Raw genomic sequence first — 264,831 nt, forward strand, 5'->3', positions numbered from 1 at the left:
TGCTGGTAGTGCCCTCCTTTCACCCATCATGCTTGAGTGACAGGAACAGGTAGCAGGGCTCCAGTTCTGTTGCTGAGAGAGTTGATCGACAACTGCTGGTACCTGGGAAAAATCTGCTTTTTTTTTTTTTCCCCAATAACTGTGATCGACTTCCTGAGGACAACAGTGGTGACAGTCCAAAGCCCAGTGTCGTCAAGCCTGAAAACTTCTGCTGAATGGCAAATGTCCTGCTCAAGCCGTTTCTCTGTCTCATCTATTGGCAGCCATTACATATGCCTCCGCCTGCCTCACAATGAGCCAGCTACTAAGACAGACAGCTTGGAGAGTGAGGGCTGATAAACGCCCCATTAGACAGGTAATTGCCAGAGTATTCTTTAAATCTTAATTACATTACAAGTCAACACTGATGCCATTTTGTGATAAGGAGACAGATGTTCAACAAATACCATTTTTTACCCTTTTGAATTGCAGTAGAAATATACAGAATATTGAGTGAGAATAAAAACATGCGTAATGTCTACAACTATGCCCTTTTCAAACCTAATAGGTTTTCAATATACAGTAGCTGGCCAAGGTACCTACTGAGTGCCTCCAGACCTTGAAATCCAGGCCCATTGTGGCTATTTACAATGGAATAAAGGCAATTTAAAATTGTCACAATGGCCACAACAACTACTCTGGCAAAGGAGGAAAGTACAACATGATAGACAAATTCCACAGAGTAGTATAAAAGGGTAAAAGGTTTATCAGGCTTCAGCAGACATTTTCTCCACAGATGAAACTAAACCAAAGACTGCCTAAGAACCTTCTCTGGGGTTTTCAAGCGCATACAACGCAGCGCAGATGAGCAAAGATTTACTGAAGAATTAGCTGTAAAACAGAACTGAATGCAACAGGATACTGTCTCGTGCTGCACTCAGAGTTGAGTTTATTTAACAGAAGGCACTGAATTTCAATTTTTGCATTCAAATTGCAGTCATTTCCTGGAATTACTGAACTGAATGGAATCCAACGGAAGCTGCCACGTGAAAAAGGAGTGCTGCGAGGTGAATGTGTTGGAGAGTGGCTGCTTTGTTTTAGAGTGCATACCTCACCCTTGGGAGCGCCCTGAGCTGTGATGGTGTAATGTGGCGAAGCTCATCTCCATTTTGACAGCTTCCCCTCCAGTGGTAATGACATTAAGTGATGTGAGCCAATCTAGCGTGTTTCTATTTCCTGGTCTCTACAGGAAGATGCTTCCTGATTGCCCCCATGCTGTAATAAAGACCACTGAAGTTTGTTTGTGCAGTTGATGGCGCAATTGATTGAAATTGATGGAGTTAATAGAAAGCTTGAACATTAAGAAACTACCCTGTGCTCAACTTTGGAACTAAAGGAAAGTTTCCACATTTTTTTTTCCTTTTCATTTTTCCAATGGCCGCGTATGTGGGTAAAGGATAGGCCCAAAGGACATCTGCCTAGTCAACACTGTCGATTCTTCTTGTCATTTACCTAATCCTGATGTTCACACTCCAGTGGCAAGACTTGAGGGACAAGGAGACAGAGAGGGTGATGGGAAGATGAGAGACAGAGAGAGACCGGAGTTGTGATGGCTGTCTGTGGTTGGTCCCAGGAGTGTGGAGAGGGTTGGGGCTGGCTGGACCAGCCTGGCCGGAAGCTAGAGCATGCCTGACAAGCCGCGTCGGAGCCACTGACACACCGCTGAATCTGAGCACTGACTGGAGTGGACACAACAGGACGCAACACAGCCAGAATCTCAAACACATTCAACCATGCAGGGCCATTTGAATAACATTACTTTGTACTCTTCAAAGTGTAATAATATAGATTTGAGAAGAAAATATGAAGCACTGAAAAAAAATACATGATAAATAAAATAACCCTATACGTAAGTCACAAGTCAATAATGTTGCTGCAGAGAAATCAGATACCTAGAACTCTGTTTGGTCTTGTGTTGGATTTTTCTGAGAATATAAATCATTTCTTAGTAATTGTCAGGGATTGGTATTGGTCATTTTGACAACCCAAAATGCATATTGCAGCCTCCACAAAATCAACAAGTCAAGGTATTTTACTGGAATAGATTCTGACAATATTGTACTGCAATGTATAAGCCTATAAAAAGACATAGCATTCATTTACATACCACTGCCTAAAAATGATGCAAATGTATGAGTGAGCCTATTTTTGGTCTGTAAAGAGCAATGCTTCTGTTCGTAAGTGAGTGGGTGTAGTCTAGACAATATCCTTTTTGATCGGGTGTGGTGAGAAAGAAAAAAAAAAAAGAACGCAAAACTCCCCAAATGCTTTTTGATGTGTTTGAGAAAATCACTTTTATCGTTCTTTCTCGCTGATCCAAGTTTCTTTTTTTTTATCAGAGAAACTTTGGTTTAAACCTGCAGAGTGCAAATTGCTCTCACTCACTGCGCACCACCACTCTTCCACCGGGTATCCCTGTGCTTCAATCTCTGGAAACATCTTTCTGAGATGGGCTTGCACTGGGAGTTTCATTTGGGCCTGGAATTGCACACATCACTGCAATATTGAATCTAACCAAGCCAGACTGCAGCAAAAGGACAGTTGGACTGGGTGAAATTGGATATTCTAGTAGTTCAATAAGTTTGAGACCCAGACTGGATGGAGGCAAAGGCGATTATTCATGTTCAACCATGAAGCTGGCTAAAGTCTGAGATGCTTTTAAATAATACAATGCATTTAACTTGTATCATTACTGCTACTCCACTGTTTTCCTACTGGGGAAAGGCTTTACTTTGTCCCATGGGTGAGAGGATCAGCTCTGTGAAGTAGCATGGCTAAATGGAGAAATTGTTTGCTAGAAAGGGTAAACATTGTTAATTATAAACCTTGTGAGAATGAATGTCCCTGTGAGATTGGGGCCTGTGCACATAAAAGGCTTCCTAACTGAATGGGCAGGTTTGGATCTTTAATGTGCCATTACTGATCTTTGAAGTCAACTCTTTAAAACACAACGTTTTGAGCATGATCATTTCTAACTCAAGCAGCGAGAAATTTCAAGTCTATTAGGCATGAAATCACAAGAGCCTTGGATAGTGGCGTTTTAAGAGAAATGAGAATGTGCAATGTTTAATTTCCACTGCATATCACAGCCCTTTTGCATTTGTTCAAATTGCATTTGTTCAATGGACTTGTGAATAATTCAAGCTTTGAAATCAGCTTCATATCACTGACAGGCAGGCCTATTATAATTACAGGCCATATACTTTATTATGATTACAAATTCAAGTAAAAGAGAAAATAAAAAAAAGAAAAAAAAAGAGAAAACTTTCCTACAAGCATCAGTGATGATTCTCAAGAGGGGTGAACTATTTATATATCTGAAAAGATTTGCACTTGCAAATAGTTTTCTTATTGCCAATCACTTCAGCACCAGCACATTGTGCTGCTTCCAAGCAGGCACGAAGAGAGAAAAACACCTATCGCTTAACTAATGAGAGCCCGAATCATTAGCATTTGTGAAAAGAGCAAAATCACTTCGTTCACTTTGATGAGATATTTAAAACGTCTTGATTGTGATCGTTTTGGGGAAAATTTTATCTTTTTTTCCCCAAATGCCAGGTTGCATTACAGTCATCATGGCTGTTTTCCACAGCTCTGCCGCATGATGACAACTGATTGGTGGATGATGCATCAGGATAACTGCTAGAAATATAGGTCATTTTTTCTGCACATTACACAATAATACAGTCTGTACAATTTAATGAAACACATACAACATCACACTGAAGCAAAACAATGTATAGAAATGTGCACTAATGGAACAGAGCTGAAACATGGAAGAGTATTTTCAATGCACTTACCATGGTGGGCGTGCTGGCCAATATTATTTGTTCGCTCTCAGAGTGATCTGGGCCTGAGGTGCTGTATTGCGGGGATGTGGCTTGATGGACGTTGAGAGGTGCTTGGCTGTGGCCTACTGTAGTGGCTGATCTGTCTGGGATCAATAACAGCTAATTACAGGCCACATTGATCCAGAAGACTCACTAATTTAGAGCCGAGCCCAGGCCCTCTCCATACAGAGCCAGTGAAGCAACTCCAATCCCAGCCCCCTGGCCCTCCAAACATCTCACTCAGCACTCAGCAGCTCATTATCTCTGAGGAGCAACTGGTGGGGCATTTGTCTGTCTCCTGGGATCCACTCCAATGTTGGAGTACTGGATACCTATATGGGACATTATAGGTTCTCATATGTCATCTTGTCTGACTTTCTCTTTACTCTCAGCTACATCTGACACCCAAGGAAGGCAGGGTGTTGTGTGTGCATGTACACATGCACATGTATATTTAGCTTTGTGTGCATCCAAGATCAAGGCCACAGTCTTTTCAACTCTTATTCTTATACAAGCTTTTTTACGGAGGGAAACTGGCTGGCTGAGTAGCCAGTACTCTGGTTAGAGAGTATGATGAAGGCTAAAGCACCTATGTTGAGTTTAAATAACTCAGGATGAGACGTCTAATACAGTTAACATCTTTTACTGATGCTAGAATGTGTAGTGCTACCAGGTACAGGATTTAGTGAAATAATGTCATTACCATAATCTATCTAGGGATAGTATCAAATAACATTAATTAAATAGCTGTGTGACTGAGTCACACAGCTACAACTGGAACAGCAGCCTGAAGTAGCTTAGCATGACATTTCCACAATTTGACATAATATCAGATTATTAACGGCAGCACATTGCTGAACATCCACCATCCACAAGGATGAAAAACAAACAAACAAACAAACAAACAAAAATGTGCCACTCAGTGAGTAGGTGGGGTTTCTAGTCTGGTCCACAAGGGTTGTATGCCAGCAACTACCTAGCAACAGTGACAGCCTCATTTTCACTGGTGGGACTTTCACAAAGCTACCCGCAAAGTCATAGCAGTTGCAACTTTTTACACACAACAGAAAGTACATCAGCATATGGACTAACTAGACACACATCACCATCCTCCTTCGTAGCAAGGAGTCTAATCAACTGGGCAGTGGATTGTGAGTATTCCTTGTCATGGACCTGGATGGCTGCTGATCAGATCTGTCCATCATCTCTGGGAAAGGTCTTTGATACTTTTCCTACAGGCCTGAGTGCTCAGGGATGCTGAGGATCAATAATAAGAGCTACTTGACTGACTGCCAGGTCGTCCTCATCCTTCTTTCAGTTCTTTAGCACTTGCAGATCAGGTAAGTAATTCCTGACAAAGTTAACCCAGAAATGATCCATGAGGATTTGGCTCTGCCTCAATCAGTGGTTTCCAACTGCATCACTGGCAGCATACATGGCCCACAAAATGATGTGTCGCAATGGCCCATCTGTAAGATATAAGATGTGATTGGATCTATATGTGCCAGGCTGTATGACACATATCTCAGTGGCTTCAAACTGAGCACACCTTCCAGCTTCGTCAGGACTGTGAATAAAATGGATTTCATGACTGCTTGGTCTTCCAGAACTACTCACAGAGCAACTTTCACAGCCTTCAATTCTTCTTCTCACAATCCTTTGAAGGGCAGTGAGTTAGGTGTGCTGAAACAGAAAGCAATCTGCTTCTCTGTCAGCTGCCTTTGGAGAAAATGACCTCTTGGCTCAAATGCCTCATGTAACTCTCTGGCAGTTCTATGGAAGTTCTTCCCCTCTGTGGGACAGCAGGTCAAGAGGTTTCCTACATCCTGAAATGAAACATGGCAATGAACACTTCATGTGGTGATCACTTGTACACAATCCCCCAGCAGTTCTTCTGCTTGTGATATCCTATCTGGATGGTATAAGGCCCAAAGCAGTCAACCCCAGTTGAGTAGAATGATGGCTTATAAAACTGGAGACTGGCACCATCTTGGGAACTTTGGGATTGCAATACTGAAGGAAATTCAACTGGTGCCTAAGGCTGGCCTGTCTTCCATTGAGGATCCTGAGTAGATCCATCTCAGCTCAGCAAATGTACTTTCCAGACCAGAGTGGAATAGGTTGTTGTCATATTCCTCTATGAGTAGCTTTGTGATTGTGGGAGTCTAATACAATGGGATCTCAGGTTCCAGTTCTGCAGTCTTGAGGAACCTCCCTCCTACTCTGATAAGCCCTGTGGCATTCTCATAGATAGTTGAAAAGCAGGACAGATGACTGGAGGAGGTTACATCTTTGTCTGAGCTAAGTTCCTTAATTTCAGCTGGAAAGGAATCTACTTGAGCCTCCCTGAGAATGTACATCTCAGCATCATTACATTTCGCAGCTCAATCTTTCCCTAAAAGGCCATCTGCCACCTTGTGAAAGACTGATGATCTGCATCATCATCTGTTCAGGAAGGTGTGGACTATGCTTATGTTACCACAGAAAATGGATCTCCTCAGTTCCCGGTCCTCTGACTTTCCCTGCACGGCAGGATTAATGGGTCAAGCCTCTTCTTACCGCTGCAGAAAGCATGGTCCCTGGTTCCATTGGTGAGACTACATTAGATCCGTCAGAGTCCACCTTCTAGTGACATGGCCACTGGATTGTAAGCAGTAAGTTCCTGGATTTCCGTAATCCACTTCCCAATGAATACTTTTAATTCCAGGATTTAGATTTCAGTCAGTATAAGACGCTTGAGGAGACAGACCACAGGGTGACGGTTTGACTTGCCAATGTGAACTTCACTTCCATCTTTGGACGCTGTGGTTGTGTCCACCTATTAGTAGCTATAGTGGCATCTGGGACTGAGACAAATGTACCTATATCTCTATCCTTGGGAAATGAAGATACAAGTTGCAGTCTCTCAAAATCAGTCTCTTTCATCTTGAGTTGATTCTCCATTCTTCTTGTAATAACCTCCTGGTTCTTATGGGTTGACTCTTAAGGCCAGATTATGCTTCTGTGTATGGGGGTTGTGCGAAGCACGCATTTTCTATGCAGCGCGTGTGTGTCCAACATACCTCTGCGAAACACACTGAACAATTCTCCGCCCACCAACGTAGACCCTGTGACGTATGGACGCTGCTCTTCCTGTTGTTGTGCCAGGATGAGTCGTATAGGTGCGGGTACTTGCGCACCTCCTTGGCCAGGCGTTCTTCCACGAGATCCAGCATTCTCCAAAGTTTTCAAACACAACCGACGAGTCGAGACACAACAGTTGTTTTAAAAATGGCACTGCCGGCCGGCACAACAACAGGATGTGATGCCGGTTGCAACGAAATGCCGGAAATGATGTACTTCGGCGGACCAATCACAGCTCTTGTGGGGCTGCGTAGGGTCCGCGTAGTTACAATTTTTGGGAGGCGCGCGGCAAGGCTCTGCGGCAGTTACACAACCCCCGTAAGCTTCACACAACCCCTGTACGCTCTTCTTACGCAGAAGCATAATTCAGCCTTTAGCAGAGCTTTGCTTCTGTAGCTTGACCATTTAAGTATCCTCTGTGGCATTCCTGTTATGCATGGTTGTCTTCTTCAAGCTGCTGATGTAGCTCCCTCAGTTTAAGACATTTAACCTGTTATAGAAGACTGCAACTGGCAGAACTATGAGATTACACTACTGATGAGGAGGCACTGTGTCTATGTGAGACATTAGACCTAGGCTTTGAAGATGGACAATTGTGGGATAAACTAGATTGTGACTTACTATCTTCTTGGGGCAGGTGTGTTTGATGCAGGTTGGCCATGGGGAAGTAGCTAGCATAATCAGACAGATGTAGTGGAAGTCTAGTCTCCCTTGGAAGTCTTCAGTACACCACTTGTGGATTGGCTCAGGCATTGGTACCCTCAGGCTCCATCATCTTCAGTAATTACTCAGTGCAGCTCAAATGACCACTTTTTATGGATGGAGGGTTACCTCCTGGATATTAATTTGTCTGGCTGAGTAACCCTTCAGATATTACTGCAGTTAGAAAATATGGTGGAGACCTAAAGTGTTTATGTTGAGTTGAAATAACTAAGGTTGAGGTGTGTGATGCAGTGGACATTTTTTTTTTTTACTTCTGCTGAAATGTGTAGTGCTACCAGTGGTCTGTAATGAACAGAAATTACAGACAAAGAAAAAGAACAGGGCTCAGTAAAATAATACAATTACCATTATCTACACATTATCTGTTAAACATTTTTACTGATTGTACTAAGAGTATAAAAACACTACAACTGAAATAAAATAAGAATACACACATATATGTATTATATATCTAATCGAATCTAATCTAATTAATCTAATACTATACTATAATAACTTAGAATTCTTCTTCTTCCTCTTATTATTATTATTGTTATTACTATTATTTTATACATAATATATACAATTTAATGTATAATGGATAGACATTAATGCATGGCAACACACTGTGGAATCTCCAACACCCACCAAGGAAAAAAAAAGAAACAACAAAACAAAATCAAACTGACAGCATGTGCCCTTCAGTTGAGTAAATGGGGTTTCATGGTCATGTCTACAGGGGCTGTATCCCAGCAACTACCTAGCAACAGTGTCAGCCTCATTTTCATTGGTGGGGCTTCCGCACAAGCTTTGATCTGGCATTTCAGTGTTGCACCTTCTGTTCTTCAGTGTTGTGTCCTCACACACCCACAGCTGTGCTTCATCTTCCTCTGAACTGTTTGGCATTGCTTGAGTCCAGTGTTTTGGGTAAAAAAAAAAAAAAAAAGGTGATCGCAGTTCAACGACCCATCCCTATGTCCACTTTGCCTGGTGTACATGGATGTGGGAAAGAACAAAGCTCCTCAGAGCAGTAGTGGGCAGTGTAACCAAGTTGGAGGTGTCTGTCCTTCTCACTCTGACCTTGCTGCTTTAAAGCAACATTCAGTTCAGGCTAAGCTCTGTTTTTACCATTCTATTTTGGCACTTTCAACACCATTCATCTCCACAAGATTGCCTTGCTCTTCAACTATTATAGCACATCACCACTCTTCCAGATTGAGCGTTTTCACTCACCCACCTATCCCTTTCCTCTCCTCTTTTTCATCTGTCTCACCCCATTTCCGTCTCTCAGTCCAATTGTTGTATCACCCAAACTCTTGTCAAACTCCAGACTCACTGCAGCTGAATTCAATTGAGAGGGAGCTGGGGGTGTAAGTGCTTTTTGTACTGTGGTGTGGTCATCTAATGGCAGCAGTGCACACATACATGCCCACATTCACAAACAGGAACATACACTGACACACAGACACACAGACACACACACACACACACACACACACACACACACACACACACGCACGCACACACACACGCACACAAATGCACAGCCATTATAGAGAGAGGCTTATCATTATTGTGGTAAGGACTTGAATAACTGTCACCCTGCTTTGTTACACATCGGCAGCATTTGGATTCCATGGTAGTGCCAGGTGATGATGAGCAAGGAAGCTTTTTTTCAGTAAGCATGTGTTTGAATGTTACTTATATGCCTTGGAAAAGGCTTCCTGAATATCAATTATTGTTGAGGTACTGTAGGATACTAGCTTAGTTAGGTTTTTCATGAAAAATATGGGGAAATTATTGTAGATTATTAACAACCATCATAACAATCATCATAAGAGTGAATATTAATACTCCAAAGTAATTTCACCTAAATATAGATAACCAAGTGAAACTACAGCTCTTGGCGACCAGACAAGAGAACAGTTTAAACTGACGATATTACTTTGGTTACAATAACCGTAATAAACTGAAAGGCAGACAGATTTTTTGTGTTAGGGATTGGCACTTCCACTCATAAAATACTTGAACAACTGACGTTAATTAAACACATTTTATTCCAACTACAGTTTCTAATTACACACTACCAACTATGATACATATAAATGACAGATAAATTATGTACAAACAATGAACAAGGTGATGCATATATGGAATGAAATGCTAATGAGACAAAACAACTGTAACAGTGGAAACCACATAGAAGAAAGAGTTATGACCTGGTAATATGATGTGATACCAATGAATAATCAACCACCATGCACTTGGAATATTAATACTGCATATTTCTAAACGTTAATTCAGGTATATTTTAAGAGAGCGTGAGCCAATTAGAGATTAGTGCCATGTGTTAAATGAACATCAGGGACTTAAGCAAAGTATGTTGGAGAGATACTTGCTTATGGGGATAACTTCTTGTGTAGTTGCGAAGTGGTGGCAAAGGTTGGTTGGCAGGAGAGGGCTGGACTGGAGCAGCGGAGCCCATGGAAGGACATGAGAAGAGTGAAGTCTGACAACGGAGTTTACGTCAGAATTTCTCTCTTTCTTGGATGGAACACAAATTCAAATGGAAAGTGAACTGTGATGGAACAAGCACTCCTGTTGGAGCAGGTGTTCCCGATGGAGCAAGAGCTCAACGATTCTCAGATAAATGGTGCTTTTAACTCATTTTGTGAAGTCCACTCCTGTGACCAGAGGAGTTAAGTGTCTTATTTTGCAGGTCAGTCATGTGCATCCTTTGGCTGTTTCCTTCCTTAATCAAAGAATGTCAGGTTCCTTATTGGGGTGACACACACTGGCGTTGCCTGGTGTCTGACCTTCCTGCTGAGGCTTGCGAAACGTTATCAGTGTCCATTTGGTTAGCAAGTCCTTTGATTTACACCTGTAGATTTACTGAACCTTGATGCTGATGGCTGCCTGGGCTCCAATGTGTTATTGAGCATGTTAATTCTGAAAATGTTTCAGCTGGTGACTAATGGATGCTGGTCAGGCCTGGAGTTGTGAATGATGGTGTGAGAGACCATTTGGCTACAAAAGGTGAAAGAGCGCCTTTTATTTGTCTCAGCTGCTCAGGAGGAATTGACTTGACGGAGGAAGTTCTGTCAGTAAATGCAGTCCATCGGATCTGTTGACCATGTCAGCTTCCTTCAAGATGGGTTGCTCCTACAGTGCCCCTAAATGGTGGACCTCTTGTGTTCCAGTCAATATGTTAAGTGATTCTGTGGTTAGATTGGGAAGGGTGTAACTGTGAGTGTGAAGTGAGGACAATGTGCAAACAATGATAAAAAAAAAATAAATAAAAAAATAATAATAAAAAAAAAAAGCAGGCTGTGTCAGCGGTTAATTATTAGTTAACAATTTCTGGGTTTGATCTTGTTATGGACTGCATTCTATGACCACTTATAGGCAGTTAAATTAGGTAGTTAAATTGTATTTATTTTTCAGGACTGAATGAACAACCAGCCGAGAGTGACTCATACTAGATGCTGGTCATAGCTGAAAATTGTGAAAATGCTCAGTAAAGGTTTTTTAGATAAATATATCATCTTATTTTGGTACGTTAATACAGTTAGGTCCATAAGCATTTGGACAGTGATACAATATTTGTAATTTTGCCCTTGTACACCACCACAGTGGATTTCAAATGGAGTAAACAAGATGCGATTAAAGTGCAGCTTTTCAGCTTTAATTTATGCAGGCTGAACAAAAATAGGGAATTAACCTTTTAGGAATTAGCCAGTTTTATACCTTTTCACCCCATTTTCAGAGGTTCAAAAGTAATTGGACTAAAATGCAATTTATATATAGAATATATAGAATATATAACCTTAGCAAAGCCAAGATGAGACATACAGTGGACTCATCCATACCAAGTCCTACTGAGCGGAGTGATGAATAATCTACTATGGGATATAATGAAAAGTTTGTTCCTTTGTTACCATATATACACAAAGCTATCTCTAGAAAATGTGTGGCACTTTTTTTTTTTTTTTTTTTTGCTACATGCAGAAATAAAGCATATGACATATTGTACAGATCTTTCTACCGTGTTGTGTCTGATGTTTGGAGTTTACTTTGTGCAATAATCAAATATTTAATAATATTTGGTTTGCTCATTTGAATCAGGTGTATGCATGCTGAAGATACATTTAGACCTTTACATTTTATAGTTATTCACGGTTGGATTTTCCATTTTCAAACACCAATTAGACTTAATCACTACTGACTGACAGATATTCAGTAATTTCCAAGATCAGCTTCTATTAATAATCCATAGTTAATAACTTAATGACTACTGCGATACAGTACACCAGACTACCCTGAGAATGTTCAGAAGACAGTAACCTGTGACTCACGCATACTTTCGTCCTCCCCTTCAGCCAATCTATTTTCCAAACTCTTGTATGGCAGGATGTTGAACCAATCATGCTAATGGAGTCGACTCATTTTGCTACATGCGCTAATGCACCTCCGGATCATTACTTTCCTCTACTTTGCAGACAAAGTACATTTTACAACCTCTTGAAAGCGTGTTAAATTAGCAAACAGGTAAACAAAGTCCTTGTCTCAGCCGGCCTTTTATTGGCTATTTTATTTGTGGTGCTCCTCAAGTATCTTTTCCTCTCTACTCTTTCTGATACTGCTTTAGAAGACATCTCCCACAATGAGGACACCATTTCCCCTGTATGAATAACTTTGTCTCTTCGGTCTCTTGAGGAGCAGCAAAGGACAATGGAGCCCATCTCCACATGAAAAGATAAAGATAGTGAGGAAGCAGGAGGAGATACAGAGTGCCTTGCCCCTCTTTTTTTGTTACCATGGGGCTCAAATGTACACATGCTGTAGGACTCTAATTGGCTGAAGAGGGTTCCATTTGGCCAAAGAGTTCCACTCATATGTTCTCTCTGTCGTGTGTTCCATCTAGCCACTTCACTTTCCTATTCACAGGAACAATGAAGGTCTTAGATACACTGATGACACGCTTTTAGTACACCTTATTGTATCTCTGTCCAAGTCTTTGAGAGCACTTTGCTATCCATAAAGAGAAAAAAATAGATGGAAATGTTTTTCACCCCAAACTTTAGTATCAAATTTTTCCTCAAACTGCTGTGCACAAAAACCTTCTTTGATACAACACATCTTAGAATAAGTCAATAAGAGCATTTTGTGGGCCATACAGTATGCAGGTCAACTGTACAAAAGGCATAGAGATAAAAATGTTTTTTGATACAATCACTTCTTTGTTTTCTTTTCTTCATTGACACCTTACCTGACCCCACGTGACTTTTCAAAGTTGAAATTATATTCACAAAAGGTTATCTTGCCAAATCCACTCACATAGCCCTTTCTGTTATCAAGATGAACTGCTGATGTGCCTCAGTGCAAAACACAAATGTGCATAGTCAGGCACCGCTCTGCCTGTTTCAGAAAGAATGCCCTCAGTCAGAGGAATGAGCTTATCTCTGATGAATTCTCAATGAGTCCTGTGGTATCAACAAAGTGCAACTTCAGAGTGGAGTTTTGCTTGACATACGCTGAAAAAACCATGGAGAAACAATAAAAAGTTTGCCAAGCACTTTTGCTGTTTAGTATTATCACCGTATGGTGTTCAAACCAGAGAGAAGGAAATCATAGTCAGTTTATCTCAACTGAACTTGTTTCTTGCTTTTTCCCCCCTTTTTCCTGTCCTTAAAGGTAATTATCCTCAGCCTTCTCTATGCAATCAGGCAGCAGCTGGTGTGACCTGTCTGTATCATAACATGTTCCACAGCAAGCACACATACATACATACACACACACACACACACACACACACACACACACACACACACACAGATGCATACACATGCACAGAAAATCACGTCTGCCCACATGAACTACAGTGTGGATGATTCACTGATTATTATTGAATCTAATCACCTCTCTTCTTATGCTGAGCTCTCTCTCTTTTTCTTCTCCTCTTACCCCTTCTCCCCTCACCACCCACTCCATCCCACTTTCCTTTGTCTTGTCTCCCTTTACATATGTATAAATCTGTGCTTCAGCGCTTTGTGTGAATGTTTTCAGCAAACCTCTGGGATTCATAAATATGGTCTTCATAAATTCATATATTTCACCTAAATATATTGTTATATTTAGGTGAAGATTTAAGAATGTTTATTTCCAAATAATATTTTTTAAACCCTAACTGCAAAATTCAAAAGAGTTATTCATCATGAACTCATCACCAAATACAAAACAAAACAAAACAAAAAAAAAAAAAAAAAAAAAAAAAAAAAATATATATATATATATATATATATATATATATATATATATATATATATATATGTGTGTGTCCTGCTCCTACTTTTAACTGACAATATATACGTTGGAATGTAACTGACAAATGAAATGATCTCTATTTCTATCTCCCAATTCAGTTTACAGGGTTACACCTTTTATAATTTCATGGTCATTTTTATCTTCCACTGAAGGTGTAGACCTTTGCTGAACAGCCGCTCCCATGCATTTCTAGTTCCATCTGTTTGCTCTGTGGTGTATGAAACTAGTTAATTAATAGCCTGTTTGGGGTTTCCCACAGCATGACAATTTAGTTGTGACAAAGGGTGGAGGGGCAAAATATTTTCAACTGATTGCAGTCTGTTGTGTGTTAATGCATTAATTGTCCTCACCTACAACAGTATGTTGTTTTGAGTATTGACAGTGTGGTGGTGTGCTGAGACAGGTAAGGTAATGTGATGTGAACCTGGCACAGAAAGGGACATCTATTTAGATTAATTCTATATGTGATACACACCTTAAATGTGATCACATTTAGGTAAATTTTATATGGAGAGCAATGTTTCTGTGTTATTTTGAGTGTAATTTAATTTAATGTGGTAATAAGTGCATTCTGAGTTTTCGCCACAAGGTGGTGTTTCCCCTCTGTGAGGCGGAAGTGATGCCGGTCGGTCTCCTTCCTCAAACAGCGGCTGTGAGTAAAGAGACAAGAAGCACACTTTTCGTCTCCTCATTTAACTCTCTTTATTCAGGTTAGTAACCTCTGAAAACACAATTAAGTGCTCAAAACATGTCAGGAGACAGTCAAAATGCTTTTCATTTGTATTTGGTAAGGACATAATGGTTAATTTGTTGCATTTGTGTAATTCGGAGCTGAAGTGAAGTAATATGCCGTTCCGAATGTGCAGCATGGCTTTAGATAATGGCGGACGCCACATATCAGTAGGAAAATGCACTTTACCGCGAATTTGCACTTTTAGGGCTCTCCGGGTTATTTTTTGTTAGTATTAAAATCTCCTGCTTGCAAATATATGTATTAACACTGTAGAATTTATGGTCTAAAATGTTAGCTATTTCCCTTATGGTTGTTGTTCAGTATGTTAGCTTAAAAAAACAAAAAAACAAAATGCTTGTCCTTGCTAGCTGTGCATATTGTATGTCAGGCATCAGGCTGAGTAAGCACCAGGTGTGGAAATGTTGATGTAGTGACAATACCAAAGAATACAGAATATGCTGTAATTATTATATATTTTATTTCCAAGTTTTGATAGTACTTTTGAGTTTGTTACATGGATAAAGTCAATATGGACTGTAATGTTGAACTTAAATCTAATTTAAAGGAATAGGCTTTAATCCTGATGTACCTAAATTGCATTGAGATATTGAATTGTTTTAACTTTAGTTTATTATGTGAATTGGATTCACTGATGTATAGTGGAAATGTGAACAAAGCAAAATGATTTAGGTATATATCTGTTTATTGAAAATGCTCTGAATGCATAAATATGGAGAACATTTATGTGTTATTGAAAAAAAACAGCGGCTGTGAGTAAAGAGACAAGAAGCACACTTTTCGTCTCCTCATTTACCTCTCTTTATTCAGTTATTTCAGGTGTTCTACACCACAAATTAATCTGCTCTGCAGGCCCTATTGCTGGGGTCTGTAACAGATTCTTGGGGGCTCGTCCGGGATCTGCCCCCCCCTCCACCAACACCGTGGGAGCGGGTCCTATCATCCAACGACGCAGACCAGCGGCAAACGGCAGGTGCCACGGCTGGTGATGGTGAAACAACCGGAGCTGTTTCAATGATCTGAGTGCTACTGCTGCGTTCCACTGAGAGCAACGGCGACACAGGGACTGGACTGAGTGACTGATTACAGTGCAGAGAGGGAGCGGTTATCATGGAGGACAGCGAGAGGAAGAGCCTGGTGTGGGACATCAGGAAAAGCCTGCTTAGCCTGTCATCGGATGAACTGTTCCAGCTTGCAGCAAACGTCGGCCCAGTTTCAGGCAGAGACCCGTCACAGCTCGACAAAGGGGACGCTGAGGGGTGTTTCGAATACCTCCACACCTTCATGTACAGTAAGCAACTGCTAGAAGCAGAGGACAAAGGTATGGTTGAGTTGTTATTGTTGAAAGATGCAATTGATGCTGTTGTGAACTCTAGTCAAAATGTAAACCTACCTGTTGACTCAAGTGAACAGCCCTCACTTGGGGCTTCTCCACATGGTGAAATGGTACAGTCTGGCACAGACAATGTAATGGGTGTTGTTTCATCAGGTGTGCCACCAGTTGTTAACCCCTTAACAGCCACTACACCTAACCCTGTAAATGTAAGACAATCTGATGTTCAAGACATGTTGTCACATTATGAGGATTTGAGTAAAAAACTGCAAGAGTTAATAAATCAACAGTCATCACAAGTGGGGTCTACTGCTTCACTACAAACACTCAAACAACCTACCAGACAGAACAGTAACACACTGCACAGTCATAACCAGACAAAAACTGTTTCAAGCCACACTCAGGAGAAGTTTGTGTCCCTCAAAGACCTCCCCTGTCTCCCCCGACGTGAATTCAAAGTGCAAGGTGGCCAGATAGGTGATCACACCTCTGACATAAGTTACAACAGTGTGTGCAGACAAATAGAGGAAGGACTGAGAGACAACTTCACTGAGCCTGAAATCGTGAGAGGTGTGTTGAGGATTATAAAACCTGGAGACTTCAAGGACATGTTAATGAATAAAGAGGACATGACAATCACTGAACTGAGGGGATTCCTCCAGTCACACTTGGGAGAAAAGAGCGCCATCGAGTTATTCCAAGAACTGATGTGTGCTAAACAAAGTGAGCATGAGAGCCCTCAGCAATTCCTTTACCGAGTCATAGGACTTAAGCAGCGAGTGCTTTTCTCCTCCAAGCAGACAGAAGCTGAGATCAGGTACAGCCCAGAGACAGTGCAAGGAGTTTTTCTGCATACTGTTTATCAAGGGATTGGGCACAAACATAGTGACATCCGACGAGAGTTGAAACCTCTCCTTTCAGATAACATGGTAACAGATGAGACAATATTGAGACATGTAATGAAAATAACGACTGATGAGAATGAGCGGCAGCGTCGCTTGGGTTCTACTCACCGTCAAAAGTATGCAACAGCACACAGTGCACAAACTGATGGGGAACTTGTGCAAGAGACAAACACAAAAAAAGACACTACTGAGCGCAAAAACAAGACAGACACAATAAAAGAGCTCACAGAAAAAATGGATGCACTTACCAAACTAGTAGATTCCTTGGCTAAAACAGTACAGAGAGAATGTGCTCATGCAGGTGCATCCCCCAAGCCCAAGATGAACAAAAGAGAGCGCCAGTTTGGGTGTCCAAAGTGTCTGGAGAACACCTTACCTGATTGTAGGCATTGCTTCGCTTGCGGCGAGGAGGGTCACAGAGCTCAAGGCTGTCTGAAAAAAATTAAGCAGCAGGGAAACTTCAGTCGGTCACTGATGGGGGACAAACAGTGATCGGTGTTCCATGCAAGTCCCAATCTAATGCACAAAAGGCTAGGCCTAAGACCCAAAGTGGCAATGGGAAAAATTCATCACAGGCTGCTACAGAAACAATTAATGTAAATAAAACTGAGACTATTCAGCCAAGCTTTGGAGCTAATCAAAATGAACAAATGGCGGCAGTAATAGGAAAAAGGGCTGTAACCAAATGTGTCCTTAACGGTATAGCAGTCAGCGCCCTGCTGGACACAGGGGCCAACGTAAGTATAATAGGCCGGTCCTGGAAAAATGACTACTTACCTGACCTGGAACTCCGGCCACTAGCTGAGCTAATGAAAGAAAAGAAAGAGCTGGATGTGTATGATGTCAGCGGTGACTTGATTCCTTTTGATGGTTGGATCGCTGTGACAGTGAACTTACCGGAAAATGAAGATCCCAGTCTGTCAGTCACAGCACCTTTCCTTGTTAGCCAAATTCCTTTGGAAACACCGCTGATTGGGTTCAATGTGTTGGAAGAATTTATCAGGGGGAAACCTGAGAGGCTAATACCTGTCTTGAAAAGTCTGCTTTGTGGCGCCCTGTCAATAACAGATGAAAAGGCCACGAACATTGTACATTTCGTTCAGACAAAAAAAAATGTTGTGCGGGAAGGATGTGTAAGAGTGGGTCAGAGAGAAAAAGTTATCCCAGCTGGCAGTGTAACTTGGGTGAAATGCAAAGTCCCCCCTAATCTTGATCCATCTGACTCTTTGGTGCTGTTTGAACCTGCAGACAATGTACAGTTGCAGCAGTTAGATGTAGGTGAGGGCCTGCTGGAAATTGAAAATGGTAAACTGTCATGTATATCCGTGCCTGTTGGAAATCATACCAGCCATGACATCATCTTACCCCGCAAAACAGCGATTGGTCGCATCCAACCAATCAAAAAAATCATTGAGACAGACTCACCTGTGCAAGATGCAGTCGTTCAGAGTGTCACAATCACCTCGGCTGATTCCAGTGCTGAATCATCACCGTGGCAACCCCCAGTCGATCTCAGTCACCTTGATGAAAAACAGCAGGAAGTGGTAAGACAGATGCTGTGTGAGGAGGCTGCAGTTTTTGCGCGAGACTCAAATGACATTGGTTGTATCCCAAGTCTCCAAATGTCAATTAACCTGAGAGATGATATTCCAGTACAAAAAGCATACTCATCTGTACCAAAGCCACTGTTTGCGGAGGTTAAGGAGTATATACAGGATCTCTTACTGAAAGGGTGGATTGTCAAGTCAAAATCACCTTATTCTGCTCCAGTTGTATGTGTACGTAAAAAGGATGGCTCACTGCGCCTGTGCATTGATTACAGATCACTGAACCAGAAGACCATCCCTGACAGGCACCCATTACCACGGATCCAAGACCTGACCGACACCTTGGGTGGCCACTCCTGGTACAGCATTCTTGATCAAGGCAAGGCGTACCATCAAGGTTTCATCGCCGAAGGCTCCAGGCATCTCACCGCCTTTATAACACCTTGGGGACTCTATGAGTGGGTGAGAATCCCCTTCGGGCTCTCAAACGCACCAGCAGCCTTCCAAAGGAGCATGGAAGAGATGCTCAGCTCGTTGAGAGATGAGTGTTGTATTCCTTATCTGGACGATCTCCTGTGCTACTCAGAAACGTTCGAGGAACATGTTGAAGTGGTACGCAAAGTACTCAGGGCACTTCAAAAACATGGTGTGAAGCTGAGGCCTGAAAAGTGCGAGTTGTTCCGCCGAGAAGTCAGGTACGTAGGTCGCCTTGTTTCCCCAGAGGGTGTGCGCATCGACCCACGAGATCTTGAAGCTGTTCAGTCGCTCAAGGACAAGACGCCGCGAACAGTGGGTGATGTGCGCCGACTTGTGGGCTTCCTTAGCTACTATCGTAGCTACATACAAGACTTCTCGCGGATTGCAAAACCAGTGTATGAACTTCTCCAAGTCAGACCTTCAGTCTCACCTGTCCGGCCTCAGAAAAGTAAGATCAAAGGTCCCCAACTGCCCTCCGGCACTGCTGTTGAGTGGACCAGTGAACATCAAAGGGTGTTAGAGCAGCTCATCACTATGCTTTCAAATCCGCCAATCCTTGCTTATCCAGACTTCAGCTTGCCATTTTCACTGCACACCGACGCATCAGAACAGGGCCTGGGAGCGGTCCTCTATCAGCGCCAGGACGGTAAGCTGAAGGTCATAGGGTACGGCTCTCGGACACTAACACCAGCGGAAAAAAACTATCGGCTGCACAGTGGGAAGCTGGAATTCCTCGCGCTCAAATGGGCAGTATGCGAGAAATTCCGAGATTATCTGTTTTATGCTCCACATTTCACCGTTTATACAGACAATAACCCGCTAACCTACATCATGAGCACTGCCAAGCTGAATGCAGTTGGGCACCGTTGGGTTGGGGAGTTGTCTGACTTTCGGTTTACGATTAAGTACAGACCTGGGAAGACAAATACAGATGCTGACACATTGTCTCGTTTACCTCTTGATATCAACCAGTATGTGGCAGAGTGTACGGAGGAGCTGACGTCAGAGGTGGTGCAGGCAACATGGGATGGGAGTAGGGCAGCTCAGAAGCAGGATGTCGCTTGGGTCGCAGCCCTGGCCCTGGTCACCGACACAAACCTGGACTCTCCCACACCTCTACCAACTATTAGTCATGAGGAGTTGTCTGAAAGTCAAAGAAAAGACCCAGCAATCAGTGAGATAATTAACCTGAAGGAGACAAGAACTGTACTTACCAATGATGTGAGAGAGAGTGTGAGCAAAGCAGCAAAAAGACTCCTCCACGAATGGACAAAACTGCACCTGGAGGACGGACTCCTCTATCGACGGACCAGTGAGAGACAACAGTTGGTTCTCCCCGCCAAATACAAGCCTATTGTCTTGAAACACCTCCATGATGACATGGGGCACGTAGGCACTGAACGAGTGTTGTCCCTGGCAAGGGAACGGTTTTATTGGCCGTTTATGAAGAAAGAAATAGAAGAATATGTCACACAAAAATGTCCTTGTATTAAACAGAAAAAACCTGTCACACATGTCCGTGCACCTATGGGCACGATTACATCCAACTCACCACTTGACCTTGTATGCATCGACTACCTGCACCTGGAGACCAGCAGAGGCGGATATGAATATATCCTAGTCGTAGTGGATCATTTTACAAGATTTGCTCAGGCATATGCAACCAAAGACAAATCCGGCCGAACAGCAGCTCAGAGGCTGTTTGAGGACTTTATTCCCCGTTTCGGATATCCTGGCCGATTACATCACGACCAAGGCCGTGAGTTCGAAAATGAGCTTTTCCGTACTCTCCAAAAGAAATCTGGAGTGGGACATTCGCGCACAACACCGTATCACCCGCAAGCCAATCCAGCTGAAAGGTTTAACAGAACACTTCTGCAGATGTTACGGACCCTCAGTGAGAAGGAGAAAGAAAGGTGGAGAGAGCACCTCCAGCAGACCGTGCATGCTTACAACTGTACGCGTCATGAGTCTACCGGTTACTCACCGTACTTTCTACTGTATGGACGTCATCCACGACTCCCTGTAGACCTGTTATTTGGCTTGATAGAAGGAAAAAATAAAGTGTCACATAAAGGTTATGCAGAATCATGGGCAGAAAAGATGACAGAGGCATACAAAATTGCTAGTCAAAACAGTAAACAGTCAAGTGCACGAGGCAAATACTACTATGACAAAGGACAGAGAGGTGTAACGTTACACCCTGGAGACCGGGTTCTGGTGAGGAATCTTAGCGAGCGTGGTGGCCCGGGAAAGCTCAGATCGTTCTGGGAAAAGAATATCTACGTAGTCAAGGAGCAGATTGCAGACAATCCTGTGTATGCAGTTTATCCAGAGTCGGGAGACACACTGAAAACCAGAGTGCTCCATCGTAATCTGTTGTTACTTGTGAACTCCTTACCAGTTGAAGCCCCACCACGTCCGTCAGAACCTGCGCCTAGGAGACAAACAGGACAAAACCGAAAACAACTGAGAGACTTGAACACAACAGAGCATCAAAGTGATACAAGTGATTCAGATTCGGAAGGGAATATGAGAACATACTGGTTAAGAGTTCCAGTAAAAGAGAATACCTACCACCTTGATGATCCAATACCTACCTTGACTCAGAGGAATCCAGCACCTGCAAGGGAAGAGAGACAAAATCGAGTACCTGCAAGAGAAAATGGACAAATCGGAGTACCTGTAAGGGAAGAAAGATGGATTAGAGAACATACAGGGGAACAACAAGGACAAATGGACAGTCAGTCTACAATGCAATGCTTACCTGACCCCACGGCAGTTGAGGAGATAAGTGAAGGGAGTGAAATGCAGGCTTTTGGTGATGAAGAGCCATCTGCACCTGTCCCAATCACTGAGACAAACACTGAACTCCGACGATCCACAAGAGACAAAAGACCAAGACAAATACTCACGTATCAGACACTTGGCGAACCTTCATTACAACCACATCCCACAGTCAATGCCGTCACCACATACACAGCGCTTCCACCCATGTGGAATACACCATACCATATCCCACTGACTTTCCAGTTCACTCCTTATATCCATCAGCCATACACATTGTGTACACATAACATGCAACTTGGTTATTGAATGTTTATGTTAAAGAGTTTAAGTTGTGGTTTTGAAAAGAAAGATGTGTTTGAAATGTCAGCAGCCATTTCTATTTTTGTCAGGGAGAGTGTGATACACACCTTAAATGTGATCACATTTAGGTAAATTTTATATGGAGAGCAATGTTTCTGTGTTATTTTGAGTGTAATTTAATTTAATGTGGTAATAAGTGCATTCTGAGTTTTCGCCACAAGGTGGTGTTTCCCCTCTGTGAGGCGGAAGTGATGCCGGTCGGTCTCCTTCCTCAAACAGCGGCTGTGAGTAAAGAGACAAGAAGCACACTTTTCGTCTCCTCATTTAACTCTCTTTATTCAGGTTAGTAACCTCTGAAAACACAATTAAGTGCTCAAAACATGTCAGGAGACAGTCAAAATGCTTTTCATTTGTATTTGGTAAGGACATAATGGTTAATTTGTTGCATTTGTGTAATTCGGAGCTGAAGTGAAGTAATATGCCGTTCCGAATGTGCAGCATGGCTTTAGATAATGGCGGACGCCACATATCAGTAGGAAAATGCACTTTACCGCGAATTTGCACTTTTAGGGCTCTCCGGGTTATTTTTTGTTAGTATTAAAATCTCCTGCTTGCAAATATATGTATTAACACTGTAGAATTTATGGTCTAAAATGTTAGCTATTTCCCTTATGGTTGTTGTTCAGTATGTTAGCTTAAAAAAACAAAAAAACAAAATGCTTGTCCTTGCTAGCTGTGCATATTGTATGTCAGGCATCAGGCTGAGTAAGCACCAGGTGTGGAAATGTTGATGTAGTGACAATACCAAAGAATACAGAATATGCTGTAATTATTATATATTTTATTTCCAAGTTTTGATAGTACTTTTGAGTTTGATACATGGATAAAGTCAATATGGACTGTAATGTTGAACTTAAATCTAATTTAAAGGAATAGGCTTTAATCCTGATGTACCTAAATTGCATTGAGTTATTGAATTGTTTTAACTTTAGTTTATTATGTGAATTGGATTCACTGATGTATAGTGGAAATGTGAACAAAGCAAAATGATTTAGGTATATATCTGTTTATTGAAAATGCTCTGAATGCATAAATATGGAGAACATTTATGTGTTATTGAAAAAAAACAGCGGCTGTGAGTAAAGAGACAAGAAGCACACTTTTCGTCTCCTCATTTACCTCTCTTTATTCAGTTATTTCAGGTGTTCTACACCACAAATTAATCTGCTCTGCAGGCCCTATTGCTGGGGTCTGTAACATATACATCTACACATTCACCAGATTTTTATTCTGTGGTTTCTGCAGAGTATTGCAGATTTTTGGCAATATTTATATTTATTTATTTATTTTTAATTTAATTTTATTATTATTATTATTATTTTTTACAGCAACATGAAATTATAATACATTAATGGAAAACCCTGCCAATTAACAGGTATGCAGGTTATATACAGGATTCACAATAATCTCCAAGCAGGTGTGACAGTGTCATATTTACAGTTGTCACTCCAGGGGAGACGCTAAAAGGGAAAGCGTGCCGTTTCTGGCCTCTGCTAAATAGAGTGTGGTGGTATGCAAATTAGCAATCGGAGGCATGTGTCTGTCAGTTCAAAAAGATCCTGATTCCTGAATATACGCATGGGCATAAGAACAAAACTGGCTTGTGTGCACATATAGTGGATCCGGTGGTGATTTTTCTTTTGCACGCATAATGTGCGCAAAGCAAGACCATTTCTACACACATATTGGTGAATGAAGCCCATTGCGCCTTCCCTCCTCTTTCTTGGCTGCTGTATTTTTGACAGACTTCCTCAACAAGAGCTGGACACACTTTCTGGATTTGGGAAACACTCTCTAATAGAATTAAATCACTCTGACATTTATTTTGTTGGCCGTATCCATGTTGTTCTCTTCTTTATCATGCCACATGTTCTTTCCATCACCTGACGACTACCTCTTCTTTCTGCTTAGTTGTATAACAACATACATGACTCCATCCTGTCACACAAAAGTGGTTCAACTAGTGAACCAGAGTGTGTATGTACTGTATGTGCATTTATTGGAGGGCGAGGGGAGGAGATGTGTCAGTTAACATGAATATAAGACTTCATTGATAAAGTAGGGATATTCCCTCTAGTAAATTCCATAGAATGGACACAGGAAGGGAAAGAAGAGAGAGATGCTCTTCAATCAGGTCTGACAGCCTTTTCCCTATCAGGGGTGTAGCTTGACCGGTGAAATCCCGTAGAATGCCCCAGGCCATCATTAGCTGTGTAGGCTGGCCTAAAATGGAGGGAATAAGCACAGCATTCGTCTAGATCAATCAGGTCAAAACCTTACCAATTACCAATAGAAGTGCACCCTAAAGCTCTGCCCAGCAGAGGTGTAAACATGCATTAGCTGCACTCCCTGCCACCCTGTCTGGCTGTTCTCTATTCTCTGTACACTGAGCTCTATGGGGAGGCCAGAGTGAAGGTCTGTGTATCTTGGGAATCCTTGAATAAGCTATTTAACAAAGTAATCAATGCTGTCGGAAGGGCCTGACAGGACTCCCCGACCTCCACCCCCGCCAACTTGATCATAGTAACAGAAAAGGGAGCCTTGCAAATACCCACATTATGTACATTCAGATATACACACCTTTGATGTCATGAGCACTTCATATCAAAAACCTGCTATTTTGTACTACAATGTTATTGTCAAGGACACAGGAAGCAAACTCTGTTTTCATGGGAAAGATTTGCTAAAATAAGAGCAAAGCAGGTTTCCACTTTATTCTCCCCGTTTAACTGTGACATTCCATGTTTTATGACAATAAATATTTGACAGTCACAGAACATCTAAAAGAAAAGTCAAGCAAAAAAATGCATAAAAAAAGTCTCATATGCTCAAAGCAATCTTGTGAAAGCACCCCGGGAAAATATCCCTCACCAAAAATAGCAGCACTTTTTTCTCTCTTTCTCTACCACCGTTGATGTAACATAGCCAAACCTTGCAGTGGTGGCTACAGTGGATAGACTAAGGCTGATCCATGCTTACAATGTTCTGAGATGACAAACACAGACTAGTTTGACTACTGTCTGGCACAAACTGATCACTCACTTGCTAAAAATGATGCTCCAGACAGAGGAGTCTCCTTCGGCACTAGAACAGTCTGATCTGCCTATCTAACTCCCAGACACTGTGACCTGAATACTGCAACAAGGAAACTGTCAGTACTGTTGTTCTTTCTGGGTTCATTTGTTAGGCGAACAGTTGCATAAAAGAAAAACAATGAAATGATGTGATGGGGTTTTGTATTATTGCTGTTTGCAAATCTTATGTTGAGAATTGTCTCCACCCCCTAAATCAATATTTGGCAGATCAAAGAGAAAATTAGTAGTAGTTGTATTGCATCATTAGATCCATTAATTAAGCATTAAATAGATCTGAGTGTGTCTCTGTTTTACTCTGCAAAAAGTTATGATTTTTCTCAAGGGCTGACAGATTTCAAGCAAATATGCTAGCACTATACAGCTGGGCTGCTCTGTCTCCATTTTGCTAAAATAAAACTGTCTCTCCTTGACTGTCCATGCTTTGGCTATCTTACTAAATAATGTCTACACTCTGCTTTGTTGTTGTCATTTTGCATGGTTCTCGCCATAACTGCTCACCATGTTTCTGTGTGATTGATCTTTACATACATGCCTATCTCATCTTACATTTTAATATCTGCTTAAAATGTGTCTTTGTCACTAAAGACCCCATTCAGTTGTTTTAATGTCTCTGGTGATCGGATCATAAATGGACTGTACTGTGTTCATGTGTGAGTCGGGTCCATTGTGTCTTGACGATGCACCACATTTGGAAATGGCCAGGACAGCATTTGTAATTTGAAAGCTACGCGTCCTGATCTGCGCCCAACAGCGTCGACGAACCGCTGAATCGCTTTGTGGAAGGAAGAAGTGCTTGATAGTATGGGCCTTTGGCAGTGAATTTCAAATTCAAACAATGCTTGCTTTTGTGGCGAGATGGCAGCATCTTTGTTGGGTAATCCAAAAAATAGAGTGCTTGGGCACAACTGCCTCATGAATAGGCAAGGAACAGGGAATTGGATTCGTCCAAAACATTGAGAAGATAGTGACAGCACTGAATCGATGGAGATACTGCCAATGAAAGCAGAGTGGTGTGGAAGGTGTAGCTGTTAGCTGTACCAAGATGAATTACCTCTGTAAAAGGGTTTAAGTTCCCCTGTAGGTCTATTGGAGCCAGTATTGTGATTCTAGTATGAACAAAACCTTTCAATGCCATAAAAAATAGGCCAAACAGTTAAGTCTAATGTTTTTTTTCTACATTTATGTCCCATCCTGAGTGGGCCAGGAATGCAGGAGATACAGTACGCCAGACTTCGCCCACCCTTTTATTTTCCTGAATATTACAAGGTTATAGTGGTTGCTGTGGTGAACTGTATTATTTCTCTTTTTTTGTTGTTGTTAATAAGTGGCTGATGTTATGGAATTGCAGTGGCTATTTACAACAGTTGAATAAATGTGTACAGAGCAAGGCAAATTAAGCTGAAGGCAGTGCTAATTAATGTTAGCAAGGTTAGCTTCAGCAACACGATTTGATTTGATTTCATCTATTGTGTGGATTATTATTAATGTTGATGATAAGGCAGTTAGCATTAAGAGCAGAAGATGAATGGCAACAATAAATGCTTGTGTTAGATGAATGATGCTGTAGCTAACGTTTGTCTGTACACATTACAGAGCACCTGATCACACCGAGGCTGCACAGTTAACATGATGCAAAGAAGGCGCACTGCAACCTGAGGCACTTCCCCATCTCCCCTCACACCTCCCCCTCTCAGTAATGTGCCCTTTAAGAATTACACAATGAATCAGGCTTCTAGCAACAAAGCATGCAACCTGGGTTGGAAACATGCACGCAGCCTTTACCACTGACAGCAACACTGTCCGTCACTCATTTCAGTAATGGACTCTGCAGTCTTCATGACTTCTGGCTTTTCAAATTACATGTAATAGTTCTGAATCGTAAGAAGGAAAGCAAAAAGTATTTAACCAGAATAAAAAAAAAGTGTGTGCATGATTATTTTGCCTGTTACAATCCTTTTCAAGGCTTCCCTTCTGCCAAGCTTGAATAAGAGGCATCTTCAAAGTGCACTTATGGACATTTCTCATCATAAACTGTGCTATGGCAGGAGTTCACACAAATTCACTTCAAATGCTCCCGGCCAATGGAGAAATGAAGGGTATTTTGCAAACAATTGGTCCCTTCCTGCCCACTGTGCACTGAAGGGGGAAGGAGCAGTGACTGAGTGAGCTGTGACATTGTGCTAGCATCAGCAGGCTGTGGTACGGCGGAACTGGGCTCCCTGGCACACAGGAGTTAGCCAGGATTAATGAAGATGCCAAAGTCACTCCTCGGCTCCTAGCTCTAATGGCACAACACACAACGCAAAGTGCAGTCAACACACGACGCCATATGGCATCATTGCCACCGACACACCAGGAGCTCTTGGGCTGACACTTTGGCACTGAAGAGAGGAAATACACGCGTACACTTACACATTTATTCACACATACATGCACATACACACACACAAGCACACAGGATTGTTAAAATCACATCTGAGTGCATCCCCAGCTAATTTAGACCAGCTTTTCAGCCCAAGTTTCTCTGGTGCCCAAGCATGAGTGATATACAGATCCACCCACCGAGGCCCTTGCTCTATCTATCTCCCATGTCATTGGCATTCTAAAGCTCTCAGTCATGCCTGCATCCATAATGGCCCAATTACTGCCAATGGGGATCCCACTCCCTATCTGACAATTACATCTGTTAGAGTTTGAGAGCGTTAATGCCTAAAAAATATCAATTAAGGTGACTGATCAGGATGTTAAGATCCTATTAAACAGCAGTCTGGGGCTGCAGAGCATCTCTGTTGATTGGGCTGGAATGAGAGAGACTCTCTGGGGCTAAGATACTGTAGATTAGCAGACCACTTAGACTGCGGATCTGGTGAGTATATAAGGCCCAGAGTTGTGGCTTGGTAAACCTGGGCATGAACAATTTTGGGAGAGTGCTAATCAAAGGCACAGCATGGAGCTGCACAGAAAAAGCTGGGAAGAGACAGTCATCAGTGTCATTTTACACAGAACAGGGACAGGGACTTGGAAAATTACACTTTAAACATTGTATCACCTACTGTGGGCAATGTTTGTCAAAGGATCCTTCACTATGACTGACTTGAATCAACATTTATTTTTCATTAAACTCACTGGCAGTTATAGTTGAGGTACAGTATGGCGTGCAGATTCTCATTTGCAGATTGGCTGAGTAAACCGTGACACTGTCTCCTTTTTTGGAGTGGTACATTTGTTTCAACAATGTCTTATCTCAAGGTGGTGGTATTTTCTTTTTCTAGGCATGTCTCATTTTTTATGCAATATTTAAAGAGCTCTGTCAGTAAAGTGTGCCTTTGAAGTTGCAAGCAATGCCAAACAATAATGGATTTAAAATGGAAATTTTATTTCTCTTTTTCTTTTTCGCACAATCCTATTCAACATGTAAAGAGGATATCTGCGATTCAACCTCTCTTTGAGAAGATTGGACATATTTTCAATTGCAACCGGGTGCCTTTCTATCTGACTAATTGTTTGAAAACATAAAGGATCTCCCGTACGGTAAAAGCGCACACTAATGTCTTGAATAGGGGGCAATTAAATTCTACAGTGTAATTTCATACATTTGCAGTGTGTCACAAAATGTTTCCTTTTTTTTTGTAACATCTTGTCGATGCTCACCAGAGTGCTGCACTCATCCCTCCCTTTCTCCTCACTCCAACCTTTTCTCCTCCTCCCCCGCCTCCATTTTTGAAAGGCTTCTAGCTGCTCCATTCTTCCCCTGGCACGGCATCACACACTCATTTCATTTCTCATTTACAGACTGATAATCAGAATGTCATTACAGTGTCCACACTGGGCCGCTGGAGGGGTAATTGAGCAGCATAAAAGGCATTTGAAAGAGGGATGAATAATAGAAGTGGAGAGGGGGTGAGTGGCGAGCTGGACCTGGGCCTGCTCTCTCAGGTGTCTGGCTGCTATCGGGTGGCATCCGCCTTGGCATTATGGTTAACCGTGTCTACGTCAACCTCATTTTTCACCTCCAGCACATTAGTAGCTGAACAGGCATCAACACTCATCGGGAAGAAAGGGAGAAAATCAATAGGAGTGTTTTAGAAGGTCAAAGTCAAGCATCAACAATCACTTTACATGATGCAAGCTCTGTAGATTAAGATGCTGAAATGGAGCATCATTTTGTCCTTGATGGAGTTGTTTTTATGACGAGGGGTGAGTTCTCAAAGTTACATCAGCACACAGAACATGTTCACCCAAGTAGAGGGTAAGTTCATGTCTCACTGTGCTGTGACACAGACTTTATTTCAGTCATGAATAGTCCTTCTGAGCCAACCGCTGACATTTTTTTTTCCCATTTCTCCCTTGCAATAAGGCTGATAAGTTAGTTACTGGCTGGCTTTGAAACATTCTCCTCCATATGTTTTTAAATTAAAGAAAGAAAAAAAAAAAAGATAAAACAACCTGATAATTCATCACAGCCATATGAAACAAACCAGAGTTGAGCACGACTGCTTTAGTTGCAGTGACACAGATTGCCATTGCATCTGTATTACAATCCAATATTATTTGTATTGTCACTTCCCCCTCCCTGCTCCCATCCGCCCTGACTATGGTGTGGCAGCTTGGCACCGCGCCAGCCCCCTGTTTGGCCGTGGTGGTACATTTCCATCTCATTCATCACGTAAAGACAGATAATCAGAAAGTCATTACAGTAGCTTGACACCAGTGCTTGCCCCAGGAAGACAGAGTAATTGAGCACCACAGAAAGGAAGAGAGCAGGCTGAGCCAAGGCCGTGCGGTAATGAATGTGAGATGTCGACAGAGGAGGTGGGGAAGAGGATCTAGACACAGAGAGACACGGATGGACAGACAGGAAGACTGACAACTAGAAAGGTAGGAAGACTGATATATTGATATTATGAGAGAAAGATGGGCAAGGTGGACAAACAAACACACCAGCACGTCTTCCAGGTAGTGGATGCGGTACAGACAGCTTGAGGAGAAGAAATAAACAAAAAGGAAATGTTTTATGTTTTATGAATGCACTGACTGGTGGGGTCTAGTGTGAGGTCTGGTTTGAGAAGTATGCTTGACTGAACCTGAATGTGCTTATGAGAAAAGTTCAGACTGTCTGAGTGTGTGTGGATCAGTAGTTTACGTCTAAATGTTCAAATAAGGTCTGGGAAAACCGGAATATATTTACATGCTCCTTCTTGTTTAGAGTTTTATCACATCAGTGTGTGACAACAGGTGACACAATTGTTTTAATGTATTCTAACCATGCATATAAATGTATTACTTGAACTTGTTTTCAAAAGTGATGACATGAAAGTAAGGAAACAGCGTGAGTGTAGGTTAAATTGAGTCTTTCATGTTGAAACAATAAAAACAGACACGCAACACAACAAACAAGAATGACAGAAAATAGAAGTGTCAAACCTAACGGAGGCTATATTTGGAAATCAGAGTTTATAAAAAGGGTTTCTTGACAATAAAAGTTATATTCTTGCTTCTATGATGCTGAATAATTAATAAAAGAATCAAACAAAGCCTGGTCTTCCTGTTGTTTTGAGCCCCCACTGCAGCAGCCAGTCAACAAAGCCACAATGAATTATGCAAAGTAGACGCCTTTTTGATATTTTCAATAAGGTAAGTATTATAAATTATGGTCTCAAATCCAAAGAATAATCTGGTTTTGTCTGTGCCTTTACTGCAGGGAAATTACACAATGCAAGTTACTGCCAACTTTCTCTACTGACACTGTACTGTGTCTACACACTGAAATGATTTTGTTCCAGACTTGGACAGCTAACCTGTGGAGTGTAGACTTCCTCCCTGCTTTGCTTGCACTGTTTTCTAAAACTGAAGCACCAGTCTGGTCTGGAGCTTGTTTATCTCCTTCTCTCTCTCCTGACAGGAATGCACACAATGTAGGCTACGCGGTGTTATCTCCCTCTCTTAGTGCCCTAAGCTCACACATGGCTTAAAGGAAAATTCCACCATTAGATACACTTATGCTGTTATGTATCAGCAATCTATGATGTTCGGTGCATTCCAGGAGTTATTTTTTGGTGAAGGGAGGTCGCATGCACTTTCCATCAAACTGTTTGTCTACTTCTACTTTTCTACAATGCCTTGAATGCCTTTCCATAGACACAAAGAATTTGCCTGGGTTTGGTGTGTTCAGCCGTTGGTTTTATGCGTAGGTGGAGGGAACAATTTTGATACCAATAGTGATCATGATAGTAAGAGCGAAGAAAAGAGACATGGCCTGTGAAAAAAAGATTCTACGTGCTACATGTCTTCTAGCTGTGCTCCATTATTGACTACTGAGACTACAGTACTGTCAGTGGAGAAATTGGTATGTCTCTCTCTTCTATGATGGATGTCTCCCTGTATGATTCTCAAATGTTGTTGCAAAATGGTGAATCTAGAAATAAGCCCTTGCTCTTTCACTCTGTGGGACTAATATCATAATCTGACATTTACCATTCTCCTATTAAATTTCATTGTAGCTGTGCTAGAAATATCTCAACATGATGTCATGTCGTCTACATTTGGCTAGTTATCCAGGGGATAACAGATTAAGAAACCACAAAATCACCTAGAAATGTGTCATCTTTTTTTTTTTTTTTTTTAGGGTGGATTTTTTATTCATTACGGTGGTCTCTGTGCTATTAAGATTACAGGCTAATACGGATACATGTTCATTCACTAAAAGACACTTTTTGCTCAGCTTGACATAAGGTAGTGGTGGTTCGTTTAATGCAGCCTTTAGCTGCCAGGACACCTCTGGGCTGAGTTTGATCTAATTTCCTGGGTTGGCGAAACTTAGGTGTTTTGATATTTACTGGCCACCTGCTACAACAGGAGCACTACCTGCTTTTTCTCTCAGTCACAGTTTGTGAGGATTTTATCTATATTCATGAATACCTCAGGCAGGACTTGCCTGACTATTGACCAAAGCCTCCTGATTTACTGTTTCAGAGAAAGTGATAAAGATTGTCCCAATAATTATAATTGTAGGAGTGGTAGCTCAAAGGTAATGTTGATTAAAATAAGGGTAAAAATAACAGATTATTACATCAAAAATGAATAATTTGTCCAATGAGATAATTCTTCTGAGACTGTATAATAATGTAAGAAGCCTCCCTTTCCTTTTGGCCAATCAAGAAAGATGGTTTAAAATTGAGGCTATTGCCTTAATTATAATTAAGATGGTCAAGTTGTTAGTCTTTTGCGAGGAAGGCAGATCTTCATTGTCTTAGGAAATGATTTGCAAGCATTAATCATTGGGACATTGATGTGGATTACACACACTTTATTAGCCTACTAAAACTAAAGCTAAAATAAATAGCAAGACACGCAAATAAAATAATACTACTAATAATAAGACTTTACATATGGCTAAAGACAAATGAACTATACACACAAAGAAAAGGGAAATGGATTGGAGACCGGATGAATTCGGAAATGTCAAAGGAGGAAAAATATAGATTTGACTATGAAATCCTAGAGAGATTGCAATAATAGGCGCACAAGAATGAAGTGACCATTACCTGAGGAGCAGAAAGTGAAATTAACGTCTGCAAAACTAAGAATTTTGAGGCTGAGTGAGTCGCCTGACAAAGGACGCAAAGAAGCACAAGGGGTTCAAACAAATTGATAAAAGCTGGAGGAACACTTGCTTTTCTGTGCCCAGGGAAGTTTCTGCAGATGGAAGTATGGATGTTGGGAGGTGGGAGGCCACAGTCAGGTTAGGACACAGGACAAACTTTGGAGAATTTCTGGATCAGGAGAACCTCTACTGGGAGGAGGGTGCATGAAGTGGACACTAACTCAGGTAACTATGATGACAAGAACTTTGATGTGCCATCCTGGACAGGAGAACTTGGCCATACATTGTAATAGTACCCAGGAGCAGGCTTGTGCACCCTCCTTGTTTGTCTGTGCGGGCAGGGGTACAAATTTGTCTTTGTCTTCACTGGTATTTACAGTGTATATTTCACAACTTCTGTATAATTAACCTTGCCACAATCTGACAATCAGATTTGAAAAGTCATTTTTAAAACAAACAAAACAGCACAAAACATTTCATACTAAAGTTAGTGTTCTTGAACCTTTACGTTTTATAAACCATTTTATAGCGCTGATTAGTGCAAGGCTTTGGCAAGGCTTTTGCCGTGACACATTATAATCCATCATTATGAAAAATGGAAAGACTCTGTAGACAGAAATAGGCAGAACTGCCATTTCATTTTCTTTCTCACATGGAATGGTTCTTTGGTCTGCTCATTTGAAAGCACATTCACTGCGGGGGAGACAGCATGCACTATATAAGTGTAAATTCAGGGGCAGCAGGGATCAAAAAGCAAAGTCACATCACTTTGTTTAATGTTCTCAGCATAGGATAAAATCCTACATATTGGAAACTACAAAACAAAGACCATAGTCTCAGAGGTTGCTTCTTATGGTGGGACTGCAGGAACAATTAGGAGCTTTCAGTGTTTTCCATTAGGACATCAATCACACTATTGGACGTCTTCAGCCAGTAATAAACCAGTGGCTGACTAACAGCTCAGAGTACCAGAGGAGGTATGCTGTGGGTAACCAATTTGATTTGACTTTCCATTCCATTACTTACATGTCAGTAAACATTATAACAATTGATAATGCTAGCATTAATATGTTCTAAGTATTTGACAAACAACCTCAGCATTCCTTCGTTCATTCCAGCAAGTCTGAAGGCCAGCACCTGTGAAGATAGTATCACTATGTGCTTAAGTACGTATAACTGATGTATAAATTGTGAATGTAAATGAGAGTGATTGCTGAAAAAAAAAAAAAAAAAGTCATTAGGTTATCTCACTGTAGAGTTGTGCCTCATGGAAAACCACTGTTTTTTGTGACACTACAAGAAGAAAAAAAAATCACAGTTACATATAAATATACCTGTAATTTTAAACCTTTTAAGTATATTGCAAAAACAGAACATATTGTTGTGTTAATCTACCGGGTGGCTAAATTGAGAGATGATCTGCTTCAGTATGGAGGTGTGCATCACCACCTGTCAGGGTTTGACCCCGGTCTGGGGCTCAGCTGTCTCAGGCCCAGACACTGTGTGGCTGGGTGTTTGCCCTTGGTTTGTCCAAGGGCAAATGAAGACCACACAAGTCTGCTATACTGAGGTCAAAGTAGTAGGCTGGATACTACCTTCTCAAATCTCATTTGTCATCTAAGCTATATGACACAGATCTGATTTATTTTTGGTAATCCAAGCATGAAATAATCAGATATCTTGTGCTTGTGCTTATGTGACAATTATACAGTGGGCGAAAAAAGAAGATTTCAGTCAGCACTGAAAATCCAGCCAATAGACCACTGTAACCTTTGGTATTAAAGTCTGGCCATTTATGAGATTTACAAATGTCAAAGTAATAAGATTATAGGAGAATAGATTATAGCTTTTCAGGATCTGTAATCCATTTAGTGTGCTGTGAATGTGTGCTCAAAGCAACAACAAACAACAAAGTAATGACAGTGTGTAAACTGACCATACTGCTTGATGACAGACATCAGCTGTTTTCCCAGGGATCACCAAAAAAGGTCTGTTTGCACATTAATAGAGTGAATACAAACATGCTATAATTAGAACTCATATTTTTACTCTGTAGATACCTGGCAGATCATTTTTTTTAGACATCACCTATTTTTTCTTTCTTTAGTTTTGCCAACAGACATAATGTGTTAACAGCAGGAACAGTCCAGGTCAGTGTATTAGCAAGTACATCAGTACAATTATAGAACCCGCCCCAGTATTCATCACACCCACTTAGCTAGACTCAGCTAAACTTTTCTCCCTTTTTCAGTTCATTAACACTGGGCCAAGTGTGAGTGTGTATATGTGAGTACACAACCATTATCAGAGTGAGTACTGTATAAGTCATTTCGTAAGGTGTGGTGGTGGTAGGTCTGGCAAAATTAAAATTAAAATTCAGAAGTGAGAAAAAAAGTAAAAAGAAACGGGCAGTGTTATCATATAAAAGATTTTTCCCTCCCTAAAATTGTTCACACACATTTCTCGACTGTCTTTTTTTTTTTTTTTTTGAAAAAGCCAGTCGAGTTTAATCTGTTCTCCTGCATTGCTCCTTGCCCAGTGGTGCACGCTAGGTTTTGCTTGACTGTGGCATTTTGTCGATTTGTTGATGGAGCCCATCTCCCCTTTGTCCCATTGTTTCATCGGCAAGTCCTGTCCATTTCACCTCAGGAATTTAAACACTGTGGGGACACACACATAGATACACACAAGCAAAAACATCCAGGCACCAGCTACATGCACAGAAACACACAACACTGACGAACTACACTGTGCTTTTTTTTTTTTTTTTTTTTTTTAAAGTGTCATTTCGCCACCAGTGATAGTGGTTAAGAGATAGCCGAGTTAAAAAACAACAAATTTAAAACGGTACTTGTGTGTGTGTGTGTGTGTGTGTGTGTGTGAAAAAAAAAAAAAAAAGAGCAGAAAGAAAAGAGCGAAAATACAGAAAATTGCAAACAAACACACACACACAAAAAAAGGGCGGAAAGAGTGTAAGAGCCAGTACAGACATAGACAAATAATCTGGCCAGAGGGACATCATTGCCAGGGCTCATGTAATATTAAAGTCTGCGCTTGACTCTCCTGCAGAGCCTTCTCATCAACACACAGACCCTGACTTGCTTATTGCCACGCACAGCTGAGACCCAGGATTGTCACTCCCCTTACATGTTGGAAGACTTCACCATCAAAACAGCGGCATACGTTGAGCATCTTCCCATCTCTTTAAGCTTTCAAAAATAAGGTTCCTTTTGGGGTGTTTTGAAAAAGATCTGAAGGAAAACATATTGTATATATATATATATATATATATATATATATATATATATATATATGCTGTTTGTGTATTAGAGAGTAAAGAGCATGTGCATCTGTAGTTCCTGTGCATGTAATGTGCTTCTGTGTATTTGTGTTTGTGTTTGTGTGTGTGTGTGTGTGTGTGTGTGTGTGGAGGCGGGTACATCTATGCATGTGTGCCTCTTACAGCGTTTGAAGTGGAAAGTTCCAAAAGGGGCCTTCACAACCACGTGTTTGAAAGTTAAAATGGTGGCATTTTCTCCAAATGGCCTCTGCTGGCTGCGTGCAGAAAGAGCTAAATGTTTTAGTGGACCCCCTCCGGCTTCAGATACAGCCCCCCACTCCAAGCACTCTTATCTGGCACTTCCAGGGAAATCACAGGACAACACAGACAGCTGCCTGACTCTCACTCATCTGTGTGTGAGTATTTTTGTATGTGTGTATGAGTATTTCTGTATGTGTATGAATGACAAGTGTGTACAATTTTGTGGCAATGCCTGACGCTCTCACTTGCTGTGTGTATGTGTGTATGTGTGTGCGTGTGTGCGTATGTGTGTCAGTGTGGAACAAACAAAGCTCTGTGAAGCTCAGCTCAACAAAGATTTTCCCTCTACAAAACAGTTTGACACCACTTTGAAGTTCTACCTGTCGCTTTGCAGCACTTCTGGAGGGAGAAAAAAGTAAGTTACAAAAGTATCAAGTAAGGAAGCAGTGGCTTTGTGAATACAATGCAGTGATGAAATGAGGTGTCCATATTGTTAGGTCTGCAGAATAATAAGGTGTGAAATAAATGATTAGCTGTCGACACAGTCTTGAACAAATGCAGGGATACTTAGCAACGGTATACAGTACATGCATTATAAGCACTATAATACCCAGCTAATTGGCAGTGCTACCACAAAGCTATTTTTCTACATGATAACAAAACAATATGATTTGCCATGGGTACAGCAAGTTGAGGTCATGGGTGAAAAAACTATAACAAAGGTGTGTTTTGCTGTGCCTTTGATTAGTGTTTTATGTCGGCAGCAGCTTCTTCTTATTTAATGCTGCACCACACATGCACGCACAAACACAGAAAAAACATGCAGAGAAACAAATGAATACACTATGAAACCATTCAAGGCCGGTTTGGCAAGAGCACAGAAAGCAATGCAACGTGCCTCCATGCGGTGCACATTTGCCTTTTCCGCACAATGTTGCTGACTCTGTCGTCTGTGCTCCTGTGCATATTTTTAGCGCTACTGTTTCTAGAATGGTCCCAGGGAAAATAAACAGTTGCAACATATATGGCCCTCCATTCAGATCCCTGACTGTCCAAAGCAATCATCAGGAGAGATGCTTAGTGAAATGACAAAGTGTGAGGCGTAAAGCATTAGAGTCAAAGGGGAAGCAGGGTTAGCCTGATGATTTTCTATTGACTTTCACTCAGCATTGCACCTTGAGCAAGTGTCTCCGCTTCCTGTCGTACTCCTCTGCTCTGCCTCTCTATCTCTCTGTCTCTCTGGGTCAGGATCTAGCCAGTTTCCACCTGGGTGCCCATAGCAAGCCCCGCTCAGCCACTGTGACTGTGCCACAGGATAGCTTTGAATCTTTGTCAATGCATCAATACATCCTCCTCCACAGCCCACCGCCTGGCACGTCCCCATAAGCAGACTTTTATATCAATATTTTCTTGGATTTCAGTTCTGCATCATAACCAACACAGAGTGTGCAAAAAAAAAAAAGAAAAAAAAGAAATATTAAGTAATTATTTAACTCCATCTCCTTTTTGTGTCTGACAGAATGACATCACATATTTGCATTTTTTTTCTTTTAAAGAAAGATAATAATTTGTGTGTTGAGTGAGTTTTATGACCCTTGGATCCTTAAACCCTGTTGAAAACTTTTTGCATAATTAAAAACAAAATGCATTTCTTTTAATCAAAACATAGCCGATTCCTTTTTTCCTCTCTGCAGATGTGCTGTCTGGCAAGCACAGTCAATGTGTCACTTATCTCCGGGATTAAAATTCTTCTTCTTTCTTCCCCGTTATCCACTTCTCCTATTTATCACTGAAGTAAACGTAATGGGTGAAATTAATAAGCAATTGAAGCTTTCACCTGGATTCACCTGATTAGCCTATTTAGGAGTAAGTGATCCTAATATTTTGTGCAGCCAAACAGCCTCGCAGTTATACGGAAATTCAACAGACTGGTCATGAGTTTCTTTATTGTTTAATTCTGCATTATATTGTGCTTTCATCTGCTTAAACTATTTGCTGATGCAGTGCTATCCTTGGTGTGTGTGTAGTTATGTTTCTGTGTGTAAGACAGGGGGAGAGTTAGAGAGAAAAGGGGAAATAGAGACATGGAAAGGAAGTATGTGTGTGAGAAAGAAAGAGAGAGAGAGAGAGAGAGAGAGAGAGAGAGAGAGAGAGAGAGAGAGAGAGAGAGAGAGAGAGAGAGAGAGAGAGAGAGAGAGAGAGAGAGAGGTGTAATGGCACAGCTGTCTCTCTCAGCTCTGGGGCCGGGTCATGTCAGTCTGATCTCATTATCCAGCACTTAGTCCTAGAACAAACAGCCAGTGGCCTCCATCCCTCCCTCCATCGCTCGATCTTCCTCTCTCTCCCTCCATCCCTTCCTAACGACTAGCAGTGCTCATGTCCTAACAACTCGCTTGGCTCACTTACTGTCTAATGACTGCCACTCCTTAGCCTGCGCTTCAAATCCCATTTATTTCCACTATTGTAGGTTCACATTCAGACCATTTTGCTTCTAATGTCCTGGGAGAACATGTCAGAAAGAGAGAGAGAAAGAGAAAGAGAGAGGGAGGGAGAGAGAGAGAGGTAGAGAGAGAGAGAGAGAGAGAGAGAGAGAGGGTGGGAGGGTCAGATGAATAAGTGGGAGAGACGGGGAGGAGGAAGCGGAAGGTATCAGGATGGGAGAAAGAACCTCCTTTTGGCATATAAGTCAGTCTGGTAATGCAGGTTTCAGGCGTTTCCATCAGCCCTGTCCTCAAAAATAGTCATGTGCTCGTTTCCTCCTTTTCCTATCTCACTTCATTTTTTGTCAATCCTCAAGTGGCAGGATGTGTTTTGTGGATGATGATCTCCTCCCCTCTCCACTTTGATGTCATCCACTTTTATCCTCTCTTCCCTTCCTCTGTCCCCCTTTCCTCTCTGTCTTTGTCCTGAGTGTTAATGTGGTAGATGGAGGTCTTTCGCCCAGACAGCGAGCACCATTACAGTCATTTCCTCTGTAATGTGAATGACGGCGATCCATTATTTATCTCAGACTTGCTCATTACCCCCCTGCCCATTGCATATACCCTCCCAGACAAGGCTCTCACAGCCACTCCAGACATTACTTTATTAAGAGGGTGAGGCAAAAGCTGGCTATCATGAACAATGCTGTAATAATGCAGGTGTGGCGCACTCAATGGTTAAGTTCATCATCACAGAGGGGAGCAGGATGGATTTCACTCTTACCTAAAAGTAAATTACAGTCTTCTCTGGTGGACAGGAAAACACACGGTTTACACTACATACAAAATGTCTCACCGGTTTCTCTAAGTTTTTAGCACGCAGAGATGAGAATGCAACTTATTCAGCCACCAGATGAGGTGACAAATTTTGTAAACCCAGGAGAGCTTACAAGATTTGCAAAATTCGACCTTCATCATGATGTACAACCTTCACCAGATGGCTAAACCTGGGTGCATAACTACTCATCAGTAAGTTGTTTTCCTCTCTTCGGTGGCCAGGAATGACATCAACCCGAGACAATTTAAGATCCCTCTCTTGCCTTCTGAAAAGCTTTGAATTATAATTGACTTACCTCGAGGCTTCCAATGACTCTAACCCACATCTAAAAAAAAAAAAAAATCTTCACACTTAGCTTTTCATCTTAAAAGTACCTGGCATCAAAACAACAATGTTGCTGCTGTTGTGTCAAATATTCCTGCCATCTTCCAGTTTCTGTTGTTTCCTCTATAGACACAAGAAAGCCATCAGGCTGGACTAATAAAACAAGATACTGCAGTCACTGAATATTCAGGCGGTGGGGGTTAATGCCAAGAGACAAGAAAAAAAAAAAAAGAAAAAAGAAAAAAATTACAGCGAGCATGCTGTTAATCTAAATGTTTCAGTAAATGTAGTCACATCTGATGAAACTTTTTTCTCCTCTTTGGAACATAGACAAATGAACTGCAAATTGAGATAGTGAGGAGACAAACAGCCTTATTAATCTCACACTTTACCAGAGGTTTATAGAATGGGTTTAATAAAGCCTTGAACACATTCAGAATGTTCTGTGCTGTAACTGGTAACGAATATGAGATATTAGTGTCTCCTGAAACTAATGAATCTGCAGCACACACATGACCTCTTTTGGCATCAAGCTGCATTACAGTGTCACTCCCCACCACCCCGATTTCTCTTTTTCTCTATATTGGGATCCATCTCCTTTCAGTTATTTTCTCCCGGTTGGCTTTCACACTTTCTCATTGTATCTGTCCTTCTCCCAACCTTCCTGTCTTCCTCTTTCTCCCTCCCTCCCTCTCTCTCTCACTCTTGCTCTCTCCAACACCCACAAGGCCACATTCACACCCTCTCCTCCATCTTGCTCCCTCCATCCTCCCCACTGCCTGTGACATCAAGTGCAGAAGGAGAAGTGAGGGATCCAGTGAGGGGGCTCTGTCTCTGCTGTCAGACGGGCCTCAGTCACAGTCTCTACCCCTGTCTGGTGCCGAGGTATACACACATGGCAAATTAATCCCTATGCCCTGTCTGCCGCACATAGTGCTCATGTCAAAAGTAGTACGCTGTGCAGACACTAGGGTGACATTTTCGAAAGACAGACACACTGTGGGAAGCCATTACACTCAGAAACAACACATAGAGTGGAAGCAACAGAGAGAGGCAGGCCTAATGAATGGAGAGACTTAGAGAATAGGAGAAAGAGGATGAAAGAGGCAGGCTAATGAAGGGTAAACGAAGGGACACAAATAAAGCAGCTAATGAGACAGATGCATCAACCGGCTGTGACCTTTTCCTCTTTATCTAATCATGCATGCCTTATTATGGTGTTTTTATTCACTGTTTACCATTAATAATAGTTGTTACTGTCTCCTAGGCCCCCATGCAGCACTCACAGAGATTACGGCCTCAAATCAAAACCATTTGTTTTACTAACTCCCATTTGTTTCACTTATTTTGTTATCTATTGACTGCATTCACCCCTGTTCTGCAATTAATATTACTCAGTAACGAGGGTAAGTGTTTATGTGATTAAGAAGTGTGCGAACATGACAGTTTCACTTTTTAAAGACGATGTAACTTATGTGGAAGAAATAGACAAGCTGAGGTTGATGATACCCTCAGGTCAAATAGACTAAAGTTTTTTTGGAACCGGCTGACTTGAGGTCCGGCGGCGAGTCTCAGAGCAGCTCAGTAATCAATACTGGCCAGAAAGCAAGGCCGTCTGCCAGTATTTCTTGTTGCTGTCCTCCTCGTGACATCTGGGAAAGAAAGTGCCCTTTTCATTTGCCAGGTGGCTTATCATGCTATATCATGCTTTTTTCCCTCTCCAAACTGGCCTAAACATCTTGAAATTCGTTGTTTTACATTGCAGGCAAAGCACATAAACATTATTGAAAGATCATTGTGTTCATCCCTGCATCCCTGCTGGGCTCTTTTGCGACTCTGTGACGTACAGTGCAACCCACCGCTCTTTCCCCTTGCTAATCTGTGAATCCTTCACCAGATGTTCCACCACAGCTGTATCAGTGCTATCAGGTGCTTCAAATTGACCATACTCGATTTAATTGCTTGGTTACTTTGTTATCTTCATCCAAATGCGGTTTTTGAAATCATTTTACAAGCTAACTACATCAAGCTGCCATATGCCTTGGTGTTTTTTCGCTAAGCTAGAATGAATGAAGCTCTTAAACAACAACAACTGCTGCTCTCCCCCTTGAGAACCTGGGCTCAGCCTGGAAACATGCTGCTGTTTTTTTTTTTTTTTTTGTTTTGTTTTTATAGCATAATGCTTTCCTATCAAAGATGGAGGGGCTCACCCAAATGACTGATGGCATTTTCACACAGAGGCACAATTATTTCTGTTCATCTCAGGGGCAGTGACTGCAAATAAGCTTGGCTGCTTCAGTGCAAGAATATATGGATTGAGTGTGCAGGTTTCTGATCTGTAAGCGCATGTTTCTTTTACATTTTTCAAAGGGAAAAATACAGTCAGTAAAGAGAAGTCACTTGAGAAGAGTTTCAAGGCTCCCTACAGAAAAGTGTAATTATTAGGTGGTATTGCAAGATTTTCTTTTGAACCAACCAGATCTGTTTTGTCTGTGGAGCCAATCACTTTTCTCGCTGGGAATTCTGTGTCCAAGCTGACTAACCCTCAAATAAGTCTGTAAAACCAGAAACTCAGTGGAAGCAGAACGTTAAAATTGTTTTCAGGTTTATTATCTGACCACAAGAGAGTATTATGTGGATAAAAAAAATCAAACAAAAACATTTATTTAATAACATCACTCACGCTTCATTCCATTGTGTGAGTGTGCTGTGCTGTGTTACAGAGAAAACAGCGATGTTTCATTGCACTATTGCAATCTGTGGTGGAAGGTAGATACAGGGCAAGGCTATTTTCTACCAATGATTTCAAAGTAGTCCAAATTGATGCATCTCTTTATAAGGTGATGGCTTTTTTATTTCCCACCCTCTCTCCCTTACACCTCTGCTGGAAATTACTGTTTCAAGACAGCCATGAAGACAAAGGAAATGGTTATTGTGCGCAGTACGCAGTACAAAGCTTGAGAAACAGCAAATCCTTTTAATAGTCTACAATGTGTTGAGTGAGATTAGGAGTGGGCTCGAGTTAGATATAACGCTAACATATCATACCGGTGTATTTTTGTCATAGGAGCTGCTCTGTTTTCTCTTGTTTTGTGAAGTGCAGATCCATGTAGGTTGAGACAACAATAGCGTTTGGTTTGGGGGAAGAAAGGAGAGTGGCAGGACTACAGGGATCAGAGATCAAACCAATCGCCTGCAGAGAGAGGAGAAAGAGAAGAAGGAGCAATAGGAGGAGGAGGAGGAGAAGGATATTTTGATGGAGAGAGTTATAGAAAAGTGCTCTTATACACAGCCCCCGGGACTCTCAGGTGTGAGGGAGGAAAGGACGACTCAGGTCTATTTTCCAATCTCTCTCCCGTCTACATCTAGACTATTTAAGTTGTGCGTGTGGTATGTTGTGTGAGCGTGTGTTTGTGTGTATTAGATGGTATCTTCCAGCTTGCCTGGAGACATGGCACTGTGTTTCACAGCTAGATCAGCAGTAACAACCACCTCCACCACCAGAGCTGTCACATGCCGCTGCTAACAAAGCTACAGCTCCCACTGGTTACACAGGTCACATTTAACAAGGATAACAGCATGGATAGTATCCACACTGTGCTTAATGCTTGTTCCACATCAAAACTCGGTTATCTTATTACTTTATTATCTACATATGTAGGTAAGTATGCATGTATAAAAAGAAATGAATGAATAACATCTAATAGTAATAGCTGAAATTAGCAGAAAAAATGACCGAAAGATGATAGCAGAAGAAAAATCATGACAACAACAATATTTATTGTAATAATTAGAATAAAAATCTTTAAAAAAAAAAAAGTTAAAATTACTTCAGCAATAGCTCTCAATGGCCACACATGTATAATTATTTCAACATAACATTATAATAATAATATTTACCGTATTATTTTTAAGGTAGCAGAAAAAGACATGCATAAAAAATAGGAAACAAATAAAATCAAATTGCAGAATTAACTCTGACAAAGACACTCTATGAGACTGTGTATATAATATGGTGTTTTAAGTGGTTTTCTAAAAGGAGACAGCAACTCTGTTAGAACATGTTAAAATTTGTATTGATTTTGCAGTAAAAGTGATATAATGATTTGGTTTTCTGCCTTCCCACTCTAGGCTCGTCCTTAACCGGCTGGACATTAAATGGAGAATTGACACCCATTATGTGGAAAGAATTGGCCTTAGCAAGCTCAGGGTCCCTGGGAAAATCGCCATCATTATCTACATTGTTTGAGAAAAAACAAAAAACAAAAAACAATTAAACACACAATTAGTTTAGAGATGAGGAGGGGAACAATAAATATCCCTAATACCTTGATGAATTTCAAACCAGCACATCAACTAAACAATGTGAATACTTCCGTGCAGTTAATAGATACAGCTTTGCCCCCCCACACCCCCCTCTCTCTTTCTCTTCCTCATCTATCCCCCACCCCCTCCTCAACATGGGTCATTATTTGCAGTGTAAGCAGGAGAAAAAGGATGAAGTACTTTTCATCTGCTACCACCAGAGACCAAATAAAATAGGAAGGAAGATTAAAACAAGGAGAAGTGAGACAGAGAGAGAGAGAGAGAGAGAGAGAGAGAGAGAGAGAGAGAGAGAGAAAAGAGGGATGATGCAGGCCCATCCCCAGGGAAGTGCTGGCCTTAATTATGCTAGTGTGCCTCATCAGTCTCCAGGCTGCCCTATGGCCTCTCCGTCCTTTCTCGTCATGGACTGGGAATTATACATTGCAGTAGTGTTTGTCCATAGAATTACTCTGACGGATTAACAGCTAAACACCCACAGATCACGCTGGCGGCCCAAAGGGACTCCACTGCCTGGGGAGCCCGGCCCAGACAAAGATAGAGTGATGGAGATGGAAACAGAGGAAGAGGGAAAGAGGAGAGGAGCGCTCCAGTTCCTCAATCTCCGAGGCACAGAGAGAACTTTACCTGCTTGGTTATTTCTGTCCAAAAATTCCTCAGCCCCCCAAGGCAGCAATGAGGCTAAAGCTTTGGAAACGGAAAGCTATAGAGAAAGAATGAGAGGGAGAGGGGGAGGATTCGGTATAATAGGGATAGATGTGGTGATGTAAAAAAGGTGCAAAGAGAATGGAGAGGAAAAGAGAGAGTCATGCAGGGACTTGCTAATTGGCACAACACCAGCGGTACCCTACTCCTGAGTGACTAATTCTATGCCGGGAAGTATTGTTAGTGACATCTTCAACTCAGAGTGGTGCTTTCTGACTACAAATGTTAAAAATGGTGACAAAACCCCCACCGGATCAAACTAAAAGGGAGGCATTTCATTATTTTATAATGGCTCAGTAGAATACACTGCCATTGTAGCTCAACAGACAAGAGAGACAGATGTTTTGGATGTGAAAAATGTGCAGGAGTTAGAAGGGAAATCAGCCCTAAACCATAATTCAAACATTTTTTTTTTTTTTTCCAAATTGAACAGTTAAATCTGAACGTAAACAAATGTAACCCCAAACCTAGAAAGAAAAGAAGCAAAGCTGCTTGATGATGTCCTCAATAAACAACTTATGTAACTGCAACGCTGACAGTGAACTGACTTTGAGGACACAATGACAACACCCGGTGTGAGTTTACACATCTAGTTATTCAGTAATTTTCTGGTCGAAATCTAACCACAGTGTTGTGATAGGCTTATTCGCTTGTAATAACCCAAGCACAATGCCGGTCCTCCAGGCCAGCTGCCTCCAGGTTTTGTCCCTGCATGACAAAGAAGTTTAGCGTTTTAGTTTTTGATTTCTAGCCTTTCACAAATGCTACTTGAGGTCACCAGAAACACAAATAGTTGGCTTTCAGAGTACAAAGCAAAGCTGAGCAATCAAACATATGTTATAATTATCACAACAAAATTTGCCACAATAGCAATGATAACCTTCTGGACTTTGCTTTGATAAAATATTTTTTGGAGGCTGTAGCTCTCAATCCATGCAGAAATACAAACAGCCAGTCACACAAAAATAAGCTTGGGACACATCAACAGCCAATCAGACAGCACAGATTTTCGACTATGTAAGATTACTAGTCAAGTTACTTTTTGTTAGTAATATCAAAGAAAAATGAGAACAAGATTTACTGGTGGAAAAAAAAAAAAATAACAACAAAAAAACCTTGATTAAAAGCCTGATGCTTGTGAGGCTCATTTGAAAGTGGCTTCATTGTCAAAAATGATTAACTTTGTACTGATTTCATACTTTCTTTTTTTAACACTGGCTTTCAAGTCTCACCAAAAATATTACAATTAAGAATAAAACAACACTAATTTTAACTGGCTAAGGTTATACAGCACGGTTTATGTCAGCCTGCAACCATTATTGGGTTGGCTGCAGCAAACAATCAACTGGCAGATCGATTGGACAGTGTCATCAGCAAGATGTTCCCACAATTAAAGTGACAGTTTAGGTTCTTACACATTTGATGGTATTTGCTACCCTGTCATGAGAACAAGTGCTTCACCAGGACATCTCTCCTCAAAAATGAATAAAGTGAATCCGGCACAGAAAACAACATGAGTTTGAGCGGCGACCCAAAACTGTAAAAATGTTTTGAAGGATGCACAACAGCTCAGGTTTGTTTGGGATTCATTATCGACGCTCTTTTCCAGCCCTCTTGCTTACAAACTGGTGGAACTACTTTGTTTCTGTATCACTACACAACGGCTTCACCTTGGTGTGTAAACAAACATACATCACCAAGGAGTGGAGCCTCTATTATCTTACATGGAGTAGCAAATACCATTATATGGGTAAGAACCCCAACTATCACTTCAAGTCCACTCTTTTTACTTTCATCCACTGTCTTTGAATGTTATCAAAAAAGCGTAGGCCAGAGGAGGGAATGGAAGTGACTCATCACAAAATAGTAGCATCACATAACCAATCTGAAGTCTGACAAACCACAGAGCAACACTTTATGCAAAATGTGCTGACAGCCTCTGTTAATCATGACAGGAAACACTGCCAACACCTGCCAAACTCTTCCACCAGATGAAAAGGTGCCATCCCATACAGCACACAGAAAGTCTGAGGTTAGCGCATCGTGACAGCCACAGTTCTCAGCTGAACACTAACCAATCTGTTAGTGCCGCCAACACTGGAGTTCAACCTTAGCATCAAGCAATCGTGTCAAATGGCTTAAGAGAAACGGAGAATCTCTGTGCGAATTACCAAGGCTGTTATTAAGATTATTACCCCTGCAGGATATTTCAAAAACTTATGGATGGATTTCTATTAAGTTTGGTGGACAGATAGGCCTTGGGCTAAGGAACACTTGATTAGATTTGGTAGTGATCTGGATGTGGGATAATGCACTGCTTTTTTCAGCCATAACTATCAAACTAGCCGGGGTAGAGACTTGATTAAAAAAAAGAAACACTTCAACTGAATTTAAGTTAAGAGAATGATGTCTCTGTGTAATTTGTTAAATTGCTTAGCTGCTGGTCACCCTCTGAGAGCTTTCTAGTTTATTCTAGTTTACTTCTATTCAGTGGTCTACCTCAACAAACAAGATGGGATGTCTGAACTCAAGGAGTTCCACTACAGCAGCTATCTTTCTCCCTTCATTATTGACTAATGAGAAGCTTACGTTTTAGGTTGGCTTGTATAACCTTTTTGGGGTGATTTAAAAAAAAAAAATAATAATAAAAAAAAAAAAGCTATATAGCACCGTATAAATATTTTGGCTCTGATAATAATGTAATATTTTAACTGTACTGAGCCATCTGGATTCTTCAGAGTTCCTTCAAAGTTTAAGTGGAGTGTTATTAAATAAAATTCATGATAATAATCCATAATGATCAAAGTAATATTTTTGGCCCTGCCACCATTGCTAATGGAAGGTAGAGAACAAGAGATGCAGGTAAAACGCAGGGCAAACTATTGTACAACATGTACTATAGTGAAGTGTACAATGGCTGCATTGAGCACACGCTCAAAAGACCAATCAATCTGGAATAAAATCAAATGTAACACAAAATAAAAAGGGTTTTGAAACCTAATGCCAATGTAGTCTATTAAAAGTGACAGTTGGCTTCTTTGTGTAAAAAGAAATAGCACAAGTCTTTCAATTCAAAAGACATGAATGCAATTTAAAAAATACAATATGGGGAGGTCAAGCAGGCATAACAAGAGACCGTTGTGAAAAATGTAAGAAACTCTGTGATATGTAAGGTGTGAAGCAGAATAATGGATGTCACAAATGGGAATAGTTGTCGGTGTGAATAAGTGTTGGGCATCACAAAGGCTGTAAGCATAAAAGCATATTGACACAAAAGAACCGTATACAAATGAGTGTTATGTTTTGCATTGCTTGAATAAGAAAACATCACTGAAAGAGCACAGTCTTGTGACTTCTATGCGGCTGGAAATGGATGTGCTGTGCAAATGTGGCACAGCCTCCGGAGTGCCAACGGAGTAAATTAAGTGCTCTTTACGTTTAATCCCATTCTATGACACAACCACTCCAGTGAACTTCAAACATAAACACCAACTTCTCTCACGTCTAGCCAGTGCTTTCCAGTTTTTCATCGCCAGCACAACAGATAAACACTAACTGGCTGCAATGAGAGGCAGTATTATTCTAAGGCAAGGCTCTCTGTCACTTAACTCTGGCGACAAAAGATATCATGTGGCATTATCTGAGTGCACGCGGGCCAGGGACTGTATACCTGCTCTCCTGACAAAGGCCAGCTTTTCAGGAGGAGACAATGGTCCCGGGCTCGAGGAGCTGTGTTGTAATTGAGTATTAATGAAGGTGGCAAGGAGGGGAGATGCCTGATGTCTGATCTGTTAGCAGTGGCAGGGCCTCTGTGGTGTAGGCAGCTAGCATCTCTGTGTTTTAGAGGATTTGGTTATCTATTATGTATGAAGGATTAGTCTCCTTCTGCTCCTTCCACCGGCGGGGTATCAGCTCTCTGATGGCCTTGACTGCCAGGCTCCACACTTGTTTGCAGGTTTAGAGCCCTCACTCCGGCACACCCCCACCCTCCAATTCCTGTTTAACCTTGAAGGCAGAGAGCCAGAAGTCGTGGTAATGACCAGATCCTGGTGGTAAACATTGCTCGCGGTCTCGGATACATAACTGGTGGCTCAGGTGGTCTGGGACACTACAGGGTTAAGTGGTTAGTGTCAAACATTGATGAATACAGGCACACACACACACATGTGCACGCACGCACCGACACATTCACAGACATGCAAATAGACGCACATGCGGGTCCCAGCGCATATATACACACAGGGGTTGAGGGGTTCAGCTGCTCACCGACAGCTTAGAATTGGCTTGTTTCATATGCATATAAATATTAATAAAAGATCCTCAACGGGCCACGGTCCGGCTATGCTCCTGTAATCTCTTACAATTGAAAGCCAAGGCTCATGAGAAAGAGTGAGAGAGAGAGAAAGAGTGAGAGAAAGAGAGAGAGCGAGAGAGAGAGAGAGAGAGAGAGAGAGAGAGAGAGAGGAAGGGGAAGAAAGAAGAGTGAGTATAAAAGGCCTTTGTGATTTATCATTCTGAAAATGCCTCAGATGTGGAGAAGGTCTGTAATCCATCAAGATCTCTTCTCTTATTAAATTCTTAAGGATACACTTTCTACTCCCTAAATGTGGTCGACTGTCCCTTTTGATTTGATGCATAAATAGATAAAAGACCAAGAACCATAAGTGAAATGCTCATGCCTTGGGAGACAATGGAAAGTGTTTAGAAAATGACATTCATGTTGTATGTATATTAAGGCACTACCATGCTTCAGGAAAAATAGACAGATAAGAGATCTGTCCTCCAAGTATTTTTTTTCACTAATATCTCCGACTTTTGGTTGAAATATTACATGGCTTAAGAACATGCTGTCCCATAGAAACAGCTGTTAAATCCAGAAATCAAGACACAGTGCACAAAAAAATGATACCAAGCACAACTGGGTTAATAGCACATAGTGTTATGTCAGTTTTAGTCAATGTATATAGAATGTATCATTCTAAGATACTTCTGTCATCTAAGTTAAGATCTTTGAGATTGTGTTTAACTGTGAGTCACTCAGTCTTTATGCTTATCCTGTGTGTGTGAAGCTGTAGGCTATCCTTTACATGTATTATTTTTATAGTATAATAATTCTAAATAAACATATTTGCTCTATTGGTTTAAGTAATGACATTTGTTGCATGCTGAAATATTTATCTCATGGTTCTTTTTGTACTAAACAATGTGCAGTTACTTAATACTGTTGTATGGTCATCATAAATTTAGGTGAAAATCAGAGATAATGCTGATTTCTTGGCCTTTCCCGGCCAGAATAATCAAATTCTTTTTCCCTAATACAGTTCTCAATTATCAAGAATCAGTGAGTACATTGCGCTGAATTGAATTCTTTTATTGTCATTGTACGTACAGCAAAAATTTGTTTAGCAACACTCCATTCCCAGTGAGACAACTTACTGTAAAACGAAAACAACACATAAAACAAAAATGCATTAATGAAAAAAAATGTCAAGGATGCAATATTGTGTGTAAAATAGTTTGAGGGAGAAATTTAAATTTGATCTGTAAAGAAAATTAAATGCAACCCTTAGAAATTATGTTATTTTATGATATATTTCAAAATTAGTGAAAATGAATGGAAACCAATCTAACAGGTGTTGCTATCAGAGTGTGGAGGCCGGCGCGTTTTTTTTTTTTTTTTTTTTTTTTTTTTTTACATTCACTGTGGAAATGCCCTCAGATTAGATCCCTGTGGTCAGAGGCAGTTAATGTAATGACAGACGTTTGTAATATGAAATCTCCACTGTGCCCTAAATTATGCCTCTTGGGTCTGACATCTCATAGTATTCCATCCAAACACACAGAATGAATTTTTACAGCGGGTTGATTATGACATAAAAGACTTGTTCTGCTCAACTGGAAAGCAGATGCAGATTTACAGAATGCCAAAGACCAGAGGAGACACACACACACACACACACACCCTACTTGTATGTGTATGTATGTATCTATGTATGTATCTATGTATCTATGTATCTATCTATCTATCTGTCTGTCTGTCTGGCTATGTGGTTTAAAAAAGAAAAATAGTCTGCAAATTAGATAATATGCTCTAATCAGTATGTGATTTACTTTGCTGGGAGTGTATTATCTAGTGTGCAGGCTCTACTTTTCTCTTTTTCTCATGATGATCGGTCTGGTATCATTTGCATGTGTTGTGCTTTTGTGAACTTCGAACTTCGAATGATTTCACACTGATTCATAATGAGAAACTTAACCTCTGGGAGAAGATGCAACATTACAGTACAACCAGTTTTGACTTTTAAGCAGCTCCACTGGAGCAGCTGGGGATTAAAACAGGATGGTAGGACCCCCACGATTAATCTCTCTCTCCCGACCACCATTTTTAAAGATGCACTCGAGGGGACACTGGCAATTCACCATATGAACTTACATGTGGAGGCAGCGTTTAGTGTTATTGTTATCTTTCCAACTGCTGGCAGTCACTGTAGCGAAGGGAAGGAAACGCAGTGCTCAATAATTTTCTGGCCTCAGATTTCCCAGGATAATCCAAGGTTTTGAACCAGCAACCTTTCAGTCGCAAGCCTGCCTCATTAACCTTTAAGCTGCCATTTAAATCTTTGTATGTGTGTATCTATCATGTTGGAACACAATGTTTTAGTCCCGAATCTACAGTTTTACCCTGCTAGCTCCAGTTACCGCTGAAACAGAAATCTGGTGAACAACACTGATCAAAGTTTTCTTCATTTGCCTCCATGTATCAGCTCTACATTACAAGACATCACAGAAGGTACAAAACTAAAAAGAATTTTATAGAATCTCTTAATGCATTTTTTTTTTTTCATTTCATTGTTTTAGATGTTTTACATTTGCAATTTCTCGTCTTGTTGAGATTAAAGCCTTGGTGGACATCATTAGATTATGCCTATGCAAATATTGTTTTTTTTTTTTTTTCAAATGTTGATCCATCAGCACATCTAATTAGTGTTAATTATTTACCATTAGTTGTAAGAAACCTGTTTAGAATGATACAATTTAAACACTAATTATGAGGACAAGAAAGAAAGAAAGAAAGAACGAAAGAAAGAAAGAAAGAAAGAAGGGGGTACAGCAGGCACCACCAGGGACATTCTAATTAGGTAGCAGCCCTCTGCTGAGGTTGCCATGGTGACATGGTTTTATGAGACTTTATGAGAAAGGAGAGGCCGTGCCCCCTACCAGTATGGTGCGTGTTGGTGTGTATGGTGTGTGTATGCAAGCGTCCTCAATGCAGCCATGCCGGCCTTGCCCCATCATGTCCTCGGGCAAGCTTCGAGGCTGTTGAGTCAGGCTGAAGAAACAAGGTTGAGATAAGATGTTGCCAGCAGCCCTCAGCCCAGAACCATGCCCTTTCTCTGGGACACCACTCGAGCTGTAGTGTCCCTGGCTCTCTCGCCCAGGCCAGGCCCAGGGTGTGACACTCCATGGGGCGACATGTCAGATTACAGCCCCAGTCCTGATCTTTCTCCAAGGCGATCCACCCACCCTTGCCCTCTTGACTCTCTGGATTTGACCAACCAAGCAGGCCACCAGCCACAGTCGTGCCTTCTGCCTCCCCCCGTTGTCCCTAATGCCACAGTATTGAGTGGAAAATCAGGCAGGGGACCTTCGCTTAATGCTTCCCGATAGCTGTTAATTCAATAAGCTAGCAGCCTTGGCCTCATTTGCTCTTGTGGAGAGTAAATGGATAGACAAATAAATGAATAAAAAGCTGGATAGAGACCAGAGAAAGAGATGAGAGAAGTAGTATAGAAATGCAATGCTGCAGATGCCTATATGTGTATTGGGGAAGGCGGTATCCTGTCTCTCTTTCATCCCACTCGACACACACATGCAGACACCTACACATGCACATGCACACGCAGAGACACACAGTTCAACCACCTTTTCTTCACTAAGCAACCAAAACAAAAGTAGCATTTTGTATATGCATATGTGCAATTATTCATGTTAGAGTCTTTTAATGTATGTGGTTGTGTGCTTGTGTGTGTGTGAGAGCGATGAGACATATGAGAATGAGAGAGAGGGAGACAAGGTTTATTCTTCTACCATCCCACACCTGTAAACAACTCATTATTGGGAAATGTATATACAATGTATACAGCGGGTGGAAACAACTCTTTTTCCTCCCTACAGAAAACACGTGGGTGTCTGCCCCTTGATATTTCATTGGAATCTCTGGCTAGCTAGCTGTGTGACAAGTTTTTCATTCAGATGACTGCTGCTGGCACTGTTCTGAAATCAGCAGAGCAGCGACCGGCGTGTCATACGAGGGTTCACACACAAGTCATCTCTGCGAAAACCTGCTGACATGCACTCATCAATTAGCCTGGTCTTGGACGATAACGTTAGCTGCCTTCGCTAGCTGTTATGCCACACTTCATTTAATCTACAACAGAGGTGGCATGCGCACACTACCTCAGTGAAAAAACACTATAATGAAAGCAGCAAGGAATCAGCCTGTCGGTCTGTCATATGATTTTAGGTATTACCATACCAGATCTTTAAATATTAAATACTACTCAGAATTACAAACATGTATGCAACATCCATCAGAAATCATTTACAGTCATCACACTGTATGCACTTCACTGAGATCCACGGCATGATACTCTGAAGTGCCCTTAAACAGAATAAGGATATGCGGTTCTAGCTTGCAGAGTAATAGCAGATTCTGAGTTTTGGTCCAATGGGAAAATGGAGGTTCTGAGATCTACTTACACGAGGTTTGAAGGTTCTAAGATCAAATTCCTCTGAGCCATAGGCTTGTGAAGGGAAGCCTGAGATGGGCTCTAAGGCATCTCCTTCTCCTCCACAAGATTAGTGGAGTGTAAGATCCGCCTGTTCTTCCACGCAAACAGATCCATCTGACGTGACAGGCCTTAACCCCTGAGGGCCCACTTAACTCACAGCCACATTAATTGAATCTGGCCCTTGTGAAAGTGCCAGACAAACCGTACACCATGCAGTCTAGTATAGAAAAAGGCGGATTTGGGGCAAAAGTGAATGTGTTTCATGGGTTCAGATTTGATGTGTTTTGATGCCACTAAAGCAGAGAACTATGATGTGTGTTCTTCAGATCATTAAGTTGAATCAGCTGAGATTCATCTGAAAATGCAGCTTTATGGAACAATTCTCTGCCTGTGTCACAAACAACTAGCTGGTTACATCTCTCTCTTGTGCTCTCTTTCCCTCTCTCTGTGAGTTTGTTTGCTGTCTGTCTCAGTAGCAGGTCCACTGCAAGTATAGGGAAGGTATTAGGAGTATATTTCTTGTATCCATGTTCCTTCAGGGATCTCTATCGAGATAAAGTTCTGACCTCTTGGAACGTAATCATCTTCCTCCACTGCACGGGTTAGGGAGGTAAGGGTAGCGATCTTAGCAAACATAGTGAGAGCGCACAAGCGATCACGCACGTTCGTGCACACACACATACACACTTTGTTACACCCGTACGCACACATAAAGCAAATGCAGAGCTCTTGGCAAACACTCCCGTCCTGCAGCTCAATATACTCCCTATGTTTACTCCCAAGACCAACATTTTTACTCCCTCATACTATGTGTGAGGATTAATTCAGTGGATAGGGTCTGATAATACAGACCTACAGAAATCTGGGACTCCTCCTTTTACAAATGTCAGATAAAGTCATCATCATCATTTTATTACACAAAGCCGATTACTCCTCCAGCCAGGCGCGTATAGGGATAAATCTGGGGATCGGGTGGAGAGCCCTGACACAAATTGGATTTTAGCTCTCCTATATCCTTAAATATAGATTTATTATCCATTAACACACTACTATGCCTTTCTAGTTGCATGGGGATTTGCTAAAGTGATCACAAATTGTGTAGTACATAAAAATGTATATTTTACTTTCTAGGACTTTATTTAATTGGTTATGACAAACATACTGAGGGAAGAGGGTGCATGGTAGTACGCTGCTGCTTATCAGCTTCTGTAATTTTGTGACAATCCACTAGCAAACCTCACTGACGCATGATTTTTATATCACAGATATGGTGCAAGCTTGAATTTCTTTTTTTTGTTGTTGTTGTTGTTGTTCACAACACTGGAAGAACTGATATGAGACTAAACCATCAAACTTGTGTATTCAAGTGTAAGCGCATCTCCTGGGTAAGTCCATGTGTGCTTTTTTTGTTTGTTTTTTCATTACACTTTAGTTTCTGAGTTGACACGAGTATTCTGAATGTATCCGCCTCATCCAGAAGTAAGTGTGAGGCTCCAAGTGAGTCAGTGCCGCTTCCCAGACACCAAAATTTTTTAGTGGAAAGACTTTTACATTGCTATTTTACGTGTGTGCACGCAGGCATGTGTGCATGTGCATGCATGTGTGTTTCTGTGTGCAGGCAAGCATGCTTATGTGTACATTTAAGCACAATTTTGTCAGTTGTGTGTATGTAGCGAGGGTCAGAGTTTGTTTCTCTCCCTGCCTGGCTGGTTGCTGTTGGCAGGATTAGCGACAGGACAAGATGTTCAGTAAAAGCCCTCAGTTAGCTACGCCAAACGTTGCATAATGCTCCATTTAGCACAGCACAAATTTGAGGATTTACTCTCAGCCCTCTGACCTATCTGTAGGCCCTTTCTGGATGGATCAACCTACAATGCGTTTTAGCAGATGGATAATGTTTATGGTGATTTTCCTTGGCTTAGTGGGCAAAATATGTTTTTGCTTTGCCTGTGAGCTGTTGTCTCTGTGTGTATCGCAGATGATAGGCAACCAGCGGCTGCTGGTTCTAGCTTATAAACTTCAACAACTGCTAAGCGGAGTTGGCTTACTGTAGCTACAATATGCTTTAGTCACCACTACACTAATACATAAGAGCTATTTTATACACACACACACAGACACACACACACACACACACACACACACACACACACACACACATATATATATACTATCCCAGGGGATATATGCAGAGGATGGGGAATATCAATGGATATTTCCATACCCAACATTCAGACTAACTAAGAAACAATTTCTAGCTCAGAGTTCCTATGTCTGCAAACGGAACCTACTGTCACAACTCAAAATTGATGAGGTGTGATGTACCTCATCAAAGGTACAAAGATGCTATGGTAATGGGTAGCTAGGACGACAGGTCAGAGGGGAGATTTCATCATCACCTCATGCCAAGATTGGGTACCAAGCCCCTATAACAACAAAGCCCAACCTTAACACAAACATACCTCCACAGGTCCTGAAGAGTCAGCTGAATGAACAGAACAAGATCCAAGCCATCAACACCTATTCCCTGCCAGTGATCAGATACCCTGCTGGTATAATATCCTGGCCAAAGGAAGAGATAGAGGCCACTGATATCAAGACAAGGAAGCTCCTCACAATGCATAGAGGGTTTCACCCCAAGTCCAGCACCTTGAGGCTGTACACTAAGTGGAAAGAGGGAGGCCGAGGACTGGTGAGCGTCAAACCCACATCCAGGACAAAACAACAAAGGTCCAGGAATCCAGGAAGTTGGCCGCCTGTGATGACCTGCTATGTGAATACCTCAGGCAGCAGAAGCACAGTGAAGAGGAGGAAGAGGAAGAGGGACTATCATGGAGGTGGCTGATATCAAGAATACATGCCAGTGGCTGAAAAGGCTGCACTGAAAGACAGGAGGCACTGCTCATGACAGCACAAGAGCAGGCACTAAGCACAAGACCGATAGAGGCCGGAATCTACCATACCAGGTGGGACCCCAGGTGCAGGCTGTGCAAAGATGTCCCTGAGACAGTGCAGCACATCACAGCAGGGTGCACAATGCTGGCAGGTACAGCATACATGGACTGCCACCAAATTGGGGCTGTAAGTCCCAGGGTCAAATTGGAAGACACCTCCAAAGGTGGTTGAGAACGACAGAGCCAACTTGTTGGTCTTCCAGATCAAGACTGATAAACTGGTGGTGGCTAATCAACCAGACATCATGGTGGCGAGAAATGTAGCAATCCTAAGCGACAGCAACACTCCGGGAGAAGGAACACGAGAAGTTTAAAAAATACCAAGGGCTGAGAGAGGAGCTCGAAAAGATGTGGGGAGTGAAGGCAACAGTGGTGCCGGTGGTAATTGGAGCTCTCGGAGCTGTGACCCCCAAACTGGGAGAGTAGCTCCAGCAGATTCAAGGAACAACATCTGAGATCTCCGTCCAGAAGAGTGCAGTCCTTGGAACAGCTAAGATACTGTGCAGAACACGAAGGCTCCCAGGCCTCTGGTAGGGGACCTGAGCTTGAAGGAGACAGAAGAGTGTCCAGTGGGGTGAGTGGGGAATCAGCTGTAAGTGGTATTATTGCATATATACAGTTGATCGTGGAATAACTGGGAGGGAAACACTTTGACAAAATGACTTGTTGCAACAGTGGCATCCTATTATATTTCTATTACAGCACCATGCTCGAATTCAGTGCGCTCTTTAGAATGACCCGTTCTTTCACAAATGTTTATAAAGGCAGACTGCATGGCTAAGTGCTTGATTTTATGCACACACACACACACACACACACACACACACACACGACTAATGACTGTTTCCTCAGGAAATCATATAACATATTCTTTTCATCTTTCAAATGAATCACAGTCGCAGAGGGAGAAGAAATGGAGAAAGCGAGAGAAGGAGCAAGAGAGGGTGAGAGAGAAAGAGAGATAGATACCCTTCAGTGGTGGACACAAATTCACATGTACAAACATCATCAATCTATAATGAAGTGATAGTTGAGGAGCAAGCCTGGCCTTCCACTCTCTCTTCGATGTTGTGCAAAGTGATAGGTGGAAGAAACAGGTCCGGTGGAGCAATAATTCATAAGTGTAACCCAGGGCTATCGCAGGCCTGTGCAAACAGCGGGGCCTATCAGGCTCAGCAGAGCTAACACTGAAGCTGCTTGGAGGCGAAAGGTGATTTATGTATTTGCTGACAGTGGGCAGATGCAGAATGCCCACATAAAGAGATGTCTTTAAAATGTGGAACAGTGCCATGAGACAGACTGACAATGCTTCATGCATGATACTGTAGATAGGGTGTGTATGTGTGTGTGTGTGTGTGTGTGTGTGTGCGCATGCATGAGTGTGTGTGTAAAAAGGACACTGCTACATTGGTCCTTCCATTTCCGACTATGATTTACTTTTACATCTCTCTACCTTTTTCCTTTCTTCATGCACTCTCATCTGTTCCCCCTCCCTGCCGCCCCTCTCTTTCTCTGAGAAGTGCATTTCTGCTTATCATTCCTGCTTCCCCCTGCCAAATTCTTCTCTCTATACTTTATTCTATCTCCGGGTACCTGGCCTTCTCTCCTCCATTGCTGTGCTTGTCTCTCTTTCTCTTCTCTCTATCTCTCTCACTCTCCCTCTCTCTGAGATGACTCTAAGTCATCTTCACACAGAGCTACTCATCTCCTCTCTCTCCATTTCAACCATCTCTTTATTGACTTCTACTTGTCCTCCCATCCATCCATTCCATCTCTCCAGGCTTTTAGAGTGAATGATACAGATAGATGCTCTCTGCGCCCTTTCTCAAAGCTCTCACACACAATCAACAGCTCCTGCACTCAGCAGTCTACCTCTGATCTCCCTCCCTCTCTTACACACACACACACACACACACACACACACACACACACACACACACACACACACACACACACACACAGCTCTACACCTGGCCAATCTAGGACAGGAGAGGTGCAGGTTGATACAATGGGGGAGTATCACACTTGAGTTGTTTTCATGATCAGTGGCCACATATAAATATATCTATCTATCTATCTATCTATCTATATACACATATACATATATATGGATACCACATTACTCATTTACTCTAAATAAATGCAATATTGCCTCATATGTGCTGTGTGAGCCAGGTTTCCTGATATTTGAGCGCAATATGCAGATAATGTGCTCTGTGCATAAGTGTGAGTGCAATACATGGCCCAGTCACTAAAGAATTATGTGCAGAAGAAACTACTTGAAATAGCCAGTTGTCAGACACTGGAAAAGCATGGTGGAAATTAAGAGTGAGGAGGGCAGAGTTGTAAATGGGTGTGCACAGTTGTATATCAACTCACCCTATATGGGCTTTTTCTAGGTCATGTGAGGATGCCTACTGTCGCACAAACTTAGAATGATAGTTTAGATTCTAACCTATATGATGGTATTTTTCACTTTAATGTGAGTCCTGTTAACTTGAAAATCTATATAGACAAAACAACACAATTTTGAATAGCAATACAAAGCTGAAAATTTGTTTTGAAGGAATTAACTATCTAACATTAACCAAAGTTGTTTTACTTGCCCAAATTTAACTAACCATTTCATATGGTGAACAGGTGAATATGGCCTCTCCAATTTTTTGGCATGTCAAAAACAATCCAGTTGTGGTGGAGCAGCATAATCATCACATAACTGGGGTCCACAACATGAATTTTACTTGTCTTCTCATTCTAGAGCTCACACTCATTTCATCAAACTGTCCGCAAAACCACAGTATCGCGATCAAGAGACCTTTGTCAGATTCCTCTTTCCCGGAGGGCTGTGCATGCAGGAAGTTAAATTAACATGTCACTCCTCAGTGCAGACTGTAAAGATTAAAAAAAGAATTCACTCACACAGGCTCTTTGCCCCCCCACGCACATGTACACACCCACACACACACACACACCTCCAGCTTTACCGAATAAGCTCCTGAGGTACCACATCAGGCTGTGATGATGAACGAGCCCTCTGTCTTTTACAGCGTGATAAAGCCCCCTGTCTGGGCTTAGATAGGAAGGTTATTGTTGGAACACTGTAACCTTTTATTTCATCTGCTGTAAAAAGAAATCAATTAAGAGCAAGGTGGGATCCTGCCTGGTTTGAGCACGGCTAATCACATTTTGCTCACCCACACTCGACTTTCTCTCTTATTTTTTCCTTTGTACCTTTTTTTTTTCTAATTCCCTCTTTTCACGTCGTCGCTCCCTCTTTCATTCTCTCTTGTTCTCTCCCTCTCTGTTTAATTTGTGACAGCGGTGACAGTCAGAGCTCCCATTTAACCCTGTGCCTGCAGCTTTAATAGCTTTAATCACTGCCCTCACCATGGCAACCTGTCCGGACAACCAGTCAAGTCTCTCCAACAGTATTTTCTGTGAGTAAGAGCCCACCCCCTACCCACTCACCCGCCTCCCACCCCCCTCAGTTCCACACATCAACACACCCACAACACATTGCAGTAAAGGGGAAGTACAGAGTGGCAAAGATTGCTGTAAACAGCGACTTAAAGTGTCGAGCACAGAAAACCTGGGGAGCACATTTCAAACAGAGCAAACATCTCCAAGGAGTGCAATCAATTCCGAACAAAGCCTCCTCAATAATGTGAATTCACCTCTTTTAAAAATGTGGTGCAACCATGAAGGATGGCAATAATCCACAGCAGACCCCTGGCAGACTGTTTGAGGTGCCAACTCCAATTAAAAGCTGGCAGGTTGCAGGTGATGGCAAGTTTGAAGGTGAGGAGCCAAAGTGGTGGATAGATTGCCAGAATGGCAAGTTGACTGGTCTCTTAGGACACAAGTGGAAGTAGAAGAAGTCACAAATGGTACATCCATCCAGAACATAACTACTTCATTAGTTCAACAGTAAGGGCTTCCATTTTAAAATGAGTGGAAAGACAGCACCTCTAAAAACAGCACTATTTCCCATAATTTTATGAATTTTATTACGGTTTTTGGAGTATCTGAAGCTTTCATGCTCTCCTAACTAAAATATAATCAACAGTGAGCAGAATCAATTCTGCAGTGAATCTCAGCCCAAAATTATTGCCCACCTTTAATCTACAATTTACATTTCTGCCCCCTTATATGCGCTTTGATTTAATTTGTTTTAGTTCAAGCAATCTGACTCAAAAGACTGCATCATGTTATCTGCATTATTCCACTACAACAGTTAACTGGTAGATGCCTAAAAACAAGTCTCCTTTCCAAACATTACTTTCATTTTAATTATGAGCCTGGAGAAGAAAACAAAAAAAGGCGAATGTTACTGTACATACTGTAGCTTACTCATTCAGCTCTACATCACGTAACAGTCGTAGCAACAGTTGTAGCAACTGTAGCTTCCATCAGGAAAGCGGTACAGGGACATCAAAACAAAAACAAAGAGACTCAGGGACAGTTTCTTCCCCAGAGATGTGAAAGCTATCGCTCCCTACTCTTTTCTCCACACATGCAGCCACATACTCACCTTCTCATATACACCCCTGCTGACAATCAGACTGGACTTGCACTAAGCTGCACTTTACCCACTTTTATTCATTTTATTGACTACCTCACTCTTCTATTTATTTCCTTTTTTTTTTTTTTTTTTAAATTCCTCAATGTTATTTACGTGCGGGTTTGTATTTATGTTTGGTACTTATGTTTGCTATTTATGTGTGTTTTGAAGCCGGGAGTGTCTGCAAAATTTCGTTATGTTCTACATAATGACAATAAAGACTCTTGAATCTTGAATCTTGGAGAATGGAACAGACGAGAGGCTACAGGACAGACAGTATGGCCATGTTGCATGTAGGCTGTATGGTCTATCCCTCTGACTGATAAGTGTTCTTCAACAACAAGTTTTAATTGGGTAAAGATGTTTACGTGAAGCATTATTAGAAACAATAATCGCTGCTTGATATTGGCTTTTTACTTGAGATTAAAATAATGTTGTTGCTACAACATCGTAACTGTTGTATAAAAGCAATAGAACATGAGAGGCCTGTACATCACAACTGCGACCAAATCGCATCCATGATCTTATTTACTGTATCACACTGCCGCTTGTGCTGTATCACTTTAATAAATTCCTTGGGCTCTATTTCGAGTTGGCGTTATCCCTGCGTTGGGTGCTAACAAGGCTTAACGCCAGCAATTTGAAAATTTCACCTGGCGCCGAACCAGTTTTAGCCGTTTTTGCCAGTTTTGGATTTTCATGGTCAAAACTGAACTCAACAGTGCCATGATGGTTGGAGTGGTGCAGCTGGGTGTTCTCCTTATGCAGATCAGCAGTGCTGTGCACTTTTGATGCCACCCTGGCATTAATTATCACCTTCACCTTGGTCAGCCAAAAGCAGGTGTTAGTGAAAACGATATGCACTGTGCTATTTTCCCAGCATTAGTTAACAGAGGCACAGTAGCACAGATCTTTCCAAAAATCACATGAACCCCTGCCCCTTCATGAATGATATACTTGCTTGTTTCATGCTGATATAAATTCTCCAAGCAAGAGAAACGAATGAGAAACGTCAATAGCCATACTTAGATAAAGTGATGATTCTTACCGGTATCAGTCCTTCACAGCTGCCTACAGGATGCATGACAGTCTTCTCTTATGGTTGATTAAATTTCTACAGCCACCAGAAAGCAACAGGGCCAGCATGCTGTTCTATCCAGATTGAGGGAAGTGGTGCACATTTTCAAAATGCCACAAAATTACATTATCTAATGTGGATAACTTGATTAAATCTGGGGGAAGTCTAGGTAAACCCGCATCAGCTCTTGTTTGTGTACACACCAAACTAGCTGGCTATAATTTAAAGTTTATACAGTGGAAAGCATCATCAGTGAGCATTTCACATCCTTATTCAAAAACATCAGGTTGCCGGGAGCAGCTGCTTGCATCCTCGACTTTCCAGTAGCTCTCCCAAAGGTGGCACCTGAAACCTGGGGTTTTTATTTGCAATAGATAAAGGCCTATAGCTGCTCTGGTGAAATCTGATAGTTGTGAAACAAGAGAAAAGTATGCATTTGTGTGTTTTTAAGTCAATTCTAATTTCAACATTTTTCTCTGGAAACAAATATATTAGGTTACTTAAGTGTTATTATGAGGAGATGTCTGTTTCTTTAAATGACAATGTATAAAACTGGCTGTAATTCCTAAACGGTTAACGCCATGTTTTTGTTCAACCCCTTAAATTCAAGCTGAAAGTCTGCACTTCAATCACATCTTCTTTACTCCATTTCCAATCCACTGTGGTGGTATACAAGGGCAAAATTATGAATATTGTGGCACTGTCCAGATACTCATGGACCTAACTGTAGGTCTATTCTGCATGGGCTGTGGATGCAGAAAAGAGAAGAAGACCCCGAGAGGCCAGTGTGATCTCTTCAATTAGAAAATGCCAGTGCATCACTGTTTGTGGACACTGTTTTTAAAGGGAATGAGAGAAGCTGATTTGATTGGCCTTTGCTGAAGTCCACCCAAACTCCACCTGTTAATAATGTAGACTTCCTCGTAGTGGCATTAAGTCACCAAACCCCTCTTGACAGATAATGCGTGGAAATCTTATTGCCAAGGTAACGCCGGTGTTGACATTTGCAAAAGCACAATGGCCACACCCCGTGGAGGAAATCGTCGGGTTTTAACGCCTAACACTTCGCCATGAAAATAGTGCAACTTGTTTCATTTTAAATGAAGCTCAAGCAGGCTTAAGCAGGAAAACACTTTCACTTTCTCACAGGGTCGATGGCTTGCAATTACTGTCATCCAATGAACACTCCTGTTTTTTTGTTCAGGCTCTCTGTCAGCCAATGATCTTGCCTGGCGGGTGGTATTCAAACTTACCTCCCTGATATGTCCTTGCTGTCATTTCAGCGGTATGTGTCTCTTCACCTTGTTATGTGCTGCTGCCTTGCTGGCTTTTGTCTCAGGGTTTGCTCTTGTCATTATGTCCAAATTTGAGGATCATGAACAACCTGCAACCTGATGAAGAATTTGTCCCTGAGAAGTAAACGGTTCTCATTAGCAAGTCCCTGTATGATCCCCCTCTCCTCTCCTCTCCTCTCCTCTCCTTTATTCTGTGTACCTCTGTAACTCACTGCAGCAATGCCCATTACATTGCAGAGCCCCCTTCTCTTTTTCCTTTTCTCTCGCGCTGTCTTCCTCTCTGTTTACACAGCTTTAGCGTCCATGCTGCCCTGGGGGCCAAGAGATTCTCAGTCAGAAACAACCTAGCAGGTGAGGCGCTCTCTTTTTCTGTCAACAGGAAACAGAAATCGCTCACTGTAATTTCTCGTCACCACACTCCCCCCTCTCCAAATTCTGTCTTTTCCATTCTACCTCTCCACCATGACAGGGAATTGAGAAAACTTCTGAATGAGCCAAGCTGGCACAGTTCCTGACCTGTCCTCTGCAGAGCTCTGCATTTCTGTTTATCATTCACTCTCGCTACACCCCTGCCAAATTCTGCTCTCCCCATCTTAGCTCTCTATTCTATCCCTGTGTGCCTGGTCTTCTCTCTCCCACTGCTACACTCATATGTTTCTTTCTTTGTCTCTCTTTCCCTCCTTCTTTCTCTTCCCCCCTCTTCCTCGCCATCTATCTCGCTGCATTCCTCTACCCATGTCTCCCTGAGGATTGGAGTAAAGAGAGGTTTTAATTAGGTGAGCATGTCTTAGCTCCAGGGGAACTAGAGATGGCATGCTGACACAGGGCCGACCCAGCTGAGGAGTGTGGCGACCCGGGTGGAGAGCCTCATCTCACCCATTCCCTGGAGGCCTGGTCCTTCAGCCTCGGCATGGTTCCCAGATCTCTCCATCTTGTTTGCGTCAGTGTTACAGCACAGATTCCCATCAGCAGCAGTAATGGTTGTCTAATAGGCCACTCCAGTCCTGTCTGTGGACTGTAATGAGGACGGCTGCCAGCAAGGCACAATCGCCCTCGCTTTCCACTGTGTGCCTGTGTGTGTGTCTGCCTATCTTTTCTCCTCTTGTCAGGGAGGGAGTTGCTCACCAGCCTCCTCGTTTTTTTTTTTTTTTTTTTTTGCACTCTCTCTTTCTATCGTATACACAAACGGTCTCAAACTAATTCCATCAGTCACCTTGAAATTGTATTACATAAGCAGAGTCAAAGGCTCAGTGGGAGTTTGGCCTTGGGGTAAGTCTGTTTGCTCTACCTTAGATACCCTATACGGATTGTCATGGGTGGAACAATTACATTCTAACCTGCAGCGCTGTTAAAAAAAGCACTTATATTTCCCCTTTCATCTTTTCCTCTCTGTCTTTTTCTTGCTCTCACTCTGTCTCTCTATCAATCTTCATTAGCATCACAGTGCTGCTGTATTTATCGTTCCTGAAGAGGATCAGTGGCCTCCCCAGGGGCTGGTGTGATGGAGTTACAAACTCACAAACACACACACACTTAAGTGCTAATCGTGTCAGGTCCTTTATGTGACATGACTCTGTACATACACTCAGAGAACCTGGGGGTATTGGATCTAATGAGGAGACTGGTCCAGTGAAGGCACAGTGCAGGGTTACCATAACAAGCTTAGCTTAGCGTGTGCATTCGCCTTCACACAGCTTCTACACCATCCTTATCAACTGAAAGGTCCTTTGAAGCAGTAAAGGTACTATTAGTTGGGCAGCAACCTGGCGGTGAGGAAGAGATGGTAAGGGAAGGATGAGGCGAGCAAGATCAAGAGATGTATAAGAAGTGCTTTCATCTTGGGGTCTTGAGGTTCCTTTGACATTCTGTTCACGTCAAAGGCTATTGGCAGAGGCCTTTATGCACAGATCCAACTCACTGGCTCAATTATGAAAACCTCACATCAAAACTGAGGTTTTTTTCTTATACAGCTTGCTAAAATCACACAAAGCAATCTTCTGTTCCTGATTGGAAAGATGCCGTTTCTTGTTTTGCATGGAAAAATATGTATGGCACTTTTCTCAGCAAGTGCATACTTATTTCTCTGTATTTGGAGGAACCTTTTTGAGCATGACCCCTCAACATACATGAAAATAGATAGGCATAAATACAAACTTCCCAGCAATATGAATTCATAGTGGATGGTTCATCCCCCTACTACCTACAGTCATAAACTTCTAAAAAGCCTTTCTTCTGCTGTAAAGCCAGAGCCCTTTGATCACTTTCCTCCAAGCAAACTCTCCCCTCTGTTTCATCTTCCCCTAATTGGGCCTGTTAATTGCCTACTTAATGGCTTCTCGTGGACCCAGTGGTCGTTCTCTGAGAGACAGAGGCCAAGGATGGCTTGCATCGGCCCACTTGGAGGACACAGGGCTGGGGGAGGGAGAGGGGACCCCATTGGCCTGGCAGCTGGAGCCCGCACAGTGCTGTCAACCCTTATGTCAGCTCACTCTGGCAGCCACCAGAGTGTATGCATTAAGTACAGCAAAACTAATAATTTCTGACATAGTCTACTCAGCACTTACCAGTCCAGTGTGAATGGGCGGATAAGCTTTCTGTTCAAGATGGGTTGTAAGGGGAAAAAAAAATACATACGAATTGAGGTCATTCTGGGCTTATGTATCTTAACCTTTGGAGTGACATAAAGATCGTCTTCAGCTGCAGGAAAATGCTAAGCCTCTCTTTTTGCCAGGACTCCTGAGCAGTCTGAGTGCGGTAGTAGATGGCTTTAGAACAGGAATCCTCCACTGCCTTGGTTCAGATACAAATCCTTTCAACTGAGAGCACATTTTCTGAGGTTCATGGTTTGGACATACTGCCTCTGTATTATCATAAATAAATACATAAATACAGAATACAAAACACATACTACAATCCAAAATGCTCAGTCACCATGATTGAGTAATCTCCTATTACCTACTGATTGGAATGCGGTGCACGACTTTGGACCAGAAATGTCAAAGTGCTCGATGTGTTCCCACTCTGTAACAACTGTGTCATATCTGACCTTTTCCCTCCATCACTGTCACCACCACTCATGTCTTGGTATCAAGCAGCCATTGCACACCTGGAGGACTGGCTGACTGAACAGTGAGGCAGCATGTTGACAAACCGAGGGGCAACAACCTTTTGAATGAAGATCAAACTGCCATTTTCTGTAGTCAGGGCTGATTCATCAACGTCCTGTTAGTGGAAAATGATGAGTGCAACACTTGGTTTTTAACCTGTAAATCATCACTGATTGATGATGCAAACAAAACTGAGTTTCTTAAACAAATCTTATTATACTGTACATTATATTATCATTCCTAAAAAACAAAATAAACCCACTGTTAACATAATATCTCATATAGTGTACTTTCTGAATTCAAGTTTAAAAAATGTCACAAAAACAAATATGACCAATTAGCCGATAAGTATGATATTTTTATTGGTTTCATCTGGAAAAAAACAAAAAAACAAAACACAGTTTACAGAGATAAATATAATTAGAGATGCCTGTTTTTGTAAATGAACTCTTAATTTTTACCATGCTGTAATTTATTTAGAGTAAGTAGCACATGAGAATTAGTCTCAGGGCACCTTGCAACCACCAGACAAATTCCTCAGCACATCTGCTTGTTTGTGTTCAGTTGTACAGTTGGATTCGCTTTTGTCTAAGCATATCCAACTGTACGACTAAAACGGCCTGTATGTGTAGTGACTCTGAACGTAACTCTCGAACATGTACCACTGAGCCTGAAGAATGCACTTCCAAGGAATGACCTACTTCTGCATGCACCACAAACCGCAGGATACAATACAGACTCCAGCTCTGTCTGATACATACACCAATTCTGATTTCATTTGATCACAGAGAGCAATCAATGGCCCATCACAATGCCCCCCTATTAATCTCAGATCTAAATCAATTTGGTTTGTATTTCCATACAAACTCAGGTAACAAGCTTCTCCACACACTGGCAGGCACACACTAACTGCACAATTACCCATTCAGCGTCGGCCACTCACTCACAGATACAAACGAGCTGTCAGAAAGCCACAAGAAAACTAATTGGATTGAGAAAAAAATGAACAAGCACTTTGTCGTTTGGTCAATACTAACAGCATGGATTGGGAGTTTTACATAAAATCTACTTAGACTTTGACAATAGTCAATTGACGCGGCCTTTGGGGGGTAAATACAATCTCTGTTGTTTTGCTTTCTCTCTCCGCTCAGTTTTAAGTAAACATCTTTTCAAGTCACGATTCCTGGAGGAGTATGAGCCAGAAAAAAAAATGAAAAGAGAAGAGGCCCCACTGGGGTGCTTCACTGAAATGGGTAGAAACCAGATGCGATCATTACAATTTTAACCTATGAGTTACACACACATTCACATGCGCACACACACGCCTGCATTTACACACACACACACACACACACACACACACACACACACAAAGATGCACTCTCAGGTTTCCTCAGGACAAAGTCAAATAGCTCTCAAAGTCAAAGCATGTCATATTTGAGATGGATGAAAGCCCCAGATCTTTGCGATAGGTTTAGAGAGATACTCACGGTGGTAGAGAGACCATCACAATCTGATCTTTTGACACCTCTGAGAGACAGCCCCAGAGGGTTTCTCCTCATCCTGTGCCTCTGGGTAGAGTGACTCACACTTTTTTTTTTTTTTTTTTTTTGGTGGTCTGACTAGGGATGGCGAAAATGGAAAATTTTCTTGGTCGACCACCGGGCCTCATTAATCGGTTTATTTCGGTTAACCGAGAATATTATTTTACTGTCTGTAAACCATAAAAGAATAACCGCAACAAATAGAAGCTAGCAGCGCTAGCACCGGCGCCATTGTCTTGCCCCGGATGCATACCACTACGTCCGCGACAAACATAAGCTTGGCTCGTTTCTCCCGTAGATATCTATAATATCTATAATATAATTATAATATACTATAATATAATTATTATCGATATCTATGGTTTCTCCGGTCTGTCTCTACCGAGCTGAGTTCTGTGCGTAATGACGTCATCGAAACCCGGCAGAGCGTCCCATCGCCATGTTTACCGTATTAAACTGTATGTAAGCGCAAGAGCAACTTCTCCGCCTTCAGGAACAGTTGGAATTTTTTGATCGATAAAACCTTACGGTAGTTACGGTATTTACAATCTGACATGCGCATTTCTGTCAGCGACGACACGTTCGGACTAGAGTGCCTGTAGAGGGAAAGTGGCGACAACTCCGTTCACTCCAACGGTTCCGTTTTTTTTTTCACAGCAATGGCGGCGTAAGGAGACCCTACAGGCACTCTAGTTCGGGCTTAAAGGGTTTTTAACCGACAAGATTATTTGGTTAAAGTTCAAACGGTCAACAACCGGTCAAACGGCCACCGGTTAGCATCCCTAGGTCTGACTTAGGACCACACCGGTGAATTTGCATGTATAGTGTAATATCTATAAAATGTATAAACTTCAAATTTCTGCTAATTGTTTCTCAAAGCGAGCAGTCATATTTAAGAACACCAATATTATTTTTGTACCTTTTATACAGCCACTGGTTTCCATTCATTCCACTACAATATGAAAATTAACTTTGAGAATTTTTTTTTCGCATCACTGTAATAAAGAGACTGACATTAAAAGCAGCAGTATTATTGTGCTCTGATCACTTGAATTGCTTGGAATTGGGCAGAGTGAAACGGTCTCTCCACCTGAACATAGTCCCCAGGGAAACATTTGCTTTACCCAGCGAATTATTAGTTCTGTGGTTTATGAATGGTGAGAACTTTGTTAGTGGAAGCAAAACGTTATGAGGTGGGTGTTTCAACCAAAAATCTATGTTTTAAAATTGAAGGATTTTGATTATATGTCGTGAAATCTTTAGTACACCCATATGATTTGCAGAATGGTTTGTTGCAATGGAAAATGTGCGTAAATTGTAGTAAAGAGGCAAAACATTTATTTTTTTAATGAGTTCCCTACCCATTCTTGTTTGGAAGGGGACAAAAGACAGGGTGAGAAAATACTGCAACAGCACCCAGGGACAAGTAAATGCAAGCAAAAGAAAAGAAGAATTTATTTGTGTGATTAACAGACTAAAAGCCCCCCAAAACAGTACAGGAACTACTGGGGGCTCAATCTAATCAGATTGCCTGAAGACACGGTTCCCTGATCAACCCCCATCCCTCACCCTTCACCCTGTATCCCTTCACTCCTCGACCCTCATCCCTTCATCTCTGACCCTTTATCCCTGCATCACTCCATGCCATCCCTGCATCCCTGCGTCCCTTCATCCCGTGACCCTCACCCCCATCCTTCCATCTCTTCATCCCGCATTCCTCCATCTGGACCTTTAATCCATCCTTCCTACATCATCTTGGTTCTCCACCATACAACAAACTATTTCAAATTTTTATCCTATAATAAAATTTTAATAATAATAATGCATAATGCAAGAGGGAATAAAGTATGGAGAGAAATTAGCTAATTTAGCAGAGAATATTCTTTTGTATGGTACTTACGGTACTATGTTGTTATATATTATTATTTTAATCTTTTCAGTCAGAGACCTGCCTGCAATCATTAACAGAACAAAGCATTGTTTTGCTGCTGCTAACATGAATCATGTTGTAACATGTTTCAATTCACACACTACCACTGTGTGCAACACCATTTTTTTCTTGTGCATATAACTCTTTCCATGCAGCACACACATTAATGAACCCACAGATAGAGTGAATAAAATTTGTGTGAAATGAGAAAACTTCTCTTTCAACCACTGCTGGACGGGCTACCCATGCTGATGAAACTTCAGTTGGTATCAGACATAATTTTTTCCTGAAGAAAGCGTTTAGTTGGCAGTCATCATTGTGTCCAGTGTCTAAAGATCGTGGAAGATGGAATCACACACTGCTGCAATTTGAAGAGAATGTTCTATTATGCATGATACAACTCTTTTAGATTAACTCACTCTAGGGCGTGCACATGCCCAAACACAGACATACAAATCCACATATACGCAAGTGCATGCACACACACACACACACACACACACACACACACACACACACACACACACACACACACACACACACACACACACACACACACACACACACACACACACACAGATAGTAGCAGGTGCTCACTGCTGGATGTGGATGAAGACAGATGAGCGGTGATCATTCTCATTAGAGCAGTGATGAGCTCCCGTGAAGACATACACCTGGACCAGTGCACACCTGGGGAGACAAAAAGTAAGTGTAGGCTATGTGTGTGTGTGTGTGTGTGTGTGTGTGTGAGCTTAAATGAGAGAGAAAGAGACAGAGAGAGAAGAAAATAAAGGGAAAGACAGAGAGGAATGGGGAATGAAAGGGAAGGAAAATCACTGGCGTTCATCCAGCACATAGACACATTCAGTATGTATAGCCACGGATTAAAAAAAAACAAAAAAACAAACAAACAAAAAAAAAAAACGAAAGAAAAAATCAAATGCTATTTAGGAGGAATCTGTGGTACTAAATGGCCTAGTCAGTTTGTTTTACTCACTATTCCTAGATATGTCTTTATCAGTGTTATTAAATGTACTTTCATCCTACAAGCGGTGAAACACATGCAAATGTGCACACACCCACATACACACATACACACAAATACACACATCTACTGACATACCTTTATCTCTGAAACTGACTTGCTGTATGATTCTGGCTCCACAAAGCTATCACAAGTCTTGTGTGATACAATTCATTGAAGATGGCCTCTGCAATATAATGATCACACTCTGTGTGTGTAGGTGTGTTTTTTCAGAGATACACTGTAGGAAGTACTAAGACATATGTATGTCCACTGCATTTAAAGCACTGCCTGGGCCTCACGTCAGAACATAACTTCAAGGGTCAACCATGACATTATTATATCATTTACAATAAAAGCAGTGTTCTCTGAGAATCCAATTACATGGTGTTCAAATGTGTGTATCTCAGTGTGCAGGCACTAGTGTGTATGGGCCAGACTTCACTTCCTTCTTTTCAAAGGGAAGAGAGGAGTCTCTTGCTCTCTTCCTCTTTTTTCTCCAATTTCAACTTGTTTTATTGGCGTGACATGTAAATACATCTGTGTTGCCAAAGCATAAAGTGGAGAACATCATAGATAAAAGAAACAGAAAATGTTATAAAAAGTAAATTCTGGCAAAATGGTAACAACTACAAAATATAGAAAGGCAAGCATACAAAATATCATAAACTGATTAAATATTCATGAAGCCCAGGATTGCTTCAACAAAACATTAAAAGCATTTCATTCTTTCAAAATATTGTATTTGGTATGTGCACATAAGTAATGCATTTTTTTTGTTGTTGTTGTTGTTGTTGTTGTTTTTGTTTTTTTGTTTTTTAATGTCCAAGTGGCACTGGCTGCAGATATTTTCCTCATTATTTCATTATTATTATTAAGCATTGATGTCTTTCGAGCTTAAGTTCATCATCACTGATTCTACATTTAGTTCAGGTGTGTTTTTCATTCAGAATTTTATTGGGTTTATTTATTTGATTTATTTTATGGAAGATAAAGCGCTTGTTAGCCTTTGTGTTTATTTTAATTTCATCATTGTTTAGTGTTGTCAGCTTTTAAAGCACTTTTTTGGCTTTCATGAGAAAGATCCGTGGTTGTGTGCACAGGAGAGCTTTTTCCACATTTATTTTACTGATTTAGGTTGAGCCACAAAAAAAAAAAAAAAAAAAAAAAATCTCATTGCATTCAAAAATATATATCCACCATTCCACCCCTTTCACTTTGGGCAAATGAAGCCAGATTCCGCAGGGTTTTGGGTGCTGAGTTGATTGGACCATGGGGAAGAGTCAGACTCAGGGGCAGGAACAGGAATTCCTACCTTGCATATATCATTTCACTTTAAATATAAAAATAAATAAATACTTTTACTTTATCTATTGTTATCTGGAACTACTGTCACTTGGAACTACTGATTCCGACGTACCCATGGAAGCAGTTACACAAACCATCTAATCTCCTGGAAATATGAAGAAAATGATCACTTATCAAAAATCAGGTGCTGCTTGCCTTGGATGAAGTCACTTTTCATGTATGAAAGGACCCAAATGAACTCTGTAAGTGGACTACTTGATTACAGTAACCAAGTCATTTAAACAACATTTGTATTGGAATGATTCTGTCCCAAGCTTTTTGATCCACAGGCGGTTGATCACTGTAACTGTGATCACTATAAGCAGCTGCCACTATACCGCCATCTTGGCTTTAATCTGGTGTGTGGAATGCATTGTGGGGTTGCTTGGGAATGTACAGTGGGACAGCACGTAAGAGAGGTTTGCCTTCAGGGCTCTCTGCCAGAAAGCCTTTCTAACCCTAACCTTAACCCTTTACCTAACCCTAACCCTTAATAAGGCTTTTGGGCAGAAATAGAGAGACTTTCTGGCAAAAAGCCCTGAAGGCAAACTTCTTCCACAACCAGTGGGACAGGACTGGGACGGCGCCCACCACTGGTAAACACAATGTGGGCAGATACAGTGGCTGACGCTGATAATGCAGAGAGGAGTTTTGACAGCTGGAGAGTTGATCAATCAAAACGGTATTTATCAGACAGCAATATCCCCGTGACGGACACACAAATCTAATTTTTAATTTGACATTGTAATGCTGCAACCATCTTATAACTAAAGCCTAGGGCTGTACCAGCAGATTACAACACAGAGATTAAATATGATAGGCTGTCCAAGGTAGGTTTGGATGTTTTCATTAGCCTTCCTGACCTGATACTCTCCTGTGTGGTTAGGAAGGCAGCCCACCCAGCTGTCCCCATTTCATACACAGAGAACCAGTATTAGAGAACCAGTATGCTTTCCACCAGAGCAAAACAGACAGTTGTCACCCAGAGGGTATTTCTCAAAGCAAACTTATGATATCAAGTCAACATTCAATCCAGGCTCAAGTGGTTCCACTATGCAACAGCAGTGCTAAAAGTGAAAGTTTAATCACATATTACTTAGGCAATCCTCATAAGCTGACTCCATGCGAGAAGCAAAGCAAAGTCCCACTGCACCACAATACAACATATATGTGACTGTGAAGTAACTTATTTTTACTGACTGTTAATGATCAAAAAAAGGATCCAGTGGGATAATGTGGTTATGGTTTCACAGTTGTTTTGGAGATTTCAAGGACAGATGGCTGCCTAAGTTAAAGCTGTAAATTTCTATCAACTTAAAATAAAGTCACAATTATTTGCCAAACGTCATTCGGGAGAGGGAGAGGCCATATGTTTGTGGCAATCGTGGGTGTGTGTGTGCGTGCATGAGTGTGGCCGGGCTGGGGTGGGGGATTCACATGCTGCAGTATGGAAATAAATGTCACTGTTGATGTTAGACAGCAATATAGTGGTGAAAGTTGAATGCGGTTGTTGCTGGCATTTATCATCCGGTTATAAGCCGGAAGTCTTGAAATAAGCCTGGCTTCTTAGCTTAGCTCCCTTTGTTGAATAACCCCCTGTGGAGTGTCTTCTTTGCTCCAGGCTGTTGTTGTGTGTCATCTTTTCCACATGTGCAACTTAAAAGTTAGCCTGCCTTCAAGGGGATGGGCAGGGGCGGCAGCAAGAAGAATATTTAATGAAAACTGAAGACTGGTGCACGCAGGCAAAGGGAAATACAGACTGAACACAATGATCTGACAAAGACAGAACTGCACCAGGATGTAAATACTAACTGAACTAATAAGATAGCAAGGTAGAGCTGACATGACATGAGAACAGGAAGGAAGCCGATTGGCTGAAATACAAGGGCAGGGCTGACGACACAGTGCAGGGCAGGTGTGGAGGGAAACAAGCTGGCAAGGGCTACAGGTAAACACACAGGACACACAGAACAGGAACAGATCCCAAAATACTAGAAACACAGGGAGAAACAGAGAAGAACCAAAATCTGACAAAAGCTTAAATTAAGTGTAAATTTGCACTCAGTTTTAATATCATGAAGCTTGAGGAGTTACAGACTGCGCCAACATCATTGTTACTTCATTGACATAAAAACTGAACAGTGCTGGATTCAAATGCGACCCTGTTTCACTCAACACACCTGTGAAAGGAATCCAGTTCTTTTATGGCCAGTTTTACTGCACATTTATTCTCCATGTACACAGAGATTTGATGGTATTCCAAATTTTAACCAAAACACCATGTTGCATAGATTTATTTAAATGTCTATTATGCCATATTGGATCAAATGCCCTCTTAAAGTCCACAAAACATGCATTAATGTCCCATTTTAAAGGTTGGTGTCATTTTTAATTATGGTGTGAGGGCTGTAAATGTAGTGTGAGTTTTGATGTTTAATAAAATGAATTTTTTTTTTCCCTCAACACATTCTGCCTGGTAAGGAAAGTAAAAAAAAATTCCAGCATTTATAATACTACAAAAAGCCTTCTCCAAGATACTGTTCACAGAGATGCCTTGATAATCATTAGGTTCCAATTTTATCACAGTTTTGGTACATGGGGGTAATTTGTCCTTGCTTCCAGGTCTCAAGGAAATAGCCAGAAACAAGAACAAGGTTGAACAGCTTGTACAATGATTTCTGCAGTGCAGGACTATTTTTTATTTTTTTCCCTCTCTGGACAAGAGAGACATGGAGCTTTGTTTCCATCTCAGCACTGTTTAGTGTTGTTAAATAGTTAATAAGACTGGACTTTTTCAATTTATATTCATGATGGACTTCATACATTTTGCTGTTTTCTGATTTTGGCATCTCATTATAGTTTGTGGATCTTTTCAGATACAAAGTTGTTTGGCAGTAGTCAGAAAAGGGAAGCAGTAATAAAACTATAAATGAGGAATAGGTGAATCTAGTCCCCGTGCGTCATTCCATTAACAATATAAATAGACCCAGGCTTTTACATATCTGGAGAGCTTGTTTACCATTTTTGTTTAGTGCATTATAAAAGCTTTGTCTTTGTGGTGTCACGTGTTGAGACTGGGCAATTTTTCCAAGCATGTTTCCAGCGGTATCTAAAAAGCCTGTCTCTTGCCACTTCTTGCATTAAGATCTAATATCATTTAAGAGTTCTTGAACACAGTCCGCTATGTCCTCTCTCTCCGTCTCTCACTCTTTCTCCCTGTTGCAAATAACATCCAACGTGCACACTGTCACAAGCCAATAGCTGTAGTATGTAGAGGGCAGGTATAACATTATGCCTCCCTCATGAGTGATATCATGTTTCCCTGTGTGTGAGAGATTGATAAGAGAAGGCGGGACAAGGTCAGCGAGGGAATGACCTAAATCGTCCATTGATTGACGGGTGCTGTCATCCAATTCCATTAGCTTTGTTCCTACACACCTTGGCGGTTGCTAATTTAATCTTGGCTCTGATAGAATGTAATTTCGTTAAAAAGGGCCCCTTATTAATATTTCCAGTATAATTTTCAGCCACTGATGGGCACAGGAACTTTCATTACAGAGAGAAATTAGAGAGGCAAGATGGCGGATAAATGGGAGACGGTGGATAAGATGGGACAAAGATCTATTAGAGTATGTATGTAATAAGTGACACTGTTGGCTGCAATCAGTGGCCTGAATGATAAATAAATTATTAAATGAATAAATATAACAGAAAAAATAGAAGAAAAAAAAACTTCACAGGAGAAAGTCAATCTGCCTGTGCATGTAGGCACTGGAAGACTGATTTGCAGACACACGTGCACAGCGACACACACACACACATGCACACACACATGCACACACACACGCACACACTATTTCTCTCTTAAATGTAGACACAATCTATAGGATAGGGGATGTCTGACAACCATTTAGCTGCCAACAAACACATAATAAGCACTACAGCAGGAGAACATAATAGAATCCTAAAGGCTAAGGGCTCCCAAGAGAGAGGAATATCCCTCTCTCACGCTGAAAAAGACTGTTCTCCTCTTCCATAGGGCCTTAACCATGAGATTGCCTTTGTTCCTCAATACTCAGTCCTCCCCCCACCCCCCCTCTCTCTTTCTCAGTGGCTCCCTCACCTGCTTAGTGAAGATAGAAAAGCAGAAAACAGCAATTTAACAGGTGACATGTCACACTTCTGCAGACTTAGACCTGTTACATCCCCTACACAAGGCATGCATACACAAAGAGAAGCTCTTCTCAGCAAGCTGTTTGCTTACATAGTACATGCACATACTGTAGACTGACCTCCATTGGCCCAATCTAAGGTTATACGTTGTTTTTGCACACAGGGAAATAAAGGCGAATTGATGAAAAAAAAAAGAAAAAAAGAAAAAAAGAAGCAAAGCTCTATATAAAAATAAATATCTGCCATCTGTTTGTTTGTTTCTTCTTCGCTGATAGTTGCTCTTTACCTGTAATTTTTACTATAGCGCACCTAATATGAACCTTGTGACATTGCAGCAGACATTAGTTTTACTATACAACATTACAAGTAACAACTGAAGTTCTGCCTTTTGCATTTGCATATGCATGCTTTGTGTAAAGTAGGCCATACATTGTACAACATATTCAAGGTCACAAGAGTCAATGAGTCTTTTCCACAAAATCGGCTCTCAGATTTTATTGATGTATTTATTTATTTATTTATTTATTTGAGTGTGCATTGGTAAAAATGCCCAGATAGCGGTTGAGAGGGTACACAGTACGAAAAATGATTATTTTCCCACGGTTATGTAACCAGTCAGCATCACACAGCCCTAATGCTAGTTGAAATCTTTTGAAATTGCCATCATTTTACAACCATCGATTTCACATCAGCTTATAATTATGCCTTCATTATAAATATTGAGCTGTATAACAATATTTGGAGTCAACTGTAGCGATCATCTTATACCATTTAGCCCCTCTCACCATATATTCAATTCTGTTTGACAAGAACTCAGCACTTCAGCACTGCCCCTTATGGACAAAAGACTGTAATGCACTTTTTTTTTCTCTCTTTCTCACACCAGGCAATGGGAGCAGTTCAGCTTTTTCTCTCTATAGGCTTAAGTATATCATTCTGTCCCTGTCTGTGTGTGTGTGTGTGTGTGTGTGTGTGTGTGTGTGTATAGCACCATGTGCAGAGAAAAACACCAGGGAGAAGACTAATCTCTGTGCACAAGCACAGCTGCACACACAAACACACACTCCTCTCAAATTCTGATGCAACCTTTTCATTCTCTAGTCTTTGTTTTATTCCTACTACCTTTCCCCTCTTATCCAGTACTGACGTGATGTTCATTGGGGAGAAAAGATAAAGAAAAGAAAAAAATGTAACACTTAATCAGTAATTTCTAACAGAATATGTTTAGAAAGTAAACTTCACGACTCTGGTATATCTTTGTAATTGCCTTTTGCTTTGAATTCCTGTCCCAGGCTCTTCTCTGCTGTCTACCCCCACCTCCATGCTCTAACCACACCACTGCTCTCTGGCCCACCTCCCCTCCACTGCCTCTCTTCCTCCTGCCCCAGGCCACCCCTCTGCTCCAGTCTCATCCAGCCTTTCAGGATAGAGAGAATACAGAGGATCACTTCTGCTCAGTGACCTTTGGAGGTGGCCTTCAATCTAAAGGTACGGCAGGGGAGCCAGAGCTTAGAGAGATTTACTGGGGTTACCTGCGGGAGAGAGAAGAGATTTCACCTCTACCAATCCTCCAGAGGTGAGGAGAGGAGAGTGGAAGAAGAAAAAGGAAAGAGACGAGAAGAAAAAAGAAGAGATCTCTCATTGTCTATTTTGATACAAAGAAGGAGAGGGACAGACTGAGGCATATAGGGTAGGTGAGAGGCAAAGGGAAAAGGTGAGGAAACACGGACAGAAGAGAAGAGAAAAGAAGAGAAGATATTGTGTTGTCTTTATGCTGAAGAACTTGGCGATGAGAATACTGGTGAGGACAGCAGAGGAGATATGCCTGCTGATCACAGTGGGACAGCTGTCCTTTGTCTCACAGCTGGAGGCACTGACCACTGAGAGGAGAGGACAGATGCATAGACACGCAGGATTAGAGAAAGACACTGAGATAAAAAGCATGAAAAGCACAGAAAAAACTGATGGCATGAATACTGTGTTAAGAAAAAAACTAAAGGATTCTGGAAAAGACTGAAACAAACAGGAACTTCATTGTTCATGTATGATTAATCATGACTGTGAGCAAATCTATATAATGTCAAGTGCAGTATGGATCTTTACAACTAAGACCACACATGCCATGGGACAACTGAAGGTTAGAGCTGAAGAAATCTCACCGTGTGAGGTGTGTGTGTGTGTGTGTGTGTGTACAAAACCGTCCCATGAGGGGTCCCCTTGCAGGTGGCTTTTAATTTTGGTCCAATTTGCATATATCCAATCAGGTAGAGTAATTGGGAGAATGTGAGATAGCGTGAGGAGACAGCGTACTTGCACGCATACACACACACACACACACACACACACACACACACACACACACACACACACACGCATACACACATAAAGGGCGTTGGTCTGCCCCAGGATGCGGGAAAAATTCGTTGCAGACGAGCTGATGACACCGATAATTGTGACACTGAGTGATGGGTCTAATCAGCAAAAGTATCTTCCTAATCAATTGTCCCCCCCCCCACCCCTAGCCCCCCCACCCATCTTCCTTACCGAGGCTTCAAAACAACTCCTTGTCCCCACATGAAAGGCGTCCACATTGGAGATGAGCATGAATAGCCTGAATTACAATTATTGACCTTGACAAGCAGCGGTAGACAATGCTCAGCGATAAGAGCAACACAGGGGGAGACAAATTCTCAGAATGAGGCTGGATGAATGACTGATGGCTGTCAGCTGATTTCAGCTGGGCTGTTGGGTAAAGATGCAAAATTGCAGTGTGCTGTTGTTGGAGATTTTCTATACTGTCAATTTAATATAGTTCTCAAAAGATTAAATTATAGAAGAGTGGTAACACTTATTTTAGGGTAACCATTAACCATTAACCATTATGCTTATTAGTGTGAGTATTAGTAATTTAATAGTTCTTTATTAGTTGTTATTAACTACTTGGTAACTCTTGGCATGCGGTCAGGCACAAGCTTGGCTAAGGGAGGAGGACGCCCCTGCCATGCAGAGTCCCCGGCACTCTGGATCTTAACATTACATCCTGTGTATTTAAAACTAAACACGATTAATTATTAGTTAGAAGTTTTGCTCATGAGCCCATAGGTAATGCTTACTCACTGTTAGGTGAGTAATTACACCTGAATTAAACCCTTTATATCAATTAGAAAGTATGGGACTAGTAATGAACTAATTACACAAGAATAGTTACTCTCTCATGCGCTAATATTTAATCATCTTTATTAATGTCTAACTAAGCATAGGAGTATAGATGTTAATTATATCAAATTCACTACAAATAGGTTAAGTCATTATTACTCAGAATTTGGTCCCCATTCTGAAGTAGGTTCTTATTCCAACCTAATACTGACATCGTCAAACATCTGTTATATGGCAAATTTGTTGGCTTTCATAAAGACCCCCATTTGTAGTGATTTCCCCCTAGGGATCCTGATATGAAAAGATAGTTTGGTTTTTGTAGTACTAAATTGTTTAGATGTCATACATGAACACTGACAAACACATTCAGAGTGGTGAGAAAAGCATTATTTTAAAATAATCACCCATCCCTTTTTCCAGTATCATATCATTTCTTGTGAATTTGATTATAGTGAGTACCCCTGGAAACCCCTCAAGGACCCCTGGGGGTGCTTTGACTCCACTGAAAACCACTGATATAGGGAACCTGTTTGTGTTAGTAAATGTATCAGTATTAGGCAAGAAGCTATATTACGATGGGGACCAAATTCTAGAGTAATAATGACTTATGTCATTGTGTGTATATTTGTGTAATTAGTTTATTATTAGTCCCATACTGAGCACATGTTGTAAAGGGTTTAATTCAAGTGTAACCATGAAGTGATAGCAGAGAGTGCAGGGGCATAGGAGCTGATTAGTTGAATATGTTTACTCTAGTCTGACTGACTTATTAGAGTCTGTGGCCCCAACCACAGCTCTGAAATACAGTATCAGTAGCCTCACTGTGCTGTGCACTGAGAAATCCATGGTGCTGTCCATGGTGCTGAATTAACGGATGAATTTGTAATTACACCTTTTTCATTCCCACCCTTTGATTAGTTTTGTCTTGAATCTACAATATTCTCTAAACTATGTACTATAAATTTTCTGTTCTGCACTATTTTGTAGCCTATAGTGTAGTGTCACCTTCATAACCAAAGTGACAAGTTTGTTTTGAAAAATAAACATTATTAAAATACCTAATATCCACATCCAGTAAAAGAATAGGCCCACACAAAATATATATTTAGCCTAATAGCAGTTCTGTCACATATTACTTTAATACACAGTTGTAAAACAACAAGGGAGAGAAGGAAGATAACTGGATAAAGTGGGATTGTAGAATTAGCAATGTCACAGTTACTGGTGACAGTGTCCTGCAACTATATCTTTTGGGAGCTGTACATGTGCGTGTGTTATTTGGTGATGTGGGAGCAGTGGGGTGCTCCCATTGGGCCTTCCTCCCTGTTAAAAAGTAACAAATCACCTACAGGGTATAACTACTTACATATACAAGTATTACTAAGCATCAATTGTGGGCTTACTGAGGAAAAAAAATCCTGAGTCCTAATTGTTTACAGTGTGTAGAAAAAGGCATGCATCATGAGGAACTAATGAGTAGTTAATACAAATACAGATCTGATGAAATGCTAATATTCAAACTAATAAACAACTAATGTATGGCTAATAAATGTAACCTAAAATAAAGTATTACCAAAAAGGTTTACGATTGTATTTTATCATACACTGGAAACGAGTGGTGTGTCACAAGACAAGATTAACTTCCAACATGACTGATCTCATGGTACACTATGCTGTAACTAATCATACACTTGAATGTTTGAGCATATATGAAGCCTATTTGCACATGCCATTTCATGCAACTTGTATCCAAATTGTACCTGGATGGAATGTATCCACATTATATTTAAATTTGTTATCATAAAAGCGTCTTCTAACCATCTGTCTGACTGCCATTTCTCTGCAATTTCCCTTGCAATGAGCAAATAGCTGTTCCTGAAAGTAGGCCTAGTTTTTAACCATTCATCATGTCTACCAGCTAGCTCAAACAGGACATAAAATTAATTGAAATTAAAAAGCATAGACTTTACATATTTGACCTGACCACTTTATAACCAAACTGCCTCTCAAACGACTTTCAGAGATTCCAATTAACAATGGAGAAATAGTTTTTAAAAAAATGAAGATTGGTCGTTAGCCTTGTCAAAAAAAAAAAAAAAAAAAAAAAACACCAGCTTGTGAGGGGAACTGCTTCTTCAGAGCGCCACAAAGGGCAAATGTGGTCTGAAGCCAAATGATTGTACTGTTGGCTGAAAAAAAAAAAAAAAAGTCCAGTGTTTCCAGTTATAGTGAACAAAATTTGCATATATCATTTGCATATTGCCATGTCTAATGTATAGGCTGTACACAGTGGAATTCCTCGGACTGAATAAATGTTAATTTTAATGGCAATATAATCTAACCTGACCAACCTAGCCAAGTGACCATTCAGGAATGTTTACTTGAAGAACATTTGTCTCCCTATTCTAACTCTGTGGTGTAAGTGTGGTTCCTTTCTCTGGAGGCATCATGAAAAATGCATGTGGTTGAGAATGACAGCTAATTTCAGAGAGAGTGACAGAGTTTGTGGACTGTAATACTCTGGAGAAGCCTAATCAAAAGGAAAAGGGCCGGTTCGAGTAGAGAGAAACACTGAGCAAACCCATAATTACCAACAGCCAAGCAAATGGGCCATCTAGGCACACAACCACTTAATTGGTAGTTAGGTTTTGCTGTGGAAAGGCACAAAAGCACCAGAGATAATTTCTTAATGGGGGCCTATTAAGTCTGAAGATCTGGCATCTAGGGCACACAAAGAGGCAAACACAAACATGCACATTGCACACTCAAAAACTCACACTGACAGACAGAAGCTCACATGCACACATATGCACACAAGCAAACACACTTAAATGTCCTGTGGGTGCGTCCTGTCCACTCACCCACATGCGCACAGATGTACCACCGTGGCGAGCAAGATGGCTGGCAGGTGTTTCGTCTCCTCTAAACACTGTTCGGTGACACCATTTTTAACTTTGAAAAGAAGCTGCTGTTAGAGCAACTAATGTAAATTCGCTGCATTCACGTAGTTTGATCACACTTGTTAACAGGAAGAGGAGCAGGGAATTGACAAAGCTTTATGTATGTGCTACATGGTGAAGCTGCCAGTTGGACTGTTATGTGACTTCCTCTGTCTCTCTCTCTGTGTCTCTCTCTCTCTCTCTCCTCTCCTTTTTTCTCCCATACTCCTTGTCTCTCACACAGCAGACATGCACGCACACACAGCGCCACTCTGTGCTGCTCCAGTTGATTGAAAGCTTCAGCTTATCTCAACCCTACGAGACAAGAGTACAAAATATGTGGATACTTGCTGGCAAACAGCAAATGACTGGGTCATATAAATTCATGTTCTTTTCTGCTCATTTCTACTGAGAAGTAATAAAGGTTACCGCTGGCTGTACAGCACAGTGTGCCGTGCCCCCGGTTCAACATGGTGGAGAGGTGAAGACTGCTAACACTTCTCCCCTTTCCCTTTCCATCAACTGCAACTAGCCTGAATGAATGTGTGTGTTTGTGTGTGTGTGTGTGTGTGTGTGTGTGCCTCTTTATCTTGTTCTTTCACCTCAATCGTGGACAGCTGCTGCTGCCTCTGTTGCTCAGGGGAGAACACAAGCAAACCAAGCACACACACACACACACACACACACACACACACAGACACACACGCACACACACACACACACACACACATGTGGGTATGCTGCTGTCCAGCATAGCAGATGTGCTTGGTCAGTGCGGCAGGCAGGCTCTGTAAAATTACACTTGAGGACATAATCTTGACACTGCACCGTTTTATCTCAGGCTGCCGTGATGTTGATTCAGCAGCAGAAACACAGAAATGCACAAGACAGTAGCTGGGAAGAAATGAAGTGTGATGCCCCTCTGCTGTACCTCAGTTTATTTGGGAGTTGTATGTCTGACAGTACACTGAGAAAAATCATTTTTGGCATATCATTTGTCTTTGCCCCTGATTTGGTTTGGCAGGAAAAAAAAGGGAGAGATCATCTGTGTTGAGAGAGCAAGCAACAGCAAGCCTGTTCAAGTCAGAAGATTTTTTTTTTTTTTTTTTTTTTATCTTATTTAAAAATGCAATAGATGCAAGTACAGGATAAAAAAAAAGGGTTAGAAAGTTGTTGGTTTTACTCAGCGTATTTTAACCTGTGTTATTCATCGGTCCATAGTCACACATCCACTGAATCTGACGGCGTACACCTGTGTGTGTTGCCAGTCTAATGATTATTGTGATGTTTACTGCATGTTATTTTTATTGGAATTTGGCAGACATCAATTTTTTTGTGATTAGTTGTTTTATTCTAAAGTTTGAATTTAAACTCCTGTGCACGGTGCTTTCAGGTGGTCCTTATCAACAGACATTTCTGACTTTACCACTGAAAATTTGCACTCGAACAGGCGACAAAGTCATTAATAAGAAAGGTAAACTCGGGAAGGTTCCATGATACCCGAGATTTGACGTATAAAATTGATACTGGAGGACAACTTGAAAACAAAGTACCACATCAATGGTAAGTACAATTTGTATAACTTGCCTTTTTCAATCAAGACGTGTAAATGATTGTGTGACAATCCTATCAGTAAGCAAGCAGCAGTGATCTAAATGGTGTGTGTTCATTGTTTACAGTTTTCAGTGGAAGATGTCATCAGTCCAGCTTCTTGACATCCCGGCGGACGTACAGTCACCACACAAGTTAGTCAGGAGACATTTGTCTGATGGTAAAAATTGATGAGGACCACCCGAATGCAGCATCAGACACCTGTGTATAACCCTAATGAAGGCCACATGGTGAAATGCTTGATTTCAATCAATACAACAATTTCTTACTTCTAATTTATGTACACGTGTAGCTGGAATCTTTGTATTTTTGCAGTGCTGCTTTTTTTTCTAGTGCTTTTTTTTTTTTGAGGAGGTGGAGTTCTGACAGATTACCAGTCATTAAAAAAATTGGATGGCCTACACTGACATTTTCTTAACATTCCTTTTAGAGTTTGATTCCTACTGTTTGTAGACTCCATTAGCAATGATTTCAATTATGGAAAAATTCACGGACATGAAAGGTTCCTGATCTCATTCACAGACGATATACTTTAGGAGCTCTCTAAGCTAGCTAGCTATCTTTTCTGCTATATGCCAGCAGGAACTAATCTCTTGTGAAAACATTTATCTATGTGGAATCTTGCTTAATCATCTCCATGGTGTTGTGCAGCTCAGCATCTGAGGAGGTAGGTGGTTTGGATTAGGCCCTCCTGCTGTGTTCGAGTCTTATCACAGCCTCCACACTATATCCAGCTACAAGTCGATGGTCTTAGCCCAAGAATCCTCTCTCAGTGCAAGCCCTGAATCCATTGCTCATTGCTTTTTAAGTGACAATATCTGTCTGGGGCTTTGAGAAACACATCACTCCACACTGATCTCCTAGAATCTTGATCTCAGCTCATTTTTGTGTTTGTTCTCTCTTTGAATTTGTATTTTATTAATTGACATGGATTTTGCAAATTACAGTTAATGGGCTAATTTGCGAGGCCGCAGCTAAGTTAGAGACCTGTCCTCCGTCTCCAGCACCTCATCGCTTGTCCTCATCAGGGTTTATATATAGTCTGTTGCTCACAGGAGGGAGAGAGAGAGAGAGAGAGAGAGAAAATGGCCGCCGCAGGTGGCAGACATGTCATGGAGTCTTGCAGAGAGGTTAATGATGGGTTGGCTGTCATTCCTGAGGCGGAGATGGAGATAGGGCATACACACATACACTTGACCACATACACACCCACAGATAGAGACGGATGTCAGGGAAGTGAGTGATGCATGTTACCCTGAGTGTTTCTGACAAGCCTGAGCAGTCAGGGAAAACAAGGCCATGCTGCTTGATTACTAACTGACACATGAATATGTGCAGACAGCCTGACTGCTTCTAGTCTACTGATGAATACTGTGTGTGCATGTGTGTGTGTGTGTGTGTGTGTGTGTGTGTGTGTCAAATACCACCACCTGGCTCAGTGTACATCCAGTATTCCCACAGGCACTCAACCCCATGCTTCAGGCTTCTACAGCACACGTCCCAATAATTGCCCTTTCTTCGCTCTTCAAAGTGTGTATCAGAGGGTGTGCAGGTTTAAATATGTGCGTGTGTGTAGTTTCGGGCCTGCTGGTACACATGTGTCAGGGGGATAATTATACTTTCATATGTCCACCGAAAGCTACTGCCCACACACACTTTCTCTTCTCACCATTTCCCCTTTGGCTTATTCCTTATGTTTACATCTCCACCCTCATATTTGTGTCCAAATCCAACTACCAGTCTCTCTCCCTGTCTCCCTGTCCGTTCCTGGAATGTGCGCACCCCTACTTGCTCTATTTCTCTTTCTCTCTTCCCCTTACTCCCACTTCCCCATCTCTCTGCTTTTACGATGCTGTGTGTGTGTGTGTGTGTGTGTGTGTGTGTGTGTGTGTGTGTGTATCTGCACACGCTTGTCCAGTTGTCTGCAGAGTGGATGGAGCCCAGCTGTCTAAGCTGTCAATCACTCTGCCGGGAGATGAGATCAGGATGTTCAGAGGACACACAGCACCTATCTGGCACTCTGCAGATAAGAGTGCTGCAAACGGGTGTGGGTGTGTGTATGGGTGTGTGTCTATGTATATCTGTGTGTTTTTGGGTGTTTGTCTATGTGTGTGTGTGTGCGTGTGTGTGTGCCTGTGTGAGCAGGAGGGGGGTTATGAGCTTGAAGGTGTGTGTGGTCAGTGAGGGGTGTCAGGGAGTGTGTGTGTATGTGTGTGTCTATACCCGGAGTTAAATCGGAGATAAGCCAAGTCAGTGATGCAGAATTTAACTCAGCTAAACTCAGTTTAACACTGTTATTTATTGAGGGAAGCTAACCCACCATTTTATGATCAAGAATCTTATGATATTATGAATTTACATCAGATTATACATTCACAATATGACCATACATTGCAGTATGCAATATCAAATTACAAGTTACGTGAAAACAGGAAAATATGGTTGTTAGCCTTTTAGTGATATGGCAAGCACAGGTGATCAAGTTCTCAGCAGACTGAGAAGGTTATCAAGACTTTGCAGACTTCCTTAATATCAGCTAATCTCACTGGTGCTCCAGTGCCAGACATGTCAGTAATCACAATATAAACTTGTACAATACAATAAATGTCGGTGCTACTTTGGAAAGGGAGATTAACTCAATCCCAGATTTGACCTCAACCCTTGCTGCAACCCTAAGTGTATATGTGCAGGTGTGTGTGTTGGCATTCACACACATGTGTGTAATGTCAATCTGCTCTAGTCATCCTACACTTATCCTTCATCCTCTCTGCACCCAGATTTAACTGTTGAAGCCCACCCCACTCCACCCCCTCCCCCTCTCTCCCATGCCCCCATACACACTAAGCCCCAACGCTTAGCCAACCCCTTGGATCACATGCACGATATTTTATCTCTCCAAACTGGCTGGGACATTTTTTTCCCCCTCTCTCTCACACTTTCTAGCTTGCTTAACATTGCCAAACGGAGCCAAATTGAACCAACTTAAAAGAACAGGGGAGATCTTTTGATGAGAAGCATGACATAAACATAGCTAAGGATGAGAGAGGAGTAGAGGGGTGAACAAGCGCGGCCCCACCACACTCCACACCCCCTCCCTCCCTCGTCCAATCCCCCACATGTGCATAATTCTGTCTCAGAGGAAGCTCTGCTGCTCTTAGATGTTGTGATTTGCATGGATTTGAAGACGAGATGGGGTGGATTTCTGGGACACTCATGACTGAACGTGACCATGGAGGCATGCTGGATTAAAAGGCAGGGTCTTTGATAAGGGCATGAAAGAGAGAACGGAGAAAAGGGGAAGAAAAGGTATACAGAGGCCAAGGCTTGACATTGGGTATAAGATGATGAGCAGCTCGGGATGAGAAGATGTAGGTGCAGGTTATCATTCAGACTGATCGGGAGGTACAGAATAATCAGGAATCAAAGTACATCCATGAAAAACATTTGAGTGAGTGACTGGAGAGTGAGTGGAGAGTCCAGAGTCCAGAGAGACAGGGGCAAAGTTTTAGGGTGTGAGCCTGGCTGTGGACTGCCAGGCAAGTCCTATTAGTCAGTAATACCCATGGATTAGCTGTCAGCACAGCTGCGTTCAACATTTACAGGTCCTGCCGTCTGCACGCTGATTAAACAGTTGAGCTCGGGTAAACAGCCACACCCACCCACACGTGCATAGATGTGCACACACACAAACAGATGCACCGCACACACAAAATGTAGCACTCAAATATCTTTTCTTCTAAAAGAGGACTGCAATAGAGAAAAAAAAGTGGCCTGCAGTTGAATCACACTGCAGTCTTTTAATACCTAGATCTAGGATGTTTTGAATTATTCACTATCTTTCAAAGGTATGCGGCTTGGCATTAACTCGGTGTTTAACTTTGTGTGTTGAAGTGTCCACTGACCACTGTTGAACTGAGCCTTCACATGGGCAGGTTTGGACACAACATGTGAAAGCAATGTCCTTCAGCAAATTCAGTCAACTATTAGCTCTTCAAACTGTACATATGCCTGCATCTTTGTCCAACTTTTAAATTAATGTTTATGACAGTGAAGAGACCAGAACATGACCTTCATGGGATGTGAAAGGGAGGTGTATATAAAGCTGGCTGGCAGGGAATGAAAGGAAAGTGATGAATTCAGCATTAAAGCAGTCTCCTTGAAGAAGTAGCAAAGAATTTTCTCCACCCTTCTCTCTTATTCATCCCACTTTCCCTCATTCGTCATTTGGTCTGTTTCTGTCATTCCTTTGCTTAAAGTGTATCGGCTACCTCTGACTCATTCTCTGATTTTCTTCCGCTCACTCATTTCGCCACCAAAAGTCCTTCCGTCAGCTCCCCCCTCACCCCCTCTGCTCGGTTTCAGACTTGTCCGCCTCCCAAGAGTGTGGTGTGTCTAACCAAGCTGTCCGTGGCTGTCTGTCAGTCACACATCAACCCTGAGCCTTAGGGGAGAAATAGAGGAGGATGGGGGAAGGTGCAAGGCCGTGTTTTCTGTGGGAAGGACTTGTAACTAGCATGCATGCCAGCGTGTGTGCATGTGTGTGTTTTTATGTATGCAGGAATCTATGTATGTAGGTCACTGGCTACATATACATATAACACTGGTGTCTTAGCATTAGACCAGCATCTTGAAAAACAAACAGACTAAAAAAGCATACAACTCTGACTGCCCCTTTTACTGCTCTGTTTCGTCTTTCCTAAGCCCCCCACATCGGCTTTCCCTCTCTTCTCATTTTATTTGTCCTGTCGGCTCCCTCTTACAATTTCTTGAGTCCCCTCTCCCTGTGTTCTCTCCCTCCTGCCTCTCTCTTCAAATGACAGGCTCCCCTGTTAGCCCCTGTCACCATAGCTGCCACCCTGGCAGCGAGTGATATAGTGTGAAGCTGTGTGGGAGTTCTCTGTGGTGCTGAAAATGTTTCAGTCCATTTTATTCTCCACCGACAGGGCTTGCAGGTCTGGATTATGACTGTAAATACCAAATTAAGTGTCTCTTAAATGCCTGAATGCATGTCCCTTAACCCTAAATGCCACAGTATGCTTATTAAGTGAACAAATGTGATTGAGGTGTCAAGGATAAATTGGTGGCAAACAATTTGGACAATTAAAAGACTGGCTGAATTCTCATGCAAACTAGTGTACTCCCTAATTCAACACATTTACTACAAAACAAATTTATTATCATGCCCGACCAGTTGCTCAGTCACATTTTCACTTGCTTTCTACCTCATCTTCTTTTAGTACCCACTGTGTGTATTAGTCCATGGTAGGGGGATGAATGGGAAACCAGGTATATCTATCATTAGCAGGCCCCCTGCCCACACAATCTCCTTTAGGAGGACCACCCACAGTGACACACTCAAATTATTCATGGGAACTGCGGACCACCTAGCACCTAGCAGGAATATCACTCATCCATCCTCAGATACACGGGCACTTTAATTTGACAGTGTGAAATTGGAGTGCCTCTGAGGAACCTCCCCAAAATCCTATTCCCTCTTTATTCACTGTCACTGCTCTGTCTCTGAAATTCGTGGAAACTTATAATTTGCTTTTTTTTTTAATATTCACAGAAATATGATCTCTCTCTTCCTCCTCACTCTATTTTTTATCTCAAAACTTTTATTACAATTCTACTGCAGCCACGCTTCATTCTACCTTCCTACATTGTCTCTCAATAGAATCCCCCTCTCTCATTCACTGCTATTCATGGCTCCTCTCTCCCTTTCTGTCTCTTATAGTCTTTCTCATCTCTGTCCTCCTTGGTTAAGAAGAACAATGCAGGCAGGGAGCTGATGATGGTGCTATCCGATATGAAGAGACTAGTGAGCCTGTGACAAACCTCTACACTTCATAACACAGGGTTTTTTGTAATTAAATATTGAGAATATTCAAATTAGCTGATTCTTTCTCTGTAAATAAAATATATCAGTGTCCATAGAGGAAGCAACAGTTGTTGTTGTTGTTGTTTCTGGATATGGTGTAGCATTTGATTTCCCTGCAAATTTATTCAAACTGGAAGCTGAAACAAAATGTATAGTGCAACATTAACATTGACAGTTCCCCTGAGCAGCAATCATATGCCATTATTATCTACATGGTTTCCATAAGGTTACGAGATACATAAATAAATAAATAAATAAATAAATGATCAAAATAAATAAATAAAATACTGTATATGTATTATTATAATTGTATTCTCTGTACATATCACCAAAAAGGTCCCTGCTAGGCCAGCAGCAATGTGCCTCTGTTTTGTGGCTGTGAACTTAGTGAATTCAGACTGAGACGCCTTGGGCTATGGATCTGGGTGAGTGTTTTCTGATGTGCCTCTCCACTCCACTTCAGCCTCAGTGCAAATACTTCAGAGTGGGATAGGCTAAGAACACATTTACTCCCAGTTGCACATACTGCCCTACTTTAGTCTAACACTACTGTGGCTCCCAGTCTTTCATTTTATAGCTATTTGGAGAGTCATTCAGTTTGTTCTGGATAGGATACTGTGCACAAATGGACATCAGCATTTCTGAGAATTTCCCCAAACTTTCATGTCTTCCCATGTTCCCTGTAAAAGCTATGCATCCTGCTGAGTTAAGGTTGTTCACATTCTTCATTAAAGGATGCATGGCACCAATTAGATTCTTTTGGGTCAGTGTGAATCAGGGTAAGCAGACAAAGTGGGATGTTATCGACCCTTCGATGACATCAGCAGCACATGAATGCAGAGTGGAGGCCAGACTATAGCATAACACTATCTTACTAGCTACTGAAAGCAAATTTGTCTTTAGAGAACGGATATTCATAGGAAATTTTGTCTGTTTGTCTGTTTCTGTTTTGCCGTTGTGATTTTGGATTTGTTGTGGTAGTTTCTGATTCGTCATTGTGTTTTCTCTTTTGTTAATTTGATTTGCAAGTTGTTGTTGTGTTTTGTTATTGTAGTTGAGTTGAGTTGTGAGCTGTGGCTGTGTTTTGTTATTTGCCATTGTGTTTTTTGATTTGTTGTTGTGTTGTCCTATTTGCTGTTGTGTTTTGTGATTTGTTGTCGTGATTTCCTATTTGTCCTTGTGATTTGCACTTCACGGCCACCATAATTTTGAGAACAGGGGGCTGAAAAGAGCGTTGAAATTGCAACCAGAGCAAACATGCCGTTATGCATCCTTTAAAACAATTTTTCAGCTCTGTGTCTCTGCTCAAAATCGTGTCTTTTCTGATCTGTATCTGCTTCATTTATATTGGAGCAGTACACTTCCAGTGAAGCTGTAACAGACCAAACTTGGTGGATGTATTACACTCACATAAAGCAGCAAATAGCAATAGGTTCCTATCCCTACCACTTCCCTACGTTTGTCCCTATCAAAAATAATTGACCCCACATAGTATTAACTGTTTGTAAGAAGAGCGTCAATGAAAAGCAGAGCCAGTAGCGGTGCAGTCTGCTCCATGTTCTGCTCAGAACGTAGTGTAGCACATTAGAAGTGGACAATGGTTAGTCAGCCAACATTAAGGTTAATATATACTCTTATGTCAAAATACCACTCTAGCAACACCGTAGGTTCCCATGGCTCTTTGCAAGAAATGTAACTGCACATCATGCAGTGTAAGAATGCAAGGTCTGTGATTGGTTCACTAGACTACTTAGCTCTACTTCAATGTTTTGCAAGTAGATTTTCACTAGAGTACGGACAAAATCATGTCGGTTCTCATCTTTCTTCACCCAACTGGAACTGAGGAAAATATGTGCTGCTGTATGTGCTGCTGTTGCCAACTGCTCCCCAGATTATTCAGACTGCAAGATGTCACTAAATTCATGGTGAGAAATACCCCAAAACATCGCTTTGAACATGGCCCTTGTGTCTGTGAGTGCCCTCTCTGCTTTAGAGAATGTAAACAATATTGCTCATGTTTTTCATTAGCATGGAATTAATAAAACCTTGACTCTGCTGTCCAGTGTTTAAGTCAGGAGTATCAAACTGGTGTCATGGAGGGCGAAGAGGCTGCAGGTTTCCATTCCAACCAAAAACTCCACCAGGTGATTTTACCGACTACCTCACCTTCAAGCAGAGAGACAGGACTATTTAGTGAAATCACCTGGTGGAGTTTTTGGTTGGAAAAAAACAAAAAACAAAGTCTGTAGCCTCTTGGCCTTCCATGGCACCTGGCTCGACACCTGTGGTTTAAGTGATCAGTTCAGAATGTGCACAGATTCTCCTATGCAGAATTATAAATGCTCACAGCAGCATAGGACTGTGCAGTGTAGCTATGGCAACACTTTGACACAGAACTATATATTAACCATTACAGATTAATTTAATGCATTTGAAATCTGTTACAATACTACAAATGAATGCATTTGACATTGAGTATGAAATAATTCCCTCATACATGTTAGTTGATGTTCTGGCCACTTGTTCCAGTTTCTCAGTTGCTTGTGCATGAAGACCATGACCTTGTCAGCGTGTTGGGTGTATGTTGTCATATTCTTCAGCTAGGAGTGTTTCACTCTAGTTCATGACAGCTAAGAAAAAAAAGGGGACATTAGGCCCTGTTTACTCAAAGAAAACGTATAATTACTGTAGGCTTAATGGTACCGTTTACTAATAGACAAACACTAATCCATACTTTGTTGGGTTGTCTTATTCAAATTGGATTCATTACCAGGTCAACAAAGCTAATAGTTTCTCATTTCTTTGAGGGCCTCTGTTAAATCTGTGTCTGTTGAAAATAAACGGAGTCCATGTACAGGAAATAAAGTAAGTCAAGTTCTGACATTCTCTGAAGATGAAGGGTTGAGCAGCGGCTCAGTGACAGGCAGCAGGTCTCCCACAGCTCTGAACTGAGGCAACATGATGACAGCGAGGGGAAATATGAAGTCAAGACCAAATGCAGTCACAGACCTAATCAGTGTCTAAATATTTCATTTCTTTGATGGTTCATTTGACAAGGTTGTATAGATTTGCAATAAACATGATGAATGAATAATTTTTGAGGGGACGACCACCTGATTTGTCCCCACCACTTCCCAAAGTAACCCCACACCCTTGAGTGAGCGGTTTTCATTAGAGTTCACGGAGGTGCTACACATAGTAAATATTGATATAAATATAGATATAGACAGATAGATACTCCACCACGTACAGAGCATGAGTCATAAAGAAGACTATCACATCCTGACAGAAAACAGCATACATTGGCAGAGTGAGCGGTGTTATGACAGTTTCTTGCATTTTAGACCCCGTTTGAATGAAAGTGATTGCTTTTGCATTATTGTTGTTGCTTCTGTTAGATGGGTTTCTCAGCAGGGGTCGTGCAGAAAATAGCAACCAAGACCAGCTAAAATTGGTGACATTTGCCACTCACAGTAACAGTGTAATAGGTATATAGTGGGCATCCACAAAAGGCTGACAAACACTGATACACAGGCTCATTTATGACCATGACTTTGGCTAGATGATGTACATGTGTCAAGGAGACCAATGATTATAACATACTCCACAGTTACTAAATTCTCTTCAGCATTTAAAAAAATGTGTTAATGCCTTATTTTGCATGTAAATACTAGGGATAGAGAACTTTAAAAACTTGGCTATGACATGAAACAGATTTTTTTTTTTTCCTTACACTGGCCAATACTGTGAATTTAGATTTATTACATCATCTGAAAAGGGGCTTAAAGCAAGTTGTTTACATTGTAGGCTAATGCCGTGGTGTGTTCATAGCCAAAGGCTTGTGATTTACATATCCCTTTAAAATAAGGCTAGTTGCAATGATCACACCAGGCTATTGTTTATAAACCCCCGTGCTATGAAATTTAATGATTTAGTATATTATCAGATAACGCAAATCATGTTCAGAGCTAAAACAAAGTCGCTGCCAGACTGTGTACAAATATTTATTTATTTATTTATTTTTAATATAGGAGTACAAATATGGTTTGAGAGATGTTTGTAAGTTTTAAAAAAAAGGTAGCTTAAATTGATAAGAATGCAGGACAGACATGTATAATATATATTGTACTTCTGCCTGTGCCTTTTCAGTCATTACTCAACTCTCACTCTTAAAATTTGTTTACAGGATACTGTCCAGACTGCTTATATTTATTATGTTACAGATTGTTTACAGATTGTTGGAGTTTACGTGAAGATGCTGAAGGCAACACATAGGCTATTTCAGGTGGTAAATACACTATATTACCAAAAGTATTCGCTCACCTGCCTTTACTCATACTATGAAGTGCCATCCCATTCCTAACCCATAGAGTTCAATATGATGTCGGTCCACCTTTTGCAGCTATTACAGCTTCAACTCTTCTGGGAAGACTGTCCACAAGGTTGAGGAGAGTGTTTATAGGAATTTTTGACCATTCATCCAAAAGCGCATTGGTGAGGTCACACACTGATGTTGGTCGAGAAGGCCTGGCTCTCAGTCTCCGCTCTAATTCATCCCAAAGGTGTTCTATCGGGTTCAGGTCAGGACTCTGTGCAGGCCAGTCAAGTTCATCCACACCAGACTCTGTCATCCATGTCTTTATGGACCTTGCTTTGTGCACTGGTGCACAGTCATGTTGGAAGAGGAAGGGGCCCGCTCCAAACTGTTCCCACAAGGTTGGGAGCATGGAATTGTCCAAAATGTTTTGGTATCCTGAAGCATTCAAAGTTCCTTTCACTGGAACTAAGGGGCCAAGCCCAGCTCCTGAAAAACAACCCCACACCATAATTCCTCCTCCACCAAATTTCACAGTCGGCACAATGCAGTCTGAAATGTACCGTTCTCCTGGCAACCTCCAAACCCAGACTCGTCCATCAGATTGCCAGATGGAAAAGCGTGATTCATCACTCCAGAGAACGCGTCTCCACTGCTCTAGAGGCCAGTGGCGGCGTGCTTTACACCATTGCATCCGACGCTTTGCATTGCACTTGGTGATGTGTGGCTTGGCTGCAGCTGCTCGGCCATGGAAACCCATTCCATGAAGCTCTCTGCGTACTGTACTTGGGCTAATCTGAAGGTCACATGAAGTTTGTAGCTCTGTAGCAATTGACTGTGCAGAAAGTCGGCGACCTCTTTGCACTATGCGCTTCAGCATCCGCTGACCCCTCTCCGTCACTTTACGTGGCCTACCACTTCGTGGCTGAGTTGCTGTTGTTCCCAAACGCTTCCATTTTGTTATAATAGAGCTGACAGTTGACTGTGGAATATTTAGGAGCGAGGAAATTTCACGACTGGATTTGTTGCACAGGTGGCATCCTATGACAGTTCCACGCTGGAATTCACTGAGCTCCTGAGAGCGGCCCATTCTTTCACAAATGTCTTGTTTCACAGTCTGCATGCCTGAGTGCTTGATTTTATACACCTGTGGCCAGGCCAAGTGATTAGGACACCTGATTCTGATCATTTGAATGGGTGAGCGAATACTTTTGGTAATATAGTGTAAGTCTCAGACTCGGGGCAGGTTCAGACACACAAAAAAGAATTCCTGTTGGGTTTGGGTCGGGCTCAGTTAGCATGCTCTGGGGCTCGGGTCAGGGTCAGACAACAACATGCGGGCGATCCAAAGTCCAGTTTATACGGTTTGTATTGTGTGTGATGAACGACCTGTTATCTCACCTGCTTTTGTGATGGCTCAATAAATAAGACAGTTCAAAGAACGGTTTTAATACAGCTAGCTCGACCATTTAACTGATTGAGATTTGACTCAGCATTGCCACTACTGTCCAAGACTAAAGGGGCTTTCACACAGCACGCCCTCATAGCCATTCATTGTGTATGTGATCGCTGGGCGCCAGGACACTCCACTCTGCGCCGAGGAGGGCGGCGCCACTGGACAGGGCGCTGCGCCCAAGTTGAAAATTTTTAACTTGGGCACAGTGCCCTGTGACGTCACATTGAAGCGTCCAATAGGAGAGAATAGTGGAATCGGAAAAAATAGGCGGATTTTGGCAGAAAGGCACAACAAAAATGGAGGAAAGCATCATCATGGCTGTCTCTCTGCATGCACAGCTGTGGGACACTAGACTGCAGTCATACCGTGATATATCCACAATACGCGAATTCTTTTTTCTTTTTTCTGCAATTAAAGACCAATACTGTTGTAAACTGAAGCAAATGATTTTCTAAATGGACAGGAGGTGTATGTATTTAGAAATCTAGATGATTGACTACTTCCTAGCGTCTGTATTGGTCGCATAGCAACCAGTGCCACATACGTGCACAACGCGCATACATGCGTCCTACTCGGCGTGAGTCGGCGCCTTACCCAGCGCTGTACCCAGCGCAGCGCGCCGCTCAAACCGCGCACTATGTGAAAGCCCCTTAAGCAATAATGCCAGCTTACCTGCTACAATGTTTGTAAAGCAAGTGTCAGCCATGTGATTGGCAAAAGATACACATGCAGGCGCGTGCACACACACAGTAACAAATCATACTTTCCCCAGAAATGTACCAGAGTAATAGAATTTTCAGACAAAATGTGTAGTTTTTAATTACACCTGAATCTTTTTTTTTTTTTTTTTTTTTTTTTTTTTTTTTTACATAAACCCACATCTACTGTATCTTTTGATATTCTGCTGCATTGTTAAAATGTATTTATTGGAACACAAATGTGTTCCAATAAATAAAATTAGACTGAGTGCCGTGTGTGCATAACAGTATGTCTTTAGTCATACAGCAAAGCTTGTCAAGTCATACAGTCTGTCAAGGCCATGTTTGGTTATCTTATAAAGCAGACGTCTTCAAATAATCTCTGGCAACAAATTCTATATGGGCAGCTCACTACCCCTAACCCCCTCACACACACCTCCTCTTACAGATTTGCATGCTTCATGTGGTTCATATTTTCAGGTCAGAATAGCAGGAATTCCTGATTAATCAGGAAGAATCACATCCCTGGAGTTTATGTGAAATTATAGTCACTTGTCTACTCTTGCACAAAAAAAGCACCTAGGTTGAAACTCCTCTTCATCATAGCTACAACAAATTTGTTTTCACTTCCATCCACTCTGTGTCTAACTTCAATAAATGAATGATGAAGATTATTTCTCCCTTGGAGAGTGGAGCTCAAATGGGCACAACCATCTTTTATAAAGGCCTGCAAGATTAAGCCCTTGGCTGCACACCTCCTCTCTGGTTGTTTTCCCTCTCTCCTTTTATTTTTTTTAAATGTTTTTTTTCCATCTACCCTCCCCCTTTTCTATATTCCATGTTTCATTTGGAGGTTAGTAAAAGACACAAAATCAATAGATATACCCACAGATGTGTGAGCTAATGGGGGAACAGAACAGAGTGCTGGTCATTACAGATACCTTTTTCCTCCTCTTGTCTCAGGGAGTGGACCCATGCACTGCATTGTCTGTCAATGGCAAATTTTATCCACTTGTGCTGACCATGAACAAATATTACAGTGGCAAACAAAATGTCTTTTGTGTGTTAATGTTTATATATCTTAAATGTCAGTTGTACCACAAAGCCAAAGCCTCAGAGGGGCGTGCTTTGTAGTTTTGTAGTTTTATTTTTTTTATTTTTTTTTGGTGGGTGGGTGGTGGGGTGGGTGGTGGGAGGTGGGAGGGTGTGTGTGGAGGGGACAAAAGGCTAGGCGAGACACAGGACCCAATAAGGCAGCACCAATGAGGAGTCCAAAAGAAACTCCTGCCCACAACTTCTCAGTCTCTATAGCAACAGTTGCTGAGGTTCCATGCAGGAGCGAGCACTTTTCTTTGATATTCCAGGGGCTTTGTTGAACACTCATTTCAGATTGGCTGGGCAAGGGGAATTCATTTTGTCACCAGTCATTTACAAGACTGTCTTTGAAGTGATTCAGAGAAAGTTATCACCATCCTACATTTACATCGTGATCAATTTTCAAGTCTGGAAATTACAAAGTTATTAAATAACACTAACTGAAAATGATGTGACATTTTTGCTGTGACAGAATAAAAAAATATGAAATGCCATTAGCAAACTGAGGCAATTACATTTTTCTGGATCTGTTTTTTTTTTTTTTTTTTTTTTTAATAATTACATCAAACTAAATTGTGATGTTTTTTCCTTCATAACCAAAGATGTGCTGTGCTGTATGCAGCGTATATAATTTTGTGGCTCTCTTCCCAGCTTTCACCTAACACACCATTCACTAATGCACAAGACTGAGGCAATTCTTGGGCACTGTTGCAATCTGAATTGTCAAAAATGTTGTCCCTTGTTATTGCTATAACATTTACTTAGGTAAAATGACTAATATAAATCAAACCAATTATTACTTTAGTCATAAGTCTAATATCAAAATACAATGAGTTTTCTTTCTTTCTTTCTTTCTTTTTTATATTCAATCAGGGAAAAAATACACAATAAAATAAAACATGACAACTGAATTGCAGTCATATGAAAAGATAGCCATCCTGTTTTGAACATTTACCCTTCACAATATGCATGCATTGAAGAAAATTGCTAACTAAGTTGATTACAGGCTTTAGCTAGTGCACTGAGCATTATGGCAGGGAACCCAAGAGTGAGGCAAATTGCCTAGTCAAGAAAGGCCATCCATTCAGAGAAGTTGTGCAAAAGAGTGAAGGTGGGGGGGAAATTGTTCTTACAATGAACTTACAGCAAAACTGTGATACAGACTGCACTCAGAAAAATGATTCATGGTATACTGTATTTCCCCAATTAATAGCCCGGGCGTTTAATACCCAAAATCAACTTGAACCCCAGGTATTTAAAAGAACCAGGCGGCTATTCACTGCAGATCTTTATTTATTTTTACACAGACCTGCACCAGGCCATTATTGTGATGACAGTTACTGTCCAACATATTTTTTAGTACAAAAGTACTGTAAGGCATAAGGTAAACATATCTGTACATACAAACATAATGCAAACCGCTCGCGCTGCGAGTCGTTCCCTCTGACACTTCCATTTTCTCTCAAAATACGAATTAGTTGGTCGATTTAAGATTACGGTAGGCTACACCCTTTTTTCTAACGTTAGCTAGCTCTCTTATTTTGACAGAAAACGGAAGTGCCGCACAGTGATTGTGCGGCTAACTGTTCACTTCTGCAAAAATAAGGTGAATAGCCTTATTTTGGGTTTACCTCAATATAATGCAAATAATCGCCCCGGCGGTTATTCGGGTGGGCGTTTAATAGGCAAAATGGGTGCAGACCCCAGGCGTTTAAAAGACCCAGGCGGCTATTTGTGGCCCGGTGATTAATTGGGGAAATATGGTAGTTAATTATTAAGTATTTGCATCTAATTCATTTTATTCAAATTATCATATTTTTAAAATGTATGTATTAAAATTCCATAGAATCAGCATAAATCTGTTGATTTTGAAAATAATTAGATTTAATCAGTTAAAAACTATGAACATGGTTTAAATATTGCTAACTGTGAAACAAGCAAAGTTCAAATGGTTAAAATGTATGAGATTGGCACACATAGAAATTTCAGGAAATGGAATCGTTTTGAAGAGGAAATGACATCAGAGTGATCTGATGTTCTCTCTCTCTGTGCCCACACACTGGATGGTAAGTTACATCTGCAGTCATCCTTTATGATCTGCCAGTTAGCAGTGTGTACATGTTTTATTAGTGCAGTTGATATTGTGTCACACAAATATCACTATATTGACTATCAAATGCAGTAAATCCATCGTTGCAAACATTTCCATCCAGCCTACTAGCTAACTCGCACATGGTGCAAATAGCTAACTTAAGCTAGTATGTTGTTTTTTCATTGGCTAACATTACACGTATTACTAATTACTAATGAGTAACGCTAATATGAAAATAGGCAATGGACTTGTACGATTATCAGCCAATAGCCTTGTAGTCATTTGGCCATAACTACCCCTGCTAACATCTAATTTGGCAACAGCTGTGAGACACACTAGCAGACTACGTTAGCTTTAGCCACACATGGCTCAAGACAGCCAGGTAAGACCGGGGGCTTGACCACCCGCTTCGTGTGTCACAGCCTTTAATTTAAAGGCCCCATGCTGTACACTTTCCCAGGGTTTTATTTTAACTGTTGATATCCCTAGCAAGATGTATTTGTGGTTTTGAGTGCCTGTGGTCTGATAAATATAGTTTTACAGCTCCTCTCTCATGCCATTCTCCTGGAGCTCTGGCAGCACAGTTTGTTTAGCCAATCAGAAGAGAGAATCAGCCACTCTCCACTGACTGGCTGACTGTTTTCTGAGTGACATACCTTGGGCCAATCACAAGCAAGTAACTGAAACCTACGCTGCTCAACGGAGCTCAACGGTGCTCACCGGTAAACAGAAATGATCATCTTATATAGATCTATATTATGTATGATTGTAATGGCTACCGCTGAGCATCATGTTATACGACATGTTCGAGCCCGACTCCCGAACCGCAGATGAAACCAACATTGTATTGTGTCGGGTTGATAAAACAGTCGGTGCTGAAATGAGCCCAACAGATGAGCAAATTTGGACTAAAACCCTGCGGGACCTGTGAAACCTGTTTATTACAGGATGTTTCAGAATGGTAAGTTATGTTTGTTAAATATGTTGTAAATATGTTGTGAGCTTGTTGGCCGGGGAGCGGAAGCGGACTGGCTGAGTTTGCTATCTTGAGAGCTTGTTGCCTGAGGCGGGCTGTGGGCGGAGTCACCATCTTCATGACATCATGAAGTAATGGAAGTGCAACCCGCTCGTTTTTCAGGGAGAGTTTCAAAAAACGGGCTGTGTGCACTTCTCCATTTATCACAGGTTTAATGCATGGGACAGTATTTATGTGGCCCCAAGACCTTCTATTCCCTGTCATGTAAAAACAATGAAAATTGCATTTTTCATGCCATGGGGCCTTTAATGTCTTTGTTATTGCATGTAGCTCCACTTGCTAACACCACACATCCTAATGTGAATTGGTGGAAATCTCTAGCCCATTAGACGCTAAGTTATGCATGCACTCAGGTAACTATGTACTATTTACATTTTCCAACGGTTGCCATAATTAAAATGTGCTTAATGTTAGCCCATTTTAGTGCATGCAGGTTCATTATTTGCAATTTAAAGAACTGATGATGGCATTAATAATTTTTTATAGTACGCGCACTCAAACACACACACATACACACGCATGCACGCACACACACACACACACACACACACACACACACACACACACACACACACACACACACACACACACACACACACACGTACACCAGAGCTAAGAAGGCAGCACAGGAGGGCAGATTGAAAATGGTTTGATATCAGGTTCGGGAGAGGGTAAAATGCTTCCTGCACTTTTCTTAGATTAAGGGGACGGATTTTTGTTAGAAAACTGTGTTTAATCTTGCGATGAATATTCTGTAATAACATCACATCAAAATGATCTCTAACTATGGGTACATATGGTATTGGGGAAGTTTTTCCATAGAAAAAATATATTGCTTGGAGATTGCTGGCTCACAATTTTGAGCAGAATTGCAGTGTAATTAGGCATGATGTAGTTTTGAATTATCCAATAATAATATGGGCAACTCTTGTTGAAAAACAAAATGTCAATAGTTTGCAAATGTTAATTACATGAATAGCATGGTGCAGACTTTTCTGTTCAAAGGTTGAATGGAGTAGCTGTATTTCTTTAAACTATATACATTTTACTTGATCAAAAGCATACGCTACTGCAGTCATTGTATAATGGGAAAAATTTTGCACGGAAGGATGACTCATAGGCTACTATTTAAAAAAAATCTGTAAAAATGGACACTGGCTTTGTGATTTCATAAGCAAAATAATGTCACACAATTATAGAATTAGATGTTAAATGCTTTTTTCCCATCTAGAATCATTTGTCTTTTACAGGTACCTAATTGATTGAAACATCTTTCAAGCATTTAGCATCTTTGACGCATGTCAGACCAAGCTGTATGCCAGGGCAACCTCTTAGATTGTGTAAATAATTCTAGCTATTATGAACACACAAATGATTTATTCTTAAAATTGCAAACATTGAAATTTATAGACCTAGTGGACTTCAAAACCACACAAATTATATATAAAGCCAAGAACAAACTACTTCCAAAAAATGTTCAAAGATGGTTCAGAGAGAGAGAAACTGGATATAATTTAAGGAGGAGAGGAAATTTAATGCAACCACGAGCACGCACCACGCTTAAAAGCATGTGTATCTCTGTCAGTGGGGTGAGTTTGTGGAACGGCTTACCTGAATATATAAAAGAATGTTTACACTTCACTCAGTTCAAAAAGCACTTTAAAATCTATACTTTAGAGAAGTATAGAAATTAGGTGAAGAGCAGCATATTATTTGTTATTTATTTGTACATTTCCTTATCTGCTATATCTCCAGAACTATGCATTTTCTTGAATTTCTGTCAAGGTATTGTTGTAGTTCAAGAGGGACTGACGATGTTACATGTTTGGGAAATATATTATGAGTTGTACACTGACCGTGAAAATGTATGACGTTACAATGGGGTAGGATATAATAAGCTTTAGCTTCCTCCTACTCCTTTTTTTGAACTTGTAGACATTTTTTTTTTGTTTTTTTTCCTTTTTTCCAGCCCATGTCTTTGATGATTGAGCTTGTGTGATCTACATCTTCAAAAAATAAATGACTCATTCATTCATTCATAAGTATGTTGGCTATAAAGACATTGATTTATCATACTCAGAAAATTCAATACATCAGATGATGAACAATGAAACTCATTTTAAAGTTCAAATGAATCAGCATAGAAAGCATAAAAAAAACATGCCTAATGCATAGTTCAAAACATTTTTGCAGTATTTGATCCACATCTTTGATATGGTTGTGCAGATAGTCTACTGTAAATCATATTTTCATTAGATAAAGTAGCTGTTAATGTTAACTGTCCAGCTGAAAGACAGCACTTGTTAATGACCCCACAACTAAGTTGTTGTTCTTCTTTGTTCACAGATGCTGTATCTGAATGTGGTCATGTAAAGTGTGTGATATATCATTATCTACCAGGTATGAATTGCTAAAACATTTTAGGCTGAAACAAATACACTATAGCAGCAAATGTCAATATCCATGCAGATTGTCCTTGTACATTAACAAGTTGGAAGAACCTTTTGAGTCACACATATCAAACACACAGGAAGCTAGAAACAGCACATGTTCAGTTAACTACATTCTCATGTCAGACGTGTGGATGTGAGGAACTTTCAACTGAGAAGGAATACATTAATCATATAAATCAACATCTTAGCCAGTATGAAAACATAACTTGTATGTTTGAAGGATGTACTTTTCAGACAAATACATATGGTACATTTAACTCATAAAATTCAGAAACATAATCCACATGCTTTAAAATATTTTAAGGCAGGTGTTGTTAAACTCACTGCTCAGTCTAACAAATCATAATATAGTCCTGTAGATGATGGCCCCGCATCTTCTGCAGACATAGATTTTGGTACTCTGTCAGATGCAGATAGTGATGCTGATACCTCAGAGGACCTACCAAAAGTAGTAGAACAAAAAACAGCCTCAATTTTATTTAAGTTGGAAAACATTTTTCATGTTCCATCTACAGCAATTGATGAATTGCTTTATGAACTACACTACCTGTTAAGTACTGTTTCTGTGCCTGTAACTTGTAGCAATCTTTCTGAATTTTTCAAAAACAAAAACATAGAGGTTGATAACTCAACTTATCAACGAACTAGCTGATTTGCTGTGTGAATCTAATCCTTTGGTGAAAACAATAGGGAAAGGTGACCCCCTTGCTACAGCTTATAAGAGAAAGGAGTACTTTAAGGAAGTGTTTGATATTGTTGAACCAGTGGAGTCTATTCTTGACCAAAAGAAAGAGCAGGGCCTTTCAATATATCCCATTATTGCTGTCTTTGCAGCAGTAACTTGATTGTACTGTAGTGTTAAATAGTGTTATTGAAAGCCACAGAACACAGGGAAGTAATACAGAGCAGCTTCAGAACCAGCAGTATCGCTCTATAAGAGACGTGTACTTCAAGGAAAACACTTTCCTGACAGGTGACGAGTTGAAAATTTGTTTAACCTTATACATTGAAGACTTTGAACTTTGTAATCCCTTGGGCACATCACAAAAGAAGCACAAATTTTGTAGTGTGTACTGGATTCTGAATAACTTGGCACCAGGCTCTCATTCAGCACTCTCTTCAGTTTATTTGACAGTTTTGCAAGAGTGATGATGTGCAAGAGTGATGATGTGAAGTATGGTAAAATATTAGAGCCACTTTTACAAGACCTTCATAACTTAGAAGAGCATGGTGTATTCATCTCTAAACTTGGAAAGTTTGTCAAAGGAACAGTCCATAGTGCTATAGCTAACAATTTGGGAGCCCACGGATTTGCTGGTTTTGTCGAGAGCTTCTCTGGGCATTATATTTGTCGATTTTGCACTGCCCAGAAAGAAGATTCAATCAAAGGATGTTCAGTCAGGTGCTTTTTTTTGCTGTGAACCAAAGAAATTCATGAAGCACATGTGAAGTCTGCACAGGAAACTGAAACAAATTGCTTTGGAGTGAAGAGAGCATGTGTTTTAACTGAACATATTCACAATTTTCACGTTAGCACAGGCTATCCCTCAGATATATGATTTATTTGAGGGTATTGTCCCATCTGAATTGGCACTGTGTTTAGGTAATCTGATTTCTCAGAAGTATTTCAGTCTTGAATGTCTTAACACTAATCCTCAAATTTCCTTACACGTGGAGTGACAAAATATAGACTTCATATCATACCACCCAGCTATTCAAGTAACAAGACAATAGGGGGCAATGCCCATGAAAATTGGAACTTGATACGATTGCTTCCATTTCTAGTAGGAGATTTGATACCAGAGGGTGAGCTTGCTTGGCAAGTGATATTACACCTGAAGGAAATTGTAGAATTAGTTGTGGCACCTGTACACACTGACGAGACAATTGCAGTTCAGGCCTCAGTACCAAGATGTCAAAGTCTCTGAGCACAGACAAAGAGTACTGGAGCTTTACCCAGGCAGAAAGCTGTCACCAAAACACCACTATCTTGAGCATTACCCGCACTTGATTAGGTGCTTTGGGCCTCTTGTAGGTGTATGGACGATGAGATTTGATGCTAAACATAGCTTTTTTAAAAAAGTTGCATGGCACACTAATCATTTCAGGAATCTTGCACTCTCAATGGCAGCAAAACATCAGCAAATGATCACATATATTCATCCAGTCTCACTACATCAAATTTGGACGTTACAAATGTCTCCACAGTCCAGGTTGATGTTCTGAATAATGAAGTTGTGTTGGCTCTCAGGCAGAAGTATCCAGATATGTCAAGTTCATCTTGCAAAAAATGTCACCACTAGAGGAATTAATTACAGAAATGGAATGCTAGTTACATGTGGTTCAACTGCTGGAATGCCTGAATTTGCAGAGATTCTGCAATCGTGCATGATGGGTGATGAGTTGAGTTTCATTGTTGGTTTGTATTGTGTTTGGTATAGAGGTCACTTTAGAGCCTTTCAGTTGACTTCATCGCCGGGTAGAGAGGTTGTCCTGGTTCAGCTTGAGGAGCTGACGGATTGCTATGCATTTGTGGCATGCACAGTTGGATCCAAACGCATGGTGACCCTGAAGAGACATGTCATCATCAAAGCTTTGATTTAGATAAGTTACAGTGCCTTGTAAAAGTATTCAGTAGCTTTAACACTGCTCAGATAGATAGATAGATAGATAGATAGATAGATAGATAGATAGATAGATAGATAGATAGATAGATAGATAGATAGGTATACTTTATTGATCCCAAACTGGGAAATTCCCAGTTTGTTGTGTCAGCTGTCCAAATGTGGGTAAGCTTTTGCAAGGCACTGTGTATGTGAATATACAAATACCTGTTGATTTGGATTTTAAATATGTACTGTCAAACATAATATTTATATTTTTGTCCTGCTGGGAAATGGGGGGTCAATATGACACTGTCATGCTGGGGACACAGAGAAATTGGAAGCGCCGCAAAGCGCAGCCAGTTTACTTTTGGCGCTCATGTTAACAGATTTGACCAGACATTCTGTGTGTGTGCGGCATGTGACACATTTTAGGTTAGTAACCCAAAAACTAATAAAAGCATTCTTTAGAAAATTAAAGAAATCTTCTCTATTTTTAACACTTGTAGGGATAAGAATCTAACAGTCATGTTAACACTTTATTTAATAACAAGACTAATACCTGTCCTCTTTGCAGGTTTCGTACATGTGCTTGAAATCCTTGAAAATGCTTGAATTTTAAAGTTGTGTTTTCAAGGTCTAGAAAGTGCTTGAAATTACAGCTCGTGTCTTTCACAAAATTGGGATCACACTGAATATTTTTCTCCTTTCATTTCTAAACTTTTTGCTATTATGAAACATAGTTTTATATGTTTATAGCATAATACAGGGCTATTCAACTATATTTTTGAGTGGGCCAATTTTTTGGCAGGCTATGGCCGCTGGGCCAGACTATTTTTGCAAAATATTGCGACTTTTTCCTTGAAAATTTTGTGACCTTTTTCATGTAATACAAAAATCAATGCAAAGTTGACAAATAGCGAATTTCTAGAAAATATCTGTAAAGAAATTTTTGAGGGAAAAAGTAATACAATTTTAGAAAAAAGTCATAACATTTTGAGGAGAAAAGTCACAGTATTTTAGATTTTATCTTTATGGGTAGATGGGCCACCGGCCGGTCTGACTTGACTGATTTAAGTGCTGGGAAAATTTGAAAATGAGTCTGACAAGTGTTTGAAAAGTGCTTGATTTTGACCTTGTAAAATGTGTATGTACCCTGTCTTTGTGTGTTTGTGTCTGCACTCTAGATTGACGCAGCAGGATGGCAGGACCAGTTAGCCTCAGAGTCCTTTTTGGAGGTGAAGACGATGCAAGAAAACTCACCATTGAATCTGGGATACCAAGATCTGTGGATGAACTGGTTCTTGAAATTAAGACTTTCTTTGGAGTGACGGAGCAGTTCAGGCTTCAGTACCAAGATGTAGACTTTGGAAATCAGTTTATGAACCTTTTGCCAATTTCAGACATTCAAGATCGAAGTACTTTGAAAGTGGTATACTTACCTTGTGAGGCTAACAGCTCTGTAATCTCAACGCCACCCACTAAAGATACCTGCTTCACAATCCCAGGGACTACCTCCAGTGCATCTGCCAGCTCATCGCAAGAACCAAATGATTCATCATTCATTGACTCCCACAGCAGCAATGATACCATCATATTCTCATCTCCTGAGTCACAGTCCTGCTCTTGGCCTGAAGCCTTTGTCGTGCCACGTTTTTCATACTGTGCTGAGATGCTGCTCCAGAAGGGAAATGATGATTTCAGTGCGACTGGAACTCTCCTATCTCTGACCCCAAAAGTCAGATCTGATATTCTTGAAGGCCTTGCAGAAGAAATTATCAAGTACACAGCATATCCAAAGGATTATCATTTTGAAGAAGTTGCTGAGGCCTTGGTATGGACCCACCCATGTTTGCGTGATAAAAGAACTCACACAGGGTATTGCAGATGGAAGCACTACCTTAAAATCAAGATGATGAACTTCCGCACCCAGCTCTGCCGAGCTGGACACCCAGAAGTCATTGTCAACTCACTGAAGAACAAACATAAAGAAGCCCCGGAAGGCAGAGGTTAATTTCTGTCCAAGCCATCCAAGAGGTGAAACCATAGACAGCTTAGAGACGGAAAGGGTTGCGCTATTGACAGAGGTAAAAAAAAAAAAGTAACAATGCCTCAGTGATCAAGGAAAAGATGCAGCGTACCTTCTTGTACCGACGACAAGAAGTTCTTCAGGAGCCCATGATTACATGGGTCTGAAACAGATGGCCAGCACTGTTTGAAGTGGATGAAGTAAGTGTAGCAACTCATTTGTTTGAAATATAGATGCAAATCTTTCACACAAATTTCATTCAGTGTTATACATCTTGTTTAAAGTAGTAGGCTAAAGTATGTCCTGTCTTTTCTTCTCTTTCAGGTCAACTTGGAGTTCATGCGCATAACAACTGTTCCTCTGACATCAAAATTCATTGGACAACTGGACAGATACACTGATGACCTGATCAGGGTTTTCCATGCCAAAGGAGCATCTGCAGGAAAGAAAATCCGCATCATAATGGTACCGACAGCTAATGTGAGTGTTTTTATGATTTTATTTGGTCAAGCAACAAGCTGCTGGAATTGGATTTTTCTCTGTCTTCTCCTCTCCTCTTTTCACTTACCAGGTGTTATATAAGTGACTACATCAAAGTAATTAGGATAATGTGGTGACAACTCAACATGTCTAGGGAGGGGTCCAGCAAGTACAGCACTTGCTGCTCTTAAAATATTACTTAATAAACTTAAATGTCAACATTACTTAAACTGAGAATCAGTGCACTGACTAATATAGTTTTCGGTGGTGTAAGTTCATTATGTCCTGAGTAAATTCCCATAGATTTTTCTTTTTAAGGACAAAATTAAGAAAACAATTGTTTACCTTTTTTGACAGTTTCGGCAGAAGATTCTTCTTTTAAAAAGAAAAATCTACGGTAATGTAGTTTTCTTTGGGATCTTGGTGGTATGCGTGTTGCAGAATGATGACATAAACATCACACGCGACCGTGTCCTGAGGAGTCTAAGTGTTTACCTCAATGAAGACATGGAGACATTTGTCAAAGAATACATGGTAAGTGTATGTCAGCCTTGCTGTCTATATATTATAATTGTGTTGTGTATGTATTTGCATTGATGGTTATGTTAATTGTCTCATACATGTAGGCATCAGTCTAGCTTCACCCATGTGTGTTTAATGTGCACTGAAAGATTAAACTATGCAGCTTTTGGTGTGGAGCACGATTGATCTTGCAAGCCAAATGATAAACCTGTTAGCTGTAAATGACACTGGCAAGTACGAAACAATTTGCAGTACAAAGTACAGACATTATGGGCCCTATCTTGTGCCACCCGCTACCCGCTGCCACTACCCGCTACCCGCAAATTGCGGATTTAGGAACTTCTGCTATCCCTAAACGATATCTTGCGCCCACGCTACCCGCTATCCGTTATGCCGACTCCGTCATTTGCGCCTGGAGGTGTGTCCGTGGGCGTGTTTCATGCGCTATCCCTAAAATTGCTATCTTGCGCACACACTTTAGGGATAGCGGATAGCGGGTGGTCAGGACTACCCGCTATCCGCTTTCCCTAAAGTTTGTGCTGTTACGAGAGCGCGCCCAGGCGGCTTCAATGCGCGCCCCGACGGAGCCACGCCACGCACGCGGTCAGACTGATACCGGGACGCCACCAGAATGGACTGAGTATATTACTCATATAAACTGTTTAGAGGAAAGACTGTTTTAATTGGACATTTACCCCAGCACGTTTTATTGTTTTATAATAAGCCAGCAGCTGTGCTATATTTTTATTTTTAATATTTTATTTGCCCAATCTACCTCGTCAACAAATTAGTTTACACATAGTTCCACCTCTGCCTCTTGTGTGTGTGTGGTGTGACCCGGGGATTATTCAATCAGTACAACCTTGTGACACGTCCACTTGGACACATGTGGCTCCACCTCCCGAATTAACTCGCCTATAATATAATATATAATATGTATATATATATAAAGCCAACTTGCTTTAGCCTCAGTAGAACCCCTGAGAAAATCTACCTCCCTCTCTCCATCGCGGGTTTAGGATTTAGGATTTAGGATAGCGCATCCTGCCCTTAAAGGCAATGGCACCTGGCACACTGATTGGTTTAACTGGCATAACGCCCAAAACACGCCTATGCATAATATAGCGGGTAGCGCAGGTGTTTTGCGGATAGCGGGAGGTGCACAAGATAGCAACCTTTACAGGGGAACGCCTCTTGCGCAACCCTAATTCCGCAAATAACGGGTTTAGGGAGTCTGGCGCAAGATAGGGCCCTATAAATCAGAATCGTGAAACATTCAAAACGTTATGCTGATCTCAAATGTGCTTTGCTGGATCATATGTGATCCAGCATTGGGGGAAAAGCTCATTGCTCTCTTTGTTTATCCTCCAGGACAGTGAGGCCAGAGAGGCTGAGGTAAGGATTGAACAGACTACGATGGGCATCTACGCCATTCAGGTGGAGAGTGCCGGTCCTGGAGATGAGCCTTATGCAGATGATGTCGTTACACTCGAAGGCGTGAAAGTTCTGCAAAACCTGAAAAGTGTCACCTTTGGCTGTGATGCTTTTTGGGCTGATTTATGCACTTAACTTGAGCTACCCTAAGGACCTCAAGTGCACATTTGAAGTGTTTCAAAAAGTCTTGATGGAACTGGACACAACCAAGCTTTCACCAAAAGTCTAAGCACTGAAAATGAAGATGCTCCAGTGATTGAGCAGTTGGACAGATGCACTGATATTCTGCTCTGGAAAATGTACATCAGTGGTTGACTTGCTTCAAAACTTGAGTGAACCTTCTCATTGTAAAATGTTCAACTGTTTTTTTTTTTTTTTTTTTTTTTTTTTTTTTTTTCCACAGTTCTTGATTGCTTTTCCTGGACCACAGAGGTTTATTGTGGCAAACAGATGTTTAAATATATAGCACTTTCTGAACCTTAAGAGGTCATTTTCTTTTCTTTTCTTTTATTATTTATTTTAACAATATTTTTATTAGGATTTTGCCAGAGGGCATCATCTTTTTATTATTTGTTTCTTGCACACGTGTATTAGCACAAGTATGTTTGCCAGCTGCGGTTGAAATGTTGCTACATTGAGATTTTTTGTTAATAAAATTGTTAAAATGTGAAATACTGAGGTCTGACTATTTTTTTTTTTTATGTATTGTAGTTCCATATTGTTGTAGGTGTGGGGTGAATTGAAAGAAATTGAGTTTTATTCAAAATATCTGGCTATAAATTTAAAATACATGGGGTTTATTAATAAGTACATACATTTTATGCATTTTGAGTAAGTTGGGTTTATTGCTTAAACTTGGTTCTTATGCAGTTGAAATCAGTTTGATTTATTGATGATAAATATATATACTTTGTTATGTATTTAAAACACATTGGGTTTATTCATATTATTACATAAATCTGATTCTTAGTTGTTTAATTTATGTTAGACTGACTAATATGCATCACATTAAGATTATTACATTAAGTTTAATGTTTATATTAACATTATGTAATCCAAATTCATGGAAATTTTATATGCAATCAAAATACATAAATCTTAAATATTAGGCCTAAATATTTTTTTGAGCATGTACTCTTCCTTTACAAGCACATGGGAATGTTAATTGCCATTTCTCATGCCACACGCCACAAATAATGCCATAAAACGTGATTGCAGAGTATAAACCTTGTCTTTACGCTGATTGCAGTGATAGCATAGGCATAGTGTGGGCAGATGGGAATCGGAAGCCCTTGTTAGCCTTGTGAGTATTTGTAAGCAAGAGGTTATCTAGAAAACTTTTGGCTGGCTTTTGCCCTGAGTGTGTGAAGGGAATCAAAGAAAGGCGACACACTTTCTCCATGCCTGGGGGCGGGGACCATCCGTGGCGCAGCTGGGCTTGCTGAGAGCCTGGGGGCGAGAGGGCACCCCTCTGCTGCCCTGAGGCCAGACCACGCCCGCTGCTGCCCTTGGGGGCACAAGATGTCTGGCAAGGGCAGGGCACAGATGGAGGGGTGTGTATGTGTCAATGCCTGCACAGACGTGGTTCTTGGATATGTCAAGTGGAGGGGAAATGTTTCAATAAGTAAGACGAAGTTGGATGAATACTTCTTTTTCTTGGGAGATCATTTTTTCCAATCATATGCAGATTGTCTTCTTGAACAGCATAATGTCACGGAAACACTGCAATCCATAGAATCGTGTGTATAATTGTTAATGTGTTACCAGTGACATATGGAGTTAAGGCTTGTCACGCGAACATATATCCATTGTAAAAGTTGTCTTCAATAATGAGGAGGAATAGAAAGAGAATACACTCTCACATTGTCATGCCTTAACATGAATATATATATATATATATATATATATATATCGTTAGCAGCAGCTCTGCTAGTTGCGGTGCTGGACTGTTTGATTTGTTTTCAAAAAAAAAAAAAAAATAAGACCAACTTGAAATAGCTGCTTCACATGAACAGTAGAGATTCACTGAAACATTTTTTGGGGACAGTCCCATCCTGCGCTCGGTCCTGGCTCTGCTACACAAGTGTTTTATTTTCAAAAGATCAACAAGCTCAACTTGAAATGACTGCTTCGAATAAACATTATTATTGTAACTAAGTAATTCACTCAAAAAATATTTTTTTTCATGGTTAGATTTTCAAATATGGTACGATTTTTGTGACTGCTGCGGATGATACTTCCATGTTCTGTGAGCAGAGCTCGGATTAAGAACTGGTGTGTGAGCAGGCAGGGTGGTGGGGTGGGCGGGGACATTTGCATATTCATAGATCTGCACATTTTTAATGAGGGCAAGGTCTAGAGTTGCATTAAAGGCACTAAGAGATGTTTTTTTCATGAAAAAATCCTAAATATGTAATATTGTTGAACAGAGATTATTTTTAGGGGCTTTTTAGGGGCTTTATAAATGACTGGAGAGGGACTTTAAAAGGTGTGACAAGTTGTATCAGGTCGAGCAACAACCATCGGAAACAAGATTTTAAGTTACAACAAGTTGTAATACTCGGCTATTTATAGTAAAAAATAGACTGAGTGAAGAATAGTGTTATTCCAAACTGACAAGTAAGGGAATTGAACAGTTTGAAATACTCATGCGTTTGCCTGGCTAACTCAAGGCTAGCACTGCTCCAGTGCAAGGAGTGTTGGCCCTAAAACTAAAGAAAGCAGCTGGGCTGGCTTTGCTATTTTGAAAGCTTGAATTCTGAGCTGGAGACTGTATAGACTGGCACTGACTGTTATATTTATGGCCATTTAAAGTTAATTATTACATATTGTACCTTTACGAGTATTTTTTGTTGACATATTGGAAATACAGTTGAGTGAAATATTATGTAGTTTCTAAGCCTTCTAAAGAAACCCGCCTCTAGGAATGATGGAAGCGCTCATTACCCAATCGGCATACCATCCCATTTAATGGTTTGAGAATGAGAGGAAGTGAAATCAGGAAAACTAACAGCAATCCTCTACCTCTGGCTGCACTACCTTTCTTTCACAATTATTCTGCCAGAAAAGAAAAGCTTTCTCAGTGTGCAGCTAAGACTGTAAAGGGGGAAAGGGAGATGAAAAGGCTAGAGATTGAGAGAGGGAGAGAGAGAGAGAGAGAGAGAGAGAGAGAGAGAGAGAGGGAGAGGGAGAGAGAGAGAGAGAGAGAGAGGGAGAGAGAGAGAGAGAGAGGGAGAGAGGGAGTGAATGAGTGAGAGAGAAAGAGAGAGAGAGACAGAGAGAGAGAGAACCCTTTGATGTTCTCCGCTGCAACACATCACAAAGCCAACTCAAAGGGTTTGTTAAAAATGCATGACATGCACACAACTAGAAAATAAGTAATGAACTTAAAGAAATAAAGATCAAGTGATTTCATACATGCCCCAACTTCAAAGAATCAACTTCGCTAGAGGGGGAGAAAATAGAGGGGGGAGAAATACATATCAATGATTTCTTCTTTCTGAGATTGCAGACTAATTATCATTCAATACCGCAGAGTGGGCCGGACAGGGCTGGAGCTGTAACACCAGTGAATGGAGAGCAAGGAAGGTAAAAGGTTATTAGGACTATGAGGAAAGTTTGGGGGAACACGGATTCTGTCCCCAGTCAAGTACCCTGACAGTATTCTAACTGAACCTGCCATGCCAGCGGGAGTGTAATAGACACAATCTGACTTTGCATTACAGCGATGGAACACCAGTTTGAGGCAAGGAAGCAGATAATTGCTACATAATTACATGCAACAGCAGCCATTAGAATATCCGATAAAAAAAGGAAAAACACAATTATGAGAGGATGGTAATGAGGATTCAATCGACGGGGACGACGTTGCCAACACCAGAGAGACCTCTGTTCTCTCCCAGTTTGACTCACATATGCTGGCCCACATTCCACCATCTGGCAGTGGACACAAGCATGAAATGACCAGACACTATGCAACATAATGACTTTGGAAATATTCATTTTTTTTTTTTTTAATCTTAATGGTACACCTTTTATTCATTCATTCTGATACACAAAGGCAGGCTTTAGGGAAAATTCTGATGTGTACTTTTTATTCAGCCAGAGCTTCTGTGAAATTTGACACCCGAAGCATTTCTATCAAACTCTACACCTGATGCTGGATCAAAGCTAGGGGGATAAAGGGCAGGGAAATGGCAGATATGGGTAGCTTCTAATCAAATTTATGCTGGCTTGCCAACTATTCACACGTTTAAATATAGCCAACAGCAAGGTAATATCCACCCATCAACCTAGCTATTGCTATCCATTTGGCTTGCTATGAGTCTATTTTCAAAAGGCCGTTTTATATGCCATATTAGTGAGCCATTGTGCCATTTGTCCCTCTGAGCTGCCTCCCCTTCCCACTTTTCTTTTTTTACCAATATCCACAAATGTAATCCACTGAATTTGAAATAATTTCCAGCTGAAGTCAATAAATGCAACCATAAGCCCATGGTGACTAAACCTCAAGAGCATATGAATAAATCAGAATGGAGAAAAAGGGGAAATGCAAAGGGAGGAGGGGAACAAAACTGGATCCTTTAACCCCCCCAGGTCTCCCTGCTCCCTGAAAATGTAATCGGCTTAACCAATGGTGCTGCTGTGGCTCTTGTAGTATGAGCCAGGCTGTGCCAAAACAGACCTAACCAAGACCAGGGAGAAGCAAAAATCAATGGCATACTTCCTCCGCCTAATGAGACTTCCTCCACTGTGGTGTGTGTGGCAAGAGGGTGTGCGAATATGTACGTGTGCAGTCATCCGTGTGTTGTTCAGGGTGTCAGGTTGTATGTGTATCTGTGCATGTGTCTACTGTATGCTCCTGAGTGTCTGTGTTTGCGTGTCTGGCAGTGTGTGTGTGTGCATGAGAACGTGCATGCATGTTTATGTGGCAAGGAGGGTGGTGGGTGGTAAACGTCTGACATTTCCTCACAGCTGGGGGCATCTTGGGCATGCTCGGGGGTAGATCATAATGTGTGTGTATGTGTTTAGGGGAGGGAATGGAAGAGAGCGAGATGTGTAAGGGGCATGGGTGGGAGTGGGAGGGGGGGATCAGAGGGAGAGAAAAGCCTGGGGCTCACAACTGGGGTGGCATTACAGAAGGAGGTATCGTTTGGAAGGGTGGTCCTCTCTCTCTCTCTTTCTCTCTCTCTCTCTCACACGCAGTCTCTCTGCAGGGCATGTGCTCTGTTTAGCAAGACTGAAGATGAATTATTAAGTTGAATCTAGAGAGAGCATAGGAGAAGATGGGAGGTGCAAAATGGGTGTGGTGAGAATGGGATGTGTGGGAATAAGCAATATTGACAGTGAAAAAATGAGTACAAAAGAACAAGATATGCAGACAGAGAGCACAGAAGAGCACTGGAGGTGCAAAGTCTCTGTGGCCTTGTTGTAAAATACTATAGCCCACCAGGTATGCCGCTCTTCCACTTGGCCCCTTTAACTCCCCATCTGAAGCACTGGATGAGTTACACCTGCAGGAGCTGGAATTACCTTTCAATTACTGCTGATTAATCTCTGTAAGGCTTTGGGGAGATTCCACTTTTAAGCCGGCTAACGAGAATAATTAACTAACGAAGGCCTGAGGGGTGGTGAGGAGGGGTTTACAATATTTCGTACCATTAGAGCCTACAGTTCTCTCTTTTTTCCTTTCCTTTCATCAAGGCACCTCATCATTTTTCTGATCTTTCCAGTGAATCAAACTGAGCAAAATCATAACCCAAATACTGTAGGATCAAAGAAGGAATGACTATACAGTGCATAACACATTTTGTTGCCATAAGTTGAAGGAAGTTTTTATCATGGATATTAATGAAATCACACATTGTTTTACAGTGAATGTCAAAGTTTATTATGGTACACGTACTACTAGAGGTACTGTACAACAGTGTGTATATAAAGCAAGCCTCAGCAGTGAGTCTAATGCAACATATCATGAATAACTAAAGACAGTTTGCCATTTTCAACATGAGGGCTCCGGAGGAGGCCTTGTAATGGTTTAGCAGTGTTAGGCGGTGAGGGCTCACCCCTGGAGAACTGACAAGCATTACCCTGGCTAAGACAGCCTGCTGCTGGATAATAGCACACATACACACAACCGCAGGAGCCACTCAAATATTTACACCCTTAAATGTACAGAGAATTCCTTGAGCATCCTGCACAGTCTATGACTCTTGCTCTCTTGCGCGCTCTCTCAGCTAAAATAATATGTTGTACTTTGCCACTGTCTTTTCCCAGTAGTGGCAGCGGTTTGTGTATGTGTACATGTGCATGTCTCGCCATATAAGTGTGCATATGTGGAATATGGAATACACGGGTGCATGTTTTGTGTGCGTGCATCTTCACGTGTAAATCCAAGTATGAATGAGTGTCTTTAGGGAGGATTGGGGGAGCATGTAGTGTAAATAAAGACTAGAATAATGATGATAATAAAACAGTGGTTTGGGCTTTGTCAATGCAAGGGGGCCTTGCACAGTCTCCTCTCTCCTGCTGGGTTGACTGCAGCTTTCAAAGCAACACTGGAGATGACAGGGGGGAAAGTGCTGCGCCAATTAGGGTGCCAAGAGAGAAAGAGAAAGGGGGTGGATGGGAGGGGGAGTGGAGATAGAAAAAGAGGGAACGGGTGAGAAGAGAGGGTACAAGTGGGAAAGGAAAAATAATGGCCTTCCGCTGTCAGGGTGGACGCTGAGCCAAACAGAGGAAGGAGAGAAGGTAAACACCAGTGGGACAAACAAGTCAGCAGGGACGACAGAGAGAGAGAGGGAGACAGCGAAAGAGGAAAGGGAAGAGAGAGAGTGAGAGAGAGAAAGAGAGAGAGAAAGAGTGATAGAGGGAGGGTTAAATTGGCCTCTCTCCCCTCAGGCTCTTCGGCTTCACAATGGCACCTCACTGGGAAAGAAAGTAACGCTCCAAACAGGACCCACAGGGGACACAGGTGTATGTGTGCGTGTGCATGTGTGGGAGAGAGACAAGAAAGTGACATAGAGGGAGAGAGAGATGGTGAGAGAGAGAGAGAGAGAGAGAGAGAGAGAGAGAGAGAGAGAGAGAGAGTACCCTGTGATGTCTATAGGGAGGCTTGTCATCACTGGCCAGACAGATAGACTTGGATGGATTGAGGATTACAATTACAACAGAGCTCCATCATACAAATTCAAGGCACAGCAACAGTATGAAAAGCATTGACTCCTTTTTTCACATTCTCTTGTGCAAAAATGCATTAATTTGAGATTTTTGGTCTGCATTCTATGCAAAGTACCCTTTATATCAAAGAAGAATAGAAATTCAAGAAATTTATATGAAAGTAAAAAAAAATCCAATTACAGAAAAGTTGTGGAAGTATTCAGCACCAATTCTCACCAGGGCTAAACTGTCTCACTGGCAAAACTTTGTTCAATATTTCATAACATATATATTATTCATATTTCATCTTTACGTTACAGGTTTTAAAAATGAATATATTTTCTTTTCAATATTGCTCTAATTTTACCTTCTGACCAGTATGTTATATCAGACCCCGTCAATACATAAAAGACAATTTAGGGCACAGTGTCTACTTCCTTTCTTAATGCTAAGCCAGTGTGGAATAACTGCGCCACTTACGTCTGACATTTGATTCATAGTTTGCAGTCTCTCATTTTACTATAGGTGCAAATTTAGAAGTTGGTCCCAAAAAAAAAAAAAAAAAAAAAAAAAGCCACTGAAAATTCAACCCCCTTTTGTCCTTACAAAGTTTGAAGTGGTTAAAGTATTATCTATATCTAGCGTTCTCTATATCGACAGCTAACACCGCATTGGCTTCTCCTCAGTCCCTCTGCATCTCTTTACTTGCTGCGCATCTGCCCCTCCCTCAGTCCGCTGCACTGCAACATCACACTAAAACTAGCCTGCAAAACATCAGTCATTAAGCTTGATATTCATGATTGATTGAAAGATAGCATTTTATTCCTCCTATTTTAGTACTCCCAAAAGTCTAAATTATATTTAGTGGAGTTAGTAGCTCACCCTCTGCCACTCATGAGTGCCTCCGGCATACTAATGATAACTTGCAAGATATCACAAATCAGCTTCCAGTTTGATTTTCATACTTGATCATAGGACTGTTTGAAAGATCTTCCAACATCACCTCGCTGGGTATTTTATTTTTAGAGCTTTAGCCCTCTAATTCACCCCAGTAAATTGCTTATGCAAAGCCTCTCTCCAAAGCAAAGGGCAATGAAGTGCAAAAAAAACAACTAATCATAACAGACTTCTCCAAATCTGTGTTTGCCTGCACATAATACATCTTCAGTAGCGCCTAACTATATTGCAATAGCGTATTTAAAAACGTCAATAGCCATTTTGTTAGAGCTACTCCCTAAACATATTCCTATGGCAAATCTTACAAAAAAACACAATCAAGCATGATAACTAACAAAAGATGAATGCCTGTAAGTCAAAGCAGTTGACTCTCATAACTATACGTCCACATAGAATTTCACTCTCTTGCCTCTCTGACTTGCTTTCTTTGCTTTTCTCTGTCTCTCTCTATCCCTCTCTAACTTGCACACATGCACGCACACACATGCACAACCACCCGCGCATGCACACACACACACACACACACACACACACACACACATACACACACGACACGCCATCACAGCTGAGTCGTTTGGCAGAGCGACAGCAGCAGCAGTGGTGTGTACCTGTCTGCTGGTCTCTGTGCACTCACCTTTCACCTTCTGCCATTTTAGCCTCAGTGATTCCATTAGTGCACCTGAATACAGATGCCGAGTTCAGTCCTCTGCTTTGTTCTCACCTGGCACACGAGGACAACCAGCACAGCAAAACGTAACGGACAAAGTATCACAGAGGAAAAAGAGGAAATACGACAAATAACAACAACAACAAAAATCAGATATGAGGTCATATGACAGCCTGAGAGATGGTGCGCTTGTGTTGTTTGCTGCGTCTTGATGTGATTCTCTTTCCACCTGTTTCACCTGATGTCAGTCTTTGTTTTCTGCCCCCTCTGCCAGCTCTCATTCCCATTCTTGCCTGCATCCATTCTCATTCCCTTCTTTTCTGAGTGGTTGCCCTTTTGTTGGCTAAACTCACTGGTCTACTAGTCTGCACGCCCCCATCAGGACAACAATAGTACTACAAGGGACACTGTTATACCCTTTTGACTCAAAATACAAACCTTTGTGATGACAGTTCATACTGTATTACAGTGTAGAGGCTGCAACAATATGAGGCAAGCATGTATGTCTTTGTGTGCACATTTAAATAGCATGTGTGTACTTCAGCAAGTCCATTATGATTACAATTATGATGATCATTACAATGACACTTAAAAAGACATGCATTTTGATATAGCATGAAAAAAAGTGGAATACATTCCTTTAGTGACATTTTGAATGCTCTTTCTCTCTGTGTCATTCTCCCTCTCTTTCTCTCTCTCTCTCTCTCTCTCTCTCTCTCTCTCTCCCTCTTTCTCAAAAGCATACGATTGGTATTCCTCCTCACCTCCTCAGCAAAAGCAAACATTACTCTCATCAAAGGCTCTCCTCTTTGATCAGGTCTTCAAAGAAGTCTGTCATCAAAGTCTATCAGGTTAGATATGGGCTGGCGAGAGAGAGAGAGAGAGAGAGAGGGAGAGAGAGAGAGAGAGAAAGAGAGAGAGAGAGAGATCGCTGCTGCCTCTGGGTTATGGCACAACGGCATGCAGTTATGGGTCGCTAATTGTTAATTACTGCTAAGGGAGAGAGTCATGGAGGAGCTGCTCTTAGAGGGCAAAAAGAAGTGGTGGTTAGGGTTAAGACACCAATAAGATAGATCACAGAGCGTTTGACTCCAGCATCTTCAGTGTCATTACCATACGGTGAGAGCAAGACAGACAGAGGGAGAGCAGCTGACTGTAAAGGGCTTCCCAGTCAATTGTGAGACAGGGGAACATACACTCTTTAACCCATCATATAGGATCTTCCCAAGTGACATAAGATTAGTAACACCAACACACCATCACATATCACAACACGGACACCGGGGCTATTGGGAAGAGAAAGAGAGATAAAGGGAGGGAGGGTTTTGTTAGAGGGAAATAGAGGACAGAGAAGAGAAATGATCTCCTTAGATAAACGCCTGTATCACTAAGTGACGCCCTCCCCGACTTTGCTCACTTTTATAAAAGAGACAAATTCTCATGTAATGTATCCATAGCAGCACATTGCATTACTCCTGTTCCCCAGTGCTGAAATATGAGCGCTTTGTCACCTAAGGCTGCCAAGCTAACCGTTTGCTGAATATAGGAGCAAGCGACAGAGCAAAAGAGAGTGAAAGAGAGAGAGAGAGCACTAAATGGGCCAATGGAAAGAGAGAGAAAGAGCGATATAGGCTCCAGAGGAATAGTGCCATCTGCATGTGAATGAGTCTCACCCGGGGAGATCTCTTTTGCAGAAATTAATGATCTCGGGAAAGCAGAACAGAGGCTGTATGCTCCGCAGAAAGGGAGCGACTCTCCTGTCAGCCAGGTCTCTTTCTCCTTCGCTCTTTGTACTCAGCCAGATATTAAACGTCCCTGGCCCTCCTCCGGCGATCCTATGCATATCCGCTTGTTTAAATATCATTATTTCAGGGGAACCAGGAGGCATTTGGTGAAAGGGCCATAATCAGAGAACAAGAAAGAGAGATTAGATTAAAATGGGAAGTGATATTGAGACAGGGAGCAAGTTTAAAAAAAAAGAGAGAGAAAAAAGAGCAAGGCAGGTCTCAATAGCATTGCCATTCAGCTAAGGGCTCCATACCTGGGCGGAGAGCAGTGAAAGTTACCAGGGAAAGAACACGCTAATAAAGGGTAATCAGTAGTACATTCTGAATGCATCTGTTCCTAACCCTGTACCTCATTACTTCTTTTGTAGACACAGCAGGGCACCGGACAGCAAGGCCGTGTTAGTATGCCACAGCGCCTCCCTGCTAGGCATCCTGTTCAAACCAGAACGCCCCATTTTGCTCAATTTAAAGTTCAAGAACTCTGAGTTCTGAAAGTACCATTTTAAAAAGGCATTTCCAGGAAAAACTGAATTGGAGAAGGTTGACTTTTGAATGATTCACTTAGGCTGATGAAAGGCTATTATTCATATGTACAATGGCAGCTATTGCCTGTGATATGATATATAAAATGCAGTTTAAAGGTCAATATAAGCTTCTTGATGACATCCCCTGCCCAATATATCACTACCATTGCTTTTAGTCCTTGGTTGCTTGTAAATCCCTTTATTACAACAGTAGTGTTCTATGGAATCACTCCCAGTCTTTGCTAGCTGGCTGATGGAGGCAGCCCGCCTGACAGTAGCTCTTACAGTTTAGCGCTCGCATGTGGCTGTTTACAAAGTCTAATAAGCGTGTCCCTGAGGCAGGCCGTGCAGCTGCAGAGGAGGAGATTGCATTTGAGCTCCATTGTGAGGCCCATGGTCCCCCTCATCAGATCTGACAGGCAGTATGACAAGTCCTATCTGCCAGCCGGCTGATAAGTGCAGCTCGCGCTGTGCTTAGGTCTGCCTCAATCCAATCATACGACAGTCCCAATGAATGGCGTTCACTCGTTGCAGCCAGGCAGGACTATCCTGGCTCAGTTGCTAATACTATAACAGTTTAAGCTAGGGGGTGGAAAGCTAGCCATGCAGAATTATGGCATATTGCATTAGATATACTGTATTTTGGACAGGACTTGAGCTCAAGTCAATTTGTATGAGCATTAGGCTTCCTTAATGACGTCTGGGCTACAGTGCATCTAGCATTGCAGCTGTTGTAATTTTGTTGCATGACCATATGGTTTCTATATACTCTCAGACAGCCACCTGGGAGCCATGATCTTTAAAATATTGTTTTGACAGGCGATATCTTTCATGGGAAACCTCATGGAGATTACCAATAGAAAACATACATGACTGCATTGTCTTTTCCACGCTAAATTAAATCACTTATGAGATCAATCCCAAGGTAATTCATACATTCAGCTAACAGTACTTGATTACATTGGTTGAAGTCTATCCAGAAACTACAAAAATCCTGTACAGTAGTCCATTGTCGGCAGTTACTAAGCAGATTTTCCTATTCCTTACTTTCGTACTTTATATAGGATAGTATACAATCATACAATACAGGATAGATAGTATCAACTAATATAAAAATTATCCCTTTCAATCATCACTTATGACCCACTAGAAGTGTGTGGTGGTGTGTGCATATTCAGACCCTGACCTGGATTTTCTTGTTTTGCTGAGCTCAGGACTCCTCTGGGTGTCAGCTTTTGGGCAGTGGATATAAAGCCCCCAGCAAATAATAGTGTGCAGGGTCAGATTGATAGAATAGCATCCAATAGGAAGCTACAAAAATCACAGACTGCAGAAAAAGGAAATACAGCGAGGCAAAATGCCAAGTGGACAAAGCTTGTTCCACAACGGCCGCTGTTGGCCTGTTAGATGAGTAGGAAGTGGCGGGCCAATGTTTTTTTTTTTCCTAGGACGGCGTTCATGTGTGTTACTCTTCCACCCCCTCGCCACTTCAACTTAAGTCTTCTTCATTCTTCTCTGAAATCTCAAATCTTGCAAATAAACTTACCCAAACTTAAGATCAATCATGTGAGTGCCTCTGTCACTGCAATTGCGACTGCAGCAACAGAAAAAGTTAATTCAAAGCAGCCTACCTTGTAACTAAACGTCTGCAGCTTCATTAGTGCGCTAGTAATCCAACAAGAACTTTGTGAGTGAAATGCATCCCTCTTTTCCATTGGAAAAACACTTTTAACGCCTTACCTTTCAGCTTTGCACAAGCAATCTACTGTGTACCCAGAAGTAAGACCGATTCTTTTATACAAACTGAGATTGAGCTCTTAACACCCTCTTGTGGCTAGAAATTGCAGAGGGCAGCTTTAGTGTTTGATTTTTCATCAGAGTATGTTCTTTCATCAGTCAAGATCAATCATCAATCAGTAAAGCCGTTGATTTGCCCAGTGAAATTTAAAATGAGTTATTAGCTGTTTTCAGCATGTGTGCTAACAGCTATGCTTGTTAGCTTGAGCAAACATCCATGATTTTTTTCACCTTATTGATCAAATGCACATATATTGGTAATGACATATATTAGTAAGATTGGAATGAAGCCTGCATGCCAACAACCGCAATTCAATTGCAATGTTTATGCTATTTAGGAGAGTCTGCATGATTTTCATTTCAGAAGTCTGCAAATTATGTATAGGCTTACACTGAGGTAATTATCATGAAGAGAAACTTGATTCATAAAGCACCCGCAGTGGACAGAAAGTACACTTAATTGCACTGCTTAAGAAACAGTGACACAGCACACACTGCTGCTCGCTGCATCATTTGTGCTCACTTTACAGTAATTATGGCGACTGTGATTGCAGCCGGGTGAAGCCATCACTGACATCCCAGGCTTGTCATTTTGAAGCAGAATATTATTTTTTCAGCTAACTGAACTCAGAATTAATAGCCATTTTAGGTTGCAAAGTTATATAATTATTTACTTACCTGTGTGATCCAGGATGAGATTGAGGCTGCCGCACTAAGATCACATACAACATCTGCATCTGGCTCCTTCTAGAGACCTGTTGACTGTGCCTTTAGGATTTTGCCACCATCCCTCAGCAGGGTAATGTCAGCTGTTTTACAAGCTATTGTCACAGCAATTTGCCATAGCTTTGTTAGACATGATAACAGTAGTATTATTATTGTTGGACATTATAACTGTAAGACATTATTTATACATCTGTCTAGTTGCTAATTGTGATCAGCAGTAATTATGCAGGCATGTCTATGGGATTACTTGATTTTTTGTAGTTTCTTCAAGCGCCATTCTGAACATAAATGAAGATTCTTGCATTCTGCTTGGTGCCACTACATAAAAGTCAAATAATGTCAAAATATATCTTTGAAAAAAATCTGGCATTTCCATCTAAATGTTAAGATTTTGCCATGCAAATATATTTTTGGTATGGGTTCGGCCTGCCTTTGTGGAATTGTTATTAAATTAAACTAACTAACTAACTAACTAACTAAAGATACACACAATCAATTTTCTTCTGTTTCTGACCAGCAGCTGTAAGACAAATGTACTGTGCTGTGATTGGCTCTACTCACTAAAGGCAGGTTCAAAATTCAACAAATTTGAACTTTTGGAGCCTCACACAGCACACTACAAGCCAGCAAAAGCTCACAAGGACCGAGGCACCTTTCTTGTATGGTTATATGGACATTCCTTTAGCGATTTAACATTTAAGACAAAAACGTTTAGGCCTGAGCCAACTATGTCATAGTCTGAATTAGATGTGTAACCAGAGGCCAGTCCTCAATAGTCATGCTCATCTGGAATCACAGACAGATAGACTGGCAGCAGAAGGAGTGGAACAGAAAACCAAGGTCACTGTTTTTAATTGCCACTAAATATGGAACGGAAAAAAAAAAAAAAAAAAAAAAAAAAAACACTGACTTGTTTTGGTTTCACAGTGGAACTGAGCTTACCTGCTAATAAATATAGGTGTGGACAGGCAGGTATTCCTAGACAATACCTTTTTTTTTTTTTTTTGCCCCACATTAATCACTAGAGCTTGCACATTCCATTCAGAATTACTAATAGCAGCTCACCAGAAGAGTACCAGTCACAAAACTGATGGATGACGCACTGTTCCAACGAGCAGTTTGTAAATAACCTGTCATGTTCGCTCTCTATCTTACCTTTTTATGTATTTTGTTTAAATGATCTTGATTCTGTAGGCTACGTTGATCTTAAAGTCTGGCAGCCAGCCGGTCACATACATTCATGCCCACACAGATCAGTGCTATCATCTTGTCTGGCTGCCCCTTTCCTGATCATGGATACTAGATGCATAGTCAGCTAACAGTTGCAGTAGGAAAAAAAATATGACACATGACAGATAGTCTGAGTGGCTCATTCCCCAGTACAGATTATGTTTACAATTTAAGTGCAAAAAATGACACTATCAGCAGTCACTATATATTTGTAGTTTTAGCTGAAACACAGCTGTAGCGAAAGTTGGGTGCTGTCACAATTTCAAACTTGTGATTCTTTTTCTAAATTGGGGTATTTTCCATTAGGGAAAATCATTAGCTATAAGCTATGGAGCATGTGCTCAGTGTAATTCTGGCCCAGTATTTCTCAGTCAATCATACTGAATGCTGATGAGGCTTTGCAGCAGAGAACCTGGCCAAGTTCAGTTAACGGGGCCTGTTACCATCTTCGGCTGAAATGAGAACATGCCACATACAAGGCTTTCATTTGGATGTATAGCAGCAGAGATGCAATGAATGTTGGCAAATGGTGTTCCTTACTTCCCTTCTCTGTTTTGTGACAAATACAAATATAAATTAAGACCAATACCACTGTGTCTCCAGGGGTCATCTTTCTCTCCCTAAAATCAGAATTTACTCACTAATTTGTATTTACCTGTTACAGATTCAGGGTTATTTCAACACAATTGCTTTTATGTTTACCCAGTAGAATCTAGAATGAGCATCTGAATAATTGATTCATATGGCATTTGATGAAAATAAAACAAATGCCCTGTGACGCCCAAAATCACTGTTTACAGACTGAGGGACCTAGAATTTACAGCAAAGAATACAGGATGACACCCGTGACCAATCCGTCAGAGCGGGCAAGAAAAATCTCTCCAAGAAAACCCACAGATGAAACACGGGAAAAGGAAAGAAATCTTGAGAAGGACCACAGACTGAGGGGGGCCCTTCCTGGTGGTCAGGTGTGCAATAGTTGCTGACCAGTTGGGCAAATAAACAAATTAACTTAGCCAGTTAGATCAAATAAAAAAAATAATATACAAATCAAATTGCAGAGATTACAGTTGGTGATTGTGGTTAGTTGCTATGGTGACATTGCACGTCGGTAGGGCCGAAAAGTGCTACACTCTAGCTTGAGAACTGAGACTGCTTATCTTCGAGACTCATTTCACAATCAGTGGCTCAAATATGTGTGACAAGCCAAAACGTGTGAGTAATGCACTTCACTCTTCATACACACCACATCTGCACACTTATTTATTTATTCATTTATTTATTTATTTTTCTTATTGTTCCTCATGTGATGACATTTTGAAGGGGAAACTGTTGGACTGTTAAATTTGGACTAGGAAAATTAGAGGGATGATTCATCCTCATGCTGTTGTGCAGACAAAAATCCCTAATTGTGTACATTTCACCGAAAACAATGACTCAAACTCCTCCCCATCACACACGCTTCAAGACTGTCCACCCCGCCACACACATAACTCTGACAAGCAAGGGGAGATCACTTATTGTTTCTGCTAAGAAAAAATAAAAATAATAACTTAAAAATCAACATTACATTTAGCATCCCTTTTATCTCCCATCTTGATTTTCTATTTCGTTTAAAACATATATCAAAGCAGAAAGTCTTGGTGTTTATATTTAGAGGGTGACACTTGGATGCTCTCCTGGGTGCTAGATTGACCCTAAAACTAAGATAAAGAGACTTTTAACAATTTCTGATAAACATAAACTGCAGAATCATCATTGTGTCAGTAACATCATGTAAAAGTGCAGTCAGTGCAGTGTCTACTCAACCCCACTGACCAACCAGGAGCCCATCAGCAAGTGCATCAACTGTAGTGCTCCCCTAAGGGGCACAGAAACTTCTTTTGTACTGACTGAATATGCAGCACTTCTCTGTTGCACTTGTCTCAGTGCTTTTTAAGTGTTTCTGAATTTGAATTGCTTCTGACATTGCAGACTGTTTACTGCAATTTGCTTTGGTCTTCTGCAGTGGCCTTGTTCTTCGGCAGTATGTTTCCATTGTTGTGTTTGATTTAGCTTTTTGTTTGTGGTTGTGCATTTGCATTGTTTCTGAACTTTGAGCATGATCCTCTTAATACTTCCGGCTCTTCTAGTGCATTTGTACCCACTGGCCATCATATGATTGGCCTACAGAAGGCTGTAGCACCTGATTCACACCAATGAATACACAACAGAAGGCTGCTATCATGTATTCCTATTGTTAATTGCCCTTAACCAATCAAATGTTAGCTTTCATTAGCTTAGTTTTCATTAGCTACTTGGTTAAGGTTATGAAAGGGTTCTTTATGATATTTAAGTTTAGGGAAAGGTAATGGGTAAGGTTAAGAGACTTAAAACAGCATTTGCTGACATTTCTATCTAACATTCTTGCTTGAGTCAGGACTTGATCCGAGGTCTTCAGAGTAAGGGTCCGTGTGATTTACCAGTCCAACAACCCAATCATCTCCTCTGTGACCGACTTCGTTTTGACCACAGTACATGTGGCTCCAGAGTCCCGTTTGACTGGTTAAGACAGACAGATGATAGGAGTACATGATCACAGCTTACTGACCCACTAGGAGGTGCAGCAGGGACCATGCTAACCCACACTTGACTTATGACTGATAATGTCCATTCAGTTTTGTGATACCAGTCGAATCGGGTTACCATTTAAAAATAAAATCTCAAAATTTCAAAATCTCAGAAACTTGCTACACAAATGCTGCTAATTACAGTTAAAAGTAAGATTAGATGTTTAAAATAAATCTTAGTATCTCACACTGACTGCATAGGACAGCAAGGAGATGTCACCACTTAGTCTGGATAGGCTCCATTCATTTGTTAATATTTGCTAAAACTCTAAATGTTGATTTTGACTGTTCTAATGCTTGAACTAGCAGTGCCCCATGCATGACATTACCCCTCAGCCTGCTATTAGCTACGACTGTGATTAGGACCTTTTGCATCTTTGTGCAATTTACATCTTGGAAAGGCAACGCCGGTGTTAACTGGGTACTTGCATGGGAAAGACAATTAAATTACATATTGGTTGAATCACTAATGTACTACATCAGTCAGTGATAGAGAGTACCAAAATAAACAACCTGAAAAAAAATGTTGTTGTTTTTTTTGTTTTGTTTTGTTTTGTTTTTCATAATTGCACTAATGGTGCAGAGAGGTACTTCATTTTTACAAGTTTAGTCAAAATTTGTTTTGTGGCCTCTGAGCTATGGCATGATGGTAAACAAATGAATCAACAGACAATGCCTATAGTCTGTGTAAGCAGCGAGTAACATCATTCTCAGCCCACACAGTAAAAGCATATCATGCATGGGAGACTGCATGCTCACTGTTGCCTTGTTTTATGTTGATTACCACAGCTCAATCAAAATAAGGATATGATAATTGGTAAACTCTTCATTGCTCTTGATGACACTGAATCAAATCAAATTTGTATCAAATCAAATCCTATTTTATCAGTTTGAATCAAGCATGAATGCAATCATATCAAAAACAGCTACTGGAGAAGACCGCCATTAGTGGCTTACCAGGGCCCAAAGGCTGCTTTATAGTTAAAAGACGTGTCAACAGGCGTTGTACCAAAAATGTGGGATGACACTGAAGCATTTATGCTCAAAGTATGAGAAGACATCTGTGGCACAAATTGTCATCTCCATGGTAACCAGCTGAGCTTCTCTGTTTAGGGAAGACGGCTGGTGGCTATTACAAATGTTGTATGTTTGATTTGGCAGAGAAGGAAGAAATTTTAAAATTGCTTTTACAGCAGGGAAGGGGGAGGTGGAGGGGGAAAAAAACTGCTGCTGCATTTTGTCCCTGGGGGTTAAGTTTTTTTTTGGCATCTTTGAAGTCCTTCTGTGTTGACTTGTCCTTTCCTCACCTGTTCCGTCTCCCTTCAAACCCATCCATTACTTTTCAGCCAACAAATGTTTTTAATATTTACATTTTTATTCCTCTCAACCATCACCACAAAATAATCAGTCGCACAGCTGTTTCCATGGCAATGAGGGAACTCTCGGCCCATCCAGCCAATGAAAATGTGAGGCAATTGATGATGACATCTGCAACATTACAAATTTTGGATGGGCACAATACACTGTCAGGTGACACATTTTGCTGTCTTTCTGACATCATTTTTGACACTTTTTATAATTATAAGCCAGCATTAAGTGTTCACTTCTGGAATCATGCACGGGACTAGTGACCAGGTGTTCCCATAGCTCAGCAAGACACAGCTCAGAAAAGAAGCATGTGGCCATTACTTTGTGAGCTCTCTGCCCACAAGGCACAGAATCGTGGTCACAGAAATGCCAGTACACTAACACCAAGAGCAGGTAGTGTATTGGATCTTGGACCAGCCACACAGCCAATGGAGAGGTTCCAGTTTGGTGATATTAGGTTCAGTTCAGTTTTATTGTAATCTGTATTAGAGTAAAATTTGTTACAAGATTGAAATACAATTTTTATGAGATTAGATTCTTGAAATTGAAATTCTTCAATGTATGCACTATTATCATGCTATGCGTGTGTGTGTGTGTGTGTGTGTGTGTGCATGCTGTTCATCCTTCTGATGTGTGAAGTGTGATTTGATGCTCCGGTAGCATTTTCCAGATGGCAAGAGGGAGAATAGTGCATGGGCCGGGTGACTGATATCCTTGATGATATTTTGGGCTTTCCTTTTGCAGCGGGTGGTATAGATGTCATAGAGTTGCAGTAGTTCTGTGCCAGTGATTTTTGACGCTGTCTTTCACAGTCCTTTGCAGCAATTTGCAGTCCTTGGCAGTCAGATTGCCAAACCACACTGTTATGCACCCTGTCACGAAGCTCTCAGTCATGCAGTGATAAAAGTTCACCAGACTATCGGTTCCCATACTAAATTTTTTGAAGTGCTTAGAATATACAGTCTCTGTACTATGTGGAGGATGCATCTGGTGCTGAGAATCTATGTGAGCACCTCACATAAAGTACATGTGATATTTATTGCAAGGAATGGGAAATTGTCCACGATTTCTACAGATGACACATTAATGTTAATAAAATTGTAATTGCCTCTGATTTTCCTCAAGTCAGCAGTGATTTGCTTTGTCTTACTGACATTTAGAGAGAGGTTTCTGTTATGAGACCATTTGGATCCTCCACCTACTTCCTCTAGGCATTCTTGTCACAGTTTGTCATCGGGAAATCACTGTGCTGTCATCTACACATTTTGCAATACTGTTACAATTATGTTTGCCATCACAACAATGAGTGAACAAAATGTACACTAAGGGACTGAGAGAGCAGCCCTGGTACAAACTAGTCATAACAAACAGTGTAAATGAGTGTGCTCCTTATTGTCACAGTCTGAGGTCTGCCTATCAAATAGTCAAATAGCCATTTACAGATGGAATTACCCAGACCAAGAGATTTAACACCACTTTAGATGTCACAATGGTATTAAAAGCAGAGCTACATTAAATAAACAACCTCCTGACATGGTATCGTTATTTTCAAGGTGTTCTAAAGCAGTTTGCAGAGCAAGTGAGACGGCATCATCGACAGACCTACTGGAACAGTAGGCAAACCGGAAGGGGTCAAGCATAGCAGGAATATTACACTTTATGAATGGCATGACCAGTCTTCCCCGGCACTTAATAATAACGGAGGTCAGAGCAACAGGGGTAGTAACCATTAAGGCAAAATACAGTCAATTTTCTTTGATACAGTTACAAAAGTCATTCTTTTCTAACATAGTGGAACCATACTGCAATAGGGACAGGTTAAAAAATGTCACTTGTGTGGCATCATCCTTTTAAAAGTCTTAGCTCAACTTCAGACCCCTACATATTGATTTTGCCACTTGAACACAACACTGGGGTCGCTGGATTTGAGTTGTGGGCCTCAAAATTGTTGTGAGCATAAAACTATTAAGCTCATTCAGGGACAATGTGGAGGTGTTCTTTAACACAACTAATAATAACTGCTGATCCCTCCACATGAACCATGAGTCACAGCTTTTTGAATTATTTTATTGTGTGTATCTATCGTGTGTAGCTTATTAGTGGGTTTGCTGACTCTCCATAGAGTGTACCTGAATTTCATGGAGACTTCCTTGTCCCTTGTTTTGGAAGTAATAGTCAAATCCATCAGCCTCATTCAAAGATCGCTGTTCATCCAGGGACTCTGGTTGGGATAAGAGAATATGGTCAATATGCTGTGATAATGGTTTCTGCACCAAATCCAATACAGGTAGTTACAGCATAGTCTTCAAAACCTGAAAAGAAGGCAGCATCTCTGCTATTTTTGCTTTTTTGGTCCTTCTGATTTCATGAGACCATGACCTTTGATGTTCATGATGCATTTTGCTGCTGAATGTGATGTGGTTGTGACGAGAATCAGCACCTCTAAGTCTGAGGCCGTGGTTCTCTATAAGAAAAAGGTTGCTCGGCCCATTCAGGTGAGTGGTAACATAAACAAGATTTATTGGCATCCTGAAAATGAGCAAAAATGTTTCTTTTTCAAACCAACATTTTATTTAAGAACAGTTTATTCCGCAAAAAATAAATAAATAAATAAAATAAAATAAAATAAAAACTTTGAGGTTAACTTTTGTTTGAGCCTTGGAAAGGAAGACAGCACTGAGCATCTCTGTGTGATGTCTGACAAGGATAAGGAAACGTTTTTAGGGATCTTTTAAAAATCTTCCATGCAAAACATTCCAAGATCCTTAATATCCTTAGGTTTTCATTTCTGGTCTGCGCTCGTAGTCCGCACGTTTCCAATAGGGTACAAGTCTGGAAAAGTCTGCAAAACTTTGATTTTGTGCCACCACAACCATTTCTGTGTTGAGTTTGATTTATGTTTGGGATAATTTTATTGTTGAAAGGTCCATCTATTGTGAAATGTCAAACTTCTGGCAGAGACAACCAGGATTTTGTTTAAAATATCCTGGCACTTTGTGGAATTCATGATATCATCAAGAACCCTCAGATCTCATCAGAGAAGCAGTCGTTAAGCATTTATGTTCCACCACCACATAGTCCTGTGGCTTTCCTTGTGTGCCTTTTGTTGCTAAACATGCTGATGGTTTGTATGACCATAGAGATCATTTTTGGTCAGTCCACCACTCACAATTCCCATTGTACTGAACGTTCAGGCAAGGTTTAGGCACTTCAGTTGATCGATTTCTCTTGCTGTAAGAGTATCTTTGATGCAACATTTCCAAAGCCTCTGATGCCTCTGAAGGTGGGTCTAAAACATTTTGAATAATTTTCTGACAATGCTCTGTAAATTACATAAGTCATAAGGTAAGAGTATCTTTGATGCAACATTTCCACAGCCTCTGATGCTTCTGAAGGTGGGTCTGAAACATTTTGAATAATTTTCTGACAATGCTCTGTAAATTACATAAGTCATAAGGTACTTAGGTTTTATTTTCAAATCTTTTTTTATGAGTGCCAATAATTTTGACCCGTTTTTGAGAAAAATTACTGTTTTTCAAAGAATACTGATTGATTGATTCGAACTAAAATTATTATTAAAATATTAGAGCAGAAATTTGTAATCATTACCTGTATTGGAGTATTCATGAAAGAGTTAGGTAAGGATCATGAGATTGTTTGCCACAGCAGCACTGGTTGCAGCACTGAGGGCTCTGCATTGAACTGTGATGGTGGAAAAAGAGCTGAGCCACAATGCAAAGCTGTCAGTTGTCTGGTTTTATCTTTGTTGTGGCCCTCATCTATGGCCACGGGCTCTGAGTAGTGACCGAAAGAATGAGATTGTGGATACAAGTGGCCAAAATAAGGCTTTCCTGCAGTGTGGCTGGCCTCACTCTTTGTGATGGAGTGTGGAGCTCAGTGATCTGAGAGGACCTCGGTGTCAAGCCACTGCTCTTCCCCGGGGACACCTGTGGATCCCCCAGGAGCTGCAGGAAGTTGCTAGAGAAAAGAATGTCTGGGCTGCTCTTCTTGCCCTGTTGCCACCGCAGTCCTGACACGAATAAACGACTAGAAAATGTATGTATGCATGGATGGGTACTGAAAGTCATTTCAGGTCAGTTTAGGAGGGTCAGATTTGCATCCTTACAGTCCATCACCTTGGTCTAAACCAGAGAAAAAGGATGATTCCACAATCCTCTGCTCAACATGGTAAAACAAGCTTTGTTTCTTTCTTTCTTTGAATTTTATTTTTCCCAAGAAGACATCACAACACATAGCAGTGCTGCACAATATCATATAAAACAAGTAAAGAATACAAATAAAGACAAAAATAAAAGACAAAAGATACACAAAACCAACCATAGTATAAATAAATAAATGAATAAATGTTTGTGGCATGTACTGGGGTTGCACATTGAATTATATGAGTATATTATATGAGTGGGTTATGGTTGAAGTTTTGTTGAGGGCAGTAGAGTGTGGATGAGAAGGAATCAGCTGTGAAGGTACTGCAGAATGGGGAGCCATGTGTGGCTGTAAGTTTTTCTAGGGTTGAGTGTTCAGTTAAAAGGTTAAGCCAGTGGTCGATGGATAATTTTATTCTATCTTTCTGGCTGAGTAAAATTACCTTCCTAGGAGTGAGTTGCATTGAGACCGAGTGGAGTGCTGAGGCTGAGAACCTCAGATAGCTTCTTCATGACTCCTGGCCAAAAGGATTGAATGGGTGTACAAAGCCAGAGTGCATGAAAGTAACCATCTGTTGAGTTTGGGCAATGTGAGCCTGTGTTATTGTCGGTATTGTATCATAGTAAGGCTGGTGCACACTACGGGATTTTCTAATCTTAACTGATTTTAAAAATGGGGGAGTCAAGACGAAGAACCACACACTTGGTGTTGTGATTAGTGCAGTTAGCCCTTTTTCTCATAGTATTGATAGAGAGTTTTTGTGATAGAAAAGTAGTTTGTATATTTTTGGGTTTCATTGTTTTGAGTTGAAGATACTGTATAAGGGAAGAACATTGTTGTGGAAGTTGTTGATGAACAAAATCTTCTTTCTTTCTTTTTTTTTTTTGTCAAGGTATCTAACAGTAAACTTGTTATCTGTCCATATATACCTTAACATTTATATTAAGACACTCTATCAACATCACCACCGTTAAGAGTACCGAACTATACAGTAAGGCACTCTGTTGTTTTCTGGCTTTGAAGTACAGTACATGTATTAAGCTTTATCAACACTTAGCACTGAAATGTTTGAAGTCATTTAAAGCCTTGCTGCAGTGTTTCAAAAGTCAGCTATATAAAATCAGCGTATCAGTAGAATGGTGTATTGTAAGCATACAGATGTACATTATATTTATGGATGAGACAATATTAGTTCTATATTCAATAGGCATGACAGGATCTATTGTTGAACCTTGGGGAACTCTATTAGTCACATTCAAACACTGCACATCCTTGTACATCATTCAACACCCTGGAATCAATGGGGTATGTAGTTTCGAAATCAAGGAGACACAATAAGATCTACATGAATGAAAGAAAGCATCTGTGAAAGCAGGGAATACTCATTAGAGGTTTAAGATTTTTGTGCTCAATACAAAGAGCAGCACAATATTGATAATTATCTGAAGTGATCACAAACAGCTGACTATCTGCTTTGATATTCTAAGAGGAAAATGGTAAACCTCCATCAAGACAATCATAATCCTCCCACAATAGTGACAATAACAAGGGCAATATACTGCTTTTCACACTGTGCTGCAGAGAAACATGGGAAGCAATCCAGTGCAGTGATACTGAATAAAAATGTTATGAGAAATAAAGTCAGACGAAGAGTTCAAAATCGCTTTTTTTTTTCTTTCGCTGTGAAAGCTTATGGTCAGTTGGACAACTATGACAGTGAAGGCATTGGTTTGTTTTCTGTGTGGTTTGGCAGCCAATCATTCATATGCCTCCTCTGAGTTTCGCAGTTTAACACCAAGTCTGTTGAATGTCCCAGCAGCTGTCAGTCTGGCTGCTATCCTAGCCTTGTTAGAACCCAGATAGTGAGAGGGGAGGATTGCAGCCTCTGATACATAACATACCCCCTGTATACTGACAAGTAAGCAATGTGTGGTGCTCTGCACTTAGAATAACAACACTACTGCTGCATAGCATGTGCATTGCTTGGAGGGCAAATTGAAAAACAGGCAAAACAGCCAATTGGTCAAAGGGTTAAATGTGGATAAATGGACATGGCCAAGGAGGAATTGCTTGGCATTCCAGTCAAGAAGGGTGAGACACAGGAGAGTTAGAGTGAAATACTCTTGGCTTTCAGTGGGAGCTAGCTGCAGGCTCACTAATAAAGAGTGGAGCCTATGGAGCCCTTCAAGGTCACAGAGCCATGTGAATCAATCAAAGGCTCACAGACTGGGTTCCCCCAGGCAAGTCCACAGGTGGTACAAACTAGGAAACAGAGTATAGAAGTCAGACTTGCAGAGCTGAGGACTCCCTACAAATTCCCTTTAATCCTCTACTACCTGGCCGGGCTAACAGCAGCCCCTGTGCTAGAAGGGCAGTAGTGGACACTCTTAACAGGGTCTCCTCACAGGGGTCAAGCACCCCACTGTCTACCCTCAGAGCTTCCACATGAAAAGGCCTTAACAGAGGCAGGGGAGTTTCCCACCTCATCGGCCCTCATTTCCCCCTCACAGCTGGGCCACAGAAACCCTGCCTCTCTTGGCTCCTTGGAAGTCCACTTCTAAGGAGAGTTAAGAGTTGGTTTTCCTCACGATCATGCCGTCATCACAACAGTAGCATACTGATCATAGAAAGCAGCAGCTGATGGCTTTGGGCTTCTTCCATGCAGTTTGAGGAAATATGTTTACTCCCCAGTTTACTGTATTTGCATCCACAGCGTTTACAGACTGAAAAGATGACAGCAGTGATTTTTTCTGTGCTCTGCAGCCTTTGATAAGTGACAAAACTTTTGTTGAGGCATGCATGACATGGAAATAACAATATCAGGTATATTGGAGGAAATTAAGAAGAGATATATCCTTTTGTTTGAGCATATAGAAAGGGGTCTTTGCTACAATGTCAACCTGTCACGTGTAGATTTACATACTATATGGGAGCAAGACAAAAATATGGCAAAAAAATTATTTAATAATCATAATTGACATCAAGGTAGCAAGGACAGTGTTAGGGGGCAGTGTGGCTCAGGAGGTAGAGTGGTCGTGTTAATCAGAGGGTTCCCAGTTCGATCCCCGGCTTCTCCTCCATTTTGACGTGTCCTTAAGCAAGACACTGAATCCCTAACCGCTCCTGATGGGCAGCTTGGCACTTTGCATGGTGGCCTTTGCCATCAGTGTGTGAATGTGTGCGTGAATGGGTGAATGTGAAGCAAAAATTGTAAAGCGCTTTGAGTGGTCAGTAGAGAAGCGCTATAGAAATGCAGTCCATTTATCCATTTACCATGCAGTCCATTTAGATCTGGTCATGTACAGAATGGGAGTCATCATAAAACAGTGTTTTTTATTAATGTGAAAACACAACCTGTTTCTGTTTTTTTTTTTTTTTTTTTTTTTTTTTTAACTTTTTCAATAATATTTTTCAAGAATAAAAATAATTTTGATTCATCATTTGAGTTTGAGCAAGCAGAAACAGACAAAAGGCTGGTGTCATGAGGTGAAAAATAAAAGAACAATAAAAGCTTGGGGGAAAAAAAAAAAAACTACTTTCAGCAGCACAGATCAAAATTCATCCTTGTCTGGAGCAAAAGTGATAGAACTGTGTTTTAAGATTAGGCAAATATTCCTTAGGATAATATTCACTTTTACTACATGCATATACTAACTTGCCTACGGTTTACAACTGTGCAAATGGACAAATGAAATGATAATCCAAAACTCCAGATGTCTATGCCAATGCTTGCAGGTTAACATTTTTATCCGTCTGCATTCCAACAAAAGGCATAAAATAGTTATGATTTCCCAGATTGGAATTCCAGTTAATCACGAAATACCATGAAATATAAATGGTGATCCGTACTAAGTGCCTTCATTGTGGTTCAAGGGCATGAAGACCACCTAAGGCTATTCTCTAAATAAAGTCATCTACCATTACCGCTATCACCGGGCATTTATATTTCATCTGGGCTACATTTCAGTCTTCATACCTTGTGAAGAGGCAGGCACTGCCTTGTTTCTTTTTGTTTTGTTTTGTTTTGTTTTTTTCTTCTAGTATGGATCACAGACATTTAGTGAGATATGTTCCCATTATTTGATGTTAAATAATTAAAGTGAAGGCAGAAAAGCAAACTAAAACCCAGAAGAATATAAATGATATTTTGCTCTTGATTCCACAATCCAGTGCATGTTGTACTGCCAGCAGCAGAATATAACTGTAATCCTAGGAAATCAAGGTCTCTCTCTGGTGCCTGTTACAATAAGGGGAGTGGTTTCGGTAGAGAGAGCCAACACTTACACTGTTCTAATTGGTACTCTGAGACAATTTCTATCTCTTTTCTTCCTTTCCCTAACCCCCCATCCCTTCTTACTACACCCCCTTGAACTCTGCAAGATGATTAAGTAAGAGCAATCAGATCCTCCTCAGCACTGAGACATGTCAGCCAGATCAATAAAAATGATAAACTCTAAATGAACGCCACACTTCATCCCCTCTAATTCTACCACTCCTGCCAGTGTGAAAGCCTCCATGTGCAATAATGCCATTTAATATTTATTTACACCCTGTAAAAATCAATAAATAGATTTTAAATAGAGCTGGAACACACCCATTTGCCCTTTATCGCTCCTTTTAATGAAGGCTTTAGTCCCTTTGGAGATGGTAGGGGAATTGTTAAATGCAATGAAATGCACTTCAAGCATTTTGGGGGAAAAGAGAGAGAATTCAAGTGTGTGTGTGTGTGTGTGTATGTGTGTGTACACTCGTGCGTGCGGCTTTAGCTGAGACTGTTTGCGACTACACAGAGAGGGAGAGAAAGTCTGAATCAGGGCTTTCAGTAATCAGTGTCACATTGTCGGCGAGGCTGCCTTTGACTAATGAGAGGTGCTGACAGCCTGGCTGCATACTCCCTGGGCTCTGCTGAGTGGGACGGATCTGTTTCAGGGCCTTTGTCAGGTTCATTCTCTTCCTCTGCCTCTCTCTCTGCCTGTCTCTCTTTCGTTGTGTCAAAGAGAGCAATGACCAGTGGTCAGCCCCAAGGACACCTGCACATGGTGACAAATTGACCGTAGGGGACAAGGTGCCTCAAAATTGCCTCTGAGATGAAGAGGTTTTGAATGTTCCGTTCTCCCCTCAGGACCGGAAACTGCAGATCCTGTCGGAATGGTGGAGACAGAAAAGAGATGGGGAAAGTGGGGATATGTCAGATTGTCAGAGAAGCAGGAAAATAGGAGAGGAAAGATAGAGAGAGCCCAAATCAGAGCCAAGTGAAGTGACGAAATGATAGAAAAGGAAAAAATCTTATATTGAAAAACCAAGGTGACATAGTTACCCATTCAGCATGTTGTGTATCAAAGGCTAAAGATTGAATCCTTCCGTGACATTGTGTGCAGCTCAGCTAAAAGGCAATAGAGATGGCCTCTGTCGGGTTCGGGTGAATTTTCAAAATCAGAAAATCCACCAACTAGCCAGTGTGGGTGCAACTTCAGCATTTGCCAAACACAGATATTTCTTTTGAATCTCAGATGTCAGTTGCAAAATTTACTCAGTGAAGCTGACCTTTGCAGTAACATTTGAAGGGAAACGGTTGCCAGTCTGTGAAAAGTATATTTTCTCAGCCCCAGTCCTGGAGAGTTCATGAGTTAGTGTTGAACTTCACTTTGCTATCTGTGAGCAGATGATAACAGAAAGATTGAAGAGTGTGTACAAAGAGATTCAATATTAGAGGGTCAAGTCAGATCAATACTCGGAGTATTAACTGATCATTCTTGTTTACAGTCAAGTGGGAATCCATCTAGGTGTTTCTAGAGGCACTTAGGATCAATGGAAATAAGGTTAGAGTGGATTAAACAGTCCTGGACCGCCTTCCTCAAGATGTCACTCATGGAGGTGACTTGTTAGAGTATCATGTAACTCACTTTGGAGGGTATTACTTGTTGAGATCTCTCTCTGTCACAAAAGACACTCACCCCTCTATCAACATTTAAGATGTACAAGTGTATCGTAATAGAAACACATTCTACCATTTTTAAAATCATTTTCCCCCTAGTCAACACCAATAAAAATGCCAAAGGCAAAAGAGATTATACTCCTAAGTACACACACTTCCATCGGGTGGAGTACGTTCCCATTAGTTGAGGGAGTTTTTCTCGCTCCAGTCATCTTGGCTGGCTGTCTCCAGTCAGGCCTACCTGTGTGCTAATCAGGCCGTCTCAGCTCCTTAGATTCCTCCCCAGGGACAGCACAGCCACCAGCACACTTAATTGGTTCATTTGTTCCGTCATGTTTTGCTGAGCAGAGACAGAACGAGAGGAAATGCTGCACTGGAACCATTGTCTCTACGCTCGTCTCCAAGGGTAAGGGAAAGTGACACATGAATGCTCTCCAAGATAGATAAATAAAAGGATGAAAGTTAGATAAGGCGTCTAATGAAAGGATGAAGGCAATTCATTTTCCCATCGCACAAGAATGAAGGCTTTGTTTGATTTACTGTATGTCCTCCGAGTTGGAAGAGTTTAACGAGGAGAAAGGAGAAGAGATAGCATGGTGAGATTCTATCTGTTTATCTTTCTCTTTGTCTAGCTTTGTCAAACTCATACATACAAACACACACTTACATACAGGCACATATTAAAAACTTGTTGTATATATATATATATATATATATATATATGTACACCATACTTAAAATATCCAGTAGTATCCAGTAGTGGCCTCTATTGCCACACACACAAGCACACAGGCATACACACACAAGCAGAAGAGGCTGAAAATATGTACCAAATGTTGTGACATATATGAGCCAGTTACTGGAATATAACACGGTCACATAGGGAGCTTGGCTGACATAGTGCCTCCGCTTGTGCTCCCCAAGCTTATCACTTCCATCTGATGAATGGCTTAGATTGGATTGGGGGACAGGCACAGGGAGAGCGAAGGGTAGAGGGACAGTAGAAAAGAAAGAGAAAGCAACCAAGGCACCGTGCAGCTTAATTCTCTTTAGATTATCTGCTATGATTTTCCAACATAAAATAAAGATAGATAAATAAAACCCAGAACCATGCTGAATGAATAACAATGAAAAACCATAAAGGCTCCTGGGCATCTCCAAGTAATTTATTCACCATTTGCTGGAATACCTGGAGCGAGAACAATTCAGTGGAATTGAAGGACGGAAAAAGAAATGGAACATTATGTTGTAGTTGATGGGAATAAAATCACATCTCCCATTAACTCTAAGGATAATACTACCATAGTAATCAAATGATGCCTCATCAATATTGATGCTTATGTGGTAGACGAGAAATAGTGGCACCTGATTAGTGATACTCCCCTACTGTGGAGTATTTCTGAGCCTTACATCAATACCAAAAGTGAGACTTCTGCTTGAAATGACATAAGAGCTTTGGGGACATGAATTTCGCAAACTGTGATAAATTTTTGGGGAATGCCACCTGCTCACATCGGCACATAAAATTTTACTAGAACCCAGGCGTATTGTAATAATGTTAATTGTGGGGCCTGACGTACACACTGTCAAAAAGTCTGTCCCTGTGAAATGAGTGCCGCTCAAAGGCTCATTCACAGCAATCTAATGACCTCTTGTATAAAAACAGTTTCAAGTTTCTAATTTACTTCACAGTCTTCAGCAGTTAGACAGATGAGCCTTATTTGGAAATACACCATGACAATCTGTCAACTAATTTTGACCCACTTCTCTTTCTCTTTCTTCTTTCATACTAATCAGTTTCATTTAAGTAAGACCATGGCATCAAAATCAAAACGAGACAAGAGGAGTCATAAATGAGGATGAGAAGCCAACGTGCCAGTGCCAGGGTAATGACAAGCACTTGAACTCCAAATGAATTCTCCTTCTTAATCTATCTTCTCACTGAATCACAATTCTGTTTCTGTTCCATCTGCACAAAGCCCAATCCAAACCAACAGAGTAGCACTGTCAGCGAAGAGATGACACTCCGCACAGCACAGGACTGCAGAACATGATGATAGCTAACACACTCACACAGTGACAGATGGATCAGTGCTAACCAGCAGACACCATTACACTGAACCTTGCAGAGTTGAGTGGAGTAGCTAGTGCAGTGAACAGGACATCTCCACCACTACTCATAGAAGAGATCGCTGTCAGCCGGCTCTTTAATGACCACTTACAGGAGAGGGATGGGCAGAGTCCAGCTCGCACTTCCCCACCTCCAGCAGGAATTATATGGAGATAGAACCACTCTTGGCTGGTTGCCCTGCCGTCACAGTGTCTGAGTCCGCTTTGCGAGCTCCGTGCCTGGGTAGAAGGATGGGGAAGGCTCGGCCTGATGTCCAGAGGCTGGGCAGGGGCTGAAGCAGCACTGAGTTATACCCCAAAGGAGCTCTGGCTAATGGAGGTAGGTCGCTTGGACATCTGTTTCTGGTGAGCAGAGGAGACAGAGAGAGAAAAAGATGGAGATTAGCAATAAGGAGGAGGCTAGGAAATGGTCTATTGCATATACGCTTGTGTGTGGGTGACTTTGCATGCGCACACACACACACACACACACACTCACAGATGTCTTACCCGCATATTCTTTTACAAACCACTTTGGAATACAAACTACTTGGTCCAAATTGGGAGCATTGAGTTCAGTGCCACCACATTCTACCCAGCCTCCCAACATTAGCATCCAGCGACCAATCTGTGTCACGCTGACAGACTACATCTTACTGCATGCCCTCACTAAAACCAGGAGAATGTCACAACACTCACATTGCTCCACATCATCCACACTATGATGGATGCAACAGCAGCAACATCACACAGGCTGCAGCTAAATGACTTTGCTAACCTTTTACAACATACAACTAGCCGCCGCAATGCTTATCTCCGCAAACAGTGCGGTGCAGATAACCGGGGGCCTCACATCCTATTTGTGCACATATACCCCTAGGACTGCTCAGTCTGTCGGAACCACTCTGAATTCATAGGCTGTAGCCCTTGCATGAAATGTGTTGTTTTACATGTGTATGACGTGAGAAGAAATAATGACAATACTACCTGAGGTTATAAATGAAAATTTATTTTAATTCCTTAATGTACTAGTCTGGCTTATGTGGAGCAGGCAGCTTGTGTGTGTGAGTGAGTATACGTGCATATACCGTGTCATTCACACCAGATAGATGAAGGGACAGCCAGAGAGAGAGATATAAAAGATTTCCAGTGAAACGATGGAGACGCTGTGATCCATAGTAACCTAGTTAGTGATTGAGTCCATGAGGGAGTGTTGGTGTAGTGACACTGACAGAGCTGTTCTTTTTGTGTCTCCTAGACAGACAGAAACACACACACACACACACACACACACACTCTCACACACGCACACACACACACACACACACACACTCTCTCTCTCTCTCACACACCACACACACACACACACACGCGCACACAGAGGCACACATAGTTTGACAGACAGTTAGAGACCCTGCCGTCTGGGAAAAGGAGACAGGAAGGAGATGAAACGGCACAGATCCCTGTGGAACGTTGTATTTGACTGGATCTACGACAGCCATTTGAAGCTTAAATCCCGACAAAACATGCTTTTTACATGCATTTTTGTCCATAGTGACAGCTCACATTCATGGCTCCATGGACAGCACATGGGACTGGCAAAGCGAAAATCCCTTCATGTGATACACTGCAGGGAGCAAATGATGGCCTATCATAGTCAGTAGTATATTATACATATAGAGTAAGATAGTATTTGCCAGTGTACACTGTTGCTGAACATGAAAGACTGATTGAAAAGAGATCTGATATATTTGACCTTTTCTACTGACCTTCAAGTCTCACTTTTCCATCAGTCAACTAACTTGAATTGCACCAGTGTGTCTGAAAATGACAAGCATCCAGTTCTTCTGAAATTCTATCAAATACAGTAGTTTAAATCTTAACCGTTGCCTTATTATTTTATGCCTGCTGTGAGGGAGACAGAAAGAGAGGAAGGTTGACAGAGTAAAAGACTCCCGTCTGCTTGTGATAAGGAAGTTGAATGCAAAGAAAGGGTGGTAAATTATCTTTCATGACGCTTTGTGGAGCCGCTATCCTGCTTCGGGCTTTGAGGACATACAGTAGGTGTTATCACGTGAGTCAGTGCAGGGGGGAGAGGGGTTGATAGGCCTGATCCATCCCCTGCTATGAGAGCCTATCTCTAGGTAAAGGCACATAGATTTGGCCTTTTGCTGGAGGCCACAGGGTGCAGAGCCTGCAGGGCCTGATCGCTTTTAAAAGGCAGCGCCGCCGTCTGATGGCAAATTCCTTCACAAAGCCATGTTCCCAAGAGAAAGATAACAACGCTTCAGAGTGTTCCACCCACAGTGTCACCGACTAGATCTCACATCTAAAGACAAACAACACGGGAGAGGCAGGAGTTAGAGAAAGTGAAACGCCGACTTGAATTGGAACAGGTGAGACAAGTCAGGTCATCACGCTCTTCCCTTCTTCTGCAAGTTTCACTTCCATAAACAAGCTCAGGCATTTTGATAGGAAGACAGCACGGCCTTAAAACTCAAGTTTGATCACTTGTCTACAAAGCTCCAACGCATTATATCATACTTTGTGTTTTTTTTGCTGACAGATAAACAATCCAACAGTCTTTGTAGAATGCGTGTGAATTTTGTTTTACAGCCATATAAAGTTCACTCAGGGTCTACACAAATGAGACTGTCTCTGGGGAAGGTGATTGGCTAGAGATTGCAGTGGCAAGGGTTCCCACTGAGGGACGAATGTACAATGGGGCCCTGAGGGGCCTGTTGGAGAAGGGCGTTTAGCCTCCAAGTGGCCCCCTGTGGTAACTCTATCTCAGGGGTGGTGGGGGGCTCTCAGCTGGGGCTAAGTGGAGGTGTGTAAGTCAGCGTTCCTCCCCTCCGGCTGTACCACCTCCCAGAGCTGGGAAATAGAATTGGTGACTGATGGTTTTGGTTCGTTTTCTGTTTCCACACTTTATTTGCTGGGTAGGAGCACTTTGTGTCGTGTGTTTGTGATAACCTTGAAGAGCAATGTGATAGATAAAGCGGCAGCTGTGTGGGAGTTTTATCACAAAGTGGGGGAGGCCTTTATAATTGTTATACAAGCCAATACATATTCATGCTTCCCTTTCAAACATAAATTACTACATATTGCTCAGCAACTCTGCAGGCTCTAACAACTGTCACTGTGCGCACACATAAAAAAATGAGCACAGTGAATAATGTTTCTCTCATCCTGTGCAGAAGATGTAAGTGGGTTTGCATTTCACAGTAAACTGGCTCTGACATTCTTGCTAAACTAATGTTTCATTGGGCATTTGATCCCACCGAGAGAGTGACATACTAACTGATGTACTTGGACATTACTGTATATGAACATCACATTCCATCCCCTGCCGACAATAATGTATGGGCACTATTATGCATAAACATTACAGATTCACATTGTATTTGCATCACTGCGTCACAATAGTGAGTATGGATGCTGTGACAAACGAAATGTATTCTAATCTCAGTTTGTGTGCATATAGCACTATGGAAAACCATTGTTCAACAAGGAAAATAATGCCAGTGAGGGTACTTTGTGAAACCATGTAGTGTGACATGATACTATTGTGGCACAAGTAGTTGACATGAAAGATATATTGAATTCCTTTGTAATTCTTTCCACATATCCCAAAATATCCACTGTATTCATAAAATATGATGCAGCATGATGCATACAAAATTAATGTAGTACAACACCCATCTCCATCATCAACCCATGAGCTTTGGGAAAATGGTTATAATTTCATCTGCATATTTAGCTGTGTGTGTTTGCATGTGTGTGTGTGTGTGTGTGTGTGTGTGTTAGTCTTAGCACTATCATGTTGATTGGGTTTGCACAAAGAACTCTGGAGAAGAGATGAGATAAGAGACAGAGATGGCGTATGAGTAGATGGATTGATTTCCTGTTCAGACTCTGTGACCTCATGAAGCAATCGTGGATCAAACACAAAACAAACAAACAAACGAGCAATATCATGATTTGGTGTTATTCATAGTTGTGTGCGCTGGGGAGAGGACTAAACTCTGGAAATCCTGGTGTTTTTGATACTTCCTGTCTGGTGTGCAGATAAATTTAATTCTGCGTAGGATGAAGATAACAAGGTAAGGCAATGGACTGGCATCATGCCACTACTCCTTTCGTTCTGTCTCTCTTTTTCCAATCTCTATCTATCTTTATCTATCTCTTTCACCTCTCTTATCTCATCATCTATCTTTTTGTCAGCTTCCTCCCTCTTTTTCTGTGCCAGGCGCATCTGTTCAGGCCTTTCACTACCTCTGTTGTGCAGTGAGCGATGTCGCCTTAAGCCCTGAAACATCAGAGAGGCAAGAAAGCAGGACAATAAAAGAGAATATCTCTCTTAGGAGTGTTCCAAAGGTTCTTAGCCACTGCCCACAGATAGCTGTTAACATCATTTTTCATTGTTGGATACATCCCGCTTACAAGCACAAGTCTAACTCCGGAAAAAAAAAAAAAAACACAACTGATGAAACCCCTCTAAATTCGCTTTTCTCCGGCGATGAATGATGTAATTTTCTTTATTGTGGCTTTGCTGACCGTAAGACACCTTCATTCCGGATTGGATTAAAATAGCGATGGAGGTGCTTTTCAACTTCAGAAAACTACACTTTTAGATTGAACTTCAGCTCGGCACATTGTTGTGATCCTGCAAGGACACATTCTCGGCAGAATAGGATGGATCGTGAAAGATCGAGGTCATTCTGTGGATGACACACAGAGGTCCACGTAAACAGCGTAATTTAACCTTTGCGAGGAAGTGTTTGCCTACTTTGTCTCGAGTATGAAAAGAGAGACACCATTGCCTAACATTAATGTAAATCTTCCATTTAGCCCAATTAGCTTTTCTTCCGGGGCACGCACCCTCTATTCAAGCTGTCAGTCAGAGGGGATTACCTTTCCCAACCTGTGTTTCTGCTACCGGCCCAATAAGGAAGTGCCCAATAAGTGTGCAGCTTTTGGAAATGATGATGAATGCCATAATGAAGTCTGTGATTGGAGACAAATGTAATGGCAATGTTACAGAGATACTGGAGAATTCAGGTGTCAGAGGTGCCTTTTCAGTTTTGGACGGCGACTTTAAATGCACAATGTGTCGTAGCAGCCAGTCATGTAATAACTACCGTTAATGTGATAAGTGTAAATAACTGCCAATAACAAAATAATTTTTTACATTCATAATGTAATAAAAGTCAGTAATGTTATTACTTAATGTAATAAAATAAAACAAAATAATAATGACCTAATAAATGTCTCAACCAATAATGTAAAACTTTTTTTTAGCACATAAGTGATTACATTACGTTATTACATTCATTAGCTGAGTTAAAACACAAAAAACAAACAAACAAAAAAAAAAAACAACAACCTCACTGCTGTCTCCTTCACAAAGCTGCTCAAAAACCTGGCCTCTCTCCCTCTCTCCCTCTCTCTCTCTCTCTCTCTCTCAAGGGATAGAAGGCAGGGCAGGGGGTAAGTCTAACCATCAAGTAGCACAAACAAATAAACAGCCATAATTCTTAGAGAGAGAGTAGGTGTGTGTGTGTGTGTGTGTGTGTGTGTGTGTGTGTGTGTGCGTGTGTGTGCGTGTGTGCGTGTGTGTGGTTAGGTTTTTGAGCAGCTATTTGAAAGAGATCAGTGTGACACTGTATAGCCAGTTATTACACTCGACTTTTATTGCAATAAGAACGGGAAAATTATTATGTCACTGGCTGCAACACGTTCCTACAAGGAAACAGGAAGATGTGTCCACCTTTAGATTAATGCAATTTCTCTCAGGCCACTAATGAATGAATGAAATGAAATGAGTGAAAACTGCATTGATGTAAATGTGCAGATGTTTTCTCTTCCTCAAGGATCCATTAAGTCCAATGGCAAATTGCAAGTAAGTGCTCACTGCATTGTTCCATAGTATTTAGTTAAAATTACCTTAAATTAACTATCCTTACAGAACATACACTTGGCTCGTTAGGTGCACTTGAGAAGGGTCATTTCAGCAGTTTAGAGCACTTTTAGCTCAAAAGATTGAACCAGCAATGTCTGACCAATCTCCCTACCCAACTTGCCACCCGATAGGCATGGTGTTGCTGTTTGTTTTCCATGCATGTGTCCTATCTGGCCTGTATTTCATTATAACATAACTACTAGATTCAGCGGGAATGAGAATTTCTTTATAATGGAGCTATAGAGGGTGCATTATACATCTTGATTTGTACTGGCATCTTCCCCTACAGCCCTGTGTTTCCATCATTAATACTTTTACTGGCTGTGACCTTGTCAGCGCCTTGTCTGTCTGTCAGCTAGCTCTGCTAAAAAGGCTAAAGCAATCTGGCAGCCTCCCCCAGAAAGAAAGGGAGGGGTGAGAAGAAAAACAGGGGTGGAGGAGAGATGGGGGAGGTGTGACCTTTCTACTTCCATAGAATTGCTTTTAGGTAAACAGCCTCTCAGAAATGAGCCGTGAGACAGGTTGGCACATAGTACAGCAGCGGAAAAAAAACGGTACACACATATGATAGATAGATAGATAGATAGATAGATAGATAGATAGATAGATAGATAGATCGATAGATCGATAGATAGATAGATAGATAGATAGATAGATAGATAGATAGATAGATAGTTCATGGTTCATACTCTAAATGTTGAAAGACAAATATATATGGCTAATACAAATTCAAATGTGTGTTACTGTCTTCAGGATTCTGTACATTGGCTTCAAGCCAAAATACGATATGAAGCTGTAAAGCAGCGTGGAAATGTGAAAAGCTAGAACTTGAAAGCAAAGGAGACAAGGACTCCTGGCTAATCAGGTGCTTTATTCAAGTCTTTGTAGGTAAGTTGTGACTGCATTCATTTAGAGCCTCTTCAGTATATGGCACTATGTCCTTTTGTGAGAAATACAATGCATACTGATGTTGTCCTGCCTTACAAGGTCAACTTCACAGCACTGGCAGCTAATGCCATACCTTTTGTGATGTAAAAGCAGTCTTTAAAAATGCACTGGGGTCTCCATCTCTGAATGGCGGGGGGTAATGGGAAGCCTCCAGAGAGGTCACCTATATGCACGGCACCAGCAGTGATGACTTTATTGAGACACACACTCATGGAGGAAAAACACACACACACACACACACACACACACACACACACACATATATACACTCTTCATCTCCTTCTCTGTGTGTTTCACTCACACCCTCTCTCTCTCTGCCTCTCACACACACACACACACACACACACACACACACACACACACACACAGAGGGCGGACGCTCCTTCAACCAGAAAGGAGACTGAGATTGGAAATAAAGACCATCCTCTGTGTCTGAGGACTGTGAATGGGAGCAGTAATGTTTTCAATTTGAGCCCTGAGAGCAATAATGGAGCTCATTCTACACCACCTAGATACTGTAGTAGCATTCGCCTTAAAGCTTTAGGATTCTATCATCCTTCACTCTCTCAATTCCTCTTCCTTTTTCCTCTGTGTGCTGTTCATGAAGGGATTAATTTGTAGGATAAGAAGAAGGGGGTCTGGTTGGGGAAAAAAAGGGGAATGGCGGGGAGAGGAGAAAGGGGATAAATGGATGACAAGGTGAGGGGCAGGTGAATAAGCCTGTGTTTGACTCTGGGTTGTATTTCAAGCTCCGGCTCTCACATTCCACGGGAAATTTGAATGACATCTCCCCAAAGCTGTTTCACTCATTCACACAGAATAGGAATTCAATTTCAGAACTGAGATTGAGTCTTGGGGCAAGTGCCCTGCATCTGTTAGCATTTACATGCTGAGGAGTGATTCGTTCCTACTCTCCCCGAAAAATATAAAATAAATAAATAAAAAATAAAAACTACATTCACCTGTGTCATGAAATATCACCCGGGCTGTTGTCTAAGCCACTGAACCTCCGCAAGTACCCTGTAAATGACTGTGAAACACACACCAGGGAAATAATGTTGCTAGATGTAACTGCTGAGCCAAGGGCAATTGTGAAATATTCACGTTTGAACAAGGGTGATTACCTTTGTTGACTTGAACATATTGATATGAGAACTGCTTGTGTATCCTTGAAGGCCGCTGTGTTACCACTCAGCAGAAAGACATTAATAAAGTGTAGCCCTGGTACCTGAGGTGTCATAAAATTTGATCCGAGAGAAAACTTTAGATGGATACCGGAATGTCATCAAATAAAAGTCCCAAGGACAGCACAGAAGAACAGTCTTTTTTTTTTTTTTTTTTTTTTTTTTTTTTTTTTGAGAACAACAAAGTGGTCACAATGTTATGCCTTCACGTTTTTTATTCACAGCTACAGTCCGAAAATCTGACGAAAGTCTCTGTAACTACAGAGACCTGTCAGTCTGTCTGACCTTTAAGAAATGGATCTAAGAAGACAAAAGTGTAAAAAAGTGAGGGAGACATGCAGCAATGGTGAAGAAAGAGAGAGAGAAAGACAGAAAGGGTGAGCAAAACGAAATTCTTATAAATGAACGGAGAGTGGCAGTCTCCTTCGTCAAAACATTGTTGAATCTGTGTGTCTGAATTTCTCGCTCCATCAATCAGAAACAAAAGCCAAAGCCCGTGTAGACAATTTTGAACAGCGATGCTCTTCAATCCTGCCCTTTATGTCCATTGCTCATCATATAAAAAGGCATCGGGGCATCACCAAGATTTCGTGTTTGTGTGTATTCCATGCCCATCAAATCAGAGACGCAACTTGTCTGCATCTCTGCTTGCCTATCATCGTGCCACTAACAAGTTAATCCCTTTGCTTGCTTGGGTGGGAAAACCAATGTATTTCACGCACAACTCAGATTCATGCAACAACACCACACACATGTATTAAATCTATGCATACACAACTGCCTATATACGCATTAACATATCAGTCCAGCATCGTCTCTGCATGAAACTATATGCATCTATCCATAAGCATCCTTTCAAAATGCAATACATAGTCACTGCATATTTCTGTTTTCTTGAGATCAAAGACATCTCGACGTCATTACTGCACAAGTCCTTGAAATGAGAAGGATGATTCAGCAGTCTAAAGGCCTTTAAGCTATGAGCCTTAAATAATCTAGCACAGCCACCATGCTTAAACTAATAGGAGAAGATCAAAGGGAAGCTTGGAACAGGTCAGATAATGCTGGGGATGAGCTATTGATGTCCTTTAACTAGATTTCTGTCTGTACATGCGTGTGTCCCATTTGTGCCTAAGATATGCGCGTGCACACACTGAGGGAACTACTCTACTTTTAATAGCACGTGACTGTTTGGAAGATACTGAGCATTAATCTGCAAAGGATGACTGATCTTAAGCAGCTATCAGTCACTGGACTGTGACAGGCACAATAGGTGCCATTTGATTGGAGCACAAGGACACGCACCCAAGATAAGCTGCATCCCAGCGTATGAGTGATCCACTGTGTAGATGAGTTGATTATCAATCACTCCAATGTCCCTGTCTCTGATGTCAGCGTGATGTCACTGCTATTACCTGCATAGCGGGATGCCAGAACAGGTTATTGGGATGGCTAGTAATAGGATACTGTGGTTCAACAAGTGATTTTACCGCCATTAACAACTCATTTTACTTCCCTCTGTTGTTGATTGCAGCTGATTTGTATCAAGCAGGCTGATTATCCCCTGGAAAAAGGCTCCATGTGATTACTACCATTAGTGATTGCTGATGTTTCAATCTCAGCATTGAAAAAGACATGTACATTTCCATACCACTCTTATTTTTTGCCCATTCCTGACCAATCACAGGATCCAACGGCTCTTGTTCTCACGTGGCAATTTGACACATATTACATTGTGAACTATGTACTCTGTAACAGCCCCAGTCTCCTTATACCCTGAGCATCAGCTTGAAAGAAGCGTAATCTTACTGTATGCGTCGATAAACTGCTTTTTCAAGCAGTCGCCATTGGGGGATCTCTAAAATGCTGCAGAACTGTGGAGATCAGAGCAGTAGTTACAATCTGGTTAGACACTATTTTTATCACAGAGAACTGGCTGGTCGATCAAAAACAGCCTGTGGTGTAAATCACCATGGAAATTGTGGTCTTTCACCAAGCTAAGGCTGTTATGCACTGGGTCTTATACCAATTATTTTGCTCTAAATTTTCTTAAATTTCAAATTGCAAATCCAATTTAGTTATCCATTACACTTGCATTAAAATTCTCCAAGTCACTGAAGAAAGGGGGCCACATGGAATCCAGTTATTTGAAATCCTCATACTACAAATGAATCTCAAAAACTCTTGTGAAGTCTTGATGATGGTAGGATTACCATGTGGCTAGCCAGGCCTGTGCAAGTGACAATTTGCATCAGGGTTAACTCCAGCTCCTCTTTAGCTTCTGTCGCTTTTATATCTGACAAACTTTGAAGATTAATGCTACCACAGATGCAGATGCTGCTATCTGCTTCAGCGATGCTCTAACAACATCCTTTTGTTTTGGGCCCCTCTCAAGTGTCAAATTGCTGCAAAAAAAAGCTATACTGTAATCCTAGTGCAATGTTCCACCAATGTCAGACTAGAGGCGGATACTAAACATAGATTGGTGGATCACTATGTCAATCATTATTTTGCAAACAATCATATCATATGCAATCATAGTCAATTACAGGCTACATCTTCAAGACAGACATGACATATAATACTGTGATGTGTTTTCTGGTGGTACTGTGAAAGTGAGATGTTGTTTAGTCACTTGCTTTTTGTTACTGCATGATCACTTTGATATTTGCCTTCAGTGCATTTTAAGAGGATTCACAGTATTCAGTCACCAACTTACTAGCATGAAAAGGGGACAAAACAAGAGGATACACTATATTTTCTGATTTCCTGACATTTGTGATATGAAAATCCTCTTGTGGACATGTAATGCTTACATGGCTTATTTACTCACACTCTCATACCTATCAAAATCCTCCAACCCCTAATTTCCCCCAACCTGACAGGTCCAGCAGACATAGCAGAGAATGATGGCAGCTGTTTAGGCCTGTGGAGGATAAAGGTGATTTGCACAAAAAAAAAAAAAAAAAAAAAAAAAAAAAAAAATACACAAACAGATGCATCTACTCAGTGCTAAAAAGGGAAGCAGTAATGAAAGCTCGTGTTCATTTAAGCCTCCTGTCTTTTTCCAGTGGAGGCAAGACAGGACAGCTTCATCAGGCAGTTTTTTGGGTCCAGAAAGAGGGTGTGTGTGCCAGCGCTGTGACGGCCGGCAGGTTTATCTAAGCTGACAGAGATGAATCTCCCAGCAGAGGGCCGGGCCTGTTCAGCTGTCCTGCTGAGGGGAGCCCACACTAGGGCTGACATTAAATTATTTCAGGAGGTAATTAGTCTTGTGTTTTTCACCAAGATGCCAAACGCTCTCGATCTCGTGCTCCTGTGCACACACATGCACACACACACACACACACACACACACACACACACATGCACCAAAGTCAGGCAGGCCATGTTTAAGAATCATGTGAAAGAGAGAGGGAGTGAAATCAAGAGCAAGTATGGAGATACCTAACCTACTGGATCTTGTAGGACTGCTTGATTATGGCAAAAATCATCATCATGATTATTTTGGTCAATCTTGAGATTACAATTATTCAACATGATTACTCACTGACTTTGGAAACATCATGCATTTATTGAATTTGTCTTTTTGGCTGGACTGCAGCAGTGGGGCCAGCTCTACAGATGCAAATGTCTGTCACTTAGTCACTGAGTCACTGCCTCACTGAGTGATTAAATTACACCACTGCTCTTTCAAAATGAATCAGCGCAAACAGTTTTCTATTACGTCCAAAAGGGGGTGTTTACAGTGGTTCCACCCATTGACTGCTGCTCATTCCAGATTTATCACACACTAACACAACAAGGCCAACTCGAAATGGCTGCTTCAAATGAACAACAGTAGTGTAACTAAGAGATTTACTGAGAAAAAAAAAACAAAAAAAAAAAAAACACGGATAGATTATCAGCTATGACACGTTTCACAAGTCTCGCATTGACATTTCCCTTTAGTATCAAATCAGCTTGCCTGAACCCTCCACACAGGTGAGGTGAAAAAAATCCAACTATATAGAACTTTTACTCTATGAAAAACCAAAATATCGTTGCTACTTAAGTGTATAAATAATCAAAGTTTGAAAACTACTGTGCCCGGAAACAAGGTGAAAACAGCTGTTTTTAAACGTGGTCACTGTCCAGTCACATACTAGGTTTTGACCTAGTCTTGAAGAGGTCAGGAGAGCTTTACTGTTCTGTGTTTTTTGTTGGATTGCGGGTGCCTCCGTGAGAGGTGCACGTGTAAGTCTGAAGCAGATGAGGTACGTGTCAGTAGCAGAAAGAGTGGTGTAAAAGCAGGGCAGTTAATGGGTAACAGCAAGAAGTGTAACAGCGTGTTTGTTCACTGCAATAAACACAGCAGCCGCCAAGAAATTACAGTCTTGTTTATGCAACGGAAAGCTAAATTGTTTTAATTGTAGCGAAGTTACCGTAAAGCTAGTGAAAAGCCTCACTACTCCCACATACTGCAAATCGGGCCTTGTATTTGTTGTTGTTCCTCATCCGACTCCTTGAAACCAAAGTGTTTCCAAACAACTGTATTGGTTTTACCTCTCTTGTCGACTGAAGACTCTCTTTCTTCATCTTGGCTCAAGCTGAACTAAAAGAAAACGTGAATCACTGCAGGAAGGAAAGGGGTGCGCTGGATTTACAAGACAAGGCAAAGCGAGAGAATCACTGCGAAAGAGAATGCGGCACAATAATCTTCTTATCTCGATTAACGTTTCATAATCGTTGAAAGCCAAAATCATGATTGAAAATAAAATTCGATTAATTGCGCAGCCCTAGCACCTTGTAAGTAAGAGGAGTAAAGGAGTGAAATGAACCCTTTTAGATGTACACTCGATGTCTGAATGAAGTTAATGGGGTGTTAATCTTTAAGAATAAGTGTCACTGTGTATCAGATGCGAAAAGAATCACAATTATTATTCAGCATAAAATGAACCCATCATCCACTTTCCTCCCCAGTTGAATTCTCGATTTCTAATTTGGTTAATAACACTAAATTAGATATGTAGAAGAGGAGACTGTGCGGGCTGTCTTGATGAGAACAGATATCACTAACTTCAATTATTCAATCAGCAGACCTCGGGAGAGAAGTGCTAAAGACATGATCACAGCTCAACAGGGGTGTCTAAACAGATTGTAAGGCTTTCTTCTTCTCCATTGTTTCCCCCTCTCTTCCTTGTCCTTTGCCCCGACGGCAGACCCCTTTATCCTTAAATTCAAATAACATTAATGCTGATGTCTTATCAAGGAAAATATGATTTGACTGTCACAATATGAATATTATTGCTTTTATGGACAATATTATGCAAAGTCATGCAAATTAGATACACAGCTATCAGAGAAAACAACCCTTAATTTTGTCCTTCTGCTTTTCTTGTCTTTAGCGTGTAATGTGGTTATGTGTGCTGCCAGCAAATGAAAAGTCACTTTCATGGCATATTATTTTCTCATGTCGTTCGCTGATCAAGTGAAGCATCCATTACCACCACTTCATCCTGAGACAAACAAACCGAAAGCCTTAATACATAACATTTTTTTTTTTTTTTTTTTTTGGTATATCGAATATGACGCCATATAGTGTGAAAACAGTGCAAGGTTCCCAAACAACCATGCAGTTTTAGTATCATTTTGCTGAAGTCAGCGGTGATAAAGGAGGCCTGTATCATACAATATCTTTTGAATCATCCCACCTCTCTAAAGGCCGTTTGTAAAAATACACAGCAAGGCAGGTAGTTTACAGTTATTTGGACCAGCCTGTGGCTCTGTTCTCTCATTGAGTGGGTCATTTGAGGGGTAAAGAGTAATTTACCATGAAAATCCAATTGCTTTAATCTAATTTCCTTTGATATAATTCACAATAGGCTTACAGGCACCAAGTGTTTACCTAGCTGAAACAGTGTAAGTGCCCCTGGGGGACAATTATAGTCCAGCTACAGGTTCCTGACTCACACTACATTAAATAACCAGTATCCTCTGCCATTAGATTCACAATGAAAGAAAGAGGAACAAAAGAACAAGTTGCAAAAAACTGAAACTTCTCGTTTATTGAAGCAGGCTCGGTTCAAGTATAGAAGCCTGCTCATTTGAATGTATCCATCTTCCATGATTATTGCTGAAAGAAAAGGCTTTGTTTTATGATTCGGAATCATTAAGCAACCATTATATCAGTATTTTTCCTATATGTATGCAGTTCCACCTTTCTGCTGGCAATTTGTACACCAGTTTGAAAATAATGAAAATAACAAAGCACCACTGAGTGTTTTTGACTCTGCCAAATAATAAAAATAATGATAAAATAAATATAAGTAATAATAATAATAATACAGAGCAAATTCCAATGATTATTTCTAATACTAGAGTATAAACATCTGTATTAGCACTATTCTGGAACTGCAATTAGTTTGTAACTGAGACAAATAACAATACTGTGACTGTGTCTGGATAGATAACTGAAATTCTCCAATCTCCTGCTGCTCCAAAAATTCCAGACGGCACACTCATTAGTGTGCCGTACCCCTGCCTCAGACAGGCAGAAAACAATTAAATATGAAACACAAATTCTGGTATTTAACCCTCTTGTTATCTTCAAATTTACTAACATTTTTTTACTCATGGGATCAACTTGACCCCAGTAATTAAAGCCTCCAGAAAAGTATAAGAATTAAAATCAATTTTTTTTTTGGTTTGTTTGTTTCTTTCTTTCTTTCTTTTTGTCAACTCTGCCTTCCTCTAGACATCAGAATTCTTCTGGGAATTACTCCTTCATGTCGTGTGATGTGTCTGAGGATTATAAAATTTCATGTTAATTATTATTTGTTTTCTACAGCTAAACTCAACTTAAACAGTTGTCCGCATTATATTAGGAAAAGTCTTTACACATGAAGCAAAGAAAAATGATTGAATTGGAAGAAAAACTGAATTAGATCAAATTTACCCCAAAGATAATATAGGAAGGTTTTCACAAACTGTCCTGTACTGTGTCTGTCACATGTATATTTGGTCTCCTGCCTCATGATGCAGTCCTTCATGGCTCCCTGTGGAGTTGAGCTGGAGCAAGACACATGCAGGTACCATGTGACCTGGATGTGAAGTCCATGTGACCTTAGCTGCCAGAGGAGTGTGTCAGACATGGGGTCTCTTCCCCCTGCTTTAAGGGGCTGTCCGTGCGATCTGTGATGCCAAGAGGTTGCACGTCGAGCTGATTGCACATTGGATGCGTGAAAAATGGCAGGAAGAGTGAGAAAATGGCAAAGTTGTGTCCTGCACTCCCTGCAGCCCTGACACCAGCACCGGGTTTGTCCCACCGCTGAACCACACCAGCCCAGAAGAACGGAAGGGCATATTGATTCAACATGCATGCTGCTCTGGCGTCCAAGCTCTGACAGAGCCCAGACAGAGGGATTTAGGGAAGTCTGTGTCTGAAATGTGTTTGCATGGTAAATCACAGCTGGCTACCTGCTTTAGTATCCTTTACTTATTTTATTTCACAGGTCTGTGAGCCACTTCACAACTAGACTAACACCCCTCCAAAGCCATTCAGCATGGATGACCTGCGCCGGCTGGGATGCATACACCGTATGTACGCACACATGCGCTCGCATTCAACACAGACACACACACTCACATGCAGACAATTTCACAGCAATTCATCATTTCTCAATGTCATTTTTAATGAGTTTGAGATCACATCAAGTCATATCCGTCTCAAATCATAAACTTCCATAATAAGTCGGAATACATCGTTCACGGTAGTAGGCGTACACTCCAGCTCTGTAATTGTAATATATTGGACAATATGTCTGAATTATATGCTTCAACCTCTGGCCAGTAATAGCAAAATATTTTTCTCCTTATGTATAGCATAGTAAATATATCCTATTAAGGTACTTGGGAAGGAGACCGTGGCCAAAACAGTATAAAGTAGTCTATTATAAAAACAACATTCAACTGTTTTGCTGTTAAAACATGATCACTTTGATGAATTGTGATATTGACATGAACATATAATATAATGGCCTATTTTGAGAGTGAAAGGAAAAAGCAACAACAGGAGGACCAAGATTACAATGAATAACAACTCTATTATGTCCCTTGTCCTCTATCTCTCGTTTTCCTTTCGCTCTCTAATCTCATTTCACAGGGGACCACAGCGAGGAGGAAGGAAGTTTTCCCGCGGTATCACACAAGGGACTACTCTTCCACAGGAGGAAAAATGAAGCGAATAAATAAAGAGAAAATCGAATTCCTTCAGCCGTTGCAGGAGTGCCAGGCAATGAATCAGCAGAATAAATTCTCTCCAGAGATAAACAAACATGATATTTCAGCTGGAAGCCACGGGACGGGAGGACTGCTGCCGCTCTCGTAAAGTTCAGCGCGCTCCAGACCGTAAAAGGAGCCACCTTCTCAATCAGGAAAGCCTGTGGCAGGGAGGACTTTACAGCCGGGGCTATATGTGACAGAAACACACACATAGAAAGACTCACAACACATCCACACACATGGCCTCCGGCAGGACGTTAACACCTCAGATATACAGCCTCATATAGAAAACCATTAAAGTGGGATTTGGAACTCACTGTCAACACTCTGAGTGCTCGTAGGCTTGATTTACACGACTGTGTGTTCGATACTGTACCTGCATGTTGTATATACATACTGTAATAAAAAAAAAAAAAAAAAAACATGCAACTGACTTGAGATATGCAGACAACCTTGAACTGTGAACCTTTCACTGACTCGGTGCATGATTTACTTCACTAGTGTTATTGGACAGCAGCCCACGCTGATTTTAAGAATATGCCGAGAAGATGAAAAGCACAGGTCGACAAACCAGCGCATCACCGTGAATGGCAGGTGTGCCATGCTCCAATATATAGTGGTGCAAGTTTAAGGAGACATCCATGGCTTCTGCGTTGTGGCTCAAAAACGATAACAAGGCAACAGTGACAGCCAGAGTCAACATTTATGCTGTTGACTTTAAAGGTCAAAGTCCTGTGCATGTTCCCCAGCCTTTTTCACACCTTCAGGCAGAGGCAGGAGCGGCAGATGTGAGAGAGCCACTCATGTGCAGTGAAACTTGAAAAAAGGATGCTGAAGGCTGTGTGTGGAATAGGCATTTATGGATTCTTTGAGGAAAACAAATAGGTTGATTTCCACATTTTGGCAATCCGTAAGATATCAAATTTGACAGTTGTTTAAAGTAAAACAAAAAAGAAAATTGAACCGGTATGTGCACTTTTGGCAAAGAGCGAAAATTAGGCATAGCATATGAGACAGTTGAGGATTTTTTTTTTCTTTTTTTTTTTTTCCAGGAAGAGATCAACCATGAGTTTTGCTTGTTTAGCAGAAGGTGTCTGAGTCAAACTCTTGGCTGGGTTGCTCTCTGTTTGACTAATTTATTGGATTGTTTCCAAACACACAGAACTCTTGCCTTGACAGGTTTAAATGATTTCCATAACACAGAGACACATTACTTTGGCAGGTAGAGAGTGTTTTGGAAGAACAGCTCTGGGAAACTCTGGAGCTGCTGCTTGCTCTTGTCTTGCTGGAAGGAAACAACACATAATTGGACCCTGCACTTGTATTATTGGAGCTGTATAACACTTGTATTGGTGATGCCAGCTACCTTTTGGAGATAAATGGTTTGTTTTCGGTTTTTAAAAAAAAATATAAAAGCAGGACACATGGTGGCTTTTTTTCTGTGTAATTACAACACAATTTCTCTTTTTTCTTGTGATAGATATTTGTTTCCTTTCATACAGTAAAATCTGGCTGATGTAAAACCTTATTGCAGATAACAGCGATTCATTTTTTCAAACACTCTACATTTCCACTCAGCAGTGTGAGCAGCCGGAAAGAGGAAGAAGATTCCTTCCCACCAGAGGATCTCACTCAAAATCGATAGGAGCCACCAACATTGTGAATGACTGCACTATCATCCTTCACTATTTATAGCGTGCGACGCTCCGTGAACCGCGAAATTAATAAATAGCATGCTCAGTAATTGCCTGGAAACCAAGGGCTGTGGCAAAGTGAGGTATGAAATCAGTGGCATCAAACCGGGCTTCTAATAAGTTGTCACATTATTGTCATTGACCTTCAAGCAATTAAAACAGAGGGAAAAAGAGAGAGAGAGAGACAGAAAGAAGAAGGGAGGGGCAACAAGGAGGTGGGGTTAAGAGCAGTTGAATTGATGGGAGTACTGGAGGACTCTATTAGGGCACGAGGATCTTCATTAAAAGGTACTGGCAGAGAGAGAGTGAGAGCCCCAGAGAGCAGAAGCTTTGCCAATGGCTGGGTTTAAACAATCTTTAGCTTAATCTGATGGCAATGACACAGAGGGGCTTATAAAATCAAAACCTGCTCTATTCAAGCAAACATCAGGGGTTAGGAGGAAAGCAGTCGGCTCTAAGAATAAGATCCTCCGCACCCGATTCTTTGAGTAGAGCTGCGGGAAAATGACAGATGTTGGACAGTTTGCACAAGGTAATTAGAATTTGTCCTCCTGCATCACTTGGAGAAACACATACTCAAGCACACACACTCCTATACACCTACACCTATGCATTTCTTATTCAAGGAGCCTTCAACTTAGACTAACAGACAGATGTGATGTATTTCTTGTTGAAACAGGTTGTTGGGGTGGAGATTAACACATCAGTGAGGCATCTTTCAAAAGGGTAAACTAATGTATGTGTTGTATTTGATGGGAGGAGCATGATTGTTGTGATTTTTTTTTTTTTCATGCCTATATAGGTTGAGCATGACATCATCATTCCAAAAACACTGGTTTCCAAAATGCAGAAGTGACAGGATTTTGATATTAAAAGACAAAAAAGTCATTATCTTTGCAGAAGTAATGGAATGAAGTTGGACACATTCTCTTTGTGGAAGTGTTGGTCTTGGGGTAACGAAAAACTGACTCACTTTTCAGACTAATTGGCCACTGCAGTGGACGCGGCCTCACATAAAAATGCATGTGATACCTGGATGGATTCATACAACACCATGACACTTTGTGGAAAGGAAGATCACTTTTCACACTGACTGGCCAAAGGTGGGTGAGGCAGGGTGTGTGTTATTAGAGTATCCAGAAAGAACGAACTAACATATCAGTAGTTACATAGCTCTACTGAGTGCTTTCTAGTTGCTTTCTACTGTTGCAGTGTGCTTCACAGCATTTCCTTGTCTTGTCTTCCTTGCTAATAGTTGACCTTACCTACTAGAGTAAAAAGCAGTAAAAGGTAACATAAAGAAAATACCAGTCATCACTGTTTAACCGCTGGAATAAAGCCTTTCGGCTTCAGCCTTTCATTTGTTAGTCAACCTCTCTACCCGACAGTGAGCCTGCCACTCTTGAGTTTGATTGATGGAACAAAAACAAAGTAATGGGATTATGATTACTGGTGGGAAATGCATTTTACAGTTAGATCCTGTAAGAAAACGCCCATTGGCAAAGGTAATGTTGTGCAGGAAATGCAGGTTTGTAGCTGGTGGATGCTGGGAGTTTCTGTGTCCTTCTGCAGGTGCAGCGTGAGACGGCGGCAGAATTACAGGAATGGAACAACAGCAATCCCCCTTGCTATTCTAGGTGAATGAGCAGAGAAAAAGAGAGAGATTGAGGGAAGGAGAGAGGAAGAGAAACAAAGAGGAGTGAGGGCGGGCAGAAAGTAAGGGGTGAAGGGGGTGGATATCGCCCAGCGCTCTTTAATAACCAGGGCAGCGGAGGTCCAGGAACCAGAGATGAGCAGCCCAGTGGACGCTAGAGGAAGGGCAATGGGGTCACACGGCACGGAGAGGGACGACATACAGCATCGCACCCACAGGAGATTGATGTGTTTCCCAGCAATCTACAAGCCCATAAAACAAAGGGCACAGTCTGTGGCCAAGCTTAAAAACCAACCAGGGAATTGGTGTACAAAAGTTCATCTGGCACTGTCATAACATTGCAGCACGGCAACACAGCCTAATAGCATCCACAACTGCAGGTAGCGAGACCATTTTCCCTTTAAGTGCTCAAAATAAAAGCTGAAATTGTTATTCATTTAAGTCGCATGGAGTAATGGATGCACTGTAGATATGCATTTGTAATATGGAATCATTCCTGTTGAAATGAGAAAACATGCTTTCACCTTGATGTTCTGTGCCACATTCAAAGCTACCTTCTGTACACAAAAAAATGAAGGAAAAAATAGCTTTCATACTGCGTTCACTGTGTGTGTTTAACGCCACACATTCAAAAGGCTCCTTCTTCAAAGAGCTCCTTTTGACTCATCAACAATTTACACTGTGTACAACGTTCAAAGACTCAAGGTAATTTTCAATATTTCAAAGCAGCATTTACAATGACCCCCCTCAGGACATATAACCTCCCGCAGGGCCTGAATACCTCAGCTGACGTTCTAGGCCCAGCTCTGAATATATAGCAGTGGCTACCGGTCCTGGCATTAATGTTACCATCTGCTATATTTTATTCCAGCAGCCAAAGTATCTCCCACCATCTCTCTGTATATGACTTTTGACAGTAAATGCATTGTCTTTTAGGGTTGCGCTGAAAGATCAAAGAGCATTTCAATCTGTGGCGCCTTGTTTCAGTGCAGTGAGGAGGGTTGCATGAGCATCTTCAAAGGAAGACAAGTCTTATTAATCATCGCGTGTCTATGTCAACACTGCGGGGAGGCGAAAGCAATATACTTAAAGCTTAACATCCATCCAAAATGAGTGAAACATTGGGCCCAGGCTTTGATTATGCAATGTTCGCAGAAAACTATGTAAACCCCAAAAAAGAAAATAGGCCCTGTATCTTGTAACTGAAACAGAGGCACTCCACTGTAATATGTATCTCCTAATGAATAACAACCCTGCCATTAAGTGAAAGAACAGTCATCACATGCTGTGCAGCGTATCAGCTCTGCTCACTGTTCTTACAAAGAGGTTTTACCCCTGAACACAGAAATAGATTAATCACACCACACCTGCATTTGTCTCCATTCCAAGGAGATACAACTTGAAGCCATTCTGTGCTGCAGTGTTATTTTCTCAATGCTCTTTTTTTTTTTTCCTCCAACAGAAAGTTATGTCAACTAGGCTGGAGGTAGTAGAAATTTGTGATTCAACACTGCCACTAGTGGACCAAGTCTGTAAATTCAGGTGCATAAACACCTGCAGTACAGTCTATAGCAGGCGCCGCAGTAAGGGAAATGTTCATTACCTATATCTCTTGGATGCTCAAGGTGCCCATACTGAGCTGCTCTCATACAGGAGAGTTCAAGTCTTAGCCGGGTAATGTGGTTAATCAATTAGAGGTGCTCTTCCCTTGAGGGTATTCACATTAACTTGAGTATAGGTTTTCACTTAGAGTGGATCAGTGATCTCTGCAGTGGTTTCCCCCTCTAGACTTCTTTCATTATCTAAAATGAGAGCATATTGGAGGGAGGGGGGCACAAAGGTTGAGTGGGTTGGGGGTGCGTTGGGAGGTGTGTGTGTGTGTGTGCATAAGAGTCATATGCACATCTCCTGTCTCACCTCAGCACTGAAGTGTCCGCGTATCAATCAAATGATTTTATCCATCACCATCAGCTCTCTGCCATAAAGAGTTATGACATGAATTGCATTTGGAGAACATAAAAAAACCCTGTTTCTCAGACAACTATGGTGTTCCGTCATTGTCATAAAAAAAAAAAAAAAAAAAAAAAAAAATCAAATCATTGCGCCTCCTAGATCCTCCCCCACTGCAGTATTCGTTTGAAGGGATCTATTCAAAACCTCACATAACCCCGTGCATTCACTCTCATCCATACAAATCTGTTCAGTCTCTCTAGGAGAATATTCTATTCACTGTTTTGTTCTCTGCCTGGACTTTGTCCACACTTACTTTCTCTAGTTTCACAAGTGCAGCTAAAAATAGGCTCAAAATAAATGAGGCTGGGCAAAGACAAAACAGGTGGGTTCAAGGAAGTCCACATCATCATTTCAGCAACACAAGCAACTGGTTGTGACTTATTTGTAGTAACTGAAGCAGTGCAGTGGAGTTGCAGGTGTGCCAAAAAGTGACGATAAAAAAAAAAAAAAAGATAACTCAGAATATGTTTCAAAATAGCCCAAAATGTAAATGCACACTTGATGACATTCTTTAGCAGTAGTTCTCCAAAGGTGGGCCACGATATAAATGTGCAGCACAGCTTGACTCTGTCAGTTCATATACAAAAACCAAATTAATAAATCCAATAAAAAAAAAATCTTGACTTTAAAATGTAAGAATTATCCAGTAGCAGCGCCTCTATTTTAATCTATCATTTCCCACTGCAGCATGTAAATAAGATCAGCTCCATGTGAGAGGAAGCTAGCATGAATTAATATGATATGGTAATATGTTGAACATATATGCTGGCCTTGGTTTTACATGTATTGAACATATCATAACAAACCGTGACCAGCCTGCAGCTCAAGAAAACATGTCTTCTCTTTAGCCTTTTCAGCAAATCAACTAAATACTTTGTTGCCCTGTTGTTATTATTAATCCTATTCACATATTAGCGCTTTGGAGGCCTGAATTAGTCTGTAGTTTCTGTTTTGATATCTTGAACTGCTTTATTTGTTCTTTCTAAATTTCATCTTATAAACTTTCTGATCAGAACATACTTTGTTTCTGTGTATTTCAGTATGTGCACATTTCTGTATATACACTACTTCTACCTTTCAATTTGTTCGGATAATAATAATGAAAATGGACAACAATTTACATGCATTCCTACACATGTCTTCACTTTTTCTGTGTATGGTATGAGCTCTCTGATAAATCTACATGTTTTATACATGTGTAAATTGAATTAAATTCAGTGTTTATGGTGGAATGTTTTCATAATGTATACTGGCCTTCTGTAGCCTTGAGATTTTTTTGTGGGAAAAAAAAAAAAAAAAAAAAAAAAAATATTAATGTGATAAACATGCAACGTGTAAATGCTGTAGTTCTCATATTTACTCTATTCACATTCTGACTCTCATAATATGTTGTACATTCCATATCATGATGTTTTTGTACATTTATTGCTTATTTTATACTGCAAATGCTTCATATTTTTGGTATATTTTCATAGGTTACATTTTTCATTATTTTTTGTCTGTATCAGAATGTTCTATTGCTATTATGTCCCACACACCCTCGTAATGCCCAAGTTCATTTTTTAATTATTTTCATTATAACTTTACATCAGGCACTCTATATGCTGTGTAATATTTACACCATTCTTCTTCTTCTTCTTATTATTATTTTTTATCATACTTCTCTTTGGTGTAGTCTAGTGCTATTTGCTGCAGCCACCAACTAAATAGAATTTTATATCCTCTAATTCAGACATTGGAAATGCATTTTATTATCGCAACTGTAATGTGGATGTGCTGTAGGCTGTAGGCAGTATCAATCAAAATATATTTTAAATGTCACTTGTGTGTACAAATTTTTCTTTTGGTGAATTTGTGGGCCTAATTGTACTAAACATTTGTGATGGAAGGTGCCCACTTGAAAGCACAATCAACCCACCCTGTTAACTACTGGGTTTCAACACAGGCACTCACCAAAATGGCACAAGAGATAATTGCTGTGCATCAGATCCTGGATATTTGTTATTTTTAAATGGGTGAAATGATGGAGAAAAACAAAAACGCGCCCTCCAATGCGGCACTTTGTCCAGTCTTTTCTCCTTTCCATAACTTCATCCTCTGTTGTTGTCACTCCTTTCACCTCCTTGCCTCTGCATTGCCTGAATCTCATCTGTCCTGCAGCCCTGCATCCTCTGATCCCCTCTCCATCACTGGCTCCCTCTACCAGCCTGTTCCCCTCCCAACACTCCATCACAGTAGCAGGGAGCCCTGGAGATGTCTCCCTGCTAAGGAGTGATGTAGTGGGCCGCGTTAACAGACCCTCTCGGCCACTATTATTAACCAGGCCGGGGCTTCATTTCTCATGGCCTACAGAAACACACGCGCACAAACACAAACACGCAAGTCAACAGAACGCCACGCACACCCGAGCACGCACACAAATTTCACTCAGTTCTCTCATTGACGATAAGGCGACGTTCAGTGTTTTCTTATTTTAGAATTAATGTAGCAACAACTGCATTTGAAGACCTTGATTTGGTAGTTGAATTAATGAATTAGCAGCAGTGCATTACAACGATGACAGGACTATTTCTCCTCAGCTCCACAACTCCCATGGCCAATGATAAAAGCAGTATTATTACCACAGTATGCAATATTCAAACAAGAGATTTGTCATCTAATGAAGAGAATTACATTTCAGACTCCATGTATAATTCATTGCCATCAACCTTAATCCAGTACTCAGCACTGCAGACACAGACTGCAAATGAAGTACAGCAACACACAAGTGCTTTATTTTAATTCATAAATTATATTCAAATTCAAATGCATTAGAAATTTAGAGAGGTTCTGGATATTCATGGGTAGAAGGCCAGGCTGGTAATGTCAGACAGTGGTGTGTGTGTGAGTGTGTGTGTGTGTGTGTGTGTGTGTGTGTGTGTGTGTGTGTGTGTGCAGTGGTGGTGAATGTGTGTGAAGTTATGTTTTACTTTCTCTCTTCCTGTGGTGTATGACCGAAATCTTTTTTATTTTTTTGTTGATGTGTTGCAGAGTGCATTTTCTTGCTTGACTTGCGTAGTATTCTTTCATTAGTCTATCCCTATCAGCAGAACTGCCATTCGTCTGTCGGAGAGAAAGAGCCTTAGCCTTCCAGTGTAGTGTATCGAATTCCTTTACCCCCTAGTACAGCTAGTGCTGCTAGCTAGGAAACAGAGTAAATATAACTGCTCCCTCTCTAGCCCACCAAGGCATTGATTTATACATAGCCTACTGCAGCTGGGAGCTACAAATCTGAAGGGAAGTCAGCTTATTCATAGAACAAAAATATAGTTGTTTCTTACATACATCTCAGAGGATTTGATGCACTATAGATGAGGGCTGTCAGAGCAGTGTGTAGGAGTGCGTGTCTACCAGACACAAATGTAAGTTGGCAAAACAATGCCAGCTGATGACATTCTGTAAGTCTGTGTGTCAGTATCACGGTGCCTTGTGAGCTTCGCCACAGGAAAGGTGATTCTCAGAGCAGTTATCTATGGTATATTCACATTTGCCTTTTTCTTTTTTTTAATCACTGATTCCTCATTAGAGGTAACGTGTTGGCCTGGGTGTGTTTGTGCGTGTCTGTTATTGCCTTATTTGTGACAGTGTTTGTGTGTGCGCCACAGTAATGCTGCACACAGCAGGAAGCCCACCTTCTCACTCAGGCAACAATTAGAAAAGAGAGGGAGGGAGGAACAGAGGGATGACTGCAGATGAGCATCTTTTACCGTGCACTGCCACAACATTTAAATAAGGCAGGGAAGGAAAAAAAAAAAAAAAAAAAAAAACAAAGCAATGAGCACCAGAGTTAGGGGAAATACAAAGAAAGAGAGAGAGACTTGGCTAAACAGGGAGGGAGACAGACAGTGTTGCTGCCAGGGAGGGGAAAGGAACCAGTTGATGAGGAAAGATAGAAAGATAGAAAGAGATGGAGACTTAAAAGAGGAAAAAAAAAAAAAAGGACAGAAAAGTACAAAAGGCCTGGGTCGAGGGTGTGTTCCTCTGTTGTGAGAGGGACCTTGTTGCGTGAGCCACTGGCTGTGGTGTCTGGCAGAGCATCAGTCCATGTGATCAGACAATGGGCGTCTGGCTCATCACCCAGTCACTTTGTTCCCCGTCTGACAGCCTCAAGGCCTGACTGACTGGTAGCTGATGGGTGAGAAAGACAGAGGGAAAGAGAGAATGCCTGTCTTCTCTCCTGCTTCCGCTCAATCTCAGCAAGGAGGAAATGAACAATACAAAGCAATTAGAACTACTGAGCAACACGGTCTAAAATTAGCTCTCCCGGGGGGTCAGGAGTCAAAAGCAGATAGTTCAAAGGATGTGTTTGCTCACTTTTGTATTCCTGTCTTTAGCATGCACAAATTCACAAAAACGCACAAATGCACGCAAACCACAACAAGATACATCACAGCTGCGTCCTGCCTACTGCCCTACAGGCCGTGATCCCGTTGCCCAGATAGAATTCCTAATTGATGTGACAAAGTGACTGGGAGTGTCCGGTTTCCCCGGAGAGATTTTCTAAAACATCATCCCGACCTTTTCCTCCCAACCACCTCATCCTTCTGCATGCTATCCCTTTCACAACCATGTGCATTTAAACAGGGTAATAACACCCTCTTGACATCCGACGGTCGGATATTATTATGATCGCTGGATATTGACCGTGGTCACATGGCGGGCAAGCATGAGAGGACAGATCAAACATCAAAAGGCCTGGCCATAAAGCGACGGTGTTTGCAGAAATGGGAAGCATAGCAGCGCGTCAGCTTTCATCTTGTAAGATAATAGGCCAGTCATCCTTGTTAAAAAGACATGGCTTTAGAGTGCAAAGGAGATGGGTTTGTCTGTGGAAGCTTTTAGAAGCTGTCAGTCTGCGAAACATGACAGCGTCTCTAAAAATAATGCCTGCTTATAAACTCTGTGTCAGGGGCTCAGGGCGTGTTAGGTGTCTACTTAAGAGACCGCAGTCTAGAAAAACAACATTTGAGCACACGTATACACGTGCATGCATGCCCGTGCACAAACAATTTCACTGTCGGTCTTACATTTCACTGTCACTAAGAAACAAATGTAGCATGAAAGCATATGACCTATTCTTTGTCTTCCTCAACTTGGATGGGTGTTCTTGTTGTGTTTTGTTTCCCATTAATTAAGTGTGGGAGTGTAGTTAGCTAGGTGTCAGTCACTATTAATTTGGAAGTGGTGATCCACTCCGCTTTGTTTGTCAGTCTTCCTTTATCACACCAATGCCTGACACTATTGTCAGCCAAAATCATGATTAATTTGTTGAATTTAATGATGTATAATTTGGCAACTCCATTTTTAATAGCTGTCAACTTGATGACACTTTGAAGATGCAAATGCATTTGGAAGATTTGCTTAGTATAGGGAGCCTGTGTTTGGGTTTATTAACTGTGATTTGGGTGCTGAAACTGTTTCCAACAATTCAATTACGGCAAAAGAGCTGTTGAGAGAAATTAGTGGAATAAATGGAGATTTTTTTCTTTATGCTGTGTGTGTGTGTGCGTGTGTGTGTGTGTGTGTGTGTGTGTGTGTTTACATGGATATGGTTTTGTGCCTGTCTGCGAAAGCATTTTCAGAGCAAAAGCCTGAAGAAACTGCTCAAAGTTGCTTAAAAACCTTGGTGGTGAATTTTTTTGTGTGCTTTCCAAAAAAAAAAAAAAAAAAAAAAAAAAACAGTCTAAACAAAAACTACCCATCATGCAGCAACTGGGAACGGACCAGAGATCTTTTCTTGAATGCCTTTATATAAGTATGATCTTTCAGTGTCCTTGTGTTGTGACCTTGACTCCATGACATAGCTGCTTTTTTTTTTTTTTTTTTTTTTTTTTTTTAAAATGGTATTTTTCATAGACGTGGAAGACAGTGGGGCAGAAAGGGCCATTCACTGACCTGTGCAATGAGATCAATTCAGTGGCGATCCTCTGCAGAGAGATGCACTAATGCCTCTATCAAAGCCTGGCTGATTGTATGCGCATCTACACCGTGTGTGCATGCATGTTTCCATGAGAGAGAGTGTGTGGCTGCGTGCATAATATGCAAGTGTGTGTGTGCATGTATTACTGTGTGCTCCAGCTGCCATGTGTGCTGGAATTCTCATTCAAACCTGTTTACCCTCCCAAGTCTTGATATGCAGCCATTTACATTCTGGAATGAAAAACAGATTCAGATTCAGGGACAGTTTCCAAGCCCCATTATTTGCCATCACTTTTAAATCAAAATCAATTTCCCCAGCCCCTGTTGTTCTCGTCTTGGGCTAAAATATTTTCTCTCCGAGTGTGTCTGATGAAAGGTTTTCTCTGCACAGCCCCAGAGAGCCAGCATGCTGAGGGGGGAGGCAGCTGTGTGCATATATATGTGTGTGTGCGTGTGTGTGCGTGTGTGTGCGCGTGTGTGTGTGTTTGTCAGTGTCACTCCCCTGGAACACATAGTGAATGCGAGATGGCGGAGAGCAGTCAGCACTGACCTAAGCTGCCCTGCACTGCTGTGTTTGTTTAGAACAGAGACTGAGTGCTTCATACAAAAGACAGATAACATCACCATGAAAGAAACACACGCACGTGCACGTACGCACGCACAGACAGATACACCTCCTCGAAAGAGCTGCTCTGTTGTGGAGCGTGTTTGCTTGTGATGTGCAGTGTCTGCAGCGTTGTTTGTCCTCCTCCCCATGCTCGATCAGGTTGGATGAAATCGCGCTCTCCCTGCCGATGGCTGCGACACAGTAGTGGAGGGGGGATACAGATCTGTCAGCACACCAGGCAGACAGCACTTAAGAGACTCAGGGTAATGGCTGTTCGTGGGCCCTGCTAAAAACCCTCCCCTGTTGCTGAGGCTTAGTGTCACTTAGAAGGAGTGTGTGAAAGATGCAGCACACACTGCAGGGGACTCTAACAAGATGCCTGCCAACTGTAAAGACAAGCTCCTCGCCCCAGAAATGCCAAGACTGTAATGCCCATTTAAACCTCCAACTGGTCAATGTTGCCTGCTCCTGTTTTATTGTTTTGCATTTAGCGTTTATAAAGTGTAAGATGTCGAGTATTTGTTTCAGCAAAAGCCTATTGCGCTATCAACAATATAGTTTTTGTTAGCTGTTATTAGCATAAAGTCCCACCCAACCCAGAGGGGAAACCGTCCATTGCTCTCCGTTGACTTTAGGATTACATTGTGTCACAATGACTCCTTGTGAGTTTTGGTTTATTAACAACCTAGAAAAAAAATGTGTAAATGCTGCTGTGTGGTAGGATGCATTAAAATGAAATTCAAGAATCCACAGTTAAGTTTCTATAAGAGCCCAAACTGAAAAAAAAAAAAAAAAAAAAAAAAAGCCTGGAAGAAATAAAGTAGATACAGGCCATAATGCTGAGGAGGCCCTGACACTCAGTATGTTTACGCGGACAGCAAGCATCCTGTCATCAATGTCACACATCCAACTGTCAGTTTTGCCATAAGCAATGTAGTTAATCTTGAGCGAACTGTAAGCAAAATCATTTTGAGAGTATACAACTTCTGTTGCAGTGGAATGTGGATAAATGTAGGGTTCCCAGCCTCCGTGTGGCCTCATCACATGAAACAGCTGCTTAACTTTATTCGACAACTATGCTGATATTGAAAAAAAAAATGGATGCAACAGCAACTGCAAAGCTTTTAATCTTTATTTTAATTGCTACTTTACTTAACTTTTATTGATTGTAGTTAACTTATGAAGACATTAGATGAGATGAGGTTATACTTTTATCCTAAAATTTGTATTTATTCTAAATTATGACCAACTTGTATTGTCTCTGTATGTAAGATTCACTTTTTCTTTCACTTCCCACCACTTTCCAAAATGACAACTGCACACATTTAGGAATAGAGGATGGCGAGGGATGAATGTTATTGGATTCTATTGTGTCCTCCAACTTCTGCTGAAAGAAAGCTGCATATCCACGCCATATTCAGCCGTGTTGAATGGCTATGACATATGTGGCCTTGAAAAGCAACCTTCGAAGGAGTGAGCCCCTGAATTGGGACACAGCTATGTTGAAACTAGTTAGCTACAAATATTTTCACAACTGCGACAAACTGTGTCGCATTTTGTTGAAGAGACAGGCACAGATTGTTTTGCTCTGTCTCTGTAGGAACTATTATCAGGTTTTATTGTGCATGATGCCAAGATAATTGAATTTATACTGAAATTGCTCATGCATTATCAGGCCTATTTCTACAAATCAACATTAAATTACCAGAATTTTTTTTCTTTTTCTAAGGGTTAATTTCTAGCTCTACGCTGAAGTGTCGCCATGGCTATGTCGTATGCAGGTTATTTACGAAGGAGCCGTTCTCTGAAACACTGGACAGCATTGTCAATATTTATTAGTTTTGTACTAATGAAGAGCAGATAAACATGGAATGTGTTTACATTAACTGAGTCAGAAAGTTCACTCTCAGACACCTGGACAGCTACCATGAATTAAGTGACATTTTGCAGTCTGAATAACTTCAGGATACGTTGGCAGCATCAGAACGGATTTGCAAATCTACTCAGTTGAAGAAATGACAATCGACATCATGCTGTCTTCACTTTTAGTAGAGATAAACTCACAAAACATGGACACAGTTCTGGAGAGGTGCTTGAAAGCTATAGCCACAGCCTCTGTGGGCTACACAAAAACCTACGGCATAGATACGACGGCATCTTGTCGCAGAAGAATAAATTTACCTTAACAAGTGTGAACTTAACCCAAGGTGTGGATGACATACTCTAAAATGGTCAAAATCTCTTGGGTTTACAAAAATTTTTGAAATAAATTTGGAGACACATCTACAAAAGTGCCTGGAAAAGTCACTGGAGGAATGCCAGTGTCTATGAAAGCAATATGATATTGTTATGTTCATTTAAAAACATGAAAAGGGCAACAAAGGTTGTTTTCATTTTAACTTGACTGTTAAATTATTTCATTTATTACAGCCGTTTGAAAACACTGTATGCAAATACACATGTTCACACACAAAGAGAGAGAAACCCATTTTGGATTTGTATTCCTCAGTGACTAAAATTTGATGAATATGGTTTACAGCGCCACGATACCAATTCTGCCTAACAGTGCACGCACCTCTGCTTGCTTGGGTCCACGGGTGTTCTTGTACGGATCCAGCAGACAAGCTGAAGACACAGAGGTGGCCATTATTCTGCTGCAACAGAGGGGCTTCATAACTCAATAAGAACATGGCTGTTGGTGATTTATGCTGCAGACCACGAGAGTCTGTACATAAATCACCAGGAGCTCACCTATCGCTTTCACTTATTCATGCTAGCTATTATTTATACCGCCACCGTCTGGCCCTGCGTGATCAATATCCTTAATTCTAATTACATCTCAAGCACTCGCCACTCTGTGTGTTGGAACAACACGCATTTGCGTCGAAAATGTTAATCAACAGGGTCGGCGTGAGGCACAGGAGGGGTTGAAAATCACTGAATGAGGGAGAGCGCTGAAGCGAGACAGAGTGCGATTAAGGTAGAGTGAAGAGATGAGAATATGAGGTTTATGCGCCAGCGGTGGATGATGTTAACCTGAAATGCCAGTGAGAGCAGACATAATCCGTTGCATTTGGCTGAGGGTCCAAAAAGGTGTAGAAGAAAGGCCAGAGCCAGATGAATAGAGAGGGGATCAGCCTTGCCAAACAAACAGAGCTTTTATACGGAGCCGAGCGGCCTATTGACACTCCCCATACTGACTATCTCTTCTCCTATCGCCTGTTGACTCTGCTGCTCAGTGGATTTGAGACAAGGATCAGACCATAGCTCAAGTCAAAGCCTTGTGTTCATAATGCCCAGTATGGTAGCGGACACTATAGGGCGCTTGGAGTGATAAGGTCTGTTCGAGGCCTCAGCCCCTGCTGCTCAACCCATGGTTTAACTTCGCAAACAACAGCGGCAATGACAGTAACGGTGAAAAATTCACTTTGATTCTCTCTGTGGTGGTTACATGATCGGTGCCTCTGATCGCAGCTCTTTGGCCCAGCTACCAGGGAAAACTGTTGCTGTGAGCAGGGGCATTTGTTTGTGTTTGTGTGTATTGTTTGCTGATGTGCTGATGTGGGCAGTAGTGAGGGCCTCTGCCTGTGGCTCTTCTCCTCAGTGATAGAGATCTAATCTGCTGTGTACCCAGCAGGACATGGAGAAGGGCAACATTCCCAGCCCTCACAAGCTGGCTGAAGGATGATTGTGTGTGTGTACATGTGTGTGTTTCTACATGTGTGTGAGTGCATGAGAGAGAAAGACAGAGAAATACAGATGTATTTAGAGGCCGATTGTAGGTAAATAAGTGGCTCTAATTCTTTGGCGGTCATACGCAGGGACGATTGGAGCTGCCTTCATCTGATGTTTGCCCACAAAGGGATTATTCACCCTGATAGACATGTGTTTGTGCGTGAGCATGTGTGTGTCTGTGTTGTTTACTGTAGGGATGAGGAGCCTCCGTAATCCAGAGCCTTGCTCTGACAACACGGAAACAAAGGTAAAGTCACTTTAATCCCATAGGGAGGAAGAAGAGGTGAAAAGAAAAGGGCAACAAGAAGGACAGAGTGCGGCGGAAGAAGCTGACAGAATATTATCCAAAGTCAAAAAGATCTTCCAAGGATGTTTCTTTGAGACTTGAATATACAAAAACCATCTGCGTATTTGCAGCGTAACACCTAACAAACACAAACTGACTTCTGATGCACAGAACTTTTTTTTTTTTTTTTTTTTTTTTTTTTTTAACCATGCTATAAAAGCGGAAATATGGATAAGTGAATCTAGCTAAAATCATGACAGGATGACCAGTGCAAGTGCAAAATACATTTTTAAATTAAGTTGAGTAATATGCATGGACTTTCACACTTTTTTAATGTTCTAGATCAGCAAGCTGACTTTGGTTCAGCCATTGACCCCCATTTGAAGTAATTTTATCCTAGGGTCCATGGTGTGAAAAAAATATCTTGGTTTGGGTGAAATACCTGCGCAGTGAGCTTAATGTCAATATTTCTTTCTTTTTTTTTTTGTATCATCACGGTATATAATTAAATTAAATTATAGTTAAATTAAACTAGAAACTATTCCTTATTTTGCTGAGGACCCTTGAAACCCCTCAAGTACCTCTGGGCGTCCCCAGACCCCATTTTTATAACCACTCCAGTAATTGTCTAAAAAGATGTGGTCTGAATGGGAAATCTTTCAACAGAGGGCATAGCATGAGGCCCTCGTGCACATAATTTGTACTATTTTTTTCTTGAGTGTGCGTGTGCGTGAGTGTGTGTGTGTGTGTGTGTGTGTGTGTGTGTGTGTGTGTGTGTGCTTTCCACAGTGTCTGTTTGCAGCTAACAGAATGTCTCCCAGTGGATAAGATTCCCATGCCCTGACATCAACTTTTGTCAAACAAGATTTGTCTACTAATTGTTTGGCTAATTGGCCTTCATTTTAAACTCCAAACAAATCATGTCATGTATTTCATTATAAATCTACCCCAGTGGAGGTTTCTTCGTCAATAGACAGAGGAGGAGAGCACAGTGGTGGTGAAGAGGTGGGGCGGGGGGGTAGGGGCAAAGCAGAAACACATCATAGTTGTTGTTTAATTTGATGATGTCTCCAGTGAGAGCAATGTGGGCGTGCTGCTCGCTCAGATCTATCTTCCCCTCTCTGTTTGTGAATGTGTTTTTAACCACTAGATCATTGTAGCAATACTCCGGTGGCAGCACTCCGGCATTACCTTGCCTGCAGCATCGATCCTCACAGCTTCATTTACAACACTATGGATTTCTGCATCAGAGGGGAGGAGTGAGAGACAAAGAGAGATAGAAAGTAAGAGATAGGGAGCGAGGGGGAGAGAGAGAGAGAGAGAGAGAGAGAGAGAGAGAGAGAGAGAGAGAGAGAGAGAGAAAGGCCATCTCAGAGGGAATCTCAACATACAATTATGGTGAATGTTTTAAAACTAAATAGAACTCTGCAGACGGCTTTGAAGCCGACATGTAAAACCTCAAAAGGGCTACAAGCAGAGTGTGCCGCAAGCCAAAGTCCAATATGTTGTTTTAAAAAAAACAAAAAAAAAAAAACAAACAAAGCGGTAGATAGTGTTTTGAGACACAAAGCTAGTACATAGCGACAACATTGTCCAGCATTGTCCTGTTGTCTCAATGCGCTGCTCCTTCCTGTGGTATTTTTCGCATGCTTGGTCATGTGCAACCTCATACTTGATTTATACGACACGTCACCAAAAAATCATCTGGCTGAAAATGCTTTGGATATGTTTTCATATTAACTCAAACATTTTTTTTCCTGTCGTACATCTTTGGGTTAATATTATCACTTAACTTCGCACAAGACAGCTCATTTATGATTCATAAGGCAATGCCTGTATCCCCTGAATCTTGCCTTTTAGAAACAATCTTAAGATTATAGGCATACCCTGTTGTGTGACACATATTACTCATTCATGACAGTTATTGCTTGGGTAATACATCACATCAATAATTGATAGGCATTTACAAATGCACAAAGCGTATATTGATGTAATTTGAGCCCTGGCATATGAAGTGGGCCTAGTTAATATATCCAGGGGGATTTATAATTCATTAATTCTTTGTAGCTCTGATGATTGGGGCTTAGGACGAAGGATGTGCCAGGAGAGAGAGAGAGAGAGAGAAAGAGAGAGAGAGAGGGATGGAGAGAGAAGGAGCAGAGTGAAGTCACAGGTCAATCCACTGAGGCAAAATGTAACACATGCATAATTGAATGATCTCACTCTCTCTCACTCTCTCTCTCTGATTTTTAGAGGCTTGGAGGGATTTCTTTAATCAGGGGGATCAGAGGGACTTATGCATGTCCACTACTTTACAGAGCCACGTACATTATGTGTGCAGAGGACATACTGTAGGCCTTCTCCTCGGTTTGGGGAGCTGTTGCGTGGACAACTGCACACAATTAACGTCACAAGGGTTAGAATGTTAATTTTAAGGGTTTTGCAGACATATCAGAATGACTCCTGGATTATTTTAAAAGGAAATAGTCATTTCAGGATGTTGTGAAAACACAAATACATATTAGCACCCTAATAAGGTTTAATAAAGTATCAAAGTGATTATTTTGGGAACATAAGGACAGAGAGCCAGGAGACCAGGCCGTATATAAAGCAGCAGGCAGATACGCAGAGTTCAGTGATGTAATCAGGTCAAGGCCTTAACGCTTGATACCCATTTTGGGTCATCTTTGGAAAAGAGTGTGAGGATAGAGATATCCCTAGAGCTCTTATCAGCTCTACTCCTAGCCGATACATGCTGACACAAACTTGCAGGTACACACACACACACACACACACACACACACACACACACACACACACACACACACATACACACACACACAGTTACCCAGAAGGAATGCTTTAGGTAAGATTAAAAGAGAGTTCACCACTGCCTACTGTGTAGCCCAGATGCTTCGGCTACAACACTGCTGGAGCCACAGCACCTGAAACATATTGGATTCAGGTTCAAGGATGACTTTTTACACCTACACACACAAGCACACCAGTACATGAATGCACACAGACTCACACACACACACACACACACACTCAGATTCAAAGGTGAAAAAGTGAAGGAAACAATGTAGAGCTGCCACCAGATGCCACTTTTTCCAAACCCAGCTTTCAGCCGGTGAAAGCTTAATTTGCAGAACATCTCTGCCCAGTCAACATTACATGATCCTCCTCAACCCATGAATGCACAAATATGCCAATAATGTTTATAGCATTTTGTGTCTGAGGCTAAGGATATCAATACTTCAACACACTGTATAGAAGTTTGACTTAACCAGTTGTTCTGTATCCACAAAGTATATTCTAGTCTAGAAGTTAGAGATTAGAGCTGAGGGACTGCATATGATCACAGATACAGAACGTTCAGCTAGGGCTGTGGCAAGGCCTGATAATTGTTATGCATCCCTGTACCATAGTTCAAAAGGTCCTGCCATGAACACATAGATTGAAGAAGAGATAGAGAGAAAGAATATCAGAGTGAGAGGAGGTTGGGGGGAGAGCGCGGAGCAGCGAAATGCTGGACCACATGCCGCTGCAAGACTAAAGACAGCCAGAAAAGAGGAGAAAATAGAAGGCCTATTTGATATTTAATTGGAATTGATCCTGTGGAGAAGCTGAAATTTTTAACAGTGGGGTAAATCCATACGTTCATGCGTGGAGGGGTGCTGCGCTTCTCTGTGTGTGTGTGCATGTGTGTGCGAGTGTGTGTGTGTGTGTTTCATGTGTATGTGAAGAAACGGAGCCTCGCCATACGAAACAAAAATGAGAGCAAAAACCCCGTGAATTAGACATCAGAGGAAGAGAGGGTGGCAGAGCTAGAGGGAGACAAAAATGAGGGGGGGAAATGAGGGGGAAAAAATGAAAGGGTGAATGGAAAGAAAGAAAGAAAGAAAGAAAGAAAGAAAGAAAGGGGAAAACAGGCAAAATAGCAAGAAAGAGGAGAGGGGAGGGAAAGAAAAACAACAGAGTAGTTTTAATATTTCTTCAGAGATGATTTATTTATCCACCTTATGGCAACACCACCAGGATAAAAAGCAGCACGTCTGGGCCAAACAAACCAACAAGCCCCTCAATAATGGAAGCAGGGGAGTGCAGGAAATGTTTAGTTTGAGCTCATAGATGGGTATACATGTTCTGCTCTATGAAAAAAATACAGCAAATGCAACTCTCAACCATCTGCTTGGTTTACAGTATACATTTATGCTTTGGAGATGCAATATTTATTCAGTAGGTCTGGGTTACAGGGTTGGTATAGATTCCTGGCTGTTGTGTGTAATGTGCCTCTGTTAGTGTTAGCCTCAGTGAAGTAAACATGCTACATATATTTTGTATTTCAGTATGAAAGACTCTTTTTCTAACTTTTGACAATGCGGCTTTTTGAAAAACGGAAACCTTTAATTGATAGAGAAAACATAAAACATGCTCTGTGTGATTTTTAATATGAAAAAAATGCTATGTACCTTGTGCGTGCACGTATGGCAACATAACAGAGAAACCAGCTATTCTGTATTCAATGAGCCCAGATAAAAGAGTAACATGAAAGGAAGTATAGATGCATTGCTGTTGCACTTCTGTTATGAAAGGGAAGTGTGATATTTTGATATTGTGACAGTGTGATAGTTTGGTATTGTGTACACCTCCATCACTATCACTCTTCACACTCAAGAATACTTGCATGTAAGCAGAAATCCTCAGTGCACACATTCTCACACACACACACACACACACATGCCAACACACACACACACATGCGCACACACATTGGGTGCTCACAAACAAAACACAGAAAGCCAATGCCTAAAGACAAAAGCCGTGCTGCGGAACAAAAGACTACCAAAAAAGCCATCAAGACACCCACAGCAGGCACCCATTGTGATTAATGAAAACAAATATTGGGAGAGAGTGGGACACAGGCGCAGAAAAACAGCACAAACAATGGAGCAGACAGCATAATGCATTCAGGGTTCGCTGACGGCCCTCCAGTGCAGAATGAGAATAATAGGAGGAGAGACAAAGTGGGATAGACGAGAGAGGGAGGGAGAAGGAGGAGAGGGAGAGGAAACAAGGGCACTAATGTGAAATCCATTCTCCCTAAAACATCAGCGCACACACCATCATATCAGCAAGCTTTCAAACCTACTGTATGGTGCTGTCAGTGCCTCTGTGGTTAGACCAACTACACTGAGCCGTCTGGGCGCAACAGTCTTGCTGCTGCAAAAATGAGCACTAAGCACACACACACACACACACACACACACACACACATACACATACACAGATGGCTGCACATCCACAGTCATATCTGTGTGCACTTGAGAGTGTTAAATGGGGTACAGATTGCTAGGCTTGTTTGTAAGTGCGGGGCCTGGAGGTCCTGGTTTGAGTGTTTAAGGGGTGACACGGAGCCAGTCATTGTGAAGGATGCTGTCTACACTTATTGGAAAAAAAAAAGTAAAGAAATAGTTTCAGGTTATTAAGAAGTCTGGGAAATATGTGAGACAATCTACGCAGAAAGGCTGCACGTCAAATTAAGTTACAGTTAACATCCAGTTTGACATGCTTCCTACGATTCCCTGTTCATTTTACAAAAACACTTTTTTATTGATGGTAAGCGTGAGCAATAATGGATTATGAACATTATAAATGACGTTGATGGCCTCTAATAAACAATGGGACATTAATAAAATCTTTACAAATTGAGGCACATGCAGTTCACGTGAGATTAGGCATTCCACAACTACTCGAGTGTTGAACATTGGAATGAGGGGATTTCTGTTTACAAAATCAGTCATTAAGAAAACACAGACTTTTAATGAGGCTTTAAGTTTATTAGATAAGGCTATTAGCACAGTGTCGCTCCGAGCTGTGTTTTCATCTGAATCACCAGCCAACATGTTTACCAGCATTGGCACTTGTTTTTATAAGAGGCATCAGAAAGCAGAGTTTAATGCAACGGCGCGCGAGGGGCAAAAGGCCAGGCTTCCAACTCCAGCTGGTCCGAGTCTATGCTTATAGACTTTGTGGGCAATGCTCAGTATGAATTTCAAACTTTATTAGGGTGACATGATATGCCTGTATAAATTTCTGTATAAATTTACAGCTGTCTTTAAAGTTTTTATCCCCAAGCCAGAAGGCCCAACACATATAAAGTAAAACGAGCAGTTTCACCTAATTACCACACTGCTACCACATACAACCCAGTTTAGCCTTGCCTTTACAAAAAACATGAAGACCTTGTGGCCAATTTTGAGAATTTTCATTAATTCTCCAAATAAACACGGACCGCAGCATTAGGCGCACTGCAAGCATTTCTGCTGAGACAAGCCACAGAAAACTGTAAAAAGGCGCCTCTGGTGATTAAACCATCGTATTAAACAGCGCATGCATGAAATGGCGGATGACTTTCAGTGATGCTGCATGTCCATTATTGGCATTAATGAACATGATGCTATGAGGTAAAACTTTATTAGTTCACTCTGAAGTTACCCATATAGTTTAATTGCTAAACTTTCCTAGAAATAGTGCACTCTGAAGCAGTCCATGTGATAAGACAAACATGAGGCTTCCAGTGGTTTGACTACCCAGCGGGAATCAGTGCAACTTATTTCCCCCTATTGACAGTCCCCAAACAAACAGAGCCAGCAGGACAGGGATGAAGGAGCGAATTTATGTTGTGAGACAAAGGGTAGCAGAGGGAGGAGGGGATACAGGGATGGAGGCAACAGTCGGGTCCGGCTGTCTGGCCGGAGGCTTCCTTTGGCGGACTGTTATTCCCATCCGGCTTCATTACAGTCTTATCTCTAGGCTACCCACACAGCCAGCTAGAACGGGCTAGAGAAGCACTGCAAGGTTATGGACCCGGCACACCTGCCACCTCAGATAAAATAAACATCAGAATTAGGGCACCGTTTTGGATCCCGCTTTTCAACAATTCTCTCTCTCTCTCTCTCCTAGGCTTCTGTCTCTCCTCTCTCCCATGTTGATTAATCCTTCTTTTCTCTCTCTCTCTCTTCCTCTCTCTCTCTTTTGCTCCATCCCTCACACTTCTCCCCCTCTCCCTGTGTCCCTCGCTCTCTCCTCTCCTCTCTCCCACACTCCACTACTACTGACAGCATTGTGATAATGGGACAGTAAATTAGGACCATCCCGTTTCCCACCTATCATCTTCTCGGCAGTTGATGTGATCTCTCACCTACAAGGTCAAAGGCTAATCGGTGTAAAGCAGTCAGTACCATGGTCAGAATAATCAATCACTTTGCGCCGCGATATCACAGGTGCCACAAAATGCTGTAAACATCGCATTATCTGCACACAAACACACATCGTTTTATGTGCATGTACACAAAAACAAACATCAGGGGTTTCAGCATCTGAAACAAAGATGGAACAACAGCTTACTTTAAAAGCATTTAACAAGCATTTTACTTGACGACCTGCTTCAAGATTAATCAAATGAAATGAAATGCCAAATATTTGTCACTTTATACATAAGTCATAATGGCTCTTACTGCAATTGCTGCTGGCACAATAGCAAGTATTTACATGGGTTTTAGCTTTTCAAGTTCTTCCCTTTGCTGGAAAATCTAATCACTCTCACAGGTTTCACTTAATCACAGGAAAAACAAAACCTGAACTATTGAGCCTCTTTAATCCACTTTGCGAATACATATTGGAGAACACAGCTTTCAAATTCCAAAAGGGATTAGTTCTAAACGGCAGAGACAGAGAGGCCTTTGAGGGGAGCTAAAATTACAGGTGGAGTGATCCCTTCTAAAATTATCCCACTCTTTTATATTGCGCCTGTGAAGAATTCATGCTCATGTTTAATTCCCAAGCTCTGATAACGAATGTCTCCTCCAAGCACCTGAAGATTAATAGACTTTTACCAGGTGCTCTCTGTCTTTTTATAACACACTCCAGCTATTTAAACGCTCAGCTGTCTGGCTGTCAGCTTCCACCATGAGGTCATTTAGAGGAAGTCTTAACCCATGGATATACTTACGGAGCGGCATGGCAATCGAGCTGCCTTTTGACACATCATTCCTTATTTTTGAGAACCTCTAAGCTAACACAGGTCTACGCAACAATAGAATGTTTACAATTTCGAATGTTAGTGTCTGCTCCGGTTTTAGCAGAATCGTCCACAAAAGGACTTTGATGTTCCGCCTAACAGATTCAGCTCCGAGCGATGCAGCAACAAAGTTCACTAACTCGGACCAGCCACACATCAACCACCCACCCCGCCCGCCCGCACACACACGACCGCAAACACACAAACTTCGTTTCCAGTGTGCCTGCACGTACCACACAAGCCAAACTTTGAGTGATGAAAAAGCATATTCAGATTTCACACTCCAATAACAACAAGTAATCAAGGCCAGCGGTGGAGCCGTGCTGGCAGAGGCAGCAGACCGAGGCGGAGTGACGCTGCTGCAGCCCTCAGTCACACTCTAAACACCTGTCTCCAAATGGACACATCAATCCCTATTTCACAGCCCGCCTGGCCTCCTACACCGATCACTAGGCTCACAACTACAGAAACACACACACACACACACACACTCATATATGCACACATATATGTATCCGCATGCACGTACACACACAAGCAATGCAGCTCTCCAGTTGACACTTCATCTTCACATCTGTCCTTGAAGATATAAATAAAACTAAAGACCTCTGGGCAACGTATTTATGCACAGAGCTTGAATAGGACACACCGTGAGGACAGGGTGAAAGAGGATGGAGAGTGGCCGAGTCAAAATCAATCCGTTGCAATGTAGCGTATGGTAATCTCATCCTGCTGCAGGACGGGCCGACTCACAACCCTGGAGCAGCGAGGGATAGGTGCAGCATATGAGAAAATGGGCCTGGACCGAAAAGAGGGCAGTGAGAAGCACTTAGCACCTGGTCTGGGATAGTACCCGTGCACCCCTGCCCCATCCCCCTACCCCACCCTCTCTCTCTCTCTCTCTCTCTAACACACTCTCTCTCACACACACACACACACACACACACAAGCACTTTGCCTAATAGAGTAGCAGCAGTAGTCAGCGTTTCCCATGGCAGGCTGTAATCGCATGGCTGGACTCAGTGATGGATTTTGGGTTAGAGGCAGCATCAGCACCACTGCAATAAACCCACACATACACACACGCGCGCACACACACACACACACACACACACACACACACACACACACACACACACACACACACACACACACACACACACACACACACACACACACACACACACACACCATTCACATGTGCATACACTTGGGCATTTGCACGAAAGGCTCTGTGCACAAAAGGGCTTAAGGCAGCTGTGTGAAAGTTAAAGGGAAGAGGCATCTAATGGGGGGCGGGGTGTCTTCTCTCTGCTCCCCCCCTGTAGAATACAGTGCCATTCCTCTCCCTTAATAATAATCATAACCATTCCGAAATTTGCATTTATATGGTTCCTCACATGGACTCTGGGTCCTTAACAATGCATAGGGATATAATCTATCCTTAGTTACACATTGCAGGCCTGCTCCTAGGAGAAAAAAATGACTGTCTGGATCGTCATGTGTTATTTTACCTAATCACATGTTAGAATAAGCAGAGTCAGTGGGTTTCCTTTAAAGGCAGTTCTTCCTTTTACCTTATCTACTGGTTACTCTTTATCAATTTATGCAGGAACATGTAATGGCCAATTCTGAGGCAAAACAGCGCAGTTGTGATTAGGCTTGGTGATTCAGATAGGCTTGGCTTCAGGTGCAGCGGGGAGTGAAATAAAGAGTGTTTGTTTAGAGAGATCTATGGTCAGAGAAACCTGAATTATTCACAAACACAGCGCAGATGAATCTTTAACATTCAAGACACATGTGGACCTTGAGTAAATGTGAGTATATGCAGGGACTGTGCACATGTGCGCCTTAGAAACTGCACTGGGCACACATATGTAGCATGTGCAAACATGTACATATGCACGCATCACGTGCGTAAGCACAGTCATTCAATATTGATAGAGAATGAGTGAGAACATACTGAGGGAGCCACCATTTGTAAGACAGTGGATGGATTTTTAGGGCTCCAACAGTATTGTTCCCTCTGTGTCTCTGAACTCCTTGACGGTTGCTTTGGTCCATAAATACCAGGAGGGTGTTGATGTGAAAACTGGTTGCAATAAAAAGAGGTCATAAAAACGACAAACAGAAACAGTCTTCTCCATCTTATTCAGCCTCGCTTCCATTAGTGTGACAATTTCATTAAACAAACATAATGTACAAAATCATTTCCTTGACTTGGCTGGCTCCGAGAAATTAACAGCAACATGGAAGTCATACATAATGAATGTGAACATTTGCCATCTACAAGTCTCCCACAGTCAAACATTAATTCAACCTCGCACAGGGTGAGGGAAGGGAGGAGGAGGAGAAATGTAGCATGGGGGAAAAGCAGGACTTTGAAGAGGAAAGGGAAACTTTGAAGGTGGTCCTAAGGAGAAAACACTGTGTTACAAAGCACAGCATTTTTGACAAGAGTTGTTTAGGTCTGACTGAGATGTAAATGTAAAAGAATTCATAAACTGGCTTAAAAACTGTAAAAAACCTGATTCTTAAATTATAATTATTTTAGTCATAATTCCAAATAATTTACATCAAAGCCTATAGAGAGAGAAAGCTGAACCATGGTCACTGCTGCAAGAAATTGCAGTACAGTCTCATGGACATTGGGGGCAGTGCTGAGCACTTACTAAACAGCAGAGTACATGGTGGCCAGTAACTGTTACACACCCAATATTTATAATTACGATGTAATTATACGCTGATGTGAAATCAATGATTGTAAAAAGATTTCCACTAGTATTAAAGCTATGTGATGTTGACTACAGAAAAAGAAATGTGAAAAAGTCCCAGATTTCATTCATATAAGCACATGTGTATCTTCTTAAATAGTATCTGGTCATTTTCACCAATGAACAGTGAACAAAATGCATAATTTTTTCATGGTTCTGAATCTCCTGACTCTTGTTTTTGACTTTGTTTGGACACTGTTTTCTGCTTTTCCCAATGTTTTCCCATTTGCTTGGTGTCTTGGTTTCCTTTGCCGCCTCAGTGTCAGTCTGGTTTGCCCTGCCCAGCTTGCCACACCTGCTCTGTGTTAAACTCATTAGACCTGATTGTTCTGCTCCTTTCCCAGTAATTCCCTCAGCCAACCCTCTGTGTTCTCCAGTCTTGCGCTCCAGCACGTCCACCAGGTGTGTCTTGTTTCCTAGTTAGTTCCTTGTGTATTTAAGTGCTGTCTTCTCTTCAGTTCTTTGTCTGATCAGTGTTCCTTTGTGTTTTCTAGTTTTAGTTGTTAATTTTTTTTTTTTTTTTTTTTTTTTTTTGCATTCTTTGATGAAACCTGCCTCAGCTGAAGTACTCTACATCACCCCAGGCACATGGCCTCAGTTATTTATGTAGGTGGGATGTCTCCTTATATAGACACTCTCTGATTCACATGCTGGCATGTAAAATTATAGAGAGGACAATGGTAATCAAACTGTGGCTGTAATGATAGCTTGTGTACCCCTCATTATTAAGACTGAAAACAGTTGTTTAATGTCATACCCATTAAATTGTACTATACTTGGTCCGGTGCACTCCAACAAGACAAATATTGCAGTTCATATAACATAAAAGAAGACTAATAACAAATAAATTCATTTAGACAGGGAGTTAAAAGTACAAGTCACGTCAAATGAAGTCAACTTGCTGCTCTTTCCCCATTGATCAAAAGCAGTTTGACGTGGCGCTCATGACCACTCCAGAGACACTTGGCATCATCTAATTCTCTCTGAATAAATCATATGATCATTTATCTAGACACAACACAACAAAATGCTAATAGTAACATTTTGGGTAGGGGAGTCGAAAAAAACACTCATCCTTCACAAGCTATGATTTATTACCCTGTACAGCAGGGTCATACATTAATTTCGCTCTTCATATAAAAGGCCTGTTATTTCTGCATGCATAAATAAAATGCTCAGACAGACATGCACGCATACGTGCGCAAGGAGATGCACACGCACACGGGCACGCAGATGTGCGGCACACTCATTTACACTCAGCTTGTGGTGGAGAAAATGTCACTGCGTCGAGAGGATGTTTATCTAGCAGGGACAGATTTGATGGCTTGACGAGGCTGTTGCAGCTTCCTTCCCTTGCCATGATGCTGTGTACATGTGTCTCTCTGTGTATGCGCAACTGTGGTGTGTGTTGCCTTCGACTGAAGCAAGACCACAGAGATGCCAGCGTGCTGTGCTCCGCTCGACCAGGCACACATCGCATCTGACACTGCCAAACCAGCAGTGTGACAGGCATGTGACAGGGAAGAGCTGGTCCGAAATGACTTATTTGGCTCCATTACCCTTCCCAAATGCTGGACACGCCATCTTCCCCTTCATGGTCACAGACTCTTCTGCTATTCACAAATGGACCGCTGATTGCAGCCTATCTGCTCGCGGTATAGATTAATCATTCACAGATGCCAGCAATGCACAAGTACAGATAAAATTTGCTACTTGGAAACCAAAGACAGGAGCAAGAGTGCAGCGCTGAGTGCCAGGAGCGGGCCCAGGCAGTGGTGATTATCCTGAAGGAAACATCAGTCGCTGGTATTTACACTGCCACTCTACCCTCTGATGTTTTGATACTCATGTTCTCTGGAAAGCGCGAGCATTTGTCAAACTTTGCTTTGAGAGGAAGGAGTGAAGGTGACTGAAGTCATTAGCCAACTCGTGAATTAGTGTAGGGTGGACAGGGAGAGACAGAGTAGGGTAGAGGAGAGAGAGAAAGAGGGAGAGGGGAGGAGAGCGTTGCAGGAGGCAGAAAAAGTGAGGTGGATATCTATTGAAGATACTGTAGATGGTAAAACCCGAGCTAGTCTGTGATATCTTTTTATTGGCAGTTAGAGCCATTCTCTGCAGCATGAAAGACCCATGACCTTCAAAGTAAAGGTCTGTGTTTTGTTGAGGCTGGCACAAATAGAAAGCAGCACAGCTCTCAAATGACTTGTTGGAGAGACATGTCAGTAAAAGAGGAGAAATGATCTATTCATGTCTTTTGATGATGCAGAATAATATATGACCCTCATGCCTGAAAGCATTAGTAACATTGACAAAGCCACACACACACACACACACAGACACACACTTTTGATGTAAACATAACAACATGTCTTGCGCATCACAGGATCATGAAGGTTTATGATCTAATACACTGCTACCCTCTCCCACTTCCTATAGCACAAGAGCCTTTGATGTCACTCCAATCTGCCAGGCTGAACATTCATATTAGCTGATTCTAATGAGGAATGTGAAGTGTAAGTTAAACCCTGATGCCTGTTAGTCTGTTTATCTGACGGGGAGAGTGCTTGTCATCGTTTAGCCAGTTTAGCTCAGTCGAGTGTGGTGACATTTCTACATTTCCTCCGTGGCTATTCTGCACACTGGTAATTACAGCCTGATAAAAAAAAAAAAAAAAAAAATTAAAGGGAAAGAATGGGTAAACAAGGATATGAATTCCATCATCAGATGCAGAGATGCGTGAATCATTTATGGGAACAAAATATTTGCAGACATGTGTTGAGGGCAGATAAGATCTTTAGATTTGCAGAACTGTTGACAGAGCAGGCCTTTTTCCCAGATCAGTGGGTGATCTGCAATCGTTACCGACACACACTATGAGAGAAGAATCTATGAGAGGGAACAGTGGTGAGACATATAGATAAGTCAGACAGGCAGACAGATAGACGGAAAGACAGTGGTGCTAATAGAGGCTGTAATTTTCTAAAACATTCTGGGTAATGCTGTGTCTGCTTGAGTAAAAATTCTGGTGCATTGTTTTGAATGAGGCCCGGCTGGTGTGAATGAAAATAAGATCCCACTGTATCCAGTCCGTTCAACACTGCATGAGCCTCAATAAAAAACTGGAGCTCTTCTCATTTCATGCTTCCCAATGTGTAGCGCCAGACAGCAAGCAATCACAAATTCAAATGAAAAGGGAGAGGGAGGAAAGTTCTCCTTTAGAGCCTTGTTTAATTTGCCGCCTCCTGGGCAATTGAAATGCGCCTATGCTGTGCTGTTGTCTGAGGGTGTGTGAAGTGCAGAGAGGATGACTGAAATGTATTCAGGGAGAGGGAGAAGGGGGTGTAGGAAATTGAAGTGAGGAAAAATACAAAAAAAAGGGACATACTGAGTAAACTCGACATTTGATTTAATAATACCTGGAGTGCAAAATGGTAACACAAGCTGAAACACATATGTGCATACAAACACCCACCCAACCACGCAGATGCACACACCCCAAGACAGAGCAATGTGTGTTAATGCCTGGAGCTCTCCAGCCATGCAGCCACCTCGGGAGAGGCATCCTGATAACTCCTCCTAACTCCTGGCTCATGGTCCCAATGGACAGACAAACAAAAGACAAGGCTTTATCTGCTTTTATCTCATTAAACACTCTATAACTCGCCTAATTGTTTACTGAGGGATTTAGAAGACTATCCCACCCAAGGTTTATCACTTTGGTGTGCATGAATGTGTGTGTGTGTGTGTGTTCGTATGCAACCCTTTGTTGAGACTTAAGCTGTATTTTAATTGGGATATGTACGGCAGCGCAGAATAATAAGACGTAGCAAGAGATTAAAAGACAAAGGGGCTGTGTTTATTCTTTTTTTCATACCATCCATCTTTGCATCTTTGGTGTTGTCACTCTATTCTAAACAACTTTAGATTTGCACAGTTTGGGCGCACACATCTGTGCCTGTGCTAAATAAACCAAAACAGGGAGTTTGCTGCTCCCTCTAAAATGTTTTATAATTCAAAGATGATATTTTCCCCTTTGCAGCCAATTCATGCTCACCTGATCCCCGGACTTCTCTTCGTCTTCCTTTTTTTTGCTGCCTGTTAGATATTCGGCCAACAGCACCCTCCACTGCCTCTACCAACCCCTCGCTTTTTAATCTGTCCATCTTAACACTCGAGCTTTGATCTTCTCACCCAAGCCTACTCATTCCAGCCCTGCAGCATCCTCCGCTCCCTCCCTTCACCTAAGTTTTAATACCTCCCGTATCCATCTCCATCCCTCTTATCCTCCCCTCCTCCAGCCATCCTCCCCTCCTCCATCTTCTGTCTATCTTCAAGCCGTCCTTTCACCGGCCAACTCTCCTGCTTTGGCTATTCACGAGGAATGGCTATTGCTCCCAAGGTACTTATTAGTGCAAAGCTTTTAATTACAGTTTGCTAGTCGATCAATTGCCACATTACTGGTCGGTCCCACTCGTCCAGTTACCATGGTGATGGATCACCTGTGGGGAACCGCAGTGGTCATCCAAGACATACAGATGCAGAAGGCTCAGCCCCATGCAAAATGAGCTCATCTGTGATGTTGACAGCGTAGGAGGGCATAATGAGCAGTGCATAAAGAAACAGTGCATTTTTTTGAAGTCTCAGACCCAAGAAAGCGTAAAATGAGAAAGCAAAAACAGAGAGGGACAAGGAGACAGGACCTCTATTAGCTAAAAGACAAAGCTACCCACTGAACAACAATCTCTGTCATCGGATTCATATATTTTGCATCATTTCAAACACACTGATTTGCATTAATGAAAGATAATCTGGGTGCCTTTGAAGTTTTATTCTGTCCTCTGGGATCAGGGGAGAAGCTTACACACACACACACACACATGCACACGCGCGCACACACACACGCACAGACACACACACACCTGATGTTTCTGCTCAGCATGGAAAATAAGAGCTCCCGCACCTGTATCTCCCTACCTCCTAATCCTGCTATAGTCTGACCCCCCATGAGACTGGGATCCCCCGCCTGCTTGGTGCAATACATTACACATATGCATGGACGTGCACATACACACACAGAATCTCTCTCTCTACCTCTCTCTCTCTCTCTCTCTCACACACACACACACACACACACACACACTCACACACACAGAGGCTTCCCAGCCTCCATAATATGTGTACCATACTTGCTGTACGCTAGAAATAGATTTGCCCAAGTCTGGCTGTCTCTCCCAGGCACATACCTACACACACACAAACACACACACACACACACACACACACACACACACACACACACACATATAGACATGCATAACCCAGAGGGGATGCCTGCGGTCACATCAAAAATGGTTCAGATGTTGGTGAATGATGAAAAGGCAGATCTTGGCTAACAGCTGCAGTATGATTATTCTAGTGGTCTGAAGGTAGCAACCATCTTCTCTAATAAGACATGGATACTGTGATCAAGGCTCGCTTTGGCAGAACAAACAAAGCTGTTTAATGAGTCTCATTGTTCTGGATTAAAACAGGGACGCTGTGTTTCACTCTCATCCGAATGAGTTATTCTGAGTCACCCCCACCCCACCTACCACTCCCTCACACAGACACACAAGCATGCCCACTCTGAAGGACTCAGATTTATGCACACACACACATTGTAAAAAAATAATCAAGGAAGGAGTGAGCTGTCTGTCCTAAGCCAACCTCTTGCCAAAAACCAACACGGATTATCGCTGAATTCATTAACATGCAGAAAAGAGCCAAAAGAGTGTGACGCACAGACAGACTGAGACACTGGAACTTCAAGAGTCACTTGAAGACAGGCTGGGGAACTCATAACACACATCAAAGCCACAGCCAGCCAGATCCTCTCCTTAACGCAATCGAGACGTGTCGAGAAAGTGCCACAGGTAACTAGCACCCGCTTTCAGGGAGGAGCATGATTTGACAGAGCTCAAACCACATTATGTGCTCAGCCAACTCATTTGAATGCCCTTCCAAAGGCTTTTAAAGACAGAGTTTGGAGGCTTGTCCCTCTACCTCTGCTAACTTAACTGCATGCAGTGCTGTACACTGTGTAATCTCATTACCTGTCTGTTGTCTAACCTAGCCCACAGTGCTGTGATGGGCTGGCATTACTCTGATTAAAGCAGGGAAGGCGGGAGAAAAGGAGGGAAGTTGTCGCAGAGTAGGGAGGGAGGAAGGGGAGAAGGTGTACAAGCAGTGGTAGCAAATGTGTGTGTGTGCGAGTGTGTGTGTGTGTGGGGCAGGAATGACATAAGCACTTATTGGTATTAAAGGGTAAACTTTCAAAGGCATCCATCACAAGTGTAGTGCAAACTTTCCATTCAAAGTTATTTCAGCCCTTGACTTTGATGTGCCAGTGACAAATGATCAACAGGAAAAATGGCTGTGTTGGTTTTTCTGCAGTGGGAAAAAAATGCCCCCTTGGCTTGAACCTGAGGTCATTAAGGAGCAAATAAATAAACACAGAAAGTTTGCATATTGGAAAACTGTCAGCTTCAAGCCAGCGTCTGCTCACTTCAAGCTTGATGGAGAGCCTTCTTTTCTGGGCAGGACCCCGGTCTCTGGGTCAATGAATCAGCCAAAGTGGACACATTGGCAGTTATCATGTAATGATATTGCCTGAGTGTCAGCCACGGTATAAGCAATCACACACACAAGCGTTCAGGAAGTAGCACAAACAGATGCTGACATACTGTACAAACACACAGAGTAGATGCATTGATGATTGGGAGGGAAGTGTTTCTCACATTAAACAAACAAACAAATAAAACAAATAAATAAAGAAATAGTGAATCTGATCAGTGTGGCCTGAGCGACATCACCTACCCGGCAACCCCACTCACACATTTGAGGCCTGTTCAGACGTAACATCTGTCTCTGGTAATGTGATGACAAGTGGACGGCTGAGATAGATCGACATTCACACCTGGCATTATTATGTGTCACAAACACATCTACACATGTGATTGGATTTGTGAATGGCATCAGACCTGTCATAATTACTTCTTTCTTGTCTTTTTCTTTTTCTTTTTTTTTTAAATTTGATGTCCCTGTACCTTACTCCATCTCCCCCCCGTGCTGTTTTTCTCATTACTTCTATATTTCATGCTTTTACAATCATCCCAGTTTTTTTTTTTTTTTTTTTTCACCCATCCCACTGCTCATCTCTGGCCCATTCATGAATCAGTTTTGCCAAACTCCAAAAACAAAACTTCATTCAAATGTGAATTTCACACCAATAGTGCACTCTATCAAAGGCTCTTTCCTTCATCAAAGTGACAGCAGCAGTCCTCTGATGGCAGAGATGCACCGGGACACAATAGCGTTCACACTGCAAATGCTATGTGGCTCAATGTGTCCCTGACTACCTCCTGAGGTGGTAAGAGTGATTCAATCACAGTGTGTCTACAAGACTCATAGAACCCCTTTCACACCTGTACTTAGAACGGTCCATCTGTGATCGGATCATTTGAGGCTGATATGCCCAATCGCCTTCAAGACTCTGTAAATGGGCCCTTTTACACATGGCTGCTAGATGACAATAGAAACAGATATTGGATACCGAGTGAAAGAAATATCACTTTAGAAGGACCACACCACCATATGTTTAGTGTAATATTTACAAAATATATACTTCATGTTTCTGCTAACCTTTCATTCCAATATGAAAATGACTTTAAAGTACTTCAAGCTCTCTTCACAACAGTATCCCATCATTGTAAAAAAGTCATCCACATTAGTTACCCGACATAAGACAAAACAAACAAGGCATTTAAACCAGGTATAAAAAGTAATATTTACAAAAAAGGGGTAAATAAATAAATACATTAATACATACATAAGTAATGATAATTACTACTTTCAGTAAGGCTCAGTCCTCTTCCCCCTTCTAGAGAAGTAAAGAAAAGAGAAAAGAAAACAAAATATTCACATTAAGGCAACACTCTCAGTAACAATTTTCTGTTTTCACTGCTCATCTAAAAACATGTATGAGGATATGATGTACAAAGAGGGAAGAGTTCTATATAACCTTTATGTGCTGTAACACCGGATTCCAGCAGAAGCTTGAACAATGAAGTATCTTCCTACAGAAACTCAAAAGACTGAATATTTTGTTGGACACAATTCCTTAATTGTAGAGAGCTAAAGAATTGTGTTTTAGACAGTGAGAACTTGGATTGTAATTGTACGAATGAGGCAAAATGTCCTTTTGTGTAGAGATCCTTTATAGTGGCTATGCCTTTCCAGGTTCACTCTTTACAAGTAGTGTCTGCAAAAGATGGCAAGAAGGCATGGTTTTGGCAAATTGTGTGTATGTGTGTGTGTATTCATGTGTTTGGAAGCTTGCAAGATTTTCTGATTTGGTACCAGATTCCTGGACACTGGACAGGATGAAATGAAAATTAGCAGGAGGCCTGGGTGATGAAAAGAGGAGAGAGGTCCTAAAAGTTAGGAATTTTTCAATGGCCAAACAGCGGTGTGAATTACACGTGTCTCCATTTCCATATCCATACTGCCAATATACCAGGGATCTATCATTAGCTGTGCAATGGTAATGTAAAAAGCAAGATAACCCCAAGCCTCCCTTTTCCTCCCATTTGAGATTCTGTGCGCTTTATAATCCCAGATGAAGGGCATGATGATGGAATCAATTGACTTAAAAAGGATTTAGGCATAAATATAGGAACATTCTAAAATAAATCTAAAAAATGTGGCAGGGAAACCATTTTCACAGCATTCACACAGTTAACCAAGGAGAGAGGTAATGTTCTCCATTTCTCTAGGTTCTCCTTGAGTTTGTTCAGCTGTAAAGTAAATAAAGTTGTTTTAAAGAGGGCCCTTGGGTTTTTAGATATTTAAGTGCTCAGATACTTTATACTATCAGGTGTTATTTTGAAATGTGTAGTACTCAGGAATGATGGACCCAGATCAGCTGTAACAGTAGTAGTGTAGTAGTAATATAAGGTCACTTTTCCGCCACTTAATGGTGTAACCTGAGACCTCTCCAAAGGCATTAATAAGCTGGAGTCGGTGTGGGATTGATTGATCAAGGTCAGGCATGAAGACAGCAATGTCATCTGCATACAGGGAAATCTTATGATCAGCCCCACCAAGCGATATTGGTTTAATGAGGTTATGAGTTCTTATACTGATTGCCAAGGGTTCAATAGCTAATTTGAAGAGGAGTGGCAAAAGTATGCAGGGTAGAGAAAACCAGTTTGTAGTCCAGCCTCCTTGAGTTTCTTTCTCACGTCTCATGTATGCCGCTCATGATATGTAGAAGATACCGGGTCGTTAGTCATGGTTTCCTTGATGGTGGGTTGTTTTCCAGCTGATTTATTTTGTAGCCATTTTGAGCTGACATGGTTACAGCATTGAAATATACAAACTTCAAATGGGAACTGTACTGTAAGAATGCTATATTCCTTGAATCTCGATTTATTGCCCTCTAGTGCCCCTGTCCCCGCTGTTGTGTTTTGATGACTTGAAATTGAGTGGAAGGAAACGATTTCTCTGCCAGAAAATAGATAGGGGAAACATTTGCACAGGCAATTATCAGTTCCATGCTTATGAATGGTGACAATTTTCTGAGCAGCAGAAATAGAACATAATAAAGTAGGAGTTACAACCAAAAATTAAACTTTGAAAACAGAGGGATTTTGTGTATGTGTTGTGAAATCTTTAGTACCCCCGCATGATTTGTGAAATGGCTTATTGCAACATAGAATGTGGGTAAATTGTAGCAAATGGGCCAGACATTCAAAATCACTGGTGTGGTCCTTTAAAGACACACACAAAATGGTGGAATGGTTTCTGCTATCTTTAAACACATAAAATCCATACATTTGTGCACGTTCCTTTTCTGAGTTGGACCTATTCATTGTTACATATGAGTCCTGAGCAGCCTGTCTTCCCATAGATCCAAAGCAGGCTTATCAGTCTGGTCCCCTGTGGGTCTCTATGTGTGTGTGTGTGTGTGTGTGTGTGTGTATTTGGATACAGATAGGAGACATTTTCATTTGAATGCTGCTGAGAGGCATCATATATGTTTAGTAGTCTTACTTTATACTTGTTTCATTATACAGACATGAAAAAAAAAAACAAAACGCACATGCAGAGTCTGCAGCATGGGACGTCTTGCCAATTATTTGGGCACCCATGTTAACGGGTCAGAGTGGACACACCAGCTGCGTGAACAGCACATCCTAGCAGAGCAACAACCTAAAGATTCAGCATGAGGGTTATGTTTTTTGTGTGCCTCTCTTTGCATTCAGCAAAACCCGCTGTGAAAATCTACTGATGTGCGCATGCTGACAGTCAGTTTGACCATAATCAGTGGAAATAACTACCGGCATTATTTAAGCCACATAACGGCTTCAATTTCACTTACTGTATCATCGCCCTTAACAACAGAATATGTCATAGACACATGAAGGAGAAATCAGACATGTGTCCAATCCCATAACAGAAGCCTGTCTGGGCTGGAATTCATTAATAATGAACATAATATCAAGTGAAGGACACAGGGATTGGAAAGGTGGTATTGTTTACAGTTCCACAGGCTTGAACTGAGGCAGACTAAGTCAAGAGTGATTCCACTGTGTTTATTTATTTTTTTTGTTTTGTTTTGTTTTGTTATTAGTTTGTTTGTCTCTAAATTGTATACGGTAAAGTAAGGTCACCAGGATCAATATAGTACGTCTTCTCTGGCTCATGAATGTACATTGCTACTTTAATAGATAAATATATAAATAAAGAAAGAAAATAATGGTATTTGAGTTATTGTGTTCACAGCCATCTCCAGCAGCATACACCACAGCAGTCGGGATGAATCCATAACATTCACAACAACATCATTTTGGAGATATAATTCATGGGCATTACCAAAGAAAAAATCAGTGTAGACAGATACAGATGAAAGACATCAATATATGCACTTTGCAGATATGCAGCAAAAATGTCGGTGAGGACAGCAGACGCAGGCCTGCCATTACTGATGCCAAAACACTGCCATCACACCGAGGTAAATCGAATGGTGTGAACTTAACCTCACACTCAAACAGCACCCAACAACAGCTTTCAGTGATAGTCATCCACAGTTGGGTCCATAAGTATTTGGACAGTGACACAATATTTATAATTTTGCTTTCTGCTTTAATTCTGATTCTGCTTTAATTCTGCTTTAATTTAAGGGGTTGAGCAAAAAAAATTATAGCCAGTTTTATACATTGTCACCACAGTCTCATTACTCCATTTCAAATCCACTGTGACGGTGTTCAAGGGCAAAATTATGAATATTGTGTCACTGTCCAAATACTTGTGAACCTAACTGTCTGAGTCATCTGTGTCCCTGAGACCTGAAATATCATCAACCTGTTGACAACTCTCAGCTCAAGTCAAAGAAAAGCAGAAAACCAGCAAACCTACTTTGGGCCTGTTGGGAAATGTGGGTCTCAGGACTTACACATTGGGTTGTTTGCTTGATAGCAGGCTTTATTCAACCGAAAGATTTTAAATTGCAAGTAATGTCACTAATACCACTGTCACTCATTACCCAATTTAAAAAAAAAAATGCACACCCACAATAGCAACAAAATAATAAAATAAAGGATCCGTGAGGTTCATATCTTAACATTTTTATTCCTTTCATTTTAACATTCAAAATTCATTTGGGTGGGCAATTTATGATTTATTTTTACTCGACATGAAAATTAAAGCTTTTTGGAGAGGTCTGTAACATTTTGACAGCTACACAGGTGATCTCAATTCCATCTATTTCATGATTCCACCTTGCCTGATTGCATATAATTACAAACCATCACTGAGCTCCTCCTATTAAGCAGTTTAGTCTGACAATGGAATGATATGATGGTGCAGCCCACTGCATTTAGTCCCTTTTGAAAATGACACACACCTGGACAAACATGCACGCCACGCACACACACACAAAAACAGAGGAGCGATCTGTCACCTCCTGTTAAGTATGGTCTTGAGTTGTCGTGACAACCAGTTCCTGACATGCATCACGTCCAATCTCATTCCACCTCCTTGACAGGATACATTATATATGAGGACTCTCTCTCTCTCTCTCTTGCTCTCTCTCTCTGTCTCTCTCTCGCTCTCTAATTTTCCAGCTCTTTGTACAGGAAAAGGAGGGGCTAAATAAAGTAAACATACAGGACAGAGCAATATTTTAGATGAAAAAAACATGTTTTAGCCTAATCATAATGCTAGCAATGTCAACATTTGACTGTCTGCCTCACTTAATATCTGTCAGAACAGTATCACAGTAAGAATTAATAACCGCTTACGGGCATAAAGAGAAACCGCTGGGATCACAAACACAGACTCTCCATCTCAACAGCATAAGCCAAAAGCAATAATAACACAGTGGCCTTAAAGTGACAAGACGACAGCCACCAAACGATGATGGTGAATTGACATTAAACCTGATCAGCACGAGTTAGAAAGCGGAGGAGGTGGATCAGGAGGAAGAAATTGGATACTGAGGTTACAGACAGAGAGTTACTGGTAAAAATCTTTGTTTTCTGTGCTCGACTAAGCACTGGTGAAATCAACACATTGAACAGGCAGGTGTTTCGGGTGCAACCCTGAAGTATCTGGAGGAGTATTTCAGATAAATCGCAAAGGAACTGACCGCGCTGCTTTAACAGTCAACTCAGGTGCTGATGGAGTGTAGTGAATCTGAAATTAGTTCAATGTGAGTAAAGAGCTTAAAAGCCTTAAAAAAAATCCAGCACAGGGATATATGGTATGGCCATCTGTCATTTGTGTGTGTGTGTGTGTGTGTGTGTGTGTGTGTGTGTGTGTGTGTGTGTGTGTGCGTGCGCGCATGCATGTGTTTATATATGTATGCATGTTTGTGATAGAGAGAAAGGGAAAGGTGTATGTGTATGAGAGAGGCAGAGACAAAGATGAAAAGAGTTCATGAAAATGCGTGTACCTACAGTATGGTGCATGCGCTACACACACACACACACACACACACACACACACACGCACATTCTTTCACCCATTGCCAGGCCAATACATCATTGCACTCACGGACCAAATGAGGCAATCGCTCAAAATTATTTGCATATAAACTAATGAAATATTACTGGGTGAAACTCAGTTGAATGTTAATTACAAAGGTAATGCACTATTTGCTGATTAATGGTTCGTCTCTCTTTTGGGCAAGAGATGGTACGAGCGAGTGGATGATCAGTGTGGGGACAAAAAAAGGTGATGTCAGGGAACAGAACAAAGCGAGTGTATGGAAAATGCAAGGCTGGATGTCAAAGAAATCTATGTGGGATGGGAGTGCAAGGACGGTGAGGAGAGGAGAGGAGGCCAGAGGAGAGGATCAGAGAGGAGCAAGGAGAAGTAGAGAAGAGAGCAGAAGAAGGGGATGCATTGTAGAAAGAGGCAAACAGTTGTGTTAAGTTCAGTGGACATGGTCACACACCACAAATTCTTGTTTTACTGGCGGGGTGAAATGAAAATACATTATTCATCTGTAGATCATTAATTATGAATCCACCAAAAAGCAGGACGGGAGGTCGAGGTGTGAAGTGTGCGAGTCAAAGCGTTTTTGCTGAGGATACACATTACATATTTCATCTCGGTGTTTGACCTCAGAGTCTGCAGCCACGTCTTTTGTGCTTCTTAAGACTCGGGTCATGGCAATGCGCATCACAGCAGAATTACATTCAATTTCTCAAAAAAGTTCCTTTCTAAAATGAGAATTCAGTGATACTCCCTCAACTCTTCTTTCAAAGGCTCCTGTAATTACACTCTAGTTGGTCTCAGACTGTGATGTAATTTTGCTACCTCTTACCGCAATGATTATAGCTCACTAAAGATAAACTGCTGGAGCAATTATCTCCTTCATACATGAATCTAAAACACACACACACACACACACACACACACACACACAGAATATGCAATTACAGGACACTTCTGAATTAGTGGAACCCTAGGTAAAGATGAGAGGAAAAAAAAGCTACAAAATAAATATAAACAATGCAAATAATATGGTACATACAAAACTCAAGTAATTTTATAAGTTCTCTTTTCTTTCAGCATAATTTTTTTTTTTTTTTTTTGTTAACCTGCAGAACGGGACTTTCTAGATCTATATGATTTGTCTCCCTCCTCTGGCAGTAAATTGAAAATTACATTTCTGGGTATCTCAGGGAAACATCTCTAAATCTTCATGTGCAATGAAAACGAGAGGTCATGGGATTGTCAGACAAGGTAATCAACCATGTTATTAATTAGCACGCTTTTAATTATACAAATCCAGGAGGGTAAAGAGCATCACTAAAGGTCAACTACATAGCAGCGTGGTAATGTTGACAACACCTTTCCAGTGTCCGCAAAATGCAGGGAAAATTTTGATTCATGATTTATAGACTTTGTGATCGTTGTCGGACATTGTCTGGTATTAGATACAATGTAGCCCAACATTTAGTTTCCATTTATTTTTAATTTTCAGAGTGAGGAGATTTTCTAGGCACTTGCATTAGTTATGTTTTTACACCCTACCTATTGACTAATATGTGTTTTTCCAAAATCTGTAAAGAACTTCACTCTGACAGGGCTTCAGCATGGGACCTGATGCAGGGAGCAGTCAAGAGGCACATGGAAACTCCCAGTGTATTTTATTTCCCACAACCAACTATAACCAAGCTTGAACAAGAAATGAGCTGTACTAAAGACCTAATAAAATAAAACACTGTATTACTTACTTAACCTAACTAACCTGAAGGTGATGTTGGTGAAGGTGATGATGGTGTGAAGGTGATGGTGGTGACCCAGCTACCATGTCAAGGGTGAAAAAACCTCTGCCTAGATAGAGACAGAGAGTAGAACACAGAGTAAACCAAGCAGAGGTCTGTTGTCCAGAAATTAAAGAAAAGCGGCGAGCCGTCAAATTCCAAATAGAAAAAGCAAATCTCAGCTCGCTTTATCGAACGCTCAGTTAGCACCGCCACACATTAACGCTTCATAAACTTACAAAAGGTGCTTTAGAGCACTACACAAACATATGCATGTGAAATGAGCAGTTCGCCTCCCCTTTCAGATCCACAGATTATGCATAATGCATGTGCTCATGGCAGCCCTGCTGGAGTGACTGAGAGATTGATAGATTGATTGATTGATGATGACAGTTATGACTAATTCATTAAAAGCTGTGGCTGGTTGTGCATGTCACTCATTTGAGTTGAGGGAGTCCACTGGCCTTCCACAGCCAGGGTAGGGTGGCTTGCCTGTATGCATGTGAGTGTGTGTGTGTGTGTGTGTGTAACCTAGTGAGGCATGGTTTAGACTGGATGAAGTTTAGCAATTCTGTTTCGTGTTGACCACTTTTTATCCAGCACCACACCACCGCTCCTGACAGAACGGACACAGTCTGCTACACACATATTCACACACGTACACACACACGTACACACACACACACACACACACACACACACTTACTCCACAAGCTGCCAGAATCAGCTGTAATTATGCAAAAAATTCTAGAGAATATGGAACCTCACAAATGTATACGTCCACAGCTGCCATGAATATGCAGCCAAGTGTGGTTTCACTCTGTGGGGCTCAGCAGAGCTCTGACGAAGTAAACTATGTTTGCACAATGGCAAAAAAACACAGCCAATACACTAGCAGTGGTAACATGTTTATCCCGTAGAGAACCAATACATCGCTGTTCTATCTTTGCTGCGCGCCTTCAGGAGAGCAAATGAGTTATTACTTGAGTGTGACAGTATGTGAGTTTGCATATGTATTTCTGTATTGCATATGCAAGTCTACAGGGGGGCACTGGGTATGAAATCGAACAACACAGTTCAGCTGTAAGTAAATATTACATCAGACTTTGCAATTACAAATCAGAGTTGCTATCATGTTTTATTCTTGCTTGTGCTCTGGGAAAAGGCTTCCTATGGGGCTGGTTTCATGCCAACAGACGCATAGCGAGAGGATGTAAAGAGAAGCATGAAACAATGTTGAAAAATGTCCAACTCCATAATTCATGTGTCAATGGCATCCTTTGGAGCTGAACAGATCAGAGGATTTTGGGAACAAATTATGCAATAAGGGCAAAGGCAAAAATAAGGGCGGAGTGGGGGGGATGGGGGTACAGAGGGGTACATAAGAAAAAAGAAAGTATAAAGAAAGAAAAGAGTGGGAGCAAAAACAAGTAAGTGTGGAGAGTGTGCAGTAGACAAAAAGAGTACAAAGAAGAAACTGAATGAGCAATTTGACATTATATATTGTTATTCATTATATATGCTTTTATATGAAGCAACATGGAGCTTAGCCCTGGTAATACTCCCATCCCACTCCCACAAAATACTCCTGTCCCATCCCAATCACAAGAAATTAAAAAGAAAAACAAATCTTTCCCATTCCAATCTCAGGAGGAATGACTTCCATCCCATTTCATTCCCATAACGTTACTTTGTTTGTTTGTTTGTTGTTTTTAGAGTTAGGGTTAATCCTTTGACTTTATGCATGATTTTGATTTGAGGTACTCTCCATCCCTTTCTTAGATAACTTTGTGTCAGTTTTTTCTGCACACTAACTGGCCATTAGGTTGGCCCATACACTCTATAGTCAATCCACACAAGTCACACTGGTCAGGGGGCAGAAACCAACCAGAAAGCAGAACAGACAACAGAGACTAAAAAAGACAAGAGAATGAGTAGCACTATGCTCAAAATAAAGAATAGGATTTATTCAAAACTGCATATTTATATAAAAAAATGAACTTATTTTTATCATGATTCCTGTCCTTCCCACTCCCATTGACATTTTCTCGTGTCCCATCTTTGGCACGTGATGGATAGTGAAATTGCCTCCCATCCTGCGGGAATCCCCCAGGAATCTCATGAGCCACAGGATTCCCAAAAAAATGTCAGTTTCTACTGGAACCAGTCCTTGATATGTGACCCAAACTTGTATTTGATACTGTCGGAACACAGCTACACTGACCACAACATGTATGTACATACATTAATGAGGTTCACTGTTACATGCAAACTTCACACATAGATACACATAAATTCTTTGCATGTCTACAGAATACTAACTAGCTCAACTGTTTGCCAATAAATCAAAGTGTCTGTTTGTCAGCTGGATGGTTAGACACTAAATACACACCCACGCAAAAACAGTTGGCAGCTTCACACACAATTAGGGAGAATGCAACAGGATCCCTCTGGGTTAAGAGCACCAACTGCCCGCATATGACACAATGTGGTATTCTCTTTAAACAGAAAACATCTGCATGAAAATCGTAGTTTGTTTAGCAGGGAATGTTTGAATGTGCACACATGCTTGCACACACGCTTGCACACTTGTGTGCAAAGGATTCATTTTATTTGTGTTTGACTGGCTTCAAAGGAGGGAGAGGTATATGTCTGAGAGTAGCCTACATAAAGGCAGCAACAAGAACTGCACTATAGCAGCCTTCAAGTCTGCTCTGCATGCTGTGTGTGTGTCTGCTGCTAACAAGGCTATGCATTTCCACATTCAAAGAGACCAATGAATATTTGAATACACTGCAAACTGACAGACCATGCTTTAAAGAATCAGAATGAATAATGAGCAAGGGATTCCTTTCTTGATAAGTTCAGCTAGTTCTATAGCATTTTTCTGTGAAATGAGGAGATAGAAGAGAGGGGAAACTGTAACGCTGAGGGAGAAAAAAAACATGAAAAAAACTAACATGAAAGATTGACGAATGGATTAAAAAGCAAGGAGAAGAAACTAACAATATACAAACTAAATTTGCCTTCCACTTGGAGCATGCCCACATGAATGTTGTGTTTAAGGCTGAAGTGCTCCATCAAAATTCTACAAGAGCCTCTTGATAAGGAATTAAACTATCCCATTGGTAAGATATTATTAGAAATGACTGGCTCTTGGCTATGTTTGCCCAGTTAAATACATAGTGATGGATTGGTATCACAGACAGATGTTGTCTCGCTGATAGCACCCGACATATCAGTGAAACCCTACCCCAAGCTAGATGGAGAGCGAGTAGAATCTAACCATCCGATCTGCTGAGCTTCTCCAGACGAGCTGAGCTCTGGAAATCTTGCTCAGTGTTGTCTGAGTAACTGGCTGCAGCGTTAGCACTGAGCACAATCTACTGAACACAGAAATGCTGTCTGTTTCAAAGATCTTCAAAATATCTCCCCCCTGTCTGCCTCACTATCCCTTTCTACCAACTGCACTGCTACTTTGTACCTGCCAAAGTAGCTCTCTCTCTCTCTCTACCTTGTCAAAAGAAGCGAATGAGCTTTGAAATTTGATTCCGCTGAATGCACCATATTCTGCAAAGATGCAACACATGAAGGTTGGAGTATACAACAAGAAAAGTGAAAGAGCTTTGTAACTTGCATAAAGTGAGATTGTGTGAATTTGAGGCATTAGTGTGTGTGGGTGCATCTGTACGCACACTCACAGCCATATATGCATAGTGTGTCTTGCTTTACAGATGATGATTAGGAACAATGACATTTAGTTTGGTAAATGCCACTGCCTGATGGGCAGTTAAGGCCACTTAACAATGTCTGGTGTGAAGCTCTGCTGGTTTGGTGTGAAGACATTAGGCGCTACATCATCACAGAAAGAAAAAAAAAAGCACTTGCTACAGCGATAGCACTGTCAATCTAAGGCTTTATCCACACTGAGCCAGTTAAACTTGACAACATCTTTTTTTCTGCACTTTGGCCTTCCATGTACACAAAGCCAGTGGTTTCCATTAGTGAAAACCAAAAACACTTAAAATTTTTCCCATAGGCATGCACATGACAACACTTACATTGCTTCACCCAACATGTTAATTGTTTTGGTTCCAGCCAGGATCACCTATCAAATGATGTGATTCCAGCCAGGATTACACCTCAAACACCACAAAACCCTCTGTTTTCCCTGTTTTCTCGGACTACACTACAATGCAAAACCGGTATTTTCAAGATTTATCTTTTTGGGAAAGCAATTTTGAAAAGCTCAGTTTTTGGTGGATAAATATTGCATTTTAGTGTGGCGACAGGGGCAAAATGGGGAAATGAAGATGCATTTTATTTTCAGATTTCTCTGCTTTAGTTTCCACTCCTCATCATCCCCCATGCTCCCCCTCGTCATCATCATCCCCTTCATCCTGCCTGCTGCGGCCGCTCTGTGGCTGGTCTTCATCCTGTGTGTGTCTGCTGCGGTCGAGGCCTCCTGCTGTTTCTGTTGTCATACTGTCTGCTATTGTGTTTGCATTATGACTGTAATGTTTGTAATTTGCTCACTGGGTCGATGCCTATTGCACACCTGTCTGGCCAGGAACGGAGTCTGCTCTCTCTGTAGTGCCTCTCATGACAGGAGTGCTGGGCTAGACATGTTTTTCCCAGTTCAGCTGCGCTTTTTTGGGAGTTTTTTTCTTGCCCGTAAGGATTGCTGCGAGGATTAAGTCAGGGGATGTCGTCCTGTTTGTTGTAAACATGTGGGTATGTAAAGCCCTTTGAGACTGTAAACAGCGATACCGCGCTCTAAATAAACTTTAACTAGTGTGGACTTTAGCAACGATGTTGTGACAGAGCACACAGTGAATTTTAGTAATAGCAGGCATGAGATGTAGATGTGTGAGTGCACGTTTGTGTAAAAATATTTGCAAGGGCTTGTGTGGGCATGTGTGTGCGTGTGTGTGTGTCAGTGTCTGTGCGTGCATGCATGACTGCGTGTGAGTTGTGGGCATCGGGGTGTTGGGGTTGGACTGATGGGGTGATTAGATGTGAGTGGGTGGATGAGATGGGAATAGACTGATGGGTGGTGGTACAGGGGGGTGACACCGATACACCTGGGATGTGATATTGCTGGGCCGCCAGGCAAAGGGGGAACAAGCTGCAGCAGGAAGCAAACAGCCCTCATTCAGGGTTAAATACTGCATGTTAAACGACTTAGTTGCCAAAATTAAGATATTGCCATTTTATGTTTCTGCGGACCAACAAATACGTTGCATGTCAACATTTAGACTTAAAGCTAATGGTAGCTCCACTGGCAAACAACACTACTAGGAAAAAGTTCGCTGTCATGGTTGGGAACAGGTCATGGTTAACGTAACAATACGATGGATGCTTGTCCATGTCGGTTGTCTTGTCCCCCATCAGCTTGATTGTCTGATTGAGGCATTTATGTTTGGGGGTTAAAACAGCACAGTGTGAAAAAGGTGGTGAAAATGCCTGTTTAGGTGGAACAGAAAGGAAAAGTGGGGCTTACAAAGGTCCAGTGGTCATAAGTCCCAACAGACCACCCTCTGTTCCCTTTCCCTCAATCTTACTCCCTCCTTTCTCACCCTAATTCTTCTGGGTTGACATTTGTGCCCCCCTTTTCAAAAGCTGTCTCCCTACCTTCAACCTCCTCCCCCTGTGCTTCTGTCCTCCTATTCAGACTCACCACCCCCCTCCAATCATTTCCTCCCCCAGCCCTACTCTAACATAAATCACCTCTCTGCGATAGTTTTAATGGCTTTTTAATGAGCCTAATGTTTTCTGTTTTAATGAACTTCTTACGTCAGCTTTAATCATTTTAGGGGAATGAAAAATGATTGAGAAATGGCCTACATTAATTTAATTTACTGTTCAATCTGCACAGCCCTCTTTACAACCCTGGGAAGGCCATGGCAAGCAGGAGAGAGAGGAGGCGGAGGAGGAAAGAAGGAGTGGAGGAGGAAGGCCATGTCGCCAAGTGGGTTAAAAGAAGAAAAGATTAAAAAAGGAAGAAGCAGGATGAATGAGGAAAAGAGAGGTAGAAGGCAGGGAATGAGGGAACTCCCAGCTGGTGGTAGAAAGAGGTGAAGAGACAAGGAAGTGTAAAAAGGAGAGAATGGGAATGAGCTTGGTGGGAGAGGAGCGGTAATTTATGAGGCCGTGCTATAGGCTTGTTGTTCAGGCTTATCTCCAATTAGGCTGCATTGTTGAGGCCTGCCAATGCTACTTTCTACCACTCTGTAAGACTAGCAGATTTACACAGTGGCCATTAACACAGCACGCCCTGAATAAATGAGCAGAATATACAGCATCTGTCCCTCTATGTCTGGGTTTTCGATCTAGCTTGTTTGTTTCTTGTTCATTGTGGCCGTAACCATTTCCCCCTCGGTCTTTCTCCCAACTCTTATAGATGTCATACTGCCAATTTCAAATTAACGGAGCTATAAACCAGCTGGTGTGACCTTAATCTAGGGTCGAGAATACCACCTACTCCTTTATGTGGTTTGTACAGTGGTTTACCCAAGGACATCTTGCCAGCACAGTATGAGAGACAGCCCTCCATTTCACTGTGATGATTGTAAAATGCTGTGGATATGCCAAGGCTGACTGCCAAGATTGTTTTGCGCTACCTGAGCTATGTTGTCCTTTACAGTTTGTGTGAATGTGTGTGTGTGTGCGTGAGCATATGGCTTGTCTGTCCTCAAGGCTGAAGTGTTACCATGCATCACTGATTATATGAAAAATCACAGCTGTGGCTGGTTACTATAAGTGCTGATGTGTTTAATGATCCGTTGTTTTGGTTTGTGCGGGACCGGACATACAGTTGGTCTCAGTAAGAATAAGAATGTTAATGACGGCCCCAAATAGTGACATAGTATTCATATTGTATGCTTTCAAAAATGGATCATTGTCAGCCCAAATCATTTTACATATAACCATCTATCTTGAAGGGTGTATGTTTGTGTATGTGTGTGTGTGTGACAGATGTCCCTGTCCCTTGGCAGCTGGACACCCTGACCCTGACTCCACCCTAGTACTTGCCAGAGGAGGGGATTGTGGGACGGGAGGCCATTCTGTCCCACCCCTCAGGGCACAGACTGCCTGATATGTCCTCCTGTCAGCTCAGATGCTCTACACACCCAGTTCTTCTGCAGCCAGCTGTCTTCGCACCTTTCAGCATTTCTGTATTAGTCTCAACCTGTCTCGGCTCAGCAATCACTTTCCTATTTTTTCTTTCTCTGTTAATGTCCAACCTTCAATCTATTCCCCTTTGTCCTTCAATCATTCTCCCTCATCTCCTCTTTACTCATGCATTCCCTCCCCTGCCAACCTGTTCTTTTTGTCCTTTTTTGTAAATGCCCAATCCAAAATCAGTATGAAAGGTTTATTTTAGCCGCTTGCAAAATTGGCCACTATTGTGAGTTGCAGAGAGGTCTGACAATGGTCTGAGGGAAATTCTTGATGGAAAGTATACTGCTCTACCAGCCACACATCAGGTGCAAAAAATCATATCAAATCATATAATTCCAGTAATTTACAGGTGCAGCACTCAATATCTGAGGTTCAAATGGCAGATTTAGGCAATTTGTCAAAAATATGCTCAATTACACCACCATTGCACAGCCATACATGTAGGCTTCCTCACAAGGTCATACTTCTGTGTGATGTACAGTTAAATAGTTTTACATAGTGGTTTTAGATAGATTTTCATTCACTACTTTGCATAGCTGGCCAATAACATGCTTCCTATAATGGCTTATTCTGAGTTTTTACCAGAGGCGGGAGCACATCATTGTTTTGCAAGTCTCAACTAAGTCTCAAGTAGTGGCAACCATGTCCCAAGTCAAGACAGGCAAGTCAAAGTCCTAAACTTTGAGGTTTGAGTCTTTAACAAGCCATAATATGCTCTTAACCAATATAGACAGAAAAAGGCCCATTGCAGTCTATCCAAGGCATATTTTCACAAACACAGAGGGTGACGCTAGAGCTGTTCCTTGCATTCTACCAATGGAGAAGAGCACATATTTTTCTTATGTTCTTGTGCCAGATTTTGAAGACAATCTGGTAGAATTAATTTATACCATCTTTTTTGCAAAACCTGTTGGCGATGATGGAGGTTCATATAGGCACTTGTTCCTCCACAGCAGCTATTTTTAAATCCCCTTCTGTAGAATAAGACTGCCCTTGTTTGCCCTGTGGGGGGGAAAAATATGTATAACCTGGGACTGAAGCTACATAAGTCCATCTACATGCATGTACTATTTAAGCACACAGCTTGTGCAGATCAAGCACTTACAATTATGTATGCGTGCCTTGCATAGACCATGTAACAGGCCTAACACACACATACACCTACACACGAGCACATACACACACGAGCACCTCAGCCCCTCCTGCCTTCCTCGCTGTAGTTAATGTAGGTTCTGTCTGTGGTAACGTTGTCTACTGCTGATCATTCATCAATAACAGATACCGAACGTTAAACACAGCTGATTATTCACTGATTTTATCAGCTTTAGACTCCCAGCTGTGGGTCGGTGTGGATCTATGACATGAAAAGCTAATTTGCAGATGTCAGTTAAAGTCATGGCTGCCAGGAGAGGTCAGAAGTAACTTTCTAAGCTTTCCTTATACCACTAGGGAGCCATCAAGCATGGGTTAACAGCAAACTTTTTAATCTTTGGAAAGGTCAACTATCAAGTCTTTCCAAGTCAAAAGGCTCAAGTCAAAGTGAAGTTACAAGTCAATATTCACGTCAAAGTCGAGTTGCAGGTCTTTCATGATTTTGTCAAGTCTAAAGTCATTTGACTCAAGTCCACACCTATGGTTTCTACTGATCTGAGACAAGTAACTAGCATCTATTGACTGTGCAAGTATGGCCAAAATGTCAATGGAATTGAGTATGCTCATAACTAATTAAATAAAGTTGTCATTTTAACATCAGACACTGAGTGCTGCACCTTTAAAGTTATTGGAAAAACTTGCCATCCAAGAATTGATTCTAAGAAGAGGAAATTTGTCTTCAAGCCTGCCTGCCTCCAGGGAGGTAGCAGCAGAGGTTCAGCACCCCTGCAGCTGCTATGAATTCAGTCTTTCTGTTGGGCATTTCAGCAGGAGAGCTGCTTGCTGTCAAAGTGCCTTGAACCTGCTCCTTCCAAGCAAGTCACCATTAAAGTTTTTATTGTGCCTGACATTTTAGAAAATAGGAAGAATGCGAGCACTTTGCAGTGAATTTCACAGTTCACCAAATTAGTTGTCAGTGCACAAAAAAATGCCCTGGGCATCAAGCAACTTTACAGGGCCCTGAACAGCACTGGGCTGAGAGACGACCTCTTTGGAATTTATTTATTTTTATCTAACCTTTATTTAACCAGGTAAATGTCTCATTGGGATTAAATTCTTTTGCATGAGTGATTTAGCCAAGCAGCATCAAACAAGAATATAACAAAACACCAAACAAAGGACAATTGGCACAAAGGCACAAATTCACTTGAAGCATAGAAAAAACAAATACACTTAATTTAAAAGCTCATATTGTGTGTCTGTGTGTGTGTGTGTGTGTGTGTGTGTCTGTGTCTGTGTATGTCCGACAAGTGTAATGTGAGTAAAAAGGGAGATTTTTTTTTTTTTTTTAATACCAAAGGCATACTGTGAGAAAGCAAATATATCAGCGCATAAGCAGCAGAGTGTATAGGCAGGTTATAGCTGACTTGACAATTAGTTACACACTATCAAACAGCAGAACAATAGTCTTCTGATTGTGGGATGTGATACTGTTGGGCCTTATTTTATATTCATAACGTATCAATTAATTATTATTTCAGCAGGTTGCTGAGGCAGTGCAGCCAGCCTCAGTCTCAGAAAGTGGCTTATAGTTACTAGCCCCAAGAGAGTGATATGTTTTCCATAAGAATGTAATTTGGTGAAATGGATTTTTTACATTTAAAGTAAGTGATTCGCATTTTGTGATTATTGTGGCAAATATAATTTGACAAAGACAAACTCTTCAGGTCAGTATATTGGTATTGTGCACAAATTTGTGTACCGGTAATGATTTAGCAATACAGTTTCTACCATGACTCAGCATCAAAACAAAATGGGACTGGTTCACAGCCTCCTATATGCCTCCAATCAGTTTCACTGTTGATAACATGGGAGAAGAGCTGCTAAACATGCTCTAATCTGTAAGAGGAGGTAGACAATGAAATGTGTTTTGTGAAACCCCGACAAGAAGAAACCCAATATAACCAAAATGAAAAGAAAAAAAAAAAAAGTTAATAAAGGGGAGCAACCTCCAACTGACCAGACTAGACGGCACCTGGATAATCAAATTTAATACATCAAGCAGAAGAATTCAATTGTCATTTTTACAAGGGGCATTTATTTTTTGTGCAGTTTTTTAATAGTCTTAAACCTTTGGTCCTGTTTTATTATGTTTGCTTGAATAATAAGTGAGATAGAATAACTTTTTGACAGCTATTCAATTAACTGGACCGTTTATGTTTCAGCAATAAAATAAAATGGTTCTTTCATTCAGAAATAATTTTTAAATTCAATTACAAAAAATATATATATATTGTTGGTGTTCAAAATTTGAAAAGTTTTGTCATATAAACTTTTGGCTGCATTACTCATCACTGAGTTACCGATTTCTTACTCTGTTTAACATGAGCAAATAATCAACCTCACCCCACTTTTCTATAAATATGTATGCTTTGTTTCAGTCTTGCTGATGAGGTGAGGGATAATGAATTTGGGTGTTTGATAATGCACCTTGGAGTACATTATCATAATTATACCATAGCCACTTGCCAACAATTACAAAAAAAAAAAAATAAATAAATAAATAAAAATAAGGAGACTTAATGTTTGCAGCAATATGCTATGAAAATATACATTTTCTGTCTGTCCTATTTATATACAGGTTCAACTAACACGGAGTACAGCCTTGCAATGGAAATGCTACAAGGTGACTTGGCTAACATTGTTTAGTTTAAGCCACTGAATTGTAGGATGGATTAACATGGCACATATCTAAGTAGTAATTGCTCAGCTATGTCAGTATTAGTGTCAATCTTACTCCTCTATTAACTGCAGGAAAGTAATCAAAAATTCTGCAGAAATACATATTTTAAGACCAGGTCAGGGTGTGGAAGCTAACCTAGAGCAACATAGTTAACACTGTTGTTATGGTTAGCTGCAACAAATTTGTGAGAGCTGATATAGGCCTAGAGCAGTGACTTAATCTGCTGACAGAAACTTTGTTTGATGTGTCCTGATGTATTATCAGACACCGTCCAGACAATCAGTAAGTAGTCACAGTTGCCCTAGCATAAGTGTGCATATACTATATGCACACTCTTAAGTTCTATAAAACTTACCTTCACCTCATTTCATTAAACTTCTTGCTCATTGTCCTCACATTCTGGCTCTCATGTTACATTTCCAAACCTACCTGTGCGTGTCTTTCCACACCCTCCACTTCCCCTGAGCTGTCATGACCCATCAGACAATCTCCAGACCTTCAAACTGACTCATTATGTAACCATCTCCACATAGACACGTAGACGAGACATGTCACAATCAATCTACTCCCACAAGACTTTAACAAGCTAAAGTGGATGGACAGACCATTCTGTTCCTCCTACCCCCTCCCACCCACCATCCATTCCCAACAACAGAAAGAAACTACTTCTTGTAGGTTGTGGACAAGGCCTTACAGTACTGTAGGTGTGTGTGGGTGCACCCGCATGCATCTGCACACTCACACTTGCACGCATATGTAGACACATTCAGATCTCCGCCGCCTTAGGACAGTTACATAAGACCGTCAGCCTGAGACAGGTGATGAGATGGTTGAAAGGACAGAGAGCAAGGTAAAAGACTGAAATACAGAGAGGGTGAGATTGAATGGTTATGTGCATGTGTAAGCACGTAGGTGTGTTTGGTGTGTGTGTGTGAATGTGTGTCTGTGTGTGTGGGGGGCTAATGAAATATATTTTTGCCAGCTATCCTGCTCTGGTTCCCACATTAGACATAGGGAACAACAAAAGTAGAAAGAGACCAGATGGGTCATGGCCAACAGGAGTGTTTTTGTGTGTGTGTGTGTGTGTGTGTGTGTGTGTGTGTGTGTGTGTGTGTGTGTGCGTGTGCGCGTGTGTGTGGGTGGTTGGGTGGGTGGGAGAAAGTCAGACAGCCCTAATTCCCAGACACCACCCCTGGGGGGCTGGAGGTGGAATTGAACATAGTCTGGAAGGGACAGCTTTGACAGCTCCCCTAAATAAGCCCAGTAATGTTTTCACTCACACTGGACTGAGGGAGATCTAATCTTGGCCTAGATGCACATTACTGGCCTAGCAGCTCTCACACACTCCTGGTGATTATCAAATCCAAGAATTCCGAGTCGATACCTGTGTCCTTGTGGAGACCGTTCTTCACGAGTTGTCTCGGAGGGAGCAAACTTCTCAAGTGTGAGAGCAGAGAGATCTGGGGAGGCTTGTTTAAGGAGGAGTACATATATGATCCTTACATAACAAACAGAGAAATACTGATAGAAATAAATGTTAAGGTAAACCTGTGCTGAAATGATTCATGGAATAATCAATTAGTAATTAGTGATCCGTTTTCTCTGTCATATATTCTTATATCATCATACTTTGTAGGTTTTTTCTTTCTTTTTTTTTTTTTTTTTTTTCCCAAATGCCAAATGCACATGCCCACCATGGCTTCCTTTATCTCTTTCTTCTCTCTCTCTTTCTTTTTTTATTTAAATAATTACTTTATCAGGGATTAAGTTAAAGTAATTAATTTGTCACAAAACTTGTGTGAGTCATGTATGGGCCTTAAAAAAAATAACACTAGGTGCTCTAATCTAGGAGAAACATGTCAGGGGAGATCACCTGCCTAACCTGTCACGTTACTGCAGCTTGAAGAGCCAAATTTGGGTTCACTACAGTGTTTTTTCACTACTTAACTATAGCCAGGTCTTGCCTACTGTCCATCCAGTGAAATACTTGATTTATTTTTGCAATGTTCTCCCACTTGATACCAGTGTGTTCAATGTACCATGAGAGCAGTTCTGTGCTCAGTGAGAAATCAAGGTTTTAGCTGTTACATGGCCAAATTATTTTCCCTATCATAATAATTACACTGCACAACCGTTCTGATGTTTACCTATTGTTGCAAGTTAGCCCAGCTGCCATCAGTGGCAGATTACAGTTGAAGTCCACAGGTGGCAATTTACGATTGCCACCTGTGGATAGACAGGACAGAAGGACAGATAAGATTTTCTAAATATTTACAGCTGTCAATTATATAAAAATAGGATGCCATAGTAAGTTTTCTCAGCTGTGAAATAAAATAGTAGATTATCACACATTAACTGAGACACCCACTGGTTCCAGAGGCATGATAAATGGTGACAGGAGGTAAACCACAGCTTATCCATTCATCAGCTTTAGGGAAAATTACTCAAAACAGCAATTAAAGCCTAAATATTATAAATTGTGGCATCAGCCACTGTTGGTTTCTCACCAAAACTGTCAGTGTTACGGCATCATTGCAATATGCTTTTTTTTTTTTTTTTTTTTTTTTATGTCCCAGGGTATTAGTAGTGGGTGGAGGATCATATTTCAGAGGCAAAATCAATTTTGTGGAGATTTGAAAAATAAATTTAAAAAAATAAAGGAAAAATCCAACCTGGGATATTGTTCCTACACTGTTAGATATTGATTATTGCATTCTAGGAGGTACTTTGTAAGGAAGTGTAATTTAGTATTTTCTTGCAACAATTTTCACTCAGCTTGCCTCATCCACTGCACTTCAGTTGGTGATTTCCCAGAATCAACTTGTTGTTTTCAATCAAATGTGGGCAGCTAGCCGGCTAGTTAAAGATCAGGGCGTGTCTATAACCATGGTCATGCCTCTTACTAAAAAAAGCCACATATCTGTTGTATTATTGTCTGTTGAGCCTACTGTTGGAGGAGCTAATGGTATCCTTGACTTTCTGTGATGGAAAAAAAAGACATCTGCAGGGGAAGTGCAGTAAAATTAAAAAAGCAAAAACTTTTTCTTTTAAACAATGTTGGTGTTTTATGGTTTGAAGAAATATAGTATCTATGGGGAAAGTGTGGTGAAATCAAAATGTTAGCACAGGCTGCATACCTGCCAGCTGTGAGCACTTGGTAAATAATGTAATGAGTATTGTGTAAAAACACAATGGGAGGCTGAGTGGCACCAGGACTTAAATTACTTGCAGCAAGAAACCTTTGAATTTGAAATCTGAAAGGTTTTTAGAGCCCTTGAATATCCTGTCCAGCATGAAGAGGTGCATTGCAGGTCGTTTTTGTTACTTTTTTCCCCCCCACAGACCATTACACCCCACGGCTGACAAATGTATTTAGTGACCAACTGTAATTTTCTCACTGGGTCGGCAGATTTCTTCCATTTTTTTTTTTTTTTTTTTTTTACCTATTTCATCTGTGGGGTCTTTGTGGAGTATTTTCTTGCCTACTATGAGGATTAACTGGTAAATGGACTGCATTTCTATAGCACTTTTATAGTCTTCCAACCACTCAAGTTGCTTTACAATGTTTGCCTCGCATTCACCCATTCACACACACACACACACACACACACACACACACATACAACATTGATGGCAGAGGCTACAATGTAAGGAGCAGTTAGGGGTTCAGTGTCTTGCTAAAGGACACTTTGACACGCTCTCTGGATTACTAGAAAACTGCTCTACCTCCTCAGCCGTGCTGGCCTTAACAGGCCATCATCTTGTTTTATTTGTTGTAAACCTGTGTAACTGTAAAGCCCTTTGAGACTATAAAAAGTGATTCTGGGCTCAAAATACACTTGAACTTGAATCCTATGGTGAATGGGCCTAGGACTTTTTTCACATGCCCATTAGCAATACATTTGTGATGTGTATGTAACATCAAATGTACAAGGTGATTTAACCTCACTGAGCTAAGAGAGCAAACAATTGTTCCCATGTTTTTATTATTATAATAATTATTATTATTATTATTAAAGCTCCAGTCTTAAATTTGCACCACACCCTTACTGTTTCAAAATCAGTGTACATGGGTCTCGTGCAAACAGTGGATTCAACACTATTACATCTAAGATTTGTGCTTGTGAACATATCCTCTGAAACCAGTAATACTTCTTTCTCAGTCTTTCTCATTTAAAGGAATATATCTGCTGTATTTACAAAAAAAAAAGAAAGAAAGAAAAAGAATACAATGAATTAATGAATTCATGGCACCTCTCATGTGTTTGCAAGGTCCTTCTGTAGTTGTGAGAAGAACACTGAGCAGGAGTGGTGTGGCTCTGCCCAACACTTTGTCGCAACTGTGCCATTTCCGAGTTAATTCAATTAGATTTAGTCAATCAAGATACAAGTGCCAAATGAACCTAAAGCTATAGATGTATCAAGCATGTGATTGGCAAAAGACAAAAAAAGCAGGAAAATATACGGCAGTGCAGACTGCCCACTATCTCCCACCCACCACCACCACACACACAGTAACAATTCACACCTTTCCCAGAAATTAACTGGAGTAATAGATTTTTAAGACAAAATGTGTAGTTTTTCATTATATCTGAAAGTGTGTTTTTTTTTCATTCTTTTTTTTTTTTTTTTTTTTTTTTACATAAACCCATGACATCTACTGTATCTTTTGATATTCTGCTGCATTAACTGTATGAACAGGATACAGACTGGAACAAAAATGTATTACAATAAATGAATTAATTTGAGTACCGTGTGCGTGTGTGTGTGTATGTGTGTGTGTGTGTGTGTGTGTGTGTGTGTGTGTAGAATTACCTCTTCAGTCATACAGCCATGCCTGTCAAGTAATACAGCCTGTCAAGGCCAGGTTTGGTTGGATGAAAAGGGCTTATAAAGCAGATGTCTTCAAATCATCTCCGTTTACAAGTTCTACTTGGGCAATTCACCACCCTCACCCTCTCACACACCTTTTCTTTCAGATTTGCATGATTCGCATAGGTTATATTTTTACATCAGAGTTGCAGGAATTCCTAATTAATTGGGAAAAATCATATCTTCACATTATAACAGATGCTTGGAGGGGAACCCATGGGCTGAACGACACCCATCTGTGACACTGGAGCTCATCTCGATTGAAAGGGGGGCCTCATCTGTACTTATGAAAAACCCATGAATGTTTCACCCTGGTTTCAACACCGTCAGTGCGTTCTTTCTGCCGTAATGTTTATGGAGAGCTGTATAAATCGGCACGTGTGAGAACCAGGAGGAAGTGTCCTTCCTCTGTAAAAGGTTGGGCCTTGTCATAGCAGGATTTTTTCAGTGAATACAAAGGAAATGTTTCTGATAAAACTTTTTTTTCCTGACTATATATTGTAATGTAAATTTACAAATTCTTTATTTGTCAGTGTTGTTTGAAGTGATATTCTGCAAAAACAGAAGGGTTGAAATTGATTTGATTTGCACATAGTGTTGTAACCGCAGCAAAACAACAGCGAAAGAGAAGGCAGAACCACTTAAGACTTGAACCATGTGCCAAAACTGTCAGTCATCCAAGAATTCATGCATGACATAAATATTTTTTACTCATTACTCACCTTATTTATGTTCTGTTGTCTGGGCTTAGAATTGCTTTTGGGCAATGTTGCAACCACAGATGGATCCACTGTGGGGTTCTGGTGGTGATTCGTATTAATGGGACCCGACCCCAATCCCTCCTCCTCTTTTTTCTTCTTCCAATCTTTCTCTCCCCTGTACCTCCTCCTGCTAACTCTCTCTGTTTCTCATTCCTTCCAGACACCCAGGAGACAGATGGAGCAACACTCAGCTTCACACCATTTAGCTCTTCAAGGCTGCTAAAACAGAAGTGTGTGTGAAGGGGTTGTGAGGAGGAGTGGGCTGGAAAATAAGGCCTGTGTGTATGTACTGTATGTGTGTGTGTGTGTGTGTGTGTGTGTGTGTGTGTGTGAGAGAGAGAGAGAGAGAGAGAGAGAGAGTGAGAGAGAGAGATAGAGAGAGAGAGAGAGCATATATACATGCCAACATGCGGCATATCAGTGTGTGTGTGTGTGTGTGTGTGTGTGTGTGTGTGTGTGTGTGTTTTCTGCACATAAAGGTGCTGGTGTGTGGCTGGCAGGCTGAGGAGTGTGGAGAGTAAATGAAGGACTTAGTGCTCTACACGACTGACTGGTCAAATCTATGATGCTACCTTGAGCTCCCTTGGTTCTAGTCAGACACTCTTGTTCTTCCCAGTAATGGAGACCGAGTGCTTCTCTCTACGTAGCCAGAGACCTACACAAGCATCACTGTATATCCCTAGTGCACAGCCTGAGCTAAAACATACAGCTTTACTTACGCTATTGTTGCTGGTTTCAAGAAATAAGGCAGCTAAAGGCAGAAGGAATATAATTTTCTGAAGAAAAAAAAAACAAACAAAAAAAAACCAATGTATAGGGTCATACAAAAATAATACCTCTTAACCATCACTTATGGCCCACTAGCCGTGTGTGGCAGTGTGTGCATCTGCAGAGACCCCGCCCTCTGTGTGGAGTTTCTTGTTTTTCTGAGCTCAGGACTCTTGATTACAGATCAACAGCATGACATCCGATAGGAAGCTAAGAAAATCACAGACACGAACCACTCAAAAAAAGGAAATAACGCAAGGCTAAATGCAAATTGGACAAAGCTCGTCCCACAATGAGAGTGAATCTGGGGTTGGCTTTCACTTGTTGGCAAGCACTGACAGAACAGCATGGTACTGGCCTATTTTCAGTTGGACAGATAGTTGCCGGTGGGCCTTTTTTTTTTCCTAGGACAGCAATGGATAATATGTTTTAAATTTTGGGCAGTCGTTTCATTCCATCAGCATCCTAGGAAATGAAAACTCACTCAAAACTCAACTCAGAGGAGGGGCCAATTTTGAATGTTGTGTTTAAAAACCGCAAGTGACAAATCCTACTCATTCTGCCTTTGATTAATGATGTAAATACAAAAGGTAACAAAGGCTATGTTCAGACAGCCAGTACAAAGTGACCCAGATCTTTTTTTTTTCTTTTTATGCCAGTATGAACAGCAAGACTACACTGAATGTGACATTTTCAATTCTGATTAGGGCCACTTTCATATGTGGTTTTAAATCAGTTATGCATCTGATTCCTGCTGATGTGACAGCTGTGTGAACGCTCAGATCAGAATTCATGTGGATTTCTTCCCACTAAGCACACTCACATCATTGTCACAGCATCATTATTCATTGATTGTCAGAAGTGGTGGACAAAACAGCTACAATGACTGGGAGACAGGAGGTTACAACTTAAATAGATTCATGGGAAGACGCTTCAGTCAAAGCCCTTTTTTGCCTTTTTTCCCCCTCAGCCTGAACCGCTGATGGGCTGTCATCACACCACTGTTACCACAGCAAAACTATTCAAGAAATTATTGCAAATGACATTTTTTGTTCAGCAGGTTGCTTGCTGTAAAAGTGGGGTCATGGTACAGATCTGTTCAGACTGATGTCAGATATGGGTCACATACAAAGATGAATGTGAACAGTCAAGGCAAAAAGATCAGATCTGAGAAAGAAAAAAAAAAAATCAGAATTGGGCCACTATCAACCACTGTGTGAATATAGGTTAAATATATTTATATGTGTGCATTTGGAGTTTCTTTCCTGCAGTCTAGGTCAGTGGAGAGTAGATACTGATGAGAGAGACAGACAGCTGGTTTTTGAGCTCTCCATACAAACCTCAAGCTATACCTGAAGTCTCTTAGAGCATGTCATTTTTTTCAGTTCCATCAATGCCCCTTCTACACTGGCCTAAAATCCCACTGCCATTCAAGACTTGAGGTCAGTGTAAACGGGTTAACCTGGCATTTCAGTCCCATGTTCTAAACTCTGCAACAGTCCCAGGTAATTATCAGCTTTAGCTCAAATGAGCATGTGTGTGCATCAGTCACTCATTAATTTGTGACCCACATAGGTACGATGATACAGAACATTGTATTACATTTTAGGTGGGCAATGTTAACCTCATTATAACTTTGTAATATGATAAAAACCAATAAATTGCCATCTTTTTGTGGAGTGGAGTTTTGTTCATAGCGTAGCTGTAATGGGCAGAACGTCAGAGAAACTGCTGTAAACTGCATTTTTCATTTATGTATTGGCACTGACACTTACGGGATTATTATTATAAATGACTATTTTTTGGTATTTGAAAATATAAAATACATGTTTTATAACTAAGGAGATCAAAGGAGACTGTGACGTCTTATGCAAAGGATGTTTATTGATGCTCAGCTGAGGAGAAGAGAGTATGAGCGCTACAAGTGCCAACACTGTGTAGTACCACACCAAGTCTGAGGGTTACGCAGCGGCATGCCTTATTGTAAAGGAGAATCAAGAGGTCAACAGCTCTGTGTTCATGAAAGGCGTCACGCTGCCTGACCTCATCTCCCTACAGTATGTCTGGCATGCCCCAGACTTAAGGCCTTGGTAGCACAGAGACAGTACATCTTATCAATGCAGCTCAAAAGGGCCTAAATGTGACCTACAGCTACAGAGAAAATTTCTTCTCACTCAAATGTTGGGTGATATCCACATTTGCTAGTCATATTGGTACACGTTGTTGCGAAGGCCCTGCGGTTATCTTGTGTTTGATTCAGAGGTGGGCACGTGAATTTGATGTATTTTCATTGTTGGCTGCAGCTTTCCTCATACAAGTTTTACTCGCAGCTTTGTTCAGATTTGATGGTTCTCCACGCTCATTCGAAGTACAAACCTGAAATGCTGCTATATTGCAGCAGAACATTGTTCTTAGATACAAACTCTTTTTGCTGTATATCCGAACAGGTGTGGTGACATCATAGTGATGAAATAATACAGCTGCTATTTTTTAATTACCCCTGGACACTATATCACAGTATTATCTATCAACCCCAGGTACCAATTAACCTGGAGGTAACATATGCATACAGGCCTTCCACTAATTATTATTCTATTATTCTTTATTTATTATCATTGTATTTTTTCTGTTTCTATATTTACACGTATCAAATCAAGTCATCTGGTGCACCTTGGCATAAGCAACGACCCACCAATACAGATAATTGTCTTTCAGCCACATCACTTTCACTTAGCATGCTGTGCTGGCTGTAAATATGACATGAAGACAAATCTGCATTTCAGTAGAGGTCACTGCTCCATGTACATATTTTAAATTGGTCTCATAATAATCGTAATTAGTGTCTAACTACCCAGCCAGTCAAGTGTCTGGCTGACGCCCAGCATGTTATTTGGTGTGGTCGATCTATAGTGCTGCTCTAGATATTGTAATCAGGAATTGCTACTCAAACATTTCTGTCTAGCAGCAGTGAACTACTGTCACAAACATACACTTCACTATCACCAATTACATTTAAATGACATGTCAAACTGTTCCATGCTCCCAACACGTTAAAGAAACAAGCACATAATTTGTTATAAGTGGCAACCACAGTGGTGCTATGAGAAGGATTATGTCCACTGGCTCCAGTGCATGTGCACTAACTGCTCTGTGGCTGTGCTGGGTGGGGACAGCCAGGCTTTCTTTGAGGTGTGTTTCCTCAGTGCTTTTTGTCATTTACCTCTGTTATGAGTGAGCCCTGCATCAAATGAACTGTGCATTTACTGAAAATATTTGAAGTGGTCTTCCCACTCATATTTTCTCCTTGTCAGTCTGCCGCTTCAATCAAGAAACTGAGTTCCTGGCACAATAAAAAAAGGTTACTTTAGGCTCCATTTAGAGGCAGCTTCATAGAATTTTTCATCTCCTATATCAGTGTAATATTCCTATAATATTCCTTTAGAATTTAAAGCTTGCCGTGATATTTGTAGGTCTATAGCGTGCTTCCAGTGTTTATTATATTAGATTGTTTGAGATGATCATATAAGGGATGGGCAGTATTTTAATTGAAAGTATTTTAAGTAATTGAAATATATATTTTTATTATTTTGTCATTTGGATTTGAGCAGTCCTAAGAAAATAGAACATAAATTGTAATCTGTTAACTTCAAAGAAAGGGGGATGACTTTTTTCTAACCAAACTTATGGACATCTGAAACAGAAAAAGCAATTGTGCTATTGTATTTTAATTTAAGTTTGGGGCCAATAAGCACTGAAAAATGCAATGATACGCTGTGTCAGTCCTAAGTTCAAGTAACTAACATTATCATAATTAGCTGATGATGACTAATTGTTGCTACCTGATCCATAAGTCCTGCTGAATTGGTACTGCGCACGTGCAACTGTCAACAGAGATGGGACAGATGTGAGATGGACCATTCCTTAATTACTTTCATGATCAACTCAAAAAATGTGCTTACTTCAGAAAAACGTTTGTTGAATTATTTTTTAAATGACAATTAAATTAGAATCTTCTGGGTGGAGTTTGATGAAGATTGATGCTTAAAATCTTCTGATCATGAATAATCACATTTTTCATTTATGTATTGGCACTGACACTTAAGGGATTATTATTGTAAATGGCTATTTGTTGGAATTTGAAAATACATAATTAAATACATTTTTGACACAAGTATTCTTGTTGTTTATTTTGACACATTTTCACAAGAGTGCATTTCTGTTTTGTAACATGTTAGATTGTCAAATAGCCTATCTTTGCGCATTTCTACATATCATACATCAACTTTCTCTTTCTCTCGGGTAGATATACCCACAAATGCAAACTGTATTTCCACGCTTCACAGATGCAAGCGGCACCAGCAAAAATAGACAAGAAGCATAAAAAGAATAGAACGGCAGAAAATGTCACACGGCTCTCATCAGGCTCCAGCACTGCACCATGTGTACACAGCAGCACTGGATAATATGATAACTTGTTGGCCTCACTGGAGCTACACTGGAGCAATTTGATATTGAGTGTGACATGTTTGGGATAATCAGCACTCACATATCTGAGGCCATGGTTCTGTCCTAGAAATAGGTGGCCTTTCCCATGGGTATTTCATGGATTTTACTCATGACCAAGAATAAGTAGCATCATGAGACTGATTGCTGGTTTGGTGCAGCAGCTGGTGTATCTGACCATGGTGGCCGAGAGAGCAGAGCCACAAACCAAAGCTATCTATTTGCCGATGGCCGTGAGCTGTTAACCTTGCAGAGTCAGCTGACCTCACTTTCATTTGACTCACATAACCATGGACAGGTGCCAAGGGTCACTGGAAGCCACGGAATGGCCGGAGCAATCAGTGTCCTTTGAGAAACTATGGGCAAGGTTATTGAGCGAGGGTAACGAGCAGCAACAGTGCACCAAATTTAAAAACAACAGTGACTGAAGGAATGCGACAAAGTGTCTTTTAAGTGTAGATTTTCCTTACAAAAACAATAAGAATTGTGAACTGTCCTGCTAACAAGCTAGCAATACGCTTGCTCATTTTCACCATTACAGTTGCTGCTTGCTGCTGTTTGCTTAGCTCCATTGTTGTGCCCCATGAAGTTTGTTCATCTGGACAGTTAGATGATGACTGACAGATAGTTGATCTTATCATCTGCTATCAATTTTTGTTACCTCCCATTGCTACTGCCAGTTTTCCAAATGGTTGGAATCCAACCGTGCCCTGATTCTGTTCTGTGAAGTGAATAATAGGAATGAAATCAGTGTATGGCTGTGTAAGGCTAATGAGTTGAGGACAGTAATTGAAATTGAATAAGATTATAGGCACATATTTTCAAAATGAGCCTTCTAGGCAGGCTGGTTGGCCTCGTTCTCTCTGACAGCAAGAGGAGCTTAGCGACCCAGGAGAAGCCAGCTGAGATGGTGCAGGCACTGTGTAAGGAAAAGCTCCTGGGTCCCTCACTTTAGAGGTGCAATGGGCACAGCTGAATAAGAGAAAACCTCTGAGACCCAGTACCCACTGGAGGAAGTACATCCACTAGGAATTTCCAGGTAAGAGCTGAAAGAAATTGAAACGGAGGTTTGGACTGCTCTACATGCCCGGTTCTCTGCATGATCCTGACCCAGATAAGCTGCAAGATGATGGATGGATGAATGCATGGATGATTTCACTGCCATTGTTGAACTGATGATAACTTATTGCAAACACACAACTGTTTAAAGCTTTTTAATCCTTATTTTTCTCTCACTGCATGCCACAAGATGTGTATACACTCGTGTGTGTGCGTGCGTGCAGGTGTGTGCGTGTGTGTGCGTGTGTGAGTGTGTTAGTGTGTGTGTGTGTCTAAGGTTCATGCTTGGCTGGAGCTTACAGGAGTGTGGCTCAGTGATACTCTGCTTATCTGCTTTGTCCACCATTTGCTAGCACATGGGAGACTCCCTATCTAGCTCCAGGGAATTAAAGCTGCAAGTGAAAAGGCCTAAATGGCTTGCACATACACTATGTGTATATTGCCACACACACACATACAGGCTCATACTCATGCATTAACACCAATGGTCAAACACGCACACACATTCCTGCACACACAGATATATGCAAACATCCATAGACACAGCAAAGTTTTGTGTCAAAGTCAAGATTATGCATGCTGATATTGCTCACAATGCAGCACACATACAAACCTACACTCGCCCTTCAACTTCCCTCCAAAAATGCAGACATGCATGTGTGAACACACACACACACACACACACACACACACACACACACACACACACACACACATACACACACATACACACACATACACACACACACATTGAGCCCAATTTTTATTGAACAAGAATCCAATTACTTAACCCAGCTTCAGGTTCCTTACCCTCTTTGCTCCTCCACCTTGACAAGTCTGCCTTAATATCTGCTGACAGCCTATGTCCAACATGCACACACCAGATACAGACACACACAGACACACACACACAGACACACACACACCTGACCCCTATAAGAGTCTGATTAAATGAAAACTGTGATGCCCATCTCTCCATCCTGGGGCCAATGAATACCAATGAGAGACACATATCACAATCCTTAGTGTTTGTGTGTGTGTGTGTGTGTGTGTGTGTGTGTGTGTGTGTGTGTGTGTGTGTGTGTGTGTGTGTGTGTGTGTGTGCGCGCGCGCGTGTGTGTGTCAATGAGAGAGAGAGACAGACAGAGAGAAAGAAAGACAGAGAGAGTTGAGAATATTATCCATGCAGTGTCATTGATTTTTTTTTTGTCTGTTTTCCCTGTCATGCTGATATGTCTCCATGTCATCCTGGATTTTATTGTTCCCAGTCTATAGATCACTTATTAAACTGAGTAATGAGGAGGTCACACATAATTTCATTTGCTCAAGCAGTACCTGGGGACATTTTCTTATTTCACTCAAATCTATGATAGTTTTCTTTTGAAAGGCCATAACTCTCCCACAGTAGCACAGACTGGGGTCACAGATGCTAAATGGGCCATTTATAGATTCCTGGTGGAAGGAGAATATTGTGTTGAGTCAATTCAGGCCCCTTATTGAGGCTATTTGACTCAGTGGGGCTTAATTGGTTCCCAGTGATATATCTGATTAAGGGCCAACCTTTCAAATCATTATATCACATATTCTATGACACTGTCCCTCACCCAACCCCATCCACCCACACACACCCACATACACATAGTCTAACACACCAAGAGCAAGTTATTCAGGAGTGCAACTCCACACAACAAATGGAATATCCATATTATTATCCAATAGGTATTCCTATCAACAGTGGCCCATGGGCATTTGCTGTGATAACTGGTAAATACAATTATGTCCCAAGCAACAGGACTTAAGCCAGTGAGAGATATTGTACACAGCAGTCCCGAATTTTGTTTTTCAGTTCAGTAGTCACTCTCAAATACATTTCCATTTACAAATGATATCTGCAGGCATCATTATAATGCATGCATTTAGCCACTGTATTAACTACAACCAACTGTATTGTTTACATAGGGGGCAAGCCATCATTTTTCTTTGTTTTGCTTTGCTTTGTGTTTTGTTTCTGTTTATATAATGTGTGATAACCCCCTGTTGCTTGCAGACAGACCACCCGACAGGCTTTCATATGGTGAAATATCAAATCACAGCAAACAAATAACATCGACAGAGCATGTGAAAAATTAATGTCCTTGGAGGCAGTTCATGTATGACAATCAGCGACCTGAGAGATGGAGAATATTGTCTGAAAACGGGCGGTGTGGTACAGGATATGTTTTCCCCCATCTTTCTCTGTTTGAGACGTCTGCCGCCATTGGTCAGTTGTCCTGCAGGGCTAGTTGCCAGGCTTATCGGTCTGTTACAAATCAGCCAGAGAAATTGCAGCAGGAATGTCTCTCCCTTCCTCTCTGCTCTCCCTCACCAGGATCACCCAAGGGGACTGAAGTGTTAAGAACATAGCATGAATCTCCACTTCCTTCCTTTTCTTTAAATCTGCCTCTTTTCTCCTCTCCCCCTCTCATGCCAAACCAAGTTTCCACTTCCATCTCTTTCTTTAAAATCTGACACTTTAACTCATTTGCTGTGTTTTCAGCAGCGCTGTTATGTTATGGGTATTGTTTTCTTCCACACTGACAGCAATTTACAGCATATTGATCCGGCATTAGTTACATGAGGTTTTGTATAACCCATGTATGCCCTTCATGACTGAAGTGGATTTACAAGTAATATGGGAAATCAATAAGGCTGTATATTTTACCACCCCAAATCACTTTAAGACAGTTAGGGGCCATGTACTTTGCAGTCCCGAGTCAACTTTGTTGTTTGGTAGAATATTTTTCTTCTTCCCATGGCCAAATACAGACGATGTGACAACACTGTCTGTATTTGGCCATGGGAAAAACTAAAATGGAGTTTATTAAAAAAAAAAAAAAAAAACTCATAGGCAAAAGTAAAGTTTTGGTATCAGTCCATCACAATCAAAGAGCAAATGTTTAGTTCTTGGCTCTCCATTTTTGCACTGATGTTCAACATTCACTCTTTGTACAAATTCATCACAGAGGGTGAACAGATACTAATTTAGTCAACAACTGGGCTACAACTCTCGCTTTTTCTCAAATGCCAATGACAGCTAACACTGCCATTATTGCTGTCTCCACCACAAACCAGAGTGAAGTTTGACACCGGTTATTTGCTGGCTCCAATATTTCAATTATTTGTAAAATAAACAAGTAGCCTAAATCCACACTCAAACACAAAGCCTATTTGTGATCAGTGGAAGGCAAGGAAGAACCACTGTTCTCAATATTTAAGACAGTTTACTCACAGAAAATCCACTATGAAGCCAACTTTATTCCTGTCACATTTAACCCCCAGCTAAATGGAAATGAAGTTGAGGCATGTTCTCTGGAATTTGTCGACAGTTGTGGGCAGTGTATAAAACCATGCCCTGAAGTAAAAAAAACATGAGATGTGTTAGGAAGGTGGGTAAATCAGAGAGGTCAATTACAACACATGAACACAAAATAACTTGTGGAATCCACGGACAGAACAGATTGATGAAGTGAAACAGTGTAAGAGAATCTTACGACTTTAATGGAAGATGCTGGTCGCAGCTAATATTGTTTTAACTTCATCAGCTTTCCACCACTTGTAGCTGCAGATGGCGAGAGGTCGCAGCCGCTGTTTTGCTGCTTGTGTATCTGAAACAGCTAAAGTGCTTAAGTGAGCGCCATTTCCATATTTCTTATTCTGATAATGGAAAGCACTGCCATCACAAAATTGCCCCGACACCATAGTGCCAGCCAAGTGAGTGGATTAGTTAATGTCCAAAAATGGAGGTATTTCCCAGCCCCACTGCACTTACAGTGTGTACATGTGTGTGTGGAGGGTGGGTCTTGTGTGTTCTAGAGAGAGCTTAATGACTTTTTCACCCCTCGCATGTGCCCTGAAGACACATTTCAGTTTACATTCGCAGTATTGAATTCATAATTGCTTGTTGGCCATATAACTTCCTGCATAATGAAATGCTTTCATAATAATCAATAAAGGAAATAGAGCAGGTCCATTTAAATGTTGTGGGAATAGGAGAAACCCATCAAGTGGAACCATTGCTTTCAATGCTGCAGTCTGTTATAGCATGTAGAGGGAAGGAGTGGATTCCATTTCAAAAATCTCCACTTGGGGACTGCTATCTTTCCTTACTGTGTATGAGTGATGATATGTAGGAAGCAAGGAAGGATGGATGTCTGTCTGAGGTGTTGGAACTGGGCCTGGCCCTTGGGTGCCCCCTGCCCAATCTCTATAGCCGGCTCACAGTGGATTGTGCCTACTCTCATTTAGTCAGGCCTATTTGTCTTCCTTCTAAAGCCCCGACCTGCTCCAAAGATGTAATTCCATAAAAGCATGCAATCAATACTGCAGAAACTGTGCTCTCATCTATCATTTTTGATAAAAAAAGGGGAAAAAAACAAATACGGAGAATTGTGTGAGTGTGTGTGTGTATAGACAAAAAAAAAATAAAGCAAACAAGCTAAGGTAGGGCGGGGTCAATAGCTTATAAACGTCTGCTCAAACATGCACACACACACACTCACATCCATCAAGTAACCTTGCTGTCTTTGAGCCTTATCAAATGCAGAGGATGGCTTTGTCCACTGGATGGCACTGTTAAGAGATGTTTCAGAGTCGCAGCAGCAATCAATTCATGTGTGGTATTCAGTGTCAAAAACGAGGAAATATTAATTTCTTTGCTCCTGGAAACCTTAACATTTCCAGGAAGATATAAATACAATATCCACACAGAAACACACACACACCCCCACACATAGAGGCCTCATTAATCTCTTCTGTAACAGGACTCTATCCTCTGGCTCCAATATTACAGTAAATGGTGATGCTTATCTGCAAGCAGTCCTGCCCTTGAAATAGGTGCTGTTCCATTCCCAGCTAATTCCACAGCCATTAAATGGTCGGCACATTTTTCACAGGTATATAAATTGCTTTAAGCTGCGGCTTACTCTCAGCACATTGAAATACAAACACGGATGTTCTCCTCTTTTTATCTCGCTGTGCCCTCTGTCTCCTTAATACCCCCGACCCTCCTTCCCCATGCTTCCCTCCCTTCTTCCTACTCTGCCTGCCACCCCTGCCATCTTCTTACAAGTGAAACGAGCGCAGATTGACTTCTAGCTTGTAGCAAGGTTGAGGTAATAGCTTATTAGTAGCCAATAAACTTCAGTCATTTCCATTTAAGCCAACACTCCAATCTTGTTCATAATCACCAAGACATAGATAGGGCTGAAAATCAATGGCACATTTTAACAGGATGCCCCCTGTGCAGCATTTGATATATCTGATCAAGGAACTGAGGACTTGTAAAGATGCAGGGGGATACATCCCTCATCTGAATATAAATGAATAGGTGCACTGATAGGCCCATTTGTGCTCACATAAACATTGCACAAATCAGCAACTATAATGCCTTCCTTTTGATACAACAGGAAAACACAGACAAGATATTAAATATTTCACAGCGAGTTGGAAAACAGTTGAAGGCCTCCTCACCTCCAAAGAAGGGGGAGGTTGTAGATCAGACATTCACGTCACACCTCTGCCCATCCAGACCTGACAGCAGGACACCTGCAGCCTCACTGATGAGGGGATGAAATACACCTCCCCTCCGTACACTCACTCTCTCTCATCTATCCATTTTATATTCCTCTCTCCCTGTGTGCCCACAGCCACAGAGCAGCTGGCTAGTTATTTGTGACCTGCCAGTCTGCGGGTGTAACGAGGTTTCGACGCAATTAAGAATACATTTCCCACGTACCGATGCAACAAATCACAGCCTTGAGTGCCTGGACAATAACACGGGAGCCCACACGCGCAAACTTCACCTCGCAAGTCACACAAATCAAGCAGCACATAAATGGGAACATGAAATAACTAATCATTGTTGGAGAAGAAAAGGCAATTATTAATCGATTCCATTTGTGCTGGCCTGAAAGGGGTTCAAATTGTACCCATTCTTCAGAGGAAATATTTGCTGTGGCTGTGGAGCTTGGCTGGCGTAATCACTACCTATTATGTGTGTTGATTTGAAAGTAAGAAGCAAAGTGGTCAAATACATCAATGGTAAACCATTATTGTGTCAATTCAGCGACAGAAGAGCAATCTATTGTATAAAATAAATTATAAATGTGCAGCACACTACGTGAGCATTTTTCAACATGTTGACTTTACGATCTCAGCAGGGAGATTGGTGGGATTATTATATTTTGGTTTAACAGGGAAATGGTACACTGTCATGTCAGAATTACAACCTACAGTTTTCCTGTCTAGTTCACTCCTAAAACTCAAGCTGTGTCAAAGAACCAAACAAGTAAAGATAGAAAGTAATTTGCAATTATCAGATCTGAAAATTTATTTTTTTAAATTTGATATAATTTAGGAAAACTTTGACATAGCCTTGCTGCTTTCATTCTCCATAAAATGAAAAGAAGACAGCTTATTTCATGTTGGATGAATCCTCCTACCTCTGCCACTGTCTCATTTGAAGATCATTTCAATAGCTGAAGCAGATGCAGGTAATTTCAGCACTTTGTGAAGACATAAAAATACCTCTTCAAAGCTGCTTCAACAAACTTTGTCCCATAACCTTTATCTTTTTCACAAAAGGAAGCATTCCTACTTTAGACAGAGTATTTCATGCATGTATTTTATTTGCAACAGAGAAGTTTTACACTTTCATTAGTCGTCCATACCAATAAACATTGCAGATATCACAGGGACAAGGATTCATATCGCATTTCCATCACATATCACTTTTCAAATGTGCTTGTCAGGTGCTAACCACTTAAAAGCACAGACAATTCAGCCACTGTCAGCAGAGCGACGTTCCTTACAGATAGACATCAGTAAGGCACTACACTGCAGCTTATTAATATGACTATATCTGCTCATTATACACATAAGGTAGGCGTATTTGTCAAGCTACTTTATATTTCAAAATACTATGTGACAAATTCAAACAGACGCTGATGCATGTCTGCTGTCAGATTGTTTTCTGTTAGTTGTTTTAATTTTGCCATCATTCATGTTAACAGCCTTATGGGAGGTTATTGGTTGTTTTTTTATGTTGTTGTTTTTGACTGCTGTTTTCTAGTTGGTAATTTTCTCATGTCTACTCAATCAAACCCATAAATACTATAAATCCTTCCCTTTATTATGTTGATATTTCAAAAAAGCCCACTAAATCACTTTCAAATTCCACAGTCTACTCAGAAAGCCTGCTGATTAACACATTCTGTATTGAGCATCAGGCAATCTGGTGATTTGGAGGGCCGAGATTGTAGTTTTGTATATAGATTATATGATGGTCCAACTGCTTTGCAGTAAAAATGTACAATTTATTTAGATACACAATTTGCATTATCATATATTCTGCATTTCAAAATAGCCTCAAATAGTATATTTGGTATGTGACCAATATATAACACAGATTATGAAGTCAGTGCATAAATCAAGCAGTGCCGTCTTTTGTCATGTTATCTATCAGTGCATGTATTAAAAGCAGCTTTTTAATATATTTGGTAAATAAATACATCCATAGACCACAGAGAGCGTTTGCAGTGTGTCACTGTCTCTCCTCTCATGTCTGTTTTCCTCTTCAATCCACACTCCTGTCTATTTTGAACAATAACAGAGCGTTCACTAACTGATGTGTTTTTGTACTGTAAGAAGCAGATAATAAGAGTGTGTCTATGTCTGCATGGATGTGTGGGCGTTTGTGTGCACATGTGTGATGGTATGTGTGCGTGTGTGTATGTGTGTTATGTGCATGCACCTTTCTTCACAATCCAAATGTGGCGCAGAGGGGGCGAGTTCGACATCTGCAAATTGAATTCTGCCCAAACGTGACAGTGATGAAGTGTTTTTCATAGCAGCAGTGATTGTCTCTATCTCCACTCCTGTCCATGAGCATTACAGCAGGCTTGCCTGCTCCACCAGCCTTAACCTCAGCACCAGCTAGCTCATCTTTTAATGACAGCATTGGAAAATCAAATTCATACTAGATACATGTTTTATCAGCTGCAGCGTTGGCTGGCGAGAATGTTGGTGTTTGTGTCTCTCGCTATCCATCCCTCTCGCTTGTGGTTCTCTTGCCCTCTGCTTCTCCTTATAAGATCAGGTCTGCTTAGCCTTCAGGCCAGCTTTTAATAATAGGATAAGGTGCAGAAAATTGATCTGGCTTCACAGGCGCTAGCTTTTAGGATTATGTCAATAATAAAACAAAGTTTGGCCTTTCCTATCCTGCACTTCTCTTCAGGCAAGCAGAGGACCTCTGTGTTGCACTCTGGCTCTCTTTGTAGCTCCTGCCTCTTAAAAGTAGAGAAGAGGAGGTGGAGGACAGAGGAAAGGAGAAGAGGGTGTGGTTACCTGGGGAGATGAAAGAACTTAGGAAGAGAGGTAGGCATAGGTATCTCAGTGGAGCTATGTCTCTCCTGTAGGGTGTGAAAGAGTGGAAGCGAATTGCGATGGGAAGGAAGTCAAAAGTGCACGGGGCGCAAGTCCTGAGAAGCGGAGCGAAACACAAGCTCAAAAGCAAGGTCAAGTCGGAAAGTGAAATCATTGATCAAATGGATAAAGTAGGGAAAAAAACGCAAGCACGGGAAATGGAGTTATTCACTTAAATACGCTCAACTGCAGTGCTGGATGCCCTCTAGGTGTGCTGAAAATAGTGCAGCAGAGGAAGGATGTCAATGCACAGTCTTTAAACTAACAGTTGAAAAGGAAAGTAGAGAAAATACGGCCCTACGTATCCGGTTCCTTCGAAATCAATGGTCTCAGATGTTTAAGTAACACTGAATGGCGTACACTATTCTATACAAACATAGGAGAGATCCTCCTCCATTCTCTGCTGCTTTTCCCGTGTGTGGGTGTTACCTTCCTCTTGGTATTCTAGACACAGATCCACTCAGGCCCAAACTTCCTCCTGTGATCTCTGCTGTACCTGCTCGCTCCTCTCTTCTTCAGTGCCTCCACATCTCAGTAAATGGCAGGCAAAAACACAGACAGAACGCAGCTGGCTGACTGACTGACTCCCACAGTTGGCTCCGGCAGTGGCTGACAGTAGGGGAGAGGGTTGCTCCGACGGATGCACCCCCCCATAAACTAGAATCATTTCTCTCCCTGTCTCTATATCGGTCTATTCCTTTTTCTCTGTTAGCAGAGAGTACTGCCTCTGTCAGAGTTGGAGTGATGTAAGGGTGAACTTGCCCTGACCTCTCCTCTGTTAATAAGGATAGAGTGACAGAGTCTTCATCATGACAAGCCGACAGTGAGAGAAAGAGAGAGCAAGGGTGAGAAATACACAGTTTTCTTAAAAAGGGTGGCAGCGGCAGTCCCTCCATCGTATATTATGAAGCTTAGCCAAAAATGTCTCTAAATTACATCATTCCCAGCAAGAGACAGAGAGGGCTAAACAAAGAGATATAAACCTCTCAGTGGATGAAACTTCTGGGGGTCGGGAAAAAGTCACACCAGGCAACAGGCATGCTGGGTAATTCTTGATGAGAATGGTTGCCATGGTGAAGTCCAGCCAGTCCATTCTCTCTGGCTCTGACATTAGAGCACTTTGAGCTCCAGGAGCCCCCTGTGGGAAAAAAAAGCTACTTAACATTAACAGAAGGCTCTCAACTCCACCGCTCTGCTTTTCACCTTAATTTGGCTGAGCAGCATTCTGGCTATGTGTTTGCTGAAACACGGAGATCAGAAATGAACTGTAAGCGTGTGGGCCAAGCAGGAAGGGGAATAAGCACGAGGGTACTTTAGGCCAGCATTGGTAAACATTTTCATGGGTTTGCATGTCTCCTTCAAGTCTTTGTGCCCTTGGGTTATTAGAGTAATATGACTTGACACACCAGAAAGACAACTCTCCTCTTGAGCTGCAGTGACAGCAGCTTTCTAACATCTGAATGGGGAAAAATAAGAATAGCTATTGCTGTAAAATCCCATAAACCTGCTCTTAGATATTGTTTATACTGAATAATGCTTAATAATGAGATCAGAAAGGTCGGCTACACAAGCAAATAAGATAATAAAAGCTGTGAGTGGGCCAAGTCCTCAAACAGTGCCTGTGGTTACTGTGTCCTGACTTGTCCTTACCTAGCCTAATTCTTGTCCTAATGAAAGAAAGGTGAAAAAAGTTTATCCAAAACAGAGACAGAGTGACACACACAACTATAATGGCATGCGTACACACTCCTTCTTTCATTGTGGGACATCATGAAAGCTTTTATCCCACACCTCTACTGGTCAGCAGTAAAGAGAGTGAGTGAGTGGGAATGACCTTTAACTACATGAGGCTTGCTTATGTGTTTGTTTGTGTGTGTGTATGTGTGAGAGAGAGAGAGTGTGTGAGAGAGTGTGTGTGAGTGTGAGAGAGAAAGAGGGAAAAGAAGTTTTCACCACTGGTGCAGCGATCAACTCCAATACGCATCAAACCTAAAGCTGCCGAGTCCTGATGTCATGGATGACCTTTAGAAGATCAGACCTGCCACTTTAGTTACAGATCAGTCCAGGAAGAGGTGCAGATGCTGACCCCACACACACACACACACACACATACACACACACACTACCTCCCTATACCAGCAACCCTCCCATTCTCTGTTTCCCCTATGCATGTCTACCTGCCTGTCAGCATGTGTGTGCATGTGGCTCAGATTCAGTTGTTACTGCTAATGGTTTTGAGGCATTAACATAATATATAATTTAGTGTAATTGTTAATAGTGTAATTAGAACACTTCCAGCTGTTGTTCAGCTTCCCTTCACATCTGCACGGGTGACAAATGAATATGTATTCTATGCACCTGTAGTTAAGAATGAAGATACAAAAGGGAATGAATCACAGGCTACTGCTTTCTCACTGTAAATGCAAGTATTACACTTAATTTTGCCCAAGTTACTACTTTGCTCAGGCAGCTCAGAGCAGCTCACCAGCAAGGCTCCTGCTACTTTGAGGTACTTTCCAGTGAGCTTTCTGTGATACACTCCAAGGAGATATAAGTTGAATCTCCTTTGTGGAGTAAAGAACATGGTATATCTGCAAGAAGTCCACAACACCGCATAGCCTGCAGGGGATGAGAGAGTGAGGATGAAACGAGGGGGAAATCAGAGGGTGGAAGAAACTGCAACTTTGTTCCTCCTCCTGGAAGCAGCGTATGTCGAGTGAGAGATGCAGTGGCCTTTGAGATGAGGGTACATCCCCCTGAGAGGGAGAGGAGGCACAGGTAGAGAGAGAGAGAGAGAGAGAGAGAAAAAGAGAGGGAGACAAAGAGTGACAGAAAGACAGAGAGTGGAGAGGGGATCAGAGAAGGCTTTACGAGCGCCAGTGTTTTGACATGCAGAGGTTAAGTTATGGGACCGGCAAGCAAGACAACCGCCTTGGGCCCTGACTCAGATGGGGCGCCAGCCGCCAGCCAAGATAAGACAAAATCAATGCGCTGCCAAAGGAAATCACATCTGATTCTAAGTGAATTTTTGAGGCTATCACTTGTATCTCATCAGGTCAAAACATTAATTTTAACTGGTTTCGAGGATCTAGTGAGACCTGATCAATGGGCTGGTGGGGTGGGGGTGGCGGGGGGGTGTATGTGTGTGTTGGGGGGTGGCTGTAGCACAAGCACTGTGTAGAGCCAAGTTAGCTCCGCCACAGCCCCACTATAATTTAAATAGATTTCTGAATGTTTTTTTTGGACTGGTGCTGAAAAAAGCTCTTTGTTTAATGTCTTTTAATATGTGAGAAAATCTTGACAAATCTACTGTACACCGCTTTTTCCAGTTTTAACGCACAGACATAGACTAATCAACATCAGTAAAACATTAACAGGGGGCTAACCTGTGAAAAAAAAAAAAAATGAACCACAGCAAAGACCACCAACCTCCAGAGTCACAACTTCATGAAACGACCACACTGTGCAATCTTCATTTGAGGAATGTGTATTTTTTGTTCTAGGTGTACTTGAGACTTCCAAAAATTGAGAAGTCATAATATTTGACTCTCGCCTATGACAGGAGAGTACTTTATGTAAGTTTGACAGTGCACTGCCACAGTACGCTTCTAGACAGCAGAGTTTAATTAAGGAATAATCTCTGATGACAAATCTACAACAGCATTACCAACTCATAACATCAAATAAACTGGGAGTCAGTGACCCGCATGGCTGGCTGTACTTAGGCAGGTGCAGAGCAGGGGACCTATCATAGGGGGGCGAGGAATTTGAAGTGGGGGGATATATTAATTTATAAATGATTAAATGCTCTCTCTCTCTCTCTCTCTCACACACACACACACACACACACACACACACTTGGATTTTCACAGGCTATGGTACCCCCATCCCACTGTCACCCAAGATTCTTCAGCATTATGCAAATCTAACTCAGCAGTAGCAATAAACAGCTCTATATTAACCACATGCAGATGCAGTTTGTCCACAATAAACAAATCCTATTAACCACTACATCTGAAATTACTACTCCTGCTAGTATTTTTATAATAGGGGTCCGCAAACAGACTTGTCTTTTACCACTCTTTTTATTTGTTTATTTATTTTTTTTCCTCTATTTGAAAACAGATGCCCAATATGTTGGGGGCAAAACAGAGAACATGCCTCCAAAACAATTTTTATATGAAGGTTACCAGCACCAGTCAACCAATGGAATATGAAACCACGGCAAACAAGCACTACTTTGCAATTAAACCTTTAAAATTGCTGCAGGTGTGACAAAACCATGTGCAATATCCGGCAAATGCAAACTCACCAACACCATGTCCATGGCCAACAGTATAGGGTTGCTAGCCACCATGCAGAGCTACAGCAACAAGCCAGGCTACCGATGCAAAGTTTGTTTATGGAGCATTTTAAACAGACATTACTGTTAACACACTCACCACGCTGGCGTTTTTGCTGTTTTGCGGGTCAAGGGTGGATAAAAATGTCGTCAAACGTCAGTCCTTTGGTCGTTCCAGAAAACAGGTATCTACTCCACAGGCCAAGGTTTAGCAGTAAGCTTCACTGTCTTTGATTTTTCCTTATCCAGTGAATTCAATGTGCAGCTTATAGAGCGTCATCATCCTCGTCTAAATGTTGGAAATTGTCCCAACTATTCCGCAGGGTCAAGCTGCTGAGTTTGGTTTCCTCCGACTTTTACAGGCTCAGAAGTGACTTCTTCTTTTTTTTTAGAAGTTTCAAGCGCCTAAAACGTCTCTCGGCCTTGGTGTGGCACCGCTAATGGACACAGTTCTTCTCTGTCACTACTTTTGGATCACTCCATTTACACTTTTAACCTACTCTCTCTCTCCATTGTAAACAAGATTTAAAAAAAAAAAAAAAAAAAGACGCCCACTTGATCCAACAGGATGTATTGAGCCAAGTGATTGACAGGTGACATCACGAGATATGTAAAAAGAATGCCAGAAGAGTATGCAAAAAATAAATAAATCAAATGAGCAAACAAATTAATAAATAATATAGCTGTCAAGTCAATGAATATATATATATACATACACAAGTAAATGAACATATACTGTATTACTGAATGTGTTTGTGTATGTGTGTGTGTGTGTGTGTGTGTGTGTGTACTGAAATCACACTTTCACAAGTCTGCCCTAACCCATCCTTACACTGGCTATCTGTTCAGCTTAGAGTTGAGCAGCTCCTAAACTTTGGAATAACATCCCCCATGAAATTGCGGTGGCAAATTCACATCCAGTTTTCAAGTCTCAATTAAAAACATCGTTTTTCTCGCTGGCTTTTCTGATTTAGGTACAATTTCTATTTTATTATTGTAATCAGTTTTAATTACTTAATCTGATCCGGTGGCGTAATTTTATGTTATGGCCTAATTTGTTTTTAACCAAATTTTAATGGCTTAATTCGTTTTTAACTTGTTTTATTTTGTTCCAGTGTCTTTATTTTTTTATCTGATGTTGTGCAGCTTGTTTTAATTTTAATGTCTTACTTTGTTTTTTAACTTGTTTTATTTTTGTTCTAATGTTTTTATATGTCTGATGTTGTGCAGCACTTTGGGCAACACTTTGTTGTGTTTAAATGTGCTGTAAGTAAACTGACTTGTGACCTAGACAGCATAGCCTTTGCATCCCAGATACAAAGCCAAATGAACAGAGAATGGCCTATATTCCCTACTCCCATTAGAGGTTATTGCAACAGTGCAAAAAACCCCACAGTCAGACATGGTGGAAATATTCAGGAATGAGGATGTTTCACCTATTCCAGAGCTGGTGACTTGCACAGGGTCGGCTCTACTGACTGAACCCTCAAGAAACCATAAACAGAGACCAGAGTGTTTGTCTTGCCTGAAAAAGCATGTCCTATAAGTCACGCCCCTGGTTCTATTGTTGTCATTATAGCCAATCTGAGCGACTCTGTGCTCCGTAGCACCATTTTCTCCTACAAACAATTCCACCCAACACCTGATTTGTGCACCTCAGGTTTACAGCCCTTGTTAGGCTCCATGATTAGTTTTCGAGGCTGTGCAGCTACAGGAGCAAATGCCTACATTGTATTGTTTTAATTCTGTTTCTGAATTATAAAAGGGGCTTCAGTTCATACAAACAGATCATTTCAACATGTATATTTAAATATCACAACAAAAAAATGTCATTCCTATTTTGTGTCATCTTCCATGTTGGTACCTGAGCCCTTTAATTTTGGATTTGGTGTGACCTCTAGAAATATCACAGACAACCAGTTCCAAACATGGGATTTATTTAGCACCCAAGCATTTTCAAGAAGGTATAAAATCATCATGCGCTCATATTTCAGGAAGGTGTTCTGCAACCTTGAAACTAATGGCGACGTTTTCACAGTTTTAATCTTTTGAAAAAGAACTCGCACTTCACCAATAAATTATGTGATCCTGAATAAGTTTAAGGGTTTTTATTATAGATTAAACACTGTTTTAATGAATAAAAACGTTAATTTGACACACTCGTGAGCAGCTCTGATGACCTAAAATTATGGAAATAAAATTGCAGTTCTTCATTCAGCTCAGAAATGCGAGCATCTGTACCTTCAATCTGTAAGTCTGTGCACGTTCCTGTTCCCTTATATATTCATTCTCATGTACAGCAACTTTCACATTTAACTATCTGGCTCATCCATCACCTACATGCAGGTGTGAAGCAATGCAGCTCAGCGCTCCAGCCCGGTTTAAAATGTGTGTTTTATTCTCTCACACTTACAATTACTAAGTACAGTATACACTGCATCACACATGTCCTGATCAATCCAGAGGCTGGTAGGGTACAAGGGTGTGTTATATGTTTGAGTTTATGTGAATGGACAAGTGCCTCTGCATGCATACTATATATATATGTATGTAAATCTGTATGTGAAGACTGCATATGTGTATAGGAATGTATGTCTGTGTGTGTGCATATGTGTATAGGAATGTATGTCTGTGTGTGTGTGTGTGTGTGTGTGTGTGTGTGTGTGTATCCATATGCACACATGCATGTGTCCATGTGTGCCATGGAGACGGCCTAGGAGCAGGTAATTACTGCACTGTGGTGAAACATCATTATTCACTCATCTGCCCACAAGCACCATCTGTCCTGCTGAGCACCACCTCACACACAATCAGCACCACACCAAGGACAACTCCACCCACACACACACCATCCATCTCCTCCAGCTTTGGATTATAGGACACCACTCATCACTTCGTCTTTCCCTCAGTCTATCCCCTATCACTCTCGCTCTCTTACCATATCCCATAGTGAGACCAGCTGATTTTATTTCCTCCCTGTGTATGACGCCAGTGACATGTTATATTGCTTGTTAAATAACTGATTTGAGGAGGTTTTCTTAGTTAGTTAAAGCAAGATTTGGTTATAGATTTTACCTTATATTGCACATTACCCCAAATTAGATCATGAACAGTCTTATGAACAAATAGTTCCTCAAGTTTATTCAAACTCAAAATTACTCATCATTACTCAAAATTATTCCCCCTATTCACCTGTATTTTTGCATGCCTGAAACTTTTTATTGGAAGTGAAGATGGATATCTGGCCATTTCCCCACATCACAAATTACTTCCTACAGCATGCAGGGGTTTGCATGTTCTCGCCATGTTTGCGTGGGTGTCCTTTGGGTGAACTGGGTTCCCCCACCATCAAATAAAACATGTAAGTTAGGTTAATTCCCCTGCCACTGAGGGTGCACAAGCCAGTGAATTCCTAGTGCTGGTCCCAAGCCCGGATTAAACAGGGAGCGGTTGCATTGCCAAATCAAACATGCGGATCATAAGGGGTGGATGATCCACTGTAGTGTGGTGTAGTTTAATTTTTAAAACAGCCACAGGATACTGGTGCTACAGATAATAATTATTTATCTTTGATTTTGCAAGTTATTGTTTCACTGGTTTTGTCCGCATTACATCCATCACAGTTTGAGGCAGAGGACTGCATTGGGATCGCATTGGCGGGACCAAACACAAATCTCACGGGAGCGAGGCAGTTTTAACTTGGCTGTGGGTGGGAGAGGTTGGTCCAAAAAATAAACTGCAAGTCTTGGGATTTAGCAAGCAATAAGCAGAAGGGTGAGGTCAACAAATTGAAAGTTGAAAATAAGATCAAAGCAGGTCATCACAATGCAAAATAAGAAAGGCAAAGTGAGAAAGATACAAAATTCTCAGTTGTTACTGACAAAGATGGAAACAAACTGGACATCATTAGTTGCAGCAAAAGCGCAAAAGGATTGATTTACAATGGTAATAGGCCTAGTTTAAGCTATTACCTAGTCATCTGGAAAAAAAAGTTTAAATTAAGAGTAATAGAATAGAATAAAAATAGAATAGAATAGAATAGAAAGTCCTTATCAACATTGTGCAGGATACAATGAAATTAGCACTACTCCTCATCAGTGCATCAGAGGACACTGGGAAATGAAACAAAATAAAACAACCAAAGTAAGACCAACAACCACAGCCAACAACACATGTTCTAAAATAACACATAAAATAAATACAATGTAATTTTGCCTTGAAGTACATGTACATATTGCACCAGAATAACTGTAATTATTGCACTAATATGAATGTAATTGTGTACTAGATCATAATTTCGCTATGTTATTACAAGCAGGTGTGCATCTCTTTATTAATACTACACAGTGAAATAATGTGTTTTCCCTGCAGGACGGGAGAACACAAAACAATGGAACTCTATTGTGTGGGCGTAAATGGTCAAAATGTTTGCGGGTGCGGACAGAAGTGGACACACACATTGCAGGTGCTGGCAGGGGCGTTATACAGACATTGTAGGAGTGAGTGGTAATGGTCAGAATCCAGCTGGAGCAGGATTAAGGAAATAGTCCCATGCAGGGCTCCATTTTGAGGCAATAAATTGGCCATGCACAGCTAGCACTGCAATCTCCTGCGTGGTTTTTGTTTCCAAGGGCAACCTTTTTTTATGAACACTGTGCCATTATTGACCAAAATAGCCTCTGGTCTGAGGAGTTTTTCCAAGTTAAGTTGATAACTTCTAGGTTTGCTTTGTAGACCTAATCAAAATTTTAATGTTCTCCAGAGTTTCTCTGGAGCACTTGAACACTGTGGAAGAGAGAAACTGGCTTAAGAGTCTATGAACAATTAATCTGCATTCCAGCAGGGACTATGGATTTCAGCTGATGTTAATGGGTGACTTTAAATGAACTCATAAGGAGGTTTAGAAGAAAAACAAATGTTTTCCAAAAGTGATTTGTTTTCTCCAAATGTAGGCTAGGAGAGTCACTTAAGACAAAGTGGAAGCCCTGACTGAGAAGCAGAGTGGCTAGTTCAAGGAAAACCACTACTTGCACACAGTGGGAATACTCTTTCATGCACAGAAAATTTGCAGGCTGCAATTAAAACTATGAGACGGTTGAATCTATCCTTATGATGAGCCTTATTATGATTCTCCATTACTCTCCACTTGCTCTCTATGCTTTAAAGGAAAAAAAAGGAACTTTAATAGCAATTTGCAGTAATACCCCATGCCATAATTCTGCCTCTGTCTGCTGGCTATATCAATGGCTGGGTGTAATTGCCATTTTACTCATAGCTGATGGATTAGAACATAAAGTAACAAGAGAGAAACAATCATGTCAAAGAGACAGATGGATGGGAGGAGTGGGCAGTGTGTGTGTGTGTGTGTGTGTGCATAGGGGTGGGGGAGGTGGGGTGTGTACAAAGATAAGTGGGCAAGAGACTCAGAAACAGAGCTGTGGATTTGGACAGGTTCTGCCAATTCATCCAACATTGAACCTTCCTCAACCAGAGTCGTTCTGTTCCACAACATGAACAAGCCAGGACACATTCTGGCTCACATGCACACACACACACACATATACACACACACACACACACACACACACACACACACACACACACACACACACACACACACACACACACACAAACACGCACACACACACGCACACACACACGCACACACACACACACACACACACACACACACACACACACACACAAAGAAAACCTTCAACATCAAAAGGGAGTCCGTCTCAAACAGATTTTATAATTTTCCAATTAATCCGGTCCCTTTTCAAAGCCAGAGTGGTCAGATGGATCAAGGAGATGACATTTTTCTAAAGTGTGTTTCATAGGTATTTGAGTGTCTCCCTCTCTTCCCTTTCCTGAAGCCTTGAACTAAAGGCTAGTCTGCAGCAAAGCTTTTAAGTTGCCTCCCTGTCAAATAAATTTGATTACCAAGGCCTTCCTGCTTTGCTGTTTCCCCAAGGTCAAAAGTAAAAAAAAAAAAAGAAAAAAAAAAATCACTGCAGTCATAAAATGCCACACATACAAGCATCAAGGCCTCAAAGCCACAATATTCAGTATTTTTTAGGATAGTCTAACTGCACAAGGCATTGATAATAAGACAGCTATGCAGGGACTAGTCATTCATCACCACCATAGATTATAAAACACTGTAGCGGTTCAGTAAGAAAAGTCCCTGAAGCCTTAAAGAATATCACAGTGACTCAATAATTATCTCCTTTTTCAATAAGGTTTAAATACTCTGCCTGTGAAGTATGCGGCACACTTTGATTTCATCACTTCTTACAGAGTCTAACTGAGCTATCCACACGTTTCCTCATCCTGTATCTGGGCCGTGTCTGGCTCACAGATGGACTGACATCAAGCCTGTCGATCCCCACTTTGTCCTGACGTATCCAGACGATTAATGCTGCTTTAAAGTCTAGGTAAATAAATAAGAGGCCAGGGTAAATGAAAACTCTGATGCAATTACACCACCACTTCCAGTTAACCCCCTGACAATTAACAAGCCGTCAGCTGGGATGGATAGGAGTGTGCATGGCAGCGGAATAGTGTGTTTGTGTGTGTGTGTGTGTGTGTGTGTGTGTGTGTGTGTGTGTTTGTGTGTGTGTGTGTGTGTGTGTGTGTATCCAGCTGGCCATATAATACCCCACTGCTGATGCAAACTCAATACGCTTAATTAAACTGCTCCCAAACTCTATCAGCATACTGAGATGGAGCAGTGGGAAGTACACACAGCCAGACAGCTGATGGAAATGTTCCTGTTTGGAAAAGGTCAAAGGTCATAAGTTCAATATGCCTCTGTCCAGCAAGGTGATATGACATCACAGTAAGAATCTCTGACAGCTGGGTAAGATGAGCCCAACGTGAATGGGGAAGTGATGCTATAAGCTTTGAAAAGATGAGAAGGGAAAAAAAAAAGTGGAGTGGAAAAGGCAAAGAAACAATCATGGCTGTGGAGTCAACTGTCTAGAGGATGAGCTGGAATCATAGAATACCACTCATGCTCCAGCAATAGTATTTTGCAATACATCAAAGGCTGAAGCAATTTGGCTAGAGAGAGAGAGAGGGACAGAATGAGCAAAAAAGAGTGAAATAAAGAGAGAGAGGGGGGAGATGAGAGCAAGGTCTTGGCTTGGATTCAGATGCCCTGCAGTGTGTGTAAGTGTGTGTCTGTGTGTGCGTACATGTTTCAGTGTCAGTGTTTATGTTTGTGTGTGTGTGTGTGTGTGTGTGTGTGTGTGTGTGTAGACAGCACAACACCCATCCCTGGGGCCTGGCTTTAAGGAGCCATTAAAAGCCAGATACAAGCCAGGCTGACCTCTTTGCACTCCTAACGATTTTTGATACCAGTGGAAAAAAGCAAAACATATCATCTCCCCTCACAGCCATATTGCTATCATAGCACTTTAATGAAAAAGAATGCAGGGTACTATCCCAGAGGTCCCAGACAGATAGAAAGGTTAGAGTCTAGAGTTTAGGGGAAATTAGAGGAAGGGAAAGGCTCACAGGACATGGATGATAAAACAGGACAACATCAGCTTCCTTTGGGGACTCCCGGACAATATTTGACCTCCTCAGGCCAATGTTTAACACTGCCCAAGCCAATGTCAAACACCATTCAGTACACATGCACATACTGTCGCTGCTAAGTCTTGTGAATAGAGACATAAAGGGAATAGCAGATCAATAGAGACATAAAGGGAATGGCAGATCAATCATGAATCAAGAGTAAGCAGGGCCTATGTGCAAACACTGACCATCCACCATGCAGAATGTATAAGCACAAGGCTGACAAACATTATGAAGCGGGCCTCTGCTTCACTGTGCACAGGCAAGCAGATGTGTGAGAGTGCATGCACACACTCACACACACGCACACACATTTTCTGAACCCATTCTCCCGTCCAATCAAGCTAAAGCTAATTACTGTGTTTCAGCAGTGTTATTCCAGCGTGGAAGGAGCTAGGCTGTTGATGGCGTCTAGGCTTAAATTACTGCTTTAATTACTGATGCTAATGTTTTCCCTGCTATTAAACATTTATGCAGAGTGGCATCCGGAGATGTTCAATCCTTATCTCCATAGATCCCCAGGGGCTGAGGGGCTGGAGGGGAGTAAGGCCGGGTTTGGGGCGGGAAAATGCCACCACTGCAGTTCTGCTGCGCCTCCATGATGCTGTGTTGTAAAACACCAGCTCTGGCCTTTGGCTTTAGGCCCGAGGAGAGAAACATGATTTTACTACTGCTGAGAAAGTGTGCAGTCTCAAAAGCGCATGCACACATAACACGCACAAGCACCTCAGTAGGGCAAATGTACAGGGAAAAGAAATGTAGTAGCACTAAGGGATTTAGACATAAAAGGTGGGAGAGCAGAGAGGCCCTGAGTGGTATTAGCCTCAGCCAAAGGCGGCAAGGCAAGGCAAAAGTAGAAAAGGAGGAGGGAACAGTGTAGTATTTAAGCATCATTAAAGACTGAAAGAACAGGGAATGGTCTAAAAAAGGGAACAGTGAGCACAGTTGAACGGTGAGAGAAATAAGAGAATTACAGTAAGCCTGTCATTAGTGCAATATATGCTAATCAGAGCCTTAGAGTCAACTTAAGCTTGGCTGTAGGTCTCCCGTCGTGCTGCTCTGGCTAAATCAATAACACTAGATTCAATTACTGTCCCCTACTGCTTGCTGTGGCCATCCTCTTCCCCCTCTTTCTTTGTCTCTCTCTCTGCATATAGGAATCCAGATAATTAATTTATCAGGATGACATGGCTGGCTCAATGAGAGCACCATGCGGAGTGCTGTAGTGACTCCACAGACTTGACAAACTCGATAGATGGATGCAGGCAGTTTCAGTTCTCCAGATATTTAGAAATACTGTTTGCAACACATTAGTTTCTTACTCCCTCTTGCAAAAAGAAAAAGAAAAAAGTCGATGTTTTCTTGCGGGAAAATAAGATATGAAAACCTCAAGCCCCTCTGGATGAAGTAAACCACATGCAGGGATATTCTCACAATGAAGTTGAAAACCACTAAAAACAACAAATAAACTGAATTTACTCGTGTCCTCAGCTGCATAGGAGCCAATAAAACCATGTCTGCAAATCTACTAATACTGAGCTGAAAAAAAAAAAAAAAACATTACTTTGGTTTGCACAGTTTTCTGTCTGAAGATTATTTGCATATTTTTGATTCATTTGACAATACATGTTTGTGGAAAGAGAAGAAAGACAAAATGACAAGCTAACTCACTACGACCAGGATCTGTACCCATTCCACTGCAAATTGTGAGGCATTAGTCCTGTGTACAAATATCAAAAATTCAGTGCTCAGTTGGAATACACAAAATGACCAGCTCACAGATTTAGAGGGACGTGATGACAGCGAGCGAAAGCAGGGAATTTGGGGATGCCATATGGTGCAGAAAAAAGCACACACAAGGAAATGGAAAGGCTTTCGTTATAAATCCAACAGGAAAATAGGATAGTACCACTCCAAAAATGCAGTACAACAAAACTGGAATTTCAATGTATTTGGAAACACTGGCATTGGCAGGATTAGTTCTGAAATACATCTGATGCTACTTTACGGCATGCTTACTGTTCCCATTGTGAAATTTACACATTTAATGCCGAAAGTGCTCATTAACCATGAGCCACCATTAACCATTTTCATGCTTTTACTATTGTACATGCACTAAAAAGTGTAATCTGCATGATGGCCAACGGTTCACCTACGTGTTTATGATGCTCACATACCATTTATTTACCTGCTACAGCTTTTTTCCCCCTCCATCCTCCTCTTTTAAGATTTTGATAAATTTTGAGTGGAGTTGTGAACTACACTAGATTGTGCACGTGCAACTTCCATGCATACAAATGTAAATGTGGGCTATAATAGTGGCTTGAGAAAAGCCTAAACAGTGTAATAGGGCCCCTCATTGGCATAATGTTTCATACATAGCACTCAATCAGTAGTACAGTAAGCTACTTGTTTACGCTCCATGGTGTTTCACAAAAACAGTATATTTCAACCAGGGGGTTTGCCAGTAACATTTAGGGTAATGCTAATTTTACTGTAAACTTAATTTTTAGTGTAGAGCTGTCTTATCTTAATTTTAATTTGCAATAATGTTACGCTGAACACATAATACTTACACAGTGTAAATTGTTTTGTACATATATAGAAGTTGTCACATAAGATTTCTGTCCTCCAAAGCTCCCATTTTGTTCTTCGTTCAGAGACGGGAATGACGTTTCATTTTCAAGAACACACCTTTTCATCACTGCCTCCCACGGCACTGTTAACACCAACAAACAATCACACAAATGTTGTAGCAGATATTGCATGGCAGATGTTAGAATCAATCACCATCAAATCATTTTCAAATGAAAAACAAACAAACAAACAAACAAACAAACAAATTGTGCTGATAAAAAGGAGCTCTTCTTTTTGTTTGACAGGAATTAAAGTTTTTTTCTTTCCATGACCCACGTGAACTGCTGAGCAATCAAGATCGCATCCACATGCCCCAGCACACGCATGCACAGCCAAGGTCCTACCTGCCTGTAGCCTTTCCTCCTTGTTTGAGCTGTGCAGACAGATGGAGCCACAGCGGCAAGACTAGGAGAGCCCAGTCCAGTCTAGTCCAGTCCTGTCTTGCTTGTCTTGTCAAGGGTCCGCACACTTCTGCTCGGCTCTGCACAGTTGGCAAGTGAACGGCGTCTGCTGCTCTCTCTCACTCTCTGTCACTATTGCTGGGTCGGAACAGAATAAGTTGGCATCACATGAGATGTCTTTCGTCTGAGTGTAAAGACTGTGTATTTGAGAAAGAGTGTCTGTATTTTCTGAATTACCTCTCTTCCCTGTGCCTGCACGCAGCTGTAGTAATGTCTCTGCATGTAGGTGTGAGCATTTGGGTGTGTGTGTGTATGTGTGTGTGCATGATTGTATGGGGAGACTAGACTCATTTTCTGGCTTTGTGGTGTGAAGAAGACACATTTTAGACAAGGGCACGAAGAATACTAGTTTACCTTTTATCATACCATATCTCAGCATATCATATCATTCTAAGTTGCTAACAGTTTTGAAGCCACAACTTATTTTATGACCCACAGACACTAATAAATTACGCACATTCTGAAAGGATCCCTTCTGGCACAATACCTGTGAAGCCCAGGACTTTTCCCAGGAGGGCCACCATTTTCCTTGAGGCTGTGACATTCTTCAATGCTACTTCCTTTATTAGATTTCACTTTTTTATGCTTGTGTCATTATGTTTTTCTTTCTACTCCATCAACTACCCTGCAGGTATGATTTAACTGAATTGTGTTGTGATATTACATTATGTCACAGCAGTGTTTCCTGTTGAAATGATTCATGTTCCTTGGTAATCCCCTAGTTAACCAATTATGAATCAGCAATGACACTTGCATCCGGTCAGTTCTGATCCACTCAGTTTGAGACATGGAACAGAGGAAAAAGATGGAGAGCAAGAAATAATTTACGCCAGTGGTACATGATCAGAATAATTTTGTCCTTCCTGTCAACTGATTCTGAGTGAACCAATGAGGTTGCCTTCTAATGAATCTATTTGCATTTGTGAGCTCGAAAGGTTGGATTTTCTTTTGTCCATGGACTTCTTCATTGCTATGCAATGTAGCAAGCTTCACTGAATCCACAGTCTTTGGATGTTTTTCCACCTTGATAAATATTGAAAAATCAGATTTGGGTATACAAAAGGGGGGAAGAAAAGGTGGACAGCGAGTGTTTTTTTTTTTTTTTTCCTTCTTCTTCTTCCCCATATCTATATGTATATAGCGATACAGCAAGCAAGTGTGAGTAATAGAGAGGAGTTTATCAGAGATAATTATTCAGCAAGGCCTCTGTGCATCAACCTGCTCCTAATCCCATCACTGGCACTCATTACCTCTCAGCTGCATACATATAGACACACACACACACACACACACACACACACACATGCAGACTCATTGTGTATGTATTTACCATATATTTTCTAAGCATTATTCTTTCACAATGCTTTGATTTCGCCTCTCCTATTCTCAGGAGATATCTGTTTTCACAAAGAGTGGAGGAGACAGCCTCTCAGGAGAGCTAGAAAGTTCACTAAAACATCCCCAAAGAAAGAGAACTGAGACTGGGGAAATGATGTAAGTACAAACAATATAACTGGGGCACTGTAGGTGCAAGCAAACACAGAAACTAGGACACTTAACGGGGTAATACAGTGATAATGTATTCTCAAATCAAATTCAATATAGGCACGGCGCGGTTAGAGGACAAGAGCTGTATTTTCAGAGCTGTTTTCCACATATTCAGCATTCATTAAAATGTGCAGCATCTATTTCAAAGGGCATTTTTATACAGTGCAGCCACCCACATTGCTATACATCCCTCAGCCACAGAACCCAGTAGAGAATAGGCCTCAGTCAAGATGGTTACCCCCTGTACCTCCCCACACAAGCACACACAGACACACACACACACAGACACACAGACACACACACACACACACACACACACACACACACACACACACACACACACACACACACAATCCTTTCAGCACCTCATATGAAACTGACCTTAACTAATGATTTCTGGTAACCCCAGGTAAATGTCACCAGGGGAATGGACTCCTTTCGTGGCAGGTGTATCCATATCTGTGTCAAATGTCAGGAAAGGTGTGCATGTGCATGTGCATGTGCATGTGCATGTGTGTGATGAGTGCGCATGTGTGTGCATGTATGTCTGTGACTTTGTCTGTGTGTGTGTGCTGTCAGACAGTGACCTCCTGTAGCCCTGAACAGGAAGTGCATCCTCAGCAGAACAGAAAGAACAGTGTGAGAAGCAGAGTCTGCAGAATGCTCATAGTTTATACACACAAGGGCTCAGGGTTTAGACACTAAATAACACTGGCATACACACACACACACACACACACACACACACACACACACACGCGCGCGTGTGAGCACACAACATGCAGGCATGCAGTTGAGGGGCCTGTGTTTTACACTTTCTCAGCAACATTTATCTTTGCTTCATTTCAAGTGATAAAACTCTCTGATATAACTCAGAGGGCCAGGCAGTGGGACAGCATGTAAATGCAGCCATGAAAATGAAAATTGGGCTTCTGCAGAGCTTCAACTGCCCCCAAAAGAATCGAGGTGCTGATCCGCAAGGAGATATTATATAGCAACTGCTCATCTAAAGCCAGCCCATGCCGACACGGCTATGCAAAATGCATACAAATGGCCATAGTTATTAGAGGCACTTAACAAAAAATAGAGTGCTAACAGACTATTAACATTTTGGACAACCTTTGTTGACTCTTTTTTTTGATAATTGATCATTTGTCAGATAATGGTAAAATGTTCTGAAGCATTTGCAGAGACACAATAATCACAATAATTTGCCTAGTGGTTTGAAATGAATATTGCAGTCCACTTTTAATTTTCCTCATCAAACTCAGAAATTACAAGTCATTATTTTTTTTTTTTTTGCTGAGATTATAAAGGCATAGTATTTCTATATTTGGATAATTTTCATGTACAAAACTTGTGAATGACATCTTTCTCTTGCCTTCTGCCATCTGTGTGCATCTCGGCGGGGTCGGGGCCAGGTGCCTTCAGGACTCAGTGTTTGTTTCCTGCAGCATATGCCGCTTTGCCAACTGGAAAATGTAAAATCATGCAGCCGATGAGCTCATAAAAATCTGCTCCCACAGGTGTTCTATAAAGTTGTTGTTGCAGAGGCTGAGTGCTTTATATTGGGGAGGGGACCTTCCATCAAGACATTAACACTCTCACTGGGATTCACAAGGACGAGGAGGTCACAAGAGGAGCCAATAAACACTCATCTTGTCTTCGGAAGAATGTTCAAATAAAATCTGCTTGTCTGCAAAGATTTTGTGATTTCATGAGGTCATGACCTGTGTGTTTACACCCTTATAAATTGGTTAATGTCTTCAATTTGGTATATCGCAGTTGTATTCTAAACTATCCAAATACCTGAATAGATTATGTGTGGGTTTTGGTGATATATTTTTTACTGTATTTTACCCTTGGCTACAAGTCTTTCTAAATCAACAACAGCTAAGTCATATTATGACACAGCCCAATAAAGCTTAGCTAAAAAAAGGGGCTTACTTATTTTAATGGATAGACTACCAGGGGACACAAATAGCAGAATCTGTCTTTTCCTTTTTAACACCTTCTAACCCCTCGACTGACCTGCTGTCTGAATAATGAGAGAAGGATGAGGCACGAGGACAGCTTAACAATTCAAACCTGCCTTGTCACGTTTATGATGATGACATGACATCACCGGCTTCATTTAACACTGTCACTCAGGGTTATGCAGGGAAGGAATTAAACATTACACCCACCTTAAATCCTGATCTTAATTAAAGTGTGGAGAGGTGGTTGGGAGGAAAAGACGAAAGGAGGTTTTACTCCGTGTTATTCAAACATTTTCTTTTCTATTTTTAAATTAGAGAAGGGAGACACTGGTTCATATTAGAGCACTGTAAATAATAGTTTTTGATATTAGCATAACCAGTATTGATGATCAGGTAAGTATGTGTATCCCACAATGTATTATTTGAATTGACGCTGAAACCATTGGCCATATCTCTGCATTTTAGGTTTGAACTCAAAAACAAAGATGCCCTTTGTTCACTTTGAGAGCACTCCGATTAAACTACTCAATTACCACACTCAAAAGTTTTAATGTTTCGCCTTTCTGTGATATGAAAATAGGCCGTCTCCACATAAATGGATATATGTTTATGCAGGAGGGATCCATCTCCTGCAGAAAATGGGCTCATATTCTTTAATTCATCTGTCAGACTAATTGTCTACCAAGACAGCCGGGAGAATAATGTATCAAACAATGTTCTCCCTGCACAACACTGGTTTGGCAAGTCCAACAGGGAAGGCAAAGTAAGTGTCACAAATTGCATTGATAGGAATATCAATTGTGCCTTCTTCACAAAGTAAAACTCATTTGCGAGCACTCGTCTGCATTTTATGCTGTTAGATCCTAAAGACATAAACAAGTAAAATGAAATAAAAGGAAAGATCAGGCAGGGAAATATGAGTTCCTTGACAGTCATCAGTTTTACGGTGCAAGCTAATTCTGTCGAGTCTGAAGACAAATGTGTCTGCGAGCTAACTACCTGAGCCTACACTATATCAAAACTCGACTTTCATTTTATTGATGGCCATTATATCATGAAAACTTGCATCAATTTGAAGTGTCTCCAAACAATCACGGTGCCAAAATGAGACACATTTTGTTTCTCTCCGTTGATGAGTCCCCCCGTCCAAGTGCTACTTTAGCATCTGAATTGTTCCACATTTCATACCACGCAAACACACAAATAGGCACATAGGCACACCCACACATGCACGAACACACACAAACACGCACAAACACTCACACAAATTGCATCTAGAAAATTACATCACTTCCCCTGCCGTTGTGTGAAAATTACATCTGTCCCCCACCATTCCACCAATCACTCCCCAGGTCTCCTCTTTTCTCTTTCCCTCTCTGTCGCCTTACCTCACTATTTTAGGCTTTTCCCTCCACTTTAACTCGGCCCTAAATTGCCAGGCCTGAATTGCCCTATGAACAGCGTGGGGTGGACAGGACGGCAGGAGGTGTGTGTGGATGCGTGAGTCCCTGCGTTATCACCATCTCTTTTCATTTTCCTCTCCAAGTGGTGCTGTCAGGAGCCAAACAAGATATCACTCTCTGCCCACCCCCGACAGGGAGTCTCAACACAACAGAGAGGAAATGGAATAAAAGAATAAAGAAAAAGGTAAACAAAATGGTCACCTTCCAGACTCCTCCATCGCTACCATACCAGACTAATCTCATGATTCTCTTTGTTCCTTAATCCCATCAGCAACTGGGGCCCTGCATGGCTCTCTGGGTGCAGATAATGGCACCATGGTGTGTGTCCTGATGATTTTCTGGACCTTGTTAGAGAGCACGCACACACACACATAAAAACAAAAAAACATGCACAAATGCATGCCGCACAAAAGGAAAATGATCCAGTATGCTAGTGTGTCGGTATCTAACTCACAACTCGCAGCAAGATTCTGCTGTTTTACATTTTCTGTACAAAACAGATCTGACAACAAAAACTTTACAATCCCCTGACACTCGCTCCGCTTGGTTTCACTCTGTGTCCCTGGATATTTGGCTCAGTCACCACAGCGGAAGTTCTGCTTGTTCTTTGTCTCAAGGTAACTTTTCTGTATGAGGACCTCTGACTTTTAATGATCATGGTGTGTTTTTATTGCTTGCATAAAGTTACACATAAGGTCAAGGAGAGATTTGACTATCACGGTGCCAGCGCTTGGCATCAGTGTGTTTAGTCCTCCGTGTCAAGCCGTAATAGCAGCCCTCGCACGACACAAACAACCACATTCGTAAAAGGCACCACTGCTCTGTGTTTTAATAACTCCATCAACTGTAAATCGAAAGTCGCCCAACAACACGTTACATCACGCTGAGAGGTGGTTAAGGTGCAGCACTTCTCCAACGCAGCAATTACAAAGCAAGCTATCTAATTCAGTCTAGTGTGTCAGGGTGGGGAGCTGGGTCATAACACTCTGTGATTTAAGCTGACTGCCACAGCCATCAAGGTTGTGAGAATCTGGACTTGTAACAGCATGCATCCAACAACAGGCAAAGCAAAGCAAATGGATGACAATGCACAAAATGGTGCAGAGTGCCAGTAGGCTTCTCTCACTCGTCTCAACCAACGTGGAGCAAGCATGTTGTGAGGGAGCAAGTATTGTTACAAAACACCATATCTCTCAAAGAATGTGCCTGCATTGCAACCAATTCTTTTGATAAAGAATCGTAAACTGGCAAGCTGGTGTACGTAATGAACCTTCTGCCTTTTCTAGACACTGGTTTGAAGTATTCCCTGCAGCCCAGTTACACAAAGTTTTAAAAGCCATTGCAAGTACAGCATGATAGGTTTGTCACCGAGGTAGCAATGTTGGCATGTGTATTTTGGGAACAATGGTTTTGGAGACCTCCAAGTGCCACCAGGAGGTTGTAATATCAAAGCTCTCTAGTGCCACAAACAGCTTGAGTGGTGTAATTTCATGCTCAGAGTAAATAAAAATGGGGTCTGAAATCAGCAACACCATCTACCGATGATTCTGACTTGGCATCTCACTTGCCATTTGCAGATGAACAGACTGCCTTCCAAAAACATCCCCAGAATAGAGTGAGAGCAGTGGAACAAGCTCTGCATTTACAGGCATACAAATAGCCTGTTGCTGGAGTGATCACCTAATGCTTAGTAGGTCCAGGAAATTCTTGATGTCCAGTCAATGACCTCCAAAGGATTCTCGTCATGGATTCTTATATAATGTTCCCTGAACCCAAAGAACATTTGTCTCTTGCTAACCTACAAAAGACACAGACACACATGCACGCACACAGACCCATGTGCACGCACACAGATGCATGTGCTCCCTCACAGCTATCCGAGGTAGCATCCATCTCTCTAACTCAGTGCGCCGAGGTTACATTAGGGGCAACCTGCTCATTACTCCAAGTGTCATTAACGAAAGCACGCACGCACCAATTTGTCAAAGCTACATGCACACACCAATTTGTCAGGGCTACTCACTTCCGCTTGTAAGCAGAGTACTTCATGTCCAGGAGTTTGTTAACTCTAGAGAGTGTGCCTGCGTGCTTCTACATGTGCGGGTGCGTGCATGCGCCTGCCTGAGCATGTGTATTTTATATTTTGTTGGGGCAATCGACCAATCTGCTTTCTGGTGCTTGTACCTCCATCCATCTATCCTTCTGTCCACTTCTGTCTGGCCATTTTCAGAGTCCAACCATCTCCCCACAGTAGACGGTGCATGTGCAGACTGCCTAATCTGTTGCTGTGGAGCTATGGCTGGGGGACTGCAGAGGACATCCTTTATCAGACTGATTAGAGAGGAGGAGAGAAGCATTGGACGGTAGGAAAGAAAAAAAAACTAAGCACAGGAGGGGGCTCGAGCCTTTTCAGGTAAACACACCCCAGGCTCTGTTCAATCCCAACATGTAAACACACACATGCTCAGAGCCACAAGGCAATTACTCACCACGAGATTCTGCTTTCAATGAGCTCCAGCCCATTTAAGAGGTCTCCTCACCCAAAGGATATCTTTTTAATAAATTTGAATCAACAGTAGCATACAAGTGTTGTCTAAATGGCAACAAACCAGGGCTCTGTTCTTTTCCCTTTGAGCATCTTAATCAATCAACTGCTTTGGCTATAATAGCCTGGAGTTCATTCTTCAGAGTAACTATTTAGAAGCGAAAAGGCAAAACAGAAGGTAGCATGACAAGCTTTAAGAGAGATGGAAATTAGAGCCTAGAGATAGGAAATAAAAGACTGCTGCAGAATACTGTCTTCTATGTAGAATGATGAGGATGAGGAATGAGAAAATGCATCTCAGCTAATCAGGGATTTTCCTTTTTCTCTTTCAAAAAAAAAAAGAAAAAAAAACATGACAACTATTGTTCCATCAATAATCATAATCATGGCAATGTCTGACATGATAAAAGAACAATCCCCTTGACACAGTTCCTCTTTTTCATGCGAATGAATTGCATCCGTTGAGACTAGACCAGAGGGGGAGTTGCTAACCAGCACATTTACATAAATACTTACTGTTCAATGCAGAAAGCAGGATAAAGTAGATCGACTCTCATGTACCCGCCCTATTAAACATTTATTAAACATAGTCCAAACAGAGATAAAATCTCATTGTTACAAATATACTTAAAAAGCCACAGAGGGAAACTGGAAAAGGAAGGGGGAAAATTGTACGTTTATTTACGAGAAGTGGTGGGAAGTGAATTCCACTGACCTCTTGCTTGCATCACACTTGCTATGTTGACAAGTAGAAAATAGCAGTAACACTAAGATTGCTCCATTTTCTTTCCTCTCTAATTTTTTTTCTTTTCATGCCCTTTGCTTGCCAACTACTCTCCTGTAAACCATGGCATTGTGAAACAGAGGCCAGAGGCCAGTCATCATCTTGTCATTATCTGATGAGAGCATCACTGTTAACTTCCTTACAGCTTCCTTGTTGAGATGGCACAGGTCAAGAAGTCAGCCAATGTCAGAAATGGAGATGAAACTGTAGAGCTTGGGCTGTGCTATATTGATTCCATTGACATATGTAGCAGAGTGTGATTTGAATAAGCATATCCTCATTATAGGCTGAGCCCTGTCTGAAGACAGCGTTATTAACATAGAGAGAGGCACACATGCCCCCATGAATACTAAAGTCCTGTTTGCCTTCAGTGGAGGATTTGCACCCAAATCGATTAGGAAAATATGTACTCTGCATCACTATGAGTTTTAGAACTTTGCGTTTTTCAAGTTAAGTCAGTGTTTTTCGCAAATTCAGCACATTAACTGAAATGTAAAACTCAAGGTTAACATATTCATATTGGCCATCCTGTTTTTAGTCAATGATTTATCACCTTAGGTTTCTTTGATCAGTCTATTTCTGATTCCTTAAGGGAGCAGTGGTAATGCCCAGGGCTGTCAAAGTTCATGGTATTATACTGCAAATGATGCCGAGTGGGCCACAGTTCAATCCAGCGAAGTTCTACTCATCCCTTTCCCAATTAAAAAAAAAATACCATTATGTATTCATGCCCACTCATTCACACACGCACACACACACACACACACACACACACACTCACACACACACACACACACCCTTGTGTTCTCTTATTTTGGCCTGTTGGCTTTCCCTTCATTGTTTGCAAACAAAACCACCATAATGGTGTGTCTGTGTGTGTGTGTGTGTGTGTGTGTGTGTGTGTGTGTGTGTGTATATGTGTTTGTGTGATGGGCAGAAAATAAATGTCATTTACACCTGGTCCTGTTGATTTAGCATCTCTCCTTAGCCCTGGTAGCCTCTGGCTGGCCCGTCCACAGCTAATCAGAGCTTTCTCTCCCCCACACACTGGCCTCATCATACTGCATGCCAGAGACAAATCTGTGATATCAGTGTGTTGCAACAGACCAACACTAAGACAAAAAAACACTTGGTGAAAAAATAAAATAAAATAAAAAAGACAGAAAGAAAATTATGTAATCGGTTTTATTTAACAATATAGTGTTTTGTTAATAGACTTTTGTCAGGAATTATTGCCTTTTAGATGATTTATTTTACCTACACATCACTGTCAAGTCTTTATTCAGGTGGGCAACAGATTTCATGACCTAAAAACAGTGTTTAGTATACGTTGTGTAATGCAGATGCCATTGTGGTAAGTTACAGTATTTGTGCTTTACTATGCACATGTACGTATGTGAATGTGCGTGTTATGTCTGCATTGAGGAAAGTCATTCTGGGAAACATACAAAAACACAATCTGAGATAAAAACAGACAAGGCAGGTCGAGGGAAAAAGGGCACACCAAAACGGTGAATTACAGCACTTCATCATGTATTGAAAATGACAGTCAGATGATATATAACAGTGCTTAAGTATCTGAGGGTGTGCTTTTCCTTTAATTGTGTATCTTTCAGTGTGACTGAGAGTCAGTGTTTGCAAGTGTATGAGCATGTAGGTCTCCATATGATCTCTTGCCCTCTGGGCTGTAATTAATTAGACTTGTAATAAGGCTTGATTAGGATTCTTCTGTGATTCCCAACCTCTGCGACCTTTCCATCCAGCCTGCAGAACTGGCCCCGACCTAACTCAATAGCTCCCATTGCAACATACTGTGTCTCTGCTCTACTCATTTAAGCTTACTTCTTGAACACTTAGAGCTATGGTTAGGGTGAGCAGATTTGCTTTTACTGAATGAGATGATGCCATTTAGAAGAACACGCTCTTTGAAAAATTTGCTCACATTGTTGAAAATAGACATGTTTAATGCTCGTGAACAAGTTTGAATTTCATTTAATCAACGGCAAAAGATTTCCTACTATGAATGTAACTGTGGTATACGCTATAAAATATTGTTATTGTGCAAATGAAAAAAAAAAAATACTGCAATTTACATTCAGCTATGATTCTGCCACCTCAAGTTTCTTGGGCATGACAGTCTCTTGTTGTAGGCCACTACGGATTACTTCCACTTGCCAGCCATAGAAATTATTTCTTTTGATCTTGCATTTCCAAATTAGGATTCTAATTCGCCATATGAAAAAAATAATTAGCATTTCCAAAGAGAATAGCAATGATTAGATCCACACACGGTTGGCATTAAATATGTTAAACACAGGCGTTCTTTTCTTTCTGGGGGAGTTTTTTTTTTTTTTTTTTTTTGGTCAGGGTACAGAGTGTTGAATTAGTGATGACCTTCATGGTGTGACTCTCTTAAGAGGCTGTCTAAAAGTCAGAGCCAAGCTTTATGAGAGAACACCACACTGCTGTTACAAATGGTGCCTCAGCAGTAATTCAACAATTCAACTAAAGAACCAAGAGATTTGTGTTTCTCAGAGAGATTCGTGTCTGCTTTTCTAATTGCTATTATAATGTTACTCAAAATTGAATAAACTAACATACTTTTAATTTCTTTGAGAGGGAAGGATGAACTAAAATCTAAAATCGATATTTCTTTTAGAAACAAACAAACTCTGGAGTAGCAAAGGGATGTTAACATTTTATGACGCAGAGAAATGTTTTAAGTTGTTTTTGTAGCCTTTGTGAGAGTCACTTTGATTTCGGCATAAAATAAAATGAAGCACAGAATAGGTTGATTAACAGCTGCACATAGACAGACACACACACACACACACACACACACACACACACACACACACACACACACAGGTACCTTGTAATACCATGTAACTCACTGTGCACTTATCTCTGTGGCCATGTCATGTTGACAACTGCTTGACTGAAAAATGAATGAGAATAATTGTATTGTTTATCCATCACTGATGGATCTGCTCATTTAAGAGCTTTATTTGATCTGAAAGACCAAAGTTTCATTAGACACAAGTGCTTTGATCACTACCATATGCCTTTACCCTTCACTGTATCCTTCAAACAACTAGCCTTTTATTGTTCCTCCTAATTAATGATGTTTCATTCAGTATTTAATTTATATGACAAATTAAGTGCCTTTCTATCTCAACTGATTGCCAAGTGTTTAATTTCTTTGTCTATTTCAATAAGCGATATTTAGGTATGTAATTAATTTCTTTTGCTCGAAACACAATTGATTCATTAAAAAGAGAGGATTCTCCTTATCATTTTCCCAGAAGGTTTTCACCCACAATTTCCTGTTCTATTTCAAGCATATAAACAGTTCATTCAAGGCCAGTCCCAATCAGGACATATTTAATGATAATGGTGGACTGTCGCTAAGCTATTCAAAGTTAGTTGACCTTACAAAATTGAAATGAAAGGAAATTAATTTTCATTGAAATTAACAATATGCTGTAACAACCAATGGCAATTTAGCAAAGCTTGAAAGGTTTTCTATTTCCTTGTGGAAGAATATTCCCGTGACACCATAGACTCTCTCACACTAAACTGTATATTCATTGATTATCATAGACAATTATGGAGTCTTGCTTTGATTATAGAACTGTTCCAGTGCATAATAACACATTATTTCATTATATTAGCTATGCAAATGAAACAAAATGTATTTTCTAATGGTGTCCGTGCCTTGGTTGAATGTTAAAAAAAAAAAAAAAAAAAAAAAAAAAAAAAAAAATGAGCAAATGAGAGAGAGAGAGAAAGAGAAAGAGAGAGATGAGTGTCTCTTTTCTGGAGCCATTATTGGACAATAGATATTGATTCTTGCTGCACCTCACATTGCAATAATCTATGGTGATCCATTTATCTGTTAATCTGTCTGCGACCAGGGGTGGAGAGCCAAAGCGGACGAGAGCCAATGCACCAAAGTCTACTCAACATTTTATAAACAAATTCATCAATGTTAGGCCGTAGCACAGGCAAGGGAATCTGTATGAGGTCTGCAAAAGAGCAATACTGCCACCTACTGCTGCTCTGCGCCTGTTCATTAGGAGAGACGACTGGGTGTTGGCAACGACGCTGGCATTAAGATGAGAAAACAGGCATGCCAAATGCTGTCATATTGTGTTTTCTGGTTAAAAGAGAAGACCACTGATTCAGCTGTTGTGAGGCAGAGGGGGATGAGCATATGGCCACAGTAACTAATACAGGGCACTCCAGCAATGTTAATTATAATGCACAGATTCAATTGAGATGCAAACTTTGGCTTCAGCGAGAATTTGTTCAAGGTTAGTGTATGACTTATAAGGGATGCGTGGATTACATCTTGTGGTTTTTGATGCTGATATCTTTTGCCAGCAACATTTGCAGCCGGTAATCTTTAAATGGAAAAAAAAGTCTGGCTTTTGTTTCTCCCATGAACTAAAAATCGTCTCAGCAGAGATGCTTTTTAAGCCTGAGCATGTTTTGAAACATCCTCTTTAGGAGGTTTCTAGATATACTAAATCTGTTCACTTGGAAAAATTCTGTTCTCTTCTCTTCTATTCTATTCTGTTCTGTTCTATTCTATTCTATTCTATTCTATTCTATTCTATTCTGTTCTACAATAGACTAATCATCAGCACTTTTCTGGAACACTCAGGGCCTACATATGGCACTGTATCATCAAGCCTAAAAAATGCAAATTTGATAAACAAACAAACAAACTAATAAAACTTGTTTTAATTTTCCTTTTTGCATTCGTTTACTTTCAATTCAATTAAACCTTCAGCTAAACTGAGCCTTACTTTGAAAGGAATAAAGAGAATCCTCAGCTTTGTTAGTGTATTGTCTGCTCAGTATTCTCGTCCATATTTCCAGGAAGTATACAGCAGGAAATCCCAATAAAAGCAGCATTCAAAGGGGTATATTTTCAAAGGTAAATGTGTCAAGACATTAAAAGCCTCTTTTGAAGTGGAATGAAACTGAATTTTAATGCAGTGCCGTTCTCCAACCATTTCTACAGCTTATTGCTGGATAAATTGGTTAAAGATCAATGGAAAGTTACTTGTACTTTATGTGAAAGTTGGGACTTGAGTCAACTTCAGCACATGTCACGCATCTTTATCAACAATAACAACAAGATTACGTCCAAATTTCTAAAGCATTTGTTGATGTTTACAGCAGTGTGCCATCACTATGTTATCGAACAACAAAAACATTTTAAACGTTTAGCATATCCTCATGCATGTCATATAGCCTCATGTATATGTATAATAACACACATATCATTGGGATTGGTTCATGTCCTATACATTTTAATCTTTCACACTTCCCAGCAGTGATTGAATGGCTGCACACTCCCGCTTAATTAATCGGAGTAGCTGCCTCATCAGGACTGATATCATACATTAGCATTTGCAAAATAAACGCTGGTTCATTCTGCAGTCCATCCTCGTGACTCTTTGCGTTTCTCACACCTCTGACCGTTAACTACTTCCGTTCTCCTCCTTCTCTTAGCAATCATTTTCTTTTTCTTCTGTTTTTGCCCCTGTGCTCTTTTTCTCTACATTTATCCTCTCCAGTTAATCCCATCTTTCAGTCATGCAGTTTCTGGTTACTCTTAAAGGGAGCAATGTGTGTGTGTGTTTTGTTTTGTTTTGTTTTTTTTTTTTTGAGTGGGAGGGGGGGATAAAGTAAATAAGCTCAGTTAATAAGGCTTCATAATTATGTGCGTTGTTCAACACAATAATCTCCACAAACCAATACGCTTTTGAATCACACACACAATTAATATATGTGCGGGAAACTAATGTAGCCACAGTTACTCCCCGCATTCAAGTAGGTAGCTAGCTGTCAGATGCTAAAAATTCATGAACGTGCAGAGAAAAAAATTTGATATTCTAAGCACAAACAAACACAAGACACAACTGTAGGGAACAGCCCATGGAGCAGCAGAGTAGAGCAGGAACGAGTTAATGTGCCTGACATAATGACGTGCAATTACTCAGTCATTGTACTTTCAGTATAGCAACTTGCTTTTTTTAAGCACACAGAGCTTAAAAATTGCAGTTGATGTGTTAATTGGTGTCATTTATGTTAAAACAAAACTCTCTTAGTCTTATGTTAACCGTGGACTTTATTTTCTGCATAAATCAAAAATCCTGTGGGGGGAAAAAAGCATTGGAAATCTGCCCGGGAATCTATGGCTCAAAAATGTGAACCTGCTTCCAGGTTTTAGGATTACAAATTGTGACACTAAATTACCATTTTTAGGGGATGGGGCTTGGCTTCCACTGGGGCCATGAATGCTGGAAATGTATGCGCTCATGCTATATGCTGTATTTTGGATAAGTGTGCCAGGTGGACAGTAGAAAAATAAAATGTTGGAGAGACACAGGTTGGTTAGGAGAGGAATTGAGCTAAAGAATTGGTCGCTAACCAGAAACCAAAGTGTGTGTGCATGTGTGTGTGTGTGTGTGTGTGTGTGTCTGCCTTCTCACTTCTTTGTGTGTAGTGGGGTGTAATGAATCGGATGCCATTTTGAGAGACGCTGTTTACGAGCGTCTGGATTGACGTTGGAGGCGACAAGGGGATGTGGGGGATTTAGGAAGGAGTGTGAGCCACACTTAACAGAATGTGACAGGCGCAAAATGACAGGGTTTGGCCCGGGAATCGGGCTGCTGTGTTGCATGTGCACAGACTCGTGCACACGCACACCCACACACATACACACAAAGCCACACACCTTTACACACATACAAACACACACATACACGCAGACATTCTGATACACACACACATATATAGACATTCAGATGCACACAACACACACACACACACACACACACACAAATACACAGACATTCAGATACACACACTGGCATGGAAAAGCAGGTACAGGCATGAGGGGGCAATTTGATCCAAACACAAATCAATGTCTGTGCGTCTCCATTTTCAAGCCACACACAGTGCCAATCAGTTGGGAGACGGAGCATTCTCAGAAAGGGACAAAACAAAGTCATCTGAGCCTGCAAGTGGCTGTCCCAGCCTGGTTATGACAGCTCAGATAGTGGCTAATACACAGATTAACCTCTGCCCAGCCTTTACTGCCAAGGGAGGGTATAGCATTTTCTGTCCATTTGGACATTTTAGCTTTGGAAGATAGAATCTGTTTTCTGACATCAGCAGCAATTGTTTATCTTGGTTAAAAGATGTAATATCCTTAATATCCTTAATGTAATATTCCTTTTTTTTCTTTATTATTGGACACATAAGAGTAGACAGAGACTGTTTTACCCCTAAAAAACATTTTCCTAACATGACCTTGAAATTGTGCCTTGAAATTCTGCTACACACACCTGCCAGACTCACTGGCGTACATCACATAACTTAGCCAGAGGCTATGAATCTAATAGTAGTAGTGGTCAAGGGTCAGGGGATAAGAGTAAGAGAAGTTTATATCCAGGACATCCCCACCTAGATATGCTAACCCCACTTAATCCTCACACCTAGTCTGCATGTATCAGCATGCACCGCCATTGCACTAAGACTGTGAACATGAGAACCATAACTCATCATCTATGTAGTTCCACTGAGACTGAGCGAGTTATGTCTGCTTGAATCTGTCACAAATATAACGGCTAACAGAGCTGGCAGTCATTTCTCATGAGCTGAAGCAGAGTGGTGCACACCGTGTAGCATTTAATGTCATGTGATATATTTAAAGAAGAGGAGCAAAGGTAATTGGAGCAATCTTTGGAGGACGACAGAAATTATGTGAAAGCATGAGAGCGATGAATATTAAAAGACAAGTGGTGGGTGAATAAAATGAATGAGTGAGGATGTCTGCGCTCTACGATGGAAAAGATCCAAAGAGGCTAACTGCTGAAAATGAAAACAACTGAATGACTGACTGAAACATCTTCTGTTATGCACTCTTTTTACCTCATGTTCATGTAAATTCATTTTTTGAGGATCAGGAGCAAGGAGATGCTGAGAGGAGGGCGTGGAAAGAAAGTGCAAGAGGAGGGAGGAGAATGCAGAAGAGGAAGGAAGGGAGGAGGACATGGAAGAGAGGAAGGTGAAGGGAGAGGGGCAAGAAAAAGAGAAGGGGGAGGGAGGAAGAGGAGCAGAGATGGGTGAAGTGCAGCAGGATGACAGTGACAGATGAGAGCCAGAGCTGACAGAGCGCTCAGTGACGGCAGTTTATCAGCAACTGGTCCGTAGGGTCACTTCAGCTCTCGGACTCCCTCTCTCATCTGTCTCCATCTCTCTCCCTCCCTTATCCTCTGACCCCTCCCTCTCTCTCTCTCTCCCTCCCTTATCCCCTGACCCGTCCCCCTCTTCCTCCCTCTCTGTCTTTCTCTTCTGTCCCACTCATCCATAGAGTGACAGTTCTGACACAGAACCCAGATGTGCTGGCAACAACCATTCTCTTCACATACACACTGCGATATGTGGACACTCAGAGAAGCAAGGATGCCAAACACAACACCCATTAAAGTGGCACAACACCACTAACAGTCTAACAATGGTTGTAAATAACTTAAAAGATTGATGCTCCAAAGATTTCATTGCTTTGGCTTCAACATATTTAAAATGCCAGCCTCCTTGTGCAGCACCAGTGCATTTACACTGACACCCCTGTCTGAATAAATGTTACATTCCAGGATAAAATACACCCTTGGTGGGAGGGAGAGGAGAAAGCCAGGGGAGGCCAGGCTCCCATTGCATGGGTACGACACCTTAATTGCATCAATGATTATCCTTCCACATTAAGCTTCGCCTGCTCATATTTATAGTTGTGTCCAATTTTCATTATGCTCTTCATTACAGAGTATAAATAATCCGCATAAATGTGCCGGCATACCACGATACTCCCCATAACATTGCCAAGTGATATCCATCTTGTCCCCAGTGATCCGACATTACCTGGCTGAATTATGTCTATTAGCTGCGCATGGCTCCTCCCACTCCATCAGGCCGGCAGTCCACAGACGACAGCATTAACTTTTAAGGCTTTATAGCATCTTCTTTACCCAACACATACCATTAATCTGCTTAATGGCCACCATGACCCCTTTCATCCTGTTTCATAAAATAAAAATATGAATAAAGCCCATTACAGCCTCTATTGTGGAGAGCCTCCGTGATAAATCAGAGAGGTTCTATTAGAAGGATTGCCTGTGTGACAAGTCAGGTTGGCCACACTACATCATCTTCGCTGTTTGCTTTATTAAAGGTCTTTATTTTAACCTCCGTTTTAATGCTTAAGTGTCCAAAGACATGTTTGTGAACCACAGTGCAATGATGAGGACAGAGCGAGCAGGTGGAGGATGACAAGATGAATAAATGAAGGAAAAGAAGAGAAGGCATTGTTTCATATTCGTTTCAGCCAGTTTTCTTGAAAACGTTCTCCATTCTACGGCTATGAATCCAGTCATGAAGCATCAGCTAAATCACCGGCGAATCACTGAATAGGGTACAGTTGAATCAGAAGGCCTTAACCTTATACAAACGCATGAATGCCAAGGCCCATCATCAATGCTCACATCTTGTTATATGTGCAGGTTGAACGGAGGCCACGATGCAGAATCTGCATTCAGAGCCATTCTCTTACACAGACAGCTATCTTCTGGGTCAGGGCAAAGGGCACTCACATACTGTATGGAGTATGTGTGTGTTGGAAATGGTATATGGGTGAGGAGTTGGGGTCTCGATATTGTTGAATTATGGAGTAGCCCCTACCTGGGAAGACTTATTACCATTCTTGGATGGTTTCAAAAAACTTCTGGTCCCTCTGTTTTCGCATTTCTCCATCTCCCCCCACCTTCTGTGCCTTGAAATTCCTCTTTGTGGTGACTCAGAGGGGAGTCTTCTGCTTTCCCTTCAAAGAGCCATCTTCTTTTTTTTTTTTTCCTGGCACGAACACTGGGCAAAAGCACACTTCCATTAATGGGTAACAACCCTTGTGATTGAGAGTCACGTATAGCTTGTTGTTTGTGCAGTACAAAGCAGCTCTTGCTGGGACACAGTAATGATGAATGGAATCATGGTTAACAAAAAGCTATCACTGGCAGTAGTATACGGCCTTTGAGTAAATTCTCAATTTGAGAATCTAACACTGCCCTTGAATTTTTTTAGACACAACTGGGACCGGTGAAGGAATTAATTTCAGATATTACCAAACAGCAGGGTACACAGCTCCCCAGGCGCTGCAGACAAAATCTTTCATCCCTGCTAAAAAAATTGAATGGGGATTTAAGGAGAACACGGATAATTCAATCTTTATCTGCGGCAAGCCACAATGAAATGTTAAGTTTTCACGGGATCCTCTGACCTCAAAGGAGGACTCTGGAATGAAAGGACAACACATCTGAAGCATCTCC

The 264,831-nt window shown here is 41.3% G+C and overlaps 1 long non-coding RNA gene across 1 annotated transcript; it reads right to left on the minus strand.

Moving 5' to 3' along the window:
* Positions 1-129,459: 129,459 nt before the first annotated feature.
* On the minus strand, positions 129,460-235,804 carry LOC115366108 (uncharacterized). The gene is made up of 3 exons (XR_003928808.1): positions 235,534-235,804; positions 141,780-142,029; positions 129,460-131,679 (listed from the first exon to the last, which is right to left on the minus strand). It is a non-coding gene; the product is annotated as an uncharacterized LOC115366108 (long non-coding RNA).
* Positions 235,805-264,831: the final 29,027 nt, after the last annotated feature.

The sequence above is a fragment of the Myripristis murdjan genome, chromosome 10 (genome assembly GCF_902150065.1).
Source record: "Myripristis murdjan chromosome 10, fMyrMur1.1, whole genome shotgun sequence".
Classification (NCBI taxonomy): Eukaryota; Metazoa; Chordata; class Actinopteri; order Holocentriformes; family Holocentridae; genus Myripristis; species Myripristis murdjan.